This window comes from Gopherus evgoodei, chromosome 2 (assembly GCF_007399415.2).
Source record: "Gopherus evgoodei ecotype Sinaloan lineage chromosome 2, rGopEvg1_v1.p, whole genome shotgun sequence".
NCBI lineage: Eukaryota > Metazoa > Chordata > Testudines > Testudinidae > Gopherus > Gopherus evgoodei.
The window spans coordinates 283,691,565-283,979,922 of NC_044323.1; the positions used below are offsets into that span (position 1 = coordinate 283,691,565).

A 288,358-nucleotide genomic window follows, 5' to 3' on the forward strand; every position below is an offset into this window, starting at 1 on the left:
TGTGACAGCACAACCACATGCACCATTTCTAATGACCATGTTCAATTAGCTAAAGTTCCTTGCATTCTTCTAAAAGTACAGAACCACAATTGTTTTTGTATTAAATAAGAAAGAGGGAAAAATAGGTATTAACCATTATTGTTTGGGGTCCTCATTTTGTTTAAAACAGAACTTAGGATACTACTGTGTGTACTCAGTTTCTGTTTCTCACACTCACACCTTCAAATGAAAGAAATTATAATACAGAGATTGTGCACAGCGTGCAAACTGGAAAATATACAAACATTCTGTTATAACTAAGCTAAGGGGACTTCCTGACAGGTTCATTTTTTTTGTACATATATATCTAAACCTCATCATTTTAATTATCCTTTGTTCCCAAGAAAAGGAGTGTTGTGTGCTGACAAGATATGTGGACTCACTGTGTGTATCACTTAATCTCTTTGGGACACAATTTACTCATTGGTAAAGTGGGTCTGACAGTATTAGCTTAGATTAAGAGGGGGTTGCAAAAATTGCTATTTGTAAAGTACTTTACATCCTAGTACAGAAGATGCTATATAATTGTTATGGCTTTTAATATTCTTAGTTCCCAGTTTTAGGAATGAGCATACCATTATTTTCCTATAGCAACATCTTATTGGAAAATAATTTGAGAGCATAAGTGTTACGTCAGCTCTTTTCTCTAAACAAAGCAACTTACTTTGGATGCAGGCTGCTTTGTTGTAAAAAATATGGCCACAAGTGTCTTCCCAACTAGATCAAATTTCAGGACTGGGACCTACAATTATAATATACTGTATTTAAAAAAAACAGTAGTAATGGGAGGACACTGGCGGATACTCATCTGAGTAAAAGCCATAAAATCAGACCCAATATTTTCAGTAATACCGATACGGGTGGATGAATTTACTTTAGTCAAAATAAACATACACTTCTTAAATCCAGTTCACTTAGCGCCTCAGACTTTGCGGCATCGTTACAAGAATTCCCCTGCTTCCTCATCATAGTCTGTCATTTCCTACAATGTGCTCTACTACCCAGGAGACCTGGGCATAGTGAATATGACTTTGTTCTCCCTGCCCCTTCCTACTTTACATACTGAAAAAGAAATGTCTATGGCTCAGTAGTGAATTAGATCAAATATTCTGATGGCCAGATGTGGACTAAGGGTATATTTGACTCTAGGGTTGTCACAATTGGTAGAGTCATATTTGATACGAGTTTTGCCAATTAAGTGCCGCAAAGGACAGGTGAAGAAGCCGAATTTGCAATAAATTAAAAAAATAAATAATGGAGTGGATTAAAGTACTCCCCACACTACAGTATAGGAATCAAGAAGTGGTATTGGACAGACAGCTAATTTAGGCTAACATTGAACACTCTGTCTTTGAATCCATTACAAATGAGAGGATTAGAGGCCATCATAGTGGGACTCCATATGTCTCATATTAAGCACCTGCATAAATCTTTGCAGGATGGGGATCATAGCAATCAGTTTCATTTGTGCAAAATTTCTTTTCAAGTGACTACATGAAAACTTGTTTTTCCACACTCGAAGGAAGTTACCAAGGCAATACAATCCCACTAAATATCTCTGGGAGATCAGAACTTTGTCTGAAAAACCATAGAACCTCAGAGTACTGAACATGTATGAATGTATTCTTATTTTAACATTTCTATAAACACTAGCTCTATAAAGTGGACATTTTGTGATAGAAATAACTTAACATAAAGATATTCTTCTTTAGGAGATAATGTCAGTGGAACAGAATGTTGTCACTGGATGGTTGTGTCTGCTGCTAGATTAATAACAAGGCAAACATGAGGCATTTCTCAAAAATAAACACTGAGGTGAAACCAAGACATTCATTTTCCAAGGGGGCTATATTTATATTATGACAACACATTGTTCCAATAACTTTGTTTCTCTCATAGAACAGCATGTTTTCATATAGCCACTTTACATACTCAGGTTATGCCAAAGTACCCCCACCACGTCCCCGTCCCCAATGAGATGCAGTAGCATAGTTACTTTGTAAGACAGCGGATCAATCACTCCACAGTTATCATTAACTCACAGAGAGCAGCACTACTACAATACTAGCAATCAGATTTTAAACTCTGAAGCCTAAAAATTCAAGTTATGGTTGAACAGCAATTATAACTGTTCCCCCTGGCATCTAAAACTGGTATCATTAAAGTCTTGTTATTTATTCGTTTTGAGTATTTGATATACAACTAATAAACTATATTAGTTAGATTGGCATAGACACAGGTTACCTAGCATGTTTCCTTCTGCAGACTGAATGAGCATAACTCTTGAAATGATGGTTTTGGTATATATTTCCATTCACAATTTCAAATTTAACTTTGTGCCACAAGTACTTCTGTTCTTTTTGTACCAATGTCTTCCCAAATCACATAAAATGTGCTGCCTTTGTGAATATTTCAGCCAGTAACACGCATAATCATATAAAGCAAAAACAAAAGGGATGACAACAAAGTCAAAATGAATTCGCTAAAAGATTCTACTGGATATTCCCTAACTTTATTTTATAGTATCTGACCAGCACTAATAGCTCCCTTTAATGGACGGGAGAACATTCCTCTGAGCACTAGGACAATCAGCTTCACTTTTCTAACAGAGTCTTAGGATCATTCACTCTTACAGGCACACGATGGAGTAAAGGGTCCTCCACCAGTGCAGTAACTCTTAGTGCACTATGATTTCCATGTGCATGCTTCAGATGAAGACAACTCAACCTGCTATTGCAGAGGTCAAAGAGCTACCAGCTAAGCTGTACTGATTTAAAAAAAAAGGAGCCACGGTATAAACAGACACCACACATCACTTTGTCAGGATGTTGCTGAGTGCAGCATCATTCACTCATTCAATTACTGTTAGCAAATTTATCCTGACAGTTTCAGACAGATTCTGTGCTCTTCAAAGAGCCCCTTCATTACAACAAATGGCATTTTTTAAAAAAACCACCTCAATACTATACTCAAACAGCAAGCCTCTCTGCCCCTAAATAAAACACTTGTAAACCCTACAAACCCTAAACAGAGCCAAAAGGAATACTAACAGGCATTATTTCATCAGCCTCACTCATTCTTGATAAGACGTCCTCTTTTTTGCTGTTAAGAGGTCCTTTTTATAAAGGGCTTCAGGCTCCTCTCCATTTCCCAGGATGCTACTGCAGAATGGTCAGTCTTCCAAAATTGCCACCTATTGGAGGAACTACATTTCCCAGTCTGCCTCTCAAAACATCAGTGTTAGAGGCAGTGGGAAACCACTAGCTTCCCCCATTTCCAATTGACTATCATCAGGCCCCATGCAGTAGTATTTTAATTACAAGTGAATTCTTTTGGTTAGTTTGATTTACTCTTTTCCTTAACCTTTCTGGGGAACTGGATTCTAGGACTGAATAGAGCCAACTACAACACAAACAGGTACTGTTTAACTGTTCCCAACTCCTGGTTATGCGCCAACAGATAAATAAAGAGAAATTGTTACGGTGGTGCTTTGTTTATAGATAACTTACCTCCTCTCTACCACAGTAGCACAGATGCCTTTACGTGCATTTATGTACTGCAACAATTGCTTCTTTTAACTATGAAGAAAAGCAGAAGACTTTGGAAAGTCCTCTAGAGACCTCTTGTAAAGACCTCATTTGCCTGGGAAATGTTTAGATAGCTAAATGATAAGTGTTATAAGAAATCCTAAAATGCACTGATGGAGCTCCAATTTCAGGGCTTGGGAAAAATATATCTGAGAAAACAAATGGGCTTGTTAATGAGTCACTCTGTTTCCCTAAAACTATTTTTTTCCCCATCCTTTCCTTCTATCCCTATTAGTCTTCACTATTGTGTTAATACATATGCAAATGAACTGCTATTTTTAAATGTTTGGTTAAGTTTAACACATCTACTACAGCTTGTAGGTTAGCATCTAAAATTTCAGATCCATTCTGAACTGTCTAAAAATCAGGCTAGAAATCTCACTAGACTAGTATGTTTTTCGTGGTTTGAGTTAGACTTGAAATGACTCCAGAGTGGGCTGTTGTGGTATCATCACTTTAGCTTGTGGATGAAAGCGGGACATGCAGAATTGTAAAACAAACAAACAAACAAAAAACTTGAATAGTTTAGGGCTCTGTTCAAGTTTTAAATGAGAAGAAGATGGCTCATAAACAATTTAGTTCATCTCTTTTCCTCTCTCTCACAGGGTTGCTGTGAAACTTCACAATTTTAAAGTGATTTTGAATCCTTGGGTAAGGCACTATATAAATGCATCTTATTGCTCCTGAAAAGGTTGAGCTGATATTTTCCTTCCAGAAAAAGAACATCCTTTTTTTTTCTTTTGTCAGCAAAATAATCTTGGAAAGAAAGTGCCTGGGGTCAAGATCTTGTACACTGTTCCATATGGACAAACCAGCTTGCAAGATCAGGGCCAAAGACAGTGGATAAATTTGATTTTCTCTCTATTAAAAAGAAAACAAATGCTTGTTTCTCAAATTATAGCTTTCCCTTTTCTCCCATGGCACCAACTTCTATAAAATTTACAAAGGATGCTTTGTTTTTAAAAATCGATCTTTCAATGAATGAGTCAGAGAGCCTCTTGTTTTTCCTTTATTATTACCACTTAATGCATCTAATTTTGGATTATATATTTTTACAAACAGATTTCCTAAACTCCGTCCATCTGAGGGACTTTGAGAGCAAATACACCTCTAGCTCAATATAATGCTGTCCTTGGGAGCCAAAAAATCTTATCGCGTTATAGGTGAAACCGTGTTATATTGAACTTGCTTTGATCCACCGGAGTATGCAGCCCCACCCCCCTGGAGCACTGCTTCACCGCGTTATATCCAAGTTTGTGTTATATTGGGTGGCGTTATATTGAAGTAGTGGTGTTTTATTTCTGAAACTCTTGTGTCCCATAATGCAGTGCACAGAAGTATGATGAGGTTGACCTAAACATGATGGTCTTAATGATAAAGAATGTAACAATGCTCATCTCAGGGCATTTGCTTGATTCAGCTGTCTCCGAAAGCCCATAACTTTTATGGAAACTTTTCCACAAATATCTTCATTTGACCTTGACATTTACCCAGAAGTAGAAAAGACCATTAGTCTGCAACAACATTGTTACAGTGGCTCTTAAATAAGAAATCAGATATCTACCGATCATCCAGGCTGAAACCAATTTAATTGGGTGTTAGTGGTGCTATTAGCACCATCATAACTGATGCTGTTTCAGTGTTTATATTATAATACCATGGTATCAGTGCCTTATAAAATTCAGCTGCAAAAATTAGGTTTGGGGTAAAACTTGCCATATTACAAGGTCAAGACCTGAAAGTTTTTTCAGAAAAAGGTTTAGTCAATTTTAAGTGAATGTGAGAAGTGTTTTTAGAGTTTCCTTGTTTTCCATTCTTATAACATTTGACTCAAGCTACTTCTACAGTTCACTAATCAGAAGGCAGCACCAAGTTGTAGAAAACGGGGAGCACAAAGCTCTAATATTACAGCCTGGACTCCCTGACCATGCTAGCACTACTGATTTGAACACGACATATGGAAAACCAAAATAAAAAAACAAAACAAAAAACAAAGCAAACAAACAAAAAACCTAAACCAGAACTCTGTTAAAGATCATGCTCCTTTTGGGTTTTCCAGTTTGGTTTAAACTAATATTTTTCTGATCCTGACTGAAAACACCTTTATGGATTTCAGTGTAAAAAAAAAAAATTCTTTCACATCTCATTCTGGAACAAGACTCTTAGAAGCTGCTTCTAGAAAGTTACCTCTTAATACCTGCCCCTCTTTGTGGAATAAATGAACTTATATGTTTCAAGTGGTGAAGTGGGGGTTTTCCTGCAATAATAAGTCAAACATGGAGATGAAGCTTTTAACAGAGGTCAATTTTCCTTTAATTTTAGGTGGAACCATTTCCAGCCCCTTAGTTAGGCTTCCTTGGTTAAAGGCTGGTCACCATGCTAGAACATCCCTCTTTGAGTCTCCCCACCCCCAGGTGTTTACCCCAGTTAAGTGGAAATTGTTTAACATGGAAAGGGAACCGCAACTGATGGCTCCTCCTTGTCTAAGAGAGAAAAAAGTGCAAAAAGAACAGGAGGACTTTATTAACTAGCAAGAAATAATGGAAGGGGGGCCATTTGCAACCAAGCAGGTCTGCACATGACTCTTCTTTACCTCTACTATTGTGAGGGCATAATGGTGTGTCTGTTACTATAACTTGTCGCCTTTCTGCAGATGACTCTCTCAGTGGCCCCGAACAATAAAATAAATACCTTTTCAAGCATGCACCCTGCAAAGGGAATGACTGGCAATTGACTTGCATTCTCTGTAAAATTTTTCCTATCCTTCTTTTGTCTGCTAATATCAATTAAAATATAGTTTGTGAATGGCCAAGCCTACCTGATGCATCATTTATTATTTGTATTTATTTCTGGTAATGTCTGTGCCAGACTTTTTCCAAACATAGAAGAAACACTACCCCCACTCCAAGGACCTTGCAATCTAGAGACAGATAAATAAGCAATAGGTAGGGAGAAGTGGAGGAACACTATTGTGTTATATATATATATGTGTGTGTGTGTATGTATGTGTGTGTAAGACATTAACTTAGGTATGATTAACTCAGGTGTGAATGTAAGTTTCACATACATACTCAGATTATCATAGGTTAAAGTAACACAAAATATTAAAACAAATGAAACTGCAGAGCCTTCTGTTCAAGTACCATTAAGGTTTTGATGCAGAAACAAAAAGAAAGAGAAAGTTCATAGATGAAGCTTTGTCCTTAATGTGTCTCATAATTATGCCTAAGAATTGTGCTGTATAGCGTATGCAAAATGACACTATTAACAGGTTTGTGCAGTAGCTTGGCTGCACGGTATATGTAAAATCACACTGTTAAAAGGTTCCTGCAGTACTTTGGCTGAGTGGTATAAAATTAAGGTATATTGTCATCCTGGTTTAGACCAAAGCTATAGTTGTATATAGGGGAATGGATGGATCAGATCATGCAATCTTAGAAATCAATGGAGAATTCAGGAATGAATTTATCCTGTTGAATGTTGAGTAATGGCATTGCAGGGGCTTTCATTTCTAGCATCCTACTCCTACAAACAACACTGTGGATAGCCCTCTGTGCCTATATGCCGTTCCAATAAACTCAGTGGGGCTCCCTGTGGGTATAGGGCTCTGTGACTGAAATGAAAATCAGCGGACAGTGAAAACTCCTGTGATCTTATAGATAGATACATTTGTTTCCTATGCAACCCTATCTTATTTTTAATTCTATAGACACTCCCCCCACCAAAAAAAAAAAAAAGTGCTTATCCAAATAGCTTTGGTATTCTCCTACTCTTTTCTACTGGGACAGGTGTGCATATCACATGACTTGCATTCTTGTGTGCAATCTGAGTGCAACAATTAAATGCACTTGAACATAGATCTTCCCCTACTGATGGTGGTTCCATTTCAGGGTTGAAGCATATTGATGGATCAGCATGAGACAATCATGTACTTTTTCTGCCTGTGGTGTTTATGTTCTGTGAATAAATAAGACTTCAATTTAGTGTTGGCATTAAATTAGCCTTAAAAAGGTTTTTACCTTGCTCTGTTGTAAACAGATTTGTGATTAATTAACGGAAGGCACAGTTGAGGCATAAAATTAACTTGCTCAATTTAAAAAATAATAATAATTAGCACTTTTATAGAGCCTTACATGTTCAAAGCACTTTACAAACTTTACCTAATCCTTATCACTCCTCTGGGGATAGATAAATATTAATAAGGATCAGACTCTACATTAATAAGAATAGCCTCTGTAATTAAAACAGCCAGGATAAAAATTTACAAGGATTATCAATCCTCATGCTTTAGAGTAAGAACTGATCATGCTAGACATCAATCCTGAAGTGAGCTCCAGGCAGACCTCTTCTTCCCCCCATCCCTGAGCCCTTGGGGCTCTTTTTGGGTCCTGGAGTCTGCAGATGTGGAGTTAATTTGCAGGATTGGGGCCTAAATGAAGTCAAGAAGACATTTCACTCTGTGGTGTATTTCTGCATAAAGTGAGACTTATGCCTACTACTTAAACTTTCATTTATAGGGTTACAGTTGACCACTGGAGCCTTATAAATATCTTCTGATACAGAAACTTCCATGTTCTTATTTGTCACTATATGAAAAACAGCATGGTTTTAGTGTTGCAATATTTAGATACTGCAAAATGAAATCAGCACATTTGTTTCACACTTTGCCACCTTTATTCTTAGCTCTTAGATGTTTGTTACTACTATAAAATTATGTTTGTGCTATTTATATAGTGTAAAAATAAAGCAGAAATGTAGTTAATATTTTTAGAATTGTGTTTCACAAGCTGCTGTGGAAATCTTTCTCATATAGTATAGAAGAAAAGAGAACATAAAATTGTTATTCCTGCAACCATAATGCAGGGTCTCAAGAAGTAAAATAAGAATTTAAAAATATCATTAAAAGAGCCTAATGAGAGGTGTCATTTATAGCATTTTTATTAGTTTTACATTAGTGCTACACATTCAATTGCTAGAAAAACAAGTATAAAATAAGAGAATTGTAAATTTGTATTCTCATGCGAACAAAATATCTGTGGCAAAACACCAGACAAAAGTCACAGTAATAAATGAAAAAATAAAAAGCATAGAAACTTGCAACTAGGGACCCATTTGTTCTTGGGATTGTTATGCTCATTTTTGGGATTTGCTGCAACAGCAAAGCTGGAAATCAAGATGAATGCATCAATTACTAACTACTAATGCTATAAAGATATCCGTAGTGTCTCAAGATAATTTAAAAGGCTCACTTTTTTCCTCTATTTTTCAAGCGTTGCACTTCTGCTTGAACTTCATAAGAGGTAAACTATTCGAAAGTCTATAAAATTTAACAGTTTCTTTAAGAAAACTGCAGTTATTTCATGGGGAAGTATTATGTTCTAATTATCTGACAACTGGCTAGTCAGATTTTTTTTTTAAACGATTGGAAAGAGAATGGGATTTAAGATATTAACCAATTATTATACAATTTTTAGGAAAGCTTCTTTATTTAGTGAGATCTGATTAGGTAGAATTATTAATATTTCACTCTCAAGCATAGCTCCCTGGTACTTGTTGCATACATACAAAAATATTGCTTGGAAGTACTTCAATAAAACTCAGTGTATTGGTTTCAGTAGGTTATTTTTTCTTGTGAAACACTAATACTTTTCTTAACTCGTTTTACAGGTTTATACTCAGGTGATAGAAAATACGCTCAGAAATGGTCACTGACTTAATAAAACCTCAGTTAGGACAATAGAAACTTGATTTATTCACAACTTAAAAAAAAAAAAAAAGGAGAAGATCTCATCACATAACCATGACTATAGTTTGGAAATCCTGTAATTTCAGTAAGACAAGCACCAGAATGTTCCTTAAAGCAGTTTCATGACAGTGGGGAAAATTCTCTCATATGGTATTCGGTGTTAATTTTATCAATATGTAGACAAAAAATTCAACTGCTCCACATAGGAACAGTATGATAAATTATTTTTAAAAAGACAATACAATGATAAAGTTGCAGAGTTAAAATCATAAAGTCAGGAGCAAAAGTAAAGGTTCCAGCAGCAATGTTAACTTGACCATATTGTAAATCATGTATATTACAATACACAATTTAACATTAATGCAGTAAATTACACATTCTAATGAGGTAAACAGGAATAAAAAATACTCTATATGTGCATGTGGATAGAGGAAATTGCTGTTGAAAATCTTAGGCCCTGATCTTAAAATTATATCAACAGAGGCAGATCCTTGTGTCATAGATTCCAAGGCCAGAAGAGGCCATTGTGATCATCTAATCCAGTCTCCTGTATAACACAGCCATAGAACTTCCCCAAAATGATTTGTCTTCACGGTGCCATACTGAAATTAATGCAGGAGTACACCTGTGTGCATCTAGTTTTAGGATGGGGGTCTTAACTCTGGCATTTCCTGATCTATTGTGATTTTTAATTACATAACTTTGTCATTCTGTTACCAATTTTTTTGCATTTGCTATCTTAAACTTCTATTTTAAAATATATTACAGTAGACAAAATAATATATAGAATTTTTATCAGCAGTGTGTATAGCATTTTTCTAGCAATATTACATAGATATGTACCAAAAAAGGTTTATTTTTGTTTAATATACAGTAGCCCTTAGGCACCATTACATTCTTTTTTGCTCCTTTTTGTTTTCTTTTGTATTACCAAGCTCTCTCAATCTTGAGTAGACTACATTCACATTATCTTCAACATTGCACTAATGGGACTTTTCATGTGTATCAATGTTTCCAGGTTCTGGGACAAAGACAGCACCAACTTTCCCACAATCATGTCAACATATATAAGGCCATGCCCATATTCTATTTATTTTGGACAGTATCAAAAACCATTAATCCATAATCTTAAATTTGGTACAAGGTCAGTGAAGGCTTTGCTCATCTCCATATATCCTTATGTTGTGTCTGTTAATAAATGTTTAATTGTTTATTCCAACATTCCATATACATGTGTATTACATGTGATAAGTTAAAACATTATAACTGGAGTGAGGACCAGATTAAATTTAAACGCAGATACTGTTATGTATTACAATAATGCCTATTGGCCCCAGCCAAAATTAGGGTCTCGTCCTAAGTGTTGTACTAACACATAGTGGGAGACAGTCCCTGCCACAAATGAATTCTGCTGTGAATAGTCCATTAAAAATTGATTAATCACAAGATAAAAAATAGTCGTGATCAACTGCAGTTTTAATCAAACTGTTAAACAATAATAGAATACCATTTAAATATTTTTGGATGTTTTTCTACATTTTAAAATGATTTCAATTACAACACAGAATACAAAGTGTACAGTGTTCACTTTATATTATTATTTTAATTACAAATATTTTCACTGTAAAAAGATAAAAGAAATAGTATTTTTCAATTCACCTCATACAAGCTCTATAGTGCTTTGGTGATCCAGATAAACTGATACAGAACCTCCTAATGCAGATGCAGCATATGCTAACAGGAGGAGTTTTTCTGTCTGCATAGTAACACCGCGTCCCCAAATAATATAAGCCAGGGATCAGCAACGTTTGGCATGCAGCTTGCCGGGATAAGCCCCTTGGTGAGCCGGGCTGGTTTGTTTACTTGCCGTGTCCACAGGTTCGGCCAATTGCAGCTCCCACTGGCCGCGGGACGAGGAATATGTTGGATACGGCTTTCCGCAGCCCCCATTGGCCTGCAGCGATGAACCGCAGCCAGTGGGAGATGCGATCGGCCAAACCTGCAGACACAGCATGTAAACAAACTGGCCTGGCCCTCCGAGGGCTTACCCTGGAGGGCCGTGTGCCAAATGTTGCCGATTCCTGATATAAGCTATGCCAATAGAATCATTCTTCTGTTGGCATAGTTGCATCCATGCTGGGGGTTTTGCTGGCAACCCTGACTGATATAGCTATGCTGAAAAAAACTTTGTAGTGTTGACCTTGTCTTAGCTTGTGGATGCCCCCTGCTGTGTTTGTACTCAGGACCTTCAGTGCTAAAAGTGTGAAAGACAGTTCTTTCAGCTGGCAACAGTAGCAGAGTCCTAAACCTCCTATGCATTGGTCACTAGAGGGGGACAAAGACTCATAGTTTCCTAATGTGGGTTACATATGCACATATATTTAAAAAATACCAGAATAATCCCTCAATTATATCATTAATGGTTATACCATAACTATACATTTATATAGCATAAATGACAGTCAATTGTTAATTACAACAATTACAAGAAAATATATCAAAGGTCTTCAGACGAAATCATAAACCATTTTGTTTATAATACCGGTAAAAATGTACTACAAACCGTATAGATTTGTAAGAAGAAAAATGTTCCTGCCTTGAAGAGTTTATACAGTAACACCTCACTTAAAGTCATCCTGGTTAATGTTGTTATGTTGCTGATCAATTAGGGAACATGCTTGTTTAAAGTTGTGCAATGCTCCCTTATAACATTGTCTGGCAGCTGCCTGTTTTGTTCACTGCTTGCAGAAAGAGCAGCCCGTTGGAGCTAGCTGGTGGGGTCTTGGAACCAGGGTGGACCGGCAGCCGCCCATCAGCTCCCCCTCCCCTACGTTCCCTATGCGGCAGCCGCCCAGCAGGCTATCAATTGCCAGGGAATTCAGCTATCCCCCCCCACACTGCCCTGTGCTGCTCCTGCCCTCTGCCGTGGAGCTGCTCCCAGGACCCTCCTGCTTGCTATGCAATGGGGGGAGGGGAAGGGAGGAAGAAAGGGGCTAATGTCAGGGTGTCCCCTTCCCCTCTGCTCCTGCCCCCCTGCTTACCCCATCTCCATACAGCAGGGGGGCGGGGGCAGCTGGACACAACAGGGCTCAGGATGGAGGAAGCTTGCTGCCAGCAGCTGCTGTCTCAGCTTGCTGATCTACTTAAAAAGGCAATGTACTTAGAATGGGGTCAGTGTACTTAAAAGGGCAATGCACATCTCTCTCAGACACACAGGGTGTGTGTGTCTCTGTGTGCCATGCTGTCTCCCCTCCCTCCATTTGTGCTGCCTTGTAGAATGTGAGGCTACATTAACAACAATGTGTTAACCCTTGAGGGCTCAGCTGTTCAAGTTCATCATTCAGCAGTAAGGCATTCCCTGAGAAATATCCCACCCTCTGACTTCACCACCTCAACCTGGCTTCACAATCATCATTGCTGTGTACAGTATAAAATATGTTTAAAACTTGTACTGTGTGTGTGTGTGTGTGTGTGTGTGTGTGTGTGTGTGTGTGTGTGTGTGTGTGTGTGTGTGTGTGTGTGTGTACATATAGTCTTTTGTCTCGTGAAAAAAAATTCCCTGGAACCTAACCCCCACTAGTTACATTAATTCTTATGGGGAAATTGGATTCACTTAACTTCATTTTGCTTGAAGTTGCATTTTTCATGAACAGAACTACAATGTTAAGCGAGGAGTTATTGTAATTTAAAAAGACAGAAAATATGCAAAGAGTGGTGGGAAATGGAGAGAGAGTAACAATGAAAGCAGAGGACAATCAGACTAATGTTAAAACTGTCCTATTCATTGTATCAAACTTTGATTGAATTTATCAGAGGGGTAGCCGTGTTAGTCTGGATCTGTAAAAGCAGCAAAGAATCCTGTGGCACCTTATAGACTAACAGATGTTTTGGAGCATGAGCTTTCGTGGGTGAATACCCACTTCCTCAGATGCATGTAGTGGAAGTTTCCAGGGGCAGGTATATATATGCTAGCAAGCAAGCTAGAGATAACGAGATCAGTTCAATCCGGGAGGATGAGGCCCTGTTCTAGCAGTTGAGGAGTGAAAACCAAGGGAGGAGAAACTGGTTTTGTAGTTGGCAAGCCATTCACAGTCTTTGTTCAATCCTGAGCTGATGGTGTCAAATTTGCAGATGAACTGAAGCTCAGCAGTTTGTCTTTGAAGTCTGGTCCTGAAGTTTTTTTGCTGCAGGATGGCCACCTTAAGGTCTGCTATAGTGTGGCCAGGGAGGTTGAAGTGCTCTCCTACAGGTTTTTGTATTTTGCCATTCCTAATGTCTGATTTGTGTCCATTTATCCTTTTCCGTAGAGACTGTCCAGTTTGGCCGATGTACATAGCAGTGGGGCATTGCTGGCATATGATGGCGTATATTACATTGGTGGATGTGCAGGTGAATGAACCGGTGATGGTGTGGCTGATCTGGTTAGGTCCTGTGATGGTGTCGCTGGTGTAGATATGTGGTCAGAGTTGGCATTGAGGTTTGTTGCATTGATTGGTTCCTGAGCTTCCACCACCATCAACAGCTTCCACCCCACCATCAACCTCAGCCTGGACCAATCTACACGGGAGGTCCACTTTCTAGGCACCACAGTGCAAATAAGTGATGGTCACATTAACACCACCCTATATCGAAAACCTACCGACCGCTATGCCTACCTTCATGCCTCCAGCTTCCATCCCGGACACATCACACGATCCATTGTCCACAGCCAAGCACTGAGGTACAACCACATCTGCTCTAACCCCTCAGACAGAGACCAACACCTACAAAATCTCCACCAAGCATTCTCAAAACTACAATATCCGCACGAGGAAATAAGGAAACAGATCAACAGAGCCAGACGTGTACCCAGAAGCCTCCTACTGCAAGACAAACCCAAGAAAGAAACCAACAGGACTCCACTGGCCATCACATACAGCCACCAGCTAAAACCCCTCCAACGCATCATCAAGGATCTACAACCCACCCTGGACAATGATCCCACACTTTCACAGGCCTTGGGTGGCAGGCCAGTCCTTGCCCACAGACAACCTGCCAACCTGAAACATATTCTCACCAGTAACTGCACACCACACCATAATAACTCTAGCTCAGGAACCAATCCATGCAACAAACCTCGATGCCAACTCTGACCACATATCTACACCAGCGACACAATCACAGGACCTAACCAGATCAGCCACACCATCACCGGTTCATTCACCTGCACATCCACTAATATAATATATGCCATCATATGCCAGCAATGCCCCTCTGCTATGTACATCGGCCAAACTGGACAGTCTCTACGGAAAAGGATAAATGGACACAAATCAGACATTAGGAATGGCAATATACAAAAACCTGTAGGAGAGCACTTCAACCTCCCTGGCCACACTATAGCAGACCTTAAGGTGGCCATCCTGCAGCAAAAAAACTTCAGGACCAGACTTCAAAGACAAACTGCTGAGCTTCAGTTCATCTGCAAATTTGACACCATCAGCTCAGGATTGAACAAAGACTGTGAATGGCTTGCCAACTACAGAACCAGTTTCTCCTCTCTTGGTTTTCACACCTCAACTGCTAGAACAGGGCCTCATCCTCCCGGATTGAACTGATCTCGTTATCTCTAGCTTGCTTGCTAGCATATATATACCTGCCCCTGGAAACTTCCACTACATGCATCTGAGGAAGTGGGTATTCACCCCCGAAAGCTCATGCTCTAAAACGTCTGTTAGTCTATAAGGTGCCACAGGATTCTTTGCTGCTTTTGGTTGAATTGTTAGTCTTGAGCTGAACGATAACTGCACAAACCTGTAGTTAAGAAGTAGTATTTGGCTTTGAAAGTGACTTAAAATATGCTGTATATAGAGTAGTTGTAGCTGTGTTGGACCTAGGATGTTAGAGAGACAAAGTGGTGAGGTAGTTTTTTTTTTTTACTGGACCAACTCCTGTTGGTGAGAGAGACAAGCTTTTGAGCTCTTCAAGTCTGGGAAAGGTACTTTGAGCATCACAGCTAAAAGCAAGGTGGAACAGATTGTTTAGCATAAGTAGTTAGCACATATTCTAAGGGACCATTCAAGGTAGAGTGGCCTGCTAATACCTCTGCAGTCATAGGACAAAAAAGAGGGGTTTAGTAGGTTACAGATTGTTGTATAAGCCATAACAACGTGTAGTCCTCTAACGCTTTCTTACACATATTATCATGACTGCTTTAAATCAGTTGAGACTACTTTAAAATATGGACTGGGAGGACAGTCTGTGCTATTGTTACATTAATTGGTAACTAGAGGAAAACAGCCAGAAATCTCTTAACTGCTGTTTTTTAGTATGTCACTAAAACAATTAATTCTTTCTCTTCAACTTTAAGATAGCATCTTTCTTTGAATTGTGAATTAATCCATGTTTTCCAAAAATGTTTGGTATTGTCTTTGCATGGGAAATGGAGTTAGAAGAATTGCTTCCTGTTCGGGACTTTTACCACTTCTTTGAAAGGTTGTCTCCAACCATGTCAGTTGTCTGGAAGAGGGGAACCTACTTCTAAGACCCAACCTCAGAAATAGGTAAGTAAAGCAACTGGACTACATTAAAGGATCCTAAATTGGAAGGGAAAAGGTATAAACCTTATTTTTATTAAAATTTTGTGCTTGAGTAGCATAAAGGATTATTTGTGCAGCTCTACACTAGAAGTGCTACATCAGCGCAGCTGTATCACTGTAGCACATTTGGCGAAGACACTCTATGCCAATGGGAAAACACTCTCCTGTTGGCGAGAGACGGAAGCTATGTTGGAGGGAGAGCATAGCCTGCTGATATAGCGCCAGTGTGAACTGCGCTTAAGTCACTCTAACTTGCATCATTCGAGGATATCTTTTTCATACCCCTGAGTGACGTAAGTTACATCAATTTAAGTGGTAGTGTAGATCTGCCCTTTTATATCAGTTTGAAATGTCTGGGAGATAACAGTAAAAAAGTTATAATGCACCTCTTCTACCAGTTGTTGTCAGCTTCAACAAGGCCAAGATTCAAACTGGGGGTCCCTTTTAAACACTAACAAACACCACCAGCTCAAGTCCCTATCCAGAATTTCTGAGATCACTGAGTATTTTTCTGGGCACTCTTAATAGGCAATACTTTCCCACTCACAAGCACTGAGTCTGTATATGAAACAAGGAAAACTTTAATGAGGGAAAGGGAAAATAGAATTCTGCTCAGTTCTATTTGTTCTTATACTATGCTTATTACTGTTGTATCTGAGCTGCTTCCAGCTCAGATACTTGGTTTGTTAGTGGGTTTTTTGTTTTGTTATATAAATATACTTGCTCCTGTGTGTTTCTATTAGAGAAGGCAAGACCCAAATAAATGTGCCTTAGACTTGAAGCAGAAATTTGTAAGGTTTGTTATGGCCTTGGTTCTTGGAAAAGTTCATTCTATAGTCTTTGACTGCCACAGAGAAAGTTCTATCTCCTGTACACACAAGAAATTCTATGGGAAATACATGTAGAGAGCAGAGGACAGGTTTGATATGTTCATGGTAGCCCAAATTTCTAAGATGATGTACTGCAGTGTTTTGTATTAGTTGGAGTTTCCTAAGTGCTGAAGGCTTCATACCCAGGTATATTGCATTGCTGTAGTCAAGCTGAAAAGTTTCAGAGACATGAATAACTGAGTCCAGGTCTTTGTCCACTAGGATGGGACAGAATCTGTTAGCTAGCCAGAGATGGCAGAAAGTGTTACTTACAAATGCTGCTATGTGACGGCTTAGTGTCAGTGAGGAATCAAAGAGTACTCCTAGACTATAGACTGAATTGACCAACTAGTGGGTATGTATCTTCAACCAATAGAGACTACACCATGTCTGCAAGCTCTTCAGATTACTTTATGTCCACCAACATCAACTCTGTTTTGCTGTGGTTCAGCTTCAGCAGCTGTTTTTCATCCATGAGCAGATCTCATCCAAGCATTGGGCCATCTTGGTGATGGTGGTGTGGTCGTATGTGGCTGTATGTGTATCATCTGCATATTGCTGGCACCTGAGTCCACGTTGTCTGACCAGTTTACCTAGTGTTTGCATGTAGATGTTGAAAAGGACCGGAGAGACATCTGATACTTGTGGAACTCCACAAGTGAGAAGTCTAGTGGTGGACGTGCAATTTCTCCTAACTACTCATTGGGAACATTCTCCCAGAAAAGACTAAAACCATTTTAGTGCCTTACCCTGGACTCCTGCCACCTCTCCCAGGTGAGGCAGCAGAATCTCATGGTGAACAGTGGTTGAACATGGCTCTGCAGAAAAGTCCAGGACGATAAAAATGGATATCTATCCTCTATCCATTGACAGGAGGAGATCATCCATCAATACCACTAAGGCAGTTTTGATTCTGCGTCCAGGCCTGAAACCAAATTGTCCTGGGTCTAAAATTTTAGCTTAATTTAGATGACTTTGCTGTTGGCTTTTTGCTGACTTCTCTAAGAACTTGCTCAGGAATGGGACCTTTGACACATGGTGATAGTTGGCTGGAACTGAAGAATCCTGTGTTTCTTCAGTGTTGGTCAGACTACTGTATTTTGAAAGAGGCTGGAAAGATTCCTTCTCTGAACCAAACTGGGAAACACAGCAACAGTGTAGCTAAATGAATAAGTAAATCACTTCTATTTCTTCCTTCCCTCCCTGATGGTAACTATGGCAATAGTCTGTTTACTCTGTTCCCAACCGCTAGTTAGAATGTCCTGTTTGTCAGTGGATAGTGTAGTCCAGAGTCCTGAGATGCACTCTGGCAGACCTGTCCCAGTATCTTCGGAAGTGCTGCCTGGTCCCATTGTGAGTCTCCACCACATCATCCAGCCAGCTATAGTGATTTCAGCTTTATTCAGTGGTTGGGTACGAAGGGCCTCACTGAACTTCATTCAAGTCTGTAAGTGTCTTCTGTGGCTTCATTGAAGAGCTCTCTCTGCTTTGCACCCCATCAATGAACCGCCTCTGTGTCATCTCATGTCAAGGAGTCACTTCCGCAATAGCTCTTGCAGTGAAATTCTCAGTCTGCATCAACTCTTTCCACAGGATCCTCAGGGGAGAGGTATGAAAGGCATATGGGATTTTTGAGCAGTCCTTGAGATACAGTAGTACTACCCAACCAAATCTGAGTTGATGTACAGTTAGGGTGGTTCCCACAATGTCACTGAAGGAATTCTAGATAAAAAGGTTATGTAAATAAAACTCCCTCTGTAGCTGTACTTCCCTCTGTTAACCCATACATGGGGCAGAGAGCTTCTTCATATCTAGAGCTTCAGGCTGCAGGGCTTACAAAAATAATGAATTCATTGGAAATAATCTTAAAAAAATCTGCCTTATAGATATACTTCTAATTGGCACAAAAAAAAACTTTAACAGAATACTACTCAGATTTTAACAGCTCTGTTTGCTGCTTTCATGGAAAAGACACAACCTTAAACTTTACTTGATTGAAATCCTTCTAGGAGAAAAACAGATATTTTTGTTTTAACATTTTTCAGTTTATACAATTTTACATGATTACTACATTGCCCTTTTTATATCTTCTATAATTTTAATAAAAATATATGGAGATAAATGCTGTTATGTTTGTGATGATATGGCTAGGACAGAGGAAATGAATGTTGGTTCCTAGTTAAGATCCGAGTCTTAAATTAAAAGTTGAAATCAGGTCATCAGTTCATACAAAACCCAAGTAACAAGTTACCTATCTTAGTTTTTATTTTAGATAAGTAGCTGTTGACTCTCATTTCTTCTCTCATAACCAACACTTCCCAACTACAAATTACCAGTTCTCTTCACTCTTCTTACATTGTTCTGACCCTCTGTGTTTTTTTCATCATAGAAAATTAGGGTTGGAAAAGACCTCAGGTCATCTAGTTCAACCCTGTGCTCAAAGCAGGACCAACCCCAACTAAATCATTCCATCCAGGGCTTTGTCAAGCCATGTCTTAAAAACCTTTAAGGATGGAGATTCCACCACCTCCCTAGATAACCTATTCCAGTGCTTCACCACCCTCCTATTGAAATAGTTTTTTTCTAATATCCAACCTAGACCTCCCCCACTGCAACTTGAGACCATTGCTTGTTGTGTCATCTGTCACCACTGAGAACAGCACCTATCTCCATCCTTTTTGGAACCTGCTGCCCCCTTCAGGTAGGTGAAGGCTGCTATCAAATCCCCACTCACTCTTCTCTTCTAAATAACCCCAGTTCCCTCAGTCTAAATAACCCCAGTTCTTCTCAGTCTAAATAACCCCAGTTCTTCTCTTCTAAATAACCCTAGTTCTTCTCAGTCTAAATAACCGCAGTTCCCTCAGCCTCTCCTCGTAAGTCATGTGCCCCAGCCCCCAAATCATTTTCATTGCCCTCCATTGGACTCTCTCCAATTTGTCCACATCCTTTCTGTAGTGGGAGGCCCAAAACTTAATAAACTACTTCAGATTTGGCCTCACCAGGGTCGAATAGAGGGGAATAATCACTTCCCTTAATCTGCTGGCAATGTTCCTACTAATGGAGCCCAATATGCCGTTAGTCTTTTTGGAAAAAAGGGCAAACTGTGACTCATATTCAGCTTCTCGTCCACCATAAATCCCAGGTTTTTTTCTGCAGAACTGCTGCTTAGCCAGTCAGTACCCAGCCTGTAGTAGTGTATGGGATTCTTCCGTCTTAAGTGCAGGACTATGCACTTGTCCTTGTTTAATCTCATCAGATTTCTTTTGGCCCAATCCTCCAACTTGTCTAGGTCACTCTGGACCCTATCCCTACTCTCCATCATATCTACCCCTCCCCCCACCTTAGTGTCATCCAAGAACTTGCTGAGGGTGAAGTCCATCCCATCATTCAGATAATTAATGAAGATGTTGAACAAAACCAGCCCCAGGACTGACCTCTGGGGCACTCCACTTGATACTGGCTGCCAACTAGACATCGAGCCATTGATCACTACCCATTGAGCCTGACGACCTTGCCAGTTTTTTATCCACCTTATAGTCCATTCATCCAATCCATACCTTTTAAACTTGCTGGCAAGAATACTATGGGAGACCATATCAAAAGCTTTGCTAAAGTCAAGGTATATCATGTCTGCTGCTTTCCCCATATTTACAGAGCCAGTTATCTTATCATAGAAGGCAATCAGGTTGATCAGCCATGACTTGCCCTTGGTGAATCCATGTTGACTGTTCTTGATCACCTTCCTCTCCTCCAAGTGCTTCAGAATGGATTCCTTGAGGACCTGCTCCAAGATTTTTCCAGGGACTGAGGTGACTGGTTTGTAGTTCCCCGGATTCTTCTTCTTCCCTTTTTTAAAGATGGGCATTATATTTGCCTTTTCCAGTCGTCCAGGACCTCCCCTGATCACTAACAGTTTTCAAAGATAATGGCCAATGGCTCTGCAATCACATCAGCCAACTCCCTCAGCATCCTCAGATGCATTCCATCCGGACCCATGGACTTGTGCATGTCTAGCTTTTCTAACTAATCTTTAACTTGTTCTTTCATCACTGAGGGCTGCTCACCTCCTCCTCATACTGTGCTGCCCAGTGCAGCAGTCTGGGATGTACCCTTGTCTGTGAAGACCGAGGCAAAAAAAACATTGAGTACTTCTGCTTTTTCCACATCATCTGTCACTAGGTTGCCTCTCCCATTCAGTAAGGGTTCCACACTTTCCCTGACCACCTTTTTATTGGTAACACACCTGTAGAAACTCTTCTTGTTACCCTTCATATCCCTTGCTAGCTGTTACACCAGTTGTGCTTTGGCCTTCCTGATTACACCCCTGCATGCTCGAACAATAGTTTTTATACTCCTTCCTAGTCATCTATCCAAGTTTCCTCTTCTTGTAAGCTTCCTTTTTGTGTTTAAGCTCACCGAAGATTTCTTTGTTAAGCTAAGCTGATTGCCTGCCATATTTACTATTCTTTCTGACATCGCGACGGTTTGTTCCTGCGCCCTCAATAAGGCTTCTTTAAAATACAGCCAGCTCTCCTGGACTCTTTTCCCTCTCATATTATCCTCCCAGGGGATCCTGCCCATCCGTTCCCTGAGGGAGTCAAAATCTGCTTTTCTGAAGTGCAGGGTCTGTATTCTTCTGCTCTCCTTTCTTCCTTTTTTCAGGATCCTGAACTTGACCATGTCATGGTCACTGCTGCCCAGGTTGACACCCACTTCTACTTCCTCTACCAATTCTTCCCTGTTTGTGAGGAGCAGGTCAAGAGGAGCACAGCCCCTAGTTGGTTCCTCCAGCACTTGCACCAGGAATTTGTCCCGAATGATCTGGATTGTCTGTGCACTGCTGTATTGCTCTCCCAGCAGATATCAGGGTGATTGAAGTCCCTCATGAGAATGAGGGCCTGTGATCTGGAAACTTTTGTTAATTGTCTGAAGAAAGCCTCGTCTATCTCATTCTCCTGGTCTGGTGGTCTATAGCAGACATCCACCACGACATCACCCTTGTTGCTCTCACCTCTAAACTTAACCCAAAGACTCTCAACAAGCTTTTCTGCAGTTTCATACTGGAGCTCTGAGCAATCATTTTGCTCTTTTACATACAGTGCAACTCCTCCACCTTTTCTCCCTCGCCTGTCCTTCCTGAACAGTTTATACCCATCCATGAGAGTGCTCCAGTCATGTGAGTATCCCACCAAGTCTCTGTTATTCCAATCACATCATAGTTTCTTGACTATGCCAGGACTTCCAATTCTTCCTGCTTGTTTCTCAGGCTTCTTGTGCTCATGTACAGGCACCTAAGATAACTAGCCAATTGCCCTACTTTTTTTCAGTATGAATCAGGAAGCCTCCCCTGTTGCACCCTCCTTCTTATATTTCCTCTAGATATCCCACTTCTCCACTTACCTCCGGGCTTAGGTCACCATCCCCCGGCTGACACAGTTTAAAGCCCTCGTCACTAGTTTAGCAAGCGTGCCTGCGAAGATGCTCTTCCCTCTCTTCATTAGGTGGATCCCATCTTTTCCTAGCAATCCTTCTTCCTGGAACAACATCCCATGGTTGAAGAATCCAAAGCCTTCTCTCCGACACCACCTGAATAACCACACATTTACCTCCACAATTCGATGGTCCCTACCTGGGCCTTTTCCTTCAACAGGGAAGAAGGATGAGAACACAACTTGCACCTCAAACTCCTTTATCCTTCTTCCCAGAGCCATGTAGTCTGCAGTGACCCGCTCAAGATTATTGTTAGCAGTATCATCGGTGTCCACATGCAGAAGTAGGAAGGGGTACCGGTCTGAGGGGTTGATCAGTCTTAGCAGACACTCCGTCACATTCTGAATTCTAGCTCCAGGCATGTAGCACACTTCTCGAGTCTCCTGGTCTGGACGGCAGATGGATAACTCTATCCCCCTTAGGAGGGAGTCCCCGACTACCACCATCCGTTTCCTTCTCTTGGGACTGGTGGTTGTGGAACCCAGGATCCCAGGATAATGCATCATATGCCTTCTGGTCGATGGGGTCTCCTTCTGATCTCTTCCCTCAGCTGACTCTTCCAAACCATTCTCTGATGTAGTACTGTGCAGAGCGCCTGAAAACAGTTTCTTACCTCTATCTGCATTGGGGATACATGAGCTTTCCTCTTTCTTCTTCTGGAGGTCACATGCTGCCAATTTTCTTCCCCATTCTGCACTGCCCTCTCTGTTTCTTCAACATGCTGTGCCTATCTGGTTCTTTGGCAGGCTTCATGCGGCACTGCTGTGGGTCCTTGTTATAACCTCTGTCCTTCATGTCCTTGGAGATTTTTTCAAATATTCCAGCATTTCGTCTTTTGGAACTGAGTTCACATAGAATGGATTCATCTCCTCATACAGCGATCAGATTAATCTGACTCGTTTTCTCTGAAGTCTTGGGGACAGTAATACTAATATCTACCGGGCTGCTCTTCCTTTCTCAGCTCTGCTTCTAGAACAGACACTTTCCAATGTCTTCTCTGGACCCCAAGAACACTTTTGGGGGTTGATCTCTTGGCTTTAGCTATCCCAGGTACTATCTGTGTTTGCCTATCAAACCTTGCTATTTGGTCTTCCTCGACAGCTAGAAACTTTGAACAACTTAAATGTATATGTATTAGAATTTTTCTGGTTCTGTTAAAGTATTTTGTTCTAAATCCATTTGCTGAATTCAAATGGTCATAACTATAAAAATGTTATCTTTATAAAACAAGCCATATATGAATAGATCTCATTAAAACATCTGACTATTAAGCAAAGTTTAAATAAAACCAGTCTGGTAAACTTAGGTATACATATGGGGACAACTATCCCAAACTGGAACTACCTTAATAGTATGTTCATAATTTCTCTTTGGCTGGATCAGAGTCCTTACTTAATGATGGATTGCTTTTGGAACTGGTTAGCCAAATATAGATTGGTTCTGAAGTTATTGAACTAAATAGCTTTGAATTGAGTTTATTCTGTAAATCATATAAGGAATCTAATCAAGTCAAGTTTGATGATTTTGTTATTTATATACAGTAACATAGCCTGTGAAAAGGTTCATAAGAAATTCCAGTTTGTATTATATGTTGTAATATTTGATGCATATGCTTTAAAACATAATCTTTTTATATTTAGTACAAAAAAGAGCATATGAAATGCTCAGAGCTCAGTCTTAACTCTGTACTTCCTAACTTTTGAGTGCATGGTTTCTCAGCCATAATATTAATATTAGTCTCTCTCTCTTTTTGTATTAATATTATACACACATGTCTGATGTATTTATTTTGCAAAACACTTTTGGATGAAATGTACTATATAAATATAAAGTTATCTGATTATCACCATATATTTTGTATTTTTCCACAGATCTTTTAACTGTTGGTGATCACTTATTAGCCTCTATATTGATTTTTTGTTCCAATAAACATAAAATTTGAAATTAAAATATTCCTCTAGCATTATGGCAGTTGTCCATGTTTCTCATGCCCACTGGGGAGCAGATTTTTTTTCTCTCTCCTCTTGGGTTATCAACAAGGATTCATTGGTGAAATTCCTGAAGGCCAAGCAAGAAGCCACACAATGTCACAAAAAGTCCTGTGGCACCTTATAGACTAACAGAAGTATTGGAGCATAAGCTTTCGTGGGTGAATACCCACTTCGTCAGACACATGACGAAGTGGGTATTCACCCACGAAAGTTTATGCTCCAATACTTCCGTTAGTCTATAAGGTGCCACAGAACTCTTTGTCACTTTATACAGATTCAGACTAACACAGTTACCCTCTGATACTTGAGAACCTCACAAAGTTACACAGATCAAGATAAACAATCTTCTCATATGTTTACCAACAGAAAAAAAAACATGGAAAGTGTGACAGGTTTGCTAGGTGATCTTGAACAACTTATTTATCCTATGTTTCCCCATCTGTACAATGATACTAAGCTATCTCCCTACATCATACGTCTGCTGTGAGAATTATTTAGCAAACCTTTGTAAAGAGCTTTAAATCTCAGTCTGGAGAGACATGTGAGTGCTCAGTATTAAGTACGGCAAGAGAGCAGAATTTTAGTGGGGCATTTCACTATAGCCAACCACAAGTGTTTAAAAAAATATCATAAGTATCCAAAAATCATAAGTTTTTTTTTAAATTGCTTTTTTAATTGGCATTCTCATTTCTGAGCTTTTAGGGTGCACTCAGGTCATATGTTGAATCTTTTCTTTGCAACCACGAAAGCTAGAAGCATTTTCTAATGGAAAGCTGTGATTCCCACAATTGCTTGTCTTCTGCAGATGGGACTTTAAATGAAATCTCAAATATTATGAGACTCCTGATACAGTCAGGATGGTTGGTAACAAGACTGTCCAGAGGTGAGGAGGGATGAGTAAGTGGGGATAGCTACAGCTCCCCATTAAAAAAAAAAAGGATTTTGGGAAATGTCAGGTGATGCTATTTCCATATTGGACTGGGACTGGGAGGGAGGGTTAGCTGGAGCCCACTCTCCCAGACTGGGGTGCGTGCATATGGAGGTGACGGGGGGTGGGGTTGGGGGTAGCTGAAGGGTGAAGAAAGATTTTGCTGTGTGTTTGGATGAGGCACTTAAACCCGCCCTCCTTTACTCTGTCCCCTCACACTCACCCAGCCCCTGCCTGGAGCCCTGCGTACAGAAGACAGGCTGAGATGCTGCTGCCACCTGCACCGCCTCACGTGCTCTCAGCGGGCAGAAGAAGAGCCTCTAACGGTTACTCCCGCCCGCCCGCGTTCCCACTCCCGGGCCGCCTCGAGATCCGACCCAAACAAACCGGCGCTGAAGAGAATCGGCCAATCAGAAACCGCAGAAATAGCTGACTGACAGGCGAGCCTACCCAATGGGAAGCATCTTATGAGAAGGGCAGGACCATCCTTGAGGAGGCTGAACGGCACCGCCCGCTGGGAGGATCGCGGGGGCGCGGCTAAACCGCAGGAGGGCGTGGTTTGAAAGGACGTGGGCGTGGCTTTTGCTTTGCGATGGGCGTGGCCTAGTGGGCCCTATTTAAACCTGCTGCTCCCAACCTCAGCCGCTGAGTCGGCGCGGAGCCGTTGCAGGTGTTGTGTCCTCGGCGGAGAGTGCTTTGGATAACGCTTTGTGCGCGCGGGTTCCTCATCCCGTGGTTGCCCCCTTCCTCTGCAACAGGGGCGGGCTTCGGCGGGTGGGGGGCAGGAGGCTTCCCCCTCTTGCAGGGCGGGCGTGTGGGGCTGTGATACCCGTTGGATGCGCTCCCGGCGCCCGGGGCAGGAGGGGGCCCGAGGGAAGCGTTGCCTGGCCGCTGCCTAAGAGGATTTACTACGTCTCGGACTCCGCCTGGCGCCGGTGCCGCCGCCGCCGCCCGCTGCCGTGTGTGCAGGTGCCCCCGGCGCGCGGGAAGCGGAGATGGACGAGAAGTACCTGCCCGAGCTGATGGCGGAGAAGGACTCGCTGGACCCTTCCTTCACCCATGCGCTGCGGCTGGTGAACCAAGGTGGGCGACCCCGGGACACGAGCGCTGGGGGGGGGGAGACCCCCGAGGCGTGGGAAGGGGACCGGGGCTCGCTGGGTCCGTGAGGCGCGGGCTGAGTTCCTGCTCCCTCTGGCTCCTCTCGGCGGCTGGCAGCCAGGTGCGGAGTCTGGCGTCTCCGCCTCCTTCGGTCCCCGCGCGGGCCGCCTGCCAGGGGCACCGGCTGCTGCTCCGCGGCTGCCAGGTGAAAGTTACTCCGGGGGCCAAGCGCCCCTCGCTCTGCGGGGTTTGGCGGCTGGGTCGCTGTCGCCCGGCGAGACGCGATCCCCAGCGGGCGTGGCGTGCGCCGGAGAGAGGGTGGCTGGATGCCTTGGCACATCGTACCCCGGGGGACGCGGTGGGAGGAGACGTACCCTGCCAGGGGTGTAAAATCTCCGTCCAGGCGGGCGGGGGTTGACTTCAGCTCTGGAGCCTTTTGTGATCTCTCTCAATAGGATGCGTCTGGTACTCGGGGTGGGGAGGAAGCCGGCCGGCCGGGTCTTCTCTCCGTGGTGTGCTTGGAACGTCCAGTGTTGTCCCGGTCTGTTGACACTTGTGGGTTTGCTGTTGTCTCTTTCAATTGATCTTAATAGTGATGTACATTTCTGCTAGGAGGAGGAAGCCTGAGGACTTCGTGTAAAATAACCACAAAAAATTGGCCCCAGAGAACAGTGCATATTGTAATTCCTTGCTTTGCATCTTAGCGGAGACTGATGCAGTGAAGTTCCCTTAAATACCCAAATTATTTAAAGAGTAGGCTTTTTAGAAAGAAAACATAATCCTTTTAGTGAGCAGATAATACAGGATTGTCAAATACACACCCACTTTAATTTTAGTTCGAATAAAAGCTATCGCTACACTTTCCTGTTTTACTAATATTGGATTAATGATGAACAGATGTTCATTTAAATTACTGCAGTTTCTATTCTTGATCCGTTTCTAATACGTTCTTTTTTCTGTTTACATTCCTGGTTGGGCTTGCTTTTGTGTCTAATGAACTATGTTTTCCATTCTTACCTATTGTGTAGCCTGCTGTGTGAGGATCTGAATTATACAGTGTGATCAGTGGAGTTAAGGAAGACTGGGGTTACAAAGTCAAATAATAGTAAAACAAAGTGTAATCTTCTTTACTCAGCAAAATGACATCCCATTTAACTAGACAAATGAGAATTGTTTAAGTTTGTATGCATAAGACAGGTAGTCTTGATTTCAGATTTTTCATGTTGCCACTGCTAGGTGAAGTGTTGCTTTGGGATTTTTGGGCATACATGTCTGTTTATGCTATGAACAGTCCATAGTTAGGTTATATATTCATATATTGTAAGAATAGATTCAACTGCATGTACATCTTTATCTAAAAATAGCCTTAGTTATTCCACAGATAATGGTTCTCCTGTTGAGAATGTTTGTTAATATCTAGGAGCTGTCCAGTATGCCAGCAAAACTAAAAATTGTTTGTTCGTTCGTTCTTCAAGAAGTGGTCTTCAAATTAAGTTTTCCCACAGGAAGTCATGTACACCTTTGCAAGTAACTTCAGAAATTGAAAATAGCTCTTAAGTCAATTTTGTGCAAAATTATAATTGTGTAAATCTGCTTTAGGCAATCTGGTGATTGGGGAAAAAAGTGATTTCTAATCATCAAAACAATTAGCAACAGTAAATTGAAAAATAACTTGTTTAAAATGGTCACTAGTCTTTTCAGAAATGTCTATTGCCTGAATATTAAAGAAAGTATAGTGTAAACTATGTGTATGTTCAGCTATAATTCTGGGGAAATGTCTGAATGGTGAACTGCTTTATGATGGGTAGATGACTATAAAACATTCATAAAATGTGCTGAGGTAATATGGTACAAAATTCACGAATCATAGTAGTCCAGACTTAGTAATAAATCAGTTCACTAGTTTAACTTTTAAAAATGAAAATAGAGTATGCACCTTGACTTCATTGCTGAAATTATTGGAAGGCTATACTGGTATTTGCTTCATTACATTCATTAATATATATTCAAGTTACAAATGTTAGACTGGTATACTTTGATTTGCAATGTTCTAGGAAATAATTTCTGGTTTAAATTTAAATACTAACAAATTGTTGCTAAAATGGTCTGTATTATAGTTGACTAATGCACATAATCTCAGTTTGCAAAATGCACATACCATAGCACTTTCCATTTCATATTCTAAAACAATGGGAAGTTTGTGCCAAAAAGTGCAGAACACCAGGCAGTCTTATTTGAAGGAATTTTTTTGTAAAAAGTTTCCTATTAACTGAAGATAAAATCATTTGAGAAGGAAAATCTTAGTGTAAATCAAGTTTTCTGATCCTGTCAATAAATATCTTTATTAAACATGTGCTTAAATTTTACTTTTATCAACTTCTATTAGTCATTAAACTTCTAACTATATACTGTCCTCAAAGATCATGACAGTTATTCACATCTCAGAGTTCTGAGCAAAGATTGAGAATAGAATATCTTCCAGACTTTATAAGTCTACATGGGTATATATCAGATCACTTTTCATGAAATTATAAGGATCTTTAACTAATGTTCTTAACTGTGGGTCTGAAGTTTGATAACAAAGTAAATTAACTAGAATTAATACCGAGGGCTTGCCCCTTGGTATGTTTTCATTCATGACCAGGGTCACATCTACTTCTAATCATGTTTCCTGGTACAGTAGTTTTAGTATCTATATACCTGGTGCTCTTCTAGCTCATACCATTAAAACATGGATGGTGTTCTCAGTAGGATGTTTGTTAATAATGTCTCTTGTATTTCTGTAGATTTTTTTGGCTTCAGATTTAATTTCTGTGCTGTTAAAGTCACAAAGACTTAAAGATTTCACCCATTTATCTTTTGAAACGTAAGCTCCTAAAATAAAAGCATAGTAACTACCAGTTTAAAATCCAGGTTTACGTAACCTCAGCCATTTAAAATTACCTGAGTTGATGATCGACCTCACAGACCATTGTATAATCTAGTGTTTTGAAGCTGCTGCTGACTAAAAGAAATGTAATATGTAGAGTATCTGCTTATCTTAAAATAGTAATAGGATTTTTATATTGCAGTGACTTCAGAAGTTAATAGGTCTTTAATCTATTCTTCTCAATTGTACCAGGCTATGATCTCCTTGGCAAAATGGAATATATTATTATTTGAGTTTTTTAAATGTTTTCTTTTGTCTGCCTGAACTTGTAATTTTGGTGGTTTGTACTACTTACGTTGTTCAGGAATCATAATCTAAACATGTCACTATTTTTGCTTATTTGAAAGTAATAGAAGTTAAAATCAGTGTTACTGAAGGGTAAGAATTAATTTTTTTGCAATGGTGCAATAATAAAAATGGGGGTTTGGGTTGCAAAAGCAAACAAGGAAATACTTTACAATAATTAGACTGGTTATTTGTAAGGTTATTTTAAGCTTTGCCAAATCAACGTAAAAGATTATGTTGTCTTATGAATACGCTCCACGTAGTGGAGCAGCAAACATATATTTTGATGAATGAAACCAATTTACGTAAAACTTTTTTGGGATCGCTTCTTGAGACTTAGTGAGCAGCATCATTCAATCAGTATTGGGGGAAAATCACCAAACAAAGCTCAGAAGGGCTGAAGTAGGTGCATTTTTTCAGTACATATGAGAGCACAATAATATTAACAAATGTCTTGCCATGTTGAAATCGAGTATCGAGGGAATTGAGAAGCTGCCCTGTGTCCGTACTTTCAATATCTGCCAATTATAGTCTCTGCCTGTTAATGCACAATAGTATACTGAAATTTTTCTAAGGGGCCGATGAAAAATCATAAACCATACATAAAACATGTATGCTTTCTTGGTCTGAAGGTTTATTTACAGAACTTAATAAACTACAGAGCGTAATGAACATCAGGAATGGGGCTAGGCGGAGAGGAAACTCCTTTACCAGATACTACAAATAAACAAAGCTTTTAGTATTTCAGAATTAATGTTTGCTTGGCAAATAGCATTTGCTGGTATTGAGCAAACTGATGGAATTGAAATGAACACCTACTTATTTGTTGCCTACCTACATACTCATTAACTTCATTGCTTGCTATTTTCAATTGCTGTAAAGCAGTAATCTTCTCAAATCGTTCCCCCAAAATGTGAGGCCTCCAATGGCTTTAACAAAATTTTCACAAATATAAAATGCAGGGGTGGGCAGTGGGTGGCTGTTGAAGTGCTGTGTTAAACAAGTATTGGAGCAATCCACTACTGCTTAAATTTGGTAGAACAGTAGGGGTCCTTCTCCAGGAGGTAATGAGAATATATTGTCACAGTTCTGCTCTGAATCAGATGTATATTTACTTTACTTTTTCTACTTGAGCAAAACACATTAAGCCTGTTTACTGTAATACAATTAGCTTTCTTACTATAAACATAGTTAGATTTGTGACAAAAGAGAGCCAGACACATAGGTGACGTTTTCATATACTTAATGAATTGGCAGCCCTGAAATGATTGATATGTAGCTGTTAAGTACCAGAAATAAAACATTCTGGCTAGTTCTAACCTACATATGATAGCTCTTATTCTCAAAGAAGGCCTCTGGTGCCATTCCCATGGAGGTTAGATCATGGGGGTTGGGGAAGAATCAAGGTGGTGGGCACCCCCACCCCCATGTAAGAGCCTGCAATTCAGTTGTGCATTTTTTTCCATGTTTGCAGTGCTTGGGAAACTGCTATTTTGGTAGAGAAATAAAATACATTTTGGGGTTTAGAAGCTGAAATTTTTTAGAAGTTTCCTAGAAATTGTTTTTTACAATCTCCATAATCAAAGGCATTAGATAAGGCTTTCATCTTTAATCTTATCATGGCAATAGCTTATCCCACAGAGGGAAGTGTTATGCTACAGAGGTTTTAAATAAGTGACTTGTCAGTCACTGTACTAAAACTTAGCAGGTAGAACAACTTTAATATGTAATGGCTACATCTGCTCCTTACCACATATGGAAACAGATTGAGTTGAAGACAGCAGCAGTAAGTTGTTCCTGGTTAAAATAAAATCTCTCTATAGCAAAGCAATGCACTTGAAGGTGTGAAGATTTATAGCAATTATTTTCTGAAGTGACGGTGAACTTTCATAGGCTTCATAGCCTGAATTTATTCCCCAGGTTTTTGGAATTAATTTTACATCTGCTACTAGAAATACTTAAAACTGTACAACTTGAATCTAGTGCTTTTGAGATTAGGTTGCCTAACTTGTTTTCTACCTCTGGACATGTCACTGTCAAAAGTTCAACTACTTTCTTGATGTACAATCCAGTGCCCTTTATCAAGCAGGGTATTGTGTTTGCAAGGCTGACTGTTTGTCTTTCAGATTATACATTTTGTGAATGTAGGTACTAGAGGGGCTGACATAATACCTATTAAACTATTTGGTAGTTCAGTAATTAGGGCTTTTCTAAACTACAAAACAAAGTTGACTTTTATCTAATTTGACCTCAAGCCCCTGAATTAATGAAGTCGATTGAGCATGATGTGACCACGCACATTGTTTTGATGGAGTGCGTCCTCACTAGCAGTACCTGAATTGATGCACAAAGCAGTGCATTATGGGTAGCTATCACAAAGTGTGACATGTTGCAGTGTGTTTTGGGAAGTTTGTGCAATGCCTCATGGGACCAAAACATTGTCGCAGAAGAGAGTGGGAACATTGTGTCAGCATCCCATGATGCACTGTGCTCCCTCCTTCATATCAATGGCAAACAAACCAGTGGTTTTCATGCTTTAAAACTGCTGCATGTACCCCATAACCTCAGAAGCATGGAGCCTGCTCAGTTCACTCTTATTGTGAGCATCTCAAACACCTTGCACCTTCTCCTGCAGTATTTCCAGAGCTGAAGATGGGCACTCCACATGGAACACAGTGATGTCCTGCAAGCAGTGCTGCTGCAGGCCATTTGGGGGAAAAAAACAATTCCGAGTTGCTGCTGGCAGTTCCAGAGCAGCTGCCCTCTGAGCACCACTTCTGGTTCCGTGAAACAAGCACTGACTGCTGGTAGGACTGCATCTTTTGCAGGTATGGGATGATGAGCAGTGGTTGCAGAACTTTTGAATGCGGAAGTCACCTTCCAGGAACTTTGTGCAGAACTTTCCCCTGCCCTGCAGCTCAACACAAATGAGATCTGCTCTGACAGTGGAGAAATGAGTGGTGATCGCCATTTGGAAGCTTGCAACACCAGGCGGTTACCGGTCAGTGGGGAATCAATTTGAGTAGGTAAATCAACCATGGGAGCTGCTGTGCTCCAAGTGTGCAGGGTCATTAATCAACTTCTGCTATGAAGGGTAGTGAGTCTGGGAAATGTGAAGGACATAGTGGATAGTCTTGCCATGATGGGGTTCCCTAATTGTGATGGTCATAAATGGCCCCATATTAGCACCAGATGACCTTGCCAAAGAGTACATAAACCAAACAGGATACTTCTCAATCGTGTTGCAAGCGCTGGTAGGTCACAGGGGATATTTCACCAACTTCTCTAGGAACTTGGGTCTTGTCATAAACAGATAAGTAAGAATTAATAGAACAGAAGTACTTCATATCTCTTTTGCCTGTAAAGGGTTAACAAGATCAGTGAGCCTGGCTGTCACCTGACCGGAGGACCAATCAGGGGACAGGATACTTTCAAATCTTGATGGAGGGAAGATTTTGTGTGTGCTGTTAGATTTTGGTGGTTGTTCTCTCTGGGTTCTGAGAGCGACCAGACGTACAACCAGGTTTCTCTCCAGTCTCTCTGATACAGGCTCTTATGTGCTCAGAATAGTGAGTACTAGGTAGATAAGGCGAGTTAGGCTTATATTTGTTTTCTTTATTTGCAAATGTGTATTTGGCTGGAAGGAGTTCAAATTTGTATTTTGCTGAAAGGGTTTTAATTTGTACTTGTATACTTAGGCTGGGAGGGTATTCCTAGTGTGTCTAGCTGAAAGACCCTGTGACACATTCCATCTCAAATTTACAAAGGTAATTTTTACTGTTTTTTTCCTTTCTTTAATTAAAAGCTTTTCTTGTTTAAGAACCTGATTGTTTGTGTTTTTTATTCTGGTGTGAGATCCCAGGGGACGGGGTCTGGATTCACCAGGGAATTGGTGGGGAGAAAGGAGGGAAGGGAGAGAGAGAGGTTAATTTCTTTCTGTTAGGATTACTTTCTCAGGGAGAGTCTGGGAGGGGGAGAGAGAAGGAGAGGGGAAGGTGGATTTTCCTCTCTGTTTTAAGATTCAAGGAGTTCAAATCACAGTGATCTTCCAGGATAACCCAGGGAGGGGAAGCCTGGGAGAGGAAATGGTGAAGGAAAGGGTTTACTTTCCTTGTGTTAAGATCCAGAGGGACTGGGTCTTGGGGGTCCCCAGGCAAGGTTTTGGGGGGACCAGAGTGTACCAGGCACTGGAATTCCTGGTTGGTGGCAGCACTAAAAGTACTAAGCTGATAATTGAGCTTAGAGGAATTCATGCTGGTACCACATCTTTTGGACGCTAAGGTTCAGAGTGGGGAATTATACCATGACAGGTCTGTTCAAAAAGCTGCAATCCAGGACTCTTTCCAGACCACAGAATTAACATTGATGGCGTTGAGCTGCTTAGTTATCCTGGGAGACCCAGCTTACCCTATGCTCCCATGGCTCATGAAGCCATACACTTACTGTCTAGACAGCAGTAAGCAACAGTTCAACTATAGGCTCAACAAGTGCAGAATGGTGGCTCAATGTGCCTTTGGTTGTTTGAAGGGGCACTGGAGAAGATCACCAAGGTCCAACCTTGTTAGTAAGGAGAATGTCCCCATGATTATAGCTGCCTGCTGTGTGCAGAGGAGGGGAAGGGGAGAATTTTTCTGCAAGAGTGGGCAGTTCAAACAGATGGCATGGCAGCCATTTTTTGAGCAGCCAGACACCAGGGCAATAAAAGCGCAGCGTATCTGAGGCTTTGAAAAGCCATTTCAGTAATGAGTCAGAGAAATGAGAGGCATTGTGCTTTCCCAAACTTTCACTTGGCTTGTATCACTGTACCTGTAAAGCAAACCCCCCCCCCCAAGCCCACTGCTTTTACTCAATAAAGAACATTTTATTTCTCTATTCCATTTACTTTATTTAACTACCATAATTAAGGAGGAGAGGGAGAAGCTAACCCGGGGGGTGGGGGCAGAAAGGGGGAGGCTGCAAAGTTTTCATAGATTATTAGAGTTGGAAGGGACTTTAGGAGATCATCTAGTCCAACCCCCCTGCTCGAGGAGGGGACCATTTGGGGATTGGTCCTGCAAGGATTGAACTCTCAACCTTGGGTTAGTAGGCTAATGCTCAAACCACTGAGCTATCCCTCCAGGAACAGCAGAAACACTTTCAGCTGTGCAACATACCACCACATTCAGACTTTTGATAGTCTGGAATGTGCACCTTCTTTTCCTTGTACCTTTTCTTCCCTGGCCCTCCTCCCCCAGGTTAAGTGAAAGGGGTAATGGACATTTTGCCCATGCCTCATGGAAAGCTTGGAAGGGTGATTCTGCATCAGGCAATACTTCCTGTCCACCAGGGTGTGCAGAGGGACTCTACCCTCCTGCTTCTGTTCTTGGATGCCTCAATGTGTCTGGTCTCTCATAATCCAAAGCATCTTATCCTGCACCACACACTTTCGCTCATTGGACGCTTTCCTGCTCTCCACGTCTAACTTGTCAGACAACAAAATCCTCCGTGCTCTCAGCTCAGTTCATTCTCAATGAATGTGTCCTCCTTGCAAAAGCAGACTTTCAGTGACTAGATGTTGATATGCCAAAGGACATATTTCCAGTTGTGTGTGGGGGAAATAAGAGCCATTGTACATGAATAAAATGTTTCAATAGTAAGGCCATTTTTGTTTAAAAAACAAAACCCTTATTACATTTGGTGCAAGCCATAATATAATCAAAATCCATAATCGTTCATTGTACTGTTTTTCCCTAGCCATGGGTAATATGCCCCCCAGTCACTGGTGACTGCACTTTCAGTGAAGGTAGGCTCACGTCAGGAGCACAGGTAGCTAGTCAAACAATGGTTCTTTCCCATAGAACCAAGAGAAGCTGTTTACGAATGAGGCAGGGACAAATATTTTCACTTCCAAATGATGGAATCTCTCATGTGAGGCCCCAGTCCTCTATCAGCCACTTTTAAATTATTTGCTAATCTATGTCAAGCACAGTAAAGATACATTAGTGGCTGCATGGTTTGGTGATCCAGTATGTGTGGGATGGGGTGGGTCTACATGCCCTTTTTTTCCTGCGTAAGAGCACTTTTGATGAAGATCTCCACTGTTTTCCCCTAGGCAACCTTATATGATATCAGTCTCCTGAGGAAGAAAGGAAGGAGATGCTACATGCCTCTGTGTATAAAGCCGGTCATTACGCTGTGTACTGCAATGATGCCAGCAGAATTAATTCAGGAGTTGTATCAGAAAGTGTTCTACCATGGTGGAAGAAGTGAGACTACCCTGCCCAGAAACCTCCTGCAAAGGATTGCAGAATACCTCCATAAAAATTTCCTAGAGAGCCTGGGAATTCTCCATGGATATCTCAGTCCACATAAGCAGTAGCTGGAGCAGCCTCCTGTAAGCAGAGAACCACAGCACCTTGCTTTTTCTTCACAGTACACATGCAACACCATCAAATGTGTGCGCCCACTAAAGTTTTAACCAGACTTTGAGTATACAATTACAATGAGAGATGCCTTCCCCGGCATCACGGTCAGCCACCGTAATGTCCTGCGACCCACAGGGCTCCTGGGTTAAATATTTTCTGGCTTTCAGGGAGAATGGATCCACCACTCACCTGTCTCCCATTCCCCTCCTCCTCCTCCACCATGTCATTCTCCTTGTTATCGCTAGACTTACACCTGTGAGGTGTCCTCATTGCTTGTGGGGGTGCTGGTAGGGTCAGTCCTGCCCCCAAGAATTGCATGCAGCTCATTGTAGAACTGGCATGTGTGAGGTTCAGCACAAGAACTGTTCACCTCCCTTGCCTTCTGGTATGCCTGGTGAAGTTTTTATTATCATACGGCACTGCTCTGTGTCCCTCGTGTAGCCCTTCTCCCCCATTCCACAAGTGATCTTTTAAATGTCATAGATGTCAGCATTTCCTTTGCTGGATTGGGGCTTTGCCTGCACAGACTCTTCTCCCCACACAGTGTGATCCACCACCTTGTGTGCAGACCAGGCTGGAGCATGTTTGCAGTGTGTAGTCTCCATGATCAGCTGTGCTTAAGCTGGCATGCTCCCAATGCTGATCAAATGGGAAATTAAAAGTTTCCAGGGCTTTAGCAGGGGAGGGGCTGTAACCTGTGTACCTGGCTGCAGTGCAGCAGAGTTGAGAATGATCTCCAGAGCAGTCACAGATGAGCATTGTGGGACACCACCTGGAGGCGAGTTAAGTTGAAATACACAATGCGGCATCTGCACTACCTCTGTCGGCCATGAAAATTGAACTAAGCGCTATGCCTCTCGGAGTTGGATTACAGAAGTCGACATCAGAGGTGACTTAAGTCAACTAATGTATGTGTTTACATTTCCAGGTCCTTTAACAGGTCAACTTAAGGCAGCTTCCTTTGACCTAACTCTGTAGTGTAGACCAGGCTGTAAACACACAGAATGCTGAAGAGTCAGAAAGAGAAGGATTTCTGTTAAAATAATGGCGAAAAATGAAGATAGGGTCTGCCGTTCTCTAGTTACATATGTCGTTAGTTCTTGTACATGCTGATTGAAACATGTTAAGATCAAATAAATTAATAGAAATAAAACCTGTTTAATCACATTTAACTTGTGGTTGCTCATTACAAAAGGCATATGGGAACCTTACACCTCTCCCTCAAAAGAAACAAACTCAACCCATACCACCCACTAAGGCCCATGTACTGTATTTAGGTTAAATGCTTGGAATAGGAGGACCATGTAAATCTAAAAGCATTAGAGATGCAAACATAAACTAAAAGGAAATACAGATTCCAGTTTATTATAGAAAGATGTAATATATTTTATGTATGGTGAAGGGAAGAAGTCCACAGATGCAAATTCTTGACACAAGACCCTGTCTCTCATCCTACACAGTTGTTGAATTAGTTTGCAGTTCCACTCTTGATTTCCATTGACATGGCCAGATATAAAGCAGCAATAGACCTTTCCTCAGGAGAGAGAAGACTTTTTTTTATATATTAACTGTCTTTTGATCCATTTTATTGAATGGGCAGCTAGTACTGATCACAGAACAGGCCTGCTGCTTCTTATGTACAAATTCCTTGGAGTAGCTATGAAATAAAACTCAACTAAAGATCTTGTGAACTAAACTTTGTCCCTGAAACACTTCAAGGATAAAGTAAGCTACTGACTTCCATTCAATTCATTTCCTCCACAGATTAGTAAGTAGCACTTATTAATTTTTATTGTGCTATTAAAGAATTGGGTGTAATTAATGAGGTTTATTTTGTAAACAGTGACTCTGCATTTCTCAAAGCATCTACATCTTTGGAGTCAGGTTTCCTCAACAAAAGTCTGTAGTATATTTACCAAGAATTTGTAACTTGGAATATGCCATAATTTTTCAATGGTCAGGGACTTGCTTAAAGGTGTGGTGCTTCCAATTAGAAGACTGTGAAGTGACATTCATATTATTTGATGTAAATATCTTTGGTAGTGAATTCCTGTGACTTTATTGTTTGTGTAGAGACTGGGAATGTGACAAGGTGGAGAGAAAATCATGATTTTCCTTCTTTAACCTTCATTCTGTGGCCACCATTTTTATTACTGCATAACCTCTAATCAATCTTCTGCCATCACACTTTCTTGTTTCATTGAGGAGAAACAGCACTGATTTGTACAAGTGTTTCTTCTGAGTGGCTGTCAAATTGCTTTGTAAGAAGTAGACATTTTGTAACTATAAAAATGTAGATAAGGAAAACTGTCCCCATCTCTGATCAGTTAATAAGATGTACCAAACCATTCATGGGCTGTATGCTTTGCCTATTAAGTTGAAAATAATTGATCCATAATGAAAGAGGCTTGCTTAAGCCAATGAGTCACTCTGAGCCCTGGCCTACACTGCAGGGTAAGGTTGAATTTTAACCGCATTAGGTTTTGGTGGTTTTTATAATGAATGTGTCTACGCAAGCAACCCCATTCTGTCAACCTAAAGGGCTCTTAAAATCAACTTCTGTACTCCTCCCTGGTGAGGGGAGTAGCACTAAAATCGACCTTGCTGGGTCGAATTTGGGGTAGTGCGGACACAAATTGTTGTTGGCCTCCAGGAGCTATCCCGTAGTGCTCCAATGTCCGCTCTGGACAGCACTTTCAACTCTGATGCACTAGCCAGGTACACAGGAATAGCCTCAGGAACTTTTGAATTTAATTTCCTGTTTGGTCAGCATGGCATGCTCAGCAGCATAGGTGACCATGCAGTCCCCCCAGAATTGCAAACAAGCTCCAGCATGGACTGAACAGGAGACACTGGATCTAATTGCTGTATGAGGAGAAGCATCTGTGCAGGCAGAACTCCAATCAAATAGAAGAAATGCTAATATATATGCCAAAATCACACAGGACATGATGGACAGAGACTACAACAGGGACACATAGCAGTGCAGCATGAAAGTTAAGGAGCTCAGGCAACCCTACCAAAAGACAAAGGAGATAAACAGTCACTCTGGGTCAGAGCCCCATACATGCCACTTCTGTAAACAGCTGCAAGGCATTCTAGGGATGGACCCTGTCACTACCTCACCGCTGTCCACGGACACCTGAAGGGGGCAGAGGAGTTTCACGCAACAAGGAGAAAGATTTGGGGGATGGTAACACGCAGCAGGCAAGTGGTGAATCTGTTCTCCCTGGCAGCCAGGACCTTTTCATCACCCTGAAGCCAAACCCTCCCAAGGTGGGATCCCTGACTCTGAAGGCGGAGAAGGCACCTCTGGTGAGTGTACATTGTAACTACAGTACAGGGTTTAAAAGCAATAGTCTTTAATGTTTGATTTGCCCCGAAGAATCAGGATGCATTTGCAACTAGTACAGTTACTAGAAAAACCTGTTAATGTGTCTGGGGATGGAGTGGGAATCCTCCAGGGACATCTCCATGAAGCTGTTAAGGGGTTTATTCCTTCATCTTCTCACTTCCCTGGTCCTTCTCGCATGAACAGAGAGCAACAATACCCAAAGGCACAAACAATTTGATGTTTCTTGGCGTGAACTTCCAGGAAGCATGACTCCAGTTTCCTTCCTCAGTGTCCCCCTTCCCAGCTCTGACACCACGGAGCATTCCCTGTTCCCACTCCCTCCTTAGCAAAATGATTCCCATTCCCCTCCTTACTTCCTGATTGACTGCAGACTATATAGTAAAACTTGAGTTCTGCTTAGCTATACCTTAACCAATCATTTTACTGAAATTTAACTAACCAATCCTAACATATTGTAACATGGTTATTTAACCAATTATATACCACCACCTTATTGGTTTACACCCAACAAAATTAATTATACAGCAGATAAACAATCACAGTACCAGACAGATTAAACAGACAATAGGGAACTGGAGACTACAGTGATAGAACAATACAGAAATGAGGATTTCACATCTCAGCTATTGATAAGTGAGTTCTTGCCAGACAGGATGCTATCAAACTAAGTTTCCTTTTGCATCTTCTAGACTCTTCTCTTTCTCTGGAGGTGATAGGAATACAATCCTGTCCTGATATTCCTAACAGCCCAATAGCACCTTATTTCAATGTGACCAGGTCGGGATGTGACCATACACTTCCCAGTTTATGGCTGGCCTCTGCTGCTTAACCAAAGGCCTTAGCCTAAGAACCAGGCCTCAGACTGTCACAGTAAGAGAAGGCCATTACACAGACAGTGATTTTGATTCTTTCTTTTATACCTCTATAACTAGCTAAGTGATAAGAATACACCTAAATTCTTAAAGTATAGGCCTTTGCAGACAGGCTTGAATATCTGTATCCTAACAAAGCTCTCCTGGAGGTACTCTGAACACCTTTGCAGAAGGTTTCTGAGGAGGGTTGCCTTATTTTTTCCTCCACATTAAGAGACTTTACCATGCCAAGCCAATACCAAGTAGTCTTGGAATCATTGCAGCACAAAGCATGACAGCAAATGGTCCTGGGTTTTCATCGCATGCAAGCAATATTCAGTCTAGAACTTCCTGTGTTTAGCCTCAGGAGAGTGATATCCTTCATGGTCACCTGGTTGAAATAGGGGAATTTTTGTAAGAGAAGAGGAGAAGGACCCCATTCATTCTGGTCTGTTTGCACTTGGCTAGAAGGGATCATCCCTGAGAAGGGCCATGAGATGGGGGAAGGAGTGATGGGATCATCCCAAATAGCCATGCAAAGGGGTGGGGGGAAGTGTATTCTGCACATCCACCTGAAAACTGCAGCCCCCGCCTTTTAAACAGCAAACCCAATTGACATTGTTTGCTATGGGAAAGGAGGGCGCTGCAGTTTGAAAACATTCCCACATGTTATGAAGGCATTAAAGCCAAACCTGTGTACCCTTTCGCTTACCATGGCTGCCTGGAAATGGAATTCTGTTGCCCAGCCATGTGAGACGTGTCACCATACCAGCAGTGGCTCAATAAAAAAGGCAAAATGTGATCTTGTACCTAAAGTACATGTGTTGTCTGCTGTGAATTGCTTGATTCACTGTGAAAGAGTCTCCCTTTCGTTCCCAGAAATGTATCTTAAATTCTACTCCTTTTATTCCCCTGCAGGTGCAAATGTTTCTATGCCCCCATCTCCATCCCTGAGGTTATTGCAGATTAGAAGGTGGGAAAAAATGCACTCACAATGACGTTTTCAGAGCTCATGCAGTCCTCCTGCAGTGATAGGGCACAGCTGAATGCATGGAGGCATTCAGTGGCTGAGTCAGGAAAGCATTAAGTGAGTGCAATGAGAAGAGGCAGGATGCAATGCTGAGGCTAATGGGGGAGCAAATGGACATGCTCAGGCATCTGGAGCTGTAGGAAAGTCGACAAGAGCACGGACCGCCGCTGCATCCACTGTACAACCACCTGCCCTCCTCCCCAATTTCCATATCCTCCTCACCCAGACGCCCAAGTGTGTGTGCATTTGAGGGGGCAGAGAGGGAGGGCAGAGGCTCTGGGTAACCAGCCATTCCACTCCAGAGGATGGCCCAAGCAACAGAAGGCTGTCATTCAAACAGTTTGATTTGTAGTGTGGGTACAATAAGCAATGTGGCCTTGTCCTTCCCTCCTCCCTCACCCACGTAGGCTACCCTTATCAGTTATAGATATAGATATAGATATAATATTACTATTTTTCTTAATAAAGAGAGAATGCGTGGTTTCAAAACAAAAATGACTTTATTCCCTTTCCCCCTTCGATCACAGCTGGCAATGGTGGTTGGCTTTCAGGGAATTAAAAGCAACAAAGAGTGGGTTTGCATCAAGGAGAAAAACACACAATTGTTGCACTGTAGCCTGGCCAGTTGTGAAACTGTTTTTCAAAGACTTTTTGTTGCACAGCGCGCCTACCTGTGCTCTTTTAATCGCACTGGTGTCTGGCTGTACAAAATTTGAGGCCAGGTGACTTGCCTCAACTTCCTACCCCGCCATAAACGTCTTCCCCTTACTCTCACAGATATTATGGAACACACAGCAATAGCAATGGGAATATTGGTTGTGCTGAGGTCTAACCTAGTCAGCAAACAGCACCAGTGAGCTTTTAAACATCTAAAGCCACATTCTACCACCATTCTGCACTTGCTCAGCTTATAGTTGAACTACTCCTTACTACTGTCCAGGCTGCCAGTGTAGGCCTTCATGAGCCATGGTGCAAGGGGTAGACTGGGTCTCCAAGGATAACTATTGGCATTTCAGTATCCCCAACAGTAATTTTCTGGTTTGGGAAGCAAGTCCCTTCTTGAAGCTGCTCAAACTGCCCAGAGTTCCTAAAGATGTATGCGTCATGCAGCTTTCCCAGCCATCCCACGTTTATGTCAGTGAAACACCCCTTGTGATCCACCAGTGCTTGCGGCACCATTGAGAAGAACCCCTTGTGACTTATGTACTGGTTGGCAAGGTGGTCCAGTGCCAAGATAGGGATACGCGTTCCATCTATCACCCACCACAGTTAGTGGATGGCTTTGCTGCAATGGTTTCCCTATGACCTGCACATTTCCCAGGGTCACTACCCTTGATAGCAAACATCAGTGATTGCATTGGCTACTTGAATCACAGCAGTCCGCACAGTAGATTTACCCATTCCAAATTGTTTCCCAGCGGACCAGTATCAGTCCAGGCGTTGCAAGCTTCCACAGGGCTATAGCTGCTTGCTTCTCAGCTGTCAGGGCAGCCCTCATCTTGGTATTCCTGCGCTTCAGAGTGGGGGAACTCAACTCAGAGTTCCAGGAAAGTGGCCTTCCACATGTGAAAGTTTTGCAGCCCCTGGGAATCATCCCATATCCGCAACACGATGCAGTCCCACCAGTCTGTGCTTGTTGCCTGGGCCTAGAATTGGTGCTCCACTGTATCAACCAACCCCACTGCTACCACGATGTCCCAATTGCCACATCTCTTGCTTTCAGTATCTGTCATCCTCACAATCCTCCTCATGCTGCCATCTCCCCTTTGGGGGGAGGGATAGCTTAGTGGTTTGAGCATTGGCCTGCTAAACCTAGGGTTGTGAGTTCAATCCTCAAGGGGGCCACCTAGGAATCAGGCAAAAATTGGTCCTGCTAGTGAAGGCAGGGGGCTGGACTCAATGACCTTTCAAAGTCCCTTCTGCACATACTGCAATATAAGGTGTTTACAATGCTTGCAACAGCAGCGGTGAGCTGAGCCGGCTCCATGTTTGCCATGCTATGGCATCTGCACGGGTAACCCACGGAAAAAGATGTGAAATGATTGTGTGCAGTTGCTCTCATGGAGGGAGGGGAGACTGACGATGTGTACCCAAAACCACCCACAACAGTGTTTTTGTCCCATCAGGCATTGGGAGCTTAACCTAGAATTCTAATGGACAGTGGAGACTGCAGGAACTGTGGGATAGCTTTCCACAATGCATTGCTCTGTGAGTTGATGCTAGCCACAGTAGTGAGGATGTACTCCGCTGACTTAATGCACTTAGTGGGGACGTACACACTTGACTGTATAAAATCAACTTCTATAAAATTGACCTAATTTCTTAGTGTAGACATACCCTGAGTAAATTGTCCTCCCCAGAACTGATCTCGAAAGTAATGTCTGTTTATTTGGGAATGGGCAATGAATTTCTTGATGGACCTTTCAGTCTTTTGCCATTATCGTTATTCCATGTGTAACTGTGCTTTTGTGGGTCACAACTGAGAATACCAAATTCAGGACAAACTGTTGAGAAATAGGGCAGACACACCCCAAACTGGTGGTTATTTCTCCATAAGATATACCAAATCAACAACAAAAGCAAACTTCTGTCTCACCACGCTGACCAACAAGAAGTTATAAAAGCAGTTTCTTTAGGTATTCCAGTTCTTGTATCATGCCCCAAAACACTGGATTTAAAGATGAGTGGTTCTTTACAACTAGCCTTGTCAAATAAAAGGTTCTTCTGATCCCAAAGGACCAGCCATACACCCAGGTCAATATATAACTCAGATTTTGCCCAGAAATCATACTGTTGCCAGTCCTTTAGTGTCTAAAATCTAAAGATTTATTCATAAAAAGAAAGATAAGAGTTAAAATTAGTTAAAGGAATCAAATACAATACATGCAAAGTTCTTAGCTCAAACTTGTAGCAATGATGTGGAATAAACTGCTGGCTTAGTAAGTCTCTGGTTGCTTGCAAATCTTTAGAAGGACCTCAATCTCTTGGGTAGAATGTTCCCATTAGTATAAGTCCATAGTCCAGAGATTTGAGCAGGAAAGAGGCAAAATGAAGGTGTTTCCAGAGCCTTTTATAGCTTTTGCCATGAGGAGGGAAACCCATTGTTTCAAACAAAGCCCTCAGCACAGCTAATGGAAAATTACAGGTAAAAGATGGGAGTTTGGAGTCATGTGGGCAGCTCACCTGTCCATGCCGGATTTTGCTTAGTCGAAGCCGGAAGCTATTACCTATACTTCAGATGGAACATCCACAGGAAAGTCCATTCAGTTTAGATGAATGTCTCTAATGGTTCATTGTGAATTAAGGGTCCTTTTGATGGGCCATTCAATGTGAACAGTCCCTTCAAGAGATGCTAGCTAATTACCTTGAGGGTGTTACCCCCAAAGGGATTTCAAACATTTGAAATCCAGGTATAGAGCTAATACTCATAACTTAAAATACAAAAATGATACATGCATACAAATAGCATAATCATATTCAGTAAATCATAACCTTTCTGTAGACATCTTACAAGCCACATTTTGTAAAAGATTTGTTGCAAGTATATAACTGGTTGAAACAATGATCTCTATGGTCATACTTTAATCAGATACCGTCAGACCATGAAAATGTTTATGCAAAAATAGATTAGTTAGCAGATTTTATGGAAAATAGAAGTAGCTATATGACTGGACATGGTTTTCTAGTAGCTTCACACACACAAAAAAAGATCTGCTTTGGTTCTTCCTTCCCCCCCTCATTAGTTTATTACTGCAGTAGTAGGCAATGGGTTGCAGATACATTAGAAATCATTTAGTGTTTGAATACTGCTTCTCACCCCACTCATATGATTTATACCTGCAGTAAATAAGACTTCACTAGTTAAAACTTTCAGTAATGAGATTGGTTGGGTAGTTTCTTGAAAAGAGTGGTTTTGTGATCCCTCCTCTAATAAAACTGGGTTTGAATAGCTATATGAAACTTCTAAGAGCCTCAAATGTCAAATTTGTGGACTCTGTAATTGTTCCTCTGACTTTTTTAAAGCTAACATGAGTAGAATACTTTATGTAGCAAGTAGTTAACAGGGATGCTGTAAAATACAGCTTAAGCTAATCACACTGTGCTTCACCCTGGGCTTCTCTGCTCTGAAGCATGACTCCAGCCTGCAGCCACTCACTGATGATCTCATCTAGTCTAAACTGACTTCTAATTCACTTGCACACTTACTTTGGCAGTCAATGAGAGTGATCGAATAGAAAGGTTTCAAATTTAAATTGATACGGTTTGTCACTTCCAGTCCTCATTAACACCAGCCGTGCAAATTAAAACTGTAAACTTCTGAGCACTTTACTGGAGAAGTCAGTACGAAGGTCACAGAGTACTGATTGGCTGCGCTAAGCTTGGTCTTGTTTGACTTGCATATATTCCTAAATTCTACATATGCAACCTTTTCTATGCCCTCTCTGGAATTTTCCACCTCTACTGTGTTTTTTTGAATTCTCAAACATTTTTAATTGTGTCTCCCGAGTTTACCCTGCCCCCCCACCACACAAGTACATATATCTATTTAAAAAAACCACCCATGTAAATCTCACTACATATTAAAAACAGTAGGGCATTGATTCAGACAGAGCAAATGATCCATTGTAATAAGAGCAAAAGCAAAACTGCAATTGTGGTTGGTGTTTACAATTAAATATGCATACTGCATTGTAGCAAATGGATTAATGTACAGATGGCAACAACTTTGTATAAGGCTATGCAAGCTTAACAGAAATCTGTCAAAATACACCCTGCCAGCTAGAGTCTAATGCACAGCGCCATTTGAGGACTGGATATATTTGGGGGAATCCGCTTTGCAAATTATTCGTTGATGTGGATTAAAATATAGGCAGTAAGTTTCCCCCTCCCCAAAGGTTCTCATGTCACCTCCCAGAATACATTCTGTGCCCCCTTAGGGGGACCTGCACCCCAGTTTAAGAACCTCTGGTATAGAGTGATCTGGACTGCTTGGTAAGCTGTGCCCATTCAAACAAAATATATTTTAATATAGCCAAGTGCAAAATTATATATCTAGAGACAGGGTAGGTAGCCCAAACCTACAGACTGGGGGATTACATCCTGGAAAGCAGTGACTCTTAAAAGGACTTGGGGGCATTGGGCAATCAACTAAATAGTGTGATGTGACAAAATGGGCTATTGTGATTCTTGGATGAATAAACAAAGGGAGTAGGAGTAGGGAGGTGATTCTCTGTATACGGCATTGGTGGAAAAAATACTGGAATACTGTGTAAGGTTCTGTTTTTCACATTTTAAGAATAAGGTTGAAAAATGAGAGTGTACAGAAGAGCCACAGAAATTATTCTTGGAAAATGCCCTGTGGTGAGACTTAGAGTTCAATCTCTTTAATTTATCAAAAATAATATTGAGAGATGACTGATACAAAGGTGTAAGTACCTTCACAAGTAGAAAATATTGGGTGGTAAAGAGTCATTTAATCTGTCAGAGAGAGGTAACAGGAATCAGTGTCTGGAAGATGAAGCCAAACAAATTCAAATTAGAAATAAGGCATGGATTTGTAACAGGGAAGGTGATCACCCATTGATGAAAACTACCAAGGGAAGTGGTGGATTCTCTATTCATTTCTATCAGGACTGCTTTTCTAGAATTTATGCTTTAGTTAGCTAGGTTATCGGACTCAATACAAGGGTAACTGGGTAAAGTTTTAATGGTCTTTGCTATATAGGAGTTCAGACTATATGACCTCCAAGGATCTCCTTTTTGCTCTCTTTCCGTTGCTTGTCTTCTGTTTTTCAACTGCGTTCTTTCATCACATTTTTTTTTGTCAAGTATAAAATTAATAGGAAACCGGGAAGAGAAGTGAGTTTTGCTTCACCTACTATTCTCCACTTCCAGTTGCTGCTGTATCGCTGGCTGCTTTCCATCTCTTGCATTTGATGTCTTTATCAGATTTTCAGCTTCAGCTAGCAGCCCACCGGGAGCGAAGCTGACAAGACAGCAAACAAAAGCCGGTCTAACGTTAGTGGTTGGTAAATCTTTCTTTTACGCTCTCTTGGTGAGCATATGGGAAGTTTTTATACAACTCTTGGGAGGACTTTTCCTTTCTTGGTTTTCTTTATATAGAGAAATTCCATCTATGAAACCTTGGGCTAAACACTTTTCAATAAACTCTTCTTGTTGTGTGTGCATTAATATGAAGCTTTGTATCAATTTTTTTCTGGGTTGTCTTTTTTCTCCATGATGGAAGTATTGATATGATGGAGTGACAGTGTTGACTTGTGGCTGCCCCTGAATCCTTTAAGATTCTATATACCCCTCAACTTCAGTGAGAATTTCTCTCATTTTAACTTATTTGAATCATACTGTAAGAGGAACTGTGACTAGGAAAAAGACCTCTTAGAAAAAATGTGAGATATGTGCATGAGCTACACACAAAGCCGCTTTTTTCTTGTTTGGATGACTGCTGCTACAGTTAGTTCAGTACTCATGGACTTTCTGCATCTGTGCTTTGGGATGCATCTCTTACCTCTCCCACTCAACAGCAATGCCGGTAACAATTGTCTTGGGTGATTTGGGGAAAGTTTAAAGCAGATGCTTTAGATCAGAGGTTCTCAAACTGTGGTCTGCAGACCACCAGTGGTCCACGAGCTCCATTCAGGTCATCTGCGGATAGTTCCGTCTGGGTAGCCGCACACGAGAGAATTAAGGGCCACCCACTTTATTAGTGGAGGCATGCAGGCATGGCTCCACTAACTAGGTGCTTGGACCTTGGAGAAGATGCACATGTAAGTGAGGTGGCCTGGGGGGGCAGTGGGTCAGAAGAGGGGGTGGGGGGAAATTTGGGACGTGCAGGGCTGCGGCGGCCAGAGAAAGAGGCGACTTTCCCCAGCTCAAGGCTGCGACTGCCGGGGAGAGATGGCCTTCCTTCCCAGCCTCAGCTCTGTGGCTGCTCTGGCAGTGGAAAGACCTCCTTCCTTCCCGGCCCCATCTTGGGGGATGCCGTGGCAGGGGAGAGAGGGCACAACCATTGCATTAGAAAAGTAAGACTACTGATATTAAAATATGAGTTGTGTGCTTTTATTTGTAAAACAAACAAAAAATAATATTAAGGGTTGTTTTTTATATATATAGCACTTTTATCCAAAGCACTTTACAATAGTTAGCTAACGATACAAACAACATTTGGAAAGATGATTAAGTGGTCTGCTGAGACCTCAGCAATTTTCAAGTGGTCCACAAAAACAAAAGTTTGAGAACCACTGCTTTAGATGTTCACAGCCAGTTTATCTCCTGTTGCTTCTTCCAGATAATACTGAATCATAGAATCTCAGGGTTGGAAGGGACCTCAGGAGGTCATCTAGTTCACCCCCCTGCTCAAAGCAGGACCTAATCCCCAACTAAATCCTCCCAGCCAGGGCTTTGTGAAGCCTGACTTTAAAAACCTCTAAGGAAGGAGATTCCACCACCTCTCTAGGTAACCTATTCCAGTGCTTCCCCACCCTCCTAGTGAAAAAGTTTTTCTTAATATCTAAGCTAAACCTCCCCCACTGCAACTTGAGACCATTATTCCTTGTTCTGTCATCTAGTACCACTGAAAACAGTCTAGATCCATCCTCTTTGGGAACCTTTTTCAGGTACTTGAAAACAACTATCAAATCCCCCCTAATTCTTGTCTTCTGCAGAATAAATAATCCCAGTTCCCTCAGCTTCTCCTCATAAATCATGTGCTCCAGCCCCCTAATCTTTTTGTTGCCTTCCGCTGGACTCTTTCCAATTTTTCCTTATCCTTCTTGTAGTGTGGGGCTGAAAACTGGTCACAGTACTCCAGATGAAGTCTCACCAATGTCGAAAAGAGGGGAATGATCATGTCCCTCAGTTTTCTGGCAATGCTCCTACTTATACAGCCCAAAATGCCATTAGCCTTCTTGGCAGCAAGGGCACACTGTTGACTCATATCCAGCTTCTCATCCACCATAACTCATAGGTCCTTTTCTGCAGAACTGCTGCCTAGCCACTTGGTCCCTAGTCTGTAGCAATGCAAGAGATTCCTCCTTCCTAAGTGCAGGACCTCTGCACTTGTCCTTGTTGAACCTCATTAGATTTAGTTTGTCCCAATCCTTTAATTTGTCTAGGTTCCTCTGTAGCCTATCCCTACCCTCCAGCATATCTATCACCCCTCCCAGTTTAGTGTCATCTGCAAACTTGTTGAGGGTGCAATCCATGCCATCTTCTGGATCATTAATGAAGATATTCAACAAAACCGGCTCCAGGACCGACCCTTGGGGCACTTCGCTGGATACTAACTGCCAACTAGGCATGGAGCCATTGATCACTACCAGTTGAGTCTGACAATCTAGCCAGCTTTCTGTCCAACTTATAGTCTAGGGATCGGCAACTTTGGCTTGCGGCCTTCCAGGGTAATACCCTGGCGGGCCGGGCCAGTTTGTTGACCTGCCGCATCTGCAGTTTTGGCTGATGGTGGCTCCCACTGGTCGCGGTTCACCTCTCCAGGCCAATGGGGGCTGCGTGAAGTGGCGGCCAACGGATCCCTCATCCCACACCGCTTCCCGCAGTCCCCATTGGCTTGGAGCAGTGAACCACGACCAGTGGGAGCTGCGATTGGCCAAACCTGCAGACACGGCAGGTAAACATACCGGCCCAGCCCGCAAGGGTGCTTACCCTGGCTGGCTGTGTGCCAAAGGTTGCTGATCCGTGTTATAGTCCATTCATCCAGCCCATACTTCTTTAACTTGCTGGCAAGAATACTGTGGGAGACCATATCAAAAGCTTTGTTAAAGTCGTGGAATAACACATCCTCTGCTTTCCCCTCCTCCACAGAGCCAGTTATCTCATCATAAAAGGCAATTAGATTAGTCAGGCATGATTTGCACTTGGTGAATCCATGCTGACTGTTTCTGATCACTTTCCTCTCCTTGAAATGCTTCAAAATTGAACATAGCTGCAAGATCAAGAAACATGTCAGAGGTGAAGGAAATATCCCAACTGCAGGAACTTCAGACTGCTTCTATAATTTTCCTTTTGCCTAAATTGTGCTAGGAGGACCAACATATTGATTAGTTATTCCTCTCCTCATTTGTATCTTGATTGCTATTCTTAGGAGTCAACTAGAGGTTCTTATGGTAAGAAGAAGTGAAGCAACCACAGAAATGCAGGATGATGATTGATATCTGGCAGCAGTATGCCACTTTAAACCCAGTGTTCAGCCGATATCGAGACAGGATTTGAAGATTGGCTGGCGTTTCTCTTTACCTTTCCATTGGTGGTAGTAAGTGTCTCCTAGCAGGACTGAAAGCTTTCATAAATGTCCATACTCCTGCAGTACTTAGTGTCTGCTGTTTAACACCCATTGCAAAACTTCAGAAGTGTAGCTGAGGGGATCACTCAACCTGGCTACATCAAGGGGAGAGCAGTATGTAATGTCCGCAATGAGATCTTCTTTAGGGCAACTTGGTCTCAAGTCAAGTATATAGTAATTGCTTTCATAGTTATTTTAGACTTATCCAACATGCTTTTGGATAAAGAGTCCTCCAGTATGCTCTTGGTCTTCTGCAAGGACTGTTCTTGTAATCCCCCGCCCGCCCCCCCAAATGGCACCCATTAAGTGTTTTCAGTTTCCCTCAGGATCTAGAATTTGGAGGTTGTTTGTTGTTGTTTGCTATTTTCTCTTTGGTTTAGTGTTGTTCCTTCCTGGACAGCCTTTTTTGAGCTCATTTTTGGATATTGTCTTTCTTCAGTAGAGGAAGTATGGTAGAACTGGTATGTAGCTAGAGTACCAGAAGCATGTCAGCTGGGGGAGTTGGCATTAAGCCTGACAAGAGAATCAGAAAGATATTGTCTGCCTCCCAAAGCGTGCAACAAAGGCAGAAACCCCATCAGTACTGGACAAGAGATGTAGCAGGTAGTTAGCAAAGATAAAAGGGGCTGCACACTCCGCTGGATCAAAGCAAGTTCAATATAACGCGGTTTCACCTATAACGCGGTAAGATTTTTTTGGCTCTCGAGGATAGCGTTATATTGAGGTAGAGGTGTATTTAGAGCGTCTCTTCATGCTTAACGTGTAATAGTTTAGTGACTTACAGGGTGAGATGTATAAAGAGAGATGATGCCCTTGGAATACTTTTGTATTCCTTCCTTTTGCCTCCCTCCCCCCCTCAAAATGTCCAGTGGAGGAACTTTTTTTGTCAACTTTTGAATCTGGGGTCTTAATTTTAAATTAAAACATATGGGACATGCTTTTCATGTATAGGTGGCTACACTCTGTATGAATATGAAAGATGCCAAAGTTAAAACCGTGTAGACTTCATTTATAACTGGCCAATTTAAAATTTAGCAGTGGTTGTGTGGCAAAACAGTTAATCTGTCTTCTCTGCCACCTTATTTCATATAGGCTAGCTAGGTATCTATCTCAATTGCTCTCATTAGAGTTGGTATCCTTGGTGGGAAGCTGAGGCTTAAGGATAGAATGAGCATCACAACGGAGACTAGACCATCTTATCTCTAGAGCTGGGGTTTCCAGATATAGTTGAGGCATGTTGGTTGAAGTTTATATTGCTGCTTTTTATGCTTTAGCCCTTCTGCTGATATATGACTTCATTTTCTAATGCAGTCAATCCTATTTGATATGCACTGAATGAACTTTTAAATGAGAAATACTGCACCAAACTGTATGTAGTGTTGTTTTTTGTTTTTGTTTTTTTAAAGATTCTAAGTGTGTGACAGATGTGGCAAATTCCTGCAGTCTCCTTAGGAGACCTTATTGAATTGAGTTTTTCTTTTTGGGGTCTATTGTATTAAATCAGTAGCCTATTTATTATTGTGGTCCAGGATTGTTCATTTCCCCTGATGTGAGACCTGGAGAGTCAAAGGATCATATTGAACTATGTGCCAGACAAGAATGGACCGTTGGTACAAAAATGTTAAGAGATGGCACCTTAAGTTGCATTTAAAAAAATCAGCAGAATTTGAACCTGCAAGAGAAATGCTTATATTGATGGTGGCACAGATCTTTCTGTGAAGTCTGCTCCTCTAGTATCTTTATTTGGAGGGTACACGTTCAGTGTTGCTCTCAAGGCAGATTCCCTGGTTGGCTGTCATTGTGTGAGCAGCGAGCATGGTTGGCCATAGAAAACATGGATATGGTCCCTTTCCTATTCAAGTTCAATGTTGTGGTTTTTCAAAAATATGGCTGCCCATATTGGTTTGTAATGTACGTCAGGTTGTGACATAATAAAACAAATGTTATTAAAGAGAGGATTATTTTCTCTGCTTCATTTTATTGGTGGCTAATCAGATATTTGAGCCACCAATACAATCAGTTATTAAAGTTTGGGGAATCAGGTTACTATAGTAAAAACTCTGCCCTACATGATTTGATCCTCAATCAAGCCAGTTATCCTGAAATGGAAGAAATTTTTTACACGTAATTAATTGAAATCAGATCGAATGGTGAATGTAATTTGGAGCTAAAGCATGAAATTAAGAAATAGGAGCAGATGGCCCCTTCAGAAAAATAGATTAAAGAGAATAGACACTCCTGGCCAGCTACAGAGTTAATCCCTTGCCTCTTGTCAAGAGGTACTGCCAATTGCTAGTGATTATGTGAGTAGGATAGAAATGTACAGCAAGCTCTATGACTTTAATGAAAAGCAGAAAAACAACCTAGAGCTGTCCTGCTCTGTCCTTTTCCCTTTCTGTCGAATTCAGGAAGAATCTGATACTTCTCCTTTATATTTATATATATATATATATATAATGAAAACAATGAATAGCCTTTTAAATACAGTGCATCTCACAAAGTGTAGTGCAAAATGCATGCTGTTTTGAAAAATGATGTGCCAAGCGTTAGAGAAAAAGGAGATTGTATGAATACAGCCATGAATGTGTATTAACTGAGAATCCCTTCCTTTAGAGTTGCCATTACAGTATATCCTTTTAAAATAGCATGTATGCCAAAACAGACACACTGAGCTTTGTATCTTTGAGGAATCTTTAAATTCCCTGTCATATTTCCAATAATTAGGGAGTGGCTATTAAACATTGGCTGCATGCCAGAATGGTACTTCCTGAAGTACATTCTGCAGTTTTATAAGTAATGTTGGGTAATATTAATCCCTGCTGCTTTGAGCTGGCAAAGCATTGACAGTTCAGTTGAGGATTGTTTTCAGTGGCACCTCTGGCTGCTTGATGGAACTTAGTCAGTCACTGGTCCTTGTGAAGAGTGTAGAGTTCTTTCCGCGAGGGTTGTGTATGTGTGTAAATGTTCTACGTATGAAGCTGTTGAGGGGAGAGCAGAACACATGTATTTCTCATATGATATTTAAATGCATCACCTAGAAGGTCACTAAAGATTTTAGCTTATATTATTTAAGGAAAATTAAAAAATCATAAGTGTGGATGAAGTGAGGCATTCTTATACATCAAGTCCTATGGAGCAAGTGGGGGTTAGATTGGAACAGAGGAAAATCAACATACAACTCCTATTCTTAATTTGTTAGCATGGCAACTAATATTAAATATATAGAAACCCTTTCTTTCTTATGAAAACACAACACTTGTGTCCTTACACAACTGAATATATCTTGGGAAACTTAGTTTCTCGAGGCCTTACATGTCACACAGGCATTTGATGCTAGCTTCTGTTGCTTCTCTCTAGAACCAGGGAACATTAGAACATCTCCTTCCAAGGAGCTGCATATTTCCAAGATACTATTGGAGCTGGAACTAGAGGTGCTAAGGGTGCTGCTGCACCCTCTGGCTTGAAGTGGTTTCCATTATATACAGGGTTTGGTTTGGTTCAATGGCTCTGAGCACCCCAACTATACAAATTTGTTCCAGTACCCGTGCAAGATACCATCTGCTACATGCACTTGTTGTTTGCTATTGCTATCTTGTCCCCAGATGAGTGCTGCTTACTACCTTCATACTACTTTGAAGTGCACAAGGGAGCTTTTAATGCGCCCCAGGAGGGTCTACATGAAACAACTAGTGTGCAACATTTTAGTGTGCTTTAGAATTCACAGCCGTGTAGTGCACATTGCTGCACTGTGTAAACAAGCCTTAAGGGAAGGAAGAAAAGAATAAAATATGGTTGTTCAAAGATTAAATTCTCAGCAAGCAGCAGAAGTAATGCTTAGCTGTAAGTCAAAAATACATAGCTAGGTCACGAAAGGCTACAGAAATGCAGAAAATTGCATAAAAGGAGATTAGATGTATGTTATGGTATGGAGCAAGAGGTTGGTTCACATGTAAAAAGCATTACTTACAGCATATAAACAATGAATTAAAATATCTGTGTGAACTGGTGGCCATGAGCCTTCTGTTAGCTGCCTTTGGTCAAAAAAGCGACCTTATTTTTAAGAAAGATATCAGCCATAAACTAGTTCCATTTGAATGCTCTTTTAATAGAAGAGCCTCTTCTCTTGATTTTTAGTGCATCTTCTATTGATTATAATGACTCCTTTAATTTAAAGTATATTTAGAAATTTTGCAGTGTTTCTTGTGTACTTTCAAGATTAAAATAGTGTATTTCTCATCTCTTTGCATCTTTGAAGATCTCTTACAGATCTCTTCCTTAACACAAAGCCTGCTAATAATCATTTTTACAAATACAAGTTTAGTGTGCCCACCCACTTGCTGAATAAATGGTATTGAATGGAGGTGGAGCTGGGCTATATAGCAGCATTGCACTGTGCTTACAGTTGCTGAAATTGCAGATTGTTCAGTACCTCATGCCTTTCTGCTTTGATCTCTGAGAACTTTTATGGGTAGATTTAGTCATCTTGGCACATACTTAGATTAATTTGCTTTGGTGCTGATAAAATTGAAGTTTGAACTTTTTAGGACACAACTGTCCTGCCTGTTCTGAGTGGTTTATGACATCTCCATATATGTTGGCGAGTCCCCAGTATTGCCAGACTATGCATTTTCTTGTGCAAGATGCTAAAAACTATTATAGGCAGTGCTTTCAAAAACTGCAAGGGTCATTGTCCTTGTATATTCCCTGATCTTTACTCTGTAAAAATGGGATTTGAGATTTTTAATTGCAAACACTTTCTGGAAGTGGAATGGGAAGATGCAGTTCCTTTAGGGCAGACTTGCCCCTTCTGATGTCAGAAGAAGCCTGCCACCTTCACAAAGCTGGCAGCAGGAGCAAGGACAGGCATCAGAAAATGTTGTATTGCTAACCCAGAGAGAGAGAGAGTAGAGATCCTTTCAACTAAAAGACTTATCAGAACAAGGGAATCATCACTGCAAGGCCTGGAAGAAAAGCTGTGCTCAAACATTGTATGAGGTATTTCTAATGGGATTCTGTGGGAGTTGATGTTAGGCCTGACATCTGTATTATCAGTGACCTGGAAGTAAAAATAAAATCAGTGTTGGTCACTTGCAGGTGACAACAACTGGTGGAATAATGAGGAGAGGGTATTTGTACAACAGAGTGGATCACTTGGTAAGATGGGCCCATGCAAAAAATGTGTTTTAATACAGTCAAATGTCTAGGAACCGGGATGCAGGCCAGTCCTATAGAATAGAGAATTGCATCCTAGAAACTAGTGACTCTGAAAAGGATTTAGGGGTCATATTGAATATGCAACTAAACATATGGTCCCAGTGCAAGGGTGTGTGCCTGAATGACTGGCTTGTCCATGCCCCTTTTGTTCTGGAAGCAGAAGTAATAGTTTTTTGTAATAAAACATAGGTTTTAGTTAACATGATGGGGTGGGAACCAAGAAAAGATCATTTTTTTAACCACTCGAATTCTCTGTGGGACTGGAGGTTTCTAATCGAGTCTAGCTAGCTGGAATTTCTGTCTGGTGCTGTTACATAAACTGGTCTTCCATTGGTGAACATTCTTGTAACACTTTTCATTATTTTCCCTGGTAGAATGTTTGGGCTAATGCTGTCTTGTCAAGATGTGCACCTGACTATACCTAAAGTATTTGTATCTCAAAAAGAGGCATAGACTGGGTTCCCTTTGCCATCTTTTGTTTCTTAAAGGCAGTAATTTTTCCTCAGACCTCCACGGACATTCCCATGGTGACGCCATCTCATGATTTTGTAAGATCTTCATCTGTTTTAGATCTTGTAGCACTTCTTTCGTGAAAGAGGGCCGTTTTGACTTTCATGATGGGTGAGTGGAAGGGTGGCTGCTCTGTGTTGCTGTAACTCCCTCTGTTTTTTGGCTTTTCATTAAGAAAAGATGATAATTAAAATCTGGATCCTAGCCTGCATTTGGGTCCTGGAAAACAAGTAATCTTTTTCAGGTGAATAGCTGCACCCATTCTAATAGGGCTTCTTCACAGAAAAAAAAATGGGGATTCTGTTGAACTCTGCAACATAGACATCTTGTGCTCCTTGCACACATTCATAGTACACTTTTTTTTTTCTTGTGGCAAGAGGGTTTATTTCAGAAGTCCAGTGACTTGTTTGCTGTCCTTGTTCCAGTATTCTGTGGGAACTGAGATTCGGGTCACATCTGACTTACCCCATGCAATGGAACACTATTAAGAATTGCTAGGTACAATGCCAGGTAGCTGGTCAATTTCTTGTATGCTGTTATTCATTCTTGGCTAAGATAAGTTCTTATTACTAATATCTGAAACCTACTTAAAGAACAAATGAGTTCTTTGGTAGTAATAAGAAATGTAACACATCCAGTCAGCTTCTGTAAGTTTTTCAGCTTCCTTTCTTGTCTCCAGGATCAGATTTTTGGGAGTAATGCCCTCTTGGAAGGAAGAGAGTCAGGGTGATCCAGTGGATCAATTGCCAGACTATGATATCCTGACTGAATTCTGTTCCTGTTATGCACAAGTCAATTAACCTTCCTACCTTAGTTTCTGTATCTGTGAAATGGAGATGCCCTTTAAGATCTTCAGATGAATTTGTTGTAGTGACAGGTAGAATATTCTCATACTTTCCTAGAACACATTAAAACTCAATTTCTAAATTCTTATGTTATCATCTTGTTTTATGGATCAAATGAACAAAAAACAAACAAGCAAACTGTGCAGAACACTGTTCTTATGTCCTTTTAAAAAAAATCAACATGCATTTCTTAAAGAATTTACAATGGTCATATTTGGTTAATTGCTCTCCTTGCGTACACATTTTTTCTTATTATCTTACACTGCTTGTATGCACTTCTTCTGTGGCTTTCACTTTTATAAACTGGAGATCATATACATAAGGGCTCTGGAGTCTCTGGTGACAGTGACAGACATCAAAGTGCCACAGAACTTGTAAACCTTACAAAATTAGCAAACTGTGTAAGAACACTGTGAACAATAGGTCAAGCCAACACAATTAAAATGAACTACAGGAAGAAGTTGATATCTAGCTTACATTTTATGAATAGAATTAACCTTTTACACTTTCAGGCAGCAAAACAGTGCTATGTGGTTGAACGGAATTAAGGACAGTTCAGATTATCAGATGTGATAATAAATTATATAATTTTTCCCAGTTCTGTTACTGTAATTTATATACAGCATTCAGCGTACTCATTCAGTGTACTGGTATTGTAAAATATTTTTTTTTATTTAAAATACATGCTAAAATAACTATGTTAATAGATGGAGGTAATACCTATTTTGTTTATCAAACAAAATCAATAGGAAGAAAATTTGCATATAATTCTTCTGCACAAGAGTTCTTTTGAGTAACAGGAAGGAAACAAAAAAATTCCATTATATTTGTCATACCAATTGGAACTTAGCTCCAGCTTTTGGGAAGGCCACAAGTTTTCTCAACAGTTGTCCATTAAACATCAGCCTTTTTTTTTTTTTAGATTAAAATTTAATTTTTGTCTTCATCAGGGAAAAATATATGAAACTTTCACAACTTTTTCCGATTTGACAATCTGACAGTGTTGGAAATCCAAAAATATGCCAACATTTTAAATATATATTTCATGAACTTCCTGAGCAGCTTGGGACATGGCTTATGGTGTTAAATGTACAGGATGATTTCAGTCTTTAGGATCACTGATAGTGCAGTTTGTAAAGCTCACTGAAGCATAAATAGGCTAATTTAAGATGTGGGAATCTGGCTGTATGAGATTGTAAACTATTGTCTACCATACAGTTTCCGAGTATTCTCAGTTTTTTAAGACTTAAACAGCTTTCCTGAACAGTAGTAGGAGGTAGTGGACATTTTAAAAGAAAGCATCTTACCTGACAGAAGCTGTAGCATCTGCCCCATTAAGAACAATAGCAGTGGCAGCCATTAAACTGGTAATGGAAAAGCAAACAAAAAATCTAGTCTCAGGCAATAAATATTATGTACATATACTTCCCTTGCCTGTTCAAGAGTATGGAAAAGCTCTCTTCGGAAAAGCGAGACATGGAAAAATAGACTTGTCTCTATTTTGACATTCTAGAATTCATGCAGTGAAGCTGCTGGAATACCAGTTCCATTACAGAGGGTTCTACTGCTATTACAACTTTTTTTGGTCAATGGATTGGTGTTCCTGAATAGAGTTAGACAACATGGTGATTAAAAATGCATGCGTACTGTCTGTAGTATAGCATCTACTATTGCAGCTGCCAGAGCATTTAGTCTAATTTTTGTCAGTAGAAATGAACTTTGTGTTTTTTTTGTGTGCTTTTGGTGACACTTCTGTTTTATTTATATTCTTCATTACTGCAAATAGCTATCACTAATCTACTTATTTCAGTGTTCTCTCTCTAAAAGAAATGAAGGGATCATTATACAAGATGCAGTGGACATTAATCTCTCTACCAAAAAAAGCGAGATCTCTTTTTACAGTTAGTTTGGACAAGAGAGGACTAACTTTCCTCATGATCAGTGGATACTTTCTGCTTCTGCTTGCAAACTGAATAGAACACATAAAATCAACATACATTCCTGGCAACAAAAAGAACCCACATTAATCAGTGTGTAGGACAACCAGTTAACTGACAATGTTGCTTACAACAGTGAAAACAGCCGTGTTTGATTTTAAGGATATCAGGCTTAATGCTCTGTTCTGAGACAAATTCTTTAAATTATATATCATTGCATCAAACCAATTTCACTTATTAAATATGTTTTCAAAATAGTCAGATTTCTTGTGTAGATAAAATTGCATTTTATGGTAAATGAGGTTGGAATGAAAACGTACACAACTACTTTACCGCAGAGTTCAGCTTGCTAATGCCCATTCCTCCATAATACAAATATTAAAGATTGCAGAAATCTTCCATAAACACTAGAAATAACTTTATCTTTCAGGAGAAATATTTTAATCAATATAGTCAATTATGAATAAGAAATAATCAAAATTTATATGGCACCGTTCCCTGAGAACAGGTGAGTTCAGGGTTTCAATACATAAATATATTTATATGCTGAATATGTTTGGGCAATTTCTGAAACCCTCCCCCCACTATCTTATAAACTGTATTTTTACAAGTTAGAACACCTGTAAACATATGTGTTTATGTAAAATAAAATTGCACTGAAGTAATATAGTATTTTCGTGTACCAATATATTAAGTTACTACACAAAACAATTACTGACAGTGAAAGGAAAGAGACAGTCATTGGTGACCATGGTTAGCAAGTTTTTTAGTCTTTAAAGAGACTATCTGAACTAAATGTATTTCAGTCTTACACCTCCGCCCTGTATTTCAATCTTACATTATATAAATACTGTTAGGTTGTAGTAAATCTATTAGGATAATATCTCAACAGTATCTTTTTGCGGATACAGACTAACACAGCTGCTACTATGAAACCTATCTTAACAGTGTATTTAACAAACACCTCTTAAACAAAAATACTACAAGAAATGGTGTTGTAAACAGTGTGAGAGTATATGCTAGAGCAAAGGTTGTTATACATTAATTGTCATTTCTGATTTGTGCTTATGCTGAAAGTTTTTTTGTAGTAGAACACTTCCCCCTCCAATACCCCAGTTTTTTGGGCAAGAAGTCTACCAGAAGAATCACAAATACACCCTTGGTTTTCACACCTCAACTGCTAGAAGGGGGCCTCATCCTCCCAGATTGAACTAACCTCGTTATCTCCAGCCTGCTTCTTGCCTGCGTATATATACCTGCCCCTGGAAATTTCCACTACATGCATCTGATGAAGTGGGTATTCGCCCATGAAAGCTCATGCTCCAATATGTCTGTTAGTCTGTAAGGTGCCACAGGACTCTTTGTTGCTTTTACAGATCCAGACTAACATGGCTACCCCTCTGATACGAAATACACTCTGACAAAACTTAAACAAAAATCTTTCATACACCTCATTTAAACTGTGAAATGTGATTTTTAGATTCTACTTTATGTAAAGAAGACAGTTTTTCTGGGAATTGAAGTGCCAAATAAAATACAGTATTCCATAATCTTGTAAATTTGATACTTTCTCATTAACAAGTTCAATTATGTGCTCTTACTGGATAACTTAAATATTTATTTTGCAATAGGCAGGTTTTACCTATTTCTCCCAGAGGCTTGAATGTTCTCTGTAGTTTTCACTTTAGCAATAGTTGTGTAGATAATCATGCCAACGAAATATTGTTGAATTGAGGATTGACACCTGTCTGTGTGAGGATGGAGTGAGTGCCTGGCTGAATGGGAGGTGGAGAGGGGAGTGAATCAAAGTGAAAGTAGGGCTGTGTTCTGTGTGTGGCGTGTAGGAGGAGAGGTGCTGTGAATGACTGAACCACAGAATGATACTGCTTTGACATTTTTAACCCTGTAAATCCTCAAAAGAACAGGAGTACTTGTGGCACATTAGAGACTAACAAATTTATTTGAGCATAAGCTTTCTGATTTTAAACATGATATAAATACATTGTCAAAAGCCTTGGTGAAAGTTATGATTGCATAAATACTATATTAAAGGTGGTTCCAAAATTTGAGTCATTATATCTATCCTCTAGTAAACTCCATTTACTTGGAGGGAGGGATAGCTCAGTGGTTTCAGCACTGGCCTGCTAAACCCAGGGTTGGGAGTTCAATCTTTGAGGGGGCCACTTAGAGATCTTGGGCAAAATCTTGGTCCTGCTAGTGAAGGCAAGGGGCTGGACTTGATGAACCTTTCAAGTTCCCTTCCAGTTCTAGGAGATAGGATATCTCCATTAATTTATTATTTATTTATAGTTTTAAGTCTAGTATATGAGGTAAGCCCAGAGAATACCATAAAAACTGTGGAAAATTTCAAAAATTGCTTGGTCTTTTACAGCTGGCCCAAAGGCCCTAACTGTCTGCAAGCAGGTGACACTGTCACCAATGGGACTACCTGCAGCTGTGTAATAAACTTGGTTCCATCCAACATCATCCCCTAGAAAGACAATGTAGCTGATGATGCACTATAAATAATGTACACCCATGTAGAGCACATCTGGCATCCAAATCACACTTTATGATTGATTCAGTCTCCTTTCCTTTCGCTATCAAAACTGGAAGAAGTAAAATGGCACTTTTTCTAGCCCTGTTTTGCCAAGGACCTCATTGTCCCTCTAGTGGAGCCAAGAGAAATGGAATTGTATTCATTTGTATTACTTGGTGCCTAGAGGTTCCCAATCAAAGTTGAAGCCTTATTGTACTGAGCACTGTACATATATTTAGTAAGAGACAGTCTCTGCTCTTAAGAGCTTATACTCTAAACTAGGGTTGTCAGTTTTGGTTGGCTGTATTCCTGAAGGTTTCATCACACAACATCTTTAATTAAAGATTAATCTTTTATTCCTGGACACTCCAAGACAATCCTGGAGGGTTGGCAACTCTATTCTAAACAGGCACCATTAGAGACAAAGAACTGGAGAAAGGCAGAATTATCCCTGTTTTACAAGTGGGGAGCTGAGGCATGGAGATGTTAAATCCCTTACCTAAGAAGTCCACCACAGAGCTAATAACTGAAGTGACATACCTTGAGTCCCAGTCTAGTGCCTTAACCACAAGCCACTCGCTTCATAAATTTTCTTGAGATATAGAAGGGGACAAAGCAGCAGAAATATTTTCAAGCAAATATTATCAGTGCATAGGAGTTACCTGATTAGGCTTATTTATTATTTCTTTCTCCTTCAGTTTATAGAGCACAAATATGTCACTGTGGGGGCTCTTCGCAATATGAAAAATGCAATTACAACTATTCCCATCAACTGCAATTTTATCAATTCTCTCTAACCAACTTTGGCTGAGCAAAATGTAAACATTGGAAATTCCCTCTCCTTTTCAGTTCTCCAAAAGCTAGGAAAAAATCTACTTTTCAGTAGATCTAAATGTCACTCCCACACTTGAGCTCTGCACCTGAATCATTCTGTTGTTTTGTAGCTACTTTTGCGGGCATTTTTCTCATTCACAAGTTGGTTTCCCTGGGAATACTTTACATTTAAAGCTACATTAACAAACAAAAACTACATTTAGTTACACTTTAGGTTGTATCAGAACACCACCCATGTTCCACAGGTATCAAAAAGCAAGACATGCCTGAAACTTTATCAAACTCAACAAAATCTTAACGTTGACCTCATAGGCTTTTATATTAACAGATCAGACCAGCGGTTCTCAAACTGTGGGTCAAGACAACCTCTCTGCCTGGGGCTGAAGCCCTTGGGATTTGGCTTTGGGTGGCAGAACTCAGGCAGGTTCAGGCTTCGATTTTTCCCCTCCTGGGGTCACGTAGTAATTTGTGTTGTCAGAAGGGGGTCACAGTGCAACAAAGTTTGAGAACCTCTGGCGATTGCTTCACATTCCATGCAACTGGAAAGTTTGTCTGCCTTAACGCTGCTGATTCACCGTTATGCTTTGCATTAGAGTGCAGTTTGTTTATGTATCCCTTGAAGAAGGAAATGAGAATGTTTAAGATGTGTTGAAATATCTTATTGACAATTTTGAAGGCAATGTGAAGGTGGAAAGAAGTGTAGAAGTCTTTCCCATTAATTTATTTCCATGTTCTAAGGTTTTGGGTAGACAGAATATGTCCTTGATGCAAACTTAATTGTCACTAGACATAATTTTGTTATTTTCCTGGGTTATTTTTTTAATATAGCTTTGGTGTAACTCAAGGGATAGCTCCCCAATTCAGGGAGGAAGAGAGGTGCATTTATCTGGAAACCACAGTGCTGAAGCTGCTCCTGACTATTGGTTAGGCCCACTCTTCCTTCTATGCTCTCAACTGGAAGTCAAGTTGAGGGATAACCACTCTCATATCCCATTAACCTCTCTTGCTGACAGACTGCACCCCTTCACAGCTAAGAGCCATACATCTCCAACATATACAAAACACAGTACAAATACCAGATTCACCACACTTGTACTGGGACACACAACCCCGCTGCAGACTTCACAAGGCCAATATTAGATATCAAATTGTTTGACATGCTGTAGGTCACTCATTCATCTGCTCCTTCTTTAAGTGATGCAGGGAAGGAGTAGGGGAAAGGAGCATTAATTAGCCACAAAATAAAATATGCTGGATTAGATCAAGGAGGCATAATTTACATGTGTAAAAGGAGGACTCCATCTGAATGTAGTAGCAGTCTTAGAAGAGAAAATGCAATATGTAAGTAATTCAAACACTTGAGCTCTTATTGCAGAATTTAAGGAAAGTTAAAAGAGGCTTCCATTTAATACCACCTTTCAATGCATCACATACTCTGTGTACTCCTGAGGGAATTCTGTGCCAAAAAAATAAAAATTCTGCACACAATATTTTAAAATTCTGGAAATTTTATTAATAAATAAATGTGGAGGCTCCATCATGGCAGTGGGAAGCACAAGCATCTGGCTGAATGGAGGTGGGATAGGGACTCGGCGGTGAGTTTGCACCTGAGCCTGATGCTCAGCAAGGGCTGGGTCTGCCCCAGAAACACCCTGGGGCCCTGCCACTCTGTACCAGGCACACCAGGAGTGGGCAGGCAGGCTCAGCCCAGCGGGGTCCAAGTGGGGGGGGATCCAGGTGAGAGAGTTTTGTGTGGGGCATTCTGGATGCAGGCGGCTCAGTGTGGGATATGGATGCCCAGGTCTCATTGGGGTGGTCCGAGGGCGAGAGGGGGTGGAGTTCATCAGGATGGGCGTTTAATGGGCCTGCTTAATGGGGGAGCCCCTGCTGCTGCTGCTGCTGAGGAAATGCCGCATGCTGGGCTCTTGCTACACCCCACGATTCCCCTAGCCTCTTCTTTTCCCCATCCCATCTTCCTGCCCCACTGCCCCCTCTCCCCTTCCTCTCCCCACTATGTGGCTAATGTATAAACTGACTGACTTCATTAAATACATTTTAGAGCCTTCATCAAATCTAATTTAATAAATTGTAAACTTTGTTTGCAGTTTACTGCTGATATAGAAGATTATTTTGTGTATTTACATATTATCTGAGTAATTAGTTGTATCAATATATGTATACCTAGAGCTGAATTGGACATGGAGGAGGCGGGGAGGGGAGAGAGACGGTTTTGTTTTCAGAAATACGCTATAGTAGGCACACTTTCTTCTTCGAGTGTGGGCCCTCTTGTATTCCACTGAGGGTTTATGCATGTGCACCATGCGTCTGGAGCCAGATAAGCTGAAAATAGTAGTGTCCGTTGGTCTGTGCATGCACCGTAACTCACCCTATGGCTTTTCCAAGGGCAGGACGGACCAACAGCATCTCCAGTTCCTACTCACCCCTGCATGATCTGGGTTGGAACTATTAGTGTCCTATTGCATGTGGTGCACCTTTAAAAGAGTATAGTTGTATAGAGTTTTTTAATAACAGTATTTTTGCTGTTTTTACTGTCATAGATAGGTTTTTAGAGTAGAATTGGAACTTCGGGAGTTTTGTTTCCTTGTTAACTCCCAGTCAGTATCCACATGCAGGTACTGGACTATGCTGAAGGCTCAAGACTTCAAAATATGCACCTCCTGCCTGTGCTCCTTTTTGGTTGGCAACAAATATCAATGCTACCTCTACTGCTTGGGAGAAGCCCACATTGCATCAGAGTGCAGTACCTGCCATGCCTTCCCCCCGATGTGCCTGAGAAGGCTGGACTCTCTGCCTCCAGGAGCATCTCATGGAAGTTGCTATGAGATCTTATTCAGACACAGGTTGGAGAATCTCCCCCTCCTCTGCCGTACATTAGCCTGAGACAGCCAAGAGTGCACCTCCGGCTACAGAGTCTAAGTCTGACATCCGCAGTACCACCACTATATGGCCTACACTGGGCCCTAGCTGGGAGGTAAGGAAGCATGAGCTCTAGTCATGGGGAGGGAGTACGCTCTAAAGCACATAAACATGAGAAGAAACCAACAAGTCGACAGAACTGCTGGTACCAGTTACCGAACTGTGCTCAACATCAGACCCCCATAAGGTGCAAGATCTGGGGAAGTCCACTGCTCTGGTACCAGTTTCAGGTACGGAAAGAGTACCGTTAACATCAGAAAGGTTGGGAAAAGCCCCAGAGTCCTAGAAAGTGTTTGCCCTGGGAGACCCCAGGTCTCCATGCGTTCTGATACCTTGCACCTCCAGGCAGGCAAGATCTCCCCATCAGGGCATGCCACAGCCAAGGCACCCTTCACCTCCTGCTCTGATGGTCTATATGCTTCTACCGGCTCCAACGATACTGCCAATGGAACTGGTGTTTGTGTTTTCATCTTCGGAGGAGTTGTATGAAGGGCAGGGGCCTCCTAATTACAAATACTCCAAGAGGTTGTCTACATCGTGGCAATATCCTCCAGTCCAACTGACAAGGAGCCACTAGGTCTGCATGTTGTGGAGCCTGCCATAACACCCTCTGGATCTGTCATGCTGGCCCTGTTGGGGACCCTGACCACAATAACTAACCTTGGTACACACCTGTTCTACAAGGGAAATTTTGCCTCTCTCCATGTCTCAGATGCCCTCTGGTAGATTGCTCTGAGCTGATAGAGGAAGAGCCACTCAGTCCGGTTCTACCAGTATTGCCAGGGCAGGAGTAATTCCCATCATCCTTACTAGACGCTGTAGTGGCTTCGGCATCTTCCTTGCCCTCAGATAACTTTTGGCACTTCCAAGGTCTCATGGGTAGGGTAGCAGGTGAATTTCACATCCCCTGGAGGAGATCCAAGACACACAACATAAGCTCCTGGACATCACTCATTGGCACTGGGTAGAGTTGCTCTGTCAATCAACAATTCTATTCTCGAGCCAGCTAGAACTGTCCACCTGTATGCCTACCTCCAAGGGGGCAGAAAAGTGCTTTTATGTATCAGCTATGGAGTCTGTGTTTCTTTTCTCAAGTCTGTGTGTCGTGTCCATCCCCGGTATTCTCTTGTGGTACAGGCTATGAGGGAATGGTCCAGACAACAGCACCGATGCTCCACTCCAGCTGATAGAGGGCAAATGGTTGGACGTGTTAGGCCACAAAGTCTTCTCCTCAGCTAGGCTTCGGGTTCAGAATTTTGAATTTTCAGGCATCACTTGCCAAATACAATATCCTGAATTACAGCAAACTGGAGGCATTTGCTGAAAAACTGCCACAACAAGATCAGATCCAATTCCAGGCAATCTTGGAGAAAGGGAAACTGATGGCAAGGACAGAGTTTTAATCAGCTGTAGATGCAGCAGACACTTCATCATACTCTGTGGCTGTGGGCATTGTCATGAAGACAAAATCATGACTCCATTCCTCTGGTTTGCCCAGGGAGGTGCAAAATACTATTGAAGACCTACTTTGCGATAAATCCCATCTTTTTTTATCAGAAAGTGGATGATTTCCTCCACATCCTCAAGGATTCAAGAGCTACACTTTGTTCTTTGGATATTTAAATATCTGTGCTGAAGCATAAATTCTGCCACCACACAGCATTACAGGACTTCCCAGTTTTTCCATCAGAGGCCTTATGAACCACCACGCAAATGTCAAAAGACCCAAAGTCTCACCCTCCAGGTTCACTGTCACAGCCTTCCTTCTCCCATATGCAACCTCCACAGAAAAGATATTTCGGAGAAAGCCTAGAGAACCATCAACCACCTTGCTTACTGCCATACAACTCCCTCACTCCTTTTGGAGTTCATCTAGCACTCTTTCTGCCAGCTTGGGGTGTAAAACAATGGACATATGGGTGCTGAATGTCATCCACTGTGGCTATACAATTGAGTTAATCACACTGCCTTTTTCACAGCTCCCCCTATCCCTCTTCAGGGCCAGTCTCATGACAGTATCCTCACCCAAGAGGTGAACTCCTTAAGACATAGAGGAGCGATAGAGAAGTTCCCTCCAGAATACCAGGGGACAGGGTTCTAATCAACTTATTTCCTGATACTCCAAAAGAAAGGTGGGTGGAAGCTGATTACAGACCTACGCATTCTCAATGGTCACACTTGCAGCGATCATCCCATCATTTAAAAAAAAACAAACACACACACGATTTATGGCTCTTGACATGCAAGAGGTCTGCTTTGACATAGACATTTATTTGGCACACAGACTGTTTCTGAGGTTCACAGTCAGTTCGCATCATTTTTAGTACAAGGTTCTCCCATTTGGGTTCACCACTGCTCCCAGGGTCTTAACCAAGGTTCTCTCCATTGTAGTGGCTTACATCAGGCATTATGGGGTATTTGTATTCCCATATCTCAATGACTGGCTCCTGGTGGCACAATCTGGAGGTGAAGCTTGATCTTCAACCTCTATGTCACTCAGCCTCCTTTTCTCCCTTGGAGTCAACATTAATGCCAAAAAACAAACAAACAAAAAAACCCCAACAATCTTGGAGCTCACACAGTCCCTTGACTTCATAGGAGCCTTCATCAACTCTGTCACAGCATGGGCCTACCTATCCTTAGACAGGTTCCAGACTCTGCAAGAACTTAGAACCCTCATTGTCAGTAATCCTTTGGTCCCAGTCAGGACTTGTCTATCTGTCCTTGGCCTTGTGCACGTACATCATCACCTTTGTTACCTCCAGAGATGGCTGTAAATGGTTTACTCTCCCAAACCTCACGCCATGGACCATATGCTAATAGTCCCCCCGCCTCCACAGTGCTCTCTTCCCTCCACTGCTGGACGGACCCACATCAGGTCTGCATTGGGACTCCCTTTCTCCCCTACTCCTCAAACAAAACAATTATCACCAATGCATTCCTTTTAGATTGAGGCGCACACATGGGAGAGAACATGACATGGAGCATGGGCTCCTCAGGAATCCAGGGTGCACATAAATATTCTGAAGCACTGGGCTGTGAGGAAGGCCTGCCAAGCTTTCCTTCTGTTCACCCGTTCCCATCATGTTCTTATTGTGTCAGACACACCACCACTGTTTGCTACATCACATGAAGTCAACTGCTTTAGGTGCAGAATCAGTCAACCTATGAAATTGGTGCATCACTCACCAGATCCTCTTATTGGTAGCCTATATCCTAGGGATGCAAAACATGGCTGCAGATTCTCTCAGCAGGTACTTGGTGATTGGGCACAAATGGGAACTCCGCAATACCACGATATACAACATCTGATGGGGGACTCTGACCAGTGACCTCTTTGTTTTCCCCGTCAACAACAAATACGGTACATTGTACTCTAGGGTTATGTGTGTCTTGGACCTCGACTCATACTGCCTTGGTCAGATCAGATCAACTATGCCTTCCTGTCTCTTCCACTCCTACCATGAGTATTCCACTGATCACCCCTACTGCCCCACACAATTCTGGTCTCCCATACTGCTAGAGAGGGAGTGTTCATCAGAAGTTCAAAATATCCTCTCCAGTTGTTACCAGGTGAAGTGGAAATGCTTCATCTGCTGTACAAGAACAGGGACTTTCCCTGGAAGTGGTGGGGATTCCCCTTATCCTGGATTACCTCCATCCTAGAAGGCCTGGGGTCTTGTCTGTGGGTCCACCTAGTGGAAATTAGTACCTTCAACATGCTCCCACTCTCAGCCCCCGTGTGGATTCCGTCTTCACATCTGTTGACTGCTAGGTTTTGGAAGGGTCTCATCAGAACCTTCCTACCCATACAACCCATTTCTCCACAGTGGGCCCTCGATATAGTTCTATCCATACTAACGAAACTGCCATTCCAACTGCTGACATCATACTTGATGTCCCTCCTTTCCATGAAAATCGCCTTCCTTGTTGATATCATTTCAGCAAGAGGGGTTACTGAGCTTGGGGCCATGATGGCAGACCTTCGTTTCACATCCTTCCATAAAGATGGTGTCCTTGTGCCTGCACCCCAAATTTCTGCCAAAAGTCATCTCCTAATTTCTTGTTTATAAACCCATTCCCTTACCTGTGTTACCCCCCTCCCGATTCTGCACCCCTGCCCCGATACCGCATACCTTGGAAGAGGGCTGACAACTCCATTCCTTCAATGTCAGTTGGACCTTGGCCTTTTATCTGCAGACAATGAGGCTGATCAGGAAATCCCCCAGGCTGGCTGTTGTAATAGCTGAAAGAGTTAAGTGTCAAACAATCTCCACACAGAGAATCTCCAAGTGGATTTTGGGATGCGTTACACTCTATCAGTTATCGGGACTGCTTCCACCCTCTGGGGTGAGGGTCCATTCCACGATAGCTCAGATTTTGACCATGGCCTCCCTCCACAACATGCTGCTCCTTGACATATGTAGAGCGGCCATGTGGGGTTCAGTACACACCTTTGGTATGCATTACTCCTTGGTGCAAGACTCTGCAACAAATGCCTCCTTCGTCACGGCTGTCCTCCACTCCACCCTTCCATCTTCATCCTTGCACCCTCTTCCGAATTAGGTACTGCTTGGTAATCACCCTCTGTGGACAACAATAGGGGCCATCACTCAAAGAAGAAGGTTGTCTACTTGTAATTGGGGATTCTTCCAGATGTGTGGCCCCTATTATCTGTATTCCACCATGTGTCCAGAGCTGGACAATTTGAAAGTAATAGTGTCTGTTGGTCTGCATGTGTGCCATGGTTTCATCTCAGGTGATAAAGGGTGGAGTGGACTGACAGCGTCTCCAGTTCCTTCTCCACTGCAAATCCAAACAATCTGCAGCAGAGGAGGAGGAGTAGGTGGAACATGGAATACAGAAAGGGATCTCGCATATTGAAGTGCCTCCAGTTACAGGTAAGAAACCTCCTCTTATTACATGATTTTTTTTTGTTTCCCACATTTCATATTTTTTTAAAGAATAGTTTATAAATAATCCTTTATTCAACCGTTCTGTTTTTTGCCCATATAATTTATACATAAATCGAAAATGTATTTCTCTTTTGGAATTTAATTAGAATCTTTCAAATTTAAAATCCATCTGGATTTAAGAGTAACAGTCCCAGGTACATTAATTACCTCTAAAATAACCTTTCTAAGTATCAGTTTCTCCACACACTCAGTCTGTACTGACATGTACATTATAGTGCCTGTTCCATGTTTAGCCCCACAAAAAAAAAACACCCTCCCCCCAAACTCACAGCCTGTACTGAACTACTAGTTAAAGAAACAAAACCCAATACCAGAAATGAATAGTTTAATTTTTCCTCAGACTTACCCGCCATATTCATTGTGGTTCTTACTGTGGCTTAAGTTTTGTGAAATACTTGTACCTAGTCAATAGGGAAAAACACAGCTTTGTCTATTTTCACATCTAGTGATAAAATAGGGAGTTAAATGCTCTTATGCCTCTTACAGAATGTATTAGTACTCATATTTCTGTCTCATAGTGTGATAACGCCAGCAGGATAAATGTGAGAGACACTGAATCTTCGCACAAAGGAAATAGGTTTTATAATGAGTGCAGTCTGAACAGAACTAATCACTTTCTTGGATCATTACTTCACCTAATCACAAAGCCTTTTTTAATTCAAATCCTTGCAGGGTTCTAATTGGTGACCTCCAGAGCCTGATAATTGTATAAGATAGCTGATCTTTTGCAGTATATCTAAATGGCCTTTGCAATTAAAAGTGAGAAATGTAGCTTAACCCTTCTGCTGATTTAGCTGAAGAGTTGACTTTGTTTTCATTATTGAAATTTTAATAATCTACATACTTTACTCCCCCCAAAACTCACTAGTTTAGGAAGATATTATCTTAAACTGCTGATTTTCTTTTTCAACTTGTAGTTATGTTAAACTTGTCTGATAAACCCTTTGGGTCTTCAAAAATGTACACTGAGCCATTCACGGCATCTAATTTTTCAGATCTTCAGTAATTTGATTTATGGTCAGACTGATACAAAACTAGTCCAGTTAAAGAAGTATAATTCAGATATTGCATCTTGTCTGTATACTTCAATTCAAATTTCTTCAAAAATAGTTTTAATACCTAAAACTAGATTAAAGACCATATCCATTAGTGTTCCTCCACAAATACATTTTTATACATTATTATAGCTTCAGTAATATTTAAATATCCAAATATCTTATTGCTGAGGTGTATACTTTAACAGTACATGCCATTTTACTTATTACTAATTACTTTTATCTGTTTTAGGTTTACCTTTAAGTACAACTTTAGAAGTATTGCTATATATATTCCTCTCATGCGACATACAGGAGTTCACAGTGCTGTGTAAAAGTGCTGCAAATAATATATGTAAGTAGGGGAAGTGAATGAGAATACTAAAGTGAGTTTTCTTTTTGGTTGTGTCCTGGTTTGCTTCCAGTGTTCATCTTCAGCATGGTTCTTGATATTAATTTGATATGAGTTCTTCAGCTTCAACGTAATTCAGTAATTTTTGTAGAACATGTTTTGTTTTCAGTTTGATCCATGTGCCAGCCAGTACAAGTCAGGAAGTGCCAACAAAATACGCTTCGCCATTTACATTTAATCCAAGTAGTGTTAAAAGTTCACTTTCCTGCCACTTGTGTATTGTAGAGTATTTTTTTCCTCTAAAGAGAGTGGTTGCTGGTCTGAAAAGAAACCATTCCATCACCAACATAAGTATTTTGGGTAAGGAATATTTTTAAGTAAGCTCACAGTAATTAAAGACCTGTTATCTTCATTTCTTCATATCTTCCTTCCCTTAGTATCTATAGTAACTGCAGTGCTAGTTTTAGTCTTGTGTAGTAGTTCTACACATAGGTATAAGTTTACATTATAACAACTATCTCCTTAGTATGTGATTACTGGTGCCAGGTTGGGTACCGGGATTGGTACCAGATTGATGCCCCATTCTCCTTGCTTCAAGGCCTGTCATTCATGTAGCGGGTCTGTGCCAGTGAACGATCCTCATCCCAGTTGCCTTTAGGCACATTTGAGTGACAAATGTCACATTCATAGGGAGTTCAAACTCTGTTTGAAAAAAGAACAGGGCTGCCAGACTTAAGTATCTGCTCATCATTGGAACCACCTGCTGTAAACGGGTACTGAGCACTTCAGAGGTTATAAAAAGTGTTCCTCCTTTTCTAAGAGTCATCAGCCAGATGTGCATCACTAATGCTTAAGAAGAGATTGTGTAAGTCTCCTAAGGAATCAGTACTGGGACCTTCCAAGCGGAAGGCACCAAGTCTCAAAATGACTCATAAATGCAACCTAAAAAGTTGCACCCTCTGGAGCAATGTCTGAGCTACAAAGGATTGATGACTCCAGAACCCAGGAAGGGTCCATTGATATAAATCCCTGAAACATCGACACATCTCTTGGAACCACAGATTCAGGACCCCTTCTGGTGCCGTTGACACCCAAGATGTTAGAGGCAGATAGCAAGTAACTTGGCTTTTCCTGTGATGCAAGAGACTCACATGGTACTGACATTGGAACCACGTGCTCCTGCAGTCTCAATTCCAGCCCCAGAGCACGGATCAGTACTGACTGCTTCTACTCTTGTGGCACCCCTGTGGAGGACTGAGTCTAGAGGCAAGCCAGCAATGATTTTGCCAGTACCCCCATCTCAAGACCTACAGGTTCAGCTCCTGTGTGTTCAGAGGAATCATAGAATCGTAGGAGAGGAATGCACCTTGAGAGGTTTTGTAGTCCAGTCTCTTCCACTCATGACATGATTACCTGGACCATCCCTGACAGGCATTTGTCTAACCTGTTCTTACAAATCTCCAATGATGGAGATTCCACAACCACCCTAGGCAATTTATTCCAGTGCTTAACTACCCGGACAGTAAGGAAGTTTTCCCTAATATCTAATCTAAACTGCCCTTCCTGCAATTTAAATCCATTGCTTCTTTTCCTATCCTCAGAGATTAACGAGAACAATTTTCCTCCCTTTTCCTTGTAACACCCTTTTATGTACTTAAACTGTTAGCATATCCCCCCTCAGTCTGCGCTTCTCCACAATAAACAAACCCAGTTTCTTAAATCTTCCCTCACAGGTAATGTTTTCTAGACCTTTAGTAATTTTTGTTGCTCTTCTCTGGACTTTCTCCAATTTGTCTTCATTTTTCCTGAAATGTGGGACCCAGCACTGGACACCAATACTCCAGTTGAGGCCTAACCAGCATGGAGTAGAGTGGAATTACTTCTGTGTCTTGCTAACAACACTTCTGCTAATACATCCCAGAATTATGTTCACTTTTTTTGCAGCAGTGTTGCACTGTTGACTCACATTTAGCTTGTGATCCACTGTGTCTCCCAGATCCCTTTCTGCAGTACTCCTTCCTAGGCAATCATTTCCTATTTTGTGTGTGAGCAACTGGTTGTTTCTTACTAAATGGAGTACTTTGCATTTGTCCTAATTGAATTTCATCCTATTTACTTCAGACCATTTCTCCAATTTGTCCAGATCGTTTTGAATTTTAAGCCTATCCTCCAAAGGATTCTCAACCCCTGCTAGTTTAGTATCATTGGCAAACTTTATAAGTGTGCTCTCTATGCCATTGTTAAATCATTGATGGAGATATTGAACAGACCTGGAGCCAGAACTGATCCCTGCAGGACCCCTGTTGATATGCGCTTCCAGCTTGACTGGGCCACTGATAACTACTCTGAGTGGTTTTCCAACTGGTTATGCACCCATCTTATAGTAGCTCCATCTAGGCTGTATTTCCCTAATTTGTTTATGAGAAGGTCATGTGAGACAGTATCAAAAGTGCCCCCCCCATCCAAAAGACTTTTTACCCTGTCAAAGAAAGCTATTAAAGTATGGTTTGTCTTGGTTTGTTCTGACAAATCCATGCTGAACTGTTACTTATCACCTTATTCTCTTCTAGATGTTCACAAATTGATTGCTTAATTATTTGCTTCATTATCTTTTTGGGTACTGAAGTTAAGCTGACTGGTCTGTACTTCCCCAGGTTGTTCTTATTTCCCTTTTAATAGATTGACACTATATTTGCCCTTTTCCAGTCCTTTGGAATCTCTCCCATTTTCCAGGACTTTTCAGAGATAATCCTAATGGCTCAGATATCTCCTCAGTCAATTCCTTGATTATTCTAGATGTATTTCATCCCGCCCTGGTGACTTGAAGACATCTACATTGTTTAAATAATGTTTAAGTTGTTCTTTCCCTATATTAGCCTCTGATCCTACCTCATTTTCATTGGCATTCTTTAAGTTAAATGTCCAATTCCTACTAAACTTTTTGGTGAAAACTGAAATAAAAAAGTCATTTAGCACTTCTGCCATTTTCATATTTTCTGTTATTATTTTTCTCCCCTCATTGAGTAACTGGCCTAACTTTTCCTTGGTTTTCCTCTTGCTTCTAATGTATTTGTAGAATGTTTTCTTGTTACTTTGTGTCTTTAGCTAGTTGAATCTCATTTTGTGTCTTGGCCTTTCTAATTTTGTCCCTTGTGTTATTGGTTTATATTTATTTTTAGTAATTTAACCTAGTTTCCACTTTTTGTAGGACTCTTTTGTGTTTCAGATAATTGAAGATCTCCTGTTAAGACAGGTGGTCTCTTGCTATACTTTCTGTCTTTCCTACGTAGTAGGATAGTTTGTTTTGTGCCCTTAATAATGTCTCTTTTTTGAAAAACTGCCAACTCTCTTGAACTGTTTTTCTCCTTAGGCTTGCTTCCCATGAGATCTTATTTACCAACTCCCTCAGTTTGTTAAAGTCTCCCTTCTTGAAATCCATTCTCTTTATTGTGCTGTTTTCCCTCCTATCATTCCTTAGAACAGGGGTCAGCAACCTTTCAGAAGTGGTGTGCCGAGTCTTCATTTATTCACTCTAATTTAAGGTTTCGCGTGCCGGTAATACATTTTAACATTTTTAGGTCTCTTTCTATAAGTCTATAATATAGAACTAAACTATTGTTGTATGTAAAGTAAATAAGGTTTTCAAAATGTTTAAGAAGCTTCTTTTAAAATTAAATTAGAATGCAGAGCCCCTACGACCGGTGGCCAGGACCGGGGCAGTGTGAGTGCTACTGAAAATCAGCTCACGTGCCGCCTTTGGCACATGTGCCATAGGTTGCCTACCCCTGCCTTAGAATCATGAACAACTGTATCGTTCCATGATCATTTTCCCCAATACTGCCTTCCACTTTCAAATTTTCAGCCAGTTCTTTCCTATTTGTCAAAATCAAATCTAGAACAGCGTCTCTTCTTGTGTCTTTCTCTACTCTCTGAAATGAAAATTATCTCCAGTATATTCCAAAAACGTATTGGATAATCTGTGCCCTGCTGTGTTGTTTTCTGAAGAGATGTCTGGGTAGTTCAAGTCCCCCTTTACCACTAAGTCTGGTGTTTTGGATGATTTTGTTTATGAAAAGCATCATCCACCTGGTCTGCCTGGTTAGGTGGTCTGTGGAAGACCCTTAGCATGATATCACCCTTGTTTTTTTCCCTTTTGTCCTTATCCAGGGGCTTTCAACAAGTCTGTCTCATATTTCCATCTGAACTTAAGTCCAAGTGTATACATTTTTGATACATAAGGCAACACCTCCTCTCTTTTTTCCCTGCCTGTCCTTCCTGAGCAAGCTGTAACTTTTTGTACCATTATTTGAGTTCTGTGTATTATCCTATCAATTCTGTGTTGCCAACTATGTCAGTTGTGTTTATTAACTAGCATTTCTGGTTATTCCTGCTTATTCCCCATACTTCTCGCATTTAGGATGCAGACATCTGAGATAGTGATTTGATTTTCCCCTATGTTCTCTCTTGTTGCTGCTATAACGACCCATGCTTCCCCCAGATTCTGACTCTTCTCTTTTTGACCGACTTTCCTGGGGACTTTTGTCTTCTGCTTCCATCGAACCTAGTTTAAAGCCGTCCTCACTAGGTTAGCCAGTTTGTATGCAAAGATGTTCTTCCCCTTCCATGGTAGCAGTCCTTCTTCCCTGAACAATATTCTGTGGTCCAGGAAGCCAAAGTCCTCCAAGTGAAGCCATCTTCACTGTCAGGCATTCACCTGCAGGAAACTGATTCCCCATAGGACTTGGAAATTGGATCCATTGTGTCCTTATCTGAGCTTGCCCTACAGCTCTAGTGGAGTGCTTGTCTGCTGTAGTACAGTTCACAGCCTCAGCATTTTATGAGTCATTGGCATTCTCAGAATTGGTCCCACATCCTTACTGATGGCTCTTCTGGATTCCTTGGGGCTCCCTTCCACAATCCAGAACATTTCTGCTCCCTTACCGCACCTCAGTATCAATCAGACACTGGCAGCATTTAAAGGAAGGTCACCATCTTGTTATACTTTGATTTGTCATAGCAGTTACTTGAATTTCTTTAATAGAGGCATTTTTGTCTTTTCAGCTCTTAGATCCTTTATAGCATCTGGTCTTTTATATAGAGCTTCCATTGAAGTCAATGATGGATGTATAAAGAAAGCAGGATTGGGCTCTTCTTTGTTTACTTCTATCTGAAATAGAGACAGTTGCAGTTATTTACATAAATATAAGATGGTTGGCTGGACTTAGCATAGTGTCAAGTGAAAGTTTTCTGATCTTGAAGAATGCAAGTAAAACTGATATTTCCTTTGGTGGCTTCCAGACAAGGATACATATTGTTTGTTGCTGATCCTGCTTACTTTAAATATTCTCTCTAGTGAATTTGTTTCAGTTCTAAACTGTAATGTAAAAAATGATATGAAACTGTATCTTCCCTGTGGTTATACTAAAGCCACAATCCTGCAAAAATTTAATTATGTGTGTAATCATGTGCACTGTGTGTAGCATGGGTTCTCAAACTGGGGATTGTGACCCCTTAGGGAGTCACAAGGCTGCCAGAATTTATAATAGTGCTAAATATTTTTAAAGTGTTTAATTTATAAAGGAGGGGGGTCACATTCAGAAGCTTGCAGTGTGAAAGGAATCACCAGTACAAAACTTTGAGAACCATGAGTGTGTAGGCAGTTTGCAATCAGTTGCTTAACCTTTCTGCTAAAGTTAAAACTTTGAAAAAGGAGATTTAAGGACTGTGTATCCAGGGAAAGCTTTCTAACAGGTTTAAAACTGATTCAGCTAACACGATTTTAAAATTGGTTAGAGCTAATATATTCCCAGTTTAGTTGGCTTTCAGCAGCTTGACATATGTTTATGTTTCAAATGATCTTAAGAATAAGGTGATCTTGAATCTGGTGAGTGGGGGAGGGCAGTAAAAGTGGATTTGGATGCCTTAAATCAATTTGGTATCATGAGACCATTATAATGCATAGACTGCGTAGACTGTCGGTCCTTCATCAGTTGAGACTTAGCTGATCACAACATGTCTTCCAATCTTCTCTTGCTCTGACCATCCTTTGCCATGCTTGTCCATATGGTGGATGAGGCTTTTTTCAAACAACTAACAAAATCATCCAAAGCCCAAGATTTGGTGGTGATGGGGGACTTCAACTATCCAGATACATGTTGGGAAAATAACACCGCAGGGCACAGACTATCCAATAAGTTCCTGGACTGCATTGCAGACAACTTTTTATTTCAGAAAGTTGAAAAAGCTACTAGGGGGGAAGCTGTTCTAGACTTGATTTTAACCAATAGGGAGGAACTTGTTGAGAATTTGAAAGTAGAAGGAAGCTTGGGTGAAAGTGATCATGAAATCATAGAATTTGCAATTCTAAGGAAGGGTAGAAAGGAGTACAGCAGAATAGAGACAATGGATTTCAGGAAGGCGGATTTTGGTAAGCTCAGAGAGCTGATAGGCAAGGTCCCATGGGAGTTAAGACTGAGGGGAAAAACAACTGAGGAAAGTTGGCAGTTTTTCAAAGGGACGCTATTAAGGGCCCAAAAGCAAGTTATTCCGATGGTTAGGAAAGATAGAAAATGTGGCAAAAGACCACCTTGGCTTACCCTTGAGATCTTGCGTGACCTACAAAATAAAAAGGCGTCATATAAAAAATGGAAACTAGGTCAGATCACGAAGGATGAATATAGGCAAATAACACAGGAATGCAGAGGCAAGATTAGAAAAGCAAAGGCACAAAATGAACTCAAACTAGCTATGGGAATAAAGGGAAACAAGAAGACTTTTTATCAATACATTAGAAGCAAGAGGAAGACTAAGGACAGGGTAGGCCCACTGCTCAATGAGGAGGGGGTAACAGTAACGGGAGACTTGGAAATGGCAGAGATGCTTAATGACTTCTTTGTTTCGGTCTTCACTGAGAAGTCTGAAGGAATGTCTAATATAGTGAATGCTTACGGGAAGAGGGTAGGTTTAGAAGAGAAAATAAGGAAAGAGCAAGTAAAAAATCACTTAGAAAAGTTAGATGCCTGCAAGTCACCAGGGCCTGATGAAATGCATCCTAGAATACTCAAGGAGTTAATAGAGGAGGTATCTGAGCCTCTAGCTATTATCTTTGGGAAATCATGGGAGACGGGGGAGATTCCAGAAGACTGGAAGGGGGCAAATATAGTGCCAATCTATAAAAAGGGAAATAAAAACAACCCAGGAAACTACAGACCAGTTAGTTTAACTTCTGTGCCAGGGAAGATAATGGAGCAGGTAATCAAAGAAATCATCTGCAAACACTTGGAAGGTGGTAAGGTGATAGGGAATAGCCAGCATGGATTTGTAAAGAACAAATCGTGTCAAACTAATCTGATAGCGTTCTTTGATAGGATAACGAGCCTTGTGGATAAGGGAGAAGCGGTGGATGTGATATACCTAGACTTTAGTAAGGCATTTGATACAGTTTCGCATGATATTCTTATAGATAAGCTAGGAAAGTACAATTTAGATGGGGCTACTATAAGGTGGGTGCATAACTGGCTGGATAACCGTACTCAGAGAGTAGTTGTTAATGGCTCCCAATCCTGCTGGAAAGGTATAACAAGTGGGGTTCCGCAGGGGTCTGTTTTGGGACCGGTTCTGTTCAATATCTTCATCAACGATTTAGATGTTGGCATAGAAAGTACGCTTATTAAGTTTGCGGACGATACCAAACTGGGAGGGATTGCAACTGCTCTGGAGGACAGGGTCAAAATTCAAAATGATCTGGACAAATTGGAGAAATGGTCTGAGGTAAACAGGATGAAGTTCAATAAAGATAAATGCAAAGTGCTCCACTTAGGAAGGAACAATCAGTTTCACACATACAGAATGGGAAGAGACTGTCTAGGAAGGAGTATGGCAGAAAGAGATCTAGGGGTCATAGTGGACCACAAGCTTAGTATGAGTGAACAGTGTGATACTGTTGCAAAAAAAGCAAATGTGATTCTGGGATGCATTAACAGGTGTGTTGTAAACAAGACACGAGAAGTCATTCTTCCGCTTTACTCTGCGCTGGTTAGGCCTCAACTGGAGTATTGTGTCCAGTTCTGGGCACCACATTTCAAGAAAGATGTGGAGAAATTGGAGAGGGTCCAGAGAAGAGCAACAAGAATGATTAAAGGTCTTGAGAACATGACCTATGAAGGAAGGCTGAAGGAATTGGGTTTGTTTAGTTTGGAAAAGAGAAGACTGAGAGGGGACCTGATAGCAGTTTTCAGGTATCTAAAAGGGTGTCATCAGAAGGAGGGAGAAAACTTGTTCACCTTAGCCTCCAATGGTAGAACAAGAAGCAATGGACTTAAACTGCAGCAAGGGAGATTTAGGTTGGACATTAGGAAAAAGTTCCTAACTGTCAGGGTAGTTAAACACTGGAATAGATTGCCTAGGGAAGTTGTGGAATCTCCATCGCTGGAGATATTTAAGAGTAGGTTAGATAAATGTCTCTCTGGGATGGTCTAGACAGTATTTGGTCCTGCCATGAGGGCAGGGGACTGGACTCGATGACCTCTCGAGGTCCCTTCCAGTCCTAGAGTCTATGAGTCTATGAGTCTATATCTCCTGTTAGGAAATCATCCCACCTCTTTGGAGGCCAACCACATGGCCGTTTCTGTTCTTGTGGATACCACTCGGATATAGCTGTGGCCCATCTGTTACTGAGTCAGGCCACATGTCCCGCCCACCACATTTTGCTGAGCCTGCTTTCAACAATGTTTCACACTCCAGACTACTGCCTAATTATCTTGTGGGGATGTGATCACGGTGCAAAATGCCCAAAATGTTCATTCCATCGCCCTCTGTGTGACAGACAGTTGCTCTTCTTTAGTCTTTGTCAGTGACCATGTTTCACTGCCATAAAACATCGCTGGAAGAATGGTCAAGTTGAAAAAGATTCATACTAGTTGTTTTGCTGATCTTTCCTTGGAGGATGTCCTTGCTGACATTGATATTGCTGTTTGATACTCCCCTCTGAATCCCCATCAACAGAGGTGTGAAACAAGGAGATACAGTTTCACCAAAATTATTCACAGCCTGTCTTGAATTGGTTTTTGAATGAGCAGACTTGAAAGGTGGGATTAATATCAGTGGCAAGCAGCTAAACCATCTCAGGTTCGCAGATGATATAGTGCTGATAGCCGAAAATACACCCCAGCTTGAGAGAATGCTTAAAGAACTGAACGTGAAAAGTAGTCAGGTCAGATTAAAAATGAATCAGTCAAAAACAAAATACATAAGATCAGATATTCTGCCAAGAACCCAAATAACTCTTGGAGGAGAGCAGATCCAAGAGGTTGATAAATACATTTATTTGGGCCAGGAAGTCAACATACGCCACGATCAGAAAGGCGAGCTGTCACGCAGAAAAAAAGCTGGATGGTGCGCATTCAGTGACATCAAGGACCATTCTAATATCTTTGTTAAAACTGACTTAAGTCCCACATTTGTATATTATATATATTATCACTTGGATATTAATTGTAAAGTGCTTTTGGGTCAGTAGACAGAAGATATTTTTAAAAAGTACTTATTTCGTATCTGGATCTGATCCTGAAGTGTTGAAATGTGGGACTGGACCAGTTAATAGTTATAATTGTCACTCAAATTACAGTTTTTTTCAGTACTTCCTTAAACTGTTGACTATCTTATTCTCTCTTGTCCATTTTAGTGTGTTCAGTCATGTCCGTTGCTATACCGTGTTAACAAATTTTCAGTCATTTCCTTTTAGAAGCTCTGAATTCACGCTGTTTTTTTTTTTAATAAAAAAGAGTACTAGCCCTGCTGACATTTTACATTATGTAAAGTGGTTAGGTTTTCTGCAACAGAAGTTTGTTGAAGAGTCTTGTATTTTATGGCCACTGTACCTGTTGTTTGAAAATAATAGTGATGTGATTTCTTTTTTTCAGGCTTGCATATACAAAACTTGTTCTCACAATTATTTTTGTTATTCATAATTGAGCTGTAAGCACAGCACCAGTAGTTTTATGAAAACCTAGACATAAGTCTCTTGTGAAGCTCACACTGATTCACATCTTATCAAGGTCCAGCAGCAAGTATTGTTATGCTTTTTCATGTAAGAGAGCAGAGTTGGCAATTGCATGTATTCAGCATCTCATTAAGCCTACAGGCTCTTTCTGGTAACTAAGATGAATACAGCACATATATATGGTTGTTGAACAATGTTAGAGAGACTGAATAAAAACTTCAGTTTATTGATGTAAGAACCTCCCTTTTAGATTAGGAGACACATTTTAGCTTTCACCCTTGCATCTGTCATGTTGAAAAAAATAGTCCTCATGGCACTAGGGGTTGAAACATCTTTTGGATCTTGCTTAGGAGCTATAATATTATAAGTGAGTTGGAAAACATTGCATTGGGAATTCAATTTTGTGCAATATAGTTTGACTGAACTGCCTACAAAAGAACAGAGTACAGCAGTATCTTCTTCAAATTTGAGTTTTACTTTTTGGCCTTAGACTAAGGATGATGATGACAATTAAACAGATAAAGGCAGAGCGTCATTTTTAATATTGCTTAGACTTTTAAGTATTACAAACCATTTAAATTGGAAATAATATGTCCGACTATTGTAGTTCTCTGATAGGAAGATTAATTCTAATTTGAGATTAAAGTTAAAGAAGTCTACTTTACCATTATCTGATATATTCAATAATGTCAAATTGTGTCATATGGGTTAATCGGCAAGCAATCATTGCTTAGCCTTCTCTGCTGTGGATAAAAAAACACACATAATTATTCATTCAGCTGAATTCCTAGACTAATGCAAATGCTACATCTATGGCCTAAGAACATGGGATTTTAATCCCTTGGCATTATCAGAAGCCTTAATCACATGTTCATTTATTATTTCTGAACAACGAGACTGCACTGTCTCACAAAGCTGAGTAGTACAGAATGTAATCTTAGGATTAGGGAAAGGCAAATCCTCCTATCTGTACGACCTTGAAAATCTGATTGGATTTGCTCTTTGGACTGGCATAGTTTTCCCCAATTAAGTTAAGCTTGATATACATGAATGATATTTGTCAAATGAGTCTTGTATATCTTATGAATGTATACTCTGATGCTAAAACTTTTGGTGTTCATGATTTCCTGAAAGGGGTTAGAAGTGGGAAGAAATGAACAGAAAGAGAAGAAAAGATAAAGGTAAAAATAAAGATAAACTGGCTCTGGCATGCATAATAATTTTTTCTATGTTTCTTTAGTGATACAACAGCCAACAGGACATTTTTTTAATGTTCTTTCAGAATCAGATTCAATTTTATGATATTATCATGAACTAACACAACTCTTGGAACAGCAGTTTATTATTAATCTGTTAAACCAGAGCAGTATAAGAAGTCTTTCATGGTTTGTTGTTTTTAGCACTAACATGGTTACTATTGGGGGAAGGTTTACTATTACTGGAAGAAGAGTAATAGAAGTAGTTAATACAAGAGGTATCTGAGCCTCTAGCTATTATCTTTGGGAAATCATGGGAGACGGGAGATTCCAGAAGATTGGAAGGGGGCAAATATAGTGCCCATCTATAAAAAAGGAAATAAAAACAACCCAGGAAACTACAGACCAGTTAGTTTAACTTCTGTGCCAGGGAAGATAATGGAGCAGGTAATCAAAGAAATCATCTGCAAACACTTGGAAGGTGGTAAGGTGACAGGGAATAGCCAGCATGGATTTGTAAAGAACAAATAGTGTCAAACTAATCTGATAGCATCCTTTGATAGGATAACGAGCCTTATGGATAAGGGAGAAGCGGTGGATGTGATATACCTAGACTTTAGTAAGGCATTTGATACAGTCTCGCATGATATTCTTATAGATAAACTAGGAAAGTACAATTTAGATGGGGCTACTATAAGGTGGGTGCATAACTGGCTGGATAACCATACTCAAAGAGTAGTTGTTAATGGCTCCCAATCCTGCTGGAAAGGTATAACAAGTGGGGTTCTGCAGGGGTCTGTTTTGGGACCGGTTCTGTTCAATATCTTCATCAACGATTTAGATGTTGGCATAGAAAGTACGCTTATTAAGTTTGCGGACGATACCAAACTGGGAGGGATTGCAACTGCTTTGGAGGACAGGGTCAAAATTCAAAATGATCTGGACAAATTGGAGAAATGGTCTGAGGTAAACAGGATGAAGTTCAATAAAGATAAATGCAAAGTGCTCTAACTAGGAAGGAACAATCAGTTTCACACATACAGAATGGGAAGAGACTGTCTAGGAAGGAGTATGGCAGAAAGAGATCTAGGGGTCATAGTAGACCACAAGCTTAATATGAGTCAACAGTGTGATACTGTTGCAAAAAAAGCAAACGTGATTCTGGGATGCATTAACAGGTATGTTGTAAACAAGACACGAGAAGTCATTCTTCCGCTTTACTCTGCGCTGGTTAGGCGTCAACTGGAGTATTGTGTCCAGCTCTGGGCACCGCATTTCAAGAAAGATGTGGAGAAATTGGAGAGGGTCCAGAGAAGAGCAACAAGAATGATTAAAGGTCTTGAGAACATGACCTATGAAGGAAGGCTGAAGGAATTGGGTTTGTTTAGTTTGGAAAAGAGAAGACTGAGAGGGGACATGATAGCAGTTTTCAGGTATCTAAAAGGGTGTCATCAGAAGGAGGGAGAAAACTTGTTCACCTTAGCCTCCAATGATAGAACAAGAAGCAATGGGCTTAAACTGCAGCAAGGGAGATTTAGGTTGGACATTAGGAAAAAGTTCCTAACTGTCAGGGTAGTTAAACACTGGAATAGATTGTCTAGGGAAGTTGTGGAATCTCCATCTCTGGAGATATTTAAGAGTAGGTTAGATAAATGTCTATTAGGGATGGTCTAGACAGTATTTGGTCCTGCCATGAGGGCAGGGGACTGGACTCGATGACCTCTCGAGGTCCCTTCCAGTCCTAGAGTCTATGAGTCTATGAGTCATTTTAGGAAAAAAACGGACTATGGCAATTTCAAAAGAACATCTGTTATTTATCATCAAGTTATGAGTGGCCCTTTATGGGTTTACAAAATAGTTTTATTGAGGCTAAGAAAAAACTTGAAAAACATTGCGAAAGCAGGACAGGTAGGATAGGTCAAATGGCTGGTCAATAAAATGTACATTGATATGCCCTGCTCTGAACAGAAATGCTAATATTCAGACGAATCAATGAATTTATTTTCACTTATCTGTGACGGATCATAATTAATTCAAAATATGTGTCATTGGTGAATAAATACAGTATCTTAAAGCTACCTGTTTTTATAGCATTTTATTTCCCAGATAATACATGTTTTTACTCATATCAACTTAAATCTAATTTAGAAATTTAAAATATTTGAAGTAGAACTAATTACAATATAAATTACATGTCAACAAATATTAAGTGGATTGATTGTCGTTAAAGTGAGGTACTTGAGAATGCTGAGTTCATATATATTCATTACTCTTCATTATGTAAAGTCAAATCTCATTTTTTAAGAAAATACCATATTTTACACAGTGCTCATGATGGTAGGGAACTAATCCCAATATCTATTGAATAGCAAACATAGGTATTGTGTAAGCAGCTCTTGATCAGACTGCTGATTATTTTCAGTTGTGTGATTTTTGTTGTTGTTTGCCATCAGTGTACATAAAAGCCTAGAGTAAACCACGATTCATTGCAAAAGTAGATTTTAAAGTTTTAATACAAGTCCTTTCTGATTTGGTTTTGAACTAGTTAAATTTGCTTGTTGGCCTGGGAAAAGAGAAATAAATCTCATGTCATTTGTTCAATTGGGTGCAACAGTGCATGACTTCTACTAATTAAAGCTGAAGAAAACAAACCTCAGTTTTTATTTGTTTATGCTGAGATGAGTAACCTTTTTAATATCAAGAAAAAACATGACTGTTTACAGGTTAGTTCACCTGCAGAGATAAACGTCAGATAAGTTAAATTTACTAGAAAATAAATTATTCTACGAATTAAAGTAACTTGAAATGTGTTTCTTACATATAATCAATTAATACATCAGTTTCATAATCGGAAGTCACTGCAAATTTAACTTACTCCTGCACAGTACATGCCCAGAGTCTCAATTTTGAGTGGCACTTTTATCTCAGTCAAACAAACAAACAAACAAACTAAAAAAACAGGTAAAGGTGTACATTGGATACCTTTTGTTTTACTTACCACCTCTAAGCAATTTCTAGTAAAAATTGTTATGCAGAAGAGGGGAAATAATCAAATCTGAGGATTATATATTATTTCTATTATTGTAGTTAATTTGTTTCATTCACAGGCAATAAATGCATAGGCAAAAAATTATATTACGAACAATTAATATACATCGTATTGTCATTTCTTGCATGAGATGTTATGTCAGTAAAATGGGACCAGTATTGAATAACTGAAGTCTTTTAAATGATAAGAAAGCTTTGGGTTTGAGTCTGCAGTTTATGTATCTTTAGTATGTTGTCTTTGATGTTCCAATTAACACATGCATGTCACACATTTCCTCCCACTTTTTTCATATTAAATATTGCAAAATTTATTTTAATTGAGTAAACAACCTCTTAAAATTTTTTGTAATACGCGGACCTTATTAGCGGAGTGATATATAACATAGCTGATGATAATGAAATTTACCTTGCTTGGAACAAGGGCATTATAGCTAGTTTCTTTTCATATCGTATAAATCTTTCGCCTTTTACTTTAGAGAGTAATACACTCAACATGTGAATCTGGAGATCAAAAGCTGTAAAAAGCAAAAGTTTTATAACTTTAAATGGATCATTAAACTTTAATCTTCCTATAACCTAAATTCCTCATTGTTGTATATGTGCACTCTTGCCAATTTCACCTGAAAGTAAATTTCAAGGTAAGTTTACATTTGACTCAGTTGTACAAATGCACTAGGTCTTTAAAAGTAAAGAGATAGCCAACAGATATTTGTGACGCCTAAAAATAGGGTTTTTGTTGTTGTTGTTTTGTTTTGATGTATTAACGTTTTGGCTACTAAAATAAATTTTAAACTTTGAAGCACGCTCTATCAGAAATTTTTGTCTTCATTTGTGAATCATGTTTTTGTTTAATTTGTAAGATCATGATACGAAATTAACATAGATAATAAGCATAAGAGTATTTATTTCCTACTTTGTGTGTTTGCTATGTGAAAGTGTATTCTAAAAATAAAAAAACAGAGTGAAATTTCAGTAGCGAGGAAAAATGTGAGTTGATTAATCTATTTTAGCTGTCCCTCAAATTTTATTGCAGTGATGAACAAGAATGATTCCTTTTAATTTTTTTTCTATTAGCAGTAAAAGAGAGAAATCACTCAAACAAATTAATCTGTGAGACTGTTCCTTGAAGACGCTCTGGTTCTCTAAGTAGTTTTTAAATAATTCAGAGTTTTGCGTTGACCCAAAGCAAAAATGTGGGGAAGAAACAAAACTCTGATTCTGCATTACTGTTGTCATTAGCTTTGCTGTTTAATTCAGTGGGTGTAGAATCAAGCCTATATTGAATAAATACTTAACAGGTCTTTTGATACATGTTGTTCCTGTTGACAAACAAAAGTTATGGTAATGTCCATCAGTTTGCAGAGGGGTTAACTGACAAAGGCTCCTGATCTAATATAACATCATGGGGGAGAGTGACCCTATGCGTATATGGAGCACTCAAAAATCAGCTGGGCTCTGGGTGGGCACTGGACTCCACATCTGGTTAACGTAGTGCAAGATAAGGGTTTAGGGCTCTAGTACTGCAAAGATTTAAGCACATGCAAAGCTTTACACTTTGTTTGTTTTAAAGGAGACTGTGCTAAAGTAACATGGAAAATGTAATGAGAGACCATAAATGTGGATGCGGAAACAACATCCTCAGAATGTTCAAAAACATGAAAAGTGAATGTGTTTCTAAGCATCATGCACAGGAATGTTACCATCTGTACTTTAACTTCAATCCTAGACTTTTGGACTTGGCATGTGGTTATTTGTTTTGGTACTTTGTAGCTTTAAACATTGGAAAGATTGTTTTTACTTCTTCTGGAGGTTAACAGTAATGTGTTTAAGTAGATGTCAGACCTATATAGTGGAGGATATAACTCCATTACAACTCTTGTTAAAATGTATGTTGGGAATAGGGAGTGGATTATGGAGGGACAAGAGAATTAAACTTTAAATATATTCAATATTGTAATGGGGCACTCACCTCAAGTATCCCCTAGCAGCTAGGTGTGGTGCTGTAACTGTTTCCCCTACTTGTGGAGCCCCCTGTTGGTTGCCAATGTCACTAAGCATGTCTTCAGTCGTTCAGCCCTCTGGCCAAGTCACACCATCAAAATGGAGCCCGTCTGGGATAGCAAAACATTTGCCAAACTGTCTTCACCAGGGTCTTCAATCCCTATCTTTGGGCCCTTTAAATCCAACTCTTCTAATGGACCCTTGTCCTCTTCTTGGGGCTTAGGCCACTTTGCTAGTGGCTGGTGTGGGAACCTGGGTCCACCCACTACTTCAAGTTCCAACCCAGGCAGACCCACATACTGCTTCATTTAATTAGTTGCTGTTGCAGTCTCTGGGCCTCTTCCTACTTGGTCCCTTTACCGCTATCTGTTTACCTTAGGGTTAGCATTCTCAGGTTCTCTCTCTCCCAGATTTAGTGCAAACAGCCCATCAAGCTCTTCTGGCCAGAATAGAGCATCCTCCCTTGCCCCTCTAGCCCTAGCCAGGAACTAACCAGCTAAGGTCGATAAACTAGGCAAATACAATCTGGTTGGGGCTACTATAAGGTGGGTGCATAACTGGCTGGATAACCGTACTCAGAGAGTAGTTGTTAATGGCTTGAGAACATGACCTATGAAGGAAGGCTGAAAGAACTGGGTTTGTTTAGTTTGGAAAAGAGAAGACTCAGCCTACGTCCACACTACAGCTTTAAATCGATATTAGTAAAATCGATTTTATAAAACAGGTTTTATAAAATCGATTTTACGCATCCACACTAGGGCACATTACTTCGGTGGTGTGCGTCCATGGTCCCAGGGTACTATCGATTTCCGGAGCGGTGCACTCTGGGTAGCTCAGTAAAAGAATAGGACCAATAACTTCGATATCCGTCCACACTAACCCTAAATCGATTTAGTAATATCAATTTTAGGGTTACTCCTTTCGTTTAGCTGGAGTACAGAAATCGATTTTAAGACCCCTTAAAATCGATTTTAAGTGCCTTGTAGTGTGGACGGTTACAGCGTTAAATCGATTTAGCGCTGTTTAAATCGATTTAACACTGTAGTGTGGACCTGGCCTGAGAGGGGACATGATAGCAGTTTTCCGGTATCTAAAAGGGTGTCATCAGGAGGAGGGAGAAAACTTGTTCACCTTAGCCTCTAATGATAGAACAAGAGGCAATGGACTTAAACTGCAACAAGGGAGATTTAGGTTGGACATTAGGAAAAAGTTCCTAACTGTCAGGGTGGTTGAACACTGGCATAAATTGCCTAGGGAGGTTGTGGAATCTCCATCTCTGGAGATATTTAATAGTAGGTTAGATAAATGTCTGTCAGGGATGGTCTAGACGGTATTTGGTCCTGCCATGAGGGCAGGGGACTGGACTTGATGACCTCTCGAGGTCCCTTCCAGTCCTAGAGTCTATGAATCTATGAGGCCCTGCAGCTCCTTTTAGCTGAGCTTGCTGAGTTATGATTGGCTGCTTCCACAAGGCCTCTCTGGGCAGGCCTGGAAGACCCACCTTTGCCACTCCTTTTTAGAGCGGGGTGTAGTAGGCATATGGTCAGGGAAGGTCCAGGTACACCCCATCACATATATACATTCAAAAAAAAAAAAAAGCTTTTTAAAGAGTTTTCAAAGCAACTGTTTTGTGCTTAAGGTACAAGATTTAAGCTTTGTTGTTAATTCCTGGGTTTTATAAAATCAAATAGAAATGTTCTCATGAACTCTTGAATTTTCAGTGGATGATTTCTTTTTATTTAAAACGTTCTCTTGAAGTTTTGGAAGCATAGGGCAAATGCGGGAGACCCCCCTAAAATGATAGTACATACATTTCATTGTTCAAACTGAGTAAACTATATAAAAGAAGTCTCATAAATGATCCAGTGTGTAGTATAAATTATATTTTCTTAAATGTCAGTTATAGTCCAAAGTGCTGATAGTAACAGATAAGGAATTTTTAAAAAATACTTTGACTTTTTAAAGACACCATAATAGAGGCTCAACTTAAATGTATACCCCAATTTAAAAAACACAGAGAACCAAAAAAGAGCCACTGTGGTTAAACAGCAAAGTAAAAGAAGCAGTGAGAGGCAAAAAGACATACTTTAAAAAGTGGAAGATAAATCCTAATGAGGAAAATAGAAAATAGCATAAACTCTGGCAAATGAAGTGTAAAAATGTAATTAGAAAGACCAAAATATAATTTGAAGAACAGCTAGCCAGCGACTCTAAATGTAATAGCAAGTATTTTTTTTAATACATCAGAAGCAGAAAGCCTGCTAAACAACCAGTAGGGCCACTGGATGATCGAGATGCTAAAGGAGCACTCAAAGATGATAAGGCTATTGTGGAGAAACTAAATGAATTCTTTGCATCGGTCTTTACTGTTGAGGATGTTAGGGAGAGTCCCAAACCTGAGCCATTCTTTTTGGGTGACAGATCTGAGGAACTGTCCCAAATTGAGGTGTCATTAGAGGAGGTTTTGGAACAAATTGATAACTAAACCGTAATAAGTCTCTAGGACCTGATGGTATTCACCCAAGAGCTCTGAAGGAACTCAAATGTGAAATTGCAAGGCTACTAACTGTCATCTGTAACCTACCATTTAAATCAGCTTCTGTACCAAATGACTGGAGGATACCTAATGTGACGCCAATTTTTTAAAAGGGCTCCAAAGGTGACCCTGGCAACTACAGGCCAATAAGCCTCACTTCAGTACCGGTCAAATTGGTTGAAACTATCATAAAGAATAAAATTGTCTGACACATGGATGAACATAATTTGTTGGGAAATAGTCAACATGGTTTTTGTAAAGGGAAATCATCCCTCACCAATCTGCTAGAATTCTTTGATGGGGTCAAAAAGCATGCGGACAAAGGAGATCCAGTGAGTGCATTTAGATTTTCAGAAAGCCATTGACAAGGTCCCTCACCAAAGGCTTTTAAGAGGGAAGGTTTTCTCATGTATTGGTAACTGGTTAAAAGATAGGAAACAAATGGTATGAATAAATGGTCAGTTTGCAGAATGGAGAGAGGTAAATAATGGTGTCCCCCAGGGATCTGTACTGGGCCCAGTCCTATTTAACATATTCATAAACAATCTGGAAAAAGGGGTAACCAGTGAGGTGGCAACATTTGCAGATGATACAAAATTACTCAAGATAGTTAAGTTCAGAGCAGACTTTAAGGAATTACAAGGGATCTCACAAAACTGGGTGACTGGACAACAAACTGAAATTTAATGTTGATAAATGCAAAGTAATGCATATTGGAAAACATAATCCTAACTATACATATACAATGATGTGATCTAAATTTGCTGTTACCACTCAAGAAAGAGATCTTGGAGTCATTGTGGATAGTTCTCTGAAATCAATCACTCAATGTGCAGCGGCAGTCAAAAAAGTGATCAGAATGTTCGGAATCATCAAGAAAGGGATAGATAATAATACAGAAAATATCATATTGCCTCTATATAAATTCATGGTATGCCCACACCTTGAATACTGTGTGCAGATGTGGTTTCCCCATCTGAAGAAAAGATGTATTGGAATTGGAAAAGATTCAGAAAAGGGCACCACAAATTATTAGGGGTATGGAATGGCTTCCATATGAGGTGAGATTAATATGACTGGGACTTGTCATCTTGGAAAAGAGGCGACTAAGGGGGGATATGATAGAGGTCTATAAAATTATGAGTGGTATAAAGAAAGCAAATAAGGAAGTATTATTTAATCCTTCTCATAATACAAGAACAAGGGGCCACCAAATGAAATTAATAGAGGTAGCAGGATTAAAACAAACACAAGAAAGTATTTTTTTCATGCAATGACTGTGTTCCTCTAGATCTCCTTGCCAGAGGGTGTTGTGAAGGTCAATACTAGAACGGGGTTCAAAAGGGAGCTAGATAGATTCATGGAAGATAGGTCCATCAATGGCTATTAGCCAGGATGGGCAGGAATGGTGTTCCTAGCCTCTGATTTCCAGAAGCTGGGATTGGGTGACAGGACATGTATCACTTGATGATAACCTGTCTGTCCATTCCCTATGGGGCACCTGCTATTGGCCACTGTCAGAGGACAGGATACTGGACTTGATGGATCTTTGGTCTGACCCAGTCTGGCTGTTCTTATGTTCTTATGACTCAAATATGTAATTGTAAATGGCAGCCTAGGAGAGAAATCAATCTGTTTTACAAGTTACACACTGGTTTTGGAATTTATGCTGATATAAAAATTATTCATTTACTTGAGAACATGATATCAAGTTAAAAAAAATCAGTAACAGATTTTTGTACTTTTTTTTACAGAAATTGAGAAATTCCAAAAAGGAGAAGGAAAGGAAGAGGAAAAGTATATTGATGTAGTGATAAATAAAAATATGAAGCTGGGGCAGAAAGTATTAATTCCAGTGAAACAATTTCCTAAGGTAAGTTAATTTGTCAGAAATTTAAAACTGGTTCTTTGTAAGAATGTGATAGCAAAATATATTCAGTTCTTTAAGCAACAGAAGATTGTTCCTAAACCTAAGACAGTATTATCTACTATTGCTCATGCTATTCTATAATTTATTATATACAGTTCTCATGCCGGCTTCCTCGCCATGCTGCTCCAGATACATTTTCTATGAACTTTAGATTTAAAGCTGTACCTATGTCTACTTGTGTGAAGGGAAGACTACTTGTAACCCTCATTTGAAGCAGTAGAAAAAGGAAATATTTGTTTGTAGTATATTGAAACAAGCACATAATGAAAACCTCCAGGATATTGCAGCTGTTCTGTAACCTCTAGTAAAAAATAAAGAAAAAAAGAATAAAATAATACTTATAGTGATTTTAATCCATAGACCTCAAAACAATTTTCAAAAGTAGGTAAGCATTATTATACTGTTTTTTTACAGGTGGGGAAACCAAGGGCACAAAAAAAAGTGAAGTGACTTGCCTAAGGTTGCACAATGATTAGGTGGAAGAGCTGGGTTTAGAATTTGGGCCGACTGTCTCTGGGTCCTGTACACTACCCACTGGATATTGTTGCCTAGATGGTTAACAAAATGACACTAATATATTAATATCAAATCACACAAATATAGGGCTGGAAGAGATTTGGATAGTTAACTAGTCCAGCTCTGTGCTCTGAGGCAGGACCAAGTCTGAGGCTGGTCTAGATTTGATTTTGACAAATTGGAAGGAACTGGTTGAGAATTTGAAAATGGAAGGCAACTTGGGTGAAAGTGATCATGAAATGGAAGAGTTCACGATTCTAAGGAGTGGTATGAGGGAGAACAGCACAATAAAGAGAATGGATTTCAAGAAGGAAGATTTGAGCATCCCATGGGAAGCAAGTCTAAGGGGAAAAACAATTGAAGACAGTTGGCAGTTTTTCAAAGAGACATTATTAAGGGCACAAGAGCCTATCTTTCCTATGCAGTGGGATACTTTGAAGTATAGCAGGAGCCCACCCTGGCTTACCCAGGAGATCTTCAATGATCTAAAACTCCAAAAAGAGTCCTACAAAAAGTGGAAACTCGGTCAAATTACAAAGAATGAATATAAACAAATAACACAAGTATGTAGGGACAAAATTAGAAGAGCGAAGGCACAAAACAAGATCAAACTAGCGAAGGACATAAAAGGAAATCAGAAAACAATCCGCAATTATATTAGAAGCAAGAGGAAGAACAGGGACAGAGTAGGCCCATTACACAATGAGGAGGAGGGAGACAATAACAGAAAATGTGGAAACGGCAGAAGTGCTTAATGACTTCTTTGTTTCGGGTTTCACCAAGAAGGTTGATGGTGATTGGACATCTAACATAATGAATGCCAGTGAAAATGAGGTAGGATCAGAGTCTAAAATAGGGAAAGAATAAATATGTTGGTATGAAATAGAAAGTTGTCAGTGATTTATATTTAGTATAGATTCTGATTTTGATGATCAAGTCTTTGTTATGATTGCAGATAAGATGCAGAATGTTATTTTGTTACCAGCCTAAAGTTTTTGAGTAGCCTTCTGAGAGAACCATTGCTTGGAGATAGTGTGATTAATGGTTTACAGCAGTGAGTGTCTAAAATAGGGTTGTTTCTGCTCAGAATAATTGAACATAAAAGTTTTGAGTCAGCCCTGGAAAAAAGTTAATATAGTCCTGCCAACAGTTTTAACAGAAAGCTTTCACATTGCTGTCAGTTAATAGACTGAGCAAGAGAAAACTCTATGTACCTGCCACTGTAGAACTGTAAAGAAAGCAGATTGCATTTTGGGGTACTGATGGTGACTCTGCACTTTGAACCTCTGTCTGAGGCAAAAATGCAATTTAAGAAATACATTCTAACAAATTATTTGGTTACTTAAACTATATTTCTACTTCCTAACTAAACCTTTTTCATGCTTTAATCAGTATTATGTTGTTGAAGGATATTCTGCCCACTTCATTTACTAACCCACCCTCTCTCATTATTAAGATGTTCTTTGGATCCCTTCTAAACTATGCACTCTGTTCTAGGGAAAGGAGGGGCCAAAAGGATCTCTCATTTATTCCATTTTGAGTAATGTTCTGAGCAACATATCTTAATGTTGCTCAGAACATTACTCAAAATGGAATAAATGGAATAAATGTTGCCATGACAGTATAGCAATCCAGTGTTAGATTCACAAAGGGACATAGGCGCTGGAATGCCTAACTTCTAGGTGCCTAAAAGGTCACTGGGATTCACAAAGCTTGAGTTAGGTGCTCAGGCTTTTTATACAATGAATGAAGGCAATTAGGCACCTAAGAATGGGGTTCACAAAAGTCAGCATGCTAATAGCCAATGGAAGATGCTAAGGATAAGATTGTGTCCTGATCCTTGCCCCTCTCAGAGGGCTTGATGCCTATATCTGGGCTGCAGGGAGCTGTGAACCCTTACGTGAAGTTAGGTGCTGAAGATGTTTCTTGCAAGAAGCTATGGGTAGAGGGGGAGAAGGATTTCCCTTGTAACTTTTAGCCCAGTGGTTGGGGTATTTACCTGAGATCTGGGAGATCCTGGTTCAAATTCCCCCTCCACCTGAGGGGGATAAGAGCTATAGAACAAAGATCTTCTACCTCTTAGCCCAGTGATTAGAGAACTCCCCTATGAGGTATTTTTATGTCTGTCTCCCTCAGTCCGGCCTCTTTTTGGAGCAGGGGGACTGGATCCTGTGTTTCACATATACAGCCGTTCTCATGCATGCTGTCTGTGTGGCCTAATGAGTCATTAATTATCTATCCCAAGCAGAATAGCTTCAGCGAGAGAGATTGAGGAAGGATGGCAGAGCAATGAAGTCCTCCTCTAGAGCTGAGATGTAAGTGTCTATGAAAACAAGACATGAGTCGTCATATATTAGACTTGGTTCAGGCTTGGCTCCCCAGTCAGAGGACAACCTGTGCCATAAGATGGGTCCCCTTAGGGCCTCTGTATTAACCATAAAACAAGTGCATGTGGTACTGGCTAAATCAACAGATCACATTTTGTTTAACACAGACTCTTTGATATTGACACACAGAGCAGTATCTGACACTCCTTGGTATGAAATGTATGGTATGGTACTGAGCTCCAAATGTAGGAACTGTGATGTCTGTACCAACGCCTTCCTCCTTCCCAGGTAAAAGAGAGGCAAGGATACCGTAGCACTCCAGAAAAAGTAGCCCCACTGCTGCTGGGCATGTACTCCTTTTCATCTTCTATGTCTTTAGAGATAAATAGTCATCTCCTGTTCATCTCCCTTCTCCTCAGTGGTTATTAGAGAGGAACTTAGGACACTGTTCTCTGAGCAGTAAAAGGCATGGGTCTCACAAAGAACAGGGCCCCTTGGTATTCTCCCCTGGATCCACCAGTCCAGTATTCATATGGTTATCAGTCATGTCCCTACTAGGTACCCTAAGATATACAATCCTGGTCCTACAAATAAACATTGACTCCTGCCCCCTTATAGGGTTAGATACATTGCCTCTTAGGGTTAAGGCATGTTTTTCCAACTATTTCAGTTGGTACAGTCATAGACCCTAAAGAAAAAGGAGAGAGAGCGATGAGGATCACCACATAGTTGTGGAAGAACAATTCATCCTGGCTACAATTTTGTCATCTTCCCTGGTGAAGTGGCAACTCCCTCTGTGCCTTGTTCAGTGGACGACTTTAAGGTATTCCAAGTTTTGATGAAACACGTGGCTCAGATCCTTGACATCCTGCTGGAGGAAGTGCAAGAGAAGTTGCACAAGCTGTTTGGTATTCTCTATCCTTTCATACCTTGTAAACTTTCTCATTAATGAAGGATTGTTAAAACTTGCAAGGAATCGTGGCAGAGTCCAGCATCGATACTGGCCACATTCAGAAGAGCAGATAGATGTACAAAGTGCCCCCTAAAAGTTTTGGATATATTAATTCCAATCTGATGCCAGGGTTGCACGTCATGATAGTGCTTGAGAGGAGCCGATTGTCCAAACTTTCCTGCAAGCAGCTTTGGAAGTGTGTGACACTTGTAGCATCCACCATAGCTACACCTGTGGCAATGCAAAATTTCTTCTGGCCCCATTTAGATTCCAAAACTTTTAAGGCCAGAAGAGAACATTGTGATCATCTAGTCTGACCTCCTGCACATCACAGAATCTCACTCTCCCACTCCTGTCATAGACCCATAATCTCTGACTCAGAATCCACAATTTACTGTAGATTAAACCGGCCATTGATCTGTGCTCTGTGCTTCAGAGGAAGATGAAACCCTCTCAGGGTCTTTGCCAGTCTGACCTGGGGGAAAATTCCTTCTCCAATCCAAATATGATAGTCAGTTAGACCCTGAGCATGTGTGCAAGACCGACCCGGCAGACACTTGGGAAAGAATTCTCTGTAGTAACTGAGATCCCTCCCCATCTAGTAGCCCATCTCCAACAGCTGAAGATCAGATGCATTTGCTGTTAGCAGTGGCAGGTGTGACACATGCCATTGTACACAGATTCATCATACCATTCCCCCTCCATAAACTTAACCAGCTCAGTCTTGAAGCTGGTTAGGTTTTTTGCCCTCACTACTTCCCTTGGGAAGCTGTTCCAGAACTCCACTCCTCTGACGGTTAGAAACTTTCATCTAATTTCAAGCCTAAACTTGTCGATGGCCTTTCTATATCCATTTGGCCTTGTTCTTTGTTCTTGTTCCAACATTGCCCCAAGTTGTCAGAGATACTCAAGGAGGTCTGGCAGTTGCACAGTAGAGGATGGTTGTGATTCCTTCAGCTCCAAGACCAACGAAGCCCTTGATTTGTTAACGACTGTAGAGCTATCTTGTTTTCTTTTTTGTTGTATAAGCCCAGAAAGCACAAGTCAGACCTCAGAGCTCCATCAGGCAGAATCCCTCAGCCCCGTACACCAGTAGACTGCCAAGGACATCAGAACCACTGAGGAGGAAAAAATTCCAGTGCAGATAATCCTTTGCCATTTCCTTAGCTGCTATCCAGTCTGTCTTCGTCTTGGCAGAAGGTTTGACACCATAGGTTCTGCCAGGGTCTTAACTATGAGGGATCTAGAACTGCTCTTCCTCCTCTTTATGGCAAATGTTTTATCCTTTTCTGGAAATCCTTGACTGGCATCACAAAGGATTGGTGCCTCTCAATTTGTCAGCAAAGGATATTGCTTTCTTACTCTCCATCCCCATCCCTTCTCAGGGATTTTTTTCACTAGACACTGGTGAAAGAGGAGTTGAACTCCATTCTGCAACTCAGCGCAATGGAGGTGATGCTTCTAGAGTTCAGGGTCAAGGGATCCTAGTTCCACTATTTTCTAATCCCAAAGAAGGAAGGGAGGATGTGCCCTATCCTAGAACTATGATGCCTCAACAAGTTCCTCTGACATTTCAAGTTCATGATGGTGACACTGGTCTTTATAATCCTCTCAAGACTGGTTTGGACCTTCAGGTGGTCTGTTTCCACCGTTGTCTTCATGTGGTACACAGGAAATACCTCAGATTTTTGATATGGGAGATTGCCCATCAATACAGGGTCCCCACTCTTTGGTCTTTTCATAGGGCTGAAGGTTTTCACCAAGTACCTAGCCACTATGACCGCTCACTTGAGATGTAAGGTATTCAGGTCTATCCATTTCTTTGCCATTAGCTCATCCAAAGTGAATTACCGTAGCAGTTGACCAGTGTAATCCAAAGGCTCTGTGCTATTCTGGACCTCCAAATAAACAGAGAAAAATCCACTTTGGTGACAACTCAGAGCATAGAGTTCATATGGGGCTGTTTTAGATTCTAGGTCAGCAAAGGTTTATCTATGATAAGAAAGATTCTAAACTACATAGTGACCTTCTCAGCCATCTGTAGGCTCATCCAAAGACATTAGTAAGAGTGTGCCTTGCACTTCTGGGTTGTATAACTTCTTGTGTCTATTTATTGCAGTTTGCCACACTTCAGTATGCTCTGTATAAGGGTACTTGAAATGTATTTGCCAAGTGAATGTTGCATATACATGCAGATGATGGGCCCGTAAGAGGTCCTTTCCTCATGAAATTGGTGGAAAGATTCACTTCAGGTGTGCAATTTCTTACCTCTTGTTACCAGGATTCTGGTGAGAGATGCTTCAACTCAAGGGTAGGGCACTCATATGGAGTCCCTATAGACTCCCCCCAAAGCTTCTCTACATGTAAATGTTCTGAAACTCATAGCCCTCTACCTGATGTGCAAAGTGTTCCTTACCTAGTGTCAGCCCAAGTGCTGACAGACCATACAACAGCCATGCACTACATTGACAGACTGGGGGAGCAAAATCATCTTCACTCTTTCAGGAGATCTTGGACTTGGTGTATTTGTCATCAGATAATGTCAATGGCTCTGTACCCATCAGATGTTCAGAATTCTCTAGCAAAGGGAAAAAAAAACTCAACTAGATTGACTTAAAAACAGTGGAACAGTGTGTCTATTTGGACATCCCGACATCATTTATGTCCCTTGAAAATCCTATTTCTGCTATTTTGATCTATTGGCTAGACCTAAAACAATTGGCACTTTCCATTAATCCCATAGAATATCTAACCAGTTTTCACACATCACCCTCCTGTTCAGGGCCACACACCATACACATGATTTCTGAAGTTCAGGAGCCCCAGGCTTTCTGGAACCTCGATATAGTACTAACAAACTTTAATGTGTCCCCTCCCATACGCTCCCTTGACCTCCTTCTCTCATCTGTCTATGAAGACTACCTTCCTTGTAACTTGGAGGTAAAGAAAATTCAGACCCATATGCCTAGTTCATCTTACATGGTGATCTATAAAGATGAAGTGACTCTTAGGCCTCACTCCAAGGTTTTGCCTGAGATTGCTTTATTTGAGTCAGTCTGTTCACCTTCTGGTTTACTTCCACAAGCCTCACTCAAATTAAAGGGATGCTAAGCCATACATGCTTGAAATAATGAAAGTGTTAGTCTTTCAGGAACTCTTCTAGATTGTTTGTGACCTTTACTGACAAGGTTAAGGGTTAGACCATACTTTCTGAGACTCTAAATGCATATGTAACTCTTTGTAAGATCCTTCTGCAAGTTAGCCTGGTTAGAGCCACCTGCCTAGATTATAACTTAGTCCAGTTGGGTTCCGGCAGCCTCTACTGCTTCCTTAAGATACATCCTTTGCAGGATACAAGGAGATCAGTCAACGTGTTCTCCGAGCCCTATTCCTTAGTTGAGGTTTCCAGATTGGATTTCCACGTGGTAGAGCTGTCCTGCAATCCTTTTTAAAATAGGACTCCTAGCATTTATCTCCAAACTAGGGAGTGTAACTGCTTGCTAGTCACCAGAAATGGGATCCCTAGGGACAATTACTTGAAAGAACTGCTACTTACTTTACAGTAACTGTTGTTCTTTGAGATGTATTGTTCCCATGGAAGCCATAACCTGCCCTCCTTCCCTACTTCTGCAGAGTCTTGTACCTGTGGGTTTTTTATATTGGTGAAGAAGCTGAAGGATGGTTGGGCCCAATCTGTCCTTTATGTCCTATGTCGGAGAGAGTCCCATTAGCATCCAGGGTGCAAGTGTGGCTCCAACAGACATCGCTGGCCAAAAGAATCCAATCTCATGTGCATGGGATGCATACACACCAGAAGTGGAATCCTTGTTAACAGGACATCTTGAGGAACCACAGTTACTGTTAAGTAACTGTTCTTTTCCATTTTATGAGTAAGTAGTTTGTAGAGCCAGTTCATCTTCTCAGAAACCTAACTTTGCTTTGGCATTAGAATGGATATGGGAAAAAATGGCTTCAGTCAATAATAAACCAGTTTTCTGAAGAGATTCATCATAACTTTGGGGGCAGTTACTCCCTTTTAAGATAAGTTAACATTTAAAGACTATTTCATATTGACTTTTGAGAATGACTGAGTAAATAGATATAAAGCTGTGAGCAATCTACATATTGTATTCCCTTAAGTATTAGTATAAATTATGTACCCTCAGCAGTCAGAGCTCGTATTGTGGGTTTATCCCCAAGTTAAATTGCTACAGTTTACTTAAAAATTACGTTTCAATCTATAAGCATTTTGTCTACTGTTATAAGTAACACCAAAGATTAGTGTAACTTTTTCCTCTTTCTATCAATGTATTTATTTTGCTCATTTGACAGTACTTAATCTTTTCACAAGTCAATGTTTCCTGCATGGATATTTAACACAGATAAAAAGAGGAAAGAGAAAGAAATGGTTTTTTTAAAAACAAAACAGGAAAAGATCGTTATAAAGTGACAAAAATTGGTACAGGGAATCAGGGACAGGTGTAGTACTGAAACTGCTTTGGAATTTTTTTAATTGATTAAATCTAAAGTTGATAAAATTGCTTTCAGATCTGTTCTTGTATTTAAAGCTATGGTTACCTGATACCCCCAGTGAAGGGGGTTAATATTGTGTAATACAAACTGGGTGCTTGAAATGGAGAGACTTTTTTTGCTGTGGAAGCCTTGCATATCTTGGAAGAGGCAGAGGAAATTTTCTTCGGGTTTTCTGATATCGGATTGTTTAGGAACAATGACTTCCCAATGCTGAATAAACAAATTACAACCATATTCTGTTTCAAAGGGATCCCAAATGACAGAACCCCCAGCGGAGGACCTAATATACCAGAAAGCTTTGTGTAGCTTTGAAATTGGCTTGTTAAAGTTTTGCAAATAGACCATTTGGTCTAGTGTTTATACCATACTTTCACTAAGCATTTAAGCTGGATATATAGCATTCTCAGCAGATTTTCTTGGTGGGGATAAAGAAGGATTTACTTGTTTTATTACGTATCCCCCCTACCCCGTAATTTATATGTTTAAACTTGATTTAGCATTGATATTAATTCTTTTCTAGCTGAAACTCATACAGCAGATTAAATGCCTATGAAAGGAATGTCCTTTGTAGTCTGAACATAAATCTGGAAAAAAGATCTGTTTCTATTTCCTAATAAAGTCCACAGATCCAAGACATTGGGTACTCTGTTTTAGACAAACTTGGAGGCAGACCATACCTGCCAGTCAGAGGCAGGGGAGGTGTGGCTCCACTTGAAAAATCCAACCTCATCTGCCTCTCCAACTGCAAGCAGACTAGTTGCTGCTGCTGCTGCAGGAAAAGGAGGTGAGAAGAGGCTTAATCTCCAGGTTGTCAGGGCCTGCCTCTATTAAAAGAAAGAATTCCCTTTCCCCTCAGTTACTGGAACTCTGTGCCAGCATCTCACCCATGTAGAGTGCTCATGGATGAGAAATTAAAAAGGGGAGGAGAGATGCAGACATTGTTTCCTGCACCTCTCCTGCTGATTAAGTGCCTGCATGAAGATGTGAGCCTGTTCTCTGGAGGCCCAGCTCCCTTTCAAGTACTCAGGCAGAGGCCAAGGTTCCTGTAGCCTCAGCCCCCAAGCAGCCAGGAGAGCTCCCAGGAAGCTGTGGCAGCACCTAAACAGCAACATCCCCTAGACCCAGGACCAGCAAGTGGTGATTCCCTCATTCCCCCCACATGGGGAGAATATAGTTTGAAGTACCCTATTAAAGGGTCAGGGAAGTTTCCCACCCAGCTGCTGGAGCCAATGCTCAGAGTCAAGACTATTGACTGAAGAGCAGCTGCCCAGCTCCTCCCCTGCAGCTATGGCAGTGAGGGGAGCTAAGGAAAGGCATCTGGGACAAAACAAGGAGAGTATGCTAAGAGGCAGTCAGGCCCAACCCTTTCCTCCATTCTGCAGCGTGCCCCCTCCCCAGCCCTGCAGTGTCTCAGGGCTACTCGCTGCCAACAGTGTCAGCCCAGTGCTGTCTCCCAGTGCAGTACATGGGCCAAGGGGACTCCCTTTGAACCTCCAGGACTGGAGCTTGCTGCTTCTGGGGTGAGGTCAGCCTGTGTTCAGGCCATGTCCAGGAATCTCCCTTGAACAAAGCGTGGAAATTTGGGAATCTCTCTTCTGTATCCAGTCCAGCAACACCTTCAGTCTGAATCTTCTATTTCTTGGAACAGGAAGGTTGCCAAAAAGAGTAACCACAAGGTCCTTCCTTGTCCAGGGCACTGTCAGAATGAAATTACTCTCTCCTTCTGGGGAGGAGGCAAATCAAGGGTAGGTAGAAGAAAAACGTCTCTAACACTCAGACCCTTCAAGTCTCCCCATCGTAAAGCATGGGCACAGAAAAAAGAGTCCCTAAGCTCTATCTTTTGAAGAATCTGATTCAGGGGATTCCTCTAGAAGGCACTCTAAGAGCCACAAAGTAGAATCTGTTTCTCTTCAGCTGCATACACCAGCAGAGTGCAGCAGGACAGGTATTCTCAGCACATGGCTCCCCTGCTTACCTCCTCCTAGTGCACCAGGGCAGATATTCCTCAATGCCTGTATACCCTCTTCATTTTCACGGAGTGGAGCATGAGGGATATAATAGTCAATGCTGGAGCCTCCTGCCCACATTCCCAGAATGCAGCATGGCAAATCAGTGCAGAAAGACCTGGCCATAAATAGATGTTGTCTCCTCTAAGCTTACATATCCTGCACTCCCCTCAGGGAATCTTCCTACTTAGGGGAGAAATGCCAATACTGCAGATCAGAACTAGAGATTCAAATTAAGTATTTTAAACAACAAAAGCCCACCACACACATAGGATAGACTTAGACTTTCAGGGCAGAGTGCACTGAATATTTTGAGAAATGTAAACTACAGTTATGACGTATATATATGCCTTAGCCAAGCTATAGCTGTATATCCCTCATGTACTCAGTGGGATACCTAATAGCTCTAATTTCCCAGTGTATTATTGTCACACCTAATAGTCTGGGAAAGCATCCGGCTGTCATCCTCAGCTGCGGGTGTAGGTCACCAGGCCCTGCCATCCTGGTTTTCGCTTCCAGCTTCTGTTGCAGATTGCCACATGCCTTTCTACCACCTCCACCTCCTTCCCCCATTGGCTCTGCAGTGATGAGAGCGATAGCAGCCCAGATATGGAAGGGCTGGCAGGCAGTAAGGGGAGTCTTGCCCACCATTTCTTTCTTTCTACTCCATGCTTCCTCCAAGGCCTCCATTTTACAAGGCCAGAAGATTCCTTAGTGTGCACCAGTCAAAAATGTATTCTATCATCACTGCCATAGATACATGTGCCCTTTTCTTTAATGGTCAAGGACTCGTTTCTAATTGAGAGAGATTTTTTTCCTGAAAGAGTGACTGTGACAGTCTGTGCCATTATGTTCACTGCTTTTACAAGACTATGACATATGTTGTACAAAGTATGCCTTGAGGTATCATTTGAAAAGTCACAATCTGCTGAACATTATTATCCTATTAAAATATGTGTAGTAATACTGTATGTGAGGTTGAGATTCTACTGTATTTTGTTACTTGGAATTATAACATTTCAGTAACACCTACAAACCAGTTTTTCAGAGACAGACACACTGGCCCCAGCCAGGTGTTGAAAAACAGAAACTTAAATGGCCATTCTCATGTCCTGAGGAGACTGCTTGTCATCTGCACCCCAGCTGAGGGTAATCATTAAAAGGAGAGGGATATAAAAGTGAGAGACAGTAACCTCTAACTCACCTCTCCTCCCCACATCTCTCTGTTTATGACATCAGTGAATACTTGAATGCCGCAATTAAGGAGGGGAGCGGTCCCAGGCTGAAAGGGAAAGTCTGGACTAGGGAACTTGCTGATGTTGCTCTGCAGTTTAATTCATGAGCGAGTGATCAGAGTGCTCATGTATTTATCTGGAAGTGAAACTGCATGGTGAAGGCTGTGTGAGCAGGTCAGTAGTAGCTGTTCTGACAGCAAAGAAGTGTAAAAAGCACCTCAGGTTATAGAGTTAAGGGGACATTGCTGTTCAACAGTCCAGATTGTACCCTGGGTAATGTCACATGGCCTCCTCACTATACAGGCCCTTCATAGGCAGCCATAATCTCAGCCCCCTCTTTGTGGCATGAAATCTATCTGGGAGAACAGACCAACAAGAATAAATAAATGAAAAAGAACTGTCATCTGACATTGTAAGTGCCTCTGCAGACTTTCACAAGCAATGCTTACCTGGGTGGACAGTATTGCAAATATGGTCCTCCTCAACCTATAAATAAATTGCAAAGCCTAAGGCCTTCTCCTTGAGGAAGAAGAGGAATCTGAGTAAGCAGCCAGCCATCCTAGGTCTTCTGCTCCCATTTATAGTAGGACCTGTTCCTCTTTTCCAGAGACATCACTGCATATTGCTCAGTCATGCAAAAAAAACCCCACCAAAAACAAGGCTGTGGAGCAGTTATTGACATCAATTATCTCAACAGATCTATGAAGAAATAAAAATTGAAGATAGAGACCTTAAAATCCACACTAGCTGCCATCGGCGAAGGGGACTGCATGACTTCAAGTAGATTTGAAGGGTGCCTATGTCTATATCACAATTAAGAGTCTCATAGATGCTTCCTAAACTTTCCTGTTCTTCCTTGCCCTTTTTCATTTAGCAACAACACTGCAAGTGTTTATGAAAGTAATGGTATTGTTAATAGCAGCTCTGAGACAGAAAGATATCTGTCTGTCCCTTCCTGTGTAACGTCCTTATTCAAGCTTCATCTAGAGTCAGTCATACATTGTATCACTTAAACAGCAAGGATACTGCTGAGCTATGGTTTTGTGAAAGAATCAGTTAACGATTTCAACAAATTCTCAGTCTCTCTGAGTGGGAGAAATCATTATCCTCTACAAAGTTCGTTATTGCAGGAAAGACTGGAGAAGCTGAAAAATCTTACCAAATAGTCAGCTTCTCAAGGGGAATACCCATTCATATCCTTCTGTCTCTTCGGGGAATCAGTGGTATCCTGTGTGGATATTCATAGTGTGCCAGTGCTCACATGAAGTCACTACATAGCTTCCTCTTATTCCTCCCTCAGCTGTCTTATCTATCCCTCAGTGAAGGTGTCTCACCCCAAGAAGATTCTTAGGTCAATCAGATAGTGGATGAATCCAAGTAGACTCAGGTTAGATTTCTCCAATAGGAGAACCAGTCAGGATAGTCATCTCCACAAATGCAAGCCTGAGGAGTAGGGGTGCTCTCCCTGTATCAAAGACTGTCCAAAGGATCTGGTCCAAACAAGAGACCAAGCACAGCATAAACTGGCTAGAGCTCAGAGCAGTCCAGTTGGTCTCAAGGCTTTGCTCTCTCATCTGGACTGCCCTCAATGCTGATCATGATAGATAACTTCTCGGCCATATCATACGTCAGCAAATAAAATGGAACAAAGTCTACAGTCCTTGAAAGAGAAGCTCACCTCCCGATGGCTTGGCCAAAGGATAATTTGCTGCTTTTGCACCCAAGGAAAAGTCAATTTTGTGGCTGACCAGCTCAGTAGGCAAAAGTTAGATCATCAAAAATGGGAACTAGAGACAGAGGAGTTGCATCTCTTGGTTAAGAAATTTAATCTCACAGCAACAGATCTGTTTGCCTCCCATATGAATCACTAGGTTTCAGTGGTATTCTTTTGACAGTGGAATCAAAGTCAAAGCAACCAGATGGCTTGTTGCAAGTATGGCAAAAAGAGGGAGTCGTATGCCTTCCATCTCTTTTCATATCCTCACCAGAATGTTACTGAAGATCAGTAGAGAAACACCATTGATAATGCTTGCAGTGCATGATTCTCTGACTGCCTTGACATGGTACAAAGATCTCTCATCTGCTTTCCATCCAGAAGTGATGTGATATATTACAAGGGCCAATCATGCATCATAATCCAGACAGTATGAACCTGGGTGTATGGTTCTCAAACAGAGCCTCTTAAGCCAAAGAGGTTGTTCAGAGTGGTACTCTAGAAATAAATCCACAACTCCACATATTCAGGAGCCTGGTTGAGGTTTACCCATTACCATCAGCACAGGTCTCACTCCTCCATTTGGATTGGTACTGCAAATTCTCAAGTTTCTTCAGGATGGACTCCAGGTGATAAGCCTGACTGTTAAAACACTGAGGTCAAGTTGCTGTTTTGTCTAACATCCTTATTGCAATAGACAAGTAGTGAATTTCATCTTACCCAAATATTCAGCATTCTTCTTATGAGAGCAGTATCTCTTCTACCTCCTCTTGAGATGCCTAAAGTTCTTTTGTGGGATCTTACCTGGTTCTCCATGCCATTACAGGCCTTCCATTTGAACCTGCCATGAAGGTGGCCTATTACTTTCTAACCATTGAAGTGACCTTTCTGATTGCAATCGTGGCTAATCAGAGTCTGAGTTGGGAGCTGTTTTTCTGAAAACTCAATATTGTACCTTGTGTAAAGCTGAGGTGGTGCTCAAGATTCGACCTTGTCTTCTTACCCCTCCACTCTCTAGAGAGTATAGGAAATTTATTCTTCCATCCTTCAGCAAATCTCCATCTCACCCCAAAGAGAAACTGTGGCTTACCTTACGATGTCTGCTGAGCTGAACAAGTATATATTCACCACACAACTCAGGTCAGAAAGGCAAATGTTTTGTTTGTGCTTTATCTTGTGTCAGAGGGAAAGAAGGCTTTGGAATTCGCCATTTCTAGATGGCTGAGATATTGTATCTCAGAACAAAGGAGTCAAAGAAGCATAACCGTGTCTTCTAGTATCAGAGCTCAATCTCTCAGACTTGTGGGAGCTTTATGGGCAGAAAACATCATTCTCATGTTAGGGTCAGGGCAAAGCTGGGAGGCAAGATCAAACCAGTATCTTAGATGCCTATATACAAATGCAAGAAGTATGGGTAATAAGCAGGAAGAACTGGAAGTGCTAATAAATAAATACAACTATGACATTATTGGCATTACTGAAACTTGGTGGGATAATACAGACGACTGGAATGTTGGTGTGGATGGGTATAGTTTGCTCAGGAAGGATAGACGGGAAAAAGGGAGGAGGTGTTGCCTTATATATTAAAAATGTACACACTTGGACTGAGGTGGAGATGGACATAGGAGAGGGAAGTGTGGAGAGTCTCTGGGTTATGCTGAAAGGGGTAAAAAACACGGGTGATGTCGTGCTGGGAGTCTACTACAGGCCACCTAATCAGGTGGAAGAGGTGGATGAGGCTTTTTTCAAACAACTAACAAAATCATCCAAAGCCCAAGATTTGGTGGTGATGGGGGACTTCAACTATCCAGATATATGTTGGGAAAATAACACCGCGGGGCACAGACTATATAATAAGTTCCTGGACTGCATTGCAGACAACTTTTTATTTCAGAAAGTTGAAAAAGCTACTAGGGGGGAAGCTGTTCTAAACTTGCTTTTAACAAATAGGGAGGAACTCGTTGAGAATTTGAAAGTAGAAGGAAGCTTGGGTGAAAGTGATCATGAAATCATAGAATTTGCAATTCTAAGAAAGGGTAGAAGGGAGTACAGCAGAATAGAGACAATGGATTTCAGGAAGGCAGATTTTGGTAAGCTCAGAGAGCTGATAGGTAAGGTCCCATGGGAACTAAGACTGAGCGGAAAAACAACTAAGGAAAGTTGGCAGTTTTTCAAAGGGACACTATTAAGGGTCCAAAAGCAAGTTATTCCGATGGTTAGGAAAGATAGAAAATGTGTCAAAAGACTACCTTGGCTTAACCACGAGATCTTGCGTGACCTACAAAATAAAAAGGCGTCATATAAAAAATGGAAACTAGGTCAGATTACAAAGGATGAATATAGGCAAATAACACAGGAATGCAGAGGCAAGATTAGAAAAGCAAAGGCACAAAATGAACTCAAACTAGCTATGGGAATAAAGGGAAACAAGAAGACTTTTTATCAATATATTAGAAGCAAGAGGAAGACCAAGGACAGGGTAGGCCCACTGCTCAGTGAGGAGGGGGAAACAGTAATGGGAGACTTGGAAATGGCAGAGATGCTTAATGACTTCTTTGTTTCAGTCTTCACTGAGAAGTCTGAAGGAATGTCTAGTATAGTGAATGCTTACAGCAAGAGGTTAGGTTTAAAAGAGAAAATAAAAAAAGAGCAAGTAAAAAATCACTTAGAAAAGTTAGATGCCTGCAAGTCACCAGGGCCTGATGAAATGCATCCTAGAATACTCAAGGAGTTAATAGAAGAGGTATCTGAGCCTCTAGCTATTATCTTTGGGAAATCATGGGAGACAGGGGAGATTCCAGAAGACTGGAAGGGGGCAAATATAGTGCCCATCTATAAAAAGGGAAATAAAAACAACCCAGGAAACTACAGACCAATTAGTTTAACTTCTGTGCCAGGGAAGATAATGGAGCAGGTAATTAAAGAAATCATCTGCAAACACTTGGAAGGTGGTAAGGTGATAGGGAATAGCCAGCATGGATTTGTAAAGAACAAATCGTGTCAAACTAATCTGATAGCGTTCTTTGATAGGATAACGAGCCTTGTGGATAAGGGAGAAGCGGTGGATGTGATATACCTAGACTTTAGTAAGGCATTTGATACAGTCTCGCATGATATTCTTATAGATAAACTAGGAAAGTACAATTTAGATGGGGCTACTATAAGGTGGGTGCATAACTGGCTGGATAACCATACTCAAAGAGTAGTTGTTAATGGCTCCCAATCCTGCTGGAAAGGTATAACAAGTGGGGTTCCGCAGGGTTCTGTTTTGGGACCGGTTCTGTTCAATATCTTCATCAACGATTTAGATGTTGGCATAGAAAGTACGCTTATTAAGTTTGCGGACGATACCAAACTGGGAGGGATTGCAACTGCTTTGGAGGACAGGGTCAAAATTCAAAATGATCTGGACAAATTGGAGAAATGGTCTGAGGTAAACAGGATGAAGTTCAATAAAGATAAATGCAAAGTGCTCCACCTAGGAAGGAACAATCAGTTTCACACATACAGAATGGGAAGAGACTGTCTAGGAAGGAGTATGGCAGAAAGAGATCTAGGGGTCATAGTAGACCACAAGCTTAATATGAGTCAACAGTATGATACTGTTGCAAAAAAAGCAAACGTGATTCTGGGATGCATTAACAGGTGTGTTGTAAACAAGACACGAGAAGTCATTCTTCCGCTTTACTCTGCGCTGGTTAGGCCTCAACTGGAGTATTGTGTCCAGTTCTGGGCACCGCATTTGAAAAAAGATGTGGAGAAATTGAAGAGGGTCCAGAGAAGAGCAACAAGAATGATTAAAGGTCTTGAGAACATGACCTATGAAGGAAGGCTGAAGGAATTGGGTTTGTTTAATTTGGAAAAGAGAAGACTGAGAGGGGACATGATAGCAGTTTTCAGGTATCTAAAAAGGTGTCATCAGGAGGAGGGAGAAAACTTGTTCACCTTAGCCTCCAATGATAGAACAAGAAGCAATGGGCTTAAACTGCAGCAAGGGAGATTTAAGTTGGACATTAGGAAAAAGTTCCTAACTGTCAGGGTAGTTAAACACTGGAATAGATTACCTAGGGAAGTTGTGGAATCTCCATCTCTGGAGATATTTAAGAGTAGGTTAGATAAATGTCTATTAGGGATGGTCTAGACAGTATTTGGTCCTGTCATGAGGGCAGGGGACTGGACTCGATGACCTCTCGAGGTCCCTTCCAGTCCTAGAGTCTATGAGTCTATGAGTCATAAGAGGAAATGTGGAAAACAGCCACGTGGCCAACTGTTCATGTCACTTGCAAATTCTACAGTCATCTGATATAGCCTTCAATAGATGGGTGCCCCTTGCTTTAATATCCCAGTAACTATTAGAAAAGGATTATATTTCGCGTCCATACACAACTGTGTAAAATTCCCCTGAGTGGATGCTGGTATGAAAATCCCAATATCATAGATCTGTGGACCTCATTATGAATAAGAAAACAGGAAAATATATGTGTGTCTTAACTGAAAAATTCCTTACTTGGAGTAATGAGGTCCACAGATCCAACCCAACCTGAATGGGCTGTTAAGTGGGAAAAAATATCAAATTATTAAATGGCACTCAAGTTTTTCATTCGCTGAATTCCTTACTCTGCAGGAAGATTGTTCTGTTTAGTCTTAATGCCTAATTTTCCTTATTGATAGAGTTCTTAGTTTTTCAAATGCTGTGCAAATGTCTCAACTGGTGGTTTCTCAGTGGTGGAGTCACACTTCCTCTGCCTCTAACAGACAGGTTTGGTCTGCCTTCAAGGCTGCATTAAGCAGTGCACTCAATGTCATGGATATGTGGACCTCATTATTCCAAGACAAGAAATGTTCAGGGAAGACGCTGATACATTTTCCTATTAATGGGATGTTGTGGTAGGATAAAAAGAAATATTTAATCCTGTGTATATGTAACTAGGCACACTTTAAATTTGGAGGTTGTGTAGAAAATAAATCTGTACAATAATTAGGTTAAACTGATGCACTATATTAGTGCTGAGACTTGTTTTCCAAAATACCAGTTATTGAATATATTTAAGACAAACAATTTTCAAATGGAATATTTTCTTTTGAAGTAATGTTGACAGTATATAGGATTATTTTTAACTGTTTTTCATTAACCTAAAATGAACAATCTTCTTATGTTTTTTTACCACTCTACATACATTTTAAATAAAGTTATCCTCCACTTAAAGGTGACCTTCAATGTGGGATGAAAATGGCTTGTGTTCGTTTTCACTTCTCTATGATGTGTAGAAGAAAGGTCTGAAAGGTTTAAAAAATAATTGTCCTTATTTTTGGATTTTAATCTTGGAAATATCAGGAAAGATCAAATCTAGTTCTCTCTGGTTTTGCTGGAAGTCTGAGAGGTCTCAAATTTAGATTGTGTTTTTTTTTAATCTCTTAATTGTAGGGACAGGTGTTTTGTATGTTTAACTAAGAACTCTTCTTTTCTTGGGTGTTTTTCAGGCATTTAATTGAATAAAAACTGATACCAGAGTCTTTTGCCCAGATCCTCTGCTACACTGGAGCTCTGCTCAGTGTAGCTGGGTATCCGAGCACAAAGGTGGGTTTAAGTCATTTTGTGTTCCCCTGTTTCACAAGGGCTCTTGAGTGGGAATTTAGTCCCCCCTATAATTTAGAGTATGGCCAAAGACGGCTTCAGCTTCTCTTACAAGAAGTTTGTACAGCACTATGCATGAGGGGCCCTGACTTTGATTTGGGCATTTGAAACTACAGTGATATAAATAATAATCGGTTATTGGTTGATTTATGCCTTGGAATATGTGGGTTCGTATCTTGTATTGAATCTCAAACAAAGAACTCTTTCCAATCAAGTGTTTCTCAGGCAATTACCTTGAATAGGAGCTAAAGCAGTAGTTTAGTTTGAGAAATTAAATCCCCATTTGGGGCAAATATTCTTTTCCCATGCTTTTATCCATTTTTAGAATCATAGAAGGTTAGGGTTGGAAGAGACTTCAGAAGGTCATCTAGTCCAACCCCTGCTCAAAGCAAACTTTTGTGGGGGGGTTACTTCCTACCTTTTCTAGTTTGTAGGGTTTTTTTCTTTTTTATTTGAACAGGGCAGCAAACTAGATTTTATATATATAATAGTTGTCTATTCTACACTTGGTCTTTGAAGAATGTTGCAGGAAGGGGTGCTTGAGACTGAATCTGGCTTGTGGACACTATGTTAGTCACCCTTGCACTAAACTTCAATGTTTTTTCAGGTTTATAAGCTGGCTCCAGCTGTTATATCTTGAAACCATCAAAACTTTAAAGATTTGCAGCATGGATATGACAGTTTTGAAACGTGAGAGTTATAATGTATTTAGAGTTTCTCAGAGCACAGAGAGCAGTTCTTGATCTGACATAAGGGCATAGCTAACACAGTTCCTTGTTCACTAAATGAAATGTTGACTAGAAGATGTCATCTACTTAGCTTGCACATGATGACTAGCTTCTACCTTCAGGCATTTTGTAATTGAGTAGTGAAGCTCATTTATTTTTAGTTATGTTAGTTCTGGTTTCTTCTGCTCGTTTTCTCCTATGTGAATATTGCAGAGATTTGAGAGTGGTGTATTTGAGGTGGATTTTACTTCCCTCCGGATGAAGTGTGTACTATGTTTTGTTTTTGTTCTTTTGAGTCTAATACCTGCTAATTAGGAGAACCTAGGAGTTAAAATGAGCTGGAAAAGCTTTTTGTCTTCAAAGGGAAGTGAAATTTAGCAACTGTAATTAATTATACATTAAAATTATTGTAATTTTGTAAATAGTATTATTGTATAAGGTTATATGGGAAGGCTACAAAAAGCAGTATTAAGTTATATTATGTATTTAGTCCACTGAATACTATTTTGTTTTTATAAACTACTTTTATCAAATGGCATTGAGAGAAGAATTGAAGTTAAATATTTCTAATTGATATTTTGGATAAATATTAAAGTTCTGTCTTCTGATTTATGTAATACAATAAGCACTTGACATTCTGAAATACATTTCAGCATTGCTTACTATAATGAATTATCCTCCTTTATGTATGCACTGAAGATTTATTTCTATTACTTCCTCTAATAGCTTACCTGGCTCTGTGTTTCTAGTGGTTTTGTTTCTACAAAAATAACCTTGTAAACATTGAAACATGGTATGGTTCGAACTATTGACCTGTCATTCCATTAAACTGAAATGGAGATTTTTTTTTACATGTTAAATATAAGGCTACTATTTGTAAGCAATGATGATTAACCAAAACTATTAAATCTGTAAGGAGGAGATCAAACTAACTAGCAGTCTGTTTAAATATATAATGTGTAGAAGACTGGAAGCTTAAGGCTATGGAAATTTTTTTAACATCTTATAAAGAATTAATGGAAATCCTAACTAGAGACAGATTAAGCCAGTGGTCCCCAACCTTTTTGTGGCCAGTAGTACACTCATGTTTTCAGAAGAATGTGGTGCCAACAATTTTTTAAGGCTTATTTTGTATTTGTACATTAAATAATATGAAAAACATCATATTTAATATTACATAATATATGAATTCATAAGATAAAAAGGGTAATTTTACATGTAAAAGGTATTAAATAAATTATTCGGCAGTTACTCTTTCATCTTACCATGTGAATTTGCTCTTTTTTATCTACTTGTAAGAAAAATTAAGGAGTTTTTACAAAATAAATATCATAAACAGTTTTCATCTTATTTATTTTTAAAAAGCAAAACATTGCTGAACTGCTGGTTTAAATATATTTATTATTCTTACTTTAACATAGAATGAAGCCTGCAGCCCTGGAGTTCTCTGTCCCTGATAGGCCTGGGGCTGTGACTTCTCTCCGGCTTAAGTCACGGCCTCACACCTGCTGGGGACCGAGAACATCGGCGCCCATAGACTGCAGCCCCAGAGAAGCCAGAGAGAAGCTGCAGCCCCGCGTCTGCCAGGGACAGAGAGCACCGGTGCCTGCAGCCTGCGGGACCCGAAGTTTTCTGTCCCTGGCAGGCACAGGGCCGCGGCTTCTGTCACCTACTGGGCACTAGGCGGGCTCACATAAATGCCCTGGTGGGTGCCATGGCACCGTGGGCACTGGATTAAGCTATCTGGTAAGATTTTTTTTCACATTAATATCTAGCTAAGATTGATCTTCTCCTTATAGAAAAATGTAATATTTTTGGTATATTATACTTAAATTTTCATTGACTACTCCAATATCAGATTCTTCAATATCAGGTTCTTCTTTGAGTGCGTGTTCACGTCCATTCCACATTAGGTGTGTGCGCGCCACGTGCATGGATGTTGGAAAATTTTTCCGTTAGCGGCTCAGGTTGGGTCGGCAGGGGAGCCCCCAGAGTGATGCCTCCACGCTGTTGCATATATACCCCTGCCGACCCAACCCCCCTTCAGTTCCTTCTTACTATCCATGGCGGCGTTGGAACAATTCTTTTCTCGCTTGCGAGTGATCCGTTAGCACAGTTGTAGCAGTTATCAGTAGTTAGCACTTCTTAATAGTAGATAGTTAAGCTTCCTTTGTTTAGGTGTCTGGAAGTCGTTTCCATCACCAGCCCTGGGCTGCAGGGCATGCTGCAGGCCCAAGAGTTTAAGGCTTGTACCACGTGCCACAAGCCTATGCCGATCAGAGATCCCCACAATGTGTGTCTCCTTTGTTTCGGGGAAGTACACCAGACTGAGCGCTGCAAGATCTGTAAGGCCTTTAAGCCAAGAACCAAGAAAGAAAGAGACTTTCGCCTCAAACAGTTCCTCATGGAGGCCGTGCTGCGACCTCAGACCAGCCGACTTCGGTACCAGCATCCTCTTTGTGGAGTGCCCCGGCATCAGTCTGTAATCTGTCGCTGGGGGGGCACCACAAGCATGCAGCACCAAGGCAATAGGACAAGCCCCGGCACCACTCACCCTCTCCAGTATGATCGAAGGAGCACCCAAAAGGCGATAGAGGGCACTCTCCACATAAGAAGGCGGCACCTCTCAAGGGACTGAGCACTCAAAAGAGCAGTACGGCCCCAGGACATGCTCCGGCACCGGTGACTCTGGTGCCGCAGGGCCTGTTGAGCTCTGGGCTAAGTGGGTTGAGTGCGGAAGAAGGACTGGAGGACATTCTAGAACAGCCCTCCACGCCAGACACCTCTGAGGCAGCAAAAGACCTCATCGAGCTGTTGGCGGCAAATCCCCTCCCTCACAAGGAGCAGCCTCTGGCGCCATCACCAAGAGTGCTGTCCAGAGGCAAGCTGGCAATGGTGCGCCGCTCAAGGTCACCGCCCGAGTACCGCTTCCTTCACCGGTTCTGGTCGAGCTCAGCCTCTGTGGACTCCCAGCTGCGGAACTCGATGGCACTGGAACTGAGCCAGCACACGGCACCGGCTCCGTTGGTGCACTGCTTCCCAGCACCATCACTAAGCCGGCACTGAGGAGAAATAAGGCTGCAGTTCCCGGTAGAAGGCAGTGATCCCGGTCCTGAGAGCATTGGTACCGATCCTCGTCCCGGTCAGTGAGGTGCCATTCTCCAGCCTCTTGACGGCACCGTGTCATAGCACCACGTTGGCCTTCGAGGTCGGCATCCTCGGAATCTGAAGTCGACTCAGGCCGTTCTAGCTATGCCCACAGGGCCGGCTAGCAGGGAGCCCCAGACCACGTGGCATCCCCAGTGGGACCCACCAGGACAATGGCTCTTTTGGACACCGTGGGCCTATCATCAGCAGCAAGGGACCTCCTCTAGAGCTTTGAGGTCCGGCTATTCGGTGCATCTGTCCCGGTCCCCATGCAGGCACCCCTCCTCACCCAAGGAGGCTATGGTATTCAGGCCACCAGCCGCTTCTCCAGAACACCAGCGAGCGGAAGCAACACTGAGCCAGGGGCCGTCTCGGGGACAATCAACCAGGCAGGGCTCGGATGTGCCCTCGGCCTATGATGAGTGGCAAGAAGAGCAGACAGAAGAAGCACAGCAGGCCCTCACCTCCTCATCATCCCCGGACAAAGCTGTGGCGGGCACGGCGGTATCGGGGCCTCACCTGATTGACCAGAGGGCACATCAGGAGCTGCTCTGCAAGGTCGCCCAGAACTTGGGCCTGCAGGGGAGGAAGTGGTGGAGCAGGAGGATCCTATGCTGGTCATACTAAGCCCTGAAGGCCCCTCCAGAATTGTGCTCCCCCTCAAAAAGACCATTTAGTCTAACTATAAGATGGTCTGGCAAACCCCAGCCTCCAGCAAACCAACGGCAAGAGGGGTGGAGAGGAAGTACTTGGGACCTTCCAAGGGATATGAGTTCCTTTTTTCTAATCCAGCCCCCGTTCACTGGTCATCTCAGCCATAAATGAACAGGAATGTCATGGCCAGCAAGCCCCGGCCCCCACGGCCAAGGAGGCTAAACGATTGGACCTCTTTGAAAGGAAGGTCTACTCCTCTGGGAGCCTCCAATTACAGATTGTGAACCAGCAGGTGATCCTAAATAGGCACAATTTTATTTCCTGGGCAGCAGTTTCCAAATTTAAAGACTCATTGCCCCAGGGCTCTCATACTGAGTTCACGGCCCTCATGGAAGAGGGAAAGGCAGTTGCCAAGACCTCTTTACTGGCCTCTCTGGACTCAACGGATGCAGCAGCCAGAACAGTTGCCTCAGGTGTGGTGATGAGATGTTTGAGGTGGCTTCAGGCCTTCCACCAGAGGTCCAGAACACCATCCAGGACCTCCCCTTCGAAAGGTCTGGCCTCTTTTCCGACCAGAGAGATGACAGGCTGCATAGCCTTAAAGACTCCCGGGCAACCCTCAAGTCATTAGGCATGCACACCCCGGCAACTCAAAAGAAGCCGTTCAAGCCCCAACTATCGCAGCAATGGCAGTACCAGCCTTGCCCTAGGCAGGAGCCTTATCACAGGAGGGGCAGAGACAACAGACACAGGTGGAATAACACGCCTAATGAAGGCTAGGGCCATAGCAAGCTCCAGCCTGGCAACAGGCAGGGGTTTTGAAGGTGCGCTCGAGGACTGCGTGCCAACCCAGCTCCTGGATCCTTCCCCATGTTTCTTGGACTGCTTGTTCCACTTCTGCCAGGCGTGGTCCCATATGCTGGTTAGGCCTCAACTGGAGTATTGTGTCCAGTTCTGGGCACCGCATTTCAAGAAAGATGTGGAGAAATTGGAGAGGGTCCAGAGAAGAGCAACAAGAATGATGAAAGGTCTTGAGAACATGACCTATGAAGAAAGGCTGAAAGAATTGGGTTTATTTAGTTTGGAAAAGAGAAGACTGAGAGGGGACATGATAGCAGTTTTCAGGTATCTAAAAGGGTGTCATCAGGAGGAGAGAGAAATCTTGTTCACCTTAGCCTCTAATGATAGAACAAGAAGCAATGGACTTAAACTGCAGCAAGGGAGATTTAGGTTGGTAGGTTAGATAAATGTCTATCAAGGATGGTCTAGACAGTATTTGGTCCTGCCATGAGGGCAGGGGACTGGACTCGATGACCTCTCGAGGTCCCTTCCAGTCCTAGAGTCTATGAATCTATAATGTCGGACCGTTGGGTCTTACGCATGGTACAAGTGGGTTACACGCTGCAGTTCTCCTCCTTCTCTCCAACTCACCCCTCTTCCCCGTTCCTCTTCAGGGACCCTTCTCACGAGCAACTCCTTGTGCAGGGGGTACAGTGGCTCCTAGAGGCAGGGGCGGTGGAGGAAGTCCCTCGGGAACTAAAGGGGAAGGAGTTTTACTCCTCCTGTTTTCTCATCCCAAAGGCAAACGGGGGCCTTTGGCCCATTTTAGACCTTCATGGGCTCAACAAGTTCTTAGTCAAGGTCCGCTTCCACATGGTCTCCCTAGGCACTATTGTCTTGTCCCTGGATCCAGGGGATTGGTATGCTGCCCTCGATGTGAAATATGCATACTTTCACATTGCTATTCACTCCGCTCACCGGCGGTTCCTGCGGTTTGCCATAAACCAACACCATTACCATTTTACGGTCCTCCCATTTGGTCTCGCGGCAGCCCCCTCGCGTGTTCACGAAATGCATGTCATTAGTGGCAGCCTTTCTGCGAAAGAGGAGAATATGGGTATACCCATACCTCGATGATTATCTCCTCGTGGGTTGATCCGAAGAGGAGGTCTGCTCCTATCTGACGGTGGCCCTAGACACATTCCACAAGCTGGGTCTTCTCATTAACATGCCCAAGTCTTCCCGGATACCAACCCAAAGGCAGGAGTTCATTGAGGCAGTGCTGGACTTGGTGCAGGCATGAGCGAGCCTTCCAGAATCCAGGTTCCTGGCCATCCAGCAGATCATAGATTGATGCTAAGATTCCCCACTGCCATGGCCAGATGCTGCCTGCAGCTCCTAGGACACATGGCAGCATGCACTCACGTAGTCAAATACGCTCGACTACAGCTCAGGACTTTACAAGCATGTCTTGCCCAGTTGTATCGCCTGAGCAGAGATCCCCAAACCTTGTTGTGATGATTCTGGACCAGGTGTTGGACTTCCTGTGCTGGTGGCTCAATCGGCCGGTAGCATGCAAGGGTATCCCATTCGCCACACCACAGCCTGCTCTGATGCTTGTGACACACATCAGACCTTGGCTGGGGAGGTCACTTGGGGGACCTAATGACACAGAATTTGTGGTCGAAAGCCGAGATGTCGCTCCACATCAATGTGAAGGAGCTCAGGGTGATTAGTCTAGCCTGCCAAACCTTTCATGCTACTCTGGAAGGTCAGAGCATGACAGTTCTGACAGAAAACACCACTGCCATGTTTTATATAAACAAGCAGGGTAGAGTCCGCTCCTTTGCCGAGAGACCCTTCTCCTGTGAGACTTTTGGATAGCCTGCTCCATTCATCTCGTAGCGTTGTATCTCCCGGGAGAACGAAACAAGCTAGCGGACAGCCTCAGCAGGTCGTACCACATGCACAAGTGGTCGATGAGATTGGACATCTTGCAGTCAGTCTTTCAGAAGTGGGAGTTTCCCCAAATGGATCTCTTTGCCACTAAAGACAACAGCTAATGTTCACGGTTTTCCTCATTACAGAACCACATTCCGGGCTTGGTCGCAAACGTATTTGTGATCCTTTGGAACAGGGGTCTGAAGTACTCCTTCCCTCTGCTCCCACTCTTCCACAGAGTCCTCTTCAAAATTTGCAGAGACAAGGTGATGATAATTTTGATCTCCCCAGCTTGGCCTCATCAGCACTGGTTTACAACCCTGCTAGATCTCTCAGTGGCCACCCTGATTGCCCTGCCCCTGTACCAGGACCTCATCACACAGGACTGTGGGCACTTGCTCCACCTGGATCTGCAGTCTCTGCATCTCATGGCATGGAAGTACTTTGGTTAAACGCTATGGAGAGCCAATGCTCTCGTCTGGTACAGCAGATTCTCCTTGGCAGTAGGAAGCCTTGCATTAGGGCAGCCTACCTAGCTAAGTGGAAAAGATTTTCCTGCTGGTTTGAGCCTAAGCAGATACAGCCACTCCAGGCCACTATTCCAGTCATCTTAGAATACCTTCTGCACCTCAAGCATCAGGGTCTCACTCCTTCCTCAATCAGAGTACATCTAGCTGCCATTTCAGTGTTCCCTCCGGGGGAATCTGGATGCTCTGTGTTCTCTAACTCCATGGTGGTGTGGTTCCTCAAGGGACTGGAGAGAGTGTTCCCCTACTCATGCCCACCGGTCCCTCCCTGGAACCTTAATCTGGTTCTTTCCAAGCTCGTGGGGCCCCCGTTCAAGCCCCTGACCTCTTGTTCTCTCCTTCACCTCTCCTGGAAGGTGGTGTTCTTGGTGGCCATTATGTCGGTGAGGAGAGTATCCAAGTTGAGAGCCCTAACCTTGGAGCCTCCTTATACAGTTTTCTATAGGGACAAAGTACAACTCAGGCCACACCCAAAATTCCTCCCTAAGATAGTCTCACAATTTCATATGGGACAGGACGTGTTTGCCAGTGTTCTTTCCTAAACCACACACAGACCCGAGTCACTGTAACCTGCACACTCTGGATGTACGAAGGGCCCTGGCGTTCTATTTGGAGCAAACTAAACATTTCCGCAAGTCAACACAGTTGTTTGTCACCATAGCCGATAGAACAAAAGGGCTTCTGGTCTCAGCACAACGTATATCATTGTGGATTGCAGACTGCATCCTCTATTGCATCGAGCTTGCCATGGCTCCAGCCCCAGAGATCACTGCTCACTTGACAAGGGCACAAGCATCCTCAACAGCTTTCCTGGCACACATCCTGATCCAGGAGATATGTAAAGCAGCCACCTGGTCACTGGTGCGCACATTCACAGCCCACTGTGCAGTCAACCAGCAAGCCAGAGATGACGTGGTGGTTGACAGGGCTGTTCTTCAATCAATTGCTCCATGACTCCTACCCTCCTCCTCTGGTAAGGTTGTGAGTCACCTAATGTGGAAGGGATGTGAACAAGCACTCGAAGAAGAAAAAACGGTTACCTGCCTTTTGTAACTGTTGTTCTTCGAGATGTGTTCACATCCATTGCACTTCCCACCCTCCTTTCCCTCTGTCGGAGTCTCCAGCAAGAAGAAACTGAAGAGGGGTTGGGTTGGCAGGGGCATATATGCACCAGCATGGAGGCGCTACTCTGGGGGCTCCCCTGCCGACCCGATGGGAGCCACTAAGGGAAAAAGTTTCCGTGGGATGGGCGCACCTAATGTGTAGTGGATGTGAACAGCACATCTCGAAGAACAACAGTTATGAAAGGTAGGTAACCATTTTTTCTAATCTTTCTGTTAGAACTGATGTTCATCATGGGATCAAAAAGGTATCATGGTTAGTGTCTGAGAAAATAACTCCTGCAATAGATTACCTTTCAGTATTACCTCTCTAGACAGACACTCAGGCATAGAGAAAATATAGGAATTTTTATCATTATGCTATGGTATTTCCTTTCTTTTTCTGACAAATCACAGTTGAGATCAACCTAGGTGCTTGAGCTCCTTGGTATCAACAGGTGGGCGCTGCCAATAGGATGTTCTCCATAATGTCCCTGCCTGCAGGTATATGGGATCTTGGGGAGCAATTACCACACAGGTGGGGTGCCAATTAATTTCTTTATTAAAGGAAAAAAGGAAGTGGTGGGAATTTAACAATGAAATACGATGGGATGGGGTGTATAGGGTGTTTACAATAGACAATGATGGGGGAGTTCTTATTGAACAGTGTAGGGAGTTCTAACAGTGGGGTACAGTAAGTGGGGTTCAGCACAATGGGGTACAGTACAGTCAATAAGCGTATCAAAAGAAATGCAAAATAAAATGGTAGCTTCTATATAAAATGGTCAACAATCTTAGATAGAATGTATTAAGTGGTTAGTGGCCTTATACACAATGTAACAAAATGGTATCAATGCAAATACAAAGTATATCAGAAAAGTGGAAGCAACCATGGAGTGTTATAATTACAAGTAAAATGTGAATATAAGTGAACTTATGCAATGTAACGGTATAATGACTTAATTTGTGAGGCTAGGATAGGAGAGTGGGGAGGGGAGTGAATGATTAGTGGCAACTGATGAGAGGAGAGTGCGGCTGGAGGCAGCGAGAGACTCTGAAGCCCTGCAGGGTAAGGACAATGGAGCAGTGTGATGGTGATCTTGGGTAGGGGAGGGGCAGCGGGGAAGTGTAAAGAAGGGCTGGAGAGAGGTTTAAGCAACAAGCGGACACCAAAAACAAAGGAAAAAAAGCGGCAAAGGGTTTGGGAAGTTTCACAGGGGAAGAAGCAGCAAGGGGTTTGGGAAGTTCGGAGGGTGATGCAGACGTGGGTGAGGGAGCAGCAAGGGGTTTGGGAAGTTCGGAGAGTGCAGATGCGGGGGGGAAAGCAGCAAAGGGTTATAACAGGGAGACACGGAGGAGCACACAGAGGGGGAGATTGGAGCGGGGGAAAAACAGACACGGGAAAGTTCAGGGAGAGATCGGGACAGCGGGAAGACGAATTTAAGCAGCAAAAACCTTATCTATCTTAACCAACGACTAGGCAAAACAACAAATATCACAATTCTAAGCAAAACTATAACAAGCAACTATATGGAGCAACAAAACAGTAACTATAACAAGGCAGGTGAACTTACAAGCTCTACAATCTTAACAAACTATGACTTATTAAACTAAAAAAAACAAAACCTATGGTGCATCTTATGCTATGGGGAAGTCACAGAGGGCAGAGTGGTATGTGCCCAGGATACAGCTCCCAAGGAAGCCAAGGGATGGTGGCTGAAGCCAAGGGATACAGCTGAAAGCAGGGAGCCCCGAGGCAAAGCCCACAGGAGCAGAGCTTAGCAGCGACACAAACTTATTTTTAGCAGCAAAGCCCCGCGGAGTTTAAGAGAGGTTTTAAGACACAGACTAAGGTTCAACTTGAGTCTGTATGCTGGGGAAACAGAGCCAGCAGCTAAAGTAATAAAATAAAAGTAGGGAAAGTTTCACAGAGGGATTCTTACCAGTCCCCAAGGCAGCAGCAAAGGCAGAAGCAGCAGCAACATCAGAAGAAGCAAGGAGGGCTCGGTACAGTCTCAATAATCAGGAGATCTCTCAGGTAGCAATTCGTTCTTCATGGGGGGGGTTAAAAAAACAGGGGTACGCTCAAAAATAAAACGAGAGCGGAGAAAGGACACCCCAAAACCCCTGGCTGATCAGACCAGGCAGCAATGCAGGAACCTTTCTGATGTTTGTTTCAAAATGGCAAACTTAGGCAGTTTCCCGCCAGTAATCCTGATAGGCTCCCTCTGTCACAGGGGAGGAGGCACAGGGAAAAAACTGCAGGTTAAGCACAGAAACATGTCTGGGCATAGCCCTGTGCAGTAGGTGACTCAAAAGCACATGAGGCCTATGACTCATGCCCAGGATCTTAAAAACACAATAGGTCTTGCAGCTCTGGACATTGCCTGCCCTACACTGAGCCCAGGCTCAACGAGGTGATAACAGGACTAACCCTTTGAACAGGGCAGTGATCCTATTTAGCACGCAGCACAAGTGGCCATCCCTTTGAGAAGGGCAATGGCTCTGTTAAACAACTTAAGGGGCCCTCCCTTTGAGAAGGGCAGTGGCCCTGGTAAACAACTTAACAGCCAGGGAAGGGCGGCCACAGGAGGAGAACAAAAACAAAATGGAGTATGGGGACAGCTGTAAGAAACAAAATGGAATAGGGGGATAGCTGTAACAGACACATAACAGCTCCTTGGTCTTTGGAAATGGCTTCTGACCTTGATCTGATCTTGCTTAAATCTGTTGATCATAAGTAAGGCTACGTTTTAGTCAAAGATATTTGTAGTAAAAGTCACGGACACATCATGGACAGTAAACAAAAATTCACAACCTGTAACCTGTCCATGACTTTTACTAAAAATACCCTTGACTAAAACTTGCAGGGGGCTGCCCGGGGGTTGAAGTCAGCACACAGAGCCACCTAGCCGTGCTTCCGCCTAGCATCTGAGCGATGGTGATGTCACCGCTTCTGGGGAGCCCCCCCAGGTAAGCTCCGCCCAGAGCCTGCCTCACCCCATCCTGTGCCCCAATCTCCTTCCCCCTCCTACACTCAAACTCTGCTGCTGGAGAGGGGAGGGTGCAGGGGCCCAAGACTGCCCCAGTGGCTGGTGCAACTGGCGCAGGGGCTGCCTGAGCTGCCATGACTTCTTTGACTTCCGTGACAAACTGACAGCCTTCATATAAGTGCTTATCTTTTTAGGGATGGTGGGTTTTTTGGGCGGGGAGGGAGTGGCATATTCCTTCACAGATAATTTTTAAGGAGCATAAGCTAAGAAATAAAAATACTTGATTGGTTGCTTCTCTGTATGGTTGAGCTAGCTTCTGATTTTATTTTTATATTGAACTGGGCTTTTATACAGTAGCCAGAGGTACTTACGGCCTAAGGGTTAGCATCTTTTTCTGTCCTAAATCTAAAATAATATAGTTGAACTGAATTGAGTTCTCTTTATAGTATTTGAAAGTTTTTGTATATTGATGTTTGTATGTTTCTGTACTATGGGAGAAGTTACTGAAGTGGTGGCATCTATTCCACATATGTTTATTTAATGGCTATAAAAGTTATGACCTAATATATTGTTTTGTTTGCAGCTACATCAAAATGCTGCATAAGCAACATCTTTCATACCTTGTTGTAATTTTACATGATGACAGTTCCTCAGTGTTACAATATTTTTATTTCAGAGTGGTAGCCATGTTAGTCTGTATCAGCAAAAAAGAAAAAGGAGTACTTGTGGCACCTTAGAGACTAATATTTTTATGATGTTTTTTGTTGTTTCCTTACAGTTCAACTTTGTGGGAAAACTTTTGGGTCCACGTGGCAATTCACTGAAACGTTTACAGGAAGAAACATTGACAAAAATGTCTATATTGGGAAAAGGCTCCATGAGGGACAAAGCCAAGGTAAACCAAATAGCTGAAACATTTTAGTGCATGTATACCTTGGTACGTGGCTTCCTTTAGTCTTCCCAGCACAGTTTGGGAAAGTGGAAAAAGTCAAGAACCACCAGAAAATGAATATAAAACAAAGCATATGTGAGCTAGATTCAGATGTTGTCTGTTTTTCCATATGAACCCTCAGATTCTGCAGTGAACTCTATGCAAGCAAACCTCTAAACATGTGAAGATAGTGAAGTCAGTGGGGCTCAGCATGGCTTTTGGATCTGCCCACCACAAAACTCATCTCAGTATTGGGGCCTAAATCATGAACTTTCCAAAATGTTAACTGTCTGAGGAAATAATTTAATCACAGACAGACCTAAAACTTGTAACGTGAATAGCCATTAGAGACATTTGAAATAAAGACAATTATTTCATGTTAAACAAATATAATAGTAGAAGAGAAAAGGGGGAAGTTGTTTAAAATCAAACTGTCTCAAAGAATGCAGGAAGGAAAATTAGACCACTGGCATATTGTGATAGAGTGCCTCCCAAGAAAATCATGAGATACTATGATGATGGCCTTCAGAAGTGCATAGGTAGATGGTGATGTCAACTACACTTTAGTGTGGTTGTTAGGGTTGCCTGTTAGGAACATTTTTCTTTAATAAAAAAAAAATCAATGTGTAAAATATTCATATTCCCATGCAATATAGTTTGCATAGTCTGTTTAAATACAATTTTTGATGCATTTTATTTGCAGGGGGTTATATTATGTATAGTTTTTATTACAGTAGCACTTTGAGATGTGTGGCTTCTTATTAGTATCTTATTTATTAAACACACTGTGCAAATGGACAGTAAAAATACATTCTCTATCTCAAAAAGTTCAAAATTTAGCAATGTCAAAATGTAACAGATGGATGAGACAAATGGGCGTTGGGATATGAATGAAAGGGTGAGGTCAAGTTTACTAGGAAAATATGTATTAAAATATTGGCTTACTGATATGGTTCTGACATTCGGCAAATTTTCTTCATTCTCTCTCTCTCTCTCTCTCTCTCTCTCTTTCTCCATTTTCTCATGGAGCAGGTGCCATCTTGGCATTCTTTTTGTTCATTGGTTTGTGCATTTTTTGTTGTGTATCAGTATTATAGTATCAACAGATTTCCTGGGGCAAGCTTTAGCTGATCTATAATTCCCTCTCCTGGCTTTACATTGTTACAACAAAAATATTGTTGGTCTTATATTTATACGAAGGCCAGTTTGGTCAATTTCACAGCAAAAGCAATTTGTTTTTTGTTGTAAAGGGAAAGGCCTAAGACAAAAGGTTCAGATCCAAAATTATATCTCCGAGTTTGTGGGAAGGGTGTCTGAATCAGGCATTTAGTTCAGGCTCATTTCTATTTTAAGAAAAACTGATATTTATAATCTAGATTTCCTGGGTCAGGTCCTGTTATATTAATTTAGATGGAATATATGTGTCAAAAGTGTTCACATAACCCAGTTGCTGTCCAGTGTTAAACAGTGTTAAATAAGATCAGGAGTTTGGTATACAGAGATCTCAACCTGCTCAGTATCATGGCAAACACACCATTAAAAATCCATGTAACCTTTATTAAAGATATAGAGAAGGAAAAACAGCTAAAGCACTTGAAATATAAAGTTGTACAGTTGTATTTCAACAGGCCATTATGCTGGTATAACCCTTATTTACATGGATATAGCATTTTGTAATACATTTGATTATTCTTGTGTACTTACATAGCATTCATTTTTTATAAGTGTACAATATGTCTTTTTAGTGATTTAGACTTGCATGATAAATTCTGTTTGCTTTTTTTTAAAATAGTATGGTTTCAGTGATTTCCTTTCTACAAAAACAATATGTTTCCCTTCTTTGGGCATAGGACAAATCTGATTTTTGTAGGAGGGTCAGAAACTGATCCTCAGAGAAATGTAACTGTAGAGGTGGCATTTAGTAAATGAGTGTCACTTAGGGAGTTGCATTCCAAAAATATGAACACAAAGACAATATTTCTTCTTCATATTTGATATAGAAATGTCTCTCAAGAGTGCATTGTCCTATAATTGTCTTATGGATTTCACCCTTTCCTTTGAATCATCTGCTGTTGGTTGCTGTCAGATAATCATCATCCAGACATGGTCTGGTGATTCCTGTATAGTAGTATTCCTACTAATGATGCCACTAGCCAGAGGTACTAGATTTTCATTTTCATGATCAGCAAATTCAAATGAAAAAAAATCAACAATGTGTGTATACTATCACTGATAACAAAGTCCTGAAGGACAAAAATAGGAGTTTTGCTCTCATTTCTTAGACATTCATGATGTTTAGTAATATTACATACATTTAACAAAATTACATACTTTTTGTTGAGTAGAGTGTTCTGAAGGATCTGCTGGTGGGATGGCAATTTTTACCTAAATGTTCTCCATGGTAGTATATTACTGAAGTCAGAATTTTTGAACTTTTTGCTGCTGATCACAACTTTCCAACCTGTCAAATAATGGTGGATTAAAGATGGAAGATCCTTAAATCTGTTTTTGTGTTTGTTTTGTTTTTGTTTTTTTTAAAGGAGGGTAAAATCATATTTACCTTTCTTTGTAAAGTATTTTGAAATCTGAGTGTGAAAAGCACTAGAAGTGTTACGTGCTAAAGCAGTTTGTATTTATTTATCAATCAGATTAATGACTTCAATGTTTACAATTTTAAATATTTTCTATATTAACTGTAATATAGTGCTCTCATCCAATAACCAATGGCCAGTATTGACAACGCTGAAGAGACTAACTAGTAAAGACTGATTACAAAATCTGCACTGAATTTAAGATATCTGCAAGAGGAAGAGCTTAATTTTGTGAGATTATATTTTTATTTTTCTTAGGTATAATTTAAAAATACAGATTACATTGAGTGCAAGGAAAAAGCACTTAGCAGTGGGTGAGTGGTTATAGTCCTGATCTGAGCAATATAGGTTGTTTTATTTCAAGGGTCTAATACATTGATTATGTTTTTCTGAAAGATCTAATACATCCAAGCACTATGCACACTACTGTTATTAGTTCCAATTATTAGGTTTTTAAATCCTTTAGCCAACAAGTTTCCTAGGGATGAAATTTAGCATATGAGCTCTCTGTATGAGGAAACTTTGCTTACTGTGATTTTAAACAAACTTTGTTGAAATCTACTTAATTACGTTATTAAAATTAGGCTGATCAAATCCCTTTTGTTTTGTACTTTGAACTGCTACCACCCAAAGAATCTTAGATATTTTCCATCTTTCTTCTAAGTCAAGTCATATTGTGTTATGCAGGATTATTCACTATCATATTTTCCAGTAGTATGTTCACTCTTAAATTATTCAAGAGTTTCTGCTGTTTCCCAAGGGAAACTATTATACAGTCTAATCATTCTCAGTTAAGTTTGTTTGTGATATCCAGCTTAAATTTCTCAATTTTTAATTTAATTCATGGTGCTCTCACCTATATCCTTTGGACCACGCTAAATGACTCATAAGCAGAAATTTTCTTTAGCATTTTGAGCAGTCTGATTTGTTAAACTAGCTTAAAAGGACCCCCTCCTTTTTTTTTTTAAGTTCTTAGCTAGAATGTATTAATTGAGGGAGGTTTTTAATTTCTATTTTTGTGGTCCTTTCATCACTTGTATTGACAAGATGATGGTTAAGGTTGACAAGATTCAGCCAACTAATTATGATGTGTTAATTTTCTTGCTCTGTACGCTCTATCAATAATCAGATTGCTTTGCTTTTCCAACTAATTTTGCAATATTCATATATTGTGTAAATTTGACAACAAAAAGATTATCTACAATAAGGTAGACCTGATTGTCATAACTTTAACTCATAATTATGACCCAGAAGGAACAAATAAGAAAGCTTTAATCTGTCATTAAAACTACTATTTGTGGACCTATTAAAAGAGATGTTTTAGCACTATTAATTGTTTGTTTAAATAGAATAAATGTCAGGAATAGCATACTTTTTAGAGCCTCAGATATTTGACAAAAAAAATTTCAAATCAAATTATATTGAATACTTAGATTAGCAGAATGTTTTACTGCTTGTCTAATAGCACAATAAAACCATACTTAGGCTGTTAGCAATGCTTTTTGTTTTGGGATTTTAAAACACACTGTTGTTTTTCCAATGCTTATTAAAAAGTCATCAAAACAAATTTCAGGCATAATTATGATTTTTAAATTGATGACGTCCTTTAAGCCTCTAAGCATTTCCAGAAATTTCTGTTTCAAGAAATTTGAACATACACAAATTGAACTGAGTGCTCATCCACTTAATGAAGATTATACACTCTCTCCAGCCAGCCTAGAATTAGTTTGGAGCAAGAGGAATAAATAGAACAAACCCCCCAATGCTGAAACTGTAAATAGGACAAAGATTTTTTTTTCATGTTGCTCACAAATACTGTTAGTATATTTCAATCAAGTCAAAACAATGGAAACAATTCTGTCTGTTAGAGGAACCAGTAATTGTCTCAAGGTAGAAATCTTATCTATTAATTTTCTCTTGAGCAATATATACTTCATAAAACATTCCTTGATAGGCAAAATAGCAATATTGTAAAGTTTCATTGACTTTGAGTACAGTTGAGAATATTAATTTATAATTTTCAGTTATGTTTCCATTTAGTATTTGAAGCAAAAAGTGAATGAACTGTATGTATATGGCAAACATCTCAAATACAAGTATTTTTTTTTCTCTTTTTATGATTATATTTGTTACTGTGAAATTTTGTATCCTTCCCAGGAAGAAGAGTTGAGAAAAAGTGGAGAAGCAAAATACTTCCATCTAAATGATGACCTGCATGTTCTAATTGAAGTATTTGCCCCACCAGCAGAGGCATATGCCAGAATGGGACATGCTTTGGAAGAAATCAAGAAGTTTCTTATCCCTGTTAGTACTGTAATCTTATACTATTATTTACTAATTCTGCCTCTTTAATGTGCAATCTAACCTAAATCTCTCTCTTGGGTTTTAAAGGATGTGTACCATAACTCATTTGAGAGATCATTTGCACTAGATATGAATGAATAATTGTGATATTCCCATGTAAAATAAAATATTATAATATGTGTATATTAATAGGAAGGCAGCATGATCATTAGTGGGTAGGACACTGGACTGGGAATCAGGAAACCTGTATTCTATTCCCAGCTATGACAGTTAATGTGCTGTGTGACTTTGGTCAAGTCAGACCGGCTCACTGTGCCTCAGTTTCCCTATATGTAAAATGGGGACTTATACCTTCCTTTGAAAAGCACTTTTAGATATATGGATGAAAACAGTTATATGTGAGCTAAGTTGTTTATTACTGGTGGTATGCCTGTTTCCCAATAAGTCATCCTAATTATATTTTTGATTTAGCTACTTCTGTTTTAAAATTGAATGTAATTCAGAGTTAGCTAATTATCAAAAATACATTGTCAAAACAAATTAGGTAGAAATTGAATTGATTTTAAACTTCAGTTTTATAATCAGGTTTGTCAATATAGCTTTAAAGGTGCTTTTGGTTTCTTAGAGTAGTAAAACACAAGGATTCAGATGGCCCTGGTAACTTGGGTTTCTTCGTGTAGGCTGTTAAGGAAGTCCTTAGAAAGTATGGGAAATATGCAGACACATGATTTTGCTTGCTTTTAGGTGGGGTAAGATGCAAGTGCGAGCAAATTTGCACTGTAATTCAAAAAGTGGAAACCATAAAAAAAAAAATCTCCAATTTCCAATGACAACTAGGTGAAGGCAAATTAGACATGGTTACCTTATCTGCAAATAAGGGTACAATATTAACAGTTATAAGTAAAATGCCATAGATAATAATAGCTAGATAATAAAAGGGTTATTTATCTAAACATTGTTCTTATTTTGCTAGATCAAATTATGTTTAAGTTAAGTTATAATGGATTTCGGTAAACATATGCATGAACTTTAAGTTTTCAAATAATTACATGACAAAATATTTTGAAAAAATCAGTTCCTCTCCTTTACTTTCCTGATAAGATCTTTATTCAGGACATGTTTTCTTTGGTACAGATGATTGTGTTATGTGTTTAGAGAGTACCTGAACTGTTGCAGGAAAACACTGAACTCCTATGTTAGATCTTAGTAGATAAAGAGCTTTCTTTAGAGATACAACCCACACAGCATTCTTACTCTTGTATTTTTTTTTCCAAGTGTGAGCTATGGGAAATTAATTTATTTGTCATCACTGAGAGTCTTCCTTGAAGTTTCATCACTTGCTATTGTTATGTATTTGATTTTATTCTTAAGTGCAGGTAAGGCAGAGTTTGCTCCCACTTTCAGTCCTCAGCATTGAGTTTTGATACACCTACATGCTGTCTTTTTTTTAATTGAGCCTGTTATGATAGGGATGCTACTAAAACTGTGCACATCTAAAGTGCATGGAGAGTGTTAGTGTTCTGTGATGCATGTAGAAGACAAAATTTACAATGTGAGTGACTCACTGCCACCACATAGTGGAGATAAGCTCTTTGCCTGTCTAAGGTAATGACAAAAGTTGGCTTCTGGTGGATGTTATGTTTAATATTTATGATTATGAAGTTTGAAAGGAGTTGCTCAAGCACGTCTATGTAGCTCAGTAGTTCTCTCTCTTCTGCACCACTGGGATGCAAGCACAAATTCCAGTGTCCTATTGGGACTTAGAACCACAGCAGAATGCCATTACCTGGAGCAGAGTGAACATCTTAAATGTCAGAGAGACACTGGTGGTACCTGGAGTTGGGGAGATTGTACTGTTATTCCAGAATGGAGTGGTTTTGTTACCCCAGAATTTGATCAAGCTAATTGCAACCATATTGTGTGCATTCAGCGACAATGAATGAATGAAATATAGAACACTATATAGTTAAAGTTTAATTTGAATAAGCAGGGTTTCTGGAGGCATGGTCAAAAGTAGCTGCAGGGTTGCAGTTTTTGCTAATCAGAATGGGAAAAGATAGAACAAATTGAGACTGAAATAAAATAAGTGGATAGGGACCTTGAGTTAGGGTGCCTTTGATATAGAAGCTTATTATGACTAAGATTGTTAGGAATGTTTTGTTGATGAGTAGTTTGTTAATGTTAGGAGAATTGATGACCCAGTAGGGGTCACTATAAGGTATGTGTTTTGTAAAAAATAGTTCTCAAAAGACTCGATAATAGAAGGTACGTCTACGCTAGAGCATAAAATTGAATTAACTAAAACCGGTTTTATAAAACCGATATTACAAAGTCGATTTTATGCGTCCATACTAGGGCACATTAATTCGGCGGTGTGCGTCCATGGTCCTTGGCTACCATCGATTTCCGGAGCGTTGCACTGTGGGTAGCTATCCCATAGTTCCCGCAGTCTTCCCTGACCCTCAGAATTCTGGGTTACTACCCCAGTGCCTGATGGGGCAGAAATCATTGTCGCGGGTGGTTCTGGGTACAGCCTCACCCCTCCTTCCTGAAAGCAGCAGACAGCCATTTCGCGCCTTTTTACTGGGTGAACTGAGCAAATGCCATAGCACAGCAAGCATGGACCTTGCTCAGCTCAGTAGCGCGATCGTGGACGTTGTAAACACCTCACGCATTCTCGTGCTGTCTGTGGTGAACCATGAACTGCAAACGCAGGAGAGGAGGAGGCAGCTACGGCAGCGAGAGTGATGAGGACCTGGACACTGATTTCTCCCTAACTGCGGGCCCCCGCCCTTTGGAGCTCCTGATGGTAATGGATGAGGTTCTACCCATTGATCGCCGATTTTGGGCCCGGGAAACAAGCACAGACTGGTGGGACCGCATAGTTTTGCAGGTGTGGGACGATTCGCAGTGGCTGCGGAACTTTCGCATGCGTAAGAGCACTTTCTTTGAACTTTGTGACTTGCTTTCCCCTGCCCTGAAATGCCATAATACCAGGATGAGAGCAGCCCTCACAGTGGAGAAGCGAGTGGCAATAGCCCTCTGTAAGCTTGCAACGCCAGACAGCTACCGGTCAGTCGGGAATCAATTTGGAGTGGGCAAATCTACTGTGGGGGCTGCTGTGTTGCAAGTAGCCAAAGCAATCATTAAGCTGCTGCTACGAAAGGTTGTGACTCTGGGAAACGTGCAGGTCATAGTGGATGGCTTTGCTGCAATGGGATTCCCTAACTGTGGGGGGGGCCATAGATGGAACCCATATCCCCTATCTTGGCACCGGAGCATCGGGGCACCCAGTACGTAAACCGCAAGGGGTACTTTTCAATGGTGGTGCAAGCACTGGTGGATCACAAGGGACGTTTCACCAACATCCACGTGGGATGGCCAGGAAGGGTTCATGACGTTCGTGTCTTCAGAAGCACTGTTCTGTTTAAATGGCTGCAGCAAGGGACTTACTTCCCAGACCAGAAAATAACAGTTGGGGATGTTGAAATGCCTGTCGTTATCCTGGGGGACCCAGCCTACCCTTTGATGCCATGGCTCATGAAGCCATACACAGGCAGCCTGGACAGTGGTCAGGAGCTGTTTAACTACAGGCTGAGCAAGTGCAGAATGGTGGTAGAATGTGCATTTGGCCGTTTAAAGGCTCGCTGGAGAACGTTACTCACTCGCTCAGACCTCAGCCAAACCAATGTCCCCTTTGTTATTGCTGCTTGCTGTGTGCTCCACAAGCTCTATGAGAGTAAGGGGGAGACCTTTATGGCGGGGTGGGAGGCTGAGGCAAATCACCTGGCCGCTGATTACGCGCAGCCAGACACCAGGGCGATTAGAAGAGCACACCAGGAAGCGGTGCGCATCAGAGAAGCCTTGAAAATGAGTTTCATCGTGGGCCAGGGTACAGTGTGACTGCTGTGTTTGTTTCCCCTTCATGAACCTTCCCCCTTTATTGACTCCTGCAAGCAACCCACCCTCCCCCTTCCATTATATGCTTGCTTATGGAAATAAAGTTACTATCGTTTAAAAAGCTTGTATTCTTTATTAAAAGTCATTCCCTGTAAGCAACCCACCCTCCCACTTTGTTTAAAAAGCGTGTAATTATAAAAAGAGTAAGAGAAATAACAAGGAATTTGGGAGGAGGATATGAGGGAAGAAAAAGGCCATTAAGGACATTTCAATGTAATGACAGCCTTTTGGTTGGACTGTCCACGGGGGTGGAGTGGGCGGGTGCAGAAAGCCTTCCCCCACGCGTTCTTACACGTCTGGGTGTGGAAGATATGGGACATGGTGAGTACTGAGGGTGGTTAAACATGGGCTGGAGCGGCAGTCTGTGACCCCGCTGCTCTTCCTGAAGATCCACCAGATGTCGGAGGATGTCAGTTTGATCACGCAGCAGCTCCAGCGTTGCATCCTGCCACCACTGATCTTCCTGCCTACACCTCTGATCTTCCTGCTGCCACATCTCATCTCGAGCATCTCTCCTATCCTCACGTTGGTCCCTCCTGTCCTCACGTTCACTGGTATCTTTCCTGTACTTTGCTACCACGTCCTTCCACTCCCCCAGATGAGCTCTTTCATTGCGGGTTATTGCCATGATTTCTGTGAACATTTCATCTCGTGTCCTCTTCTTCCTCCGCCTTATCTGAGCTAGCCTTCGGGATGGAGTAGGAAGGCTTGAAAAATTTGCAGCTGCGTGAGTGGGGGAAAATAGTGATAGAAGGATTATAAAGATACATTTCACAGAACAATGGTTATACTGTTTCACAGTGAACTACACTATTCACCTTACATAGCACATGTGATTTCACTACAAGGTCGCATTTGGATTCTTTTAGTATTTAGTGCCTGCAGCTGTGGTATAACAGATCAACACAGACGCAGGTCCGGGTATCACAATTCAGCTTGCATGCGGTCATGGTAAGGCATACAGCTTCTCCCTGTGCTGCTGCTTTTACAAGGAGCAGCAGACGCAATACCCTACCCCTAAGGGAATTGCTTTACCCCTCCCCACACCGCATGGCTGGTATAATGGCAGATCACTGCTAATCACCCCCCCTTTCTCCTCCCACCCCCCCACCACCGCGTGGCTGGTAGCTGGGAAGATTCCTGCTGGCCAAATGCTAAACAGCTCAGCGTCATTAAGCCTCCTCCCCTCCCCCCGCTTGGCTATCTGCAAGGAAGGATTTCTTTTAAGCAACAGGCAAGCAGCCCAGTAGGAATCGCCATTAAGCCCCCTCCCCCCGCTTGGCTACCTGCAAGGAAGGATTTCTTTTAAGCAACAGGCAAGTAGCCCAGTAGGAATGGCCAGCTCTGTCCCCTTAATAAAATACATTAATTTAAACCAGGTTACCATGAACAATATCACTCTGCTGAGGATAACGCAACGAGGTAAAGAAAGGATGTTTCTTGAATGCCTGCAATCACCGGGACCTTACGCAGCTAGGCTTTGTCATGCAGTGATACCAGATTACTTGCTACATGCATGGCGTGGTAAAGTGTCCTACCATGGTGGACGGAACAAGGCTGCCTTGCCCAGAAACCTTCTGCAAAGGCTTTTGGAGTACCTCCAGGAGCGCTTCATGGAGATGTCCCTGGAGGATTTCTGCTCCATCCCCAGACGTGTTAACAAACTGTTCCAGTAACTTTAATGCCTGCTAATGCATGCCAAACACTCATGGCAAATCAATCATTAAAAAACGCTTGCTTTTAAACTATGTTTTATATTTACAAAGGTACGCTCACCAAAGGTCCCTTCCATGGCTTCACTGTCTGGGCTAATGACTTGGGAGGGCAGGGACGGTAAATCCGTTTGGGTCACAAAAAGCTCCTGACTGTTGGGGAGAATGGAGTCCTGTGTGGTCTCTGCAAGCTCATCCTCCTCTTCCTCCTCGTCATCTTCCCCCTCCACTGAATCCTCATCCATGGTTGAGATTATAACCCCCACCTCGGAATCCACGGACAAGGGGGGGGACTGGTGGCGCAGCCCCCTAAAATTGTATGCAGCTCAGCGTAGAAGTGGCATGTTTCTGGCCCTGATCCGGATCTGCCGTTTGCTGCTTTGGTTTTCTGGTAGGCTTGTCTGAGCTCCTTGACTTTCACTCTGCACTGCACTGAGTCCCTGGTATGGCCTCTCTCCCTCATGGTACTGGAAATTTTTTCAAAAGTTTTTTCATTTCGTCTTTTGGAACGCAGTTCTGTTAGCACTGAATCCTCTCCCCATATAGCAATAAGATCCAGTACCTCTCGTGCGGTCCATGCGGGTGCTCTTTTTCTATTCTCAGGAGACTGCATTGTTACCTGTGCTGATGAGCTCTGCGTGGTCACCTGTGCTGATGAGAGCTCCACGCTGGCCAAACAGGAAATGCAATTCAAAATTAGCGGGGCTTTTCCTGTATACCTGGCCAGTGCATTAGAGTTCAGTTACCTGTCCAGAGCGGCCACTGGTGCACTGTGGGATACCGCCCGGAGGCAAATAACTTCGATTTTCGTCCACACTAACCCTAAATCGATATAGTAATATCGATTTTAGCGTTACTCCTCTCGTTGGGGAGGAATACAGAAATCGATTTTAAGAGCCCTTAAAATCGATTTAAAGTGCATTGTAGTGTGGACGGGTACAGCGTTAAATCGATTTAACGCTGTTTAAATCGATTTAACTGCGTAGTGTGGACCAGGCCAGAGTGTACTTTAGAGTGAGCTCTCTGAAGCTATCTTGAGAGACTTTCCTGACACCATACTCCCCGGTGGGGAAGCTACCCCCCATCACGGACCTGTTGCTAACTACTCAATACCATCTCAGATTCTGTGTAATTGCTTGGGATGTTCTAAACTTAGTCTTTGTGTGTGTGTATGTGTGCGCTTAAATCTAATAAATAGTAGTTTTAGATCAGAGCACCCTTGTATCAATTTTTCATCAGCCGGAAGTGCTGTTTTCCCATTGATTTATTTCTGATACCACCTGAAGTGAATCTGTGAAGTTACCACTGCTTTGGGTTCTGAAAACCCTGGGTAACAGTACGTTGGTGACATACCTTGGAGGAGATGCCATGTGCAAAAATAAATGAAAATTCAGTGTCTTTGAAATTGGTGCAACTCAGCAGTGGATCCATACCTTGAAGTGCCTCTAGTGTGGAGGAGATTTGTTTTTTGTCACGTAAGGCCTAGAGGCAGCATGGATGTCACTGGGTGTATAGAACAGCATATAGTTTCCAGTTTACTTTTGTTGTCTAATCTATTGGTTAGGTATTATTTTGAGTTTGCAATTTAAAACGATGTGTTATTGCGCTGGTCAGCTACCTCTACATCAGTCACAATATTAGAGTGAGGGCCCTGGTGTATCAGAGAGAGACTCACACTTAGGGAAAACAATTTCTGATTTTGTAATACACCTCTATCCCAATATAACGTGACCCAATATAACACGAATTTGGATATAACATGGTAAATCAGTGCTCGGGGGGAGGGGACAGGGCTGCACGCGTCAGCAGATCAAAACAAGTTCGATATAATGCGGTTTCACCTATAACATGGTAAGATTTTTTGGCTCCCAGGGACAGCGTTATATCGGGGTAGAGGTGTAGTTTTATTAACACAATGAGCAATATCACAAACACTACAACTCAGCAAAATAGATAATGCTGAATTCAGCATTCATGTACTCACATCATTCTTTGGGGGAGCCCAATAGTAGGTGAAATGACCCACAAGTTGTCCTTGGACTTATAGATTCCTGGAAATCTCACGGGGGTCCACAGGTAGAGTACTAACTTTATAATAGGTTATGACAACACTCCCTATTCCTCATTCATATGCAATAGAGATTTCAACCTCTTTTCCTTACCTATACTACCTCACCCTACTAATGTTGGGGTGCTCTTCTCCCATAGGTTACTAGGCCATTGACGTCAAGCTTATTAGCATATATGTTTAGTTACCATGGCATTATCATCTGCTGATGCTTCTGATTTAAAATATTAAAAGCTGGTCCAGACAGGTATGTTGTAGTTACCTGTCAGCAGTTTAGGATCAGTTACTTAATGCAGTACTCTATCTTGTGACAACTTATGATATAGGGTCACTTACTAGTTAGTTGGTTATGTCAAATCTTTAGACCTTAGGCCTCAGTTAGTTTAGCTAAGCTATTGTTTTTTGCATCAGTGTTTTACTCCATACCTATACCTTGCCTAGCATATGTCTGCATATCTATAGCAATAACTGACGACAAGTTCAATGCTCTAAATGTGGGGTACTCCTTGGAGCATCTGTTCCTCTTGGTTGGCAGTACCTTCCTGTGCTTGCCCTTCCATATGTTTCTAAGGTGAGAGACTGTCTTTGAACGTTGGCTGACTTCCAGTATGTTAGAGATTCTTCATCTGGCGACTCCAAAAGTTCAGACTCTGTGAAGGACTGTACTTCAGCAGCGCTACAGAAGCATTGTGTATACTTGTGAAATTCTTAGCTGTAATGGCAGCCTGCCTGAATGGTTTCTTTTCCTGATGGCTGGCTGATCAGGCAGACCAGCATGGAAGGAACCACTTGGATTTATCTGTAGGTATTTATAAAGTACCTTATCACCACAGTGTCTAAACACTATACTAAACTTGTGTCAAATCTTGGATGAATGGGAGACCACACAGCGGGAGAGTTTGCTCTCTCCAAGAACAGCTACTCTTGAATATTCCAGAGATGAGAGCAATCAGTCATGGTGTCCTAAACAGATCCCATGTCTAAATGAACAACGTGAACATCATGTTCTAGATGAATAAAAAGGCACCAGATTATAACCCCCTGTGTCAGAAAGTCATGCAGATATGCCATACTCGCAAGGTATTTTGGATTGCCACTAATCCAAACATAAGAACATAATTACATTTAGTTAACAGATGATAAGCTCTATTTCTTGAATCAGGTAGTGATGGATGAAATATTCTTCGAGTGGGAGACAATGGTGGTAGATATTGTTAACTAATCTAATGAACAAGAAACTATTTGCACCTGGCACCAACAGAAGTCTGCTTGATAAGAAACACGATATCCGTCCACTGGCGTTGAAGGTATTTCCCACTTGTACATCTGGAACACAGGCATTAATTAACCTCAGTGGAGAAGTTGTTCTATGAGTCTACTAGCACCTTAAGGTATGAGACTGATATGCTTCTCAGCTCAGCAGTGGCTGAGCCTATCATGCTGAGTATGGAAAGATGAAGACTGAGAACCAGAGCAACTTTTCTCCTTTCATCCCTAATTACATGGTTTATTTTTTTTTCATAGCAGATTGCAAGAGATGGGATTGAACCTTGCCTGTGCTGAGCTCAGGTAGTACAAAATGACCTTTTGTTAGATCTGGGGTCAAGCCCATGTTGTCTTAATTCCTCTTGGCTTTTCAAAAGAAGTCTAACAGAAGGACTAAAAATCTACATTTTAAAAACTGAGTAGTCATTTTGGGTACCACAAGAGAGAAGCTGTCCACCTCCTAAAATCCAATCAAGTTTGTTTTTGTTCAGCAGCAGTGGATAACATAATTGTAGTTTATTTGCTACAAAGCCCAGTGTGGCTTTCTTGGCAAATTGAGCTATCACTTGTCTTTCAGGAAAAATAATTGCCATAGATGCTCTGGTTATAACCTATAGCTTGCAAACATTATTCTCTTTCTTAAAATCAAATCAAACTCTGGCTTGCAAGTGCTGTAACTGCTGCTGCTAAGCTTGCAAGGCTCTAGAAGTTGCTAAGTAGACTATTGTGGCTTGGCTGGAAAAGTAAATTGCTTACTTTTCATTCTGGCACAGAGGACTGCTTTTCAAGTAACTCACTAGTACCGAAAACCCCAGGCCAACCTCCATCAGAGAGGTCTGTCAAAATGCCTGTCTTCACAAGGTACACCTTCATGTGGACTACTTCCTTCATATAAGTATTTTATGTTTTATTAGACTTCCATTGAGAGAGATTTTTGAGGTGCTATTCCCATGGCTGAAAAATCAAGGCCTGCTAAATAACTTATTTTCCTGCCTGACAATGCTCCATTTTTTTTTTATTAAAACTTTGCAAACTAGTCAACTCTGCTTTCTTCAGTGAGGCATTTTGGCCAATGCATCCTACTTACTGTGCTCATCCAGTGCTTCCTTAATGTTCTTCATTGTCCATCTTGTGTATAATTTGGTATTTGGTATTTTGTAGCTAAGGGATTCCTATATACAATTCCCATCCATCATGACTTGGCATACATTAGGTGAAGAAATAGACATCTTATGTTCAAATTGTCGTTCTGTACTCTGTCAATCAGAATGAAACACCACTCACCCCATGGAAATAATTGAAATGTGGGTATTAATCTAAGATCTTATTGTAGTAAAATCTTTGCTGCTTACACAAGTTTAAAGTATTAACAGTTTACTGAAGCAGTTGCTTTTGAAAGAACAAGGTCCTGGAAATAAAACTATGTCACAGAAGGCATCTATGAAAGGGCACAAAAAGGTTTGTCTTTAACTATGTCTACACTACCAGTTACGTTGGCAAAACTTTTGTTTCTCAGGGATATGGACATTCTACCCACCTGAGCAGCATATATTACATCGGCATAAGCACTAGATCCACCGCGCTATAATGGTGGGAGAGCTATGTCACCGTTCTGTGGGGGTGGATTAATTATGTCGACAGGATTTCTCTCTCCCGTCAGCATAGAGCGACTGCGTGAGAGATCTTATTGCATCGGTACAGCTGTGTCGCTGTAAACTCTCTAGTGTAGACCTAGCCTTACTTACTGATTGGTTGTTGCAGCCTTCGTGCCTGAACAGAGAATGAACTGCAACTTATCCTCTCTGAATTAATATCCCAAGGGTATACAAAGATGCTTAACAGGTAACATTGCTGTTTAGTACCTGTGTTTCAACCAAAAGGCTGCCTTCTTGAATGAAGTATGAGGGAAAATCCAAGCCTTCTTTTGTTTAAAAAAAACCTTACAGTTGAGGAGAGGCAGAAAGTTTGATAGATGAGTGCCAGTGTTCTTAGAGTGGCATGAATCCTTTTGTTCGTTCAGTTTCTGTGCTTCATAGTAAAGTGAATAAGGCAACATTTGATATTTCTTTGGTTGCATTCACATTGATAGATGGAATAAAATTCCACTGCCATCATGAGATAGATTCCCTTTCTTCCTTAATTAGAATTGTTACTATTGACGGTGTTTGAATAAAACTCTTCCACTTTGGTGGAAAAGGAATAGACACAATGTAGTTGTTTCTTGAACTAAACCATAGTGAAATGATGTGAGAACCAGCACTTATTGCTGGTACATGGAGGAGCCTGTTAAAAATAGTCTTTTGAATACAATCTTTTTCTTGGTTTACACTAAAACTGCAATCCTTGGCTCATTTATACTAAATGGAATTTGATGATGAAGAAATTCAGCTCTGAGTTCACATTAGCTCACAACATCTGTTTCATTCTATGTAGCATACAGGATTTGGAGGATAGCTTATAGTATTTCAAGGTCTGCATGTATTTGAGAAATATTCTACTAACTCTTTATAAATAACTGTTATGAATTCTGCAGTCTTCCTATGAGTAGCTCTGTTGAGGAGAGCAAATAAGTCTAGTGTGTCCTCAGTTTACTTATACAAGTCTATTTTAGATTTTTCAAAGGAAAATATTTTCAGCACTCACTATGTTTATTATTTGGATAAAATTACTCATATATACGGAAGAAATTCATAGAATTGGAACTTAAGGATGGAAATAAGCTTTTGGGGCAGGTTATTTAATCTGCCCTCCACCAGCACAGGATTTCTCCCTGTGGCACATGGGCCTGTAGTCGAAATGCCTTCGGCTGAAAATTCATCAGATCTGACAAGCTGAAATGAAGTGATGGGATTTTCACCACTTTGTAGTGGAATGTGATTCCACCATCAGATCTTGCCTGATACTCATTTTAAATTGTTAAGAGGCATATATAATGTTTTGGTAATTTGTTTCCACTAGTCAGTAAACCCTGCACCCTTTTTTTTCTTTTTTTTTTTGAAAATATGCTGGAGGTAATGGGCAACCTCAGAGAGGAAAACAGGATTTGAGCAAAAATATAATTAAAAACATCGTTTTATTTGAAGGTTCTAATAATAATTTAGGTTAAATTGGAGTTTCTATTGCCACATTTTTCTGTATTGTTGTTTCTAAAGGATTTTCACCAAAAAATCATCTAGAATATTATGAAAAATACTTTTTTATAAGCAGTTCTTGTGATAAGTATTTTCTGTGTTGGTTGAATAGATTTCTACTCCTCCCTTCTGTCTAGGACTACAATGATGAAATCAGACAGGCACAGCTTCAAGAATTAACATATTTGAATGGTGGTTCAGAAAATGCAGAAGTTCCAGTTGTTCGTGGAAAACCACCAATACGAGCACGAGGAGTACCAGTCCCTGCTTTGGCCAGGTAGGTATCTCAAAATGCCGCACCATTTTATTTAAACATGTACTTTTCAGCTCAGTCTTGAATCAAGTCTGATTCTCCAGAACGTATGGCAAGGTATTATGTAAGAAAAATAAGAATGGCAAAGCAACTCTGTACCATATGATTTCTATTTACATGGGTACCAAAATGTGAGGAAATTGTCTCGGTTCTGCAGCAAGATTCACATTGGTTCATAGAATCATAGAAGATTAGGGTTGGAAGAAACCTCAGGAGGTCATCTAGTCCAACCCCCTGCTCAAAGCAGGACCAACCCCAACTAAATCATCCCAGACAGGGCTTTGTCAAGCCAGGCCTTAAAAAACATCTAAGGACGGAGATTCCACCATCTCCTGTGGTAGTCCATTCCAGTGCTTCACCACCCTCCTAGTGAAATAGTTTTTCCTAATATCCAGCCTAGACTTCCCCCACTGCAACTTGAGACCATTGTTCCTTGTTTTGTCATCTGCCACCACTGAGAACAGTCTAAATCCATCCTCTTTGGAACCCCCCTTCAGGTAGTTGAAGGCTGCTATCAAATTCCCCCTCACTCTTCTCTTCTGTAGACTAAATAAGCCCAGTTCTCTTAGCCTTTCCTCATAAGTCATGTGTCCTAGCCCACTGATCATTTTCATTACCCTTAACTGGACTCTCTCCAGTTTGTCCACATACTTTCTGTAGAGGTGGGCCCAAAACTGGACACAATACTCCAGATGGGGCCTCATCAGGGGAGGAGGAGGAGGAGGAGAAGGAAAAGGGGGGGTGGGGAATGAGGAATGTTTGGCTGCTATTGTGTGTAGAGCACCCACTAATTTTTCTCCATCTGTGCTCTGGAGCACCCATGGAGTTGGCATCTATGATCCCCAGGTCCTTCTCTGCAGAACTGCCGCTTAGCCAATAGGTCCTCAGCATGTAGCAGTGCATGGGATTCTTCCGTCCTAAGTGCAGGACTCTGCACTTGTCCTGGCTGAACCTAATCAGAATTCTTTTGGCCCAATCCTCCAATTTGTCTAGGTCCCTCTGGACTGTATCCCTACCTTCAGCATATCTTCCTGTCCCCCCCAGTTTAGTGTCATCTGTGAACTTGCTGAAGGTGCAATCCATCCCATCCAGATCATTAATGAAGATGTTGAACAAAATCGGCCCCAGGACCGATCCCTCAGGCACTCCACTTGATACCGACTGACAACTAGATATTGAGCCGTTGATCGCTAGCCATTGAGCCTGACAAACTAGCCAGCTTTCTATCCACCTTACAGTCCATTCATCCAAGCCATACTTTTTTAACTTGCTGGCAAGAATACCGTAGGAGACCATATCAAAAGCTTTGCTAAAGTTAAGATATATCACGTCCACTGCTTTCCCCATATCCACAGAGCCAATTCTTTCATCACAGAAGGCGGTCAGGTTGGTCAGGCATGACTTGTCCTTGGTGAATCCATGTTGTCTGTTCCCGATCACCTTCCTCTCCTCCAAGTGCTTCAAAATGGATTCTTTGAGGACCTGCTCCATGATTTTCCAGGGACTGAGATGAGGCTGACTGGTCTGTAGAATCCTTAGATTCTCCTTCTTCCCTTTTTAAAAGATGGGCACTATATTTGCTTTTTTCCAATTGTCTTGGACCTTCCCCGATCACCACAAGTTTTCAGAGATAATGGCCAATGGCTCTGCAATCACATAAGCCAACTCCCTCAGCACGCTTGGATGCATTAGATCTGGACCCGTGGACTTGTGCATAGCCAGCTTCTCTAAATAGCCCTTAACCTGTTCTTTCACCACTGAGGGCTGCTCACCTCCTCCTCATACTTTGCTGCCCAGTGCAGCAGTCTGGAAGGTGACCTTATCTGTGAAGACTCAGGCAAAAAAAAATCATTAAGTGCTTCAGCTTTTTCCAAGTAATCTGTCAGTAGGTTGCCTCCCCCATTCAGTAAGGGTCCCACACTTTCCCTGACCGTCTTGTTGTTAACATTCCTCTTCTATAGTGCTCTCCTCTGCTACAAGACCAGTTTTATGCCTTCATTATCAACCCTCTGCATGCCCATTTCTTGAAGTACAGAAGTGACAGCTCAGGATATTTTCCTCCAAGTCCTTTGAAACCCTAGTGTATGTTGGGTGATGGAGGGGGTAAAAAAAAGTAGTGCAGGACATTTATATTATAACACAGATCTTAGGTTCTATGGAGAAAACTGTTGCTACTGTGTAAATTAAGCCATTTTCCTTCTACCAGATCTGTCATTTTTATTTACAGCAAATCCTAACTCACAGGTTAGCTTCAAAATTCAATTCAAAATACAGTCCTGAGGCTAACCTAACACATGTAAACAGATGTTTTTTTGGAGGAAAAATGTCTGGAGAACTGAGACAATCTGGAAAGATGACCAAATTATTCATCTCATTTAACAATGCAGATTGAGTCTGTCAATTTTTAAGCATTTACATTATCTAGAATGGTGGTATTCTGTATCAGAGCCTTGTTCCTTCGAGGTTATAGTTTGTTTGCTGTCCTGGCTTATTGTATTGGAGGAATTATTTGCTTTTGTACAGTTTCCTAAATTATCTGTTGGAAGATACATATGGTCTATTTGCTGTTTCAATTTTAAGATAATTCAAACAGTGATAAAACTGTCATGACGTTCCACTTCCTTAGCATTGTATATGTTATTCACCAAGATTAGGAAGTCCACAGTGCTTAATTCTTTTTTTTGTTTGTTTTTTTGTTTTGTTTTTTAAAGAAAGGAGTCTCTACATCCCTCTATTTTGCATGCATAATATTTTCATTACAGTATTTTAAGTGATTTATCTAAGATATTCAATCAATGTATTAGCATGAAAATCCTTTGATAAAGGCTTAGATAACCCATGTTTTTGCTGAAGTCTTAATAATGATATTTCTTTTTCCATAAAATATATTTGAATTGTTATTATAAAATTAAGGTACCAGTTGCAAACATCTTGGTTATCCTGTAGATCTTTCTTGCAATATTATTCTGGTTCTCAGAAATTTTCCTTTGGTTTGGGTTATATCTTTGTTTTTTTTTCTCCAGCTAATGTGCTCCTCTAATTTTTCTCTATATGATCTATTGATGGGTGTTCCATAGTGTTCAGATTTAGATCCACTTATATTTGCATCTGAAAGTTTTTTGTGTGCTAATTCCTGCGAACATCATTTTGATTATTTGTAGATAACTTAGATTTATACTTCTCAGGGTCTGTCTTTACATTTCTCACTTTCTCAGTGATACCTCTAACAAGTGCATGCTAAACGTAGTTTTCATCACAAAGACTTTTGGTTCTGTCATGTGCTTTTCTACTCTACTAGTATTTAGAGAGAAATTTTTCATTTACCTTAAAACACCTTTTTCTGTGATACAGAATTTGATCATTAACTTGGACTAATTTGTTTCTGTTTTTGTATTGAATCTTAAGAGATCTTTAGTTACCATTTTTTCTGCAAGCTTCTATCCTTTCCAATTTGTGATCGTCCAATCTTTTTTAATTCTTATAACAGTCATGAAATTCTGTTTAAATGTCTGCTAGATACCTGTGAGTTTGAGTTCAACTTAAAGGTGATCTGCCAAGGAAAAAAATGGGATTTATGTTTTTTATTCCCTGTTTGATGTATGATATAAAGGAGCCCTGAAATTAGTTCCTCTTTTTTGTTTGTTGTTCTAAAGTTGTGGTTTTTTTACATTAAAAATTGAAGTCTTGTCTCAGCGGATGGCTTGAGAACCAATGAAATGGTAATATCACAGTAGTCAAGAGAATGTAAATTGAACAGTTGTGAGGGCAAGAGACTTTTACTCAGACTTTCTAAAAACCCTGTGCATGTGAGAGTGTGCGCCTATCTGTTTAACTTGAAATGGCTAACATTTTGATTTAAGGAAGCCTTTGTTAAAGGCTTTAACATCCAGCCCCATAAATAATGATGCAAACAAACAAGCATCCCTGAGATCTCCCAGAAGTCTTCCAACAAAATCAGAGAAGACAAAAAATTACATTCCTGGTATTTCTAAGAAAACATAGAAGCAAAAAAGTTAATGATTTAAAAAAAAAAAGCACCTATCAATCATATATCTCATAAAAGACAAGAAGATTACAATTCCAATACTTTTAAATCCATTGTGGATATAATGTAAGATCTCAAACCCCAGTAATCTCTTGATGTAATATGATATAACAAACACCCTTCTGCCCAGAATCTTTTTTTCAGTTCCTTTGCTTATGTTTATTTTCATATTTACAGGTTAAAGTATTGGGTTTTCACCTGTTATATTTTCACCACATGGTGGAATTCTCTCTCCTTATTCACTATTTCATTTTAAGGACATAACAGAATACCTTGTTCTTTTTCAGTTTCTGTACTTTATATATACATGTTGTACAGTACCTGGTAATTGGTCACATTTTTATTTATTAGATACCAACTGTGTGCTTGAGTGCTGCACAGGGAAAGATCTATTTTTTTTCCCTATGGACTTTATATTCTAAATCTGGCAGACAATATAGCTTGTCAAAAGTGTCTCTTCTTACATATATAAAATTTCAGTATACACTTTATACAGGAGTTTCAGAATATAGAGGTCAGTACATTTGTTATCCCTTGTAAATTGCCAAACATTAGATTGTCATAAATGTATGTCAGTTAGGCTCCTAGTAACTTCCTTGACAAGAGTACTTTTTTCATAGAGCATTCCTTTGCTTAGAACTAGGACTCTCCCACTCATATTGCCTCTGTTCTTGTGTATTCTATACAAGTTTTTATACTCTTTGTGTGTGTGTGTGTGTGTGTGTGTGTGTGTGTGTGTGTGTGTGTGTGTGTAGACAGATAGATAATATATGAAAGAATGGCTTTGTACAGAAAGTATGCCTACTCCTGAGGGAGAAAAAGAGGAAATAGAAAATTAGACTTAATTGTCACAGAAGAGTTTGCCTCCCTTCCCAACTTGAGCTTTTAGGTATTCACTTTCCTTCCTTCCGTTGATCTTGAATCTAGTACTAATTTCTTTTTCTTGTCCTGATCCCTCCCTTGTTTCTCTGCCTCCCTGGTAATGACAGGAGGAAAGAAGCAGTACTACAAAGTGATGGGGCTTACATTGCTAAACATCTCTTACCCTTTAGATATTTTACATCTATTCTGAGTATGCATTACAAAGGAAGAGACAAAGGAACTCTGTCATCGTGGGTATCTCAGCTGTCATTTCTTTGGGGAAGAGGAGAGAAGAAGAATCTTAACGGTTTAACTTTGACATGCTACTAGCTAGCATGTAGATCCAGCCGTTCTCCTACTGTGATGCTGCTTCAGCTTCTTCCATCTCCCATGCTACTGTTCCTTCCCTTCCTCTATTCCCACACCTCCCCACCTCCAGGAACCCAACAAACTCTAAAATTTAAAAATTATTCAACAGTGAGTGGGCCAGTGTCACTTCCCTACAGTTGTATTAATTCACGTTATTGTAACTAGAGCCCTGCAAATCCTCAGATGTCTGCTTTATATCTGCAGATATCCACAGATGTAGATATCAGCGGACCATTTTTGCAGATTGCAGATGGATGTGGATCCAAATTTTATATTTAAAGCCCTGTACATCTGCAGATATCCACAGATCATTTTTGCTGCTCAGATGGGAATACAAATTTTCTATCCACGTAGGCTCTATTTGTAACATCTCCCTTGGAATCAATATGATTTTCGGTGTCGTCTTCTTTAAAAATGCATGCATTGTCAATGATCATATAAATTGCAGATACAATTTTTATAAGTGTGTAGTGAGTAATGTTGATAGTCTCATGGACTCCAGCTAGTCTCTCTCTCCAAGGGCCTCTTGCAAACCTGAAAAACGCATTTTTTCCCAAATGTAAAGTAATTAGCTCATTTTAAACTTAAAACATAACTCTTCAGAATTAAACAGATTGCTGATGAATTTCCTACCCCAAAAATATGGGAAAAATATAATTTCACTGGACACTGCTTCTCAATTTACCTGAGTGAAGGAATTTACCTGTTGCCCTGATTTTTTTTTTTAAAGCTCTTGACGTTGTTGCTAAGGAAATTGTTTTTATGACTCACCTGGTTTTCCGGTGGGGTTGAGTAATTTCACCTATGTTGAATGCTTGTACCACCAATGCTAATCCATTTAGCCATTTGGTTTCTTTCTACTTATTTTGATCAAATTTGCAGTCAAAATTCTAATACTTCAGGAATTCATGCAAGCAATTGATGGGAGTTACAGTAGAATATTTAATTGGGTTTTGAGGATCTCATACAAGACCACAAGAAACTATTCTGACTAATATTCCCCTGAAAAATATAAGTGGTCATTTCAACTATTTGCTTAAAAGGTGGACAAGCATACAGTAACCTTTGTGCAATTGTGGTATAGGAAGAAACATTGTGACTTCCAATTTTTATACCTTCTTTCCTCCTTTGGAGTATTAATATCATATAGAAAATCTCCAAAATTATCCACCTAAAATTCAGTGGCTCCAATTCCTTGATAGAATTATGTGCTTGCAGGAGTTATGTTGGTCCTACTACAGAAAATTCCTAGAATTGTGGCATCTAAGAATGCAGCTATTATCAAATCTTTTCACCCCATATAATGCCTTTTCTTAGCCCTCCTTATAGTCTCCTTATGTTTTGAGATAGCTTATTTGGGAAAATGACACAAGTTTCCAATTAATATAGATCAGAAGCGCTATTCATATATCTTGTTAAAACCCTGTTACTTACCTTTGTGTGCAGGCTGGGGTCCTCAAGGCTTCATTATTGCAACTCAGTCTGGGGCTAAATATAACAGTCACACAAATTCTGCAGCTAGTTTAGAATACTGCAGCCTGCCTCAGTCATAATTGACATAGGATCTTGTCACTCCTATAATGTGCTCACAAATTCCTCATTAATTTCCAGACCAAATTTAAACTCCCAATCCTAATCTATAATACTCTGAATTAATTGGAAATTATAAAGACTGCCTTTTTGTCCACAATCCACTGAGGCAGTGTACTCCATAGGGATGTTGAAGCTTGAGAGATAAGATTCAAGAGCTGTAGGACAGTGTGTTCTCTAAGGCTTTATTGCAGTTATCAGAGGATGAGAGAGTGAGTATGAGCCTAACTGTGTTCAGCTCAAAATGAAGGCCACCTTTTTGATAGTTTGTATTCCAGCAATGACATGTATTTAAAACAAAACAAAACAAAATGGGAAGGCAGAGGTGCTAATTACCTTCTTGTTTTGGGCACGTGAATAGCAAGGTGCTAAAATATCAACGTTGCTGTAGAAATGTGATGAGAGAATTAAATAGTAATATATTTACTAAATGCCACCTCTATAGTTACATTTCTCTGAGGTTCAGTTTCTGACCTACTACAAAAATAAGATTTGTATCTGTGCCTATAGAAGGGAAACATTGTTTTTTTGGAAAGGAAATCACTAAAGCCATACCATTTAAAAAAAAACAACGGAATCTATCATGTAAGTATAAATGACTAAAGACATATTGTACACTTATAAAATGAATGTTATGTAGGTAAACAAGATGATAAAAAGTATTATAAAATGCTATATTCATGTATATAAGGATTGTAGGAAAAGAGTTCTATATTTGAAAATACTATTGTCATGTAATTGTACCATTGGGCTGTGTAGGTATTAGGGGCAGTGGTATGGTTCATGGTATTTTTACCATGAATAAGTCATACAATCTTTACTAAGGGAGATGCTTCCACCTGTGATTGACAAGGAGATGACCAAAGAAGAAAAGTCTCTTTCCACAAGGGATTGCTGCTCCTAACGGTAGAAGAACCAGTATCCATTCCACATCAGAAAGGAGCTATTGTATAGCCTTCTTCCAAAGAACCTTCTTTTTAGTTCAACAGATTGAAGAAACAAAATGTAAAATGTTGAATGAAGAGGGTTTTTTCCGGCTAATTTCTACATTTGCCTGCTTCCAGCTATGGCATATTTTGTGTTTGAATTATGTGAGGAGAGCCCTCCAGCTCAACATGCAATCAGCTGCTAAGTCTAATAAAGTGTGGTACCATCACCTTCAAGTAAACAGAGAATGTCCCCACAAACTGCTGACAGGATCCCCCCATAAAAAGTAAAACCTTTCACATGGAACACTTCTTGCTGTTCTACCATCTGGCATTTTTCCAAGGATGCTCCTGTTCCTGTCACTGGTTTCCTTACCTGCCTGACAGCATGTTCTCTAAAATTTTATCTTCTAGTACTGGACCAAGGAGCCTACTTACAAGGCCTTCAGGAAAGTCAGAACCTATGCCTCTCCTGTCTCCACCTCTCACACACTCAGTCTAAGCACAAAGGTCAAAACCATAACATTTTTTTAAATCCAAATGTAAAGTCACTTCTTCAGTCTTCCTTTTCTGCCAACCAATACCCAGTGTATATATTTAAAAAAAAATTCATGTTTTTAACTTTTCGTGCCAGTGGAAGAAACTGAGAAAGAAACTTAAATGACCGACACTAGTCTTTCTTTATTTTTAATTCTTAACGGCACTGAGATACCAAAGTTAAGAAAATCTATGAGCAAAATTGATTGGATGGGAGACCGCAGACAAAAATATGAATGAAAATTGGGAGCTTTTTAAGAAGAGTTAATTGGATAGCCAAAAGCCATCAAGAAAGAGAACAGTTAGCTAAAAGCCCATCCTGGTTCAGTAGTGAAACAAAGTCAGCAATTAGAAAGATATATATATATATATATATTTATAAAAGTAGGGGAGAGAGAAATAGAGAGCAATCAGTATAAATTGGAAGTTATGAAATCTAGAAAACTGATAAAGGACGCTGAAGACAAAAGGGGAAAATCAATGACTAGTAGGGCTAAGGACAATATGTTGGGGGTTTTTTTAAATATATTAGGACAAAAGAAATCCTAGGCGTAACATAGGCCCATTACTAGATGGGAGTGGTAAAATTTTGAATATTGCAGAAAAGACATATGGTCAATAAATATGTCTGGTATCTTTTTTGGAAATAAGCAGGATGATGTACTTATGTGAGAATGATGAAATATTTTTCTAGTCCATTAGTAAGAGCATGTTAAATAATATCTACTAGCAATAAATATTTTAAAATCCTCAGCAGCAGACCCATAGAACTTGCATCCAAAAGTCTTAAAAGAGTTGACTGAGGATTTCTGGCCTCCTGAAGTTTTTAATAAATCTTAGAATGCTGGCAATTTTCAGAAGACTGGAAATGTGCTAATGTTGTGTCTATATTAAAAAAAGGATATTCTGTCCTTCCAAAACTATGCCAGTTCACTCAGTGCCTCCCCCAAACTGACTCAGATAACTATATGCCTGTTAGTGGAGTGGTAAATGATGATAATAGAGAGTGATCTAGATTGCTTGGTAAACTGTGGGCCATTCAAACTAAATGCATTTTAATACAAGTAAATACAAAGTAATACATCTGGGAACATGGAATTCAGGTCATAGCTACAAAATGGAATGCCTGTATCCTGAAAAGCAGTGACTTTAAAAAGGATTTAGGGATTATAATGGACAAGCAATTAAACCTAAACTTTGGGGAAAGAAGGATAATGTGATCCTTGGATGTATAAACATGGAAGTAATGAGTAGGAATAAGGAGGGGATTTTACTTCTGTGAATGGCAGTGGTTCTCAGCATGTGGCCTGAGGGCTGCTTGTGGTCCGATTAGAGCTCAGCTCTGTGCTTAAAAAAAAAAAAATCAAAGTTTGCTGCTTTCAGGTCCTGGTGCGGGTGGAGCCAGTTGAGGAGGGAGACAGCACCATGGGGCCCTGCTGGAGTGCTCGCTGCCAGCAGGGAAGGTGAAGCAGCTCACCGTGGTGGGGGAGAAGCTCCCACACTGCAGTGACACACTGTAGGGTTGACAAGGTGGAGGGAGGCACTGGATCATCAATCCATACCAGCCATGGGTGTAGTTTTGGGGGCATTGCTCCCCATCCTCAATTTCTGCGAGCACTAAACAGGGCTTGCTCTGCTCAGCCTATCTTGGGGGAGGGATATTCTGTCCTTCCAAAGCTATGCCAGTTCACTCAGTGCCTCCCCCAAACTGAGCTGGCAGCTCCAGGATGTTGCATCATGAGTACCCATCGTCACCCTCTTCTATGTGTGCTGGGTCCTGTTTCTGTACAGTGGTGAGTGCCCGTGTAAGAAACCTGTGCTTCTTTGATGTAAATGGGACTTCTTTTAAACCATGTTATGATTTTCCCCTGAAAGTTTACATTTATGAGATAGTAAAGTCTTATCTGTCCAGGAAGTCTGTGATGATTGGAGAAAGTTAAACAATGGCATCCATCACCAATCTCAATTTATTCATTTATTCTCACAAAATGCCTGTGAGTTAATGCTTTTTTATTCCTATTTTGTAGATAGGGAACTGAGGCAGAGAGAATCAAACCACTTGCCCAAAGGAAGTCTGAAAATTTGTATCAGAACTCATATCCCCTGAGCGCCTGTCTCGTGCCTCACCACCAGCCTTCTGCAACAAGGGATAAGATGGAATTTGTGGGGAAGACATTTTTAATTTCACTAAATGAAACTTTAACAATTCTTTAACTTCAGTAACTAAGAGTTTCAGTAAAGGAGGCTGCTGAGTATATTGAACACCCCTTCCCTGTAAGATAAGATCAGATAACTTACAGTAAGCTTACTCTGAGATATATATGAGTTTATCCAGAAAATATCTGGGAGTATTTCTAATATTTCTTAGGTTAAAAAAACACAGAAGAAGAATGTCTTTAAGAAATATGAAACTTCATAACTGCTGCTTTTAATTTTCTTTCATCCGTGTTGGCATTTTTTCATTGGAGTTACCTCTACTAGAAAGAGTAGGAGAAATCAACTGTTTATTTCCAATTTCCATTAATTTACTTTCACCTTGACAAAGTGGTCCTGAGATTTCTGCCTAAAGTTTGTTCCAAGGAAAACTTGTAGCCTTCACATTAATCAAGTAGTATCCCTGGCTTTTTCCTGCCTCAAACCAAAATGTGACAAAAAAATGATCCTGCATTCATCTCAGCTGGTCTGAGCCCTTAAATTTTGCCTGAAAACGATTGAATAAGTCCAATCAGCTAGATTGTTTCAGAAAGAGGGGTGAATCTCCTTTGTTGGTTTAGGTAAACACAAAATGTCTAAGGAGTTTTCACACCATTTTCGTTGCCCAGATTGGCTCTAGGGATCATCCCAGGCCTTTGCCATCACTTGGCCTCTGGTCTCTGACATCTGGCCCCAGGACATAACACTGCCGGAGCAAATGGACTCACTGCCCCCTGACAGTAGTACGGATATTTCAAAGGAGACCCGCAAGTCCAAGCAACAATGCAAGACTCCTCAGAAATTAAAAAAACGTTGTTAGTAAGTTTAGTTAACAGGCTGGTTATAAGTATTTAGAATTGTCTATTATATAAATGATGTTTAAGTGTTGTCAACAAACACAAAAAAGGAACTCAAATGAATTGCCCCCTAGGTGTGGTAAGTCTCATTTCTTCTTCGAGTGCTTGCTCATATCAATTCCAATTAGGTGTGTGCGCGCGCCACGTGCACGTTTGTTGGAAGATTTTTACCCTACAACATTCGGTGGATCGGCTGGGTCGCCCCCTGGAGTGGCGCCGTTATGGCGCCAGATATATACTCCTGCCGACCCAACGGCCCTTCAGTTCCTTCTTACCGCCCATGACGGTCGTTGGAACTGTGGAGCGCGGCTTTGCTGATCTCCACGTCGCTAGCTACTCATAGTTCTTTGCAGTTTATTGTGTGTATAGTTCGAGTTCTTGTAGTTATAGTTAGTATTAGTTGTTGTATTTATAGTTAGTGTATATAGTTTAAGGGAGGATCGGGGATTAGCCCCTTTTCTCCACCCCGGTATGGGCCCATGCCCAAGGCACCACAATTCAAACCGTGTTAGGCGTGCCAAAAGCCGATGCCTATAGGGAATCCCCACGACTCCTGTCTCAAGTGCCTAGGGGAATCCCACCTTACCGATAAGTGCCGCATCTGCAAGTCGTTTAAACCAAGGATGAAGAAGAAGCGGAACTTTTGATTGAAACAGCTCCTCATGGAGTCGGCACTTAGTCCTGCAGCGTCGGTACCGAATGCCCAACAGACTGCTTCTGTAAGGAGCACCCCTTCGGCCCCGGACCGCTACGGTACCGAGAAAGAGCCCCGGCACCGACATCTGCTCGGCACTGCTCCCTGTCCCCAAGACCCAGGAAGCAACATAGCGCTCCAGCTGCTTCAGCTCCACAGAAGGAGCACCTTTCGAAGACGGTTCGTCCGGCACCATGCTCTGCTGCAGCACCATCAACTGTGGTACCACCGATTGCGGCTGCACTGAGCGCGGCACTGTCGATTCTGGTTCCACAAGGGCCATTGAGTCCGGTGCCTAACAGCTCCCTGGCTCATACTGTGGTTGCACTTGCCCTCCCTTCTACACTGGAGACCTTCTCCACGGCAAGGGAGCTCATCGCCATGACGGAGTCGACACGGCCTCAATCCCCGGCACCGCCGGTGCGGGTCATACAATCCATCGGAAAACCAGCCCTGGTAAGGCCACCTTCTGTTGGTCCAACAGAGAGACGTCGTTCAAGACACGGTCTCACAGATGCTCTTGATCATGCCGTTCCCGCTCCCGGCGCCGCTCGCAGTCCCAGCACCACTCTCCATCGTGGTACCGGTCACACTTGCGGCACCATTCGGCATCTCGATCTGACTCACGGCACCGCTCTCGGCAACATGTATCCCACAGTCACTCCAGATGAAGGGACTCGAGATCCCGGTCGACCTGCCGGCACCACTACGGTAGAAAGTCCCAGTCTTGCTCTCGGTACCATTATAGCTCCTGGTACCGCTTCCCGATACCACCCCGGAATCGAGCATGCAGAACAGTGGTGCCCTCCCAGGGTCTGTCGGCACCGCTGTGGCAATCGAGACACACATTGGTGTCATCGCAGGCTGGTAGCGCATCCTATCCTCAGGAGCGTGACTGATGTCCCCAACCATATATTCCCAGAGAGCCAGAGCCACGAGCAAGGGCCTCATCACTGGTCCTTCTGGACAGTGTGGGCATACCAGCACAACCAAGGTGCTCCATCAGTGGCTCCATGGTCGGCCCCGTCAGAATACCGGGTACCAGAGGCGACAGTAAGCCGCTCCCGCCACGGGCTCAGATGAGGCTCCGATGCCATCTGCAGACATCCAGGTTCCACCTGACACAGATGACACTCCTCAAGTGCAGGAGCCCCCACAGGACTCTCTGGTCCTGGGCCTCTCCTCCTCCTCCTCACCTGATGAGGCGGTGGCAAGAACATCCTCCTCAGGTCCTCCACCAATCGATCTCAGGGCCCATCAAGACCTTTTGAAATGAGTGGCTCAGAATATGAACTTACAGGTGGAGGAGGTCCCTGAAATAGAGGACCCTGTCGTGGACATCCTATCGGCTGGTGCACCTACTAGAGTGGCTCTTCCATTTATCCGCACCATACAGGCTAATGTGGATACCATTTGGCAATCCCTAGCCTCGATTCAACCTACAGCAAGGAGAGTAGAGAGAAAATATATAGTCCCCTCAAAAAAGTATGAATATCTCTACATTCACCCACCTCCTTGCTCTTTAGTGGTGAAATCGGTGAATGAGAGGGAGCGTCATGGCCAGCAAGCCCTGGCTTCTAAGTAGAAGGAGGCTAGACACGTGGACCTCCTAGGCCGCAAAATATACTCGGCCGGGGGCCTCCAACTTAGAGTGGCAAACCAACAAGCCCTCCTAAGTAGATATAACTTTAACACGTGTGTGTTCTTGGGGAAGTTTACGGAGCTTCTTCCTCAGGAATCTCGTCAAGAATTTATGGCCCTACTTGGGAAGGGTAAAAAGGTAGCAAGAACCTCCCTCCAAGCCTCTCTGGATGCAGCAGACTCTGCAGACAGAACTCTGGCGTCAGGAGTGACAATGAAGCATATCTCCTGGCTCCAGGTATCAGGCCTTCCCCCTGAATTACAACAAACTATTCAGGATTTGCCCTTCGAAGGCCAGGGCCTGTTCTCAGATAAAACTGACCCCAGATTGCAAAGTCTGAAGGACAATTGCGTTATAATGCACTCACTGGGTATGCACACGCCAGTGACCCAACAGAGGACTTTCCGGCCCCAGCCACACCACCCTAACGCCCCACCTAGGCCGCGTCAGGACTTTAGCAGAAGGCGTGGTAGAGGGAATCGTCGGAGACAGTCTGGCTCTCAAGGAGGTCAAAATCAGGCGCCCCCTAAAACACCAGTGGGGTCCAAGCAGAACTTTTGATGGGGCGCCCGAGGGCGGCCCATCAGTTGCTGTACCAGATCCTGTACCTCCTCCCTTTTTCAACCGCCTCTCACAATTCCTCCCTACCTGATCCCAGCTAACTTCAGATCGTTGGGTCCTGCGCACGGTGAAAGTGAGATACTACCTCCAGTTTGTTTCAATCCCGCCTTCCCACCCTCCCTCCTCATCCCTCTTCAGGGACCCCTCTCACGAGCAATTCCTCTTACAAGAGATCCAGTCGCTCCTAGCCATGGGAGACATAGAGGAGGTACCAAAAGACATGAGGGGCAAGGGGTTTTATTCCCACTATCTCCTAATCCCCAAGGCAAAGGGAGGTCTATGACTGATCCTAGACCTGCAAGGACTCAATGAATTCATGATAAAGCTGAAGTTCCGCATGGTAACCCTGTGGACCATTATCCCGTCCCCGGATCCGGGAGACGGGTATGCCGCCCTCGATATGAAGGACGCGTATTTCCACATCGCAATTTACCCTCCACACAGATGGTACCCCCGTGTTGTGGTCAACCATCAACACTTTCAGTTCACTGTACTTCCGTTTGGCCTTTCTACAGCTCCGTTTGTGTTCACAAAATGCATGGCTGTAGTTGCCGCCTCCCTCCGGCGTCGTTGGATACACGTCTGCCCGTATCTCAACGATTGACTCATTTGAAAGACTTCCCAGTTACAAGTGTCGCAGCACCTGTGCATCGTCAAAGACCTCTTCGGGAGCCTAAGCCTGATGATCAACACAGAGAAGACCACTCTGACACCCACGCAGAGAATAGACTTCATAGGAGTGGTTATGGACTCCAATCTGGCCAGAGCCTGCCTCCCGCAGTCGCGTTTTCAAACAATGGCTTCAATTATTCGAGGTCTTCAAACCTTCCCAACAACGTTGGTGCACACTTGCCTCAGCCTAGTAGGTCACATGGCCTCCTGCACCTTCGTGACCAAGCACGCGAGGCTACGCCTCCGTCCCTTTCAAACCTGGCTTACTTCAATATACCAACCACACAGAGGCAGCCTGGACTCGGTGCTCACTATTCCCTGGAAGGTTCTGGGCTCCCTAACCTGGTGGCTAAACCCCACTCTAATCTGTGCAGGGATGCCATTCCACCCACCGCAACCCTCGATGGCCCTAACCACGGACGCATCATCTCTAGGTTGGGGTGCCCACCTCGAGGGCCTTCGCACTCAAGGCCTCTGGTCGCCTCAAGAGCTGGCCTTGCACATCAATGTGCGGGAGCTGAGAGTGGTCCGTCTAGCATGCCAGGTGTTTCGAGACCATCTCCAAGGCCGTTGTATATCAATGTTCATGGACAACACAACAGCCATATTTTACATAAACAAACAGGGCGGAGCATGCTCCTCCCTCCTTTGTCAAGAAGCCATCCACCTCTGGGACTTTTGCATAGCCCACTCGATCGATTTGGTAGCGTCTTTTCTCCCAGGAATCCAGAACACTCTGGCAGATCACCTCAGCAGATCCTTCCTGTCTCACGAGTGGTCGATTCATCTGGACGTCATCCATTCTGTTTTCCGGAAGTAGGGGTTTCCCCACATAGACCTCTTTGCCTCCCTAGAGAACAGGAAATGCCAGGTGTTCTGCTCCTTCCAAGGACACTCCCTGGGCTCCCTCCCAGATGCATTCCTGATCCCATGGAAGAGGCACCTACTCTATGCCTTCCCACCGTTTCCACTTGTCCACAGAGTCTTACTCAAGCTCTGCAGGGATAGCACCCACCTGATCCTGATTGCTCCAGCGTGGCCGAGGCAGCACTGGTACACCATGTTATTCGACTTCTCAGTGGCAGACCCAATGCCCCTGCCACTCCGGCCGGATCTCATAACACAGGACTTTGGCAGGCTTCACCATCCGGACCTGCAGTCTCTTCACCTCACAGCATGGTTGCTGCGTGGTTGAGCCAGTCTGAGTTGCATTGCTCCGCCTCAGTCCAACAGGTGCTCTTGGGCAGTAGGAAGCCTTCCACTAGGATGACATATCTGGCCAAGTGGAAGTGTTTCTCCTGCTGGTGTGCTCAATGTAACTCAGTCCCCAGGCAGGTGTCCATTCCTACTGTTCTGGACTACCTCTGGTCCCTGAAAGAACAGGGCCTAGCGGTCTCTTCTATAAAGGTGCATCGGCAGCCATCTCTGCCTTCCACCCAGGGGAAAATGGCCGATCAGTCTTCTCTCACCCCATAATTTCAAGGTTCCTCAAGAGATTGGAACGTTTGTACCCTCAGGTCAGACACCCGACCCCTACCTGGGATCTCAACCTGGTGCTAGCCAATCTTATGGGTGCTCCTTTCGAAGCACTGGCCACCTGCTCGCTGCTGTACTTTTCTTGGAAGACAGCCTTCCTCGTCGCTATTACTTCAGCAAGACGAGTGTCTGAGCTTCGGGCCTTGACAGCGGATCGCCTGTATACGGTATTCCATAAGGACAAGGTACAACTGCGACCACACCCTTCCTTCTTCCCTAAGGTGGTGTCTGCCTTTCATGTCAGTCAAGACATCTTCCCCCCAGTCTTTTTCCTGAAGCCGCACCCATCGCATCGGGAACAAAGCTGCACACCCTAGACGTTTGCAGGGCTCTCGCCTTTTATATCGAGAGAACAAAACCCTTCCGAAGGTCACCTCAGCTCTTTGTATCTGTGGCAGACTGGATGAAAGGCCTACCGGTCTCATCCCAATGAATTTCATCTTGGGTAACATCCTGCATCCATACATGCTATGATTTGGCTCACGTTCCAGCTAGCCACCTCACCGTCCATTCTACTCTGACTCAAGCTTCATCTGCCGCCTTCCTGGCCCATGTTCCCATCCAGGAAATATTTTGGACAACTACCTGGTCATCGATTCACACCTTTGCCTCACATTACGCATTGGTTCAACAGTCCAGAGATGATGCAGCATTTGGCTCAGCAAGTTTGCATTCTGCAACATCGCACTCCAACCCCACCGCCTAGGTAAGGCTTGGGAATCACTTAATTGGATCGATATGAGCAAGCACTCGAAGAAGAAAAGACAGTTACTCACTTTTGTAACTGTTGTTCCTCGAGATGTGTTGCTCATATCCATTCCAAACCCACCCTCCTTCCCCTCTGTTGGAGTAACCGGCAAGAAGGAACTGAAGGGCCATTGGGTCGGCAGGGGTATATATCCAGCGCTATAACGGCACCACTCCAGGGTTGCTAGGATAAAAATCTTCCAACAAACGCGCACACCTAATTGGAATAGATATGAGCAACGTATCTCGAAGAACAACAGTTACAAAGGTGAGTAACCGTCTTTTTCTTCAGCGGGCTTCTGGTAGTTTGTGGCCCCAGAAGTTTTGGCTACTAACAGTAAGGTGGCTGTGTTTCTTTTTGAAACCTGAGAGCGCAGTTGAAAACGGCATCTGAAGAATGTGCTATGCTTCTTGAAGATGATAAATTAGAGATATCCGGGGCTGTGGGAGGACTCTACATATAGATCACAGAGTATGATATCAGAATAGACCATTAGATCATGTAGTCTGACCTTCTGTAAATCCCAGGCCATTACGTTTCACCCAGTTACCTCTGTATTGAGCTCAATATTTTATTTGACTAAAGCATCTCTTTTTCCAGAAAGGCATTTATTCTTAATGTAAAGATGTCAAGACATGGAGAGTTTACCATTTCCATGTATCAGGTGTGAACACTCTTGTAACATGAACATGTAAGACATACTGATTTTCAGCAGAAACTGCAAACATGGCAGCAGTTCCAGAGTGTGGGCAAGGTAGAATGGCTTGGTAGGATTGGATGTTTTGAACTATGGGCATTAATTGAATAAGGAACTATTGGAAGAGCCCCTGGGTGCCAGATAATCTTAGACTCATTTGAACTGACATGCATTAGAAATTACGCAGGGAAGGATTTATCCCTCTTAGCGCTCTGGGAGCGAATATGCCTCTTTGAATTAATTAAGCAAGGTTTGACTATTATGAATATAATTCATAGTATTAAATAGAACACATTGACAAAACTTCTGGCTTAAAGCTGTTTGTAATAATGCCGTGGAAGCTGGTAATTTAACAATGGCTGTCCATATTTTATTCCCATAATGGGATTTCAGTGGTTATATTAAAAGTCAGTGCATCTTTGCTATTATTTCTCATGAAAATAGCATCTTGTGATATCAGGAGATGCTGTTCTGAGATCTCAGTTATAAATTTAATCTATAATGATTTAACCGTGCGGTTCAGTAATGCGCAACAGTTTAGGCCTGGAAGTAAATAGTACATAGTAATAGATGTCTACAATTGAGAACTATTAATAGGGATATTTCAAGGGAGAAAAATAGGGTACACTTTTAATTCATTGGAATAAATGGATTTTTTTGTGGTACAGAAGAAGTAAATTGTAAAAATTTGGACTTTTTCTCCTAAGTAGACAGTTTGCATCTATTGCAGCCACTTGAAACAGAAGGGGATGTTTAGGTTGAATCTATTAATTTCATTTCTCTCATGGTATGGGTAGAATATTCTTTATCCAGGCTATATGTTCCTAGTGGCAGATTCTTGCTGAGAATAGTTTCTAAAAAGAGCCAGTGCAGATTTGAAAAAGGAAGGGCAATACATTTCAGGAATTGATCCTTTCAAATAAAGTGTTTCAAGAAAATCAGAGTAGTTCCCAAAACTATCTGCCCCAATTAGAAAAGGGCTAAATTCCTCCAGGAGACTAAATAAAACAGGAGAAAAAGATGAAGGTAATCTTAAATGCACAGAAAAATCTCATTTGTGACAAGCAAATACTTCAGACAAATCAGTTTATCCTCTAGTGCATAAAGAAGCTGAGAAGAATGGGAACAAAAGAAAAGTGCATCTTTCCCCTTTTTTACTGCTCCATGGCAATGAAAATACTCTTTTCAGCTGATGAAACGTAGACTGGGATGGACCTAATTTTATTTCATCTCTAACCCTAGTAAACAGTATAACATGGTGCTGAGAGAGACTATACTTACTTAGAATGTCTTTCAAAGCGTTAGAAATATTCTTCATACAAACAGTGGGGGAGGGGAAGCAATAAGTATAAAAATAAGTCTTTATATAGTACTATTCCTTCTAGTTGGGTACAAAAGCTAAAGATGACATTTCAGCATTAACAGTTCTTTCAGGAGTAGTACAGACATGTAATACTAATGTTGTGTAATTTTTATTCCAGTGACAAATATACTGTGCTGAAATCTGAAATGCCTTTTTGGTAGGACTGTCAAGCAATTAAATAAATTAATAGTGATTAATCATGTTGTTAAACAATAATAGAATACCATTTTTTAAATATTTTGGATGTTTTCTATACTTTCAAATATATAGATTTCAATTACAACACCAAATACTAAATGTACTAAATGTACGGTGCTCACTTTATATTTATTTTTATTACAGTTGTTTGCACTGTAATAAACAAAAGAAATATTTTCAATTCACCTTATACAAGTACTGTAATGCAATCACTTTACCATGAAAGTTGAACTTACACATGTAAAATTATGCATTCAAAAATAAAACAATGTAAAACTTTAGAGCCTACCAGCAGAAGGTTCATTTTCTTTTTTGGTGGTTCGGGTTCTGTAGTTTCCACATCGGAGCATTGCTCTTTTTAGATTTCTGAAAGCATACTCCACACCTCATCCCTCTCAGATTTTGGAAGGCACTTCAGAGTCTTAAACCTTGGGTCGAGTGCTGTCGCTGTCTTTAGAAATCTCACATTGGTACCTTCTTTGCATTTTGTCAAATCTGCAGAGAAAGTGTTCTTAAAACGAGCAACATGTGCTGGATCATCATCCGAGACAGCTATAACACGAAATATATGGCAGAACGTGGGTAAAACAGAGCAAGAAATATACCATTCTCCCCCAAGGAGTACAGTCAAAAATTTAATTTACACAATTTTTTAACGAGCATCGTCAGCATGGAAGCACCTCAGAAATGGTGGCCGAAGCGTGAAGGGGTATAGGAATGTTTAGCATATATGGCACATGAATACCTTGCAACGCCGACTACACAAGTGCCATGCAAATGCCTTTTCTCACTTTCTGATGACATTGTAAATAAGAAGTGGGCAACATTATTTCCTGTAAATGTTAACAAACTTGTTTATCTTAGCGATTGGCTGAACAGGAAGCAGGACTAAGTGGATTTGTAGACACTAAAGTTTTATATTTTGTTTTTTTTTTAGTGCAGTTAGGTTACAAAAATAATTACATTTGTAAGTTGCACTTTTACGATAAAGAGATTGCACTATGGTACTTGTATGAGGTGAATTGAAAAATACTATTTCTTTTTATATTTTTTGTTATAAATATTTACACTGTAAAAATGATCAAGTGAGCACTATACACTTTGTATTCTGTGTTGTAACAGAAACCAATATACTTGAAAATGTAAAAAAAAAAAAATCCAAAATATTTTATAAATTTCAATTGCTATTCTGTAGCACAGTGCAATTAAAACTGTGATTAATAGTGATTATTTTTTAATCTCGATTCCTTTTTTTGAGTTAATCGTGTGAGTTAACTGCGGTTAATCGACAGCCCTACTTTTTAGGTTTTTCTTGTCTCTTTAGTTAATAGGAGATGTATTTAAATAAATTCAGGCAAATATCCTCAGCATTAGAGTACATAACAAATATGTAGAAAACATCTTGTATTTCTGGTAAAGTGTTCTAATTTTATTTGTGAGAAAGGCCCTCTTTAATTTAGGTTTTTTCTACTGTAATTCATACACTTGAAAGTTGATCAACTATCAGCTTCAGTTGGAGAACAAATAAATAGTTATTGATGATAATTGCAGTTGTTGAAATTAAGTATGTATTTCCAGAGACTCATTAGTGGTATTTGCATACTAATTCCAAATAAAATGTACCTTATTCTAACATGGTTAATTTACCTTCCTGACATTATTTTATGACTATTTGCAAATGAGATTACCAATATAACATAATTTCTGTTTTTATTTAAAAAAAAAACAGACAAATATTCAGTTTATTAGCTTCTAATATTCTTCTTAATGGACATTCAACATTATAGTTTTAAAATGTAACTTTTTATTGAAAACTTTTGGCAAGAAACACATAGTCCTTGAATTCGAGAGGCAGCAGGGATCTTTGTGTGCTTCCAGGGATTGTAGAGCATGACAATGGGAGTAGGGAGGAAGTGGAGCCTGCAGAGCTAGCTGAGCAAACTGAGGAGACAGGCTGTACCTATGCTAAAGGAGGTGATTCTCTGCTCAAAAATGGAAGAAGTAGAATAATGGAGATCCCAATAATGGAGAACTTCCCTTGCCGCCGCTGGGAAGTTCTAGATGAGCAAAAGATGGAATGCTGCTTCTTATCCAGAAGACTCTAGTGGACTTCTTCAAGTTTATCAAATTCCTGGAGGATGGTATAAAAGAATGTGCTCATGAGCAGTCCAGGGACAGCACCTTCATAGCAAATACAGCATACTCCCTGTTCTAGCAATTGCATTGCCGCTGGACTGTGAAGGTTCTCTCATCATTCATATAAGTTTGTGATTGTTAGGTTTAGTTCTCCTCAGAAATGGCCCTAGCCATTTCGCAAGCCAGGACAGAAGGTGTTTTCATGTTGACCTTGTGTTCCCTCCACTGAATGGCTGAGGGGAGGGAGGAAGCTGGCTAATCAGTATGATACCAAACCCAGAAAACAAAAGAAAAACAGCTGGGCAGTACAGTGCCACTTGGAAGAAGGCACCCAGGGTGACTGCTTTGCTTGCCCATGCCTAGAATTGGTCTTGGCTATTAAGTATCTGGTAAAATTTATAGCCCCAGCGTGTAGGTCCATGAATTGCTATGAGCATGTGCAGACTGGAGGTGAAGCTAAGAAGATAGGGAAGGTATAACAAAAGAAATGTTAATAGGGCTTGTCAAATAATATTCAGCAAAAATGTAAATGTAATGTATTTGAATAATGTCTGAGTTATTTAATTCATAGTTAGATACTATTTGGCAGTTATGTTCTACAACTTTTGAAATGCATTGAATACATTTACCAGATATTTATCTCTGTTGTTCAGTCAGATCTAGTGTTAATTACATTGTCAATCAACTGCTATCTGATAATTTTTCAAAAAACATACAAATAAAATACAGTTCATATTAAAAATTACATAGCTTTTTCTCTGTTTAATTGCAAGAGACTTGATGTACCAGGGAAGAGGTGAAACGGATGTATTTCATTTTAGATATGTCATAAGGCATGCTGGCCCTTTTAAGTAAGGTTCAGGGTTCAGCTTTGCTCTGGCATGAAGGGACTAGTAGCTGCTGGTGGGCCTTTCTACAGAGAACACACCAGTAGAGGGAAGAGCCAGACCTGTTGTAGGTGCTTATGGAGAATCTGAAACTCAGTAGTTAACCATGCCTGAGGAGAAGGCTTGAACATCAGGGTTGTTCTGTGTAAGGGTATGATTTTTTTTCTGTTTGAGATTTGCTTAAACCAGATATTCCATGAGTGCTACTTTCTAGGGAGTCAGTACTTTTGTTGTCATTGAACCAGACCCCAGAATCTGGAGGGGTAAGCATTGTCTGGAGTGGACTGGGGAAGCAGCTCTAGCTTACAAGTTACCATGTATTGAGTACATTTTTCAAATCCTTCCTAGAGGTCGCTTCTATAATTTCATTCAATAAGAAGGATGGTTTAATTGACAGGGTGCTGTGCTGAGACTCAATTCTGGGTTCCCCCCCCCCGACACCTAACACAAGCTTTGTGTGACTTTGGGCAAGTCACTTAGGGAAAAGGACTTCTCTTCTTCCAGTGGGATGTTGTGAAGATAGAAATCAATTAATGATTATGAAGTGCTCAGATATTAGAATGATGAGGATTATACAAATATTATTATTTGTTTGAATTACTAGACAAGTAATAGTGGGGTCATTGACCAGGACCCCATTGTGCTAAATGCTGTATAAGCACAGAACAAAAATGATAGTTCCTACCCCGAAGAGTTTGCAATCTAAGACAAGCGACAACAGATGGATATAGACAGATAGATGGGAATACAAGGGAACAATGAGACAGTATTGGTCAGTATGATAAGCAGTTTAACAGTTATACACATTTTTGTAGGCCTCATGGCAAAGGAGAATTTGAAAGAGGATAATGAGGTATCTCTGCAGGTATTTACTAGGACAGTGATTCTCAAACAGGAGTATGTGAACCCCTGGGGGTACACAGAGGTCTTCCAAGGAGTACATCAACTCATCTAGATATTTGCCTAGTTTTACAACAGGCTACATAAAAAGCTCTAGCGAAGTCAGTAGAAACTAAAATTTCATACAGATAATGATTTCTTTATACTGCTCTATATACTATACACTGAAATGTAAGTTAAATATTTATATTCCAATTGATTTATTTTACAATTATAAGGTAAAAATGAGAAAGCAAGCAATTTTTCAGTAATAGTGTTGTTTGACACTTTTGTATTTTTTATGTCTGATTTTGTAAGCAAGTCCTCTTAAAGTGAGGTGAAATTTGGGGTACACAAGACAAATCAGACTCCTGAAAGGGGTTCAGTAGTCTAGAAAGGTTGAGAGTCACTGGACTAAAAGTTCTTCCCAAAGGTGTGAGGTGGAATCAGAGAAAGCACAACACAGCTCTTTTGAAAAATTAATAAGGGGGCGGTGGAGACCTATGTCATAGGCTGATCAGAGGTAAGAGTCAAGGTTTTGATAGTGAATGAGACATGATAGATATGGTTGGATTAGGCCTTGAATGGCCTTGAAAGTGAAGACAAGCAGTTTGTTTAAAGAGAGAAAGAAGAGGGAGCTGATGAAGGGATGCAAAGAGAGGTTTTGTCCATGATCAAAGAGATGGATAGAAGAATGATCTCTGCAGCAGGATTCTGAATTGATGTGAGTGGAGCAAGATTACATTTGTCACAGCCAGAGAAAAGGATGTTAAAATAATCAAGATGTGAGATGATGAAAGCCTGGACAAGAATTTAAACTGTGTGGTTGGATAGGAAAATTCGTATCTTAGAGATGTTAAGCAGAAGCCATCTGCAAGATTGAGACATAGTCTAGATGTGAAGAACATAAGAACGGTCATACTGGGTCAGACCAAAGGTTCATCTAGCCCAGTATCCTGCCTTCTGACAGTGGCCAATGCCAGATGCCCCAGAGGGAATGAACAGAACAGGTAATCATTGAGCGATCCATCTTCCATTTCCCATTCCCAATGCTCCTCTGCCATGTACATTGGCCAAACTGCACAGTCTTTATGTAAAAGAATAAATGAACACAAATCTGATATCAGGAATTATAACATTCAATATCCAGTTGGAGAACACTTCAATCTCCCTGGACACTCAATAACCAACTTAAAAGTGGCAATTCTTCAACAACAAAAACTTCAGAAATAGACTCCAATGAGAAACTGAAGAACTGTAATTAATTTGCAAACTAGACACCATCAAATTAGGCCTGAATGAAGACTGGGAATGGATGGGTCACTACAAAAACTAATTTCCCCCTTCTGATACTCACATCTTCTTGTCAACTGTTTGAAATGGTCCACCTTGTTTACATTGGCCTCATTAGCACGACCAATGTGATTTCCATCCCTTCTTGTCAACTGTTGAGAATAGCCCACTTCCACCTTAAATGAATTGGCTCGTTAGCACTGACACCCTCCCCACTTGATAAGGCAACTCCCATCTTTTCATATGCTGTGTATTTATACCTCCCTGCTATATTTTCCACTTCATGCATCTGATGAAGTGGGTTTTAGCCCATGAAAACTTATGCCCAAATAAATTTTGTTAATCTTTAAGGTGCCACAAGGACTCCTCATTGTAGAGGCTAGGGACACCATCCCTGCCCATCCTGGCTAACAGCCATTGATGGAACTATCCTCCATGAATTTATCTAGTTCTTTTTTGAACCTTGTTATAGTCTTAGCCTTCACAACATCGTCAGGAAAAGAGTTCCACAGGTTTGCTGACCTAGAGAGAGGTCTGAATCAAAAATGATATTCAGGTTATGGGCCTGACTGACAGGCACAATGGTGGTGTTTCAACAGTGATCAAGAAAAGAAACAGAGGGGAAAAGAGAGGGAAGATTAAGAGCTCTGTTTTAGCCATATTGAACTTGAACTGATGGCTAGACCTCTGCAAGAAGATAACAGAGAGACAGGCCAAGATTTTAGTTTTCATAGAATCATAGAAGATTAGGGTTGGAAGAGACCACAGGAGGTCATCTAATCCAATCCCTGCTCAAAGCAGGACCAACCCCAACTAAATCATTCCAGCAAAGGCTTTGTCAAGATGGGCCTTAAAAATCTCTAAGGAGATTTTTCCATCACCTCCCTAGGTAACCCATTCCAGTGCTTCATCACCCTCCTAGTGAAATAGTTTTTCCAAATATTCAACCTAGACCTCCCCAGCTGCAACTTGAGACCATTGCTCCTTGTTCTGTCATCTGCTACCACTGAGAATAGCCTAGCTCCATCCTCTTTGGAACCCCCCTTCAGGTAGTTGAAGGTTGCTATCAAATCTGCCCTCACTCGTCTCTTCTACAGACTAAATAAGCCCAGTTCCCTCAGCCTCTCCTCGTAAGTCATGTTTCCCAGCCGCCTAATCATTTTCATTGCCCTCTGCTGGACTGTCTCCAGTTTATCCACATTCTGTCTTATCCACATCCACATCCTTCCCAAAACTGGACGCAGTACTCCAGGTGTCGCCTCACCAGTGCTGAATAGAGGGGAATATTCACTTCCCTCGATTTGCTAGCAGTGCTCCTACTAATGCAGCCCGATATGCTGTTAGGCTTCTCAGCAGCAAGGGCACACTGTTGACTCATGTCCATCTTCTCATCCACTGTAATCCCCAGGTCCTTTTCTTGCTAAGCGACAATTCTGCAGATAAAGAAGGGATTACAGTGGACGAGAAACTAGATATGAGTCAACAGTGTTTTCAGAGTTTTAGTTTTTAGAAATGATGACAGGTTTGGAGTAGAGAATTAGATCTGTGAGTCATCAGCATAGCGATGGTAGTTAAATTTGTGTTTGCGGATGCGATTACCCAAGAAAAAGGTGCGCAGGGAGAGTTGGAGGAAGGGGACCAAAGACAAAGACTTGTAGAACCCCCATTGAAAATTGGTAGGGAGGATGGAGAGAATCCTCTAAAGGGCATGCTGACATGCTTCTTCGACCATGTGATGCCATTCTGGGAAGAAGTTCTGCTGGGAAGAGATTGGACCCATCTCACCAAGGAGAGGAAGAACATTTTTGTGCACCAGCTAGCCAACATAGCGAGGAGGGCTTTAAAATAGTTTCAATTGGGGTAGGTGACAAAAGCCCACAGATAAGTATAAAAATTATCTTAACAGAGGGTTAGATGCGGAGTGGGGGGGGGGGATTACAATAGGGTTGAAGGAGAACAAGAAGGCAACGAGTGGGAGAATCTGATTAATGTTTTAGATGCCTATATACAAATGCAAGGAGTATGGTGAATAAACAGGAAGAACTTGATGTATTAGTACATAAGCTAAATTATGATTTAATTGTCATTGCAGAGACTTGGTGAGATAAGTCTCATGACTGGAGTATTGATATAGAGGGGTATGGCTAGTTCAGAAAGGACAGGCAGGGGAAAAAGGGAGGAATGGTTGCATTATACATAAAGAATAGATATACTTCTTATGAGGGCCACAAGGGGATGAGTGACAGACCAGTTGAGATTCTCTGGGTAAAGATAAAAGTGTTAAAAATAGGGATGATGTCATGGTGGGGGGGGTCTGCTCTAGACCACCAGATCAGGAAAGCAAGATGGATGAGGCATTTGTAACAACTGTAGAATTTGGTCAATTAATACACTTTTTTAAATAGGATTCTTGATGAGAAAGTAAACTATCGGGTTTTTTTTTCTTTCCTCTCCCCATCCACCACCTCCACTTCCCTGCATGTATCTGCCTGGTCTCTTGCACCCCTGAATACTTCTCCCTCCTGAACTACATCATTAAGGAAACTTCTGGCTCTGGCACTGCAGCTGGCTCTTGGTCTATATCTGCTGATATCTCCTGGCACCGACCCTGCTGGTGACCTCCAGCTCTTCTCCCTTTCTTTACATCCATTAATGGAAAGTGCTAGGTTTGCTTTTTCTCCTGTAATGCCACTTCTGCAGGTAGTCAGACACATCACTGCAAACCCTGTAGAATCAGCTATAAAGTAGGAGCTTCAGCTAGCAGCTGGCAACCAGTAAGTACTCAGCAGGCCACACCAGTTACTCATACTGTTCATCGTATTGTTCAAAATGTTTTGCCCTTTGCTATCCCGATGAATTATTATGAGTAATTTCATAGGTATCTACTCTGATTATGATCAAACTTTGCACTTCTAAGTTTCTCAGCCAGTGCCACAATTTTTCATACATTAATATGTTCAGCAGTGATGTAAGGCAATATTAAAACAATTGTACAGATAAGAAAAGTGAGGTGCACAGTGGTTCTGTGGTTTAATCAACTTTACACAGGAAGTGTGTATAGATCCCAGATCACCAATATGTTATGCACAAGACAAGCCTGGCCCTCCTTATTTTATATCATATCAAATGAGTCTAAACCTTTCTGCCCAAGTCAGGCTTGTCTAGAATCTATTTTCTCTAACAGCCAGGTTGTAATTGCAAGGGTCACTCTTGCTTCTCTACTTCTTTTGGATGAATTATAGAGTGTATTTATTTCTCTGGTAGAGAATGGAGTGTATTGTTTTGTTGATGTTACTCTAGATGTTTTACAAGATGTGGGCAGTAGAGTGAATCAGAATACCAAGTGCACATTTTAAACCCTTTCTGTGGAAGAAATAAGATGTTAGTCTAGGTCTTTCTTCTAGCATTTCAAAGGTCATCCATCATTGGTCTTAATACACAAACTAAGCAAAGAAGGTAATAGTTTGTAAGCTAATTACTATTTATTTATTTTTTACATTTAAGAAACATACAGATTTTTATATAGGTTTTTCCTCATTTTTTTTTTGCTCTTGTATCATATCCTCAAATATAAATCCTATAGAAAAGGAGTTTGACTAAAGCTTTGAGTGTAGACTAAGTACTTCTGAAGAATTGACTTGCTGTCTGTATTTCACACCTATTGATTGTTTATCCAGCACATCGTAACATCTTTACCTTCAGCAACTACGCTTTTCTGTTGGATTTTATCCTACAATGGAGAAGGTTTTATTTGCCACAGAAATGCAGCTTCTGTGTCAGCAGCTTCACTTCTGTGACAAAGAGCTGGGTAACTTCTCCCCACCCTCATTCACTCCACTTGAACAAGTAAAAACATGCCAGACACTAAATCACAAAAGCAAGGAAATTAAAAGATAAGCCACCAAGCAATACATAGCTGTACTCCTCCACATATCAGCAAACATCTTACCACTACCATAAACCACACACGTGGGCAAGAGTATTCTCTAATGTAACCACTTCTCTTACCCCAAAGGCTTTATAGGTTAAAACCAGAACCTTGAACACCACCTGAATTTTATATAGCAATCTTATAAAACTCTTGAAGAAGGGATGTTATATGTTCCCTGCCTGAAGCACTGATAATCAAGTAGGTGGCTGTGTTTTGCAAGTTTAATGTGTTTCTATAGCTCTCACCGCAGTACAAGTGTACAACTATAGCTATATTTTTTAATGTAGTTTCCATAGGGCCAGAAAGGGAAGAAAATCAACTGCTGTCCCCACCTAGTTTCTCCTTTCATCATGTTCCATGAACCATGCAGAGAAATGGATATTAGAAAACACTATTCCACTAGGAGGGTGGTGAAGCACTGGAATGGGTTACCTAGGGAGGTGCTGGAATATCCATCCTTAGAGGTTTTTAAGGCCATGCTTGACAAAGCCTTGTCTGGGATGATTTAGTTGGTGTTGGTCCTGCTTTGAGCAGGGGGTTGGACTAGATGACCTCCTGAGGTCTCTTCCAACCCTAATATTCTATGATTCTAAGTCTTTACAGGGTCTGAAGGGAGATGGTCTCATTTCTCTGTGCATGGATCTAAGGGACATGATGTAACCAATAATAGCTTCAAGATAATCCTTTATTTCTTGGAATGGTATTTCCACATCTGAAATTAAATTTGTTGTGTAATTGACTGATTACTATAATCTCACTAGGAGGCTTCCACATACACTATCAGCAGAAACCTTCACAAGACATTAGTGAAAAATCACCTACGTGCAACTTGTGCCTTTGGTAGTACTGTCATACTAAGTGTAACTGAATCAATATGTGAAATACAAATGCCAAACTCTAAATCGCTCTTTTGTAAAGAACCTTTAAACATTGTTCTTAGCGAGCTGTAGCAGTGATCACTGGAGCAAAATCGACAAGTTACTAGGAAAAACCTTGCAGAAGGAAGACCAAGAATAAGAATACGGTATTTAATAAAATTATCTTCTTGTTCATAGGGGCCGTGGAGGAGTGCCACCCTCACCAGCAGGTGTACCAAGAGGGGCACCAGCTCCCAGGGGAGTACCTCCCAGTAGAGGTCCAGTCAGTCGTGCTCGTGGACTTCTAGCCCCCCGAGCAAGAGGAGTACCTCTACCTGCAGGCTACCGGCCTTTGCCACCACCTCCAGCGCAGGAGACATATGGAGAATATGTAAGTGAAACCTTTCACCTACCTGTTGGTACAACCAAGCATAATCTTCATTATTCTAGTAACAGAAGATTGCGACTGTCATTTTAGAATTGAGTAGAATGTCTTTAATCTGCACTTTAGTGAACCCCACATCTGAAATCTGCACCAGATTTGGTGGTCTCTCAGCACTTTTACAAAGATTTAACAGTGTACCGGATATCATATTCTTAAATTTTAGTATCTTTACAAAATACTCGATTACACTTTGCTATCATACCTTAAGCTATAAATAAATCTAACCTGCAGTTGACAAATGAATGAAGTTATTCTTTTAATGAATTACCCGGTTTTTTCCTTGTTTTTACTAAACTATAACACTCAAAACTATGTAATGGATCAGTTGTCTAGTTGTAAGTGTAAATTAATGAAGTTCTACTTTATAAGTTTAAGAAAAATGTTTAATTTTAGGTTCCAGTGCAAGTGGTTTAAAAACCATGCAGTCAGCCATATTCTTCTTTTTCCTTATTTATAGGAATCAGGTTGTGTTATGTTTAAGCAGTTGAAAAAAACTTCCATGTGTTGAAAATACAATATAAAAATCTTATGAGAGATATAAAAGAATTCTTGCTCTTGAAAGCTGAGTTAAAAGTCTCAGTGTTCTATGAGAAAATAATGTTTTAATTTTTTTACAGTATAGGCATTAAACATTTTAAATAAAAGATAGATGTTTGAGTTCAGGCATATTCTAAATTAGTTTATTTTTAATATAATATTCAATAGGTGCATGGCAAAGGCTGTTAAAGAACAAACTTAATTTTAACTAAATACACAAAGCTAATGGTTTGGAAAAAATGGCTCATTAATCCTTTAATTGTACAAATAAAAATGGGTTCAGTATTAAAGACATTACAGAAATTTCCAGGTAGATAGGTCAAGGGATTTGTTTGTTTATGAAAAGCTTTGGCACTCTGATGATATATTAGGTGATATCTGAGTTCAGGCCTACAGACTGGTCTGAGGATGTGAGTGTTTTATATCTCACAAGTGACCTCTCTGTAGTGGGAGTCTCATGTGGTCTTCCTTTGCCAGAAACAGCATATTTGATGGATTAGATCTTCAGTCTATATCACCATTGCCCCCCTTTTCCTCCACCCCCCACAAAAAAACCCCACTGTCCTTTATATCACATAATCATAAATATGTGTCTGTAGTTTCTTGTAATTTTCTTAGGCCTGTGTAAAGAAAGAGAGTTGAATGTAGGCATTGGTTTAGTATCAACTGAGTGATCAATAAAAAGAATTCTTAATAGATTAATATAGTTAATTAGCCCATATGACAAAGTATGTCCTGTTGCCATACCTGATAACACCTAACTGAAGATTGATTGTGTCAAGATGAGCAATGCATTCAGTAACTTACAATGTCTTTTAAATGTTCCTCATTAAATATGTTCTCACAAACTATTCCCAAGGCATACTCTTCATTGCTGTTCGCAATATATGTTAGAAAATAAATTGATGTTTGTTAATTAATACATACCTATTGCCTTTATCTGTAGCTGCATGTAGTATGGTAATGATTGGTAGGCTTGTCACTATATTGAGGTAAACCTAGCTTTGAAAAGAGAATTCTTAGAAAACAGTAACAAAGAAAATGAATAAAGTAACTTTTAAATGAAATGTTCTCCAATACTATATCATTTGTCTTACAATAGAAAATGGTTGCGCTAGAATGGAAACACCATTTAAAACCATATTTTATACAATAGAGCCTGCTGTTTCATTTTTAACATTACAATATATTCCCAGACATAAAGTGTGCTGTGATGAAGTTACAGTTGATTACATATCTGTAGCTCCAGGGTAAAAACATTAGAGAACTCTTCTGTTATGCCAAAACCACAATTTACGCACCCAGGAACTTCAGCGTTAAGAATAAACTTAAAAGAAATGAAAACATATTAAGGAATAGAAATGCACAGTTAAGGCGCTCAAACAGCCTTAACTCTGTCATGTAGTGACACCATGCAATATAGTTGCAATTATGATTAGTACATTTTAGTGTTTGTAGTTCAATATTAGGTTAAATTGAAGATGCATCACTTTTTTTTCCTCTCGGTGTTAGTTCAGATAGAAGTAAAGTTTGATGTTCCTTAACTGTGCATTTTACACCTGACTTTGAATTGCTAATGTTTCTTTTTGAGATAATTACAACATCCCTGTAATGTTTTACCCTTTATTTACTATTATATACTTAACTTTAACTCCATCATCTTCAAGTAATAGTCCATGTGGATTCTGCATCTGGATGCATATGCCTCATGTGTGAGATTAGATTCTTTTGACCAGCAATATCTGTTGGGACTGTGCCTAGGGCCTAGGTTCCCCACCATAGGACATAAAAAACAGCAGGCCCAGTCATCCCCTGGTTCCTTCTTACTGCCTTTGGCAATGAGATATAACCCCTGCAGTGTCTGATTGTCCTCAGTCCACCAGGTTTCTGTGATGACTATTATATCAATATCCTCCTTTATCACAAGGCACTCTAGTTCACCCAGCTTATTATTTAGACTTCTAGCATTTATGTGCAAGCACTTTAAAAACTTGTCCCTGTTCATTTGTCTGTCCTTTTCTAACGTGTCCAATTCTTTTTTATGTGAATGTTTCTCCTCTGATCTGGCCCTTACATTATCCTCTTCCATCCTCTCCTTCTGACTAAAGCCTAGAGAATCTCTATCAATAGTCTCTCCTCTAAGAGAAGCCTCTGTCTGATCCACATACTCCTCTGCAGCAGTCGGCTTTCCCCCATCTTCTACTTTAAAAACTGTTCTGCAGTCTTTTTAATGTTAAGTGCTAGCATCTGAATAGGAGGTGGAGAAAGTCAGATATGTTCCCCTATCAGGAATAGTATAGATTTGGAGCAGCATAAGGGGGAGAAATCAGATGTCCTCATTTATATTGGAGGTTAGTAACACCCTAGAGTAGGCTGAACTGGATGACCCCAAGCCCATATGGTGAAGATGTGAACACTCTACTGCTACAGATGATTGTGAATATTATACTAGCTTTGCTGGGAAGGGAGGATGGCTGTGCCCTTGCAGTCCTTACAAGATTTTTTGTAATAGACACACACTATCACCTGGGGTTGGATATCTACAAGATGTGGATGGGAAGAATGTCATTTCTTTTGGATGTTCAAGGAGCTTATAGGAATTGGGACAGTGCTTAACTGCCTCTATCTCAAGGATGTGTTATATACAGAGTCAGTTTTTAAGGGAAGGAGCTTGTGTACATTACCAGAAGATAAGAGATCAGTTATCTAAAGCAGTTATGTAACTTGCAAAGAATTTTTTTTTAAGTGCATTATGTTCTTTTTCTTCTTGATGCAGAAAAAGGCCTAATAGGTTTGATTGGGTTTTAGGATTTTTCTGTTTGCTTTCTTTCTGAGAAATATCAAGGATGACAATTCTAGTATCTCTTGGTTTTGCGGCAAGGCCTCGGGGTATGTCTTTCCTATGATTAAAAAAAACCATGGCACCAAGTCTCAGGACCCAGGTCAGCTGACTCAGGCTTGCGAGGTTCAGGGTGTAGAGCTATGAAATTGCAGTGTATACATTCAGGCTTGGGCTGGACCCCATCCTCTAAGACCCTCCCTTCTGAATCTCAGAGCCCGGGCTCCAGCCAAAGCCCGAACGTCTGCATTTTAATTTTTAGACCCGCAGCCCAAGCCCTGCTAGCCCAAGTCAGCCAACCCTGGGCTCTGAGATATGGTGCTACATTTTTTTAATTTCAATGTAGATGTACTCTGAGACTTTCTCGCCCTGCTACAATTTTGTTGCACTTTAGCCTGAGCCGTGCAAGCTTGAGTCAGATAACCCAGGCCAACTGTGGCCATGCCTGTGGGTCTTCTATTGCAGTGTAGACATACCCAGGGAGGTCAAAGGACAGGTTATTCGTGAGTTTTTGAACAGCTTATGAGAAGGGGTGAAAGGGATGGATTTTGAAGTAAAAGCTTATTTTATCCAAAATACTACGCCATTCTAGGTATACTTGGCGCTAGGGGGCTGGAGTAGATGGCCTCTTGAGATCCCTTCCAACCTTACATTTCTGTGATTCTGTAAACTCCTAGATAGTTATTTTTTTCTCAAAAAAGGCAATCTACAATGAAACAGTGTGTATATGAACAAATTCCAGGCAAAGATTGTTTTCAGCCCAGTGAGGGCCCTGTAGTACACAATGAAGGGCAGCTGGTTGTGGATGAGGATTTCATTTCTAACCTTAGTTGTTTGTGATGGTCTGCTGTTTCTTCACATACAATTCAGTCATAGAGAAGTGGTATTCTGTTAAGTGTACTTAATATGCAACTGATTGACAAGCTCAAAAGTGGATTAGATTGGGATTCCTTTCCAGGTTATATAAACCTCAGTGCGACCTCTGTACTGGCTCAGTCAGAGAGTAATAATTTCAATTTACCTGTCAAAGAGGTAGACCTTGAATATTGCGTTTTAAGTGCTGGCTTAGTGGTTGTACATAATTTCAACCACAACCCTAACTACTAATTTGATTTATTGATGTCTATGGCCTCCAGTGACAGACAGTCTGTTTAAGACTTGCATCTTTAGAAGGTACAGGGTTACAGAAAAGCAATCTGTGCACTTTCCTATAACTATAACCAAAACATGTCCTGTTCATGATTTCTTAACTGGAGGATGGCAAAAGACTTTAGCTGGAACACTGCTTCAATTAGTAAGTTAGCGTAACCTCTTTCAAAGCCACTTAATAAAGATGTTTATGCTTGTTTACTGAGGAAAAGAATATTCTCCTGAACATTGGGCCAAATTAGGCTGACAAAAAAACAAGACATTATGTGTGTGTGCATGTGTTTGTGTGCACACATGATTTAGTCAACTGACTTTATTCCATTATAATAAGAAACAGTAATTATTTCTAATAAGTGGCTAATGGAATGGAGATGATTTCATATTTTTCTAGGCTTCTCTCAATAAGCAGAAAATAAATATTTTGTAGCAATATACCTATAACTCATTGTTTTCATTAGTTTTCTCTGAAACAATGATTGCGGTTACAGAAATAAACTTATATATTTACCATCGTTTACTTTTCTTATAAATATTCAGGGTTTTACTACCTTTTTTGCCATTATCCCCTTACCACAATATTTAAAGATTTTCTAAACCTCGTCACTAATAATTTTCAAGAGACTATATCCAAGTGCCATTGTTTTCAGAATAGATTTTAAATGTTACTGATGTTCTGATTTATAGAATTTTTAAAATGATTTATTCCAAATGAAATATTTGACTTCAAGAATTATATAAAGACTTTATATAATGATTGCATGGCAAGTGACTATTTGAATCACTGCTCATATGTGTTGAAATGGACAGGATATACATTCAAGATAATGTTTTGTTTTTAGACAAGTGGTAATTATGGATTGGGTTTTGAATTTAACTTAGAACCAGTGTTTCATGAGTGTAGGGAAATTCTGCACTGTAAACCAGAGAATCACAGAAGTCCTGCAAACCACAGAGTGTTGTAATTTTATTTGAAATGTAGTCTTTCTTTAAGACCACTGGAGAAGCCAATGATTAGTTCTAAGGGTTCCTTCCAATCTGTGAAAATTAGTGACAGAGCTTTAATTATGTGTCTGGCTATTTTATAGATGCTTTTTGTGTTAGCCTTCAGACAAGGTTTGCGCTGATGGCAGATTTTCCTAATGCAGTGCCTAATTGCATAATTTCTGACAGTTAACTAATCTCTAAGATGCTTCAATTAGCTTGGTTTCCGTAATAGGAAATTTAATTAAGATGGAGAGAATACTAGATAGAGGTTTAGGGATCATTTCTAATTTTAAATAAAAGGTAATATTTCTACAAATCCTTTGAACTATTTTACAATTCTGGGCCAAGACGTTTTTGGGTTTTTTTAAGTGCCTGAAGTTAGGTTCCTATATCCATATTTAGGCACCTAAATAAGTGACCTGATTTTCAGAATTGCTGAGTCTTCAGCAGTTTCCATTAATGTAAATATAAGCATTACTCATTTTAAAGTAACTTGCATTAAAATTATTATAAGAACATTGTTTTCATGGAGTTTTGTTTAGCCTCATTCTCATTGGCCAGCCAAACTCTGGTAGTTTTCTGATTCAGTCACAACAGAGTTCTAACCAGGTTTTTATTGTACAGGATTTTCAAACTTAGTCTCCTGGAAAAGACTTTGGCCTGCCTGTGTTCCCATGAGGGGGAAGTTATCTCTATCCCATTGATTCTTTGTTCCTCCAGTTCTGCCTCTTTCCACGTGAATGAACACTGTAACCCCCAGTCTTCTTCCAGTCTTATTACAGCATGCAGTGTGGCAAGAAGTTGGTTCAGCAACTACTATTGTTTTTAGGCCTACATTTTTGCTTCTCAGCTCAAAATGAGTTTAGATCAATGAAAAAGGCTTACCAATTACTAGCTCCATACTTCACTGTTCACAGTATGAGCAGCCCTCCCTCCCACAGCCGTATTTCTCAGCGGATCCCTTAATGGCAGCTCCTACAAAAGTACTGTAGACTCAGTGCTCTGGGATTGCAGCATACAGAGTAGCCCATGAGATCTAGCAGCAGACCTCAAAGAAGGAGATATAGATTCAATGAATGGTATGAGAAACTAGACCTTGGGACTGGTAAAGGATATCAAACTCCCTCTCTCTTGTATGTCATACCCTATTAGTTCTAAATGTACTATCTGGCTGCCTACAGAATGATGGAGGTGCTACTCTGCCAAATATCATCTCCTCAGATCACTCCTTGAGCAGGAGTTTCCCACTTTTTCAATAGACCATTTTTTCTGTGGCATCCAATGTACTTTTTGCCATGATCCCCCAGTAGACGTCGCAGATGTGTAGGCTGTGGTTCTAGTGCCTTTGGCCTGTCTCTCCTCTCTTGACCTTTCTCAGAGTGTAAACTAATTCATAATTGGGGCAGGAAAATAGGATTTTTAAAACCTTCCCATACAGTTTCTCAGGAGGACTTAGGCTATCTTATTAAACTCTTATTTTTGGCCATGAAGCTGAGTAAGCACAAAGAAAAGTTGGATTTTTAAGGATGGCAACATGTCTGTGTGCGTAAAGTCCAAGGAAAAACTTTACTTCTTCACCTGTTTGTATAGAAACTCATGACTGCCAGTGCTATTTTGCATTTTTTAAATTGGTTGCCTAAAAAACAATAACAGAAACCTTCAAACCATATTAACTTCTCATCCAGCTTTTCCAGCAAATGGCTTGATGTTCTCTGCCCCCCCAAAAGTACATTCTATATTTATGGTATGGACACATATCCTTCTTTTGACTCTAATATTTCCCTCTGTGTCCAAATGAATAGAGAAGTAATGGGTGTTCTTTGACCTCAAGATGGCTCAGTTTACAATGGTTGCCCACTGCTATATTTCTCAATAAGCCATTTTTTGGCTTACAGAGGTAAAGCTGGAGAAAAAGCACTTTATGTTTCTCTCTCTAACTCAATCAAGAAGAGTTTTATTTATTACCTACATCCCAATCAAAAGTATACTAGACTAGAGGTGGGGAAAAAAGAAACATGAACTCTGCAATCAAGAGTCTACGATCTAAGTGTATTTTGGCCACTAACACCCTTAATGATGTGACTCAAGTTGGCCTTAGATACTGGCCAACATCCTTAATAGTTTTGCAGTTGCATAAAGTGCTCTCTGGGTAAACTTTAAAAATCATAGAAATATAGGGCTGGAAGGGACCTCAAGAGGTCATCAAGTCCAGCCCCCTGCACTGAGGCAGGAGCAAGTTAACTTAGACTACCCATCCCTGACAAGTGTTTGTACAAATTATTCTTAAAAACCCCGAATGATGGCATTCCATGATCTCCCTTGGAAGCCTGTTCCACAACTAATATGCCCTTATATTTAGAAAGATTTTCCTAATCTCTAACCACAATTTCCCTTGCTGCAGATTAATCCCACTACTTCTTGTCCTGTCTTCAGTGGACATGGAAACAATTAATCACCATCTTCTTTATAACAGCCCTTAACATATTTAAAGAATATTATCAGGTCCCCCTCAGTCTTCTTTTCTGAAGACTAAACTTACCCAGTTTTTTCAACCTTTCATTACAGGTCTGGTTTTTGAAACCTTTTATCATTTTTATTACTCTCCTCTAGACTCTTTCCAGTTTGTCCATGTCCTTCCTAAATTGTGATGCCCAAAATTGGACACAGTACTCCAGCTGAGGCCTCACCAGTGCTGAAGTAGAGCAGGACAGTTGCTTCCCATGTCTTATATACGACACTCCTGTTAATACACCCTGGAATAATATTAGCCTTTTTCACAGCTGCATCACTCTGTTGACTTATATTCAGTTTGCGACCCATTATAACTCCCACTTCCTTTTCAGCAATACTACAACCTAGCCGGTTAGCCCCCATTTTGTTGTTGTGCATTTGAGTTTTCCATCCTAAAAGTGAAGCACTTTCCACTAGAATTTTATATTGTTGATTTCCAACCAATTCTCTAATTTTCAAGATTGTTTTGAATTCTAATCCTCTCCTCCAAAGTGCATACAACCCCTGCTAGCTTGGTGTCATCCATTAGTTTTATAAGCATACTCTCTACTCCACTATCCAAGTCATTAATGAAAATATTGAGTAGTATCAGACTCATGCCTGACACCTGCGGGACCGTACTAGTTACACCCTCCCAGTTTGACAGTGAGCCATTGGTAACTCCTCTTTCAACTGTTAGTGGCCCACCTTATAGTAATTACATCTGGACAACATTCCCCTACTTTGCTTATGAGAAAATGTCCGTTTCCTCCCTTCAAGGCTCCTACATTTCCAAGGGTGTGCTTAATTCTACCCACAGATTTGTCTGTGAAATCCTCTCTCCAATTACAAAATTTCCAATCTGTGTGCCTCAAGTTATCTCAACCACAATGTCTTATCTAAGAGAAGGCATAGTTCTCAGCATTTCATGATAAAGCACTGGCTGAAGTATTCATTTCAGGAGAACACCCATTCCTTTCATAAACCAGGCAACAACCTCAGATCTTTCTAGTTGTAATGCTTTCTGACATCCTGGGGTTGGCCCTTACATAATTTGTGGAATTGTATTGGAAGGGAATTGATTCCTTGCACACCCCAGGAACTTTCAACACTCCAAAACAAAACAAAAGTTTTTTGCGGAAAGCGAGCAGCTATTTTTGCATTCTTCTCCCTTTCGTTTTCCCTGTGCTCCTGTATTCATTCTCTCCCAAACACTTGTGTCCCCTCCTTAAGAAAAGAGCCAATTATTGATCTGCCATTGCTCACGTTTCAAGAGTTAAGGCTATCATTTCTTTTCCCCAAGATCAGCAGGGTCACAGAGTGCACTGAAATTGCTTCATCGTAAGGAAGAAGTTGAGCACTACTCTCTTCTGGATTTAAAATGGTGCAGTTAGTTTGTGAAACAACAGAAGTTTTGAATGAGATTCCCTCCACCACCCTATTAGCCACTGACTCAGAGGAATCACTTCATGTTTATAGAGTTGAATGGTGCTTATTTATACATCTTTGTTGCTTGAACCCATTAGAAACATTTATTCTTTGCAATGGACAGTTGCTGTTACCAGTACCACTTCCTGACCTTCGGTCTTGCCTCAACTACAAGTACATTGGCCAACTGGCTAATATGAGTCAGTTCCAAAGAAATGGATATTAATTATGTTTCAGAGATGTCTTATGTGAGAAGAGCTGCCTGGTCTCATCTCAGAAATTCTCCCATCTTGGAATTCTAAGATACTCTGCATAGAGAAGTGATTCTTGTACATGAAATTATTCTAAAGATTGAAATTTACAGAAAACTAGCCAATAATCATTCTGTTACTTTTCCAGTTCATGGTTTCGCATCCAAAATACACAAAAGTTTTTAAGATGGTTGTACTACTTACAGATTGGTATTTCTTGTTTTGGGGATGTATTCAGTGCAGTACACTTTAAAATGATCTTTTGTTTATAGGAATAAAATTGGTGAAAGTAGATTTTCTAGGCTAGCCTGATAGACTAATGGCAATTACTGTGTGCACCCCAGGTTAAGAACCACTGACCTAGAGGGTACAAGAGGAGAGACTGTGATTCTTTGCCTCTGATATGGTGGGAGTAACTAGTGATTCTGAAGCAAACTCTCTGGCCATTTCTGGATTAGCATTGTTTGGCTCCAGAAGGAAATGTAACACCTTCCTTGGCTAGACAGAAAGGTATTTCATCTAGAGGGAGGCAAATGTAAGTTGGAAATATCTTCTTTGGGGCTCAGAGGGAACTCAAAACCACCTACTACTCAAAAATGGTTTCCATGCACCAAATCAAAAAATATGGAATACATTGAAGTTTCCTTAAGCAAATGCTTGAATTATATGTATAAATAAACTCAATACAAAATTAACATGAAAAATAACATCTATTATGAATATATTTTGTGTATATTATAATAAAATATTTAATATAACAACCCTCATAAATAATACTTTCTTACAGAGAACTTTAAAGTATACAGATCTCTTGCAACAAAGTTATCACTTCAGTAGTTTTTTATTGTCTAATGCAGCAAAATGGTGCTTACATATCTTTTATTTAAATTATTATGAAATTTTACAATAATGCAGGTTGCCAAATGGCAATGAGTGTTGTTCACTGATGTTATAAATATGATTAAAGGAGACTCTATTTTGGAAACAAATGGTGGTCTAATTTTTCTATATATTCAAATTTGTGGAGATTTATCTAAAATTAAAACTATAAATTTATGTGCCAGATGGCCCAAGTTAAATATTCAGCATTTAAAAGCTCTCCTAACACCAAATACTAATACGAAGAAGTCAAATCTAATTAAGGGAAGCTTTAGAACATACTTGAACCACCCATGCCAGATTGCTGTTTAAAGGGAATCATGGATTGTAAGAGAATTTGTAGGATTTGAATGTTTTACCTTCTGTTTTGGTGCTATAATCCATTCTGAGTAGTTCTTAGACATCTTCTGTTTTTTGTAGAATGAGTTATCTTGTTAGTTGGTTTTCAAGGTAATTTATTTGATAAATTTAAATACTTGGCTGCAAATGAGGATCTGGTGACATATTATCTAAATAAATTATGGAGAATGCAACAAAACAGGTTGTATGCTGTTAAACCAGAGAGGGGCTACCAATATGAAATGGAAAAAGCAATATTGATATTTCCAGTAAGAAAGGAGGGTGTACTACTAAAAATATAACAGAGCTAAGGAACACAGTATTACTGATGTGAATGGAAGAACTGATAAGCAATAAGGAGTGACTTCTTCAATGAAAATATAGCCTGTAGGAAATCATGATACTGTAAAGCAGTAAAATTAAACTCTACTCCAGACAACCTGGAAAGGGTGAAGTGTTAAAACACAGGTTTATGATGTGATTAAAATGTTCCATAGTGTTAAAAAGATTTGAATATTCAAGGTTCCAATAAGTAAGCATTATGAAGATAGCATGAAGGCATTGGATGATTGTTCTGAAAACTATATTTCATTGATGGCATAATGGACAAAGCAGCACATAAAGGGACATTTCTATCCACAACTATACCTTTAGAGAATAAACCTTAAGACAATTATTCATCAAGAAATAATCCAAAGTACACAAAAAGTTAGAAATTTGAAGAATTAGTTATTTTGTGCATTGGCCATCAGTCATGTGATCTGAATCCAGTAGAAGGATATCAGACAACAACAAGGAACTGAGGCAGCTTTTTATGGACATATGGAAGGCACTGTTTTCTATTTGCAAGTATCATATGCAAAATAGTCCAAAGAAACTTTTGTGCATGATAAAAATCATTTGGTGGACACAATATTTTGGAAAGAGAAAAAAAACAATAAATTTTTTTCCCCCCTAAGACTTTTTGCACACTTTTGAGAGTGACTGAAATCAGGTACCCAGTTTCATGACTTGAAAATTCTATTTAAATTATTAATTTTGTCATCCTGATATCACTACTGCATATTTAAATTTTAGCAATAGATCAGACGGCAATCACAGTACAGCAGCTGTTTATAATTTTTATCTCACTGTAAGTACATAGGCCATTGTAATTCTACCTTTGAATTACATCACAAAGTCAAAGAATCATACTTTTACTTTGCAAAGGATAGATTTGTTTTTTGAAAGTGCAATAGCATTCCAGTGAATCGGCCATTCTTCGAGGGGCTCTGCATATTCCCACTTACGGGTATAAGGCCTAACAATAGAACCTAGGCTGGAGCCTAACAATAGAACCTTCTGCAGGTAGTGCCCATTAGAGTACATGTGCACCACCCTCGTACTCTCCCTCAGTGTTTCTGAATGTTCTGGGGACAAATCTGTGCCCTCTACTGCCTAAATTCTTTCCAACTGTTGCACCAGGGTTCTTGTCTTCCTGGCATTGGATGAAAACATTAGATGTTTTAAGTGCCTGGGACAAGCAGAGCCGGCTCCAGGCACCAGCGCAGCAAGCAGGTGCTTGGGGCAGCCAACGGAAAGGGCCTCTCAGAGCGAAGGCCCCGCTGTCGAATTGCTGCCGAAGAATGAATCGGTGGTGGTAGAACTGCTGCCAAAGTGCTGCTGATCGTGGCTTATTTTTTTCCACTACTTGGGGCGGCAAAAACACTGGAGCCAGCCCTGGGGACAAAGCCACTCTCTTTCTGAATGTTCTGTTTGCTGGACTTCCATGCCCAGAACACACAAAGCCAGGCAGAACAGACCTCTGTGTGTTTGCTTAAAGAAGTTCTTGCCACTAAGCTATCCAGATCTGGCGGGTCATTGGATCCGAAGACTAAGTGTTTCTAATCTGGTGGCTTTCTCCAGCAAGGCTAAGTTGTCTAAGGGTTTCTAGTCATTGGTATCTTTGCCAGTGCCAGCTCTCAATCCTTCAGAAAAAGCTGCCGAGTCTCTGAAGGCATCATTGGTAGAAAAGGGCTGACTGCTTAGGAACCTAGAGCCATTTCGGTTCCAACTGTATTGGTTCAAAAGGAACAGCTGAGGGAAAAGGCAGTCACTGTTAGCAGTGCCAGATCCTGTGTGAGAGACTTATTGGATCCGTCCACTTCTGCCATAGCGTCTATGGTTCCAACTTCGAAATCCAAATTGGGCTCGGCTTCAAAGTCCAGTGCTGTGGAGCTGAGTATTTCTCCAGATCTGGTGCCTTTCAGGCCTGTGATGCCAGTTCCATCCTCCACTCCTGTTTAGGGACAGTTCTTAGATCCAAAGAGGATGTTAACGATGGTTGCTGATGTGCACCTTCCTGCATCTGTGCATTCCTCAGATCCAACTGACAGGAAATTTGTAATGAGGAAGAGGCAGTCTTCTTTAGTTCTGTGGTCTACCTCTTCACCTGCAAAGAGGAGAAGAGCAGAGAAGGTTGTTAGTTTTTCTCTGGGATCCATCTGTGCCGCTGCCGCCTCCTCCAATTCCAACAGACTCTTCAGGCAGATCTTTCTCACCTTATGTCTGTCTTCACCCTGTGGTTACGTAGCTGTGTCTGGTGTGATGCATAGCAGATCTGAGGTCAGATCCCATTTTAGAGGAGATTACAGGAAGGAAACTTGTTTTGTCCCAGGTTATGCCTCCTTATGCTTTTGCTTCTCCTTCTGTGTAAAGGTTTCCAGATCCTAGCTACTAAAGAGATCTGTTGGGTTCCACTACAAGAATTTTTGGGTTATCCTCCTTATAGATAGAGAATTGATGTTTCATCCAATAAGGATCTGGTGGTTCAACAGTCTTTGGATCTATGTCCTCCAGATCCATCAGCAGCTCAGTTGTACCTGGTGTGCTTTCTGAAGAAGAGGATGAGGAGATACACATGGATACTGACTTTAATCCTGATTTGTCACCAGATGAGCATGTTAGGTGTTGCTTCTGCTTCTTCCCCTTCTGAGAATGCTTTGCAATTCCATGACCTCATAGATCACGTGGTAGCCACATTAAACTTACTTTTGGTGACTGTGGAGGCAGCCTCTCATCCAGTATTTGATTTTCTTGGGGCTACCTCTACCAATAGGCTGTCAGTTCCTATCCTGGATGGTTTTTTTGCAGCCTCCTAATACTGTTTGGTCAACTCCTGCTTCCTGTCAGCCTGTTTCCAAGAAAGCAGACAAACTGTATCAGCTTCCTCATTAAGGGCTTTCTTTCTTTTATAAGCATACTCTGCCAAATTCGTTGGTTGTGGCTGCTTCCAGTAATAGGCTTAGGTCTGGCAAAACTCACTCCACTCCTGCTGATAGACAAAAGAGAAATATCGATGCACTCTGAATCAGAGACTTGTCCTCTTTGTTATTTACCACTCTCCCTGTTTTTGTGTCATCTGCAAACCTTATCATTGATATTTTGTTTGTTCTACCAGCTCATTGATAAAGATGTTAAACAGCATAGGGCCAAGAACTGACCCCACTAGAAATAGACCCGCTTGATGACAATTCATCATTTACATTTTTGTATGCCATTTAATGTGTGCCATGCTAATTTTATATTCTAGTTTCTTAATCAAAATGTCATACGGGACCAAGTCAAACCCCTTAAAGACATCTAAGTGTATTTTGTCAACATATTACCTTTATTAACCAAACTTGTAATTTCATCAAAAAAAGATACCAAGTTAGTTTGACAGGATCTATTTTCCATAAACCCATGTTGACTTGCATTAATTACATTACTCTCCTTTAATTCTTTATTATTCAAGTCCCATATCAGCTGCTGCATTATTTTGCTCAGGATCAATGTCAGGCTCACAGGCCTATAATTACCTGTGTCATCCCATTTATCTTTTTACAAATTGGCACAGCAATAGTTTTCTTCCAGTCTTCTAAAACTTCCTCAGTGCTCCAAGATGTGTTGAAAATCAATATTAACAGCCCAGCAAGCTCCTTAGCCAGCTTTTTGAAACTCTTGGATGCAAGTTGTTTGGACTTGCTGATTTTAAAATGTCTGTCTAACTTTAGTAACTTCTGTTTAACATCCTCCTGAGACATTAGTAGAAAGCTGTTTTTGACCTAGAGTGCCATGCCCCCCCCTTTCCCTCACTCAGTCATTCCTAAATAGCTTATAATCATTGATTTTAACATTCCAAATCATCCCACCAGCTTTCAGTAATATGACTAAATCAACTTTCTGGTCATAAATGAGAACTTCCAGTTCCTCATGTTTGTTGCCCAGGCTCCTAGTATTAATGTACAAGCAATTTAAGAATTTCTTCTCTTCGTGTCCTTTGGTTCCTTGATTAATTTTGTTCTCAACATCTCAAATTAGAGTGGCTAATTACCAGGCAACGATGACCCATTATGAATTCTACCTGTGGGAAAGGATGGTTTTATTTGTTCAAGATAAAAAAAGCTTGTCTAATGCCATTTTGACAGAAGGACAGAACATGGCAAAGCATGTCTTTAAAGCATTGTTTGATGTATTACACTCTTCTGACAGAGCATTGGTGTCTGTAGTTACCTTGAGTAAGCATGCCTGGCTTGATTCCTCTTCTCTAGCAACAGACACTAGAATTAAAGTGTCAAGTATCAGAGGGGTAACCGTGTTAGTCTGGATCTGTAAAAGCAACAAAGAGTCCTGTGGCACCTTATAGACTAACAGGCGTATTGAAGCATGTGCTTTCGTAGGTGAATACCCACTTCGTCGGATGACATGCATCCAACGAAGTGGGTATTCACCCATGAAAGCTTGTGCTCCAATTTGTCTGTTAGTCTATAAGGTGCCACAGGACTCTTTGCTGCTTTTATAGAATTAAAGTGGAAGATGCCCCTTCAAAGAGAATTTTCTTTTCTGCAATAAGACTGATGTATTGTTGTTTAAAGAACTCTAGAGCCACTGTTTGTTTGCTAGATCTTTTGCCCTCAGTCAGAAGACCGTCTGCTTCTGTTTTTCAGTATCAGTAGAAATGTTACTCTCCGTCATCTGTTTATTTTTCTACAAATCTGATGTTGGCAACTGCAGCAGCAACCTCCATCTTCATTTGAGACCAAGCATAAAATGAAGCCTTTCAGATGTAGATCTATGAGACAATCTGTTCCTCTTCATCTTCCTTTAACACCAGGTCTCACATTTGATGTGAGGCTTGACAGTCATGGTCCTATCAGCAAGTATCCATCTCTTCTTTTATTTGGGGACAGACTAGCCCAATTCATCAGCAGTTCATCGGAGGCTGATTACACAGGATGTATGGGTACTAAAATTACAAACAGAGGCTATGCTGTTCAGTTTGTATGGCTGTCCCTGTCCTTCCCTTTTCAGGTAACCTTCTCACAAAGTTATTCTACATATGGAAGTTCAAAATCTGCTCTAGACAGGAGCTGTTAAAGAGGTACCCAAACATCTGTGGGGTTAGGGTTCCATTCAAGATATTTCCTGGTATAGAAAAAAAATGTGGGGGTTTCTGCCTAATTTTAGATTTAAGGAAACTTAACAGATCCTCCTGGACATTCTAATTACATATGTTAAACCTGGCCTCCATAATTCCTTCATTTACAATGATGGATTGATTTATCACTCTCTGTTTAAAGGATGCTTATTTTCATCTCTGTCCAGCACAATCATTGACAATACCTGCATTTCATGGTGTTGGGATGCCATTTCCAAAACAAAGTGTTCCTGCTTGACCTCTCCACAGCACCAATAATCTTTTCAAAATGCCTTTCTATGGTAGTGGTACATCTGAGAAAACAGGGTATTTTTGTTTACCCATATTTGGATGATTGGTGGCTAAAAGCTGCTACATCACATTTACAATCTCCCTCTTTTCGCATCTGGGTCTGCTTCTCAATGTCATCCTATCATATCTCTGTTCAACTCAGAGAATTATTTTTATAGGTTCTAAACTGGAGTCAGTAGCAGGGAAGGCTTTTCTTCCAGAGGACATGTTTCTACAAATAGAACAAGTGGTTTTCCAGATTTGAGCATGCCAATCCCAGAAAGTGATTGCCTTCCAAAGTCTTATGGATTCTGAATTCACTGAATTGGTAAACAGACAAATCATGTTCTTTGAGGTATTCTGTTCAGTCCCCCTTCATCGGTCACCACAATGTTGGATGTATCCAACAGTGGATTGGGAGCCCATTTTGAGGCTGGATTACAATTCAGAGTCACTGGTATTTTCATGAAATGAGCTTGTTCATAACGTGTTGGTATTAAGAACTATTTGTTTGGCCTTCAGATCTTTCCTTCATATAAAAGAAAAGGTTGTTCACATATCAACAGACAATACAATTGCTACAACAGACAATACAATCAACAGACAATACATAAACAAACCAAAGCAGTCCTCATTCTTTCCAGTTATGTGGTGAAACAGTCAGATTATGAGATTTATGCATGCTTTGAGATCTTTCTGGTTGTCCTTAATTTAGAAGGGGAAAGCAGTGTGCTAGCAGATTGTCAGCAGGAACAGTTCTCAAATTCATGAGTGGTCCCCGAAGGATAGAGTAACATGAAACATCTTTTCCTGTTGAGATCAGCCTGAGGTAGACCTGTTTGTAAAAGGATCAATAAAAAGTGTCCTTTCCTCTGTTCAAGAGCAGAAAGGGAGAGTCCTTCTACACTGGGTAAGAGTATGCCCTTCCCCCCTTTCCATTGATTCAGAAAGTAGTGAAGGGGAAACATCAGGACAGGACAAAAATGATATTTGATTGCCACAGCTTAGCTGAGACAGCAGTAGCATAAGCTTTTTCTTCAGCTATTAGTCAGAGTGTACCTGTGTCTTCCTTTGACTCCAGATCTCTTATCATAGCAACTAGGCAGGATCCTTCATCCAGATCCTCAGTCGCTTCATCTTAGTACCTGGTATTGGACCTTGGCTAGTCTTGAACAGTAATATTCCTCTTTGGTTCAAAATGTACTGCTTAATTCTAGAAAATTGTCTATTAGAAATATTACTATTTAGAATGGGCTACATTTTGTTGCATGAATGCAGGAAAATGTGATTGTCCAGTTTCATCTTCATACCCTGTATTTTGGAATATTTAATGCACTTAAAATCTGAAGGATTATCTGATTCTTCCTTAAAGGTTCTTCTGGTAGCTGTTTCATTTTACCATGCTTTGATTGATGGTAGATCACTCTTTGCATGTTATTCTATTAAAAGGTTTATGAAGGGATATTTAATGTGTATCATCCTTTAAAGTATCCAGTCCCATGCTGAGATCTTAATCTGGTTTTATCTATGCTTATGAGGGTACCTTTTTAACCTCTGAAAGAGTATTCTTTATTTTGTATATCTATTAAAGAGATTTTCATTATTGTTATAACGCCAGCCAGAAGGGTGAGCAAACTCTATCCCTGATGGCTGACTTGCCAGTTATAGTTTTTCATAAAGATAAGATAGCTATTAGACTTGATCCCTATGTTTTGCCAAAAGTGGTGTCCAAGTTTCCTATCGACCAGACAATTTTACCAGTGTTTTTTCCCCCAAACCTCACACTAATAAAGGGAAATTTGTGTTATGTACTTTATATGCTAGAAGTGTTCTTCCGTGTTATTTAAATATAACAGAGTTTTCAAAGTTCTTCTAGGTTTTTTGTTTGTTATGCTAAGAAAAATAGGGATCAGTGTGTCTGCTAAGACTATTTCCGGATGGGTTAAACTATGTGTCATTTAGTGCTACAAATTAGCAGAAAATCCTGTGCTTTCTGTGTTTTATGGTCTCATTCTGCATGACTGTAGAGGCTTCTTTTGCTTGTCTTAAACATGTTCCAGCTAGGAACTGCTACCTGAAAGTCAGTGCATGCATTCACTCAATGTTATGCTCTGGATCTGGCTTGAAGAGTGAATGCCAAATTTGGTAGAGCAGTGCTTCAGTCATTATTTAATTTTGACTTTGTTCCCACCTCCTGGGTTTTCAGCACTGCTTGTCAAATTACCCATAGCAGATAATATGCAGAGCCACTCGAAGAAGAAATGAAAGTTTATCATAAACCTAGTCCCAGATTTGGACCTTAGCGTCCAAAATATGGGGGTTAGCATGAAAACCTCCAAGCTTAGTTACCAGCTTGGACCTGGTAAAGCTGCCACCACCCAAAAAATTAGAGTGTTTTGTGGCACTCTGGTCCCCCCAAAAACCTTCCCTGGGGACCCCAAGACCCAAATCCCTTGAGTCTCACAACAAAGGGAAATAAACCTTTTCCCTTCCCCCCTCCAGGTGTTCCTGGAGAGAGACACAGAAGCAAACTCCGTGAATCTAAACAGAGGGATTCCACCCTCTTTATTTCCAGTCCTGGAAACACAAGCACTTCCCTCTTCACCCAGAGGGAATGCAAAGTCAGGCTAGTAAATCTAACACACACAGATTTCCCCCTGACTTCTTCCTCCCACCAATTCCCTGGTGAGCTGCAGACTCAATTCCCTAGAGTTTCCCACTAAAGAAAAACTCCAACAGGTCTTAAAAGAAAGCTTTATATAAAAAAGAAAGAAAAATACATAAAAATGGTCTCTCTGTATCAAGGTGACAAATACAGGGTCATTTGCTTAAAAGAATATTGAATAAACAGCCTTATTCAAAAAGAATACAATTCAAAGCACTCCAGCAACTATAGATATGTAAATACAAAACAACAAACCATCTTTGTACTCACAACTTGGAAACAGGAGATTAGAAAGCAGGAAATAGAAAAATTCACTCCTCATAGCCGAGAGAGTACAGGCAGAAGAACCAAGAACAAAGGACTCACACACAAACTTCCCTCCACCCAGATCTGAAAAAGTCTGGTTTCCTGATTGGTCCTCTGGTCAGGTGCTTCAGGTTACTTTTTTTTTAGGTGAAAGAGACATTAACCCTTAGCTATCTGTTTATGACCAGGTTAATTTGTTGTAACACAAGTTCTTCAATATGACCGCATATTCACACTTCCCTCCTGTCTCCCCCTCTTTCTCAGAGTCCTATTATGGTCACTCTGAGTTAGCAATGGAAGGAATTGAGAGTGTAGAGGGCCAGCGTCCCCTTGTAAAGCTTTTGGAAATGCCAAGGGAAAGAGGCAAGGCATGTGCTCTTTAACACACACTGCTTGGAGGAGGTTCTCCAGTTAGGCCACCTGGTGACACAATACCTGTAAATGTGAATATGTAATCATCTCCAGGAACTGTGAGTTATAGGGAAGTAACCTTTGTTTATCATTCTTTGTGTTCTGTAAAGTGAACACATCAAAACAGAATAGTCTAATACCTGTTCAGAGACTGGAAGGTTCAATGAAACCCAAAGCTAGTAAATAATATACTAACTTTTTTGGAAGAAGATTATATTTAAAGAGAAGTTATCCAGATACTAAATATAGTAACACACAGAGCTGCCAACCAGGATAGGATAGGAAACGGTAGTATTGGCCATGCCAGTTACACCCTATTAAGGCAATTGGGCTAGCAACTTATGGAACCAAGCCTCTCTCTGCACTCTGTTGAACCTGCCATACTTATCCAGCATTCTGTCTTCCTTGTGGTGAAGTCAGTTTGCTAGCACTGTTTCATACTTGGAACATATTATGGCATTGTTCCTTTTAAGAAGGTTTAGATATGCTAGGTTTCAAGCAAAAGCCACTTTTCTTTGTCTTATGACCCTTCTCTTACCCCACGCCCCTCAGGGCCAACTGTTCAGCAAAACATTCCCTCCTAATGTAGCCAATATGGGTTATCTGAGTTGATTTCCAAAATTCCTTAGGACTCTCCTTTGATGGAAGCTCCCAACCAATATAATATAGGAAGTTCATTTTGATCGTCTATCCCCAGCCATTGTGATCATCACAGATACATCCAGTTTGAGTTGGAGAGCTTATCTCTGAAGCTGGGAGTTCAAAATTGGTAGAATCTGGGGGAGGTGACCAAGTGCCATATACATGTAGTGTATATTAGGTTGCCTCAAATCCTTTCTGGCATTGAGTAAGGGCTATGTTGTTAACATGATGGCTAAATATTACATTAATAAATAATGAGGTGCTAGTTACCAATAATGCCAGGAAGCAATGGCTGTGTCGGATGGGAGTCTGGCTCATCAAATGGAACTCAGCAGTCTAGTTCTGTTAGTCTATAAGGTGCCACAGGACTCTTTACTGCTTTTACAGATCCAGACTAACACGGCTGCCCCTCTGATACTTGTCAGCAGATCTAACTGACAGAGAATATGGCAACAGACTCTTAGTTGCTGGCTGCAAGAACAATATGAGTGTTCCTTGAAACAGACAGTGATGGATAGACTATCACAGACATATTCTTGCTGAACTGGAGCAAGGGATTCTTTGATGCCTTTCCAACTATTCCAGTGGTAATAAAAAGATGCAAGACATTCTCCAAAATTATACCAGTTGCCCTAGTTGAGCTAGACAGTATTGGTACACGAAGTTCCTAGGTCTTCTACATTCATCATCAGACCTGCTATCACAGGAAGGCTATTTTCTCTATTTTATCAATCTGGAGTTACTTCATCTCCATTGCTTTGACAATAAGACATTGACTACTTCTGATGTGGAATGCTCTGTGGAGGAGGCTCTGCTACATTCTAGAAAGGCATCTGTGTTGAATTGTTCATCTCAGAAGATGTTTTCTCAAAGGTAATCAGATAATGTCTCCATGACCCATGCCCATATAATTGATTTTGAAATATTTATTGTACTTGTTGTTTGTTTCCCCTTGTATTGTATTCTGTCAAGGTGCATCTATCTATAATCTTACTATATTATCTCCCAGTGGATGTTTCTATTGTTTTCAGTCATCAAAAGATTCCTGAAAGGGTCTGGTGTTTTCTCATCAGAGTTGAGAACCTATTCCATCAAGGAACCTTAGTGTTGTGATGACAAGATTGTACAGTTGGAGATCTTATGACAGTGTTCTTTATTCCACTTGACACTAAAAGCACCATTTTAGTCACAATTACATCTACAAGAGAGTTACCCTGTATTTTTATCTCAAATTTATTCCAAATCTGATGTCTTAATTTCATCTGAATCAGATCATCCGTCTCCCAAGTATCTTTTCAAAGCTTACCTGGGGGAACTAGGCTTATATACCTTCTATGGCAAGAGAGGGCTTTGAGCTATTTGGGTAAAATTGAGGCCTTTAGAATATCAACAATTTTGTAACCTCAGGGGATCAATGTAAAGGGAATGTCATTTCCAGTCAGCATCTGTTTAAATGGATTAAGCTTTGCATTGAGTCATGTTGTAAATTATCTAAGGTGTCAGATCTTTACAGTTCTAGATTTCACTCTACTAGGCATATGCCAATATCACGGGGGTACCTCTGTATTTTTTTCATTATAAACATCTGGAAGGGTCCTGCCTGGACTTCTGTATAAACTTTCATACAACACTGCTCTCTCAATCTGGGATCTAGATCTGATGCTGGTTTTGGGAGGGCAGTTCTACAATTCTTGTTTAATTAGATCTCTGCCCTTCTTCATGGGGTTATGCCATTTACTAAACTCCCACAAGTGGGACTATGCAGAGGCTACTTCAAGAAGTACAAATGGTTACTTACGTTAGTAACTCTGGTTCCTAAGGGTGTTATCTCTGCATAATTGCACTGCCTGTCAGCCTCTCTCTTCTTCAGAATTATACTCTTACAGGATTCTTGAGTTTAGGGAAAAGAACTAAGGCAACTGGATTTGCATTGCCTTTTTATAACCTTGGGTCCAAAGTTTGTTGCCACAAAAGGTCCCAAACTGACACTGCTTTCTTGAAGGTCTGTGGCTCCAGACATACCACAGGTGTGAATATGCAGAGGCAGCATCCTTGAAGAACCACAGTTACTTTGTGGTAAGTAGCCATTTTTATTCAACATGCTAATATCTCTTAAAAGTGCAAAATTGGTTGCCACCAAGATCTCAAACTTAAATTCGAAGTAACTACATAAATCTTAGGTCTTAGATTTATGTTGCCTCTTAGATAGAATTGGTGTGTATTAAGTATATTAAGATTTTATAGTTCCATGGTTTACATCTTGTTGCATAAATTTAGATTTCAGTGGATAGTTGTTCACATTTATAATTAACATATTTCTTTCAGGTTCTGAAGTGTGTTCTTTACATTTTAACATTACTTTTCTGTTATATTTTTCAGGAATATGATGATGGATATGGCACTGCTTATGATGAGCAGGGCTACGACTCCTATGATAACAGCTATAGCACCCAGGCACAAAGGTAAGTATCAAGCCCCACTGTATTTATAGCAGAAAACTCCTACAGTCAAATAGCTAATTTTACTTTCAGTACCAATGAATTCCTTTTATATCTAATCTTAAACAGCATAAATATTATGCAAGAGGGTTGTTAGCAACAATCTGCAGTCTTATATTCTTCTCTGCTATCAGGTATGTACAAAAGACAAATTGCCACCTAAAGGGGTCGAATGTAACCCAGTAAACAAGGAGAAGAGGTATTGAAAGAATGGCAAATTTTACTAGATGACATTATTCAGAAACTTGATTGACAGTGGCGTTATAAAGTGCCTGAACAGTATATACTTGAAAGAAAAGGAATTTTTACTCACTTTTTAGCTTGTTGGAGCTTGGCTTCAAAAAATTTCAAGAATCAAAGGATAACGTGTAACTCGTTTAGTACAAATAGATTTTGATAAAACACTTTTAGGGAACTTTTTATTTGATTGATTTGGTTTATTTGGTTGAGCTCATTGTGCTGGCCATGCCGAGTATGCAGATATTGTGGTTTTATGTTCCTGCATTCATTATCCATGGTGATTGACTTAAAAAGATTTTTCTCATGGGTAAGATGTCCTTTACAATATTTCTAAGGATAGGAAGCGTGCTGCTCAAACTGACAATATATCTCACCCACCAGTAAACAAGTTAAAGACAACTTTTACTTAAATGCATTATAACAGTGCTGCAGAATCTAAAAAACTAAAGAACCCTAATTTCACAACACAGTTGAGGAGGAAAAGCACTTTCCCAGCTGGCAACTGAGGAATATTTTGCCATTCTGTTTGTCAGGAATGATTTAAGTCTTTGTGAGGGAAGAAAGATCTCAAAACCAGGCAAACCGCTCAAAGTGAAAAATCTATGGAAAGTTTTAATTTCACTGTTTTCACTTAGATTGGTTTTTTATGATGTTTTTGACAACCAGAAAAGATTAGCCTTTATTCATGGTGTCTCCCACCTGAAAAGGTTTTGTAAGTTTCTGAAAACTGATGTGCACACCAGAAGCCTTAAGAACTCTGAGGGATGTGTCTACCTTGCATACTATGTTTAGAAAATAGCAGCAGTTAACATGACTTTTTTAGTAAAGATACTGGTCAAAAAAGTCTTCAAATTTTTACTTGTAATATTGGCAGTTCTATTTTGCTTTGTTGCTTTTAATGTTAGTAATAGGTTTTATTTGCTGTTGCAGCCTATGCTTTCAGATAGCACAATGAAAATACTGGACTAGACTAAAACTTAAAAAAATGATTATTTGAATTTGTTTTCCTTTTTGTCAGGTTTTAAACAAGATCTGTTATGAACTTTTTTTTTATCTTTTACAAATTTTGGTGGTCCTCTGAATAATGATGATCAAAAATCAATTTTCCAAGAAAATGAAGCACAACATGTAATTCATATGTAAAGTACTGATTACTAGCCATAATGTGTTGTTATTGAGCTTCACCAGGGTAGAAGAACTTTATTAGGTAGTTGTTTTATGTTGCATCTGGGGTATTGTTCCAGTTATGTTCACTAGACTCCAAATTGGATAAACTTTTTAAAAGAATGACTTATTTACTTGCTTATTTTGCTGTTTTTATAAACAATAGGGGTAGTTCATGGTGAAAGGGAAGGGGATATGAATTTTCTTCATGTAGTATTGCTCACACAATCCCAGCTCATATTTTTTGCAAAGATATTTCAGAATTTCATTAGCCAAACCATCTGAGCAACACATGACAGTTTTTAATCTGATGATCAAAGAACAGAAAATATTGTAATGTCATTTGTAACTACTGAGAGATGATTGTAACACTGGAATATATCTAAATATCATTGGTGTCACACAAATTATGTGAAACAAAAGAGAATTGTGATGCTATAGTATCGTAAAAAATCTTTTTGATACTTTTCCCTCATTATAAGTTGAAAAAAACCTTGACGTATCTGAATGAAGAATAGTCCACATGTTTAAAATGGGTCACTTTTTGATTAGCATGTAAAAGCAAAGTTTGCTTATTTTAAGTACCCCTAAAATAATGTTAAAGCAAATATTAGTTTAATCGGCCTCTTTAAACTCAGTCAACAGTTAGGACTACATTTTCCTTTTTTCTAGTACCGTGGGTATGTGGCATGCTTAAAAAGTTCATACTGATTTTAAAATATTGCAAATTTCAGAGATATTCTGTGTACTTAACATGAGGAATGCCACTGGAACTGGAAATATCTCTAGAAACAGACTAAAGTTTTGAAATGTACCCCACTGTATGTGTGCTTCTACTACTCAGGGGAAATTACAGATGTTTCATCTGTTTGATGTTGTTCAGTCTTAGGATTCCTGATTTGCAAAATGATGACTTTTTAGTGTATTTGTTGTACATCTCAGAGTAGTGGTATTTTTGGTATTCTAGGTTGAGTCAGATAGTTTTCTTATGTGAAACAAAATAGTACAGTGCTAGTTAAAGAGAATGTTCTTGCAGTGGAATGAATAGCTCACTGTCTCACCCAAGTCCATCTCAAATGTGAAGTGCAGTAGTAAATTTTTGTAGTTTGTTCTCCATTTTGGGGCATCCAGTGCAACTGGATAGAGCTCTCCCCTAGCACGGCACCATTTCATACTTTCACATCCTCCTTACTGTCTCCCCAGGATATCTGTAGCTGATAGAGGTTGAAGGGAATGATATGACATTCAGATACCATGGTCTAAATATTGTAGGCAGATAGGTAGTTGAATCTTCACTTGCCTTCATGAAAAGCTACTCTTCCTCTCTATACAACCTAACCTCCTCTTCTCTCCAGCCACCAATACTGTTATATAATAACCAACCTCCAACTGGGAGACTGAAAGTGATGCCCATTTTAAGTTTTATTAATGGCATTTTGTTTGGTAGTCAGATGTCATCACTGAGAATCACTTTTGTGTGACTGCTGGTACCTATCAACTTTGAGTTTTATTTAAAAAACTTTCACTCTAATACCAGAGAGGAGAAGACTAAATCTGAGATCTCTCTCCAATTCTTACACATAGTAGAGTCCCAGCAATCAAGTACAATATCTGTGGGGAGTGTTTCCATTTTGGATACTAAAATGTTGCATCATCTACAAATAATTTGTTTATAGAGTAAATCCACAAATAATTGAGTGCATTTTGATGGGCTTTCAAAGGAACTATCTTTGGCAATTATGATAGTCTTCAAATAGATAACTCTGAAGCGTGCTGGATTTAGCCAGCCAGCTCCATTGACTTCTATGGCAAATACGTGATGAAATTCCCATGCAGCACTTAACTTTTAGGGGATAATATTAGATAGAAATTACACCCATACAAATTAGTAAGGCTAATTGAACAAATAATGCTAAAGCAGTCCAGTCATAGTAAGAAAGATAAAATGAGTTTGTGAAACATTGTTGCTTAGACTTTGAAAATTGAGAATAGTAAATATTTGTGAAATTGTCATTCAGCCAGCTCTACCTAAAGACCAGAGTATAATGGAAACTGTCAAAAGCTATGAACACTCATGGTAGATTTTCAATGCCAAGCTAAGGAAAGCAAAAAGACTAAAATTAATGTTGCCATATGCCATACAATATAGCTTTTCTGCAGGCAGCTTTTACATTATGCATTTAGTAATTTCTTCATGAAAGCTGCACTACATAGATACATAATAATTTAACATATACTGCTGTATATAGCATAAATGATCTGTTTAAATATAAATTGAACTGCAGAAGTTAAATACTGCTAAAACAATAATACAATATTATTGTATTCATTTGTGCTTGGCACACAAGTATCTTTTTTTTTTTTTTTTTGTGTGTGTGTGTGTGTGTGTGTGTGTGTGTGTGTGTGTTTGTGTGTGTGTGTGTGTGTGTGTGTGTGTGTGTGTGTGATATATGAAACAAAACTGAATTACAAATAATACTTCTCAAAACCATACATCAGGCAATAATCTTTTACTTAGATTTATGGTCAAAAGAAGTTGCTGTTTTAATGGCCTAATGTTAATACTAGAACATTTTATCATGAAAATCCACAGATTAGAATATAATGGAGAAAAAAGGAGAATTTTAACGGGGAATTATTTCAGATCTGTAGACCAGAGTTTAAACATGTTCACTCTGAAGACAAATTGCATTAAAATATTAAATCTTTAAAACATTAAAGAAAAAATTAGGCCAATGGCCTTTATGCCTTGGAAGCTTCATACATGATCTACACAAGTGTTTGCAAAGACAATAATAGGGCAAAGGCAAACTACTGGTAATAAATCAATTGCCACTGTCAGCTCACTATTTAATGTTCTCTAGAATACATAAGATTTATCACTGAGAAATTGTAGACAAATGGTAGTATATGGAAACAAAGTCCACTAGGGAGATGTACTACATCATTCAGATTTAGCACTGCCATCTGCTTAATAGCATTGAGATGACTACAGAGGTACTTATGATCAACCATTCATAGCAGTGACAGATGCTGCAGAGAATTAACATGCCTGAGAATGAGATTTGTTGCTAAAATTCAGATTATGTGACAAGATTGCCGAAAAAGGGTATATGTTTGTTACCTGTCCAACAGCACTAAAGGTTTACTATCTACTTTAAAGTTTTCTGTCAGGAGAGAATGATTAATGCTTAAACAAAACAAAATGCTGAATTTTTCTCAGATTTCAAAGCTCTTAAAAATTTATAGAACTATTTCGATTTTCCCCATGTCTCCTAGAAACTTCAAAAAAAAGTATTTGTAGAATTGTTTGTTGATATATGTGATATGGATACATTGATTTATTCCTCTTAAAAGGTTCTTCTTGGGTGCCATATCCATCATATTCCAACCTGTGGTGGAAGTTTGTCAAGAAAAGAATAATTTAAACTGTGAAAGCCATAGAGAGTAAACTAGTTTGCATAAACCTACATGCCATATGGCTTTTTCATAGAATCATACGATTGGAAGGGATCTTGAGAGGTCATCTAATCCAGTCCCCTGCACTCATGGCAAGAATAAATATTATCAAGACCATCCCTTACAAGTGTTTGTCTAACATGCTCTTAAAAATCTCCAGTGATGGAGATTCCACAACTTCCCTAAGCAATTTATTCCAGTCCTTAACTCCCTGGACAGTTAGGAAGTTTTTCCTAATGTCCAACCGAAACCTCCCTTGCTTCAATTGAAGCCCATTGCTTCTTGTGTTATCCTCAGTGGTTAAGAAGAACAATTTTTCTCTCTTCATGTAACAGTCTTTTATGTACTTGAAAACTGTTATGTCCCCTCTGTCTTTTCTTTTCGAGACTAAACAAACCCAATTTTTTTTTCAATCTTCTCTCATAGGTCATGTTTTCTAGACTTTTAGTCATTTTTGTTGCTCTACTCTGGATTTTCTCCAATTTGTCCACATCTTTCCTGTAATGTGGTGCCCAGAACTGGATACAATACTCCAGTTGAGGCTTAATCAGCGCAGAGTAGAGCAGGAGAATTACTTCTCGTGTCTTGCTTATATCGCTCCAGCTAATACATCCCAGAATGATGTTCGCTTTTTTTGCAACGGCATTACACTGTTAACTCACATTTAACTTGTGATTCACTATGACCCCCCAGTCCTTTTCCTCAGTACTCCTTCCTAGACAGTCATTTCCCATTTTCTATGTGTACAACTGATTGTTCCTTCCTAAGTGGAGTACTTTGCATTTGTCTTTAATGAATTTCATCCTATTTACTTCAGACCATTTCTCCAGTTTGTCCAGATCATTTTAAACTATGCAAGTGCATGCAGGCACTGAAATGTTTAGAAAATACGACTAAAATGTATTCAACAAGAAGAAATTTAATTTTAAATTTCAAATCCTTGGATTTTGTTGCCTCAGAAGGAGATAAGATGGCCAGGCATCTTATTTTACCCTTTTTACAAATTTTGTAAATGTAGTAGATCTTAGATCCTAGATTCCCAGTAAATGTTAATGTCTTCAAATCAGTCCTTCAAGCCACAAGGACATTTTTAAGAAAGAATGTATCATATATTGTGTTTCACTATAATGCTTTGTTTCATTCTGATGGTAGATACTACTCAGATAGTAACTACTGCCTTGTCTATACAGCATTGCATTTTAGAAAATGGACCAGTGTTGATAAGTGAAAGTAGTACACATTGGAAAACATAATCTCAACTATATATGCAAAAAGATGGGGCCTACTTGGCTGTTACCACTCAAGAAAAGCAGCAAAGAATCCTGTGGCACCTTATAGACTAACAGACGTTTTGGAGCATGAGCTTTCGTGGGTGAATACCCACTTCCTCAGATGCATGTAATGGAAATATCCAGGGGCAGGTATATATATGTGTGCTAGCAAGCAAGCTAGAGATAACGAGGTCAGTTCAATCAGGGAGGATGAGGCCCTGTTCTAGCAGTTGAGGTGTGAAAACCAAGAGAGGAGAAACTGGTTCTGTAATTGGCAAGCCATTCACAGTCTTTGTTCAATCCTGAGCTGATGGTGTCAAATTTGCAGATGAACTGAAGCTCAGCAGTTTCTCTTTGAAGTCTGGTCCTGAAGTTTTTTTGCTGCAGGATGGCCACCTTAAGGTCTGCTATAGTGTGGCCAGGGAGGTTGAAGTGCTCTCCTACAGGTTTTTGTATATTGCCATTCCTAATGTCTGATTTGTGTCCATTTATCCTTTTCCGTAGAGACTGTCCAGTTTGGCCGATGTACATAGCAGAGGGGCATTGCTGGCATATGATGGCGTATATTACATTGGTGGATGTGCAGGTGAATGAACCAGTGATGGTGTGGCTGATCTGGTTAGGTCCTGTGATGGTGTCGCTGGTGTAGATATGTGGGCAGAGTTGGCATCGAGGTTTGTTGCATGGATTGGTTCCTGAGCTAGAGTTATTATGGTGTGGTGTGCAGTTACTGGTGAGAATATGTTTCAGGTTGGCAGGTTGTCTGTGGGCAAGGATTGGCCTGCCACCCAAGGCCTGTGAAAGTGTGGGATCATTGTCCAGGATGGGTTGTAGATCCTTGATGATGCGTTGGAGGGGTTTTAGCTGGGGGCTGTATGTGATGGCCAGTGGAGTCCTGTTGGTTTCTCTCTTGGGTTTGTCTTGCAGTAGGAGGCTTCTGGTACACGTCTGGCTCTGTTGATCTGTTTCCTTATTTCCTCATGCGGGTATTGTAGCTTTGAGAATGCTTGGTGGAGATTTTGTAGGTGTTGGTCTCTGTCTGAGGGGTTAGAGCAGATGCGGTTGTACCTCAGTGCTTGGCTGTAGACAATGGATCGTGTGATGTGCCCGGGATGGAAGCTGGAGGCATGAAGGTAGGCATAGCGGTCGGTGGGTTTTCGATATAGGGTGGTGTTAATGTGACCATCACTTATTTGCACCGTGGTGTCAAGAAAGTGGACCTCCTGTGTAGATTGGTCCAGGCTGAGGTTGATGGTGGGGTGGAAGCTGTTGAAATCATGGTGGAATTTTTCCAGAGTCTCCTCCCATGGGTCCGGATGATGAAGATGTCATCAATGTAGCGTAGATAGAGAAGGGGTGTGAGTGGACGAGAGCTGAGGAAGCGTTGTTCCAGGTCGGCCATGAAGATATTGGCATATTGTGGGGCCATGCGGGTGCCCATAGCAGTGCCACTGATCTGGAGATATATATTGTCATCAAATTTGAAATAGTTGTGTGTAAGTATAAAGGCACAGAGCTCAGCAGCCAGTTGTGCTGTGGCATCATCAGGGATGGTGTTCTTGACAGCTTGTATTCCATCTGTGTGTGGGATGTTTGTGTAGAGAGCCTCTACATCCATGGTGGCTAGGATGGTGTTTTCTGGGAGGTCACCAATGCATTGTAGTTTCCTCAGGAAATCAGTGGTGTCGCGGAGATAGCTGGGAGTGCTGGTGGCATAGGGTCTGAGTAGAGAGTCCATATATCCAGACAGTCCTTCAGTGAGAGTGCCAATGCCCGAGATGATGGGGCGTCCAGGATTTCCGGGTTTGTGGATCTTGGGTAGTAGATAGAATAACCCTGGTCGGGGCTCTAGGGGTATGTTGATTTCTTCTGGTGTTAGTGTAGGGAGTGTCCTGAGTAGATGCTGTAGTTTCTTAGTGTATTCCTCAGTGGGATCTGAGGGAAGTGGCCTGTAGAATTTGTTATTGGAGAGTTGTCTGGCTGCCTCCTTTTGATAGTCAGACCTGTTCATGATGACAACAGCACCTCCTTTATCAGCCTCTTTGATGATAATGTCAGGGTGGTTTCTGAGGCTGTGGATGGCATTGCGTTCTGCACGGCTTAGGTTGTGAGGCAAGCGATGTTGTTGTTCCACGATTTCTGCCTGTGCACGCCGGCGGAAGCATTCAATGTATAGGTCCAGGCTGTCATTTCGATCCTCAGGAGGAGTCCATGTGGAGTTCTTTTTCTTGTGCTGTTGGTGGAAGGGCACCCGTGTATCAGTGCACTGTTCAGTGTTGTCCTGGAAGTATTCTTTGAGTCGGAGACGGCGAAAGTAGGCTTCCAGATCACCACAGAACTGTATCATGTTGGTGGGGGTGGCAGGGCAGAAAGAGAGTCCCCGAGATAGGACAGACTTTTCTTCTGGGCTGAGTGTGTAGTTGGATAGACTGACGATATTGCTGGGTGGGTTAGGGGTACCACTGTTGTGGCCCCATGTGGCAGGTAGGAGTTTAGACAGCTTACAGTCCTTTTTCCTTTGAAGAGAGGTGAAGTGAGTAATGTAGATCTCCTGTCTTATTCTAGTGAAGTCCGTTTGTATAGAAGTTTGGTTATTAATGAGAGTCTCCAGGTTGGAGAGCTCTTTTTTGATGTTTTCCTGTTTGCTGTATAGGATGCTGATCAGGTGGTTCCTCAGTTTTTTAGATAGAGTATGACATAATCTCTCACTGTGGTCCGTGTAGTATGTAGATAGCAGTGGATTTTTTACCTTTAGTCCATTTGGTATGATGTCCATCCGTTTGCATTTGGAAAGGAAGATGATGTCTGTCTGTATTTGTGCAAGTTTCTTCATGAGGTTGATGGATTTCCATTCCATACGGCTAAATGCAGTGCCTTGCATGGTGTCAAGTATCAGAGGGTAGCCGTGTTAGTCTGGATCTGTAAAAGCAGCAAAGAATCCTGTGGCACCTTATAGACTAACAGACGTTTTGGAGCATGAGCTTTCGTGGGTGAATACCCACTTCCTCAGATGCATGTAATGGAAATATCCAGGGGCAGGTATATATATGTGTGCTAGCAAGCAAGCTAGAGATAACGAGGTCAGTTCAATCAGTGAGGATGAGGCCCTGTTCTAGCAGTTGAGGTGTGAAAACCAAGAGAGGAGAAACTGGTTCTGTAATTGGCAAGCCATTCACAGTCTTTGTTCAATCCTGAGCTGATGGTGTCAAATTTGCAGATGAACTGAAGCTCAGCAGTACCAAATACCAATACCAAATTCTACAGGCCACTTCCCTCAGATCCCACTGAGGAATACACTAAGAAACTACAGCATCTACTCAGGACACTCCCTACACTAACACCAGAAGAAATCAACATACCCCTAGAGCCCCGACCAGGGTTATTCTATCTACTACCCAAGATCCACAAACCCGGAAATCCTGGACGCCCCATCATCTCGGGCATTGGCACTCTCACTGAAGGACTGTCTGGATATATGGACTCTCTACTCAGACCCTATGCCACCAGCACTCCCAGCTATCTCCGCGACACCACTGATTTCCTGAGGAAACTACAATGCATTGGTGACCTCCCAGAAAACACCATCCTAGCCACCATGGATGTAGAGGCTCTCTACACAAACATCCCACACACAGATGGAATACAAGCTGTCAAGAACACCATCCCTGATGATGCCACAGCACAACTGGCTGCTGAGCTCTGTGCCTTTATACTTACACACAACTATTTCAAATTTGATGACAATATATATCTCCAGATCAGTGGCACTGCTATGGGCACCCGCATGGCCCCACAATATGCCAATATCTTCATGGCCGACCTGGAACAACGCTTCCTCAGCTCTCGTCCACTCACACCCCTTCTCTATCTACGCTACATTGATGACATCTTCATCATCCGGACCCATGGGAGGAGACTCTGGAAAAATTCCACCATGATTTCAACAGCTTCCACCCCACCATCAACCTCAGCCTGGACCAATCTACACGGGAGGTCCACTTTCTTGACACCACGGTGCAAATAAGTGATGGTCACATTAACACCACCCTATATCGAAAACCCACCGACCGCTATGCCTACCTTCATGCCTCCAGCTTCCATCCCGGGCACATCACACGATCCATTGTCTACAGCCAAGCACTGAGGTACAACCGCATCTGCTCTAACCCCTCAGACAGAGACCAACACCTACAAAATCTCCACCAAGCATTCTCAAAGCTACAATACCCGCATGAGGAAATAAGGAAACAGATCAACAGAGCCAGACGTGTACCCAGAAGCCTCCTACTGCAAGACAAACCCAAGAGAGAAACCAACAGGACTCCACTGGCCATCACATACAGCCCCCAGCTAAAACCCCTCCAACGCATCATCAAGGATCTACAACCCATCCTGGACAATGATCCCACACTTTCACAGGCCTTGGGTGGCAGGCCAATCCTTGCCCACAGACAACCTGCCAACCTGAAACATATTCTCACCAGTAACTGCACACCACACCATAATAACTCTAGCTCAGGAACCAATCCATGCAACAAACCTCGATGCCAACTCTGCCCACATATCTACACCAGCGACACCATCACAGGACCTAACCAGATCAGCCACACCATCACTGGTTCATTCACCTGCACATCCACCAATGTAATATACGCCATCATATGCCAGCAATGCCCCTCTGCTATGTACATCGGCCAAACTGGACAGTCTCTACGGAAAAGGATAAATGGACACAAATCAGACATTAGGAATGGCAATATACAAAAACCTGTAGGAGAGCACTTCAACCTCCCTGGCCACACTATAGCAGACCTTAAGGTGGCCATCCTGCAGCAAAAAAACTTCAGGACCAGACTTCAAAGAGAAACTGCTGAGCTTCAGTTCATCTGCAAATTTGACACCATCAGCTCAGGATTGAACAAAGACTGTGAATGGCTTGCCAATTACAGAACCAGTTTCTCCTCTCTTGGTTTTCACACCTCAACTGCTAGAACAGGGCCTCATCCTCACTGATTGAACTGACCTCGTTATCTCTAGCTTGCTTGCTAGCACACATATATATACCTGCCCCTGGATATTTCCATTACATGCATCTGAGGAAGTGGGTATTCACCCACGAAAGCTCATGCTCCAAAACGTCTGTTAGTCTATAAGGTGCCACAGGATTCTTTGCTGCTTTTACAGATCCAGACTAACACGGCTACCCTCTGATACTTGACACTCAAGAAAGAGATCTTGGAGTCATCGTGGGTAGATCTTTGAAAATATCCACTTAATGTGCAGCAGCAGTCAAAAAACAAACAAACAAAACCCTAACAGAATGTTAGGAAATATTAGGAAAGGGTTAGAAAATAGACAAAAAATATCATAATTCCACTATGCAAATCCATGGTATGCCCACGCCTTGAATAGTGCTCACAGTTCTGGTCGCCCCATCTCAAGAAAGATATATTAGAAGTAGAAAAAGTACAGAGAAGGACAACAAAATTATTAGGGGTATGGAACAGCTTGCGTATGAAAAGAGATTAAAAAGACTGGGACTATTCACATTAGAGAAAAGAAGACTAAGGGGGTATAATAGAGGTCTGTAAAATGGTGAATGGTGTGGAGAAGGTGAATAAGGAAGTATTTTTTACTCCTTCCATAGCACAAGATCCAGGGCTCACCCCATGAAATTAATAGGCAGTAGGTTTAAAACAAGCATAAGAAAGTACTTATTCAGACAGCCCAAATCAGCCTGTGGAACTCATTGTCATGGGATGTTGTGAAGGTCAAAAGTATAAATGGGTTAAAAAAAAGACTTAAGTGAGTTCATGGAGGATAGGTCCATCAATGGCTATTAGCCAAGATAATCAGGGATGCATCCCATGCTTTGGGTGTCCGTAAACCTCTGGCTGGCAGACTATGTGACTGGATTACAGGGGATGGATCACTGTCACTATAAGGTTTGTTTTCTTATACAATCCTTTAAGTATTCCAGGCGCAGTCTTACCAGTGCCAAATACAGAGGTAAAACAATCTCTCTAGTCTTCTGCCGAGATTCCCCTGTTTATGCATCTCAGGATAGCATTAGCCCTTTTGGCCACAGTGTTGCACTGGGAACTTGTGTGTGGCTCATTATCTGCCATGACCCCTAAATCTTTTTCAGAGTCACTGCTTCCCAGGATAGAGTCCCCCCCATCCTGTAAGTATGATTATCGTAATAATTATAATGCGTATTGCTTGCTTCTGCCCAGTTTACCAAGCAATCCAAATCTCTCTGAATCATTATTTTTTCTTCTTCATTCTTTACCACTCCCCTAATTTTTGTGTTCCCCGCAAACTTTTACCGTGATGATTATATAGTGTGGTCCACATCTTTATAGAGAGAGTCTGTCAGACCACATTCCCACCACCACCAAATCACAGTGATGAAGACCTCCTTCCATTCAGTTTGTGACCACTTAGCATGTATATAGCAACTACAGCATTTGCTTAAATTGAAAAGTAAAGTAATACAGTCCATGCAATGAAAACGTTTCAGCATCCTTGCCTTAAGCAGTAGCCTCTTCCTACCCCTCCCGCACCACCCTCTTCATCTAGTAGATTTAGATATTAGATATATAAATCATCCTTTTCATTCCCCTGCTGATATAGGATCATAGGTAGTATGTTTACTACCGTACTTTTCAGTCTACTTTTAAATGTCCATACTTCATGAACTGCGCAGAGGGTGAACATTCCATTTCACTAAGGTTTATAAGATTTAAAAATTTGCTTCATTTCAGATTGGAATGAAACCTGAAAATTTTGAAATTCCCCTCTAAGGACAACTCAAAAAAGGTTTAAGAATGATGGGAACATTTTTATTTGATTCTGACTTTTTAAAATGTGTTATATAATATACAATGCAAAATAAAAAAAAATTAAATGAAAAGTCATTTCAAAATGAAAAACCAAAATGTTTTGACATTGTTGGAAATTTCTTTTTTATTTTTTTATTTTTTCTAAATGAAATTTTGCTAAAATCAGCATGACTTTCCAAGACATTTTTATTTCAAAGGAATTGCATTTTACCTCAAAAAACAATTCCATCAAAGTTTTTTCCTGACCAGCTATAGTTTTCACCTCAACCATTTGAATGTCCTTGGAAACAATTTTGCAACTTAATATACATCAGGAAGATTGTTCCTGATACTCTGTACTAGAATCCATAGCTGCCACTAAGCATAAAATCAGAAAAATGTTTCTTAGGCTGGTAAGCAGAAGTGTCTTTGTGTTTTGGGAATTTTAATTTTAAAGTTTCACTAATGCATTGATTTGCAGATGATGGTATTTCAAAGTTGTACTAAAATTTAATTGCTGACATTTTGTTTGTAGGGCTCAGTGTTTTAAATTTACATTGTTAGGCGTCAGCAATCATGCATTTTCAGGGTGTATCAATATGGACTATATGCAAAACAGTGTCTGTTATAGCTTTTCAACGTGTAATTTTCTGCATCTTACTGCTGGTAGCAGAATATGTTTCAGTCTCTGATGTATTCAGAAATCGATCCTATCTATAACAGTTTGATTTCCTGTGATAGGTTAAATGGATAGTATCTTGCAATTTGTTGATTTACAGAGCACCTGGGACACATTTATGTATTGAAAGTATATAATTTAGTACAAAGCAACCCTCTGAAAGAATTATCACAAGCATACCGCATACGGCCTTTGGAAGCCAGGGTGGCAGAACTGGAGGAGCTATGGGAGGCAGAGAGGTATATTGATGAGGCTTTCCAGGACACTGTAGAATTGTCCCACCTCAGGTCATACAACCCCTGCACTGTTGAGGAGGATGAAAGGCCCAGGGAAGTGGAGCAGTCAACGGGAGCAGAGGGATACCTTCCCATAGTTGGGACCCTCCTTCCAGATGATGTTGGGGTATCCTCTCACACTGAGGTTACCTTTCTGGGGGAGGGAACTCCAGTCATTAGGAAAAGGCAGGTGTTAGTAATGAGAGATTCAAAACACAGTTAGCTGGGTTTGTGATGACTGGGAGAACCATATGGTAACTTGCCTGCCTGGTGCGAAGGTTGCGGATCTCTCAAGGCATCTAGATTGACTTATGTGTAGTGTTGGGGAGGAGCCGAGGGTCATCGTACATGTAGGTACCAATGACATACGGAAGGGTAGGAGAGAAATCCTGGATGCCAAATTTAGGCTGCTAGGAAAGAGACTGGAATCCAGGACCTCTATGGTAGCATTCTTAGAAATGGTTCCTGTTCCACGCACGGGGCCAGGTAAGCAGGCAGAGCTTCAGAGTCTCAATGTGTGGATGAGACTATGGTGTACAGAGGAGGGGTTTAGAATTATTAAGAACTGAGGAAACTTTGGGGATAGGGGGTGCCCATGCAGGAAGGATGGGCTCCACCTAAAGCAAAGTGGATCCAGACTGCTGGCACTTAACATTAAAAAGGTTGCAGAGCAGTTTTTAAACTAGGAGATGGGGGAAAGCCGATTGCTGCAGAAGAGCATGTGGATTGGACAGAGACTTCTCTTAGAGGAGAATATATTGATAAAGATTCTCTAGGTTTTAGTCAGGAGGAGAGGATGGAAGAGGATAAAGTTTGGGCCAGACCAGATGAGAAACACTGAAATAAAAAAGAATCTGACACATCAGAAAAGGGCAGACAAATAAACAGGGACAAGGGTTTAAAGTGCGTGTACACAAATGCTAGAAGTCTAAATAATAAGATGAGTGAACTAGAGTGCCTTGTGATAAAGGAGGATATTGATATAATAGGCATCACAGAAACCTGGTGGACTGAGAGCAATCAATGGGACACAATCATTCCAGGGTACAAAATATATCGGAAGGACGGAACAGGTCATGCAAGGAGGGGGGAGTGGCACTATATATGAAAGAAAATGTAGATTCAAATGAAGTAAAAATCTGAAGCGAATCTACATGTTCCATAGAATCTCTATGGATAGAAATTTCATGCTCTAATAAAAATATAACATTAGGTATCTATTATCGACCACCTGACCAGGACAGTAATAGTGATGATGAAATGCTAAGAAAAATTAGAGATGCTATCAAAATTAAGAACCCAATAATAGTGGGGGATTTCAATTATTCCCATATTGACTGGGAACATTTCACTTCAGGACGAAATGCAGAGATAAAATTTCTCGATACTTTAAATAACTTCTTCATGGAGCAGCTGGTATGGGAACCCACAAGGGGAGAGGCAACTCTAGATTTAATCCTGAGTGGAGCGCAGGAGCTGGTCCAAGAGGTAACTATAGCAGGACCGCTTGGAAATAGTGACCATAATACAATAACATTCAACATCCCTGTGGTGGGAAGAACATCTCAACAGCCCAACACTGACATTTAAATTCAAAAGGGAGAACTATGCAAAAATGAGGGAGTTAGTTAAACAGAAGTTAAAAGGTACAGTGACTAAAGTGAAATCCCTGCAAGCTGCATGGGCGCTTTTTAAAGACACCATAATAGAGGCCAAACTTCAACATATACCCCAAATTAAGAAACACAATAAAAGAACTAAAAAAGAGCCACCGTGGCTTAACAACCATGTAAAAGAAGCAGTGAGAAATAAAAAGACTTCCTTTAAAAAGTGGAAGTCAAATCCTAGTGAGGCAAATAGAAAGGATCATAGAGACTGCCAAATTAAGTGCAAGAGTATTATAAGAAAAGCCAAAGAGGAGTTTGAAGAACAGCTAGCCAAAAACTCCAAAGGTAATAACAAAATGTTTTTAAACTACATCAGAAGCAGGAAGCCTGCTAAACAACCAGTGGGGCCCCTTGATTATCGAGATACAAAAGGAGCGCTTAAAGATGATATAGTCATTGCAGAGAAACTAAATGGATTATTTGCTTCAGTCTTCACGGCTGAGGATGTTAGGGAGATTCCCAAACCTGAGCTGGTTTTTGTAGGTGACAAATCTGAGGAACCGTCACAGATTAAAGTGTCACTAGAGGAGGTTTTGGAATTAATTGATAAACTCAACTTTAACAAGTCACCGGGACCAGATGACATTCACCCAAGAGTTCTGAAACAACTCAAATATGAAGTTGCAGAACTGTTAACTAAGATTTGTAACCTGTCCTTTAAATCGGCTTCGGTACCCAATGACTGGAAGTTAGCTAATGTAACACCAATATTTAAAAAGGGCTCTAAAGGTGATCCCGGCAGTTACAGACTGGTAAATCTAACGTCGGTACCGGGAAAATTAGTCGCAACAATAGTTGAGAATAAAATTGTCAGACACATAGAAAAATATAAACTGTTGAGCAATAGTCTACATGGTTTCTATAAAGGGAAATTGTGTCTTACTAATCTATTAGAGTTCTTTGAAGGGATCAAGAAACATGTGGACAAGGGGGATCCAGTGGACATAGTGTACTTAGATTTCCAGAAAGTCTTTGACAAGGTCCCTCACCAAAGGCTGTTACATAAATTAAGCTGTCATGGGATAAAAGGGAAGGTCCTTTCATGGATTGAGAACTGGTTAAAAGACAGGTAACAAAGATTAGGAATTAATGGTAAATTCTCAGAATGGAGAGGGGTAACTAGTGGTGTTCCCCAAGGGTCAGTCCTAGGACCAATCCCATTCAATTTATTCATAAATGATCTGGAGAAAGGAGTAAACAGTGAGGTGGCAAAGTTTGTAGATTATACTAAACTGCTAAAGATAGTTAAAACCAAAGCAGACTGTGAAGACCTTCAAAAAGATCTCACAAAACTAAGTGATTGAGCAACAAAATGGCAAATGAAATGTAATGTGGATAAATGTAAAGTAATGCACATTGGAAAAAATAACCCCAACTATACATAAAATATGATGGGGGCTAATTTAGCTACAACTAATGAGAAAAGAGATCTTGGAGTCATCGTGGATAGTTCTCTGAAGATGTCCACAGTGTGCAGTGGCAGTCAAAAAAGCAAACAGAATGTTAGGAATCTTTCAAAAAGGGATAGAGAATAAGATGGAGAATATCTTATTGCCCTGATATAAATCCACGGTACGCCCACATCTTGAATACTGTATACAGATGTGGTCTCCTCATCTCAAAAGAAAGATACTGGCATTAGAAAAAGTTTAGAGAAGGGCAACTCAAATGATTAGGGGTTTGGAACAGGTCTCATATGAGGAGAGACTAAAGAGGCTAGGATACTTGGAAATGGCAGAGATGCTTAATGACTTATTTGTTTCAGTCTTCATTGAGAAGTCTGAAGGAATGTCTAACATAGTGAATGCTTATGGGAAAGGGGTAGGTTTAGAAGATAAAATAAAAAAAGAACAAGTTAAAAATCATTTAGAAAAGTTAGATGCCTACAAGTCACCAGAGCCTGATGAAATGCATCCTAGAATACTCAAGGAGTTAATAGATGAGGTATCTGAGCCTCTAGCTATTATCTTTGGAAGTCATGGGAGACGGGAGAGATTCCAGAAGACTGGAAACGGGCAAATATAGTGCCCATCTATAAAAAGGGAAATAAGAACAACCCAGGAAACTACAGACCAGTTAGTTTAACTTCTGTGCCAGGGAAGATAATGGAGCAAGTAATTAAAGAAATCATCTGCAAACACTTAGAAGGTGGTAAGGTGATAGGGAATAGCCAGCATGGATTTGTAAAGAACAAATCATGTCAAACCAGTCTGATAGCTTTCTTTGATAGGATAACGAGTCTTGTGGATAAGAGAGAAGTGGTGAATGTGGTATACATAGATTTTAGTAAGGCATTTGATACGGTCTCACATGATATCCTTATCGATAAACTAGGCAAATACAATTTAGATGGGGCTACTATCAGGTAGGTGCATAACTGGCTGGATAACCGTACTTAGAGAGGAGTTATTAATGGCTCCCAATCCTGCTGGAAAGGTATAACAAGTGGGGTTCCGCAGGGGTCTGTTTTGGGACCGGCTCTGTTCAATATCTTCATCAACAACTTAGATGTTGGCATAGAAAGTACGCTTATTAAGTTTACAGACGATACCAAACTGGGAGGGTTTGCAACTGCTTTGGAGGACAGGGTCAAAATTCAAAATAATCTGGACAAATTGGAGAAATGGTCTGAGGTAAACCGGATGAAGTTCAATAAAGACAAATGCAAAGTGCTCCACTTAGGAAGGAACAATCAGTTTCACACATACAGAATGCGAAGAAACTGTCTAGGAAGGAGTATGGCAGAAGGAGATCTAGGGGTCATAGTGGACCATAAGCTAAATATGAGTCAACAGTGTGATACTGTTGCAAAAAAAGCAAACGTGATTCTGGGATGCATTAACAGGTGTGTTGTAAACAAGACATGAGAAGTCATTCTTCCGCTTTACTGTATGCTGGTTAGGCCTCAACTGGAGTATTGTGTCCAGTTCTGGGCACCGCATTTCAAGAAAGATGTGGAGAAATTGGAGAGGGTCCAGAGAAGAGCAACAAGAATGATTAAAGGTCTTGAGAACATGACCTGTGAAGGAAGGCTGAAAGAACTGGGTTTGTTTAGTTTGGAAAAGAGAAGACTGAGAGGGGACATGATAGCAGTTTTCAGGTATCTAAAAGGGTGTCATCAGGAGAAGGGAGAAAACATGTTCACCTTAGCCTCTAATGATAGAACAAGAAGCAATGGGTTTAAACTGCAGCAAGGGAGATTTAGGTTGGATATTAGGAAAAAGTTTCTAACTGTCAGGGTAGTTTAAACACTGGAATAAATTGCCTAGGGAGGTTGTGGGATCTCCATCTCTGGAGACATTTAAGAGTAGGTTAGATAAATGTCTGTTAGGGATGGTCTAGATAGTATTTGGTCCTGCCATGAGGGCAGGGGACTGGACTCGATAACCTCTCGAGGTCCCTTCCAGTCCTAGAGTCTGAGTCTATGAGACTTTTCATCTTGGAAAAGAGGAGACTAAGGGGGGGGGATATGATAGAGGTATATAAAATCATGAGTGGTGTGGAAAAAGTGAATAAGGAAAAGTTATTTACTTGTTCCCATAATATAAGAACTAGGGGCCACCAAATGAAATTAATGAGCAGCAGGTTTAAAACAAATAAAAGGAAGTTCTTCTTCACACAGCACATTGTGAACCTGTGGAACTCCTTGCCTGAGGAGGTTGTGAAGGCTAGGACTATAACAGGGTTTAAAAGAGAACTAGATAAATTCATAATGGTTAAGTCCATTAATGCTATTAGCTAGGATGGGTATGGAATGGTGTCCCTAGCCTCTGTTTGTCAGATGGTGGAGATGGATGGCAGAAGAGCAATCACTTTATCATTACCTGTTAGGTTCACTCCCTCTGGAACACCTGGCATTGGTCACTGTTGGTAGACAGGATGCTGGACTGGACAGACCTTTGCTCTGACCCAGTATGTCCATTCTTATGTTCTTATGTTCATGGATAGTACTGTAGCTTCTATTTGAAAATGAGTCTGCTGTATCTTGTGACTTGCTTTAAAGGGTGTGTCTGCATGTTGAATTCGAGGACAAATATTTGCTTTAGCTCTCATTGAGCTAATAGCTGAAAGACATACTAGTCATCCTAAGTTGTGCCCATCTGACACCAGAGGCACTTACTCAGAATGAGAGCTAGCACAGATATGTCTCCTCAGCCTTGATATCACACCCCTAACTTGAACTTTAAGTTCTGTTGACTTTCAATTGGATTTAGGGCCTAGATCCCCAAAGGTAGTTAGGTGTAGCATCACCTAATTCCTAGGCTGCCACCTAGAGGAATCCTCAACGGTACATTAGGCACCCATGCTCCACATACAATGCATGAGGAGAGTTAGGCACTGAGGGACAGGATCCTTACAGACTAAGTGGGGAGCTGTCTAAGCTAGCTAGTAGTGAAATGCAGAGGAAAGAAATCCCTTTCCTGGTGTTAAGCACCTAAGCCAGGTGAGTTGCTTAGAAGACCCATGCCTTAGCAGACAAAACCCAGACTCTTCTTGCAAAGAAACATCCTCCTCCTCACCCCATTTTCATTATAACCAATAGCCTAGTGGTTAGGACTCTCATCTCAGATGTAAAAGATCTGGTTTCAAACACTTGCTGTGCCAGATTTGGAACAGGGCCTTGAATCCACAGTTCTGCTGAACACCCTAACCACTAGGCTATAGTGTTAGTCTCGCTTTAGTCCAGTGAATAGTTAATAATTTATGTAAAGTGGAGCAGTTTCAACAGGGGCAATTGAGAACCCACCTTCCAGAATACTCAATAACCTGATGGTTAGGGCATTCACCTGGATGTTTGAGAGCTGGGTTCCAAGACCCTGTTCTAAATCAAGGAGAGCAGGAATTTTAACTTGGGTTTCCCACTTCCCAGGTGCATGTCCTAACTCAGGGATAGGCAACTTATGGCACGCGAGCTGATTTTCAGTGGCACTCACACTGTCTGGGTCCTGGCCACCGATCTGGGGGGCTCTGCATTGTAATTTAATTTTAAATGGATCTTCTTAAACATTTTAAAAACCTTATTTTCTTCACATACAACAATAGTTTAGTTATATATTATAGACTTATAGAAAGAGACCTTCTAAAAACTTTAAAATCTATTACAGGCATGCAAAACCTTGAATTAAAGTGAATAAATGAAGACTCAGCACACCACATCTGAAAGGTTGCCGACCCCTGCCCTAACTCCTAGGCTGCGACACACCCTCTCCCTCCCAACCTGCTCACCCCTGGCTGTCTTTTGAGACAGGTGTGGAGTCTTAGCCATTGTTGAGGAATGCCAGGGGAATTCCTACTTTGAGAATCCCACTTTAGGGCCACTGGGCCTTGGCTTCAGAGAGGGCTTCAAGCAGGTTGTTAGATATGGGGTAACAGGTCTGACTGCAGAATTGGAAGCATCTGTGAGGTGCAGTGGCAGCTGGACTGTGGTTTTGGGAATGGCAGTGGTGCCTAGATGATGGACTAGGGCACCTAAATACCTTTTTGGGGATCTAGCCATAGGTTCCTAAATAACTTATGTGCTTTTGAAAATTTTGCCCCAAATCTAGCAAATTATTTGAGGTTAAGAAAAGTGTTCGATGCTTTGCAAAATGACTAGTCTGCAAATTTAGTAAACATTATAAAATGTGGAGCAGTTGGAATGCATGCTACAAAGGGATAAACTTCCAAATTATTGCATAGGAAGTTAGCAGAGACTAATGGTAATGGAAGTCATGTGGCTAACATACCATATGATATTTCAGAAAATAGGGGAAACAGAATGAGGGGTAGTCAAACAAATGGTAGTCCAAGGTGCAAATCAGGGAGCTACTAAATAAAATAAATATTAGGAGTATTTTTAGTTAGCATTAGTGATACTGAATAGACAGTTTTATAAGCCTGAAAATTCAACTGTTGGAAAAAAGCAGAATTTAGCCTGTGTGCTTTAAAGGATTTAAGTAATACTCCCTGAACTTTGTTTTAGGATATATCTAAAAATAAATAAAATAAATCAATTTGGAGAACTGCTATTGATGTTTTTTATTTGCTGTAATTATAATACAGATACAAGAACATTAAGGTCGTATTTTAAGTATTCAGGAAGTGCAAAAAAAAGTTCTGATTGCAAACTTAACTCATTCATATTGCACAAATTCTTCAGTTTTGCCCAGATAAAGTTTTTTGAACCTCTGTCTGAATTATCACCAAGCAGGTAAGGTGGAAGAGAATCAATAGGACATAGGAATTTCTCCTTTGCTTACTGGAGAGCTGAAATCATTAGGAAAGGATAGATGAAGTGTGACGTCTACTTTAGAAAGATGTTAATAAGCTAGTAATCTTAAAATGTGAGATCTTCGGGACTTATACATTGCAGATATTTATAATAGTAACTAATTAAAAAAGCACTGTGGATTAAAAATATCTTTTAGTTACACAAACAACTTGAACTAACTGCAAAACATTTTGACACAAAAAATAAAGAGAGCTGAAATTTAGAAAACTGCCAAAGATGAATCTAGAGCAAGTAATTTTCAGTTCAACAAGTAACAGGACACTTTTGTGAAGAGAAAAATCTTGGAATATAGCTTTTCTTTAGGCACATGGGCCCGGAACCACAAAAGGTCTTAAGTGCCTAGAAAATCACTGGAACAATAATGGGACCCACAAAGGCTAGATTAGGTGCCTACGCTCCCTATACAATGAAAAGAAGAAATAGGCACATAAGGGTGGGATCCACAGAAGCCAGCACACTAGGCAGGGTGTTCCCTACACTAGCCAATAGGAGATGCTGACCAGAAGAGTGTGTTCTAAGCCACACCCCTATCAAGGAGTTAATGTGCCTGTGTCGGGGCTGCATACTTAGTCATTGAGCCAGGAAGAGAGAGAGAATGAATGACTGTATAGACTGGGGTTAGAACACCCATGTGGGAGATCTAGTGTCTCTGCTCTAATGACTCTAATTCTTTGTCCAAAATGGAATATCTTCAACAGGAGAAACTGAGCATCTCCACAGCAGAATTTGGCATTGCCCAGTGCTTTGGGCACTCGCCTGAGAGCTGAGATCCCCGTGTTCAAAACCTTTCTCCATATCTGGCAGAAGTGGGAATTGAACCTCTCTCTCCCACAGCCTGGGTGAGTGACATAAGCACAGGGCTAAAAATTATAAGGGAGGCGCCATCTTCTGCATTTCTACCTGGATTTTGAATGGGGCTGTGACTATGCCTACCAAATTGGGCCTCTCAGGCAAGATACATGAGTGAATGCCTGTCTTTCCCTGATTTATAGATCACGCTGAGGCATGGGTGTGAGAGATGCATCCAGACACCTAGAGTGAGGCAGCAGGATGCACGCCCAGAAGCAGAAACTTAAATGACTAGGGAACTTTTACAATGACAATTTAGGCACAAGTGAATTTACGTGTCTACTGGGCTACACAGCAGCCAAGCAGTTTTCTGGATTGCAGTGGAGCCTAAAACTGGGGCTTAAAAGTCTAAGTCCGTTTGTGGATCTGGACTTTGCATACTATGGTTGTGATCACCTAGTCAGTTGTTTGTGGGTAAGATTTCAAACCATTGTGCAGAGATTGAGCTATACAACTCCCACTGTCAGAGGGACATCTCTGCACATCTTTGTTTGATGTTAAAATGACTGGTTGACTTGTTATAGAAAAACAAATAATGGTTATAAGAACGGGCTTTAATGAGCCATCTGCCTATTCCTGTTCTTTGAAAGTTCATGTGTTCCCAATAAAGTGATACTATATTAAAAGTAAAGTGTGCAATTTAACTTTCTCAACTGCAAGTACCAGATGCTGCCCTGTGGAAGAAAAAAGTGCTGAATCTAAAAGTTCAGTTCAATCTCTTAATGCTACAAAAAATGCACCAGAATTTCTACTAAGACAACATTTTTTCAAAGATAAAGTGGTTTGTATATTTGCATTCAACATGCTGAGGATTTTCACTAGAGCTGGATGAAATTTTCCAGTTTTACTTACTGACCCTTTTGAACATTTTCTTTTTGGAAATAGTTGAGTCTCTTTTTAGATGCAGTGATTCAAATAAACTTTCATTTGAGAGAAAAAAAACCCAGCAAATTGGAAAGGGCTGATGGAGTTGCCAAAACTATAAAAAAAATTATGCAACTTCACTTATGAGCAGAGGCAGAGCTGGTTTATGCCATCTTTGGGAAATTGTCTTTTATAGGTTGTTAGGCAAGTGGGTGAAAGTCTCGTTGAGAGAGTTAAAAAAATTATATAGTTTATACACACAAAATTTACTTTCTCTTGATTTGGGATCAAAGGGTGCAGAGAAGACCCTTATATACGTCTAATAGGGGAAGTGTGGCATAGTGCCCTCAAGGAGTTTATTCACTTTACAATGGATAGATCATGTGAGATGATAGTGTGACTCACTGCAAAAGTGCATATTCGGTTCCTCTGTAATGACTGGCTCACTAAAGAATAACAGGCTACTGAGTTTCTCCTTAAGTTAGCTCCAGTAGTAGAGTTCTGTGCTGTGGTGCTGTATGTCCAAAGTTCAGACCTTGGTTTATCACTCACGCAATGTACATTAGGTACAGCTAACTGGTGTCCAAAACTTGGCATTTCCTTTCTTTTATGAATTTGTATTGGGTACATGTTATGCTTAACCAAGTTTGATTGCATAGTTTCTGTTTATGGAATATTTTAGTGGAGGGAAACCTCACCAACTGCAACTTTTAGACCGTGTACAGTGCCAAGTAGGGATAGCGAGGGGGCTAAAGTGGCCACAGCTCCTATTGCTCTGGTCAGTATTCTATTCAAAATGGATGCTGTGGGAATAACCTCACGATCAATTTTAGATAACATGCAAAGATGGGTAAATGGCAAAACCCACCATCCCGCACTGTCCACATAACACCTGTATTATCAGAAGCTATTTTGTGGATAACAGAGCAGTGTCAGCCATTATTACCCTTTAGAATAAATGACCTGTTTTAGTTGTGTCCCTTCAGAGTCTAATGGAACCAGAATGGCAGATTGCTATAAGCAAAAATATTGATAGCTTGATAGGCCTTTACAATGATCTTGTATGCTTAGCTATCGATTCAGTAGCTCCTCATTACCTCCTTCCTGGTTTAGCTTTCTTGGGGGAGCATTGGCGTGCTAAACTCAGAGTTGTGAGTTCAATCCTTGAGGGGGCCACCTAGGAATCTGGGACAAAATCAGTACTTGGTCCTGCTAGTGAAGGCAGGGGGTTGGACTCAATGACCTTTCAAGGTACCTTCCAGTTCTAGGAGATTGGTATATCTCCAATTATTGCCTTTAATTACCTTATTCAGGTCACCAGCATGTATGGATGTCCTGTGACTGACACACACAGTAGGAGAGAAGGCCGCTATTGAGGGAGGAATTTGGTCATGGTATGTCTTCCTCTGCAGCATGGGGCACTTATAAAGCCAGTTGCCTACTGGCAGTTTGACAGGGACTAGTGTCAATCACCTCTACTTCATATGTCCTTTTTGCTGCCCTTCTCAACATTTGTACAACATTAATGTTTTGAAGTGGGAAATAAGACTCCCAAGTAGGAGCACCTTGTCTACAGCCGCTGAAGAAAAAAATGAAAGCCTTTTAATGTTCACTTTGTAATATTTGTGTGCATCATTGTAGGGCAGCAGTTCTGTGGTTCTAGTCAGAAACCAAGTGAGAGCACAAATTTTATTTCTATATTCAATATTTTCTAAAATAGTTGCATCCAATAACAATATAGCATTTCTTCAAGATCTTACAGCTTACACTGGTAGATATGTTTTGTGTGTATTTTGACTCTCACAAATTTTAATAGCAGCATCTGACAACTGTAATTAATACTCGAGTATTAAAAATCTTGGACTTCATATACTGTGCTGAACAATAAATTTGTTAAGACCACATTGGTTATTAAAGGCAGGACTGGTGGCACCGCCTATAGCCAGGGTTGTCTGACACTTCGCATTATAAGACCCTGTTTTCAGTTCCTTATGACACTGCCAAACTTTAACAGTTTGGGTTGAAATTTTCCATGCTGAGGGTGTGTCAGGCTGAATTATTTTGAAAATTTTTCAGATAAAAGTTCAGCTGTTTTCAAGAATGAGAGTAAAGAAAAATAAATTTTCACTGCAAGACTCCAATTCAGCCCCAGAGCAGGTCTGTCATCAGCACTGAAGAAAGCAAGCCGGGGTCCTGTGGTAAAAATAGTATGTGATCATGTAATTCAAGAGTGTGAAAATGCATATGGACATGGGCCTGAACTAAGTTTTCCAGAAGCAACCTTAATTGTCACTGATAGCTTTCTTTGATAGGGTAATGAGCCTTGTGGATAAGGGAGAAGCGGTAGATGTGATATACCTAGACTTTAGTAAGGCATTTGGTACGGTCTCGCATGATATTCTTATAGATAAACTAGGAAAGTACAATTTAGATGGGGCTACTATAAGGTGGGTGCATAACTGGCTGGATAACCGTACTCAGAGAGTAGTTGTTAATGGCTCCCAATCCTGCTGGAAAGGTATAACAAGTGGGGTTCCGCAGGGGTCTGTTTTGGGACCGGCTCTGTTCAATATCTTCATCAACGATTTAGATGTTGGCATAGAAAGTACGCTTATTAAGTTTGCAGGTGATACCAAACTGGGAGGGATTCCAACTGCTTTGGAGGACAGGGTCAAAATTCAAAATGATCTGGACAAATTGGAGAAATGGTCTGAGGTAAACAGGATGAAGTTCAATAAAGATAAATGCAAAGTGCTCCACTTAGGAAGGAACAATCTGTTTCACACATACAGAATGGGAAGAGACTGTCTAGGAAGGAGTATGGCAGAAAGAGATCTAGGGGTCATAGTGGATCACAAGCTTAATATGAGTCAACAGTGTGATACTGTTGCAAAAAAAGCAAACGTGATTCTGGGATGCATTAACAGGTGTGTTGTAAGCAAGACACGAGAAGTCATTCTTCCGCTTTACTCTGTGCTGGTTAGGCCTCAATTGGAGTATTGTGTCCAGTTCTGGGCACCGCATTTCAAGAAAGATGCGGAGAAATTGGAGAGGGTCCAGAGAAGAGCAACAAGAATGATTAAAGGTCTTGAGAACATGACCTATGAAGGAAGGCTGAAAGAATTGGGTTTGTTTAGTTTGGAAAAGAGAAGACTGAGAGGGGACATGATAGCAGTTTTCAGGTATCTAAAAGGGTGTCATCAGGAGGAGGGAGAAAACGTGTTCACCTTAGCCTCTAATGATAGAACAAGAAGCAATGGGCTTAAACTGCAGCAAGGGAGATTTAGGTTGGACATTAGGAAAAAGTTCCTAATTGTCAGAGTAGTTAAACACTGGAATAGATTGCCTAGGGAAGTTGTGGAATCTCCATCTCTGAAGATATTTAAGAGTAGGTTAGATAAATGTCTGTTAGGGATGGTCTAGACAGTATTTGGTCCTGCCATGAGGGCAGGGGACTGGACTCAATGACCTTTCGAGGTCCCTTCCAGTCCTAGAGTCTATGAGTCACATTTCCTAAATTTTTGAGTGCTTGACTTGCAACCTGAATGTTCTTTTAACATGGCAGGGGGGAGTGGGAGAGAGTGGTAATAATATCTAAACTTTATTTGTAGTGAGTAATGAACCAGCGGCTATCTTTGATCATCTGTACCAGTCCATATGCTTGGCTAAAGTTCATCTCTGTCAACAGATTAAGACAATATGCTGAAATATTTTCAGTGGTGTCATCTTGTTTGTATGGCAGGCGTGTTGGTTTAACCTGGGCAGTCATTTCTCACTCCAGCAGATAGAATGTCTGTATCTTTAACACAGAAGACATAAGCAAATGGTACCTCCCATCCGCCTGATCCTACCTTTATGACAGAGCACAGTACCGCATACATGTCTGGTTGCAGTGTCCATAAGAGGCACTGATGATCTAGAAGAGCACAAGAAGCTCAGAAGGAGCTCACCCCTAGGATGTTCAAGGCAATAAACCAGATGTGAGGATTCCCCCACAGGAAAATCCAGGGCACATTTCCCACAATTCACTGACAGGAAAATCTCTTAATATAAGGACCAGTCACACAGGAAGATCTAACTCACTTTAGGTTTATGACATAACTATTGAGAGGGCAAGACATGGGAAGAGGGTTTGTCAGACATCGTCATAACAGTGGTGGCAGACAAATAAAACAATTGTTTTGACAGGCCATTTGTTCCCTAGTTCACTTGTTCTGTGCTATCAGTCTGTAGCAGGCCAAACAAGAGTCCACAGACATAGAGTATGTCTACACTCCAGCATAGAGGTATACATTTCAGCTCAAGGAGACATACCTATGATCAATACCCGCTCTGATCAAGCCAAAGTGCTAAAATTTGAGTGCAGCCACAGTGGTACAAGTGGCAATGGTAGCCTCCCAGATACATGCCTGTCCAAGATGCTAGGCCCATACTTAGGTGGCTAGCTCTTCCAGCCACTTGCACTGCTGTGGCTACACTCTATTTTCAGCAAGTTAGCTCAGTCAGTGCTAGTGCGGTATGTCTCCTGGAGCAGGAATTTACTGGACATGAGCTCTTGTCAAAAACAAATTAAAATTTCCCTGCCCCTGGCTTTCCTCAACTACTCTTTCTAAAGCTATCCTGACCTCTCCCCATAGGGTTCAGCCTCAAAGCCTGTAAACAAACAAACACAGTATTGATATTGCAAAATAACAAGCAAAAGCAAGAAACAATAGATTACTTGTCACTTCTTCCACCATGCCTTACACTAACGCGGAAGTACCAACTGGCTGCCTATGAACTACACTTCAAAGCAACCTCTAGACTCTGACTGGGAAAAAGGGCTTCCAGAATATTCTTCTCTTTGCACTCCAGTGACCAGCCCTATCAGAGTTAACAGTCTGGGTTTCTCCCCAAACTATGAACTGCCATTCTGAGACTACTTCCTCTCCCTCAGCAATCATGCCCCTGTAATATGGTCTGTTAGAGAATACCTTGATACGTGGTGGTACTGACCCTGGAGGATTCTTTCATCAGCCTTAAAGGGTCATTATATCCCAATTCATCAACAATAGTATATTTTTAGAGTACACCCATGTACACTATGCAAAAATATGAATATGTTCACTGTCTGGTGTTGATGTAGCGGTACTGATCCTCTGACTGCCCAGATAGCAAATATCCTTACAAGATGGGCTGGACTTGGGAATGAATGCCAGCCCTTTACAAGTCCATTCTTCTGGAGATGACTGTCACTGAGGGAACATCCAGCCATCTCCAGCAATAACAGGCTGTAATTAAGGCCAGCAATCAAGCTGCCATTTCTCTTTGAGGCATGAGCTTGGTCCTGAAAGCCCTTACTAAACTGTTATTTGTATCTGAATGAAAAATCACTCTGTAGCTGTGGTCTACCAAAGTTTTATTTTTTGAAGCAGTCTGCACAGCAAAAAGAATTGGAGAACTTAGGCCCTGTTCTGCACAATCTTCTACACTTATAAATTCAGTTAATTAGAGACACATTCTTCACACTGCGCCAGGAAAGGACAGGCTGTTGCAGAGCCACATCATGTACCATGTTGTTTAATTGGCTGAAACAGTTCATCCAAGTGGCTTACTTGTGTGGTAATCTGGAAGCAACAGAATCTCTCAAAGCTCACTCTGCTTGATCAGTGGTGACTTCTTAAACAGAGAAATTAGACACTACCCTCTTGGCAATATGTAAACTGTTTATTTGGGCCTCACTTCACACTCTCTCTAAGCATTATAGGATTAATGTCCAGACCTCAGCAATTAGGAGCAGCATACTGACGTCTACGTTGGATGCTAATCCCTTCATACTGTTGTGTACATACTGCTTTGTGAGGTTCCAAGTTTTTAGGTTGACACAGAAAATCAAAGAGAATGGGATTTTTTTCTTACCTGATAATTTAATTTTCTTTACTGTATTTCAGGCTCTCCCTTCCCTTCAGCTCTGAGATACTACACTTGTGCTGTTGAAATCCTGGTAGTTACATACACACAAACAGATGTAGATATTAGATATATGAATGTACAGAAACATCTTGTAGATGGTTAAAATTCCAATGGCAGTCAGACTAGATTCAGAATTAAAGTTCATAGAATATCAGGGTTGGAAGGGACCTCAGGAAGGCATCTAGTCCAACCCCCTGCTCAAAGCAGTACTAATCCCCAGACAGATTTTTCCCCAGATCCCTAAATGGCCCCCTCAAAGATTGAATTCACAACCCTGGGTTTAGCAGGCCAATGCTCAAACCACTGAGCTATCCTTCCCCCAATTACATGAAGTTACATATTGTTGAGAAAATATGGCCTTAGTGCTTTCAAAGCTTCAGCCAACATGGGTGAGCAATACATTTATAAATAGGGCCCTATCAAATTCACGGTCCATTTTGGTCAATTTCACAGTCATAGGATTTTAAAAAAATCATAAAATTCATGATTTCAGCTATTTAAATCTGAAATTTCACGGTCTTGTAATTATAGGGGCCCTGACCCAAAAAGGAGTTATGGAAGGGTCACAAGGTTATTGTAGGGAGGGTTGCAGAACTGCTACCTTACTTCTGTGCTGCTGCTGGCAGCAGCGCTGCCTTCAGAGCTGGACAGCAGGAGCTGCTGGCTTGGATCCCAGCTCTGAAGGCAAAGCCGCCTTCAGCAACAGCGCAGAAGTAAGGAAGGCAGGGTATGGTATTGCCACCCTTACTTCTGCACTGTTGCCTGCAGAGCTGGGCCCTCCGTCAGCAGCTGCCACTCTCCAACTGCCCAGCTATGAAGACAGCAGCGCAGAAGTAAGGGTGGGATGGTATGATATTGCCACCCTTACTTTTGCACTGCTGGTGATGGGGACCTGCCTTCAGAGCTGGGTGCCTGGCTCTGAAGTCAGTGCAGAAATAAGGGTAGCAATACCATCCCCCTTCCCCCATAAAATAACCTTGCAACCCCCTGTCATAAACAGACCATTTTTATGTATTTTTCTTTCTTTTTACATAAAGCTTTCTTTTTAAGACCTGTTGGAGTTTTTCTTTAGTGGGGAACTCCAGGGAATTGAGTCTGTAGCTCACCAGGGAATTGGTGGGAGGAAGAAGTCAGGGGGAAATCTGTGTGTGTTAGATTTACTAGCCTGACTTTGCATTCCCTCTGGAAGAAGGAGGGGGGTGGAGGGAGGAGATTAGCTCTCTCTCGATACTTGTATTTTCCAGGACTGGAAATAGGGAGGGTGGAGTCCCTCTGTTTAGATTCCCGGAACTTGCTTCTGTGTATCTCTTCAGGAACCCAGGGAGGGAACACCTGGAAGGGAGAAGGTGGGGGAAATGGTTTATTCCCCTTTGTGGTAAGACTCAAGGAATTTTGGTCTTGGGGTCCCCAGGGAAGGTTGTTGGGGGGACCAGAGTGCCCCAAAACACTCTAATTTTTTGGGTGGTGGCAGCTTTACCAGGTCCAAGCTGGTAACTAAGCTTGGAGGTTTTCATGCTAACCCCCATATTTTGGACGCTAAGGTCCAAATCTGGGAATATGTTATGACACCCCCCTGCAGCACCCTTTTAGGTCAGGAATCCCAATTTGAGAAACACTGGTCTCCCCCATGAAGTCTGTACAGTATAGGGTAAAAGCACACAAAAGACCAGATTTCACGGTCTATGACATGTTTTTCATGGCCGAGAATTTGGCAGGGCCCTATTTATAATCAGAGCAGACATTACCAAAAAAGTTTCAGAGTACTGTCTGGAGCTATTCTCCAAACATCTGGGCAAGCATAGAAAATCTCAGAAAGAGAAAATTGTCAGGAAAGAAAATTTTCTTATTTTAAAAATTATTCAGCAATATTGAAATATTGACAAAACAGGTTTCAGATTTCCCCCTCCCACTCCAATGCTCTTGATTTAAACCACTTAAAAACAAATACAAACTTTAGGCAATCTTTGACCAGCATCTTTAAATGCTGACGCACTTGTTGTTCTAACGTATGTGAAAAAGACATGCATCCAGGTTGTTTACAAATTCAGAGAATTAAACTTTTTATTTAGTTAATTATTTTATATTTTAATGCTTTTGAAAGTGTTTGAGAGTTTTGGAAACCAAAGATCCCTTTATTTGCATGACAGGCTTGCCATAGGCCCTCTGCATAGGTGTAAATTATACCCGTTGTGAGAAATATGATGGCCATAAAAATAGAAATTACTTGATTGTTTCAGTTGATGAATTAAAACATTTAATTTGAAAGGAAGCTTAAGTTCTAATAAAGCAGACTCTTTGTAAAATGCACTGTGCTTTGTCAATAGTAAATATCTATAAGTAAATATCTATAAAAGGAAAGTTATCAAAAACTAAGTCTTTCGCTTCTAGATGAGACAGTTCTTCTGTATGTGATTTTAGCACTTTCATATTTTATATGAGATGCTTCCAAAGAGGATGGATATATACTAATAAATCCAGGAAAATACAGGGTGTTAGCTTTTGAATTCAAGCATTGCTTAGACTCTGCGGTTATAGACACTAGAGGTAGAGCCCCGTATTTTTCTCAAATACACAATAACCAGAAATAAAACAAAAAAACTACATATAAAATGAAAACAAAAAGACAAAGCTTCTCATCAGCCATGGGAGATTTAGTGGCCAGCGTCAGCACCCACAGGTGCAAACAGTGAACTAATAGGATCACTTCCACCATACAGAGTGCACCAGCCTAGGGAAGGACCTGCCAGGGTCACATGCATTCATGGTGCATGGGTACTGTGCGTCCTCAGGTAGGGCTGGCAGGAGGATTTAGCAGCCTCACAAAGAGTGCAGGAGACAGACAGATACCTGAGTGAGGCAACCATTGTGGTGAGGAAGCTAGGGAGAATGGGTGCTCAACCTCTCCTGAGCACGACCATCAAGGGAGTCGTAGCACTGCAGTTTTCCCCTCCTTCCATGGGATGGCGTGATGAGTCCTGGCTGGGCACTGGGCATCACTGCAGAGGAGTCTGCGCACGGGTTGGGTATTGAGATGATGGTGTCTGGATCTCAGGCAGAGGTTGGAGGAGTTGAGGCAGGTGGGGAAAGGGGGTCTAAGGCTCAGAGGGGCAAGGGTTGGGGTCCAGGTGGAGTCAGGGTTGTTAGGTGTTGTAGATGTTATAAAGAGGCCCAAGGAGTCAAAAGTGTTACCATAGCCTTGGCAATGTCCAACATTAACAGTGTTAAGATTCAGGATTTTGTATACAGAGCCCTCAGCCTGCTTAGAACCATTGTCAAACACATCATTAAAATTCCTTTTAATCTTCAATTAAAATACAGAAAAGGGAGAAAAACAGTTAAAGCATTTAACATATAAAGTGTTAAGTAAATTTTATTCTAACAACAACCTGTGTTCCCTTTTCTTTTAGCTGGAAAGAGTTTTTAAAAGGAAACCCTCCCCTCACCCTACCCCATATTACAGTCTTTTCGGTGGTATTTAAAATGGTAATAACTGTCCTTTCTAGGGAAATGAGGAAAAGTTAGTTGAAATGGGCTGGAGCTATCATTGTTGCTGTTGTTATTTGAAGTCCAGTTCTGTTTTCTAGAAGACAAAGCAAGACAAACACACACGAGGGGAAAGAAGAGAACAGCAAAGATAGAAAATGCAGCCTCTGTCTCTGGTGCTGACTCACTTGCAGTCTCACTGCTGGAGAAACACAAGCACAGCATATGATCTTATTAGCCATATTGAGACCTGGCAAACTTATACCAATGTTGGGCTGTTCAGGGAATTGCATTTAGCTGCCTTTTTCTGGTCAAAGGCTCACAGCGGTGTTGCAGAATATACAGTCTTGGCCAGCTAAGCCAGACTCCTCTTAGATACAAGGAAAAGGAGAGAGAGGAAAAAACAATAATAAGTTGGGGAAGGAAAAGGACACACTTCCCAGGTGGTGTTTGGAGACTTAGTCGGAGCCAGTGGTGTGGCAATGAAATTTGGCTCCCTCTCTCTGGCACAAACTGGTCAGGACATTTCTCAAGATTAGGACAGAGAAGGTCAGGGGTCCAATGAAACAGTGGGAGTGACAGTTGTCATGGTGAAGCTCCCTTTTCCCCTTTTCTAGTTCTTCAGTCAGACAGTATTTGCTTCTGTTCTTCCCTTAATTTTCCCCAAAAAAGATTTTTCTTTTAAAAAAAACAAACGGAATGATAAATGGAATAGCCCATTCTCTCATTATTTTGTTCATTAATTAGACCTCATATTGAACACACCAATTTTTGTTCCTTGATTTCTTGGCCAACACTTCTTTTGTTTACCAGACATGATGTTAACTCAGTCCTTGAGTTATATCAACAGGCCTTTTTGTTTGGACTAATTTAGTCTTTTTATGTCCCTTTTGCACCTTTTTTCCATTAATATTTGTCATAAGTTAACATGACATTTTATAAACTGTCATGTCTTACAATTAAGTTTACAATGCGTATACATTTGTAGGCCCAGTTATTACAACGGAGGGCAAGGGAGACGGATTGTGAGGGTTGGGGGATAAAACAAAGTAACACGAAATTCCCCCCCCAAAAATGAAAAAAATATAAAAATAAAAGAATTCCACATGGCTCCAATTATAGGAAGGCCTGCGATGGATTGGTAGTCTTACCGTTTTTCTGTTTTCTCCTTTCTTCAGTCCTGCCTACAACCATTTACACAAAATATGTTCACTGTGTTACAAACATATTGCCCTCTTGTGTAAAATTTCATATTTGTTTATGGACTCTCAAGTTCAGACAGAAGTCAGTCATGCAAGGGTTTAGCAGCATTGCTTTGTTATAGAGCCTGAGAGGAGAGGGTGCAGGGAAGAGAGAGCGCATTGCATTTCATTGAGCAACTTTGAGCAGTTTACATTATTATTTGACCTGATTATTAATGCTGAACAGTCTGTCAGGTAATAAAGTTAAATTTTGATGTACTTATAATGCAAATAAGTGATTTTCTCCCTTCCAGTGTTTATTGGTTTTGCAGTTTACGTGCCATAAAATGTGAGTCATTTTTTGTTTAATAGACATTTTAGGTCTGTGAAATGAAACACTGCAAAAGTAATTCTGACAGGATTGACAGGCACAGGGATGGGGCTCAGCTGCTATAGACCTCTAGACTTGATGACAGTCTTACAATAAATAATCTGATGCTGTATGAAATGATAGAGAATGTCAATTTAAAGTTCTTGATTTTCAAAACTAAGATTGTTTTATCACTGAACTGTTGCAGGACAAGTTTATGCTACTTTGTATGCTTCACATTTTTGTCCTTAATATACAGATCTGTGTCATGTGGGCTGAGAAACCATAGACGAGAATTTTAGCTCTTATGTATGTCTTCGGAATTTCACAGTGCAGACACTACCAGAATTTTTAGTTCAGGAAGCTTTAGACTAGCAATAATAGAGACTCATTCACTGCTCTTATTGTTTTGTTTTTGCATATTTTTACACTTTTGGCCCAGGTATTTTCCAAAATTTGACAACTCTATTTCATTACCTGTCTCAGCTCTATAGTTCTGTCTGTGAGTTAAATGCACCTGCAATACATGTATTATTTACTCTGCACATAAAAAGATTATGTGAGAGCCTGGCATTTACCTCTACCTGCGAACTCCTGTTATAACTACAGATTGTTTTGTCTTGACTTGGATTTTACTTTGTTTTAGTTAGCACTTGTTAGCCAACATAAGATAAGAACGCAGCTTTTTTTCCTAGGGAAGACAAGGCTTTGGTTTTAGCAGTTTGTAATTTAGTTACTTTCCAAATAGCCATATATTCCATACTGGCTCTGAATTTATCTGGCTACTAGGTACCAAACTACCACAATCACCCATTTTGTATTTTAAATGGTGTTTCTTATTTGTTGCTTAGTGTCCTGCAAACATCTCATAGGCCAGGGGTCGGTCAGCAACCTTTCAGAAGTGCTGTGCCGAGTCTTCATTTATTCACTCTGATTTAAGGTTTCGTGTGCCAGTAATACATTTTAACATTTTTAGGCCTCTCTCGATAAGTCTGTAACATATAACTAAACTATTTGTTTATATAAAGTAAATAAGGTTTTTAAAATGTTTAAGAAGCTTCATTTAAAATTAAATTAAAATACAGAGCCCTCCAGACCGGTGACCAGGCAATGTGAGTGCCACTGAAAATCAGCTCGCGTGCTGCCTTTGGCACATGTGCCATAGGTTGCCTACCCCTGCCATAGACATTTGATCACGTGTAAAATATTTTTCTAGAGCAATAATCAAGCAAGAGGTTATACATAGTTACAAATGAATGGACCATAAAAACATTGTGGGATGTTGTCCCTGTAAAATAAGCTAGGGCACCAAGCAGCTGCGCAGCACAGTGTCAAGATTTAGATGATTTTGTATGCCTTCTGGCAGAAACGTAGGCACCGACAGCGTCAGGTGGCAGCTAAACAATGGTTTTTTGAATGTCACTGCCACCTCAGTGTAGGTCTTTGGCACCTAAAAAGGCAAAGTGCCTAAGTCCCTTGTGAATCTAGTCCATCATGATTTAAGATGTTGCTTAACACTACATTTCTAATGGCATTACTTATGTTGTCTGTCTTTTTTTTCATACAGTGGAACAGATTACTATGATTATGGACATGGACTTAATGAGGAAACATATGATTCATATGGTGAGTAGCTTTGTAAGTGGAATTACCAGTGTATTTTAAAGAATTTTGAAAAAAATCAATTTAACCCAAAAAGGATTTTCATGAAGACTGCTGCAGTCCTGCATCAGGATCCACTTGCATCGACTGCTGTGCTGGTCTGGAGTCCCATTGTTATAGATGTTGAAGATTTATGGTTACTGAGACATATTTGTTGGGAAGTTCTTTTGTTTTGTTTTGTTTTGTAATTTTGTTTGCTGTCTTTGCCATATAACAGAAAAAATAAGCACTAAGGGCTAGATTTTTCCACCCTTACTCCTATTTACTACATTCCCCCAAATCAATGGGATTATATTCAGCGTATAATAATATTTAGAGTGAGTAAGGGTGGCAAAGAATTGGGCCACAAGGCCTCAGTTCATCAGAGTACCTAAGCATATGCTTAATGTACAACATGTGCTTAAGACTCATTCAAGTCAGTGGGACTTGAGCATATGCTTAAGTTCTTTGCTGAATCAGGGCTGAATTGAGCACATTTCACACTTAGTTTGTGGTCTTTTGGTATATAAATTCATTTCCAAGCTCCAGTTCTGTAAACTCAAGCAGGTAGTAATTATATAAAAGTTATAAAGTATTTTAGGTATGTAATAAACACAAGGGTACTGGAGTATTTGTATGAAGGCAAGACAACGCATAATAAAGCAAAAAGCATATGCCACAATGATAGGATTAATTTTTTCAAATCAGAAGTGCAGTGGTGACAGGTTTAATTAAAGAACTCTGTTACAGATTAGAAGCATATAAAGCATGTTAAAAGGTGCCTTTACTTCATACCTCTGGCTAGAGATCAGAGAAATGCAGTATTTGATCAGTCAGGAAGCTCAAAAACTCATGAATTGCCAGTGACTGGTGCAAGTGAATCATGACTGTGGTTAATGGATGTTATGACATTTTTTAGAACGTAACTGAAAACCATTTCCTGGTGTATCTTTTGAAGTGCATTTTACCATGTCTCCTCCCTGAAGCAATGATGACCTCAGCTAAGATTTGTTTGTCATAACAAACACTTTGAACATATAGGTTTGCCACATGTCATCTACTGGAATTGATGCAAGTAACTTGAGGGAAAGTAATTGATTAGATGAGTGCATCGAAAGAGGAGGTCACTTCAAGCAATTTTTGCCTCTCACAGTTCTTTAAATTGGTCTCTGTGGACTCTGCATTGCTTAAATCGTATATTTCAGCATTAAAGTTAACTGTATGACAGGAGGGGTCTGATTTCTCCGAGTATCTCACTAACGGAAAAACCAATAGTGATAAGCTTACAACCTGCCTAATGCAGGACTCAAGATGTAACATTTTCTAGCATTACAATATTTAAGGTTAAAAAATTAAAATTTTCTCATTAAATCTCGTGTTACTTAAAACTGATAGCTTGTTATTTGTCAGGGCAAACTCATTTACCAGAAGTTTAGTACAAAATGTTAAGTGTACACCATCATATTTCGAGATTTGCAGAAAAATTGTTAGCACCTTGGGGAGGGACCGTGTCTTCCTATGTGTTTCTATGTCTAACACATTGGAACTCTGATTCAGTCCATTGTTATTGTTAATAATACAGTTCAATGTGTGTTGCGTGTTTATTCATTTTGTTGTTGCAAGCAAGGCAAGCAATTTCCTTTGCTCTTTGAAGATTATTAAAAAGAAATCCAGCTCTGTAGCTCTTGCACTTTACAGGAAATGTATTTGTTTCTGTGAAATCCACTGTTATCTGAAATGCTGTGTTAGGCTGTGTTTTCAAAAGGGAAGCCACAAGTGTTCATAGGGGAATTATGAAACTTTTCACTTGTAGCTTTCTAATTCAAAGTAATCCTAAATTGGTAGTGACCAAAAAAAGTTGGGGGGGGAAGTGTGTGAAGAGATTTATAGCTGTTCAGTAGCCTACATAGATGGTCATGTTCTTGCTCCAGGTCCTGTTAGTATAAGTACTTCTTTGTAGCCTCATTACAGGCCATACTGAATATCATAGGTGCCTAAACACATTCTCACCCCCAGCTAATCCCAGTCAGAACTGAGGCATGGTGGAAGAGCAGTATGGGGAAGTTCACTAGTTCTTTTGCTAAATATTAGACTTAATTCTCTACAACTGTCAGTGCAAAAGCACTGAACGCAAAATTAAACTGAAAAAATTATAAGTAAAAACAAACACTGCCACAACGATCATTAGGAAAGATCTAATTATGATTTCTTTTCCTTGTTTCAGGGCAAGAAGAATGGACCAACTCAAGACACAAGGCACCTTCAGCAAGGACAACAAAGGGAATCTACAGAGACCAGCCATATGCCAGATACTGATTTTACTGTCTGATGTTGTGAAATATCCAATCTCCACCAGTCCTGTATACTGTTCCAAGTAATTTTTTTCTATAAACAATCCCTTTTTAGTAAATCAAAGTGCTTAAAAATTGAACGGCTGGACTGAACTTAAACTATTTTGTCGAAAGAACAACCTGGACAGAAAGATATGTAAAACAAGGAACTTTGTTATTTCCAGACTGTATTTGAAAAATAGATGATCAAAAAAAAATAACCTCTGATTAACTAGTGTTAAACAAAAACTAGGTTTTACTAAATATGTTAATCCATTCTTTTAACATAAGCGTAAACTTTTATTTTAAAGGTTTTCAGCAATTTAGTTCTTTTAGTTTTATTTTTCAACCATTTTGCTAGTTTTTTCTCTTGCAAACATGCGTAAAAAGGGAAGCAAATTACAAATGCAAATAATGTGGTATTTTGTAACTCAAGTCTTGAAATGTTCTGTAGTGTTAAGCAAAGTTTACACTTGCTTGATACTAAATAAACTTTTGAAAGAAAATCAGTGTGTGTGAGAGTAATTTTATGCTTTAGTTTATTTTATAATAAACCTTCATAAATAGTAGTAAACAGGGAGAAATTCATCTAACAATGATCAACATAAAAGGCTCATACTAAACACTGTACAGCTTTTTAAAAAAAAAATGGTATAAACATAAATGTACATTTATATACTCACAATAGATTTAAATGCTGTTTAAATATCCAAATGGTATGGATCTGTTTGAATGCCACATATAAAAAAAATAATCTTGGTTAAAAATGGTTTAAAATAGCTAATGAATTTTCTGAAAAAGATGTGACTAGTTTTCATCTTGTTGAGCATTTTTTCACTAGTGCAACTTTGGAATTTTTATGAGAATTTTGGTACCTTAATGACCACCTCGCTCCGTGCTGGAAGCAATAAACACAAAGCTTTTAAAGACTTTCTGACTTGACTAATTGAGGTCGCTTTCGTCAGAGACAGAGGATGTGTAACCCTTAAAACGGTCTTCATTTGCAAAGGTAAATAAATCAAATAAGATTTTAATCTCACTTAATTTATCTTAATATAGCCAATAAAATCAGGGAGGATACAAATTAGAAAGTTTCATTTTAGATTTTAGAAAGGCTTTAAGCTCACCTAAATTCTCATTTTAAAAAGTTTAATTTGTTTTAGTAATCTAAAAAGCCTTAGCTTAGTCAGTTTAATTTGGACAAATTATTCCCTATTAAACAAATGTAAAACCTCATAACTAGTAATTTGTAATACCTTATTTTTCCATAAATTCTAGTAACTGAGAACAGTGCTTAAACATTACAAATGTTTTCAAAAGCTTTTCCTTAAAGATTCAGTTTGTCTTTTTAATTATAGTTTAATTTGAATTGTTTGTTTGTAGTTTATATTTTAAAGTCTTCTTCTGTATTTAGTAAACAGATCTTTTCTCTTGTCAGGAAACACTAAACGTCTTGGGGAGCCAAGAGAACAAAAACCTACATATGTTGATGCTTTGGTATGTACCTATTCATATACTTTTAACTCTCTGATCAATGATGTACCAGAGAAAAGAATTTTAAGCGCCTAAGTCAAAACCCATTGAAACCAATGGAAAGACTGCCAATGACTTAGCGAGGCTCTGGGCTAATCTTTAAATAATCACTAAGGGCGGTGATTGTTTTGAATTCTGCAGTTACTTTTAGAATCTGCCAAAAAGAAAAGTACCTTTTTTTCAGGCAGTCTGACATGTAAAGCTCAATATTGAACTGTCCCATTGTGCCCCTAGCTGCTGTTGGATTCTTTCTATTCTTCAGATTAAGAATTAACTTTGAAATATGAATTTCAGCTAACTAGGTAAAGGAGTTGCTGATCTAATAGAGGAATGTAGAAGGAAATTAGTATAATTTTATGCCATCAGTCCCCCACAGAGAACTTCAATCCTGATAGAAAGTCATGTTGACAGTTTCTATCAGAGAGGTCCCAATATATAATTTTTCTGAGAATAACTTTGTGGGGATAGGAAAAAAAAAATGGTACGGGATGACTTGGTGAACCAAAATGAACATTTCTGCACAAGAAACGTTGAATCTGGTGAAAGAGAAAGTCAAATCCCTTAAAAGTGTATTTACAGAGCTGTGAATCTACTGCTTCTGTGCATGTTTGCTGTGGATTACTGTTTCTAATGAGGTTAGTCAGATACTAGGTTAAAAAATAATTCACCCAGATTTATGTGCTGTGCTATAAAAAAAAATGACTGAAACTAGGACAGAAACTTTTAACCTTTGAGGGGGTTATTTCCTACTTTGAATGGTAATTCTAGATACTAATACCAGAAGAAACATTTAAATTCCAGGTTAATTGATTAATAAATGGCTCCTGGAGCTTTCAGCAACTTGGTGCCTTTAATTTGTAGTATAAATGGAGCTATGTATTTTTAAATAATGCATACATAGTTACTGTTCAACACAGTAACATTAGGAGGTCTCTTCATTTGCATATACAAAATCTGCCTTTGCACATGCAAAGCTTGCTGGAACAAATTCAAGACTTAGTTTAAGATTTAGCCAAAAGGCCCCATAAGACTTGTATAAGTTAAAAAGTTCAGCTGAGACTTCTATCTGCCTTGGCCAGAATAATTGCAGAGATCCAAAATTCGTGAGCAAGGCTGGCTCTTACAGCTGCTGCCATACCTAGGTGCAATAGAGTGGGGGTATGTTGAAGCTGTCTTCTCTGAACATTCATAGTTTTCTGGGTCAAACACTTAATTACTATGTTAACATGATTTTGTCCATACCCTCAAAATGGCTTTTAAAAAAATAGTTTCAATGTAAGAGTTAAGGTTGCATAAAAAGTCTGATGTTAATCCATATGCAATTTTTGAACCAATCAAATGAAAACAGCAGCCCTTGCACACTTCAGCCCAATTTTAGTTAATGGCTCTTATTATGACCTTATCTAAATCTACACAGACTTCTACACAGAAGAACCCTTGTGAATAGTGACCATAGCAGCACTATATTTTAAAAATATTTGGACAGGGAATATTTTTATAATTTATGTCCATATTTTTTATCTTTCTCCAAGGATTTGATTGCACATCTTTTTTTTTGTCAAAAACAAAAAATCAAAACTACATTGAAGGAGAATTTTAGACACTTTTATAGGTTCGGTATTTGCATTATAAATCTTTTCTCAATACTTTCTAAAATGTCACACTTTGACCTTATATTCCTCTATTATATCTCCAACTTTTTTTGGAATAATGGAATAACCTACCAAGGAAGGTAGTTTAGATACTAAATAATCCTGTTTCAGTGTGACAAACTTAATTACTAAGGAGAACTAGTTAATTCAGTGTTGAATTTCATGATCTCACATCTCTTGGTCAATCACTGCATATTGCCAGAGTCAAATCCAATAGCATAACTGAATAATATCTTAACAATTGATTAATCATATAATTATTAATTGTTCCATATTGCAAGCAGGCTTTATAGTCATCTTTGTACTAAATTTAAACTATTAGCTCTTTTTTTGTGTTCTTTTCCATTAATCTACATACATTTATTGTATTGCCAATTGCCTGTTTCCACTGCCTGTAATCTGATGGTCTCCAGAGAGTCAGTAATAATTATGTACATAAACATATTTTGTTTTCCTCTTTTCCAGGGACTTCTGTCGTGATTATCATGGACTGCTTAGATTATTATATTCACCAATGTGCCTAGTCAATGATGAAATCAGCTTTGGAATTTGAAAATGCAGTTCTGTTTCTCTTCCAGTATTTTACATACTGTAGTACTAAAGTGTATCATGTTATATCCTTTATTTTTAACAACTGCTATAAAAGTCCTTAACTGTTTAATGACTTAACAATGTTATTTATGTAGAAGTCAATAAAGAATCTCCATTTAAATCTCCAGTACAAAACAATAATGGATCCTTATGTTCCTTCAGTGACTTTGTAATTCCTACACAGCAGCTATGAGCGAACCTTGTGTGGAGTTTTATGACTACACCCACAGTTCACTTTTGGAAGTGGTTTATCTACTGCATGGACGAGTAAACATGAAAACAAATGTGTTACACAGAAGCTATTATATTGCTCATAGGCTAAGTGTAAACAGAGGTGCCTGAAGCAAGACTGATTACTAGAGAGAGAACAAATCCAATTTCAATTTCCTTCAATAATTTGTTTATAGAACATGAAAGTCATAATCACTGTGGACAGTATTATATTGGTTTCAGAGTGGTAACCATGTTAGTCTGTATTAGCAAAAACAATGAGGAGTCCTTGTGGCACCTTAGTGACTAAAAAAATTTATCTGGGCATAAACTTTTGTGGACTAGAAACCACTTCATCAGATGCATCAGTATTTTTGTATTATATTGTTCATTCTCTTTCACTTACTCCATAGTATATTGTGATTATAATTTTACATCTACAGAAGTATCTTCTCTATTCTTATAATATAAGGTCACATCTTTTCCAGTGAAAGGAATTTCAGTCTAGTTTTTATGTCTTGATAAATTTGCACTCTTGTACCTGGTAGACCTGTTTCCTCAATGCTTTTTCATTTTTATATTAGACCTTATTGTGATAATTTGTAACACAAATATACTTCTGGTAATTTAACCTTTTCTTACTGCAAAGCTGACTGCAAATCCAACTGCTTTCCACCCATGTTTCAGAAATTTACTTCAATCAGATGCATTTTCCTTTCTGATAGTTATTGAAACTCAACAAATTCAGCCACTGTGCATGCAGGTTAATCCATTTCGATACTGAGGCCAGGCTTTTCTTTTTTAGCTAAGTATATATTTTCAAGGCAAACTTACTTTTTTTGCAAAATAAAGGAATGTCACTAAGCATAAGTGTCTTCTGTTCAAACTCCTCATCTCCATCAGCGCACATTGAGATGTTTTATTACCATTTAGTGGCTGTTGAAGACTGTCTTTAAGGGTTTTTATATGAAGGTGGGAAAATTGATTTCAGATCTTAGATTATTCTTCACGTTGATTTCTCAAAGCTACCTTAAGCAAAAGGAGTATCATTTAGTTCTTTTCTCCTTTGGTTGTTTGGAAGGAGCTTCAGGGGTAGTCAAAAAAGATAGTCTTCCTGTTTCTTCTTTACTACTTAGCTATATCACCTTAAACTTTCAGTTATTTAAAATTATATTTTACATCTAAGAAACTTCTCTTTTACTCTGTTTCACTCTACTACAACTGCACTGCCGTAGCTCCTTCCAGAAGACCTACAAGTGATTTAAAAATAAACAAACCCTCAAGCCTTTCAAATGAAGTAGGTAATCACTGCGTAGGGATGAGTTCACATCACACCAAAATGCAGGCATCTCTGGTGTGAGATAGCAACTGTTTAATTTTTCATAGCAAATTCTACCCAGGTATGTAAGACTGGAAAATGAATACATTTATCTGACTCCGGAGAGGGAATTTAGAGAGCAGAGGGCAATTTCTTTAATTGTAATTTGGTCAGGAGGACACTGGGATTAGTCACACAGTGATCTCTTACAAATAAGGTATCAGATTTTCAGTTCTAAGTCTTATCTAATTAAACTGCATCTCTATCAGCACAGCTTCCAAATATCATGGTGGGAAATGACGTTAGCACTGACTCAGAGGGAAAAGTGTCCAGTACTAAATTACTAAAGCTATTTCCAGCGTCTCTGGTATTTTCTTAGTATTTCCTGCTTAAGTACTGACCTGGCCTAACTCTGATTGCCTTGAGGAATCTGATCACAGCACAAGATGGTCTGACTGCAGGCTATGTAATTCATATGCACACAGGCAACTTGGTTAAGATTGTCCTAAATTTAATACCTATATCTACATACCAAGTAGACTTCCATATTTGTGTGACAAACTACTAGTGTTAAATTCTGGCCCCAGAGATGGCAATGAGCATTTTGCCATTAATGTCAGTGGGGCCAGGATTTCATCCTTGGGGCTAGACCCATACATAGTATTTAGGCTCACCCTTGGAATGCCTAACTTTCGATTTCCTGCTGCCTGCTGGAATCCACAGCCCCAAGTTAGGGGCCCAGTCTCCTCACGCAATGCGCGGGGAAAGCAGAGGCCTGAGAATGGGATCCACAGAACGCCAGCATGCTGAGCTCAGAGCAGTCCAAGATTAGCCAATAGGAAATTGAAGAGAGGAGTGTAGCTTAAACCGCCCCTTCCTCTCCTGGGACTTAGTTGCCTATCCCCAGCTGGGATTCACTGCAGTGGACCCTCTCCTGGAGTTAGGTGTGTCAGCCAATTCTTACAACTCAAAAGGAGCAGCCACCACCACTACCACTCCTCCTCCTTCTCCTTCTCCATTAGTGCCTAGGGTACTCGTGGGAGAGCTTGAGTCAAGTCCCTGTGCTATATCAGGTAGTGTGGGGATTTGAACCTGGGTCTCCTGTCATTAGTGCAAGTGGTCTTGCCACTGGGCAAAGGGGAGCACCACCTCCTCTAGCTGTGTTTTATGCCAAGCCTCATCCAGTTGCTGTGCTCTAGGGCAGCCTCTGAGCATGTTTACCAGATTGGGGTCTGTTGGGCAATGCCGATTTTGAGGATCTCACTGGGTCTTAGATGTGAGCCGAGTGTCAGGACATAGGTAGCTGTGCACATGCCCACTGGCCGATTTTAGGCACTGACAGGGTTAGCTGGCAGCTGCACAAGGGGGTTGAGGTTCTAAATTTTGGATTTAGGCACCTTAATCCCTTTGTAGATCTGGCCTTTGGTTCCAATGTGCATTTCACAAGAGGTTATACATGTGTGTGGGCAGCAGCAGTGGGCCTGGGCCTGGGCTTTAACTCTCACCAAGAGACAGTGGGCCTGATTTGCTGTCCTGTTAACCAGTTTTATACCGCTTCTCAGTGGGAAAACATAAAGGTGATATAAGAGAGTAGAGAACCTGACCATCTCTAGCAGTGGATGTTTAAGTTTCCACGTTGTCTTGTCAGTAATTATGCTGGTGTTTTTTCTGAGGCGAGCATCTCCCTATTAGGGGCTGATGCTCATGATGTTTATAACTGAGCCACAAGAAACAATTCCTGGAAATTTGAGCGTCATTAATAGATGTAATACTAATTTCCAATGGCAATGTGAATTGGGATAAGCCTGAAGTCATAGCTATTACTGCTTTTCCATTTGGAGCTCTTAATCTGTACAGATGAAGCAATTATATATTCAGAAAAAAGGGATAAAATGAATCTATATGCAATAATAAATCAGATCAAATTTGACGTTGATAGTTGGGAGTAGATTAAACTCTTTACAGGGGGAAATAAATTTAGTAAAATGAAAAATTCTTTGCCCTCCTATTTCCCCCCCTCCTCCTTTCCCCCCCCTCTCTTTCTGTTCTGCTTAGGATCTTATACCATGCTCACCATTATTTTGTACTACGCTGACTATCTTAAAATAGAAGCACCCAGGACAATGGTCATCCAAGAAATTTGGCCATGTGCTCAGGCAGACTTTTTGCAAACGGGGAGTTGAGAGGATGTTGCAGACAAACCCTTATTTTAAAAATGCTTAGAAACGTTAGCCGACAGCAAACATAAAGCTGACTCAATATATAGTTTCACTCTGAACTACCAAATTGTTCATCGGAAAATGTTAAGAATGTATGGCACAGTGACGCAGCATTAATAAACATGGCAAATTATGAAACAGGTTTAACAGATACCTCAAATCTTCTGCCAAACTCCTTGTAGGATCAAAATAATTTAGTTAATGAAGGCTTATGCCAAAAAATTATCAGAACTCTCTTTTAGTATATTAAACAGTGAAAATTACTCTTGTCCTTTCAAGATAGAAAGTTACCCTAGACTCCTTATGCTAGATAAACAAGCTTCTGGTTTTATTTCTGCCAGTCAGAGAGAAAAATCGAATTTCAATCGGTTTGTACAGGTCAGTTTGTGCTGTTGCAAACCTGAGAATTTTTTTTCACAGATTGTTTTTATTATATTAATAGTATTATATAGATGTGCGGAACACAAATATAGGTTAGTAATTTTAACGGACAATGAGATATACTTTACGCAAATAAAATATTTAAGGTGAAATCCTGGCCCCAGTGAAGTCAATGGAAGTTTTACCATTAACTTCAATGGGGCCAGCATCTCACTCTTGAACTTAAGTTACTAACTACTGTATACAGAATAGCCCACTTACAAGAACCTACTGTCTTATTAGTAATTCGCTTCCATCTCCTGCAAAGTCCTGAGTGGTCTGGTTGATAGCAGTTTGTCCTATTAGTGATGATTTGTTTGTTGAAAGGACCCCCAAGTCAATGTCTTCATTCCCAAATCTTCCTTAGGGTAGTTAATTTCACATTTTTCCCTTCTGTATTTTCCCAGTTGTTATATTGCCTCATTATCTGTTCCTGAGGTCTCTCGTCCCTTTAGACAATGGTTTTATATATTTATTTTATTTAAATTAACAGATTTTGTTGGGTAACCACATGATAGCTGCTCGTTTTCAAAGTATCAGCCCTCTTGTTGCCATCTGTCTAGTAAGATCATTTGTCAGCATTATGTGGTGGTATCTATCTTAGGTACTTATAGGGTACCTGTTATCATGGTATCTGAGCATCTCACATTCTTTAATCTATTTATCATCACAACACCCCAGTGAGGTTGGGAAGTGCTATTATCCCCATTTTGCACATGAAGGATTGAGAGGCTCAGAGACTTGCCTGAAGTCAAGGGGAGGTTTGTAGCAGTGCAGGGACTTGAACTGAGGTCTTCAAAGTCTTAGACTGGTGTTTTAATCTCCTTTTCCAAAGCTCAGGGCTACATGTCATCAGGGTCACTTGCATCGAACAATAACACATTCAGTATGGTGTAAGGCATAAACTGAAAGATTTATAAGTGCCACAATTGAAAAATCATGGTATGAACTTCAGACTAATGTTTATCTACTTTTTTTAAAAAATATTTTGATAGGCACCTTTCGGAAGTGCCAAAAAAAAAAGTATTTGAGTGATTTGCTGTTTCAGATTATACCACTGGTCCATCAGGTCTGGCAGCCTACCCACAACAGTGTCCAATACTTGTCATATCAGACAAAAGGGAAACCCCCTCAATATACCTAGCCAATTATATACCTAGCCAATTGTGCAGTTCTGTATAGCTGAGTAAGTGATAGCCCATTTTTGGTATGCCATTATCCCAGAGTCAGTCCTTTGAGGGAAAGCCCAGTTATCTAGGCACTAGCCGGATGCACTGCCTACTTGGTGTCCAGAGTAAATTCAATGCCATCATGACGTAATGCCATCGTTCCAATGGGAACGGAGACTTCACACTTACACAGGACTTATCATTTGAGGATCTCACTAATCTTCACAAAACACTTTTGAAGTAAGTCAGTGATAATACATTTGGACCATTTCACTCCCTACTGGAAGGCAGCCAGCTCCAGGTTGGAAGTCAGCAGCTGTATTACAGTGCCCAGCAACACTGCACAAGTTCAGGACAGGAAAAGTAATTGAAACTGCAGAGGGTACTTAGGCAGGCATGATGTAATTACCTTTAATTGGATCTGGGCAACGTCCCAGCCTTAGCACCCTATTTGCAGAGAGTGCCATGGGCTTTCTAATGAATACAAGTTGTCAGAATCTTGGTTTCATCAAAGACAGAGAAGGGCTGATTCCCAGTTACTCTAAGTCTCGTTTATGCCATTCTATCAGCATTAAAGTAGGCAGAAATGTCTTCTTGAGATGAGCTGTTGTACAGAGGCTATTCCTGGCCAGCGTTCAGCTGGTACCAAGGCTCTGTACCACATGCATACATGGTGTACCAAGGCCATGGGATAGTGTGGCCAGAGTGTGCTACACTCCAGCTATTCTTTGCTTCCCTGAGGACTTTTATGGAACAAAGTGTATGTTAGAATAGCCTTGAGGCTGCTCTAACTTATACTGACTGCCAGGCCAGTGTCTACATGGCCCTGTAATTTGGAGAGTGCAAAGGAGGCTTAAATCTACCTTTGCTCCCACCAAACCAAATCCCCAATCACAGGAATGGAGTAACTAAGAAAAAGGCCCAGAGTTCAGATGACGCATTTGCAGTGGAAATCCAAAATTAGCCCATGTTGTTAAATAGGCCACTTAATGTGTGTCCGTGTGTCCTATCAACAGATTACTCCAAAGACATCCAAGTCCCTTGCATGATGCAAATTTTTCAAATCCAAATTTAGGGTTTTGGAGTTGTTGTTTTTTAGAAATGCCATTAGATTGAAGAGAATATGGGAGGGATATAATACTCTGGTATAAAATCCTGAGTCTGTTATTTTCCACAGCGGTTGAGAAGAGAGCACAGAAAACTCAGCTCAACTTTCAAGGCAATCGAAACAGCCAAGTCTTTCAATTAAAGCTGCTGCAACCACTCTCAAAACTTGCCTTTTCAGTATTTGAAAGGATCAGCTCATTTGCCATTGTTCAACTGTTTATAAACCACTCAAAAGCGATTTAAAAGGCAATGGGAAAAAATTATGACATTAGAACCTCAGGATCTTTGCATAACCTGCAGTTTTCTGTACTGCCATTGTAATATGACAAGTGGCTAGCACAAACAATGACTGCTGAGTTACATAAGTCCATGAACTGCTGTAGTATGCCATAAAGACAGTCAGGAGGTTAGGACCCCATAGTTCAACCCCAGAAATTTAAAGCTTAGTTATCTAGTTTTGTGCAGCACATTAACAGGAATGCGTATAGTGATTATGAGCTTTATGCCTTGAGAAGGACAGTGTGAAAGTCCTGTAAGTGTAATAGGTCATTGCTATGAATGACCTAATCAAGCTCCATAGTACTCAGCAGTTCAGTAGCCATAGGATCAAGACTCAACCAAAGAATTCTCCATCAGTAGTACACCTAGGATGGGAAGTAATGTATAGGGCCCTACCAAATTCATGGTCCAATTTGGTCACTTTCATGGTCATAGTATTTTAAAAAGCATAAATGTCATGATTTCAGCTATTTAAATCTGAAATGCCACGGTATTGTAATTGTAGGAATCTTGCCCAAAAGAGGAGTTGGGGGGGGCAGAGTTATTGTGTGTGGGAGTTGCAGTACTGGCGCTCTTACTTCTGCAGTGGTAGCGTTGCCTACAGAGCTGGGCAGCTAGAAAGTGGCAGCTGTTGGCCAGGGGCCCAGCTCTGAAGATGGCAGCGCAGAAGTAAGGGTGGCATTGGATGATTGATATTCCCACTCTTTCTTCTGCGCTGCTGCTGGCGGTGGCTCTGCCTTCGGAGCTGGGCACCCGGCTAACAACCACCACTCTGCAGCCACCCAGCTCTGAAGGAAGCACAGAAGTAAGGGTGGCAATACCGTGGCCCCCATAAAATAACCTTGCAACTCCCTTTTGGGTCAGGACTCACAATTTGAGAAACCCTGGTCCCCCCCATAAAATCATAATACAGGGTAAGAGCACACAAAAGATCAGATTTCACAGGGCAGGAGACCAGTTTTCACGGTCCATGAAGTGTTTTTCATGGCAGTGAATCAGGTAGGGCCCTAGTAATGAATGACAACGTGTTACCAGCAGCTACGGGCTGTGGCGTCCATTGGAACCTCGAGTGGGCGTGGGTGTGCAGCTGTATAGAAAGCTTCAGACACTTAATTTGATACAATGACGTTGTTTCTTAAGATGAAAAACAAGCTCAGCCAATAGGGCTACCTCCTGTGCAATCCCACTGAATTTAGTGGTGTGGCTGTGGGCCTGTATCTGCCCCAGAGTTGAATTCTGTTACCTGAAAGCTCATCACCTCCTTTTGCATCACTCAGTGTTTCTTCCAAGAATTTCTTTCGTATTAAGAAGTGCCGCCAGAGCACGCAAATGCCATTGGTTGCATGGTTCTTTACAACCATACGGAAGGTCCCTGCCTTAGAGCTTTCACTCCAAATAGTTGGTGGTCCCCATGCAATTCTTAGAGGACAGGGACTACCACCCAAATAGCTGCAATCTTAGAAGTAAAGGAATAGGCTACAGAAGATGTATGTAGGAGATTATTGAGGTCCACTGGCGAGTAAGTACCCTCTACCCATGCTGTAATTATTCTAAGGCCAGCGGATTGTAATAATGTGATGCTGTCACTTTTAACTAGGATAAAGGATACTCTTCAGGGGCAAGGCTGCAGTTGCTTGGTTATGCTGGCAAACTCTCTGCTACTTGTTAAGATCAGCATTGAGAAAGGAGTCAGACTGTAAGACACAAAAGCAGAATGGCACCACAAGGTGACAAGAAAGGGTACTCAGTTGTCGGGATTTGTCATGGGATTATTACACCTCTCCAAGGTAAGTCTGTCTAGCAATATTAGAATACTGGGTGCCATTGCCTGATTATTGATCTTAGGCTACCAAGATGAGCTACATAAGGAATGTGATAAGAATAGTTCATATTCCTAAAGCACTTTGTAAAGGAGTTCCCTGAAGTGCAGCCAGCTCTGGGGTGGAACACAGCAGCTGTTTACAAGCACAAAGCAACAGTACACTGGAATCGAGGAAGAGTACAGAATACTGTATCCAATCAAAATATAAAGCAAGGGATCTTATCTATTAGCTGCCCCCTCCAACACAAGCCTGTAGAACCATGGTTGGGTGCTGGATCAATGCTGACAAGGGGATGAGGATCACCTCCTTATTCACTGCCTGTTTCCTTCAGCCCACTGGGTCCTGAGCACTGATTTTGTGATCAGATGTGATCACAGCCCAAGGTGGCATGGTGGCACAGCAATATCACTCAAGCAGAGGACAGCACTCCACTGACACCACATCAGATGGCCCCTAGCCCACTAGCGCTCTATAAACAAGTGGTCGAGTCGATACGATGTCACACTGTGCAAGTTAAACACTGAAGAGATGTGCCCTGAGACCTTGTCTCAGGTAAATATTCTACCAAGAAGGCCCTGCAGTAAGGAACGAGAGTCGCGAAATCAAACAATAGGCCAAGTGGGATCAACAGGCTTTTAATGTAACAAAGTCTGTGACCTGAAGAGATAGTTCAGGTCGCAGCCTGGGAAAGACTCCAAGAAGCTCCTAACAAGATACTTCAGGTTATAAAGTGCCAACTGGGAGAGCCTGATTAATATGCTCCTCAGCCAGCTTAGCATTGAGCAGAACTCCGGAGTTCTGGCTCTCAGCAGTATCCTGCACCTCGCATCTAGAGACTGATCACTCCTGGGCAAGGCTGATGGCAAGACTGAGGGGAAAAACAACTGAGGAGAGTTGGCAGTTTTTCAAAGGGATACTATTAAGGGCCCAAAAACAAGCTATTACGCTGGGTAGGAAAGATAGAAAATGTGGCAAAAGACCACCTTGGCTTAACCATGAGATCTTGCATGATCTAAAAAATAAAAAGGAGTCATATAAAAAATGGAAATTACAAAGTATGAATATAGGCAAACAACACAGGAATGCAGGGGCAAGATTAGAAAGGCAAAGGTACAAAATGAGCTCAAACTAGCTACGGGAATAAAGGAAAACAAGAAGACTTTTTATCAATACATTAGAAGCAAGAGGAAGACCAAGGACAGGGTAGGCCCACTGCTCAGTGAGGAGGGAGAAAATGTAACAAGAAACTTGGAAATGGCAGAGATGCTTAATGACTTCTTTGTTTCGGTCTTCCGTGAGAAGTCTGAAGGAATGTCTAACATAGTGAATGCTAATGGGAAGGGGGTAGGTTTGGAAGATAAAATAAAAAAAAACAAGTTAAAAATCACTTGAAAAAGTTAGATGCCTACAAGTCACCAGGGCCTGATGAAATGTATCCTAGAATACACAAGGAGTTAATAGATGAGGTATCTGAGCCTCTAGCTGTTATCTTTGGAAAATCATCGGAGACGGGAGAGATTCCAGAAGACTGGAAAAGGACAAATATAGTGCCCATCTATAAAAAGGGAAATAAAAACAACCCAGGAAACTACAGACCAGTTAGTTTAACTTCTGTGCCAGGGAAGATAATGGAGCAAGTAATTAAGGAAATCATCTGCCAACACTTGGAAGGTGGTAAGGTGATAGGGAATAGCCAGCATGGATTCGTAAAGAACAAATCGTGTCAAACCAATCTGATAGCTTTCTTTGATAGGATAACTAGTCTTGTGGAAAAGGGAGAAGCGGTAGATGTGGTGTACCCAAACTTTAGTAAGGCATTTGATATGGTCTCGCATGATATTCTTATCGATAAACTAGGCAAATACAATTTAGATGGGGCTACTATAAGGTGGGTGCATAACTGGCTGGATAACCGTACTCAGAGAGTAGTTATTAATGGTTCCCAATCCTGTTGGAAAGGTATAACTAGGGGGGTTCCGCAGGGGTCTGTTTTGGGACCGGCTCTGTTCAATATCTTCATCAACAACTTAGATGTTGGCATAGAAAGTATGCTTATTAAGTTTGCAGATGATACCAAACTGGGAGGGATTGCAACTGCTTTGGAGGATCGGATCAAAATTCAAAATGATCTGGACAAATTGGAGAAATGGTCTGAGGTAAACCGGATGAAGTTTAATAAAGACAAATGCAAAGTGCTCCACTTAGGAAGGCACAATCAGTTTCAAACATACAGAATGGGAAGAGACTGTCTAGGAAGGAGTACAGCAGAAAGGGATCTAGGAGTTATAGTGGACCACAAGCTAAATATGAGTCAAGAGTGTATTGCTGTTGCAAAAAAGCAAACGTGATTCTGGGATGCATTAACAGGTGTGTTGTGAGCAAGACACGAGAAGTCATTCTTCGGCTCTACTCTGCGCTGGTTAGGCCTCAATTGGAGTATTGTGTCCAGTTCTGGGCACCGCGTTTCAAGAAAGATGTGGAGAAATTGGAGAGGGTCCAAAGAAGAGCAACAAGAATGATTAAAGGTCTTGAGAACATGACCTACGAAGGAAGGCTGAAAGAATTGGGTTTGTTTAGTTTGGGAAAGAGAAGACTGAGAGGGGACATGATAGCAGTTTTCAGGTATCTAAAAGGGTGTCATCAGGAGGAGGGAGAAAACTTGTTCACCTTAGCCTCTAATGATAGAACAAGAAGCAATGGGCTTAAACTTCAGCAAGGGAGATTTAGGTTGGACATTAGGAAAAAGTTCCTAACTGTCAAGGTAGTTAAACACTGGAATAAATTGCCTAGGGAAGTTGTGGAATCTCCATCTCTGGAGATATTTAAGAGTAGGTTAGATAAATGTCTATCAGGGATGGTCTAGACCAGGCCTGCACAACATACTGCCCGTGGGCCGCATGCGGTCGGCAGAGGCTCACTGTGCTGCCCCCGGCGAGATTCAAAAGGCTTTGTGCTGCCCGCAGCGGCGGGGAGCTTAGAGCTCTTTAAATCTCAGCCGCGGCCGGGATTCACAAGGCTCTGAGCTGCCTGCAGCAGCGGGGAGCCCAGAGCCCTTTAAATCTCAGCCACCAGGGCCAGCTTTAGGCCAATTCAACCAATTCCCCTGAATCAACCCACCCCTAAGAGGGCCAACATGCACAAGCCCCAGTACAGTGTACCGGCAAAAGCAAGTGCGCTGTAGCGGGGTGGCCCAGCTTCCCCAGGAGGCAATTTAAAAGGCCTGTGGCTCCCAGGCCCTTTAAATTGCCACCAGAGCACCACTGCTGGAGCCCTGAGGTAGGGCTGTGGGGCTCTGAGGGCTATTTAAAAAGTCGGGTTCCCGTCGCTTCTACCGCCCCGACCCTTTAAATTGCCACCGGAGCCCCACCACTTCCCCAGGGTTCCCGTGGCTATTTAAAGGGCTGGGGCGGTAGAAGAAGGGGAGCTCTGGGCCCTTTAAATACCCCCAGAGCCCTGGCGTAGCGGGGGACTCTGGGGGCTATTTAAAGGGCCAGGGCTCCAGCTGCCTCTGCCGCCCCGGTCCTTAAATAGTCGCTGAAGCCACACCGCTTCCCCCGGGCTCCCTTGGCTATTTACAGGGCTGGGGCGGTAGAAGCAGGGGAGCCGCGGGCTCTTTAAATAGCCCCCAGAGCCCTGGGGTAGTGGGTGGGAGGGTTTGCAGATGCCTTTGCTGCCCTGGTCCTTTAAATAGCCCCTGGAGCCCCACCACTTCCCCAGGGCTCCTGCAGCTATTTACAGGGCTGGGGCAGTGGAAGCAGGGGAGCCCCAGGCCCTTTAAATAGCTCCTGAGCCAAGGGCTGCTACTGCTACCCTGATGGGGGAGGCAGGAGGAGGGGGCGCTCACCATACTGGATGGGCTGTACCCCCTGTACCTGCACCAGTTGCCCGCAGCCAACCCCTGCTGCACCTCCTGCCCTGCCTGCACCAGTTCCTGTCTGCAGCCAGCCCTGTACCTGCTGCCCACAGCCAGCCCGTCTCCAGCCAGTCCCTCACCCCCTGCCTGGCCTTCAGCCTTGCACCAACCCCTGTCTCCAGCCAGCCCTGCATCCCCTTCCCTGTCTCCAGCCAACCCCTGCTGCACCCCCCTGCCTGAAGCCAGCCAGTCCTGCACTCCTTTGTCTCCAGCCCTGCCAACCCATGCCCCACCCCCCCCCCCCGTGGCCCTGCCTGAAGCCAGCCAGTCCATCCCACATACCGTCTCCAGCCTGCCACACACCCCTTGCCCAGCCTTCAGCCAGACCCTACCTCCAGCCACCTCCCCCACACCTCCAGCCAGCCATATGTCCACTGGTGCCCTGTAGTTCCCAGGGAAGTAACCCTGCACACCTGCTTCAATGAGATGGGCAGGGAGCAGCTGGGACCCACACATGCACCCTAGCACACCCTCAGGGAGTGGCGGAGCTCATTTCTAGTTCAGACACATCTTTTTAAAAAAGAACTTTAGGTAGGGTTAACATACATCTGTACTTTCCCGGACATGTCAGGCTTTTTGGATCTTAAATCGCCATCCAGGAGGAAAATACGGACGTATGGTAACCCTATTGGTACAAAACATACATACTGTGGCAGAACTTTTTATAGGGAACTGGTTGCTAAGAAATGAAAGGCTTTTTTTTTTACATTTTTTTTTCTTTCAGTCATCCCTGCCGGGGCCCCGCCGAAAATGTTCGAATTCGGCCCTGCACTTCCTAAAGCCGGCCCTGCCAGCTGCGGATGGGATTCAAAGGCTCTGGGCTCCCCTTCCAGTCCTAGAGTCTATGAATCTATGAATCTGCACCTTGCAGTTGCTGACAAGCTGCTTAAACTGTGACTATAGAAAGGCATTTGGTTTCTCCCCCACACACACACACACAGCTGTGAGGCACATCGCTTACATAGGATCTCACTTTATAGGAGAAAAACGCAAATCCATGGCCCTGACCCTTGCAGTGAAACGCACGTCTCAGACCCTGTCTGCTCTGTAATAGCTTTTCTATTTTTACTTCGCAGCTCTGTGTGTCTGACCTGGTTTGTAAATAGATGTTCTATAGCAATAGACATCACTAGGTGAGGGGAAGTGGACACAATTGCTTAAGCATCTCAATTTTCTCTCCTAGCAACATGTATGTACTTGAGTTTCCATTTGCATTTACATACAGCATCCGTGTTCAGCAAGAGCACTTAAGCATGTGCTTAACTTCAAGCCTGAGTTGGGGTTTCAGAAGTGCCCAGGTGACTCAGAGGCACAAGCCCTATTGATTTTTTCAATAAGACTTGTGCTCCTCAGTCACTTAGATGCTTTCAAAAACCCCACCCAGCATACCTATGTTCCAGGGAAATCAATGGGACTTAAACATGTGCTCAAAGTTAAGCACATGCTTAAGTGCTTTCCTCAGTAGGGACTTTCCTTATTAGCCTGCATGAATTGACGTCCACTTCATCACTTCATTCCGTCCCTCTGCTTACATTTTACTAAATAAAAAACAACCCCTTCCCCAACAACACACACACACACACACACACACACACACACACACACACACACACACACACACACACACACGATAACAAATATACAGCTTGTATGCAGTAAAATTTTAATAGGAGAGAGATGATCCCTCTGTGTCCATCCCCCTGCCCAGCATCACTGGCATTCACTGACTATAACACAAGAGTTCTCTTTTGATAAGCCAAATGGAGCACAGGGTATGTGGGCATGCTGCTAATCAAATGGCTCCTCAATAAACGGTGGTGCTTATTAATCTGCAGCTCTTTTGGTCTATTACAGGTACATCGTAGAGAGCAGGCAGCATTTTCAATTACAGCCAGGCATTTATTTTCCAATGAGTTTTTTACTATTAAAACTCCCAGCCAACTGCAATATATTACTTACTCTCTTTTGAGTACCTGCAACATTTCACATTCTCTGGGCAGAACAGAGTGCCACCTTATTTCATGTATCTTTAAACGTACTGTTCCCATTAGCTCTATGTAATAGGCTTTATAATTTAAAAAGCCTCAGCTGTATTTTAAGACAGGCCTCCTGAGCCATCTGTATCTTTCAACAATGGTCAGAATTGTAAGTACCTGACTGTATGTATTGTGGTCTGATTAGGGTAAAAGAAGCGGTTAGAGGCAAAAAGACATCCTTTAAAACTTGGAAGTCAAATCCTAGTGATAAAAATAGACAGGAACACAAACTCTGGTAAGTCAAGGGTAAAAGTATAAATAGCCAGGACAAAAAAGAATTTGAAAATCAACTACTTAAAGAAAAAGACAAAAACTAACAGCCAAAAGGGGGGGGGGAGTACATCAAAAGCAGGAAGCCTGCCAAACTGCAAACATCAAAAGCAGGAAACACGCCACAGGATGATTGAGGTACCAAAGGAGTATTCAAGGAAGATAAAGCCATTGCAGAGAAACTAAATGAATTCTTTGCATTAGTCATCACTGAAAAGGGTGTTAGGGAGATTCTCACACCTGAACATTCTTTTTAAGTGACAAATCTGAGGAACTGTCCCAGATTGAGGTGTCCATAGAAGAGGTTTTGGAAGAAATTCGTAAATTAAACAGTAATGAGACTAGATAGTATTAACCCAAAAGTTTTGAAGGAACTCAAATATAAAATTGCAGAACTACTAACTATGGCATGTAATCTATCACTTAAATCAACTTCTGTACCCGATGATTGGAGGATAGCTAATGTGATGCCAATTTTTTTAAAAGGCTCCAGAGGTGATCCTGGCAATTACAGGCCCATAAGGCTAACTTTAATACCAGTAAAATTGGTTGAAACTATAATAAAGGATAGAATTATCAGACACAAAGATTAACATGATTTGTTGGGGAAAAGTCAATACGGCTTGTGTAAAGGGAAATCATGCCACACCAATCTATTAGAATTCGTTAACGGGAAGTCAGCAAACATTCACAATGGGGATCCGGTGGATATAGTGTACTTGGACTTTCAGAAAGTCTTTGACAAGCTTCCTCACCAAAGGCTCTTAAGCAAAGTAAGCTGTCATGGAATAAGAGGAAATGACATCTCGTGGATCAGTAACTGTTTAAAAGACAAGAAACAAAGGGTAGAATAAATGGTCAGTTTTCAAAATGAGGAGAGGTAAACAGTGGTGTCCCCAGGGTGGACAATGGGATGGCAAGTTTGCAGACAATACAAAATTACTCAAGATAGTTAAGTTCAAAGCACAGTGAAGAGTTACAAAGGGATCTCACAAAACTGGATGACTAGGCAACAAAATGGCAGATGAAATTCATATTGATAAATGCAAAGTAACGTACACTGGAAAACGTATTCCCAACTACATAAAAATAACAAGGTCTAAATTTGGGCAATTTAGGGAAAATTCAGAAATGGGAGTGTGTTGGAGGCACTTGACTTGTAGTAACCAAGGCTGGTGGATACCAGAGTCTGGCTGGGGTGTAACAAGCAAGCGACTGGAATCTGAGCACTGAGCCAGAGCTGCTTAAGGTACAGACACTCAGTGTATGCTTGCCTGCTGGCTCCAGGCTGTGAGCCACAGTGAGAGAGCATTTAAGACACCTGGAGTTACAGGGCAGGTGGCGGTACAACCTCTCACTGGTCTGGATTGCACCCCAGAACATGCCCGTCCCATGACTTTCAATAGGTCTTGAGTTTGTAACTCTCCTAGGCGTGATTGAAAATCTCACCCCGTCACCTATTATTTTGCAGCCCTTCCCAAAAATCAGGTAAATGCTTTCAGATTATAGATTCATTAAGAGAGTTGACAATGCCTTTTAGTGTCATTTGTATATGCCTTGTATTCTGGCATTAGTTATAATTAGGGCCTCTGATTTTAGGTTTTAACTGATTGACACTAATAAAACACAGCTGATACAGAAAACATAATCTGTTGTTTATCCAACAAATGCAGGGAAAACATTGGGAATAGTTATGCAGGTCGTGCCAGCTTCACCCCTTTCCCAGTGCAGTTTGTTTACAGAAGCAATGTCCCTGTCCCCTGGCTTGTATCTAAAGTAGAGTGACAAGGGAAAATATTGGGGGACCGCCACGAGGGGGGGAAGGGCTTTTTTTTTTATTAACTCACCTGTCTGGGAGTTTGACGGCAATTCAACAGAGAGCCCTTCAGTCGCAGACGGTCCTCAGCAGCAGGTAATAAACCTGGCCACCAAAGACAGAAGCACCCGCCACCAAAATACCGCCGAAGACCATCCACGACTGAAGGACTCTCTGCCGAACTGCTGCTGAAGACCAGGAAACAAAATATCGGGACAAATGGCATCTCAGCTGTACTCTGGTCTGGACACGGGACAAACTCTTCAAAATTGGGACAGTCCTGATTTTATCAGGATGTCAGGTCATCCTAATCTAAAGGGTTATCTCCTCAGGGCAGAAATGTGCAATACGGGAGTGGAAATTATTTCTAAAATGAACTAACGTGTTGCATATTAAATGGTCTGCGAAGACCCTGCTGGTGTGCAATAAGGGCTCCCTAGTGCACTTCAAACTAGTGGTGTTTGCAACACTTCAACCTCCCTGGCCACAAAATAGCAGATGTAAGGGTAGCCATCTTACAGCAAAAATACTTCAGGACCAGACTCCAAAGAGAAACTGCTGAGCTTCAGTTCATCTGCAAATTTGACACCATCAGCTCAGGATTAAACAAAGACTGTGAGTGGCTAGCCAACTACAAAAGCAGTTTCTCCTCCCTTCGTGTTCACACCTCACCTGCTAGCAGAGGACCTCACCCTCCCTAATTGAACTAACCTCGTTATCTCCAGACTGATTCTTTCCTGCATATTTATACCTGCTTCTGGAAATTTCCATTACATGCGTCTGACAAAGTGGGTATTCACCCATGAAAGCTTATGCTCCAATACATCCGTTAGTCTTAAAGGTGCCACAGGACTCTCTGTTGCTTTTTACAGATCCAGACTAACACGGCTACCCCTCTGATACTTGTTTATAACAGTGATTTCTGGATCTAGGCAAGTGCTGCTTAGATATTCCCTCTCACCTTTTACGTCAGCTGTTTCTGAATTCCCTCATGCTAGGACCCATCACCTACTGAGCCCTCTGGCAAGATTAGTTATTTGCCTTTGGGGTTTTCCTATAACTGCACTCATCTCTGACCCCAGGCTTTGCCCTTTGAGAAGCAAATGAACTATATTGTTAAACTGTTTAATGTCCATCTAGAGGGCAGCATTTATTAGCCTGGTTGAAGTCTCTATTACCTCAATAGGTTGCACAGCTCTTGATTCATATTTGGATCATTGTCCTTCTGTTTTTGGAAGCAACCCAGATTATTAGCTCTGTATAGCTCAGCTTGGACCAAATGTAGCTCCAGAACTCAAAAAAAAAATGGTAGCAGCAGTTTTGACACCAGAACTGCACTCGCTGCAGCAAAAGCAGAGTGCAGGGGACCTGCAGCCATCTTTCAAGTAAGACATAAAAACAAAGACCTCCCCATTTGTGGATTTGAGAGATCCCATGGCACTTTCACAAGAACAGGGAATTTAGCTCCCATCTGTTCGGAAACTCCAACTTGGGGTCATTACTGTGAATTTTTTTCTGGTGAAATTCCTGCTGCAGTTCCAACAGCAGAAGTTATTTTTCACTTCCTGTCAAACTCTTACATGGCACTGCTGTGTGCTGGCCAACAGTTGGTTCATTCTGCCCCAGGAATGGTTGCATTTTTGCACTGGCTGAAGCAGTTCCTGGTTCTCAAGCCTTTGAGATACATTGGAGTGATGAGTTCTTGTCCGTCACTAGGGCTTTAAAATTCCTTTTCTCTCCTGTCTGCAGATTGAAGAGCCTTGATTGGGCTATTGGTTGGAATTACCCGCAAATTATTATATCTTCACAGCCGAGCAGTTCCCCAAAAGCATTTAGCAATCTCTTCTGCATCAGATTTTTATTGCTACCAAATCTCATTGTGAATGTTTGATATTAAATTCATCTCTATGTAATATAGGTCAATGGTATGCAATTAAGTTCTTGTTGATTACAACAACTCAAATACTTGTAGTTTCCCAGATGTCTTGGAAATGACTCATCCTGCCTGTGCTTAGCAGTAGGGTGCCGTATGTTTAATTGGAATTTGCCTTTTATTATTTTTATTTTGAAATGAAAAGGCCAGATTTTCAGATGGTGTAGCTCCTTAGACACTGGTGGAGCTATCCTGATTTCCACCAGTTGTGGATCTGACCCTTAGTGTATAATGTGCACATATTATACAATGCAAATGACTTTCTCAAACAATGTGTGTCTTCTGGACAATGAGTGCAGAATTACTGCCATGACAGTCCACTGTTGTCATAAGCAGATTGTTAAGGGTTAATGTCTCTTGTACCTGTAAAGGGTTACAAGCAGGGAACTGGACACCTGACCAGAAGACCAATCAGAAGACAAGATACTTTTAAATTTGGGTGTAGGGAAACTTTTGTGTGTGTTCTTTGTGTGTTGTGTGTTCTTCTCTCGGAGGGTCTGAGAGAGACCAGACATTATTACAGGCTCTCTAAGTTTCTTTTCATATAGTAAGTAAAAACAGGCGGTTTAGGCTTTTTGATTGTTTTTACTCTATTTGCAATTGTGGATCTGGCTGGTTAACTTTTATATGTGTAGTTGCTGGGAATATTCTGATTTGTACTGGTACTGGGGGGAAAGTCTTTTTCTGGTGTCTGTAAGCTATAGGACCCTGTAAGATTTACATCTTGAAGTTACAGAGATAATTCTTTACTTTTTCCTTCCTTTTATTAAAAGATTTTTTTTTTGAGAACCTGATTGATTTTTTCTTCCTTGTTTCCCTTGTGTTATTTCAGGGGATTGGGATACTCACCGGGACGGGTGGGGGGGAGACGGGAGGGGGAGAGATAGAATCTCTCTTTGTTTTCCTTGAATCTGTTTGCCTCTTGGTGGAAGGGAAGGGAGATGCTTCTCTGTATGGTGATTTAGAGGTTAGATCAGTATCTCTCAGGATAGCCCAGGGAGGGAAATTCTGAGAGGAGGAAAGGTGGGGGGAATGGTTTATTTCTCCTTGTTTTAAGAACCCAAGGGATCTGGGTTCTTGGGGTCCCCAGGGAAGGTTGGGGAGGTCAGAGTGCCCCAAAACACTATATTTTTGGGTGGTGGCAGTGCTATCAGATCTAAGCTGGTAATTAAGCTTAGAGGATTCAGGTGCTAGTATCTCATTTTCTGAACTCTAAGGTTCAGATCTGAGAAGGAATGCTATGATAACTGTTTGCACTTGCTATGGAATCAGGGCAATAACACAAGTGGCCCACACTGAATTGGCAATGAGCAGGCACAGGGCCAGACACATTTTTTGTGGGAATGAAGGGGCCAGGGGCAAGATCACAGGGGGCAGGGTCGATTTGATTTAAATCATGATTTAAACCACTAGTCATGAAGCCTCAGTTTAATCATGGTTTTCAACATAAAAGTGCATTCTTATTGATTGCTCTTCTTCGAGTGATTGCTCATATGCATTCCAGTTAGGTGCGTGTGCGCCGTGTGCATGTTCGTTGGAGAAACTTTTATCCTAGCAACACTTGGCGGGTTGGCTGGGCGCCCCCTGGAGAGGCGCTGCTATGGCGCCAAATATTTACCCCAGCCGACCTGGCCACCCTTCAGTTCCTTCTTACCGCCCTGTCAGTCGTTGGAATAGTGGAGTGTAGCTTAGCTGACCTCCACCTTCCCTAGCTACTCGTAGTCTCTTCTAGTTATATTCGTAGTATAGTTAACTGTTATTGTATATATACAGATATAGTTCATTAGAGTTAGTTATAGCTCATAGTTATAGTTGTTAATTAGTAAGTGTTGCGGGGTTCGGGGGATAGCCCCTTCCCCGCACCTGGTGCCAGAGCTCATGCCTGGCTCACTGGGTTTCAAGCAGTGCTCGGCCTGTCATAGGCCGATGCCAACAGGAGATCCCCAGGACTTCTGTTTGAAGTGCCTAGGGGAATCGCACTTATCGGCTAAGTGCCCAATTTGCAAGGCTTTTAAGCCAAGAACAAAAAAGGAGCGGGACATTAGATTGAAGCAGCTCCTAATGGAAGCGGCCCTGACACCGTCGCCCTCGGCACCGAGCATGAGCCAGTCGGTGAGCAGAGGCACCCCTACGGCACCAGGCGTCACCGGTACGCGTAAGGATTCCTGGCACCGGCCACCGCTGGCACCGAAATCGACTCCGCGCCGCTCCCTCTCCCCGAGGTCGAAGACGGCGAAGGGTCAGATGGCAACACCAGTATTGCAGCCAGAGACTGCACCTAAGGCTGACCACCCGGCACCAATCCCTACCGCGGCACAGCCAAAACCGGTACCGTCGACTCCAGCCCCACGAGGGCAGTTGAGTCCGGCACGTGACAGCTCCCCAGCACCATCCGTGGTAGAGCTCACTTTACCATCTACCCCAGAGACTTTCTCCGCGGTGAGGGACTTGATCGCCATCACCGAAGCGGCACCGTCCCTACCCCTGGCACCACTGGTGCGGGTATTGCAGTCCCTGGGCAAGCCGACCCTGACCAGACTGCCGTCAGTCGGCGTAGCGGACCGGCACCGATCAAGATCACGGTCCCGCCGCCGCTCTGAGTCGAGACGTTGCTCCCGATCTCGACGTCGGTCTCGGTCCCGGCACCGGTCCTCACTACGGCAACGGTTGGACTCTCGGCACCGGTCGGACTCTCGGCACCGGTCAGTCTCTCGCTCCCCAACCCACTACTCGCGGGTACTCCAGCTCCCGGCACCGTACCAGGCACCGTACCTCCTGGAGCAGATCAGGGCGTAGAGACTCGAGATCCCGGCCGACCTCCCAGCACCGGGCCGGTCGCAGGTCCCGGTCTCGCTCTCGGTACCGCTATGCGTACCGGCACCGGTCCCCACAATCGAAGGGTGTGAGATCAGTCAGGACTTCGGCTCCAGGCTTTTCTGCTCCACCTTGGCCATCCAGACACACGTCCGCATCCTCCCAGGCGGACAGCTGTTACGACCGGGACCAGGATACAGACGTACCTGCGGGGGTTTTCCAGGACTCTCGGCCGCAGGACATAGGACCTCAGCAGTGGTCCTTCTGGACACCCTGGGCGTACCACTAAGCCCAGGGTGCCCCTCTGGCCCAGACCCGCTCTGCTGCCTCAGAACATCGGGCACCAGAGGCCACCATTTCCCGCCCCCCTGCGATTGAGTCGGAAGAGCACGTAACACATCCTCCGGACTCCCCGGGGCAGCTGGAGCAGGAACCGTCCCAGGAGCAGGAGGCCGTCCAGGACCCCCTCATTCCCGGGGTATCCTCCTCCTCCTCACCGGATGAGGCTGTGGCAGGGACCTCATAATCAGGGCCCCCGCCGATAGACCTCAGGGCCCATCAGGACCTCCTGTGCAGAGTAGCCCTCAACATCAACCTCCCAGTGAAGGAGGTCCCGGAAGTCGAGGACCCCGTAGTGAGCATCCTCACTGCTGATGCTCCCACCCGGGTCTCACTGCCATTCATTAAGACCATCCAGGCCACTGCCGATACCCTCTGACAGTCTCTAGCCTCCATTCCACCGACGGCAAAGGGAGTTGAGAGAAAGTACATGGTACCCTCTCGGGGGTATGAGTACTTGTATGTTCATCCTCCTTTCTCCTCCTTAGTTGTCCAGTCGGTCAACGAAAGAGACAAACATGACCAGCAGGCGCTGGCCCCAAAGTCCAAAGAGGCCAGACGGATGGATCTCCTGGGTCGTAAGGTGTACTCAGCGGGGGCCCTACAGCTCCGTGTGGCCAACCAACAGGCTCTACTGAGCCGATACAATTAGAACACTTGGGCGGAGGTGGGTAGGTTCTCCGAGCTGCTACCCCCGGACTCACGCCAGGAGTTCAACGCGTTCCTGGAGGAGGGGAAGAAAGTGGCCAGGACCTCTCTCCAGGCCTCCCTAGACGCGGCTGACTCAGCAGCCAGAACCTTGGCCTCGAGGATTACCATGAGACGCATCTCCTGGCTCCAGGTCTCTAACCTACCTCCGGAGCTGCAGTACACCATCCAGGACTTACCCTTTGATGGCAAGTGTTTGTTCTTGGAGAAGACTGATCCCAGGCTGCAGAGCCTGAAGGATAATAGAGTCATCATGCTCTCGTTGGGGATGCATACCCCCGTAACCCAGTGTAGACCCTTCAGGCCCCAAGCACACCGCCCATATTTTACACCTCACCAGAGGCACGACCTCAGTAGAAGAAGTGGGCGGGAGGCCGCAGATGCCAGTCCGGTTCCCAAGGGGGCCAAAACCAAGGGCCTCTAAGGCACCACCGGGCCCCAAATCCAACTTTTGAAGGTGTGCCCGGGGACGGCGTACCAGCCTCTGGACAGGATCCTTACCCTCCCTTCTCCAACCGCCTCTCCCACTTCCTCCCGGCCTGGTCCCAATTGACATTGGATCTTTGGGTTCTGCGCACAGTGAAGCAAGGATACCACCTCCAATTTGCTTCATCACCACCCTCCCTACCCCCTTCCTGGTCCCTCTTCAGGGACCCCTCTCACGAGCAAACCCTCCTACAGAAGGTCCAATCTCTCCTCACAGCAGGAGCTATAGAGGAGGTACCTCTAGACGAGAGAGGAAAGGGGTTTTATTCCCGATATTTTCTGATTCCCAAATCCAAGGGAGGCCTCATACCTATCCTAGACCTGCGCGGACTCAACAAATGGATGCTCAAGTTGAAGTTCCGCATGGTCTCCCTGGGAACGATTATCCCATCCCTGGATCCTGGAGACTGGTATGCCGCCCTCGACATGAAGGATGTGTACTTCCACATTGCCATCTTTCCACCGCACAGGAAGTACCTTCGCTTTATGGCCAACTACCAGCACTTCCAATTCACAGTCCTCCCCTTCGGCCTCTCCACGGCCCCGAGGGTGTTCATGAAGTGCATGGCCGTCATTGCCGCCCACCTCCGCTGGCAACAGATACATGTGTTCCCGTATCTGGATGACTGGCTCCTCAAGGGGACCTCTCAGTCTCAGGTACGGCAGTATGCCTGGTTGGGACTACTCCTCAACACCAAGAAGTCCACCCTGGTCCCCACGCAGAGGCTGGACTTCATAGCGGCAACGCTGGACTCCACTCAAGCCAGGGGCTACTTGCCTCAGCCCCGCTTCCAAGCGATCGTATTGATCATACAAAGCTTACAGGCCTCCCCGATCACCTCAGCTCGCACCTGTCTCGGACTCCTGGGGCATATGGCCGCATGTACTTATGTGACAAAGTATGCCAGGCTCTGCATGAGACCCTTCCAAACGTGGCTCCATTCGGTCTTCCGCCCGGGCAGGGACCCTATAGAAGTCCTGGTGACAGTTCCCCCCAGGCCCCTCCTCTCCCTCGATTGGTGGCTAACTCCATCCCTGATATGCGCAGGGATGCCGTTCCATCCACAGCCGCCATCGATGACCTTAACGACGGATGCATCATCCCTCGGTTGTGGGGCCCACCTAAGTCACCTGCGTACCCAAGGCCTTTGGTCGTCCCAGGAGCTGACACTCCATATAAACGTCCAGGAGTTGAGGGCAGTCAGACTTGCCTGCCAGGCGTTCCAACAACATCTCCACGGCTGTTGTGTTTCGGTGATCACGGACAACACAACGGCCATGTACTACATCAACAAACAAGGAGGGACCCTCTCGTCTCCCCTATGTCAGGAGGCCATTTGACTCTGGGACTTCTGTATAGCCCAGTCGATAGATCTAGTGGCGTCCTTTCTTCCGGGGGTCCGGAACGCTCTGGTGTACCGGCTCAGCTGGTCCTTTCTATGTCACGAGTGGTCAATAAGACCGGACGTCATCCATTCACTTTTCCGGAGGTGAGGATTTCCCCGCATAGACCTGTTCGCCTCCCGCTCGAACAGGAAGTGCCAGGAGTTCTGCTCTTTTCAGGGTCTCTCCCCGGGGTCGATCACGGATGCATTCCTCCTGTCGTGGAGGCACCACCTGTTGTATGCCTTCCCTCTGTTTCCCCTGGTGCACAAGGTCCTGTTAAAGCTCCGCAGGGACAAAGCGCATCTGATCCTGATCGCACCTGCGTGGCCCAGACAGCACTGGTTCACCACCCTGCTAGATCTGTCAGTGGACACCCCAGTTCCCCTCCCTCTCCTCCCAGACCTGATCACACAAGACCACGGCAGGCTTCGTCACCCAGACCTGCGAGCCCTCCACCTCACAGCGTGGCTCCTGCATGGCTAAACGCGGTGGAGTTGAGCTGTTCCGCTCCGGTTCAGCATGTTCTCCTCAGCAGCAGGAAGCCTTCCACCCACTTCACGTACTTGGCAAAGTGGAAATGCTTCTCTTGCTGGTGCGCAGCTCAGGGCGTTACCCCTTCGGAGGCCTCGATCCCCATGGTCCTAGACTACCTCTGGTACCTTAAGCAACAGGGCCTGGAGACATCCTCTCTGAAGGTGCACTTAGCAGCCATATCCACTTTCCAGCCAGGCAAGGGCGGCCACTCCGTGTTCTCCCACCCCTTGGTCTCTCGGTTCATTAAGGGCCTAGAGCGTCTCTATCCCCCCGTACGTCGCCCTGCCCCTACCTGGGATCTTAACTTGGTCCTAACCAGGCTCATGCTCCCACCATTTGAGCCGCTAGCGACTTGCTCGCTCCTGTACCTATAATGGAAAACAGTCTTCCTGGTGGCCATTACATCGGCCAGGCGGGTCTCCGAGCTGAGAGCTCTCACGGTGGACCTGCCATACACTGTTTTCCATAAAGACAAGGTACAGCTGTGCCCTCATCCGGCGTTCCTCCCTAAAGTTGTGTCTGCCTTCCATACCAACCAGGACATCTTCCTCCTGGTCTTCTTTCCAAAGCCCCACCCTTCTCGGCAGGAGCTGCAGCTACACTCCTTAGATGTGCACAGGGCACTCGCCTTCTACATTGAGCAAACAAAGCCGTTCCGAAAATCTCCCCAACTGTTTGTGGCGGTCACGGAACGGATGAAAGGCCTACCAGTCTCCTCCCAGAGGATCTCCTCCTGGGTGACTGCATGCATCCGCGCATGCTATGATCTAGCTCATGTCCCTTCGGGCCACCTCACAGCGCACTCTACCAGAGCTCAAGCGTCATCAGCCACCTTCCTGGCGTGCGTGCCTATCCAGGATATATGCCGTGCAGCAACCTGGTCATCCGTCCACACCTTCACCTCGCACTACGCACTGGTCCAACAATCTAGAGATGATGCAGCCTTTGGCGCAGCTTTCATAAACAGAGTGTTAAGGTTTAATGTCTCCTATACCTGTAAAGGGTTACAAGCAGGAAACTGGACACCTGACCAGAAGACCAATCAGAAGACAAGATACTTTTAAATTCGGGTGGAGGGAAGTTTGGGTGTGAGTTCTTTGTTCTTCTCTCGAAGGGTCTGAGAGAGACCAGACATTACTACAGGCTCTCTAAGTTTCTTTTCAAATATAAGGTAAAAACCAGGCGGGTTAGGCTTTTTAATTGTTTTACTCTATTTGCAATTGTGGATCTGGCTGGTTAACTTTTATATGTGTAGTTGCTGGGAATATTTTGATTTGTATTGGTACTGGGGGCAAGGTCTCTTTCTGGTATCTGTAAGCTATAAGACCCTGTAATAGTTACATCTTGAAGTTACAGAGATCATTCTTTACTTTTTCTTTCTTTTATTAAAAGATTAATTTTTAGAGAACCTGATTGATTTTTTTCTTGTTTCCCTTGTTTTATCCCAGGGGATTGGGATAACTCACCAGGACAGATGGGGAGACGGGAGGGGGAGAGATAAAATCTCTCTCTGTTTTCCTTGAATCTGTTTGCCCTTTGTGGAAGGGAAGGGAGATGCTTCTCTGTATTGTGATTTAAGAGGTTAGATCAGTATCTCAGGATAGCCCAGGGAGGGAAGTTCTGAGAGGGGGAAGGTAGAGGAATGGTTTATTTCTCCTTGTTTTAAGGAGTTCTGGGTTCTTGGGGTCCCCAGGGAAGGTTGGGGAGGTCAGAGTGCCCTAAAACACTATATTTTTGGGTGGTGGCAGCCTATCAGATCTAAGCTGGTAATTAAGCTTAGGGAAATTCATGCTAGTATCTCATTCCTGGACTCTAAGGTTCAGATTTGAGAAAGAATGCTATGACAGCAGCGGTTCTGCATACTGCCACATCTCACTCTGACCCCTCCGCCTAGGTAAGGCTTGGGAATCACCTAACTGGAATGCATATGAGCAATCACTCGAAGAAGAAAAGATGGTTACTCACCTTTGTAACTGTTGTTCTTCGAGATGTGTTGCTCATATCCATTCCAACCCACCCTCCTTCCCCACTGTCGGAGTAGCCGGCAAGAAGGAACTGAAGGGTGGCCAGGTCGGCTGGGATATATATTTGGCGCCATAGTGGCACCACGCCAGGGGGCGCCCAGCCGACCCGCCGAGTGTTGCTAGGGTAAAAGTTTCTCCGACGAATGTGCACGCGGCGTGCACACACCTAACTGGAATGGATATGAGCAACACATCTCGAAGAACAACAGTTACAAAGGTGAGTAATCGTCTTTTATAACCTTATATATATTCTTTACAACTCAGAGATGTAGGTTTCATTTTTAGAAGGTACACACTACACATTTTTAAACAGTGATTTATTTTGAAAACTTTTCAGATGAGTTTTACAGCTATATTGGAAAATGAATGATTGGTTGGTTATTTCTTTAACAAAAGATAATTGAAGTAGATATTTATGAAGTCATTGGAAGGTGAACTGGAGGAATTTCTTGCCAGACTGTATTAGGAAAACCTCACCGGACAGACATTTAAATTGTTTTATTTAACTAAAACAACGTTATGTATTCTAGATTTTTTTCTGCAACAGCAAACATAATATTTTAACAAAAAAGCATATGTCCCTCACGTCTCACATTTATCTCCAGACTTCTTCTACTTGTCCAGATCTATTCCACCCCCAACAATCTTTTCTATTCATTGAACTTTTTGAAACTTTTCAATTTTAAAGAGAGGTACGGGATTGACTCTGTGTACACAAATTTGCAGAGGGACAATAGAGGTGAGGTCTGTTATTTATTTTTTTTATTTTAAAACATTTTTGCTGTTAACAAGCATGTTATCTCTGGAGACACAAATTCTGAGAACTGCAAAACTAAGCATCTCTGATGGTATCTTCTAGACTGAGCACTGAGTCCCATTAGGTAGATAAAAATATTAACCTAAATAATCTATAGAGAAGACTGTTGAACCCCATAAGACTGGGTCCCTAATTCATGAACAATTAGAACTCATTTACAAAACTTTTCTTAAACATTATATGAGTATATTGTCTCATACTATAGAATTAGAATGTATAATCCCTATTCCATGATGAGATAGTTTTAATTAAGATACATTCTATCTTTTGATAGTTTTTTCTCAAAAATCCAATTTAAATTTTAAAAAAATCAATTTTTTTTAAAGTCATTGATTTTTATCCACTCTGACAGTGGGGCATGGTATGGGTGGGGGAGGATTAGTCCCCAGCTGGAGTGAGTCAGGGGCCAGAGGCAAGATGAGCATAGTGGGGCATGGAGGGAGGATTAATCCCTGATGTCGAGCAAGGCAGGGGCCGGGGGCAAAAGCACAGCGGGGCAGGAGCTAGGGTTGGTCCCTGGAGCAAGGGAAGGATGGGAGATAAACTGCAAGCACAGCAGGGCTTGGTTGGAAGGGGGTAAACAGGATCCCCCCACCCCTGCCCACATAGAGTGGAGGGATCCTGTTTGCCCCCTTCTCCCTTGTTCTAGCCCATCCTCTTAGTCTCTCTGCACTGAGCTGAGGCTGGGGGTGCACTGACCACAGGACTGAGGGTTCAGGGTCTGGGAGGGAGTTAGGGTGCAGGAGCAAACTGGGGGTTGGGGTGCAGGGTCTGGCCAGGAGCTAGAATGAGGGAGGGGGCCCAGGGTTGGGACAGGAGATTGGGGTGTGGAGCACTTACCTGGGGCAGCTCCCATTTGGTGTGAGGGGTGCAGGTGGGAATGTGGGAGGGGATACAGGACTTCCCATTTGGTGCTCAGGGTGGGAGTGGGGATGTGGGAGAGGTGCAGGAGTCAGGGCATGGGGTGTGGGAGGCTGGGTATACGGGGGGGTGTAGGAGTCAGGGCAGGGGGGTGGGTGTGTGTGAGGGAGATATAGGAGTCAGGGAAGAGGGCTGGGGGTGTGGGCTGGGATTGTGGGGGTGGAGGAAGTGCTGGGAAAGGGAAGGGGAGAGGGAGGGGCAGGAATGCGGCATGCTCAGGAGAAGAGGTGGGGGAGTGGGAGCTTGGCTGCTGGCGGAACCTGCCCTGCAGCAGTAGCCAGCAGGACTCAGCTTCTGCCCACTGCCCCCGAGGGAGAGCGTGGTGAGCAGGGGTCAGAGAAAAGTGGTCCAGGCTGGGGCCCTTTTGGACCGTGGGCATGGCACCATGGTAAATCCAGTACTGAGCAGGCACCCTCCAGATTGTCCCCTTCTGGCATAGGAACCGGCCCAGTGGTGATCTGTCTGCATTATTTCACTCCCACACTGCTGGTTCAGATAATTATGCCTCTTGAGTTATTTATTTTCCTTTCTGCAAATCTCACTAGACACTAAGTTACCAGAGCTGGTGGAGTTCTGCATTAAACCAAGCTATCAGGAATCCATTTCTTAGACACACACACTACTCAGCCCAGAAGATTCTTGTCAAGGGACTCTCTATGCACATTGGGCTGTCCTTCCTACTTTATAATCTTCATCATCACCCTTCCGCATGAGAAGAGCACCTCTGTAGCACCCAGGAACTGTCTTCGGAAAGGTAGCAACTGTGTCCATAACTTGAGCTAGTTCAGCTCATGCCAAGTCATGTGGCATGGGTTATGCCTCAGAAACCAGACTTAGGAGTCTTTATGTGGTAATATTTGGCTTTGGAGAAGGAGATTGAGGGCTTGCTACATGGGGACACTCAAGAAAGTTAATCCAAATGAACAAATTGTGACTTTAAAGTAAATTAGTTAAACCATGTTTGTGGACACTCATTCCTGCATGGACACTCATTCCCAATGAAAGTGGCCTTTATTCAGTTGATTTTAATTTACTTTGGAAGTAAAAGCAGACAGAAGAGCAGTGCAAGAATGCCAAGGTTTCCTTCTTTGCTAATGTTGATGCTTCTTTTGCTTTTGGTCTGTGGTGGTTTATCCCACTTTCCTAGGTTTGGGATTTGAAAGATTCCAAGAGAAACACAGTTAGCTGAATTCTACATGGCTTCCAGGCCAAACCCTAGCTGGACTGAGGCTATGAAATCTGCAACCAGGTCTCTGTTACAGATGTTTCATCCCTTGCCAACTCCAACAGCTAGGACAGGACACTTCCCTGTTGCCGCTCCTTCCACTACTATGCATTGGGTCCATTGTGTACCTCATCCGTTTTTGGGATGTCACTTTGGAGATTTGCCAAATAAATGTACACTCCTAAGCCCTGTTCATCTCTGGGATGAGAGGACATCTTGAGTCTCTCTCAGTTGTTCTGAAAAGTTTTCAGTAATCATTTTGGATACTTATCTGAGGGAACTCTGAATAGTTTGTAATTTGCCCATCACTAGGTGTAAAAATGACCCTTGGCTAATAGCCTGATCAGTCAGAATGCTACTGTGGAAATGAAAAAAGTAGAACATAATAGAACAGAGATGGTCTTGTCTAATTAGAGAAACTGCAATCTAGAGTCCAAAGAGAATTTAAAAAAAAAAAACAAAAAAAACCTCTTGAGTGGAATAAGTGCTCAGCTGGAGTGCACAACCACAGACTTCCCAGGAACAACCCACCGGCAGGAGCTCACAGGTGGCCACACTCAAAGGACACAAAGGTGCAGATGTAACATTACGAACTCCCTGGCTGAGTGTGTCCCAAGGAAATGACACATTTGAGCAACTGCTGAAAACGCTGAGTTCACTTTTCCAAGTTCCAGCTTTCCTGCAGCTCATGGCACTAGGAACCTGCCTGCAGCAGCAAAGCCTCTGATCCACCAAGAGGGCATGAAATCAGTGTGATTGCTGGTATCCCTCCTGCATAGAGCATGCTGCACTGTGTCTCTGGGGCAGCATTCCCACCTGTGGAAGGCTCTTTGCCTCACTGTTTCGGGGTTCAGGAGCCTGCCTCGGCAGCTCTTTCAGTACTCTAGTAATAGTATTTGTTACCCAGTCCTATGTCCTTCTATCTATGTAAGGATGCTAAATGCCCTCGATTCCCATGAGTTGAGGGCGCTCAGCTCCTAGTAGGGGGTGCTTAGAACGTAGCAGGACCAGGCAGCAGATTTTGGATGCCTCCATTTTCAGGTTTCCAATCTGGGACACCTTGAGCCTGATATTCAGAGGTGCTGAGCCCCAGCAGCTCCCACTGACCTAAGGTGACTGGATGTCCTGATTTTAAAGGGACAGACCCGATCTTCAGGGCTTTTTTTTAGATATAGGGGACTGTTAGCGCCTCCGCCTCTCCCAATTTTTTGCCCTTGCTATCTAGTCACCCTACACTGGCCTCATCTGGAGTACTGCAAGCTTGGGTCCAAAATGTGCCAAGGTGGGCACCCTAAAATTGAGCTACCCCAAATCAGTGGCTACTTTGGAAATGTTTTGCTCTAGTGACTGGGAGAGCCTGGCTATCCTCTAGGTACAAACCTGGTGAGCCAGGTTCTGATACCCTTACTCAGACTGAGTAGCACCTTACTCTCCAAGTGGTCCCATTGACTTCACAGAGTGGCCTACTATTCACCCTGAGTAAGGATAGCAGAATCTAGCCCTAACAGCATAAGCATTCCAGAAAAAAAAAGGTATAGGACATGCACTACTCTGCTACTTTCAATGAAGATCTCAGCAAAAACAATCAAAGATGGGCTCCTGATGAAAAGGTTTCCCCCTCTTTAAAATTCCAGGCATTGTTCATTAGTTAGCATGTTCACAGAGCCATCTGCACAAACTAATAGATATGTTGTGTTCCAGTCACGGAGAACAGCGCATCAGAGAGAAAGCGAGCAGAATCCCTTGCTTTTCCTTTCAGTGAGACTGAAAGCTGTACTTAGCAAAGCCAATTCTTTTGGTCCTTTTAATAAAATGACAGTCATTTGACAGTAATAAACATTAGGCTGTCACTATAATGCAGCAGTTTGCAAATAATGTTGACATTATCTTATGCTTGGTGTCAGACTGTGGGGCCCCTTTACCAGCTGATTAATAGGAAAATTGGATAAAACTCTTTCAATCTGACAAAAGCATCTAAGACTGCATTAGGATGAGGCGTCTTTTTTCCCTCTGTTCCTTTTAAACAGTGGCGCTTGTTTTGTTGTTTGGCTGTCGTCTTTATTTATTTATTTTATTTTATTTTGGGCTTTTATGCAAGGCTGCCACATGTTAAACGTAAATGGTTACATCGCCCAACATCCCAAAAGCCTTCAGAAGTGTCATTTTGAGTCAAAAGCAGAAGTTTTTCTTTGTTCCCTAGAAAGATCATTTCTGAAACAAATAAGGGGTTAAGAGAACCTCCAGCTTTAACTCCTGGCTTCTTCCCTTCCATAGACCCCAGCCATTTCTACATGCTCGAGATAGCTTTCCACCAATGAGCCATCTTCCCTGACTTATTCCAGGGAATTACTAAAGCAGAAATTCACTAGTGTTCATTTGCCATACCAAGGACTTTGCCACAGCTGCTCGTTACCATGAGCCAGTCAGTCTGTCATTAAAAAGTTCTAATCCCCACATCCTCCTCAATTAGCCATTTCCCTCCCTTCATTCACGATTTCCTTGGCCAGAGTGGGTTGGGTTTTTTTTTAAAAAAGATAAAGACAAAGCCCTGCTGCCCTAAAATTTTGCATAGCAACATTTTGTAACCGTGCATTATGCAAAACCTTTTCATGCCATTTATTACGTTGCTGCATAATGCATGTATCTGCAAATGGGAGATGGATTTGTAAAGTGGCTTGATTTCAAAATGGAACTGGGATACAGAAGACTAGATGGAGAGCAGGGGTGGCAGATTTGTATAATTTTTAGTGGTGCCTAGAATGAATCCAAGTCCTGCCTCCGCCCCCATAACTGCCTAAGGCTCTGGGAGGGGGTTGGGGTGCAGGCTCTGGGAGGAGCTCTAGGCTCTGGGAGGGAGTTTGGGTGTGAAGGGGGTGCAGGATGAAGGCTTGGGGAGGGAGTTTGGGTGCAGAGTGCAGGCTCTGGGCCAGAGAGTTGGCATGCAGGAGGGGCTGGGGGGGTCAGGCACTGGGAGGGCATTTGAGTGTGGGGTGCAGGCTCTAGGCTGTAGCAGGGCTTTGAGGTGCAGGAGGAGGTGAGGCGCTTACCTGTGGCGGCTCCCTAAAGTGACCCACACACCCCTCTGGCAGCGGCTCCTAGGCAGGGGGGCCAGGGGTCTCTGTAAACCACTGCCCACAGGAACCGCCCCCGCAGCACCCATTGATCACAGTTCCAATGGCAGAGTCAGCACTAGGGGTGGGGGAAGCATGTGGAGAAAACCTCTCCCACAAAGGGCCGCAGGGACATGCTGGCCACTTCCAGGAGTGACACGTCATGCAGAAGGAAGACATTTTAGCTGCACTTCACTGCCAGTGGTGGTGGGGGGGGTCTGCAGGCCCTTTTAAATTGCCTGAGGGTGGCAGGCCCAGGAGATGCTGCAGGGGAGGCACACGGGGGCGGCAAGCAGGGCTGGGGGAGAGACCTGGTGGAGCTGTAGCCCTGTGCTCTGAATATTCCTGGAGCGTAGGCATCACGGGCCCATACAACTCGCCGCCCCTGATGCAGAGTTTGCTCTCAGCCCCGGGGAAGGGGCAGTGCATCTGGCTACATCACCTCAACAAGTGCTCCAGGAAGGACTTGTGACTCAGAGGCACCCCTGAGTCATAAATCCTCCCAGTCGCCTGTGGAGATGGGGAATGAGGGCATACATTGTGTAAGCCCATTACCCCACGCACCATCCTCCTGCCATCTCAAGTCTTCCGCTCCCACTTACTTGCAGGAGACGAATATCAGGCACCCACAACCTCTGCTCTCCCCTTCCCCTACCTTCATGCTCAGAATCAGCTTAAGGCTTCATTAGCTCTGCAGGAGAGCAGCATGGTGCCTGATGGTGCCTTATGTCAGCTTCCTCTCAAGTGGGGCCAGCTAGGGCCCTAATTTAGCACCTCACAGAGACTTTGTGAGCTAACATTGATCTACCTGCTTTCAAGGGGGCATTAGGAATCCGTCCCATTCTGCCTATTTTGCTTGTGCTGTAATACGACTGGAATATTAGTAGGACCCCTCCTCTCCCAATTCCCTTATGAGTGAATCACAGATATTGTGCATCCGCTGACTGACTAATTCAGGGCTCTATCTCGCGAGGACCAACTACTCCCAACACCACTGGCTTAGTCCTGCCTCCAGTCAGGCCTGTCGACCGGGGGGAGGGGCAAAGGGGGTAATTGCCCAGGGGCCCAGATGATTTAAAAGGGCCTGGGGGCTCCCAGCTGCTGCTGCTGCACCAGTAAATCACCCAGGTGGGCCACAGGGCTCCTAGGTGTGTGCGGGGTGGTACCGGGGGCAGCGGTGAAGGCAGGCAGGCAGGCATGTGAAAGCCCTGTTTGTACCAGAAGAGTGCACCCAACAGCACAGCACCGCCCAATGTCAGGCGGACCATGTCCTTGTGGGCCCGGCTTGTGTGTGCATGCACCAGCCGTCGCACGTGGTCCAGCTCCTTGCCCATATGGTGATACCATGCTGGGCCAGCAGCAGCGTGGGGCCCGGCTCCAGCCCACCTTGCACGATGCACGGTGGCAGCACATTGACTGTACTGCCCTGGGGCCCGGAATTGCTGTCAGTGGGCCTGCCTCCAGTGATGGATAATGACACTTACATAGCCCTTTTCAGGTATGCATTTCACAGCGCCTTGCAAAGGGAAGCGAGTTTTACCCTGATTTTACAGCTGAGAGACCCAGAGATATTAAGTAACTTGGGCTAAGGCCATGCAGGAACTCAGTGGCAGAGCCAAAAATAGAACTCAGGTCTCTAGACTCCAGTCCACTGACATCAGCAGTGCAGGACAGAGACCATTGATTTAACTGGGAGTTGATGGTGTTCAGTCTTCCCACGAGGCACCCAGCACCCCCAATGGATGGGCCAGCAATGGTTGTTGCAAGTCAATGTTTTCATGGGGCTGGTTTTGCCACAGAGTCTGTGATGAACTTCCCAAGCTAGAGTGAATTTAATGTACTACTTAATGCCACATCACAATGTCTTTCCTTACTTAGGTGGCTTGTTTAATTTAGTCTGTTTTCTCAGCCTACCACTGACCTTTATTCAGCTACAATTTAATGTGTTGAACTTGGTAATAGCTAACTGGGGATATATATCACCTTGCTGCAGCTTCTCCCTAAAACAAGAGGTATGGGTGAGCCTGGAGGGCTAAGCGAGTGGCCATTTCAAGTATATTTTGTCCTCTCCCCACTTAGAAAATAACATTAAATATGCAACCAAATTTTCTTTCATCTCCCCCAAAATTCTATGGTGGAGAAATGTGTTACACCTGGGGAGCAAGGGTATACAATGGGCATCTCTCCAGAACTGGGCTGCATTTGAGGAGAACATTAGGGGATCAGAAGTATAGGGAACCAGCAGGATGTGTGTCGTGGGGTGGATAGCCACTCTAAGGGGAGTGAGGGCCCGGTGAGGACTTATTTAAAGAGAACAAGCTGGTCTTGTCTCTCTCATAAGTAAATAATTGCCTAAGTAGCTGGTGGACAGCTAAGTGGCTACCAAAGCTATTAAAAGCTTACCAGAACTCAGTTAGAGGAGAGTGCTCCTGGGGAGACGAGGCTCCCAAGGGAAAGGGACTTCCCAGGTAGCTACAGGAGGAGCTGCGTGCTACTGGGAGAAGAGCTGCAGTGATCTGGAAGTCCCTGCAGATACCCTGGCTCCAGGGAAGGACTCAAGGGTGAGAGTGCTTTGTGGGTAAAGGGCTGGTTCGTGGAACAGACAACCACAGAGTCTGCTCCTCCACTGAGAAGCCTAGGTGTCTATCCATCTGTGAACTTTCTGTTACTAACCAGAGCCTTGGAAGTGGGGGCTCAAGTTATCACAACACAACTCATGGTCCACACCCTGAGCACAGAGCCAGGAACAGAAGCATCTTCACATAAATATTTTGCCCCGTTTCTGGTGGGATGGGTCCTCCTATGATCCAGGTGCCCCCTGAGTATGAAGGTTTGGCAGCCACGGGAAGGAGGTTGAGCTGGTTGAAATTTTCTCATCCAAACAGTGGTTGATTGGTTGGTTGGTTGGCTTTTTTTTGAGGCGGGAGGGCGGGGGGGATGGAATCGCTTTTTAACAGAATGAGCATTTTTGTTTCTGTTCAGCTATTCTGATTTTTTGACAACCCCCCCAAAAAACTGGAGGTGGGGACAACTTCTTTTTGAAATCCAAAGGGTCTTTTTTCCTTCCATTTCTTTTCCACTGGAAAAAAAAAAAAGGAGAATGGAAAAAAAAACTTTTAAACTAATTAATATTCAGCTTTTGTTCCATCATAAAACCAGACTTTTTTGAAACAAAATAAATGTTTGATTGCACTCAACTTTTGGGGGGAAAATATATATCATTTTCCAATGGGTGTAACTGGGACGGTATTCACCTGGGGCTTTTGTGCTTGTATACTTCAGAATCATCTTGTTTAGCCTGTTGAGTCAGATCAGCTTGGGAATAGCTTCTCCCAACTGCTTGCCTTCAAAATGTTATGCTTTTATTGCCTATGAATAAATCTCACAGTGAATCAAAACAGCAATAACTGGTTCAAGGGCCCACAGCCAGGGTGCTGGTCCCTGTAACCTGCCTCACATCTGTGTCTGCATCTGCAGCTAGAATAGTCAGATGATGGTTTGTTCTCCTGTGCAATACCATGTAAGAAGGACATTTCTGAGAAGCTCCCTAGCACATCTATGTACTAGCACATTCCTTTATGATTTATATTTAACTCTGGCCCTGCTTGCATCTTTCCTTGCTTACCATAGCCCCTTTCTTTGCAGGGGCGGCTCTGTGTTTTTTGCCACCTCAAGCACGGCAGGAAAGCGGCTTTCGGTGGCATGCCTGCAGGAAGTCCGCCAGTGCCGCGTCATTGGCGTCCCCACTGCTGAAGCTGCAGGACCAGTGGACCTCCTGCAGGTGCGCTGCCGAAAGCCACCTGCCTGCCGCTCTCACAGCGACTGGCAGGCTGCCTCTGCGGCTTGCTGCCCCAGGCACGTGCTTGCTGCACTGGTGCCTGGAGCCGCCCCTGCTTTTTTGCTAATGAAAGCTGCTTCCCATTTGCTACCCTTATGCCTGAGATGATCTCCCTAGGCCAATGTATCTTTCAGCTCTTTCCTTGAGACTCATCTTTTCTGCAAAGCCTGCAAATGCCAACATATGGTAATAAAAACACTGTCACTGAATTGCTAGCTCCGTCTGCTGTATTTAGTAAAGATGTATGTTGCATCCAAAAAGAAAACTGCTTTAAAAGAATTCATTAAAGTTGCAAAGTTAAGCACTCAACTATTAGGAAATACCAGAATCAAGGGTGCCCGTGCAACTTTAATTCAACCTTCAGTGTGTTTATTAGGATACAGCCTTTAATTACATAATCACATACTGTTTTTTTCTGCAGGGCCCCTTGCCATGTTCAGTGAACAAGATAAACCTGCTGTGTGAACAAATCAGGTTGTGGAGCGAAGGAGGCTGTTATCTGTAGGAGGCATCTTCTTTGTTGCACAAGTTGGAAGATGTGTATTGAATGAGGCAGGGTAGGGGGGTCTCCTAGTTTAGGCAGCTAATGCCTCATTGACAAATGTATACTTTCCCCAGCGCAGAGTCTCTATGTGATGTTGGGCAACTCACATAGATGGATAGAGGTTAGAACCATTAGATCCACAGCATAGAGCTCTGCCACTTGAGATAACGGAGTAAATACTAGCAGTAGTAGGTTGTCATCCTGTATGTGGGCCAGCCACTAGAGGGAAATGAGGCACACACTTTGCCAGAGGATTTATTGGGTATTTCCTGACAGCAGAGGAATGCTGTGACTCAGGAACCCTGGACTCCAGTCCAGGTTCTGAAGGGAGTGTAGTCTAGTGGTTATAAACCCTTCTGCCCCAGTACCTTTCAGCCTAGCCTTGTTGAACTTCCAGACAGAGTCTCACATCACTGACATCTGCTTCAGCTGCTCATCCCTGTCTTAGTCCCCATCCCCTCTCAGCTCCGCATTGCAGTTCCCCATCCCCACCCCCTCTCCGCATTTCAGGCATGTCTTTTCCTCCACCCTGGACTCCTTGTCCTGTTCCCTCATCCTCCTGCTCCCTTGCTCTCTCATCCCAATTTCCCCCTCGGCTCCTCCCTGCACCCAGCTTTTTTTCTCTCAGTTATCTCCACCACTTGTCTAACCCTCCCCCTCATGACATTTCCCAGGTCCAACTTCTCACCCTCTGCACTTCAGTAATGTTGTTTCAACCTTCTCCACCCTTCTCCTCCATGCTGCCAAGACACCAGACTGAAGCCACAGGACAGATGGTCTCCCTGATCTCACTTCTGATGCCACACAGTGGCCCCTGGAAGATGGGAAGAGCAATAGCAAGGAACCTCCTGCTTTATCTTGGAACTTTCGAAAGAAAGAAAGAAAGAAAGAAAGAAATAAAGAAAGAAAGAAAGAAAGAAAGAAAGAAAGAAAGAAAGAAGGGAAGTCACTCTGAGGCAGAATCTCAGCATGGAAAATGTCAACCCAATGAGTTAAGGTTGGCCAACCTCAACAAAAGCTTTTGCTTCCTACACAGCCAATAAATAAAGTCATTAAAGGACTTACCCCATTATAACTTCAATAAATCACACAGCTTTCATTGGACAGGGCCTAAGTTAGCTCATCTTCTAGTAGGATGTGTTCTCCATCTGTTTAAATTGGAAGCTCTGCTGGTATGGATCACATCTTGTTTCATAGCTAGCCGAGACAGAGCCAAGCATGCAGTTGGCACTTAAGTAATAACCCTGGTTTCCAAATGGACAAAGTCAGTCCAATAATTGTTTTTGAGGTGACCCCATTTTCATCGCTGGATAGGAGATGCTTACAAAAAAACCCAACAACAACCCCTCTCCCCAAATCCATTTGAATGCATCCACAAAACCCTGTATTTGTGGGCAATAATGCAGCAGCCATACACTTTGTGAGACAATTTATGGTCCAAGTAGAAAAGTTGGCTTATATTGGTCTTAGAATCAGAGAATCATAGAATATCAGGGTTAGAAGGGACCTCAGGAGGTCATCTAGTCCAACTCCCTGCTCAAAGCAGGACCAGTTCCCAACTAAATCATCACAGCCAGGGTTTTGTCAAGCCTGATCTTAAAAAGCTCTAAGGAAGGAGATTCCACCGTCTCCCTAGGTAACCCATTCCAGTGCTTCACCACCCTCCTAGTGAAAAGGTTTTTTTCTAATATCCAACCTAAACCTCCCCCACTGCAACTTCAGATATGAAGAAACATCGACTCTATTCAGACCTTGTTCTGTCAACTGCTACCACTGAGAACAGTCTCGATCCATCCTCTTTGGAACCCCCTTTCAGGTAGCTGAAAGCCGCTATCAAATCCCCCCTCATTCTTCTCTTCTGCAGACTAAACAATCTCAGTTCCCTCAGCCTCTCCTCATAATTCATGTGCTCCAGCACCCTAATCATTTTTGTTGCCCTCTGCTGGACTGTATCCACACTTTTTAAAATCTTGCATAGACATTATTCCCCGCACTAGCAATCCTTGTGCAGATACGTCGAACTTGACTTCAACATTGAGAAAGTGCTGCAAATAACTAAATTTCACAGGCATAAGTAGTTTTTAATTAAAAATTATTTTGAGTAAGTGCTGGGTAGAGATTTCTGATAGTGTGATTAAAGATCAGCAAAATCTTAATGCCATTAAAAAGATAGGCTAAAATCCTAGCTCAGCTAAAATGAGTGATAACTCCCATTGCCTTCCATGGGGCCAGAAATTCTTCTATAATGACAGGGATGACAATGCATACCTTATTGAAAAGAGTTACAAAATTTGCCCTTAGATCACAAGAAACCTATAATATAATGGCTCCATTTCAACTGTTTCTGCAAAGAAATGGCTGAGCATCATTTTTAATTTATTGTAGAGGTCAACTAATAATATCTCTGATATTAAAATAACTTTCTGAGCCAGCAATATGCAACTAAATAGCTCTAAAAATCAATAGCAAGGATAACAGTGTTATTGATTAATTTAATATAACAGATTACATTCAAATATTCACTATAAACATTCACTTGATACTAGTTAGCAGATCACATGCAGAGGCCAAGTGAAGGTTCTGAAATTGCCTAGTGAACATATCAAACAAAGTAAACTGAATACCAAGAGTTCTGGGCATGACTTACACATTATAATAATGTAAATATGTGGCTATTAGAGGCCCTATTGATCCTTAGTACCTAAATATTGCATCAGGATTAACAAGAGTAGTAAATCAAATATGGAAAATAATAGCACATTAATCTAAGCAACAGCAATGGACTGCTAAGCTTAGTGTATATTTCAAAGTCACTAACAGAGCACTGTTTTATTCTGGCCACGAATTTGCTAAAAAGAGGGAGAGAAACCTGAAGCAGTGAGTTTGGGGGATATGTGAAACTGCTGATGCACGCAGTATCCTGAGAAGTTGTGGGCAAAATAAGGAAAACTTGTTTTGCAAAAAGTTCTGTAATTTCCAAGTTGTTTTCATTTCACAGGGTTACAAAGAAGCCAGTTTTCACATGGAAAAAAAAGTGGAAAGTTTTAATTGGATTTTGTTTTTCAAATTTATTTACAACATTTAGTGAAATAGATATTGATGAGTTTGGGATACCAAAAACTGGATTGTGAGGTACAGCCCTGCACTGACTTTGACTAGCTTGCATTAGGAATACATGGTCCAATGGATAGACATCAGAAGTCCTAGATTCTGTTCCTGGCTTCAATGCTGATCTGCTCTGTGACCTTGGGCAACTCACGTTACCTCTCTGTGCTTCTGTTCCTCCCACACTCTTTGGGAAAAAGCCATCACTTACTATGTATTTGTACACATCCTGGCACTCTGAGGTCCCATTTGTGGTTGTACCCACTAGGCTCCACTGCAGATATTATAGGGATAACCGAAACCTGGTGGAATAGTACTCATGACTGGAGCACGGGTATTGAAGGCTATGTGCTGTTTAGAAAAGACAGGAAGAAAGGCAAAGGTGGTGGAGTAGCCTTGTACATCAATGATGAAGTTAACTGTAACGAAATAAGAAGCGATGGAATGGATAAGACAGAGTCTGTCTGGGCAAAAATCACACTGGGTAAAAAAGCAACTAGAGATTCCCCTGAGATAGTGCTTGGGGTGTGCTACAGACCGCCGGGATCTGATTGGGATATGGATAGAGACCTCTTTAATGTCTTTAATGAAGTAAACACAAAGGCGAAATGTGTGATTATGGGGGACTTCAACTTCCCGGATATAGACTGGAGGACGAGTGCTTGCAAGAATAATAGGGGTCAGATTTTCCTGGATGTGATAGCGGATGGATTTCTTCATCAAGTAGTTGAAGTACCTACGAGAGGGGATACCATTTTAGATTTGGTGTTGGTGAGCAGTGAGGACCTCGTAAAAGAAATGGTGGTAGGGGACAACCTTGGTTCGAGTGATCATGAGCTGATTCAGTTCAAACTAGATGGAAGGATAAACAAATGTAGATCTGGGATTAGGGTTTTCGACTTCTCGAGGGCTAATTTTAAAGAGTTAAGGAAATTAGTTAGGGAAGTGGATTGGACGGAGGAATTAGTGGATTTAAATGCGGAGGAGGCCTGGAATTACTTTAAGTCGCAGCTGCGGAGACTGTCAGAAGCCTGTATCCCAAGAAAGGGGAAAAAGACCATGGGCAGGAGTTGTAGGCCAAACTGGATGAGCAAGCAACTCAGAGAGGGGATTAGACAAAAGCAGAAAGCTTACAGGGAGTGGAAGAAAGGCAGGATCAGTAAGGAAAGCTACCTTGGTGAGGTCAGAACATGTAGGGATAAAGTGAGGAAGGCTAAAAGCCACATTAAACTGGACCTTGCAAAGGGAATCAAAACCAATAGTAAAAGGTTCTACAGCCACATAAATAAGAAGAAAACAAAGAAAGAAGAAGTGGGGCCGCTATACACTGAGGATGGAATGGAGGTTAAGGATAACCTAGGCATGGCCCAACATCTAAACAAGTACTTTGCCTCAGTTTTTAATAAGACTAGTGAGGAATCTAGCTATGATGGAGGGATGATAAACGGGAATGTGGATATGGAAGTGGATATTACCGCAACTGAGGTAGAGGCCGTACTTGAACAGCTCAATGGGACGAAGTCGGAGGGCCCGGACAATCTCCATCCGAGGATATTAAAGGAACTGGTGCGTGAAATTGCGAGCCCGTTAGCGAGAATTTTTAAGCAATCGATAAACTCAGGGGTTGTGCCGTATGACTGGAGGATTGCTAATGTAGTTCCTATTTTTAAGAAAGGGAATAAAAGTGATCCGGGTAATTATAGGCCTGTTAGCTTGACGTCTGTAGTATGTAAGGTCTTGGAAAAAATTTTAAGGGAGAAAGTAGTTAAGGACATAGTAAATGGAAGGAAATGGTAATTGGGACGAATTGCAACACGGATTTACTAAAGGTAGATCGTGTCAAACCAATCTGATCTCCTTCTTTGAGAAGGTGACGGATTACTTAGGGCTTGTCTACATCAGAAAGTTGCAGCGCTGGTGAGGGAGTTACAGCGCTGCAACTTTGAAGGTGTACACATCTGCAGGGCATCACCAGCGCTGCAACTCCCTGTTTGCAGCGCTGGCCGTACTCCCGTTTTGTCTCGGGTGTAGAGGATCCAGCGCTGGTGATCCAGCGCTGGTAATCCAATGTAGACACTTACCAGCACTTTTCTTGACCTCCTTGGAAGGAGGAAGCCTCTGGTAATCAAGCTAGTCTCCTTTCCCGGTTTGCTCTCTCGTTCCCGGAACCCCGAGCAAGCAGGTCTCCTTCCCTGCGGTTTGCAGGGTGGCTCCGGGAACGCGAGAGCAAACCGCGGCGAAGCTGGTCTCCTTTCCCGGTTTGCTCTCTCGTTCCCGGAACCCCGAGCAAGCAGGTCTCCTTCCCTGCGGTTTGCTGGGTGGCTCCGGGAACGCGAGAGCAAACCGCGGCGAAGCTGGTCTCCTTTCCCGGTTTGCTCTCTCGTTCCCGGAACCCCGAGCAAGCAGGTCTCCTTCCCTGTGGTTTGCAGGGTGGCTCCGGGAACGCGAGAGCAAACCGCGGCGAAGCTGGTCTCCTTTCCCGGTTTGCTCTCTCGTTCCCGGAACCCCGAGCAAGCAGGTCTCCTTCCCTGCGGTTTGCAGGGTGGCTCCGGGAAAGCGAGAGCAAACCGCGGCGAAGCTGGTCTCCTTTCCCGGTTTGCTCTCTCGTTCCCGGAACCCCGAGCAAGCAGGTCTCCTTCCCTGCGGTTTGCTGGGTGGCTCCGGGAACGCGAGAGCAAACCGCGGCGAAGCTGGTCTCCTTTCCCGGTTTGCTCTCTCGTTCCCGGAACCCCGAGCAAGCAGGTCTCCTTCCCTGCGGTTTGCAGGGTGGCTCCGGGAACGCGAGAGCAAACCGCGGCGAAGCTGGTCTCCTTTCCCGGTTTGCTCTCTCGTTCCCGGAACCCCGAGCAAGCAGGTCTCCTTCCCTGCGGTTTGCTGGGTGGCTCCGGGAACGCGAGAGCAAACCGCGGCGAAGCTGGTCTCCTTTCCCGGTTTGCTCTCGCGTTCCCGGAACCCCCCTTGAAGCCGCCCAACAGCGCTGCAGTGTGGCCACATCTAACACCACTTGCAGCGCTGGTTGCTGTAAGTGTGGCCACTCTGCAGCGCTGGCCCTATACAGCTGTACTAATACAGCTGTAACAACCAGCGCTGCAAAATTTTAGATGTAGACATGGCCTTAGATAAAGGAAATACGGTAGATATAATTTACCTAGATTTCAGAAAGCATTCGACACGGTTCCACAGGAGGTCACTAGTGGAGTCCCTCAAGGATCGGTTTTGGGACCGATCTTATTTAACCTTTTTATTACTGACCTTGACACAAAGAGCGGGAATGTGCTAATAAAGTTTGCGGATGACACAAAGCTGGGGGGTATTGCTAACACGGAGAAGGACAGGGGTGCTATTCAGGAAGATCTGAACCACCTTTTAAACTGGAGTAATAGAAATAGGATGAAATACAATAGTGAAAATTGCAAGGTCATGCACTTAGGAATTAATAATAAGAATTTTGGATATATGTTGGGGGCGCATCAGTTGGAAGCGACGGAGGAGGAGAAGGACCTTGGGGTACTGGCTGATAGCAGGATGACTGTGAGTCGCCAATGTGATACGGCTGTTAAAAAAGCAAATGCGATTTTGGGATGCATCAGGCGGGGTATTTCCTGCAAGGATAAGGAGGTGTTAGTACCGTTATATAAGGCGTTGGTGAGACCCCATCTGGGATACTGTGTGCAGTTCTGGTGTCCCATGTTCAAGAAGGATGAATTCAAACTGGAACAGGTTGAGAGACAGGCTACAAGGATGATCTGAGGAATGGAAAAACTGCCTTATGAAAGGAGACTCAAAGAGCTTGGCTTGTTTAGCCTGGCCAAAAGAAGGCTGCGGGGGGATATGCTTGCTCTATATAAATATATCAGGGGGGTTAACGTTAGGGAGGGAGAGGAATTATTTAAGTTTAGTACTAATGTAGGCACGAGGACGAATGGGTATAAATTGGATATTAGGAAGTTTAGACTTGAAATTAGACGAAGGTTTCTAACCATTAGGGGAGTGAAGTTCTGGAACAGCCTTCCGAGGGAAGTAGTAGGGGCAAAAGACTTTTCTGGCTTTAAGACAAAGCTTGATAAGTATATGGAGGGGATGTTATGATAGGATCGTTAATTTGGGCAATTGATCTTGGATTACCACCAGATAGGTCTGCTCAATGGTCTGCGGGGAGATGTTGGATGGGATGGGAACTGAGTTACTGCAGAGAATTCCTTCTTGGGTGCTGGCTGGTGAGTCTTGCCCACATGCTCAGGGTTTAGCTGATCGCCATATTTGGGGTCAGGAAGGAATTTTCCTCCAGGGCGGATTGGCAGGGGCCCTGGAGGTTTTTCGCCTTCCCCTGCAGCGTGGGGCATGGGTCGCTTGCTGGTGGATTCTTTGCAGCTTGAGGTCTTCAAACCAATTTTGAGGATTTCAATAACTCGGTCCTGGGTTAGGGGTTGTTATAAAATTGGATGGGTGGGGTTCTGTGGCCTGCCTTGTGCAGGAGGTCAGACTAGATGTTCATATTGGTCCCTTCTGACCTATGAGTCTATGAGTCTATGAGTAAAACTAAATAGTAAAAATGAAAGACTGTGATGGTTTGGGGGACTGTCTGTACAACTTAGAAATCCTGTCAGCTATTGTTGGTGCATTATATGTAGCTGTGTCAGACTGCAGATTTTGTTTTGGAAGTGGGGTTCTTTTTCTTCTCTGTTTCCTCTTTACTTCCATGTTAGACTGAAATGCCCACAGAGTAGTGGTATGGAGCTGACAACAGAAGGCCATTAAATTTGGATGGTCCTCTATTGAACTACAAACGTCCTGGACAATGGACTGCCGCCTATCTCAGAGAACTGGTTTAGCAGGGAGATGTTGCCTAGCAACAAAGCCCCCTGGAGGAACTCTGTTGTTGAGGCACCTAACTATGAAACAGGAAGGTTATGAAGGGCAGTAGCTGCTCTATTTTTCTCTTTTTTTGGCCATTTTTTTTTTTTTGCTAGCTTAAGACAAGGAAGCTGCTGTAGCAGTTGGCTGAGCTTGGGCGGGATGGGGTGGGGGGGAAGGGCACTGCCTACCTCAACTGAGATGGTTCCCCAAGGACTCCCAAGGGAAAGGTGTGCTGGACAGGGGGAATATGTGTAGGGTTTGTTGCTTTCATAGAGATCTGTGCATTTCTCAGGTGATTAAGTAAAGAGCAACAATGCTGTGCAGTATCCGTGTGTCATTTGCTGTATCTACCGCATCTTCCTTGAGAGACTTAAATAGTCTGACATGAAAGCAGCTGAATTTTGCTGGGAAGGGATGTGAATGCACCGCACACTCCCTTACAAAAAGGGAAGAAGATGGAAACCTGAATCCATCCTGAGCCCTACAAAATTACTTTTGCTCATAATGTGGCAGCTTTGTCATCTTTTGCAGTGACTACACGAGTGATTACAAACACCTTCTACACTCAGCCCAGTCTAACTCTCCAATTGATTTTTCCCAGCCTTGTGTGCTTGTTTAATAAGAAAAATGGTGCTTGAAACTGAGTCTGATCATCTTAAAGATGTTATTTACTTTTTGAAAGGTGAGCTGGATTATGATTAATATGGTGAATAGCTAAAATCTAATAGAGTTGATGCTTCTTCATATCTTACTGTGGCCCAGTACTTCTGAGGAGAAGAAAGAAACAATGAACTCTGAATTAAACACATTTTGGGTTTCATGTTTGCATAAGGGCTTTTGAGTTAGTTAGTTACGCTGCCTTGCAGCTGTTCAACTAGAGTATCAGAAGCTGTGGTGTTGAATTTAGCCAAGTCAGATGGACCTATCCAGTGCATGCTGCCCCTTTCCCCCTGACAGCTTCGCACCTAGTGGGAGTTCTCTTTGATTCTTTGACCCCTGGCATGGGATTGGTCACCTGAGTCAGAGGACACTGTCTTCTTCTCTGACTCCATGAGTGAACCTTTGCACAGAGGGAATTAGTGGAGGCTCAGTAGCAACCCCCTCTGCTTTGCCCTGAATCCTCCAAGTGAATCGGGATGGTTCAGGGGGCAGGGAGCTCATTTCACCTGCAGAGGTTAGGGATGAAGAGAGGCTGGCTCAGGGACCAGATTGGCAAAGTTCATGATTCTCAAAATCCCCAACCTCCATGCCTCTTATCCCTTTTCATGCACCACTTGAGGCTACCCCAGTACCCTGCACTGCCTTCCCCATTCCTATGTATCCCTCTATGCCTCTTTCTGTCCCCACCCCTGGTTCATTGCAGCCAGTTTACAGATTCCTCCTCCTGCCCATGTCCCCTTCCATGCCACCCTAGCCCCCAAAATTCCTTTCAAACAAGTTGTTGTCGTCTTTTGTATTTACCCATTTTCCCCTCCTTTTCATATCTTTGAAACAAAGAGTTTTTTTATACACTCCCTTTCCCTAGCCACTTGGGGAAAGAGACCAGCATCTTGTTCTTATGATTAGCTACAAGGTAGGGTTGATAGCCAAGCTCCGCCTTGCAGCAGCGCACTTGCATAATGCGATAGACCCCTTTTTAATACACCAGTTATCCCGTAGGTCCCTCTTTTCCCATGACCCACGATCCCTATGGGGGTGTAAATGGGTGTAACTCCATTGCAGTCAGCGGTTCAAACCCCCAGCTGGTTTAAATCCATGCAGCTCCATTGGAATCAATGGGCCATGCTGCAGAGTGGCTGGGAAAAGGGCCTCCAGGGAGAAAGCTGCGCTCAGCTAAAAAAGTGCACAAGAATCCTGCATTAGGTCCTGATGTAGGAGGGACTGAAAGGCAAAGGGGAAAATTCCTCAGGAGCTGTAGCCCAGGGTGGGCTGAAGAACTATCTTGTGTTCTTGCATATGTTAGGGACATAAAACCGCTTGGAAAGAGACTCTGGGAGTGATTGCGAGTCCTTTGTCGGCTGGGGACAAGCATGCACATTACAGGCCAGATCCCCAGCTGGAGTAAATCAGCATAGCTCCATTGGAGTTAGTGGGCCAGATCCCTATTGACTCTGACAGAGTTAGGTTGATATACCCTAGCTGAGGCTCTGGCCCCAGGCCCGTTCTCTTTCAGATTGCGTAACATCCTTGTGGCTTCTGCAGCGATTGCTTTGAGGGCTGGATAACAGCAGGGAAGTGTTTAATGTGTTTTTAGTTGTCTTTTAATGTTACTTAGCAGCTGGAAAAAAGGAGGGCACACTATGTGACCAACCTGTTCTTCACATGCTCCAGGGATCACCAATAGCCTATGAAGCACAATGTAGGCACTTCTGGCTAGGAGTTAAATCTCTGTCCAGGGCTAGGGCCTCGAGGGAGTCTGTCTCTGGCAAGAGCAGCTGTACAATCAATTTGGTGTGGCTGTTCCTGTCAAATCAAATGAAGTTGTATACAAGGCCTACCTTTACTGGAATTAGTTTCCTTCCCAATTCTGCTGACTCTTTAAGAAACAATGCCCTTAATGAACTTGTATCCCCCTCTGTGAAATCACGGGGTGCATTTCTCATGGGGTTCAGAACCAGCACGCATTAGCTAACCATGTTTTGCTTGGGTCCTTGTAATCATGCTCCGCATAGGTAACCCTGTGGGCTCAATCAGCGAGACAGATGCTACCTTTGGTGTTCTTGAATGCCACTTAGTTTTAGTGTTATTATGTGGGGACACGTAATATTGCTCAGCATCTTACATTCCGAATACAACTCAAAGGGACCAAAATGGACAGAAAATTACTTCCAGTGAATAGCCATAATTTCTTGTTCAACCAAAAGAAAATAAAAGAGCCTGAAGGTATTAGTGAGTCACAGGAGAATTTACCTAAAGATTGGCTTGTTTTGTTGCATCAGTCTAAAATGACACTATTTTTGACAATAATTTTAATGAGAGCGTACACCCAGCACATTCAGAAGGGGAACAGAATCAAATTCTACCATCCTAAAAGGCTGTTCAGATTTAATTTTTCACATTGACACATTGAGGTCAATATTCCAGAGTCCTCACATCCAGGCTATGTCTAAATCTTGCAGATTCTTTCTACATAGCATCTCTAAGATCTGGCTTCTCCTGTCCATCCACACAGCTACAGCTCCCATCCAGGCTCATCATCTGATGTCTTGATTACTACAGCATCCTCCTCTGACCTTGGCAAATGCAATCTTGCCCCACCTGTATCCAGGCAGAGTGCTGCTGGAAAGACCATTTTCCAGGCTTGTCACTTTGACCATGTCAGCCCTCTCTTTGCATCGCTGCACTGGCTCACTCTTTATTGTATCAAACATAAACTGCAGGTCTTCCTGTTCAAGGCCCTTCCTGGCTTAGCTCATCCTACCTCTCATCCCTCATACACTATCAAGATGTCGACTACAACAGCCGATCAGTCCAGAATGCCAACTTCCTCTGTTAAAGTTTCATGCTGACTAGTATTGTCTCATTGTTTCCTTGTACTTCCCTATCTTATATTTAGATTGTCAGTGCTTGGGACAGAGACAGTCTTTGTTCAGTGTTGGCACAGCACCTAGCACCATGGAATTCAGGTCCAGGACTGGAGTCCTAGGGACTATATTAATACAAATAATAATGATAATAAAATATGATAGATATGAGTGCTAGAAGGATAATGAGTAATGCTACTGAAAGGCAAATATAAAAATATTCAGAACACAGCTCCTACCTCAAAAGGGCTCAAGGTCTTATTATACAGTGAGGGCCAGAAGGAGCCATTAGAATCCTCTAGTCTGACCTGCATAATAAAGACCTTAGACCGTCGATCAGTGATTTCTGCATTAAACCACAAGCCGCTAGGCTGACCTAGAGCATCTCTTTTAGAAGCTTCATCACCTAGATGATCTAAAACTAGTCAGAGATGGGTTTGAGCTACCAGTTCTGGATTTGGAGCGGAATTTTCTAATAGTTTTGAGGTGTTTAGATCCGTGATTTTAATTCAGGCCCACCTCTGTTTCAAACTGAATTGACTGGACAAAGCAATATACACCAGGGAACAATCCAAGGTCATCAGTGATGGAGCAAGTGACCTAATCTGCCTGTATGTTCAGCCTTTAAGCACCTCTCTGATTTCTCACACACTGCCTCCCGTGTATGGGTAAAACTCCCTGTCAAAATCTGTAAAAGTTTTCTATTCAGCCTGGTTTGTTTTGTTAGCACATTCTTCCACTCACCCCCCTCCTGTTTGTCTGATTTGTCCTGTTGGATGGGTAGATTCTGAACTGTAGAGCTCAGTCTCTTCGATTTGTCTGTACAATACCTAGCTCTATGGAGCCCTGATAGGGGTGCCTGTTATACCAATAATAACGACTGGTTCTGTCTCATCTTTAACCCCTGTGGTACTAAAAAAACAGTTCGGAAACTGCCTTAAAATGCATTAAGCATGTAACATAGTGACAAAGCCCAGGAGATTGCAAGTTAAACCAAAGCTCTGCTTTAAATGTAGGCTGTCTTGCTAAACAGTTCAAGTTAAGGACAAAGTGTCAGCCTATATTTGCCATCTTCGGTTAGCTTGTGTCACAATCTTCATGTTCTTTAGATACCGTTTACTTAAACATGCAATAAAAGTCACTTTCATCTACCAAGGAGAAGCTTTGTTTATTTTTTTTAAAGTGACCTTATTCCTGGTGAAAAGTCTGACAAACAGCTCTGGAGACTGGGATAATTTATGCATGTATGCTAGACACAACACGGGCAGCAGCAGACCAAGCTTCCCTCAGGTCTCACTCTTCATCTGGACCTTGATCTGGAATGCCCGGCTATAGAGGGAGAGGATGGTTCATTCTTCTAGCCCATTCAATCTTTGACCCTCTCAGCTGAGGTTTCTAATGAGGCAGGCATTATTGATCTGCTCCAAGTGGGATTTCCTAAGGAAACCATACTGACTTTTGCATTGCAGAGAGGTCCCTGGAAGACAACCTGGTCTGGATGTGAACCAGTGATCAGAAGAGGAAAACTGAATATCATATCTCATCTACAATCCCATGAGTCAATCTTAGCACTACCTGCAGGTAGTGCTAAATGTTCCTTAAGTTTAATCTTCAGGCCATTAGAGAACTTCTAGGCCTGGTGTTACACACCTGACTAGGGCACAGCTATCAGCAAGGACTATTTGTCTTGCCTGGAACAGAGACTCTCAGACATTCAGAGCAGATGCAGGGTCCCTGGAAACCACCTTTCCAATGCAGTATCTCCTTGAAGACCACATGAGCCGTGATGCTGTCTGTTGACTTTATGGTGGCTGTCAAATGGGTCCTGCAAGAAAGAGGACATTGTCAGACAGAGCCTTTGGGACCAGCTGCTTTTCTGCTCTTGCTGCCTGGAGTTGATGGCATGCTCGTTGCATCGAGGAAAACAGGGTTGGGGAAATAAGAGTTGTGACTGCAAACAGCAGTGCAGCCTGGCAGAAAAACATTGCCTGCATGTATAGCAGCTCTTACAGGATATGGTCTTGCAATAGGGGGCTCCAGGCTATAAAATTTGAAATTGACAAAATTTTGAAATTTGAAGGAAAAAAATGGGAAAAAATTCTTTTTTTTGTTTTTTTTTTCAAAAGAGGTTCCCTGGTTTTGACCATCCCTAGAGCTGGGTGAAATTTACTGAATTTTTAAAATTTGACATTTTCATTGTTTCATAATAAAAGGGGCAAGAAAATTTCCATAGGAATTTTTTGAGGTTTCCCCCTTGTTTTTGAAAAACTCTATTTAAAATGGAACCCAACACTGACAAAGCTATCTTCATCCCTCCCCCCCCCCACAATATTTTTAAGTGTCTGAGCACTTAAAACGTGTATCGCAATTCCCAAGCCTGTCCTGAAAACTAACAATAGGGATGGCTTTGATATCACATTGTGGTTGTGTTGGTTTGAGTGAGCATATCCTGTAAGCAGCAGCTCAGCACCTAAGGTGTCTAGTCAAGAAAAGACTCACAGCAAAAAACTATCTCCAACTTTGGTGGTGACAAAAATAACTTCGCCACTAAGAACAAGTCTTTCTCCAAGTTCTAGCTGCCTCACTACAGCGATCTTTTCATAGTGCTGTCTGATGACTGCTAGTACTAATATAGCTACATATTCCCTTTACTGTTAAAGACCCTTAACTGAAAACTATAGCATTACTAAGAAATAGCAAGAGCCAAACCAAGAAATTCAGCCCTCCCACCACTTTTCCCACTTT

At 41.6% G+C, this 288,358-nt stretch overlaps 1 protein-coding gene across 2 annotated transcripts; it reads left to right on the plus strand.

Annotated features, from left to right (window-relative positions):
* Positions 1-25,890: 25,890 nt before the first annotated feature.
* On the plus strand, positions 25,891-237,364 carry KHDRBS3 (KH RNA binding domain containing, signal transduction associated 3). Of its 2 annotated transcripts, XR_003999220.1 has the most exons (11): positions 25,891-26,311; positions 92,210-92,328; positions 123,952-124,068; positions 128,853-128,999; positions 141,274-141,413; positions 171,180-171,372; positions 194,454-194,536; positions 230,689-230,747; positions 232,987-233,136; positions 234,531-234,589; positions 236,743-237,364. XR_003999220.1 is itself a non-coding variant. In XM_030553872.1 (9 exons), the coding sequence occupies exons 1-9, from the start codon at positions 26,224-26,226 to the stop codon at positions 233,076-233,078; spliced, it is 1,038 nt and encodes a 345-aa protein (XP_030409732.1). In that variant the 5' UTR covers positions 25,891-26,223; the 3' UTR covers positions 233,079-233,616. The 2 variants fall into 2 exon arrangements, 1 of the variants encoding a protein (XP_030409732.1); XM_030553872.1 differs by lacking the exons at positions 234,531-234,589; positions 236,743-237,364 and having other exon boundaries at positions 232,987-233,616.
* The last annotated feature ends 50,994 nt before the right edge of the window (positions 237,365-288,358 follow it).

Coding starts and splice junctions, on each gene's coding strand:
- KHDRBS3 (XM_030553872.1), top strand. CDS start 26,224: ATGGACGAGAAGTACCTGCCCGAGCTGATGGCGGAGAAGGACTCGCTG. Junction 26,312..92,209: donor GCTGCGGCTGGTGAACCAAG/GTGGGCGACCCC, acceptor TTTTTTTTACAG/AAATTGAGAAATTCCAAAAA. Junction 141,414..171,179: donor CCAGTCCCTGCTTTGGCCAG/GTAGGTATCTCA, acceptor TCTTGTTCATAG/GGGCCGTGGAGGAGTGCCAC.